The sequence below is a fragment of the Colias eurytheme genome, chromosome 14, assembly GCF_061535395.1.
Source record: "Colias eurytheme isolate Ceu_HAF_F1 chromosome 14, ilColEury1 Martin Lab GWU primary, whole genome shotgun sequence".
Classification (NCBI taxonomy): Eukaryota; Metazoa; Arthropoda; class Insecta; order Lepidoptera; family Pieridae; genus Colias; species Colias eurytheme.
The window spans coordinates 7031300-7319657 of NC_142993.1; the positions used below are offsets into that span (position 1 = coordinate 7031300).

Below are 288358 nucleotides of genomic sequence, written 5' to 3' on the forward strand. Positions count from 1 at the left end.
TAATGTTTAGAATTCTTGGTTGTTTAATGTTTGTTGTAACTGCAATGTTATTTTATACATCTGAATCTTTACTCTTCAATCATCAATAATAATACAAACGGTATGTAAACATTAGTACAATTCAGCAAATAACGAACAATAAGTGACCGGACAGCAGACATTTAAGTATCTTCAGTTTAAATTGCTTTAACCCGTCTTATTGCTTTTGGCGATATCAAGCAGTCACCGTGAAAAAATATTTTTAGTTCTTAGATATAATTTTTCATATTTCAGCGATTAAAACTCTTCATTCAAAATTGTTATAAGAAATATAGAGATATTATCTAATATTTAATTATTTTAATGATTGCAAGGGAAAATCATTAAACATTGTAATTGCTAACATTAGCAACTGTTTTGTAATTACTGAAATTCTGAATCAGCTCTAATTAGCATTCACGGTTCACCACAATAGGGATAAAGAAAAATCGAACACGCTTCAGCCAAAGCGATATAATTCATCCGAGATGATAATTGTCATAATTAATACACAGCCGTCAGCTGCATTGAGAACAAAGAAATACTTCACAACCCTAACAATTCGCTGACCCTTCCATATACGTAGAGATCTTTAAAAATAAACGATAGGTACAATTGCACAGATGCGCGATCATGTACCGTATAAATAGACAAGTGAACATACACGTATATTTGTCTGTCAGCGCAAACAACGCCATGTTTGTGACCGTGTTAGCATTGAACATGATAGTTTGATAAATTGCAAGCTGTTGGAAATAAAATAAAAAGTCGAGTAAAAGGCGAGAAGTAGATACTCAAGACCATTACTGCCGTATAAAAATTATGATGTTTTGCTTATATAAAATAATAAAATCATTTTATAGGTTTGATAGAGAATAGCATGTAGATGTTTAAACAACATTATAATTTATAATACATATTGCAATTTGTAATGTTGAGTTTTGCAATATCATATTGTTCGTGTATCTAAGTTTACCATTCAAGAAATCATTGATTGGAACCAATGTCGATTACATAATTTTTCTATACTTGTTGCTATTGACTTGTTTTATACGTGGGCTTCAGATAATAAATATTACATTTAATGAACGAGCAATATCGTACAATAAATGAAGAGCCGGAAACCTTACATATACATAATTGACTTTTTTATTATTAACTCATAGATTTTCGTATACAATCTCCTGACCAATATTCTACTCAGAATATTGGTCAGGAGTCAGACTCAGGACAGAAGACTTTTTGTTTGCCTTACAATTTTTAGTAGCCGGAATTGACTTCTTAAATTCTTATGATTTTATTAACTAGGTAGGTACGTTGTTTTTAAATTAGTTATGTATGAATAAATTAATTTCGCACAAATTTAACAAGAGATTGAAATATGTCGTAGAAAGTTGTAGGAAAAATACAGTTAAAAATATTATAAAGTTAAATACGTAAAAATCTGCATAATACAGTCAAAGTTCCTTATTTGCGCTTCCTTCATTCGCGGTTTCACTATTCGCGGGTGGAAAAAATGCGACCTAATTTCTATATTCGCGGCCCAAAATTCTTTATTCGCGGATCGAATCGGTACATCAGTACATACATATATGTATTTACCTAAATAAAAATCAATTGTTATCCTTAGAAAACGCCTGAACTACAACTACGAATTTATAATGTCGACTAAAAACCGAGTAAAAAGTGCTAAGCCATTGCCTAAACCTGAAGATAATACGTAATTAAATGGTAATTAATAAATATGTATGGTCAAAAATTTCAATAAAACTGAATTCTTTATGTATTTGCTTCCTCATTTCGTCACCTAGGAACGTATCCCCTATAACCCCATACAAATTACCATTCCATATTCACGGTTTCTCTATTCGCGGCACATTTACGGAACCTATTGCCCGCGAATAAAGAACTTTTACTGTATAACGATTAACTATGCAGTTATTCACCGTAAGGTTTACGTAATATGTATTACCTACAGGAATTTTAATTGTATCAGCACCTAATTTTCATATTATACCTAGAGCTAACACATCAAATCCTTCCCTGTCCACTTATAGAAATTCTCTCCTGCTATGCCGCATAGCATGTGGGTCAAGAACCTCCGTTCCAGTAATAAATACGTTCGAAATACGCCCAAAATATAAAACCATAACTTCGTTACCAGCTTTAAAACTGTTTCATCCATAAGAATTACAAACAGAGATTAAGATAAATATTTCGTGTTTTCCGAAATTAGAAACGAATCTTGTTTATATCGTGACCATATACCTCTATATGTATATGTATAGACCGCATTCAAAATGTCATATCACACGGAATGTCTTTCTCTCAACAGCATAATGTGATCAACTTTTACAATTCTCTGGAAAAACGTAGAAAATAGAAATGCACTTGTAAAACGCGAATGCAGGTATGAACAAATGTAGTCGAATTATAAATGACTGTTGCGAATTGCGATACCGATTGCTGTGCAGGTTTTATTAAATAATGATTCAATATATTATCTTGATAAAGAGGTCCGTCTCCGAAACAGTTTTTATTGCGTAAAGGTCGGAATCAGAAGTATTTTATTATGTTGGCACGTAGACGGTAGAATAGGTACAATTCATACAATTTGTAATGAAATCTGAAATAAAAATGAAATAATTTAAATTTTCAAATGTTTCTTGTATGTTTGACTCAAGTGGTTTGTACTATATAGTGAATCAGTTATTTATGGACGGTACGTCGCCTGCCGGATCCTCCTGTTTAAGTATGCACCGTTAATGAGGCGTGGTTCAGAATATGAATTTTGTTTATTATTGTGTTTGGTACATTGACAATGAAAAGTCTAATAAACTCTGCTCCGTAAATTAAGATTATATTATCGAAATGTATTCACTTATAGAAAAACAATAACCTGCTTAGACCAATATTATAAGTAGTTATTCAACATAATAAGGATTGATTTCTATTTACAACTAGCGGTCCGCCCCGGCTTCGCCCGTGGTACATATTTACGTTTTCTCTACATAAAAACCATCCTCGTACTTCAAGGAATATAATAAAAAAAGAATTATCGAAATCGGTTCAGCCGTTCTCAAGTTATGCGCTTACCAACACATTTTGCGATTCATTTTTATATATAAGATTACATTTCCCAGTACGCAGTACGCACAGCCATGTTATGTGCATACTGGAACATTATTTACGTATGTACTAGCTGCTTCGATCGCGATATTATGTGTATTTTGTAAGTATATCTATTGAACGTAGTCTTTGAGCTATAACCCCGTTTCAATTCGCCCTAATGGAATTCAATTAAACAGCTCCAATACGTTCATTTGCTAAAAATACATCCGTAGTTTATATAAAACGCTTTATTAGCTACTACAGTTGGTAAGAAACTCAAATACAATGTGCGCATTTCCTGTTAGTCCAAGTCAGTCACGCGTACAGCAATCTATTACAATTTCAAATTGGCCGCTGTTGAAACACTAGATTTGGTAACTAAGCTGCATCAATATTGTTTTTAAATTTACTGCGCATTTTATACCCAAGGTTTGGCTCATTAACACGGATAAAGGGCAATTAGTTAATGACAAATAACCTACATTTTAATGTTCCGCATTACCTACATATTTTTTATTTGCTCCAAATAAAATTCAATGCCCTATATAATGAAAAGCAACACTATAATTCGCAATAGGTACATAGTGTCATTGAGTATTGTTACAATAATTATTGTAGCCAATGGTTTAATTAGTTAATTTCTGCCACTTTACTCCTAAATTCAGTCTTAATTATTTATGTAGTACGAATATAATTTCCTCTCATTTTATTAAACGTTATTAGTATTTTGATGGATGAGTTATAAAACGTGATATTTGAAATGAACGATACAGAAAAATAAATACAACATTCTAGAATACTTTTCCTGTATTTAAATAATCATCTTTACAAAATATTGTTATGCTTAGATATACATTACAACAACATGGTCCTCATAATATATCGTTATACGTATTTCAAGTTTCGTTCGTGAAGACATAATTTGGTATGAAATCACTTGAACCGTGTAACTGGGTAAAGGTAGAATCGAGGTTGGACCTAATATGGTAAGACCGGGCTTAATAAGAGCATAATATTTCTCAGTCAAGGTGTACGACCTCCAGACAACACGAATATGTCAAACGCATTCGGATAGACACTAATTATTGTAAAGTCCGATTGTCGATAAATGATTCACACTACAGTTAGGTGTCAACGCACTTCACTTGGGTTGTAATTTGTAACTTGTAATACGCGGGCTCAAGCGGTCGTCACAGACTAAAACGTCCGATGCACACCAGAAGCCGACGCCAGGCGGGCCACAACGAAAATAGCACCCGGCAGTGCACTGGGCCACTCTGATGACGAATTCCACACCACCGATCGGACGAAGCTTCTTTGTTCGACGTGACACAGTTACGTTTTAGATATAGTCTTCTTAGAACGCGAATATAATGCTTTTGTAAATTAATATAATATGTATTTCTAATAAAGCGCTCTTTAAATTTAACTATTCTGAATAAATCAGCAAAATAATCGTTGTCTCCTAAGTCTTTTGTGTAGCTAACTGAAGGTAAAAATAATGTTAAAAAACATGTTAGTGCTGCCAAAATATAGGATAGACAGTTGCTCTTTAAGAAAACTTGGATCTGTGCCAACTGTACATATAGTTTGAGAAATGTACCCACTGTTAAACATGTGGGACACATTAATTATTGATTAAAATTAATTTTCTAAATGACAATAACTATTAGTCTAATTTTACTTCTATTATACAACAGCAACTAGCTGATGGCTCCGCTGAATATACATTTGGTGGGAATTTTCCTTTACTCTTACTCTGTTCAAAAGTATTTGAATTATGATATAGATTAAAAAAAAATATTTAGTAATCCTGACTTAGTAATATATTTCACAAACATAAGACTGATGGCAAAGTAGGTCACAAAAGTAATTAAAATAGGATTATGATAATTAATAATGTATGACCCATTGAATGTACAAAAAAGTATATATGTACTAATAAAATAATAATGAAAAATATAATTTGTTTATATCAAATTTTAATGTTTATAAAAAAACATGAATTTAAGATCCATCACACAATTTATTTTATGACATCTATATTCTTTATAATAAAAATGAACCGCCTAATGTTTTATTAAGCGTAAAACTCAATAACTGCTCGATCAATTTGACAAATTTTTTTTTTACATTTTTGTTAAGCAATCAGGTTGATACGGAGAGAAAACATGTAAAAGGGGAAATAGGGCAGTATAACATAAGCTGGTGCAGATAGTTTATAATATTATTTAACAGGTGATTGACATGTTAAGTGAATCATATAGATCACGCCGGTAGTCCTTTATGGGCCAGAGTTAAAACCAAAGTAATTCTTTGTATGAAAGTATCAATATAAATTTTTAGAGAATAGAAAGTATCAAGTCAAAACTATTATACCTACATATTGCTAGATGATATTCCTTAAATTATGTTACATTTTTAATACCTTCTAAAAATGATAAAAATATATGATAACCTCAAACCTGCTAATTAAACAGATTATAAAGAACAATTATGTATTTATAAATGCTGTGTAGAAATATTAGGTAAACTGATTTGAACCAAATTCAGTCCATAGTATTTCAAACCTTGCTAAATATAAATTTGTAGGTAGGTATCATAGTTTTGAGAATTTTAAAGCACAGAAATTTAAATATCTACAACAGTCCATCAGCATTTCTATGACAAATTATGAAAATGCAACACAGTTACCTAATAAATTAAAATCTGAGCATTTATATCTACATATTATCACAAACTGCATTTCAGATAAATGTGTTTCATGCCTTTGTAGTGTTGCTAAGAAATTATTGCAACATAAATATATAATTATGTTTGTGTAGTAGTTATTAAGGCACTATGCTGCTAAATTATAACAAAGATTAGTAAGATATTAGAAAAATAGTACGTCGTTCTGATCATTGTGTTAAAAAAGAAGCTAAAAATACTTAAAATTTACAAGATCATTTATTTATTTATATCCTATTAGTTATGTAAAAAAATGCGAAATAAGTGGCCCAGATGATACTTAACCAACCGATAAAAGATTTGAAACAAAGGGATTTAAAATTGCGCATTTTAATGTCTATACTATTAAAAAAAAATTGAGAAAAAAATACTTACATGACCAACCGTGAAATTATCGAAGATATCATATTAAAATCACATACGAAGATTAATAAAAACGTTCACAAAAGAAAACATGACAAAACACAACCGCCCTGCAAAATGACCAGTCCGCCATATTATAAATCGAATCTGTTTTGATCACGTGACAGTTAAAAATCAATATGACATCTTCGTTCAGGAACATTTACATTAATACTTGAAAATACGAAATGGAAATTAAAAGTGTAACAATTTATTTAAATACATAATTTAACATTAAGATTATAATATATAGCGATACCATTTTCAAAATAATGGTGTTAAATTGTATATGAGTTTTTAAAAGTTGGAGTAAATTTTTTTTTTTTTGGTTAATACACAGGTTAATATAATATTATAATAATGATAAAAGTATAATTTGCTAATCAATAACTTTATGCCTACAATTACATAATTTTTTGATATAAGGTTTAATAAATAGGTAACATAAAATCGTTTTGAATAATGTATAATAATTTTGTATTTTTCTAACAAGGGCTTGTATATATATATATATAACTAAAGATGATTCAAACGCTTTCATAAAATTTAAATTCAATAGTTTTTTTAGTTTATCAAACTCACAAGTTCTACATACTTGAACTCTCTTGAACTACCTACCTATTAAATTATTATAACCCAACAAAAGGAACTTTATTTTAATAAAGTGCCATCTATTTTGTAATATTATAAACTATATTTTAAAACCGCGACATCTTTGACCTGTTTGAAATACTACATGAAGGAGTAATGTTTTTGTGATATAATATTGAAAATACGAATGTCATTTTCGTTAAGGTGGGAACGTAATGAATCCATACCTTCATAACATGGTAGGATTATACAACATCCGCTATAAGGCGGCAAATTTTGGATGGTAGTTGAAACAGTTGTTGTACTTTAAAACTGTTGTCTTTTTAAATGAGACGGGTTAGCGCTCGTTGTTGCTTGCCATACTATTTTATATTCCGTTTCATAGTTTCTCCTCGCTCGACGTACGGGGAAGTGTACTATGCGTTTGAGCGTTGTTTTATGACGTTTAGTGTGTTTTTTACTGTGAATAATGTGATTGTGTAGTTCGTTATGGCATTTAGATATCGCGAAGATTTAGTCGGCAAACGATTTTTATCTGTGAGTGGTGTAACAAAAATAAACGTGAATAAAGTTTCCGAATGGGGATGGAAAGCTGGTGTTATCAGAGCAGCTTCTCATAAAGATAACAAGAATAGAGAACTCCAGGTAATTCTTCTTCTGTGAATAGACTAGTATTTGTTATTTCATAAGCACTTTCAGTCATAGTTTTAATAGAAATCGCTTTATTATAACTGTACTATTAGTTTTACTTTCGCTCAAGTAACGACTTTCGACAACTAGTTGGGAAGTATGTAGATACCTACCTATTAAAATAGAACTCTACAGTTACGAAATATCTTGCCTCCAAAGCCTAATGCATTTCTGATAAAATATTATGAGTTATGACGATGTCATCTGGGTTTATAATGTGTCCCTGGTTTTATTTTATTTTAAATTGATGGAACACATTAACAACTAGGTAAGTACCTAATTATATCGAACCTACCTACATGTGCTCTGTTTTTCTTTTACATATGGATAGGTACCTACCTACCTATGTAGATATATTAATTTGAAGCATATTTGAAGGTAGGAGAGACAAAACTAAACCACAATAAACCATGATTTAAAATGTAGGTAATTTGCTATAGGTATGTTACCTAGTTTGTTATTCCTTCAGGTACTGTACAAATCTTTTTTCATTGACCTTTTAATATTTGTGGTAACTTGAAGGTTCCTCTTGGCTCTTGCCATGTCCTTCCTCACTTGCCTTAGTTATTTTAAAAATTCATTAGAATTATACATAATATTATGATGTACCTATTTTCTTGACTAATATTAAAATTCATGGAATATCAGAATTCTATTATATGTAGGTACCTACCTACTTTAAAATAAGATTACCTACAGATAAGAACAAAGTTAATATCTCTATAGGCACCCGACTCGAGTCCGATTATCGTTACAACTTACAATACATGCTTCCAGCAAGAAACAAGGAAGCATTACCTGGTATGCATTTATCTTCACGTTTAATATGAATAGTCGCTACAATAAAGATGATGAATAACCCACATTTCTGGTGGCATTTACTTCCGTCATAGAATAGTCGCGTAGATCATGCAATGAATATTCAATAAGTAAATAATTGGCACCTGTCTGTGAATGCGTTACGTATGTCGAGATTAGGTACCTATATGCGTACAAAACCGAATGCACATGACTTGGGGTTCATCGACCCCACTCTTACCGCGTTCGATGCACCGGCCGTTTGAACTGAGGCGCATCGGCCGCCGGACTCCAGACCAACGTCAAACTTGTGACAAAAAAAGGAACGAAACCGATGAGAGTTCCTGCCAACGATTTAGTAAAAAAAGTCAAGTAAATTTTATGCGGCAAAGAATGCAAGCAAGCGGAACCTGTTTCGTATGCTGCTTTTATTTTAATTGCTACTCATAACATTATGTGCATAAATAAAGAACAACTGCTGGGCGAATAGAATGATTCAATAGACTACTACTAGTTCATCGCATTTATACAAAAAATCTCAACAATTAACTTAATTCAAAATTAAACCATTTAATGTACATTCAATCTATGATGAAATAGGTACTTTAGCAAACAGTCTCACGTAATTTACGAAAGGGTATTGGATTAAAAATAGTTGGAGTAACGCAATCACTCCACCTTTGAGATGAAACATTCAATATGAAGAGAAACGAAGAAAGCGCGAATCAACGAAACGCGACGTAGCGTTCGTTCCAATCCAATGTTGTTCATTTATAAATAGACGCCGTCTTTCTACCATTGCACTGCTCTCCCGCCAAGAGTGAGAAATCACAGGCAACGCTCAAACAAAGATTCAATGTATTTTGATTACCTACTCGATCTTCCAAATAATCTGAAACGAATTTAACGCGACCTACATTAAAAAGACCACCCAACCCATGCTATGATAATAATTTATGTCGGACTTCTTTAATTTATAAAATATTTTTAGATTCTGTATGACGCAGGTATTTCAATTAACATTTTAAATTGTTAATATGCAAAGGTTGCTATTATTATACAATATGAAAAATAAGAGGTGTCGCAGTGATTAATTTTCGTTGTCAGTTGCTAATGGTCCAGGTCGCAAGTTATTACATCTTGTTAATCAATTCTGAACCTGTTTACCATACAAATTTAGTATAATTTATTTTATGTTCGGTAGCTATATAGGTATGAAAACAAAAAATGTAGCGTTTCCTTTGACCTTAATTTCGCTTACAATAATTGAAATCGTCATGATCGTATTTCTACTCAAATTATTGATTTGTTATAACCATATTATTATATTTATTTGTTCATTTGAATGCTTACGTAATGAGAGTAATTAAAGTAACAAACAAGCAGCAAGCTGCGAGATATTAAAGATGTTTGTAGTACAATTCCGACGGGTCTTATCTTAGCTTCTACGCAAACATTTTATAGACTATTGTTCTGTAGTAACGTTCTCTATGGTACAATGCGAAATACGGACGAAAATGTCCCTTGCGATTTGTGAAGGAGAATGGAGGGAAATAAGATAATAGAATATTTAACAGACAACCAATAGACATCTTCCACTGTCCTTTAAATTGACAGAAAAATTGAAAATGTAAAACACTCTAGTGGTGTTTAGGGGACGAAATGCAGAGATTGGACGTTGAATAGATCAGGAAAAAGATTTTCCAAATGATCGTTAGCTACCAAATTACTACACGTACGTGTGATATCATTAATCAACGTCTTACGTCTTAAAAGAAGCAGGTACTTTATGGTAACGGACATGGAAGCGGATCTTGAATTTTTAACGTTTTGAATATTCCTTTGAAACAGTTTTTAATCAAACTAATTATGTAGCCCGTGTAAAACTGTTTTATATCAATATAATTATCCAGCTGATACGATTTGAGTTAGTGCAAGTGGCGATGGCGTGCACAAAGATCGCTAGGGCGAGGGCGGGAACTAGGTCGGCGGGGTACGGGGAGGCGGGGGAGAGCCCTTAGGCCACTTATCAAGCGAACGGGGCCGCGGCTAGCGGGGAAAGCGTATCTTGTAGTTTTGGTAGATACAGAGCACAGACGACCATTTATTTGTCCATGATGCTCTGATATCGAAAGCAAATACCTACGCCGTGAGAGCGGACTGCTGAAGATGAAAGAATTGGCCGTATTCAGTTGACGTATATAGTTCATTACGTACGCATTCCATTCCATTAAATATTACGTTTCAACTTCGTTTCAACGATTATGTAATGGGTCGTAATGTTTCCGAAAATCGAAATTCAAAACATTGAATAAATTCACACATAATGCGCCATAGCGTGGCATAATACATCAATGGCATTGTAGCTGTGACAATATTTTATATCGACACTGTATAAGGTTGTGACTTGTGTCTGACCTCGCAAAAGCCCTTCGCAACCTGTGCGGCCTCTGCCATCGATTCGACTCGAAACACGTTCTGATGAGCTTCTCATGACCGTGGTATCACGGACCTTGGTCCAAAACGTAAAAATGCAGTAGGTATAGTATGATACGTCGTAGTAAATATACAATATGCAAGTTTTCCCAGCACTATTTGAAAGATTAACTATTTTTAGTTAGTCAAATGAGAATGCCATTCCATTATCTACACTTTCTCCTCGTAATTATTTTTCTAGTTATAACAGTCTATTAAGTGACGTATTTATACCACTACGTAATTGTAGCGAATGGAAAAAGTTAGCGTATTTTCCAAACTCATCTAGTTTTAATTGAGTCTACCTATTTATTATTGATCTATTAGCCATGAGAAAACTTTTGTTACTTGTGCGAAACGATTGTATTGTGGCAATAAAATTATTATACCGATATAGGTTTCTTTGTTCGAAATAAACCTGAATCACGTCGTACTGCACGCCATTCCTAATAAAAAACTCATTGAAAACGTGATATTGTTAACATTTAAATGTCTACATACATAATATAGTATGTAGTACCTACCTGCATATTATGTATTACAATTTACACACTACAAAAGCGTCTATACATGAAAGGGACCTAATTTTGAATTAAACCTTGAAACTGAACTTTATTATTGTATAATTTTGCATAATATACAAGAAAGATAAAAGTCATACAATTTAACGACGACAATTTTACGCATAATCATGTGTATAAGTACCGCAAAATTTCTCCCAAAAATATCCTTGCGATAGTTATCCAATAGTTATCTATCCAAAGTGAATATTCGCTTTAAATATGCATTCATTACAGACGTCCTTTGTTTACAATATCGTATTAGTTATGATATATCAATGTTGTTTTGTATTCCGGAGCAAAGTGACGCTCGTCGGTCACGCGCTTCGGTTTCTTCCGTTCGTGCCTAACTTGCCCTGTATTTTTTGCTGCAACAATATTTTCTACTTATTTATGCATAACCACTTTATCGCATAATGCGTAACATAATGAGGAATTTTAATCGCTTAATGTTTATGTGATAACCATCACGTTAATATCACCTTTTTACCAGTTCTGTGATGAAGTTTACGACAAAATATATTTGTGAATGCAAAGGTGCCGAACTGGTTTGTTACCATTATGTTAAAATTTATGTTCTTACGTAATTTCTATGTGGAAATTCTCTACATCTGCACTGTTTACATAAGTTCCAACAAACGTATAAACCTCTTGATTTTGATAAACTAAACACGTGGTGTGGGGTGAAATGATAATACAACATGATAACTTCATTATTGCATTGGCTATTATATATATGTTATTAATTGTTATTTTCAAACGTGTTAAATTGATACAAGATATTGAACTTAGAAGTTAGAACTCGCTCAAGAAGGAAGATATTATAATTGTATGATTATTAATTGGGACTGTGTTACTTTAATAGGTATATTCGGAACGTTATTTACAAGAAATACTTCGAATAAACGATTTATTTTACTAAATTAATGTACAAAAAATCTACATAATCAGGACATAATCAGGGCAAGTTAGGCACGAACGGAAGAAGCAACCATGAAAGACATACTATTTCCACTATTTCTCTGTAAATACTCGACCATATATCATTATTATTATTACCATATAAAACCAATCTTCTCGTAACAGAAGACATTTCATTGAATACTAATTATTATAAAATATGCGTAGGTGCTCTAACGGTGTTACCGTATAAGGTTTTTATTAGGAATGTGGCAAATCGTCCGATAAGAAATCGGACCTTCATGGAACGTGGATTCTTGTTGTCGAAGCGAAGCAGGAAGCGCGATGGGCACGCGACGCGACCTAACGGAGCGTGACGCTAGAAATTAACTGTTATTTATACCTACAGCTATTATAACCTGTTACAACATACGCCGAACTGAGGACGTTTCAAATTTAGAACAGAATAAGTCACCACGATGGTATAGCACTGCTACGTCTTCCAATATTGTTGTTGGTAATGTGTGTACTCTATTAGTTTCAACTTTGTATTGAAACATTGTTGTAATTTGGGCGTATCAATGCCTTTCCTCTTTTGTGTTGTTCGTAGTTCATATTTATTCATTGCGATGTAGAAACCTAATCAAATATGAAGTAAACCTTATCATTTTTAATCCTTTGTGGTTAGCTGCTTTGTAGTTGAAAATGGCAGACAATGCACTATTGCAGGTGGTTTTGTATTTACTATGAGTCATTAAATACTGTTAACAGTATTTTTAATGCAACATGTAAGGAAATACTTGAATGAATAGAAAATAACGTTTATTTTTGTCGTTTGACCAGTAAAAACTTACGTGTAGGCTAATTACCGACAATAAAAACAATTCAAATATAATAGAAGCATGAACGTACTGTGTGCAAAGTCCACATCTACAAGGAAGTCTACGAAGTACTTTCATCACCATTGTTAACACATTCACACAAACCAGCATTATCTAAGTATGTACCTATAACAAATGATATTGTTAATTATTAAAAAAAATTTCAACGTCTGGGACCTGGGCATCTCATCGTATGAACGTTCTCTTTATAATATGGTATGAATTATGTTATGTTTGTGTTATGTTTCTATTCTTAGACATAATCAAAGCCCAATTTATAATTTACAACCTGATTAAAGTTATTAAATAAAACCGGCCAAGTGCGAGTCGGGCTCGCGCACAAAGGGTTCCGTAGCAGCAAATATAATAAATTACAGTTAAATCAACCTATCTCAAAAACTATAAGAGATACTTTGATCAAACCAAAAATCGTTGAAAGAGTTAATTAGCATGCATCACCTCTATTTTTTTTAGAATTTTATACCCCGTAGTTATAAAAATAGAGGGGGGGGGACATACTTTTTACGACTTTGAGAGCTGATATCTCAAAAACCGTTCACTTTAAGAAAAATGTTTTTTAGAAAACTTTATATCATTTTAAAAGACCTTTCCATTGATACCCCACACGGGTATGTACATCGAAAAAAAAAATTTCATCCCTCAGTTACATGTATGGGGGGCCCCACCCCCAATTCTTTTTTTTACTATTTAGTGTCATATTTTTGTAGCGGTTCATACAACACATATTCCCATCAAATTTCATCACTGTAGTACTTATAGTTTCCGAGTAAATCGGCTGTGACAGACGGACAGACGGACAGACGGACAGACGGACATGACGAAACTATAAGGGTTCCGTTTTTGCCATTTTGGCTACGGAACCCTAAAAATCACAGCAATAAATGGTGTAAGCTGTGAAGTATTAAACATGTCATTTTGCCTTCACACTTTCTCCATAGATAGATGTATTACCATTTTATAGTCTGTAATAAATATCATTTACTTCCATTTTCCTCCATCCCAAAAGAAGTAAAAGGCAATTCAGTTTTCTTATGGCTTATGACTTCCTCTTTGTCTGTAAACATGTATTTCATTTTATCAGCACAAACGTGATTTTATTTGTGCACCACGCGAATGTCATAAAAATGGTTGGTACTGCATGAACAGAAAACGGGCAAATTTCAAGCACGTCAATAGAGTTTCTTATCTACTGATATTGATTTGTTTGTTCCTTTAAACACTACTGTGTTTAAAGGAACAAACAAAGAGCCTGTATTTATATTATAACTGTTATTTTGCTGTTTATTTGAGTAAAGAAAACATAAACCATAACCAGCCGTGACCGTCGGCCTCGCTCAGTGAGCGGTTGATTGTCTGAAGGCTGGATGTTTCTTTTCAATTATTTCGACATCACAGATTACGACGGATTCATGTTTTCAATAATTTTTATAAATGAAATGTTCGTTAAGAAACTAGTTATCTAAGTGGCTAAGCAATGTTGCCATAGATTGATTTTTAATGACTAGACTGACTCGAAGTATCTTTCGGGCGTGTTATTTTTACTTTGAAATACGTCAGGAGATAAACTTGGTAAAAAATTATGTATTAGTCTGCCTATTGGAATACCTCCTACAATAATAAGGAATTTTAAAGTGTGTATTGTGTGATTGTATTAGATGCGCTTCACGGTCACTACCGCGTTAAAAAAAATGTAGACTATTATTGAATGACTAGCTTCCGCCCACTACTTTGTACGTGAATCCCCGTTTTACCCCGTTCCCGCAAGAATTTCGGAAAATCCTTTCTTAGCGGATGCCTACATCGTAACATCTACCGGCATGCCAAATTTCAGCCCGATACGTCCAGTGGTTTGGGCTGTGCGTTGGTAGATCACTATATCAGTCACCTTTGAGTTTTATATACTTACATATATAGATAGCTTTCTATTAGAGAATTTTTAACACTGTCCGGAATTTTTTTATTTATTTATATCTTGCCAAAATTAACAAACGGATATTTATAGTACCGAAATAAAACAAATGACTGATTAAATCATGAATCATTGTTGAAGATTAATTACCTAGTTATATGAAAGTATTGTTTTTTATTTCATACCTTTTTTAATGTTTTGTTTTTATAATATACAGCACTTTACAATACATCGAAGAATACTGATAAGCGACGTTTTAATGTAATTACCTTCAAGGTGTCGGGTGAAGTTGACGATAGCAATTACGTACCTGCTGAAACGCCCTTTGTTACTAACAATGAATAAAATTTACGTATGGCCTTTATTATATGTGGGTTTACAGTCTAGACATCAGACAACTGTTTGTGTTGTGTATAACTATTCTCTTTGTTAAGGGCAAGTATTTTATAAAAGGGGTAAAGGGCTTTCCCTTTACCCATACCCTCATTCGTTTATCATTCGAGAACCGATCGTTGGATATGCTATTATGAAGTCATTCCATAGAAGTATTGTATGTAAAAGGTAGGAAATAAGTATCAGAAGACTCAGAAGTGCCATGACCGAGAAACTCGTAAGTAGACGGTATGCCTTGTGGCAAACAGTAGAGCAAGGTCTCCAGGAAACTTACTCTAAGTGACCAGTAATAAGCATAAATTAATAAATGATGACATCTAACTAAATGTCAGGAGATATATGAGACCACAGAACAGTAAAGTAGATAGAAGTGTGATGTGGGCGTGGCCCACGTGTCACTTGTAAGGTAAGATCACCTAACTTGCTCTCAGTTGTGCGCAGAAAAATATTCGAGTCGGTTGTCAGCTGTCAAACCTTTTTTCCGTATTTATTCATTAATTAGGACGTGTTGTTCGGTATAAGAGTGCAAAAATGATAGCAGACGAAATAATATCAGCAATGGAGGCATTTCATACCATCGGTAAGTCTTATTTTTATTTATTTTACATATAATATTTTATGTTATATCTTCGCTTGTAATTTGTCAAAATTGTATACAAATATCTAGTCAAAATGAACCTTAATCCGTAAGAAATTAGTACTATTATAGATTGAACAGCAAACAAGAATTTCTGGAATATTATTGCAATAAACAAACGAATGTCGCTTTAGTGATGCTTGTGGCGCATATCGACAGTATCGATACTTTAGAAAAGACAAACATTATAAATATTAAATTTTATTTTATTTTTCCTTAGCTTTCATTAGTCCAATTTATTTACAGATTTCCCAAAGAGGCTAATTTAAAAGAGAAATGGATAAATGCAACGTGACGAGTTAACTGAATGCCGAACAGCACTAAGCAGTCTAACAAAGGCCATCGATACAGCAAACCTACGGCAGTTCCAAGATTTAAAATAATGCATATTTTCTGTTTGTATTTTGTAAATATAGATTAATACTATTCTATTCCGTTTTTTATTTAATAATAATAATATAAAAAGACGTACTTAGTAGTAATAAACATACTCCAAAATGTGACACATTATACTATACTCGTATAATAGAAAGAAAAAAAATACACAAAAAATATTTATTTGTGAATTATCGATATCTCGATATCGATAACAAGGCTGACATCCCTCAGGGCATAGCATCAGATAAATATCAAGTTAATGTCATTAATGTTGAGTGACACAAATTTCAACCTTATCTCTATGTGTTGAGGTTCAAAGTTATATCTATCGAAAACTAACGCCCTCTGTTGTGGAGTAGCTGAATGTTTTTCGAATTTGGAATTTCTGTGCAATGAGAAACAAAACAGCTAATATACCTAGAGATGTTATACTAAAATAAACCGTAACATGGTGCGTTAGGGTACATATTGAAATGCTGAATTTATAACCTAAGTCAGTTTTTACTCAAATTAAGCTGTCCAATCAAAGGCATAGTTTACTTGTAGTGTACTGTATAACTATCGGTTTAAATGTGTGGGTTTGGCGACACTGGTTTTCATACTAATTATGACATTATCGCACTTCTATTTGTTTTTATTGTTCTGTGTATGAGACGGTCTGTACTTCTGTTGTTTATGTCTTATTGTTGTCAGTGATAACGCGAACTCGGTATTATCACAGCACTATTTATAGTTATCACGAGGACAACACACGGTGCGACTGAGTTATTAGCGTTTGTTATGAGTTTCAGAAAATTTAACTGTGATATATATGTAGATATTCGTGTATCAAGTTATGTTATATACCTTGGCAAGATGGCCGCAGAGATTAGAGATTTTGAACTCTTGCGCAAGAGTTATTAAACAATTAAACAATTAAACAATTAAACAATTTATTTATTGTACAGCATGGCGGTGTGGTCACAATCATTTGGAACTTCCCTTTTAAGTCATAAAGACCTGTAGTAGGGAAGTTCCCTCTTCCTTACTGAAATATAGCTACATGCTAACAATACAACACAAAAATTATTTAATTTATATGGTATTATGTAATAATAAATAGATAAATATATTATATAAGTAATAAGTAAATAAATACAATAAATAAAATCAGAATATTTTATATTAAGATATACAATATACATACATATATATAAATAAAATAGAATAATTTATATAAACAAAATCATGTTAATTTTAATATTATTATTATTTTTTTACAATAGCAAATCTTCCGCATCGTCATAAGTGATAGTTTTTTTAGTTTTTTTTTTTTATGCACTGTTTTTTTACAGTCTGCAAAGGACATTGTATATATATTTAGAGTTCTATTCATTTTGTTATATAATTTAATTGATTGCGAATAAAATTGTCTGGAGGCAAATAGTGTTTTATTATTTATTTGTGGTAGAACGGAGAATGGTATTCTTTTTTTTAGAATGTTTGGGTCGACTTTTATGTTTTTATGAGTTTTAAGTATACATTGCTGAATATATAGTTTTCTTACCGTAAGGACATTTGCTTCTTTATATAGGGTATCGGTTCTATATCTCTTTTTCTTAAATAGCGCAATTTTAATAATAGATCTTTGTGCCCGTTCTATACTAATGAATTTTGATTTAAAAGTGCCACCCCAAATCGTAATGCAGTAAAGTAAAAGAGATTCGACTAACGTTCTATATATGTACATAATTAGTTCCTTATCTGCAATATCACGTAATTTTATAAAGACCCCAATTAGTTTTCTGGCGCGTACAGTGACAAGATTTATTTGCGGTTGCCAACTTAAATTTTTGTCCAAGATGATACCTAAGTATTTGATTGTATTTACTCGTTTAAGAGGGGGGCAATTTGATGAGCAAGATTTATAATCGGTGCAGTGGTGAAGAGTTAATGTTAAATTAGGATCTGGTTGCATATTGTCTCTTATTGAAAATGTAATGTAATGTGTTTTTGACGTGTTAAGTGTGAGCAGATTCATATTTAACCAGTTCGATATCTTAAATAACGCAGAATTTGCTAGATTAAATACTTCGATCCAGTTAGAGCCGTGGATGAAAATAGCGGTATCGTCGGCATATGAAAAAATTTTTCCGTTTTTAATTTTAATATTTGTTAAGTCGTTAATATATGCTAAAAATAATGTGGGTCCAAGGACGCTTCCTTGGGGTACGCCGAAGTTGGAACAATTTTCATCATCACTTATGATGTCATTGTTCAGCTTTACCCTTTGAGTTCTGTTATAGAGGTAATCCGTTATTAATGATTGAAAAGTACCCCTAACGCCCATTTTATTTAACTTTTCTAGAAGAGTGGAGACAGAGACGGTATCGAAAGCTTTTTTTAAATCCAAGAATATGCATAAAACTTTGCGCTTTGCATCTAATTGTTCTGTTATATTATTTGTAAGGCTGGAGATAGCGTCTTCAGTACTGATTCCTCTTCGAAAGCCAAATTGTGAATTAGAGAGAAGGTTGTATTTGTTTATAAAACTTGATAATCGTGAATTTATTAATTTTTCCATTATTTTTGATAGTGCTGTCAGGACCGAGATCGGCCTGTAATTGTTGATGTCGTCTCTGTCTCCACTTTTATATATGGGAACAATAATAGAGCGCTTCAGTTCAAACGGGAAGATTCCGTGGTGGAAGCACAATACAGCAAGATGAGTAATGCTAGGTAAAAGGTAGCTTTTAGCTAGTTTAAGGAAATGTGTAGGAATGTTATCCCAACCGGCCGCAGAATCAGACTTAAGATTATTTATGATAGTTTCTATCTCATTTATATTCGGTACAATAATACCTATCGAGTTTATTTGGGAGGGAAGTGAAGCAATGTATTCTTTTTCTAAAATTGGTTCTCTTTTTATTTTTTGAGCCAAGTCTATTCCTATGTTGTTAAAATGTTTATTAATGTAATTTGCAGATTGTAATGGAGTGCTTTTTATATTTAAAAGTTCAGTATTAATTGATTTTTGTTTATTTATATTAGTTAGATTTTTTATGCATTTCCACAAGGTCTTGTTATCATCTTTAGATTTATTGAGTAACGTTCTTTCATATTGTTTTTTTAATTTTTTAATTAAGTTATTGCAAAAATTGCGATATCGTCGATATGTAATTTGCAAAATATTATTATTCTGGTCAAGCCGAGCTTTTTTTTGTAGTTTATTTCTGTTATTAATACATTTTAAAACGCCTGGAGTAATCCAGGGCTTTAGAATTCGTTTGTTGGATGAAATTTTGTAGGTTTTTGTAAATTTATTTAGACATTTTGTTATTAAATCAACTAAGCTACTACATAAAATGTTAGGATCGTTTATATTATTTAAATATGTAAGATCAGTTTTTTTTAGGTCAGAAACCGCTTCTGAAAAGTTAGTAACTGTTTTAGTGAAATTCCTTTTTTTTATTATTATTTTATGAAATATACTTATTAAAATCATTTTATGGTCAGTTATCGTTGTGTCTAATACTGCAACTATTATCTTAACATTAGCAGAAGAAAAGTTAGTGAAAACATGGTCCAGACAGCTATTTATCCTTGTATCATATTTATGTCCAGGTAATAAGTTGTGCGAGGCCAACATGTCCATATAAGTTTCTGAAAATTTATCGCTATGTCCTTCAATTATGTTAATATTTATATCGCCAGTTAAAATAATGTTTTTGGAGGGGTGTAGTGAATTCAGATATGTATCAAGTGAATTTATGAATGAAGTCGGATTTCTTTCAGATGGAGAACGATAGATAGCAATAATGTTCAGATTAGGAGTAGTGATTTCTAAACATGAAGCACCGTGAATTGTAATTTCCTTTATTGAATGTGTGATCGATGATTTGATAAATATTACGACGCCATCATTTTGATTTATTTTGTTAATGGAGCTATGAGTGGTGTACGATGGTTTAATAGGTAGCGGTTTGTTTTGATTAATTCTGCATTCTGTTAAGACAATTATATCGATAGAATGGTGTAACATACTAAGATTAATATCTAGGTCGTCCAAATTGTTACTGCTATGAATACTTCTAATATTTTGGTGAACGATGGAACAGTTAGGTTTATCCGGTGACATATGCTTATATAACTCTGATATGGAGCAATTAACAGCGGTGGTATTATATAAATCGTCTAATTCATCTAAAACTGTATTACGATCATCCATTATCTGAATAAAAGAGATGGGGGGTGTAGTTTATTAACAAATACATAAGTATACTAATATAGATTGTGTAGTAGCAGTTGTATAATAGTAATATTTGAATTAAATTAATATTTGAATTAAAATAATAATAGTTGTATAATAGTAATATTTGAATTAATATAATATGTGGTAAGTTCAAGGTAAGACAATACTCAATAAAACATTTTTTATAGGTACGTTTGCAGTATGTAGATAGTAATAAAAATACTTGTTTATAAGTTGTATAACATGGTAGGATATATATAAAGTAAATATAAAATATAATATGATATAAATAGAAAATATTAGTAGTGTAATAATAATAAACTACATAAAAATATAATTGATAAAATATAATGTGTTTTAATTTAACTAGCTTACTATATTCTAATATTATAATATGTATGATATTAACAAACATAAGACATAGGTATAGTCATTTCTTTAGAAGATCCTGTAGTTGAGTTTCTTTGTGAATTGCAATTATAGGCGAGTCGTCATCACGTCTCAAGTACACCTTTCCATAGTTAGTCCAGCAATATTTAAAATCATTCGATTGTTTGAAGTCTCTAGCCAGAAAGTATAATCTAGAGCAGTGGGGTGTAAGATTTTCGGAAATAAAGATTGGTATGTCTTGATTAGTTGAAATGCCCAATTGTTTGGCACTTAATTTATTCGATTTGTTTTTATAGTTATAACTTTTTGCCGTTCTCAGTATGTTATCTTTTATAAATGTATTCGTGAATTCTACGATTAGGGTACTTCTTTCCTGTTTTTGTTTCTTAGTTCGAATTATGTCCTTTATTTCAGTTTTATCCATTTTTAATTTAAGACAATCAGATAAGGTGTGAATCATTTGTAATAGATCGGTTTTCTTTTCTTTTCCTGTTAAGGGAACATTTCGTATTTCTATGTTGGCTTTTCGTTCAATTCGTTGATTTTCTTCTATTTTGTTTTCCAATAATGTAATCTGCTCTTTATCTTTTTTTCTTTCATTTTCCAATTTCTCAATTTTAGCTTTCAGCTCGGAGTTTTCTTCTAGGAGGAAAGCCAATGTAGTTTGTACACTGTTACTAGTTTGTTGGATGTCTTTCACAGTCTCCAAAATTTTATTTATTTGTGAATTTTGTGTTTCAATTAGTTCTTTTATTTGACATTTCATTTCATTTTTTATGTCAGAAGTCATGTTTCAGAACTTCAGAAGTCAACTTACTCTAGGAATGGAAAGTTATTGTGTTATGAACCTGTGACCATTTGTGGCCAAAAGATGTTTAGTTCTATTCTTCGTTGATATAACTAATACGGTCTGGGGGGGGGGGTACCATGATGCCTTATGGCAGTAAATTAATATCACAGAGTGATTATAATTTATAGTTACTGCGTAAATAATACTGCTTACAGACATCATGTTACGGGGGCTGAAGTCTGAACCCCGGCGTTGGTAATAATATAACGTTGTTAATGTCTGGTTATCGTAATGTAATATTACACGTAACGTCATTTAAATATATTACAGTTGGTAATGTGTAGGAATTTACTTATTAAATGTGTTTAATTCAATCAAAGTTTCATATGATAGTAGACTGTACCTTATTATCATCTCATGAATAACATTTCAGAATAATAATATAGTAAGGCAAGGTACGAATTGTGATTGATATTGTAAATTAATTTAATTTGGAATATACGAGTACATGATCTATAAGAAACATATTTTATAGTTACTAAAGTTTAAAATAAAGTCTTACTAATGGAAGTTACAGCTTAATTAAGACACGTTGTTAGTTGTACCAAATTGACTTGAAATATTGCATGAACTAAAATCTAAAAGCAATGATTTACAAGCATTTGCACTCTTGCCAGGTTTTCTACTTGTCGGTATTTTCACAAGCCGAGCCAATTATATTTCAAAGTAAATAAAAGTTATGAATGCCGACGTATATCGCTCATAACGTTTGTAAATCTAAACATTCAGTTAACGATGCCGAGTCTAGAATTTTAGATAGACTGAAAAAATCTAAGTTTTTGTATTTTGTCCTAGAAATATTAGATGATCTATCATCAAAGATGCTTGTTCCATAGTCTCGTAATATTCATCAGTGCATAATACGACGTAAGCCCGTCTGCTAATTTCATTTGTGACATTGGTTCAAAAGATATTTTATTGCTCCTCCTAAACAAATTTAAAACATAAAACTTAGCCCTTATTAACTAGCTATGAACTCTTTCTAATTGAGTATGTGAGAATGATTGTATCACCCCATTATCAGTTGACCCCAGTTCAAATTACAACGATAATATTATATTATACAATATTATAAATTATAATGAGTCTGTCCGATCAATCTTGGGGAAATTTTACGTAAGAAACTATGAATACTATTATAAACACTTCATAATCGTATATTCCATTGTAATATTCCTCAAGCTGCAAGACAGGTTTAATACAGGATGAAAATTTGCCCTCGACCCTTCTGTGTACTTTTTGAAACAGCCTACTTGTTTTTGGGGCGGCATAATTAAACACACTCGGGTGTTTGCACAAATGGAAAATAACCTCCTCTCTTCCCTTATAATCTCTATAGACTTCTGATATAAATACATATCTATACATTTTGCCTTCGTGGCTGAAAACGTGGTGGTGGTGACATTTTTTAACACTTTTGGAATGCTGAAGTAAATTGTACTGTCATATCGATATTAAGGTTTTATATCAACTCACGCTTTACATTTCTATGCTCTTGAGTCTAGAGAATCAGACATGCGGACATGTGCGTGCATTTCTCTATAATATCACATGATAATATTCTACAACAACGGCGCAGAATAACTCGCTAATGATAACATAATCTCAGGTTTCTAAGGCAACTTGAACAAAACGTTTCCATATGATATTATAGTACATAATATATAAAGGTACATAAAATTATTGTGAAATAACGGCCTGCCTTGGCTGTCTGTACCTGCCGAGTACAACCGGTTGGTCCGCTTCGAGTTTATAAAACGTAAACATAATTATCGATCCATTTACTATGTTGATTAGATTTCCGAACGATTCCCTTTCGGAGAAAGCTATAATGTATAAAAAAATCTAATTGAACTTATCTCTATTGTCTACCTTATTACGTTGAATTAGACTTTTGTGTAGAAATAATTTAAAAAGTGTACTATTCAAAATCAAGCGTATTTAAAAAGAAAATGATTTGTATATTCTGATGTGGCTTTTCAATCGTTAGACTTAAAGAACACAAAAAAATAAAGGAATGTTACTTACCTTATTGTAATACCAGTACCAACGCTGAATTTTGTGTCTCGTCGCGTCGCGTCGCTTCGCTTCCAAACGTTTCGAGCGAGTCATAGGCATTCGACTGTAACGTACATAAATGGTAAATAGGTGTGCATGAACGATTGAAATTCTGACGTACAATACTTTCGTGAGTCGACTAATGGTACGCCAAAATAGAAGCGGCCTTGTAACTCTCATTGTGAGTTGCGACATGAGTTCGGCTGTCGCAGGAAGCGGGCGTTGACCTTTTGCCTTGCTTTGTTGTATCTTGTGTCGATTCTGTTACGAGTAACATAGTTTTGTAAAATTACAACATAGTGGATCGATACATCAATGAATTTTGAGACGCAATTATTTTAGCAACAATGACTAACCAAATACTTATGTAACACGAAGTAGGTATGTAATAAACAATGTAAATGTAAATTTTGGTATATGGAGTATGGACGTTGTCCTTCGTAAAGTGGTTTGTATAACCATAGTATAAATGAGCATATTAGCGCAGCGATTTAAATTTTAAACACATACATCTATACATGCAGTAATTTAAATGTGTTTGCTATAAACAACGTTTCGGTGCCTTCCATTTGGAATGGTATTAAAGCATCTATATAAACCCGTATAATATGCAAGGGACGTTAATATGCAACCCCAATCCGTAGCTACTCCAAATGAGCTGTGTTCAGAAGTAGGTCAAAATGCGGAGGGCTGAAATTGGGACGTGCCCTAGAGCCGAGATCGGGGCGCTCGGTAGGCCTGGATTTTAACTTCAACAAAAAGTTTTGATGCTTCTATTTAATTTATGGAAATGGCAAGATGTTGGCATATACAAACAGCTTTAGCTGGTTGTGTGTCGAAATCGAGATGAGCTAGTAATGTGCGTTGTGTGATACTTATGCGGCGATTACACCTAACGAGTACAGTGGCGAGTCAGTGTCCTCGGCCGAGTGCTCGGTTGGTATAAACACTTCAACGAGTGCTCGGCCGAGTACTCGGCCGAGACGAGCGGCGAGACAGTCACTAGAATCTCAATTTGTTTACTCGGCCGAGTACCCACTCGCTATCCCGCTCGGCAGGTATAAACACGCACTCGTCGCGTCACTCGGCCACTCGCCACTCGTTCGTTTCGTCATTGTATTTTTTCAAAGAATTATTATTTTTATTTATTATTTCTAGTAAATCCCACAATTCGTTAATAATATCTGGTAACAGCCGATTTAAAACCCGTTTAAATTCTTTTTTTTTTCGATCCATTGCAGACGTCCGCGTCTTGATCAAATCTGAACTGACTCGCCACTAGTGAAATACGTGTAAATGCGCTGATTACACCTAACGAGTACAGTGGCGAGTCAGTAAATACGCTCTCGGCCGAGACAGTTGCCGAACCGAGTGGGTGTTTACACGTATTTCACTAGTGGCGAGTCAGTTCAGTTTTGATCACGACGCGGACGTCTGCAATGGATCGAAAAAAAAAAATCATTTAAATGGGTTTTAAATCGGCTGTTACCAGATATTATTAACGAATTGTGGGTTTTATTAGAAATAATAAATAAAAATAATAATTCTTTGAAAAAATACAATGACGAAACGAACGAGTGGCGAGTGGCCGAGTGACGCGACGAGTGCGTGTTTATACCTGCCGAGCGGGATAGCGAGTGGGTACTCGGCCGAGTAAACAAATTGGGATTCTAGTGACTGTCTCGCCGCTCTTCTCGGCCGAGTACTCGGCCGAGCACTCGTTGAATTGTTTATACCAACCGAGCACTCGGCCGAGGACACTGACTCGCCACTGTACTCGTTAGGTGTAATCGCCGCATATCACCCACTCGGTTCGGCAACTGTCTCGGCCGAGAGCGTATTTACTGACTCGCCACTGTACTCGTTAGGTGTAATCAGCGCATTAGTTTCAAGGGCAAGCTGCAGCTTCATAAATGTAATATTTAATATTTTATCTTGAAATATTCTCGTGTTTTTATGAAACTAACTAGAGACCAAATACATACATATGCTTAAAACTTAAAATATTAAATGATATCTAACTTTCTTGACATTATAGGTAAGTGTGCTATATGACAGTACGCGTAGGTGTTGGGAATTAGTGGGTCAATAGCGATACAGGTTTTAGCTTAAATTTTGTTAGCAATTACATCTTGTTAATTGCCAAAGGCTATTTGTTATAAAGTATTTATATTTTATGAGATACTATACTCTAGTATGACGTATTGTAAATATATAATAGATAAATAAATAATCATAAATGCAAATGAGAACGCAATACCCGCTGTATAATACATCTTACGTACATCGTTGAAATAGTTTGTAAGTTTTCCAACTAGTGTTAGGCGGATTATAATACTTATACGCTTAGTATGTGAAAAACGTTTTGCGTGTATACCTATTACCTACGTACATAGTACAGAGCTAAGGAATTTTAATCAATTCGACATGAAAATGAATTCTTATGTTCGCCTCGGTGCATGTTGATATTGACACGAATAGCGACCCGTCATGCCAATTGAAAGTGCCTCGTGTATATTTATACGTTGGAACACTTACAGGTTCAAAGTTCCATCGGATGTATGTATTGTCGGAGTTTGATTCTATGCTCATTTGATGCTTTCGTTTTGATATTTTAAGTAGCGTATGATAATGTTGATTAATTTTGCACTCTAACTGAAAATCTTAACTTATGTAATTAATAAAACCAATTACTAACATTTATTCAATAAAGGTGTACTAATGACGCTTTTGTTAGTCTGTGCAGCTTCAGGTACACAATCTTGAATGACAAGTTGAGCAGATTTGTTTCGGAAATAAATATTGGAAAGTTGTCTTTCAAATGACTTTCACTTGTCTGTGATGCTCTCGTTTGTTCCCGAAATAATTAAGAATTTAATAATTCATTTCAAGAAAAACACAAGCTAATGTTTTTCCGTGAACGAGCATAAAAATAAAACATTGCAAAAATGTTTCATAAAAAATTCACGAATTACGCAATCAGTATCAAACAAAAACATACGTTGCCTCACGTTTAAGTTTTTATACTACTGCTAATTTGAACATCGTTAGGGCAATTATATCAATTAAAACAGAAAATAGTATTTCTATCATTTGAAAAATTTGCACTTAGGTAGGCCGTAGGAGTAATAAAGTTATTTTTAGTCCTGCATTTGATGGGTTTAAATGTGTTATCAGTTATAGGGGTATTCGTTTTAAATGGACAGTTATCTTAATATCAAATTTGTTCTTAATGTTCTTTTTTATTATATTAGAGAATACCTAACTATATATTTAACTTTCCTAATTCTAGTTATAGTTTAACAATGCATGCATTTCGAGTTTTGTAAATGTACAACACAAATTTTAACTATTCAAGTTAAATTTATTCTTACGTGATAATCCATGTGTTATCATTCCGACCACTGTTCATCCAAGACACTGGCTTTGAATTATTCAAATAATGGACATTCTGATGTAACACTTGTTTCAGATTTACGTAATATTTATTTTTGTAGTCACTTGTTGACAACAATGACTACTTTATCTCAATTGGGTGTTATTTTTTCATGCTTTTTCTTTCCATTTGAACATAATACACCTTATAACGAAAACTATTTTAAATCGACTATATTAAATTTAATGCATTTTCGATGTACGTCTGCATTCCTTTAAAGGGATCACAAGGAAGTCAATAAAGCGATCATCTAAAAAGCAAGAACTGTCGTCATTTATTTGTCTATTACATGAAAATGTAAACACAGCATCCGTCCTCTAAACCTCATAGTTACGAAAGATCATACAAGCGTTCCCGTTAGTGTATTAGTCAATAGTTGCTCTAGAAAAATTTGTTTAGGAATATGTTGATCGTAGAACCGGAACTGCTGCGTGCATTGACCGCTGGTGCATCGGTGCACGCACGCGCACCCTCAGCTGATCCTGTTTGTTCGTTATAATGGAATGATTTTAGATAACACGAGCTATTTGAAGATAGACCGTTATTTTTAAAAGGTGCTTGTGATTTGATGATAAATTCTCCAATGATAATTCTCATTTCATTAAAGATTTAGATACAATTGGTGATTTATTCTGTGAATAGTGTTAGTAGGGTTACCTATCTTAATCTCGAATTTTAATATTCCGAATATCATAATCCAGAAAACGTTTGGACATTTTTTCACAACCCCGAATTTTAAAATTTCGAAGTTTTGTTTGCCATATAATCGCAACTCCGAATTTCATTTGCCCATTTCTTTATTTCTACGACGTTTTACAATCCAGACGAATGAGTTCCAGACATACGAAATCTAAATGCACAAAATCCAGATGACCGTAATCCATATGCACGAAAGCCAGATTTTTAAAACACAAATTTTTGAAATACAGTTAATTGATATCTAGACAAACAATGTCCAGATTTTTGAAATACAGTTAATTTATATCCAGACAAACAATGTCCAGATTTTTGAAATTCAAATAAACGATATCCAGCAAAACGTAATCCTTCCAGGGGGACGCAGCACGAACCTAACCTAACCTTCTGAATAGATTTTAACACTATAACCTTTCTGTAATCTATACTAATATTATAAAGAGGAAAGGTTTGATTTTTTGTTTGTTTGTTTGTATGAATTGAATAGGCTCCGAAACTACTTGGCAGATTTGAAAAATTCTTTCACTGTTGGAAAGCTACATCATTTCTGAGTGACATAGGCTAGGTTTTATCCCGGAAATCCCACGGGAACGGGAACTATGCGGGTTTTTTTTTTGAAAACGCGGGCGAAGCCGCAGGCGGAAAGCTAGTGGGAAAATAAAACAATATCGAGTCGGTTCTGGCACTCGCCGGCCGCTGCCGCGGCACGCTTGCTTCGCTCGCTCGGCTCGTGCGTAGGGGCTCACAGTTCAAACCTAACCTAACCTACTGAGTCGAATTTGACACTTAAACCTTTCTGTAATGGGCAAGTAAAACAATAGCGAGTCGGTTCTGGCACTCGCCGGCCGCTGCCGCGGCACGCTCGCTTCGCTCGCTCGGCTCGTGCGTAGGGGCTCACAGTTCAAACCTAACCTAACCTACTGAGTCGAATTTGACACTTAAACCTTTCTGTAATGGGCAAGTAAAACAATAGCGAGTCGGTTCTGGCGTGGGGGTCGTAGTTCAAACCTAACCTACTGAGTCGACTTTGACACTAAAACCGGTCTGTAATGGACAAGTAAAACAATAAATTTACTTACTGACAATGTTTATTTTCAGTCGATAGTAAAGGTATAATCACGATTGTATGGAAATCAAATAAAAAGATTATGAAAATCTGGCAATAGTTTATCTGTTATACGATTATATGGGAACCAAATAAAAAGATTATGAAAATTTGGCAATAGTTTATTTGGAAAATGGTACGATGGGAAACAAAAAAAAGTATTCTGAGAATCTGGTATAATAAGATCTGTATTATGAGAATACGGGAAACAAAAAAATACTTTTTAAAAATCTGGTTTTGGTGCATCTGGAAATTGATTCATCTGGGAAATTAAAAAAGGAATTTTAAAAATTTGTCATTCATTACATCTGTCTTTTAAAAGTGCTAACAACCGTTTTCGGGGTTTTAAGATTCGGGTAATAGAAATTCGAGTTTTTAATAGGTTACCTGTTAGTAGTTATCTAAATAGACCACAAATATGTATATTAAAACGAATAACGACAACGTATTCAAAAGAGACGGATTCTCTTATTAGTAATTGAGAATTTGAGATAGACCTTTAAAATACAGCCTTGAAGTCAGTGAAAAGTAAATTATGTTTTAATTGTGCGAATACCAGAGTTTATCAATTATTAAGAACGAAGTACTAAAACTTCTATTTCTGTCGGAACTTTACCGAGAGACGTCTTTGAATTGAATTTGTTTGATCTTTTGAAGATAAGATCCTCATTTGCTCTCTTGTTTAATATTCATGAAATCTTGATATTTCATCGGGTTTTCTTACGACGGTTTGTAATTAATTTTGTAGTTCTTAGGACGATAATGAACTCGCTCTTTTGGTTATAATAAATCATAAATATACCGGTTATTTAAAATGTATATAAATTATAGAAGTATTCAGAAATATATGAGTCTCGCTATCCATTAAAATCTAGTCATGATATTATGTACTTTATATTGAATAAATATCATTTGTAAAAGCGAATATATAGGCTATGCTGCATTTAGGTTATTATATTTTATGAAATTATGATGACAAGTAAGCTAAGAAAATTATATAAAATTGTAGTCTATACAAATACAGCAGCTACTTACAAGTGCAGATCTGGCATCATACAACTATTGGTTTTTCAAAAAAAAATCATAAATAATTCACATGGCAATTTAAAATATTCAAATTCTGTACTTACGAATATACGCAATGTATTCCCCCGTATTTGCTTCATCCACCGAGGACTGAGCGTTATGAACGAGCGAGTTTTATAAATAGGATCTGCTTCTGCTTTATTCTGGTTGATGGAAATGTTTTTGATCGAAGCGCATGCTTTGTGGAATCCGGTGTGGATGAAAAAGGATTTTGCGCTCTTTCTTATACTTTGATGTTGACCACTTAATATAAGGTGGCTCACCTGCCTCTTTGCTTGCTCTGATAAAAAGCTTTGATGTTATATGTGATTGTATTTATGGCGCTAGTCTTACATGAGTCTGTTCCTTTTGTAATTTTAGTGAACTATAAAAGTATACATTCAGTTTGCATATCAAATTGATAGCTAAAACTGGCTGCAAACCATCCTTAAGCCTAAGTGCATTTCCTATCATCTTTTTCAAAATCTCAAAAGATACGTTAAATTGTAATATTTTATACATTCACCATTAATATTAACCCCACCACCAAGTGAAGCAGATGTTCAAATGACCTCCACCCACAAATGATTCTTGAACGAAAATACAACTCAGGTTTTACATGCTTACTCATTGTGTCGAATATGGTGTCCGTAATTAATGTTTACGAATAACGGAGTCTATATTCGAATACAAAAACATAATCGATTTAAATACGAAATTCTCGTGTTCATGTTAATTGTAGCTATAAAATTATATGACCAAAAAGAGTAACACAATCGAATCCGAATACGAATACAAATTTTAGTAACGATATTAAACTTACAGGTAATTCACAAGAACAAAACTTTGGAAAACGATAATATAAATCGTATGCATTTAAGTACACGTGTTATTTCAAAATAGAACATTTTACAATTGACCTTCGTCTAGTTTACAAGTAATTATCTGTTACATATTGTATTTACAATCGCAATCAATACATTTTGTGAGTCTATCTGGTAATTAGTCAAGTTAATGAATTATTCGGATCCGGTAATTGAACTATTCTGATCGATGTAACCCTGGTCTAGATGTATAAAGACTACACACTATTCAAAGATAATACATATGTACATGTAATATGTTGTGAATTCATGAAGTTTAGATGTAAATATTCAAAGCGTTTATAATACAAAGAAAATACAATTAAACTTATTAAATTATGTACTAGTGTCGGCTCGCGTCTTCAACGATAATTTATAAAATGAAAATTTTGGCAAAAATTCCAGCCAGCTGTCGTTTTTTTAACTTATAAGAACTAACGTTCGTGCATTTTCTTATATTTTAGTAGTGATTAACTCTCCCAAGTCATAGATTGGATACTGCATATAAAATTATACTCAGTATTAGAGTTCTGTATGTATCTCTAATGATCTCCATCCATAATTTAGGCTATATTAGCGCACACGCAAACATTCGCACAGCCATTAGCGGAATGATGTCAAGTCATTCATTGCTAAATAGATACCGCACCGCATACGAGTCATGGTGAAGTACGAATTCGCGTACTATGTAGGTATATGCGTAATTGATACGTATGTTTGTTTTGATAAAGGTACGTATTTTAGAAGTATAGCTCATTGAATATGGATGGATTGAAGGTCGTGCTACATAAACAAGGTCAACACGAACATTGACATTCCTGTTGCTATTTTGTTTAGTTCACGGAAAATAGTATTTTGTTATGTATTTATCTCGTCTGTCATTTAATCGATCTGCCGAATGTTATTTGAATGTCTCGCAAGCAATTATCTATCCTTGCTTTTTTACATTTAACTTCTAGGATGATAAAACAATGTACAGTGTAGATACTTGTGTATAATTCTATTAACGGTGGATACTATAACTATAAAGTACAACCACAGCATAGTTAATAGTACTGGTATAACTAACAAAAATTGCATCTTTGATCTTGTATTGTATTGTGTGTGCATAGTGTAATTTAAGTAAAAATTTCTTTTTCCAGCTCAATCCTAACTCGTCTCTGTAGCAAGAGACCAAATTCCTCGTTTTTCCTTTATAAATAAAAAAGCAGTGCCTTAAGCTATGTAACAATTTCTATACAATACTGAAATCTCAAATTCCAACTTGTAATTTATTCAAAAGAGAGCGTCAAGGATAGAGGGTGGCTTTCACTGTTAAAATTTATAATAAATATTTAATTGGTACATTATATTGAAGAAAAAGTAAAGTATTTAGTATAGTCATTAATTTAACATACTATTCTCGTTTTTCCTCTGTTAATTCCTTGGGAAACATGCTAGAACAATTGAGAATAATACATGATATTTCATATTATGTATTTTATTTGATTTAGTGTGCTTTCAACAAATCAGGTGATGGAGAACGGATGGATGGACGGATAAATTATAATAGAGTTTCCTATAAAAAAGAATATGAAGTCGACTGGTGCACGAATAAATTATATTTAATCCATGAATCAATACAGTAAATCCTTGTCGTTTATTAGGATCATATGAATAAATATGTGGCTACAGTCATGGGATGTTACGTTAGTACAAATATATAATTATAGTACATGTGGATTATATAACGCTAAAAGCGTAACATTGTACCGGTATACGTAATGTTTATATTTAGAGTACTTCGTGGGAACGGAGAGATGAAATTCGTTACACCTAGCGTCATGTTACATTTGTCTGTCTAGCATTATTTATGATCCATAGTACATAATATACTGCTACATGATATAGAAGCAATATGATCAAAACAATTTATAGATATTAAATTATCATTTAAATTTAATTCTGTGTTACATAGAATTGCTCTATAATTAAGCTTACTTTCTTAATGTAAAACCTCTCCAATCCACATAAAAATCCAGTAAAAACTAAAAGGGCATTATACTCGCAAGTCGTAAGAAACACACTTATTATCATCGTTGTTAGGCAATTGAACGTTCGATTAAAGAAACTATATTCGTTCACGTACAGCTATACAATTCCGTTCAAAGCAACAATAGTACTATAGTTATTACGTGATATTTGTTAAATAGCGCAAATAAGTTATCAACTTCTGTGAACAAACAGATAGAAAGCAGTCTGTCACGCGAAGTGGCGCGGCGGGCAGGTTCGTCGACGATGTTTTGCAACCGATCGCGCGACTGGTCCGCCCCTCGCGTTCATTGACCCACTGAACCCGGCGGAAAATGCGTGAAGCGTCCTCCTCGAATTGTTGTCATTCCCGATGCCGTTATGTGAAAATGTGGGAATGAAAATTGCATACGATATTTAAAATTGTAATCAGCAATTCGTCATAAGATAATGTTCGGCTGTTTAAAAATATTGCTTATCTTTATTGGCTTTGTTTCGTTTGATAACATATCCGTAGATGCAATACGCAGTTAAAGTGCATAGCCTTTTGTTGTTGTTAATTAATGGTTGATACACCTTATAATATCACAATTTGACCGACAAATTGATATGAACATTAAAGATGATAAGAATTTAAAATATCTACTAATGGAGAATATGAAGAGATTTTACGTATGCCCATATTTATTGCGTCACGGATAACATTTGGTCAAATATATTTTTAACTAGCTTTCCGCCCCCGGCTTCGCCCGCTTTGTCTAATATATAATAAATTATATACTAAAACATCACTCTACTATTAAATAATACTATACAAAATCTGTTGCTTAGCTTAAAGAATTAAGCATACATAGGGAGTAGGGACATAGGGACAGAGAAAGCGACTTGGTTTTATACTATGTAGTGATACATATTTAAATAAATCAACTATTAGTATTCGTTTATTACAATTGGAATAAAAATGAAAACAAATGTCACTGCGTATAATTACATAATTATTTCTTCCCATTATTCCCTTATCATCATTTAAATTTTCTTAGAAATGCGACCTTTCACGGTTTTGACGACTTCATAAAATCCCACGTGACAACTGGGAAGGATATCAAAGTTTTTGGTTTAATTAATATGTTGAATTATCAATTTAGTTGCCTTAAAGCAAAATGTAAATATATTCTCTCTTTATGTGAATAAAAACAATCCTCAAAAATATCTTACGATCGTTAACATTCCTCAATGTAGCGAAAGTTACAAAAATTCACGTTATTACACAGCAGATAACTATTATAATCAGTACTTATAAATATTCATAGCAAGAAAGTATTCAGTGATTTTACTCCGGTCGCAGTTGAAATGTTCCGCGTTTGGCCTAGTTACGCAACCTTGAAGTACCCAGCTTCTATTATTGGAACTTGTTTCCCGCGTGCTCTGCGAATGCTGCTGGATGAATTAAATACGATTGAGTTTATGAAAATTATCTTTCATAATGTTTAAAAAGTAGTCAGTTAATCAAAATGTTCAGGTGCTAGCCGTCGTTAAGGATAAATGCATCTTACACAGATGAATTGCGCAGTAATCGTATAGATTATAGTGTTATGTGTGAATATGAGGTAGATTATATTATCTTAAATGTAACATCATTCACACATCACATAAAAATGGAAAGTATAAAAAATACTATCATACGTGATAGAGACTAGAAAATTAAAATGAAATGCAAAGTAGCGAGAAAGGTATGGAATATTTTAATTTATTGCATATAAGTGTGAAATATCTTGTAAATGCTATTTTGCTTGAAAACTAAAGCGAGCTCGATTTAATTCCGTTTAAAAACTTGTATGAGAACGGGTTCTCTCAGATAAGATATTTTACGTATAAGCAAGGAAACTCAAATAATTGAAGTACCTATATAATTTGGCTTGTTAAATGTAATTAGGTGACCGAAACATTTAATCTCACGTTACAGGAAGTTGAACCTTTATTCTCTTTGTAACAGAAACAGTCCTGTAACTTGTACGGTCTAAATTACACACAGTAAACACATTATGTTCATCTTGGGTCTAATGTACTTCGTTGACCTTAATGGCGCCCAACGTGTACATTAAAATATCCAAGAAACAAAATTATTCACATGCAATAACATAGTTATAGCGTTCTATACCAACTTGGTTGTTACCAACTGTTATTTTACCTTTCAATTTATATTGAACAATTCGCAGTAGATATTTGACACGTAGACTGATATTTTTTGTAAATTTAAAGCTATTCAACATTAATTGTAATCCCTCTTGTTAAATAGAGCAGTAAATTACTGTAACCCTGAACAACCGAGCAGTAATTGAACCACGTTAAAGAAGGTATTTAGAGAGACTCAAGACGGCTTCTTTTGTTTACAATACCTAGACTGTATGACGCATTCTGTTATTTTGTATTTCAAAAAATTTTAGAGACGTAAGTTTTCAGAGGTTTAAGGTTTAGGTTGGTTTAGAAATATGTAGAGCTAGGGCATTTGCTAGGGTGTACACAGAAATGTTAATTGAATAATATGACGACGTTTTAAACAAGAAAACTTGACGAAACACATAGTGGGAGTATTTTGATTTTTGACAGTCCAAACGTACAAAAACCATCAAAACAATATTAATATTCCACGTGCATTGTTTTCATAATATGATAACACGTTTATGAGCCGTTAATTAGCATAGTGTCTTATGTGTATTGAAATAACTAATGGAACATACAGTGCGCATGTAGTATCTCCGTGGTTTTGGGTATAGTGTTTTAAAAAAATAACTTATAATTTATGACCATCTTATTGATTAATTCTGCTCGTCTTGCACAGACTTTCACATTAATTTATATTGGGATTAGTGTCTACAAATATTCTTCAGATCTTCGCTACAAAGTTAGGGATATATCTTCGTGCTAAGATGAAAGATCATAGTCTGAGGTTTGGCAAGGTGCATGCGTGTTTTAGCTCGAACTCAACTAGGTACAATCAGAGACGTCCGTGGTTTGGAACAGTACCAACGTCTGTTACAATGAAAGTGCTCGTCATGATCTGTTATTTTAATGCCAATTTTGTTAGGATAACGTAAGCGGTATTTATGTTTTCATTGCAGCGTGGTTGGGAAGTTGCCTAGCAATGAAGTAACCTTCAAACAAACATTGCTGGGAGCGTAGTAGGATATATTATAGTCCAAACTCATACGTCATTAATCCATTTGACCTAGTGGTTAATGCTGGTTTATTGTGGTCTAACCCACGTTGGGTTCGCTTCCCGCTACATATTTTCGTTTGTAGCAACTGTGTATTACTCACGTAAAATCGCAAACACTAGAAAATACTAAAATAGTGCTTATTGTCTTAACTAAACACAATTTTGGAAGAAATAGTTTCATCTATGTAGTGAAACTTTTTCTTCCAAAATCGTGTTTAGTTTAATAATATTATTTGTTTAGTATCATCGTATTTTTTATGCTTCAATTATTATTTGAGAGCTTAGGTATTATGTCATACAAAAAGTGTTCATAAACAAATTGTATACCAAAAAACTTCCATTTAATATAGATTCTTCGCGAAAATATATTTTTGCTCTATTTGCTATAGTGGTGCAGAGATGAAGACCATTTTTATCCGCCTCGTTATTATTATTATGTAATACTTAAGTCAATGACAATTAAAATAATAACACACAATAAAACACACAGCTACTTGCATCATGTGCACGGCCTTATTTAATAAGGTAAACTGCATGCATTCATAACATACTTCATCCCATGAGTTCACAGCATAGCTAAAGCAATACTCAAGCATCTCAATGTGCACATTGCATGTAATGAATATTGTTCTTCGGATACGGTGACAAGGTCACACGGTAGGGCTTCAGCGAACTGGGCCAGCGCCCAGCAACAGTTATAACGTGGACTAAATAAAAGTTCGCAGTCATTGTTTACGAATTCTTTATTAATTTGTTGTGGGTTGTGCCTTTTTTGGAGTTTAAAAATGTATAATAAATATTTTTGTAGTTGTTTTTTACAGCCTTTTAATGTAATCGATTATTAAGTGTTAAAAAAAGTATTCTATTAAGTATGGTGACCATGCAGGAATCAACACTGTTTAAATCAATTACATATTACGTATATGAATATATTACGCATATGCATTCAATGTGTAGTAACATCCATAAAATACTATTATTTATTGTAAATACATAGTTACTAAATTAATTAATTACAAGTCTATTTTAGCTATAATTGAGTATAGTTACACTATAAATTAAAATTCATCTATACTAAGGCCATAAAGATTGAAAACATGGAAAGTTACCTAACGTCATAACGTTGCGATAATATTGTTCTATAATTCCAGTCTATTATTTGTATATTTTAAATGCATTATCTTGTTAAACGGGATTATTATAATTATATATGAGATCCACTTGTACACAACAATGTAATTGACAAAGGTATCCTTGGACTCTTGCTATAAATGTTCTGCAAAATAACACACATGCCATATTATCATGCTGGAGGTAACAAAAACTATTTCTGGATGATTATTATTTCATTAAATTATGAAATAACATTAAATTTGTTATCTGTAGATATATAACTATTTAGTGTATAGGGATTAAAAGATAATAAATCATCTTATATCAATAAAACTGTCTAGTAATTATAGTCAAGGTTTTACAAACTGTTTCTTTACAAGGTTCCTGCGGTTTTATAATATACATACTAGGAATAAGGAGAGAATAACGGATAGGTATATATTTAAACCCCTATATATACTGATACCTACGCGTGTGTAAGGGGCAAGGGCCAACAATCATACACATTATGCCATAAGTATATGAACGTATGGCAAGAAGTCAAAGCAAAAGCCTAAAATCGACGTGACTGGAAAAAGTTTACTGAGGCCCTATGCTCCTCGAGGAGTTAAAGGAACAATCATCATATGAACGTATAATATTTATTCATCATTGAATACGATTATTTTATGTAAAAAGTGTAAACCTTAGATATCAAATAAGAATCTATAAGTTTCCAGTGACATTGAAAACATCATTACGTGCTAAGACTGCCTTGAGGTCAAGCGTGAGTAGTCATTAAGTATTTCTGTGATTGAGTTGATAATTATTGAACGCCCACTGACCTGCTACTGTATGTTTATATTTTTAATTCACTTATTATTTAGAGCACGAATTCTTTGAAGTCATGTTGAAATTATGTCAACCTTCTTTCGCATGAAATAACGAAGGTGAAAACGTAAACCGTAAACAAATTAATCTAATAAATATTAAAGATATATGTAGTTACTTTATAATTATTATGATCTCATTTGTACTTAGAATTAAAAAGTATTAAATAAATACATATAATCAAATTCCAACATTCAGAATACGTAATTGCACAAATTCTGATTTAAATATTATTGCCGGGTGCATTGAATAGGTATGATTGAGAAATCCCATCTGCCTAATAGCTATTAGACAGATTTTTTAGAGGAATTAAACGTGTGCAATTTCTCAAATGTAAAGCAGTACTTTACTACAGAGTACTTACCTATTCGCATTTTTATATTTCTTGTAAAATATTTGTATGCCGAATGATATATAAACAAATGAGTAAAATAACAAATATCGGCGATTAATTGTAACAGAAACCTATAAATACTTGGCAATACTTCGAAGTGCATTCCGTAAACTATAAACTTCAATAGGTATCCAAAGTACTTGATATTTTGTTATTGTTCTTTTCTCTTTTTATGATATGTTTTATCTCTTTTACTCATATGGATGTAACCTTGAGATTGGACACAGCTAATAGTTAAACGAATCGTGATTTGGGCGGGGTTTTGCAGTGTTAAAATACATGTAACGCCATCTATCGCTCTTTATAATAAAACCATTTACGTAAACAGTCACTTCGTACAGATGGATTTAGTTTAGCTACTCGACGCAAGATGGCGCTAATAAAGATTTAGAGATTTTTTGTGTTTATTTTTTAATCCTGCAGTCATGAATTGTATTGGAACTTTCATTGTGTCATTGCGTACATTAATTTTTAATTTAAAATTATTTTCATTTGTTACAGGTTTTAGTGGAATATGATGGCGTTGACTGGCAACGTCGGGAATGGGTAGCGGTGTACTCGCGTAGGACGTTTCGTGTGTTTTTAGTTGAAAGAACTTTAGTGTGGGCGCCTAGAAAAGTAGACAATAAAGAAGTTAAATGGCCAGCTCTGGTAAGATTATATTTTATTATCATAGAAATAAAATGTTGAAGTTGTAAACTAGTTTACACAGCAATGCAATTCTGTACTTTTTCCTTGGTTCGCAACATTGATAAAAGATGGCGTTAGTAGTACTATATTCGAATTGTCCGTACTATTTTATGTGAAATCGTATCATAAGTAAGATGCCTACGTAACCGTATATCAACGCCGGTTACAATGGAAAATTAAAGATTGATTAAAACAAGAAAGATTTAGGATGCAACATTTTGTAACCTTAATTAGTTATGTCGTTTGTTCACGTTTAAGATAAATAAGTAAATAACTATTTCTAAAGAATTCTAATTCTGAAGTTTCATCTATTGTTGTCTATGTTTAAAGTAAGTGAAAAAATAGAACACTATTAGATATCTTAAAATAAATAATTCTAAGCACGAAATCTCGTATTTAGCTGGTAATTCTTAAAGATATGAATATGTATTTAACAAAGTACTTACTCTAATGAGTTATGAACCTTGACATCATTACTGTAGGCCCGCATATCTCCTCTATCAATTAATTATGTGTATGTACTGCATGCCTAATGCACTTGAATTTAAAATATTGTGTATTTAGACCAGTATTCATGTATGCACTCACGAGGCTCAAGAACCTCGGCAGACCTATTTTTTATGCTGATCACGTTTTCTTGGCTTGCACGAATTTTGTGTAACTAATAAAATATATTAAATAACCATTATGAAATTGTTACACTGTTTCTGTTTCTTTCTGTATATCATTATAGTTATATGGGTTATCAATAAATGTATAAGATAACTAGCGGTCCGCCCCGGCTTCGCCCGTGGTACATATTTCACAATAAAAGGTAGCCTATGTTCTTTCTCAGGGTCTAAAGATTGTCTGTGCCAAATTTCATCAAAGTCGGTCCAGTAGTTCATGCGTGAAAACCATACATACATACATACATAATTACAAACCTTTCCTCTTTATAATATTAGTATAGATAATTAATCCATAATTGGTGAGGCCTGATATATGTATCGGAAAAGACAGAGCAATGTTATATTTTTTGATTATTTCAAATCAATATTATTTTAGTATTTTTCATAAAATTAAAAACTTGTTTAATACAGTTCTCAAGCTAATAAATATATGTTGTTTTTAACTTTTAATGTAGGTACGTGAATGTAAAATTATATTATGATAAATACACCCAATTATAGTGCATTCACCCAGGACTCAAAATAGATTCGCTAACTTTGTATTCAGATTTCAGTGTTACACTTTATAACATAAACAACTTTGCAGTAATAGTTTAAAATAATAGACACTGAGCTATTGTATTCAAATTGGTATGAAATATTTTAAACCAAATTGGTATAGTTTTTAAATTTAGTTTTTCTATCCGAAATTATGTGTATAATTTTCGTTTTCATGTGAAGTTACTGAATATGTATGTTTTGTTTTAATCTTGATTATTATTATAGCATTAACTTAATACGATAAAATACAGTGGTTATGTTTTCTTCTTCTCTATTTGCTTATTAATGTTCGAACTTTTGTTTCAGACCTTTACTCCGTTGACTGCGGAAGTAATTTTGCAAGCTGACGCACAGCCTGTAGAGTTTTTACATGACAAGCAGCTACAATATCTTGATTATGCAAACCTGCAACCATATCAGGTAAATAGTTATAATAACCTAATAGTTACAATACAAAGTAATAAAACATTCACCCAAGTTTAAGTCTACTTTCCGCCGTTCGCCGCTAGATGGCGATAGTATGCGCAGTTTACACTATGGAAATTTCCGCAAAGATGCTTTCTTGCATATAATTGCGAGCCGTATAACAATGTTGAGAACTTTACATAAATCAATATTTACAACACGTACGCTGTTACCGTGTACATAAATTCTAACAAGAATTTGGATGAATCACGTATATTTAGTTAATTTAGGTACGTTATTTCTTTAACTGTTTCCCGTATTCACTGAGTCATTGTTGGTTTGTTTGATTAATGATTTGATGGCATTTTGATCGGTATTTAATGGTATTATTGCAGAAATTATAAACCCTTTTGAATCTATGTTGTTGCAAGCCAAAGAGTAGGGATATGTTAGTATAGGCAAAATATAGGTTTTTTGAACATCAGAAACTGATCATTTGTTTGAGAATATAGAAGGATTTAACATCAGAACAAAACATTAATACATTTACTTCAATACCACATTATATCTATAGCAGGTAAATATAATTTCACGCAATCTTCAAAAAGAAAGATACTTGTTTCATACAAACTATAATCCCCTTTTAACCCTCTCAATTGCTTGTCCCATCAAAAATAATTGCGATGGTATTTTCAAAACATCTACCTAGAACTCGTTTTAATGAGCTTAAAAAAGGTTTCCAGCAAACTTTTATCCCCTTTCTAAGCGGCTTTGGAAGTGAATTTTTCGAAATTGTTTCACCGTACTCGTATTCGACTTTTCAGTGTGATGGTTTTTTTATTTGTACTCAGAACATCTGTATAAATTCATTTTTGAACTTTATTTGTACAAACAGAGCACATGTTTTTAATCTGTATCCCAATTGGGAATAAATTGGGCTATAATCGAAGTTAATATTATTAATACAGAAATTAAATGAATGGGTTGTTGTTTAACCAATACTGTGCTTCTTTTTCCCTATCCGTTTTTGTATGTTTTTAACAATGAGGTAAAATTAGAAGTTTTACTCTTTACAGTCTTATATTTTTAACCTAGAAGTTATATCTCTCAACAATTAACGAGGAATATTTGTTAATTATTTCATTTGTTTATTGTACTTATTAAAAATATGAGCTAAAACGAACGGAATGACGCGGTTATGAACATCGTGAATCTGCGTTATATTCTCTATCTCGTATGTTATCTTAGATAAAAAGGGTAACCGCGTAGTTAAACGCATAACCGACCCAATTTTCTTGTGGCTATTCAAATGTTTATCCGAAGTTGTGCCCGGGCGTAGTGGGTAGATCAAGGACGGTGTCTGCCAAACAAGGGAGGGTTTCCCCGGGAGACGGGCGGAAAGGGGGGACGCCGGTGGTAGGGAGCGGTATGTTTTGATGCTCGCCGCCCGCTTTATTGATTTTCCGCGCCTCCACACCCTGCCTCCCCTTTATTATATACATATTCTGCCAGGTGGTGTGGTGTCGCTATTTTCGGGTATCCCGGCCGCTCCTGCTCAACCAATGATTGATTGAACGTTACGCAATTTACTTTTGTACGTTCCGAAATTTATTGAAGTGTTCGTAATTGAAATCGTGGTTACAAAGGTTAACAAGATATTGACAGGGAATGTTTTTAGAATCATTTCATAATACATACTTCCGACGCAATTTTGAAATGTAATAAAGTTTAATTTTCAGATGGCTTATTAAGTTACCGCTAATAAGTTTATCCTAACGTACAGCTTTAATTTAAATCATAATTATTATGGTTGGAGATGCAAGCGTCTAATACGCTTTCTATGTAATTTGTGTGACGCATGCGTTTATATAAAACTCAATTAGCCAAGTGGTAATGAAAGTTCTCGAAGTTTGCACCGGCTTTGCACGCAAACGAGAAACTGTAACCGCCACAGACATGTATCAAGAGTAACCGCAGAACTTAAACGAGTAAAATTTTGCTTCAGTTAGCTCGTCCGGGCCGCCTCCCGGGGGTGGCTAGGGTTGCTACCCTTTCGGAAAGATATATACAAATATTTCAAGGATAGTTTACAAATAAATTGAAGTTTCGTCGTCCATTGTATATAGGTTTTTATTACATTGGTTTTTAAATTGGCATTTTAAAATGTTATGTTATGCAGTATAGTTATGCAATTTGAATTATAAGTGAATCGCACAATAGCAAACCAGAACGTTGCTTAATTTTCCGTGCATATTAGTCATTGCTAATTATTGCTGTTATTTGATCCAAAATAATTTGATTTCATGGAAGGTAACCCTAATGAAAGGGTGGTATCATGTGTGAGACATTACATAGAATGCTTTGACAGGATACCTTTATGCTCTCGACGTCTTGTTGATAATGACTCCAGTATTATCTACATTGTGTGTATTCAGCACAAGATAATAATAGCATTAATTAAGAATAACAATTTGGGGTTAATAAACAGTTTATACATAACGAGATACAAGTACATACAATCTTTATATTTTATAAATAACTTATTTTATTTTTAGACACAATTCTGATATCTTCGTAAAATATTGTTGCTTTTTGTATATTTAAACATTATAAGAGTACTTACCTTAAAATATATTTTTACCAAAGATCGAGTATTTCAAATAAAAATTATTTTATACATAATTCGCTGTTAAGGTAAGAGCTTTACTTTTTCAGCGGAACGTCAATAAATAAAAATATCAAATTGATAGCAGAATCTCGTTACAATTTCAAGTACATATTTCAGTGAAATTCATGTCTCGAGTTTCTTAAGCCTTCCTAAAAACGATCTTAGATCTACTTTCGAATAAATGGTTTTGCCAAAAAGAGAATTTTAAAGCCATTTAAGCGTATCTTTTACGCTTAATTAAAAAAGATCAATTGGCGATGAAAGTGGGTAGCTGGTAAGAATACGATTTGCAGACGATAACTGGTTTACGTGGGAGTTATTTATTGCTTTATTGTTAGTATTTAGATATATTTTGCCATTCTATTGTATGATTTTAAAAGATAAATGAGAAAATGTTTTTAGTTTCAGAGTCAACAACCTAGCTTCTGTTTTTGATTGAATTATTATTTATTAACGTTGAATAACTATCGTATTTGGAAACATATTCCATTTATCTGATGTAAGTCGTGTGAGCGTTAGCTATAAAAATGTATTTTCCATAATTGGCCTCTAAATATAAACATCTCGACAAAAGATGGCAAACGCCAACATAATTTGCGAATTGCGATGCCTTTCAAGATTTCATCATAACACTTTTTGTAATATAATAAGGAATGATTTTATAAGTATATTACGACATTCGTGGATGTTTCCGTATTTGAACTTTGAAGAGGATGAAAGGGGAGGAGGGTGGCTTTAGAAGGAATTTCGTTTGAGTTAACACTTAGCAAACATTACGCGAATGTACGGAATTGGAATAGGTGTTTGTAATTTATATTACACTTTAATTTGTAGTGAGTGTCAATGTTGGATAACTACTTTTTATTAAATTTTCATCTCCGTTTAGTTTTCATCGGTATGAGTTATTTATTATTAATCTATAACCTTCTGAGCTATTTACTATATCTCTTATTGTATATAAGAGGATAAATAATACTTCTGCTTTCGCAGTCGGGTAATAGAAGCTAATGATGTGCTACATCATAAACATTTTTCGCCAAACAATTGCGTTGTGTTCAAACGAACCTCTGAATATTAATCAACGTCGCAACAATCTCGTGAAATATGATCATACGTAGATGCGAAGACCGGTAGCCGTTCCGGGCTCTATTATATAGTCTCTGTGTACATAAATGACGTTCAGTTGAGCACAAAAGCCCAATTTATGCCCCTCGGTCTCAGTCGACGTGTTTGCGTTTTCTTCCGTCAGCCTGATACCTAGTTGCGAGCGGAGTGCCATCCCAGACGTTCCATCTCGCATGATGGATAGGCATGAGTGCATTGTCTCGTTTTAAAACCTTTTGTTAACTTGAAAACTTGGCTACGAACGCTCGCATAATATACAGCGTTTTGCTTTGTTTTACGACTCTGTTATGCAGCTTTAAAGGAACTATTTTTAGGACGGGACGTTCGCTACTTTCTTTTTGTGTTTGAAATGTTCATGGAGTGTAATTGTATTGTGTAACAAAACGTGAAGTTCGCTGTTGACAATACTATTCAGTTCATACTTCGGATTCGTGAATCACAACTTTATAAAGTTCACACAAAGACACAATAATAACGTATCGAGCTAATATGAGTACCTACATGTTACGTGATATGCCGTGTTTGCGAGCAAATATTTCCTCACTCGTGTATTTGTTTAAGTGAAATCAGATAGCGTATAAATAGAGGAAACGTTATTAAAAATGCAATATTCAGATGATTTAATAATATTTTTATCTGTTGTGAAAGAATAAAGGGAAAATAAATGTGGCTTCTTAGAGTTCTCATTTATCTTTTGTGTACACGGCCCCAGGGGATCGATCTTGTACAATGAAGTTAGTGTAAGTTCCAACTAAACACAAATTGTTGACCTGCACAAACCACAATGTAACTATAGATTGTGCTTCGGGTTGTTTACCGTGCCTAATAAAAGTATATTACTGGATACACATAAATACATGGTATTGTTTAGGGAGCTTACTGCAGGTAGCGTTTATACGATTTATTGCTGATTGTTATTGAGAATGAAGAGGAATAAATGGATAAAATATGAATGTTTCCTCTATCATTTACTTCAATAAGTATTATCTTGTAATATTAATAGATACGATATATGTATCAGAAACTTTTGAATGCTTTGTTTTGTATTAAATGTTGAATAAGATAATTGATATACTGGTCCTTATTTGTTAAAAGATATAAAAGCAAATAATCTTTTGAATCGTCATAAAATACATTATTGTATAGACACGACGGCGCCCACTTACAATGTTTAAAATAAAAATACATTACGTTTTCACGACTTGAATGTTTCTGAATCTCGAAAGTATTTAACCTTGGCCATGATCGGGATTTAAGTAACAAATGTATCGGTAAAGCAATTTATCTGAGAGCGTTTCAAAGATGTGAGAATTTGCACGAAAGCAATTCAGTTGGTGAATTGACGTAGATAGATTTAAAACACCATTTGAATAATGTGCCTAGAATGTTGTAATTCAATAAGATGAATTTGCAAGTATCAAATTACGTTACTTACGTAATTAGTTATAAAGAAACAATTGAACATACTGCAGTATATATTAAACAATAGATCTGTTATGTATTTTTATATTCTAATTTATGCATTGTAAATCGATTAATTTGCAAACAATACGCGTTTAAAACGGACACTTGAAATTATATAAAGCCTATTGCGAAGTAAATATAAGAAAGTAATGTAACATAAGCACGTGATAGGTATTAAGGTGGATTAGCTGCTCAAGGGAGCGGAAATATTACACAATCAGTTCAAAGGTTTCTGTGTAATAATACATTTTAATTTTTAATGCTTGTTGACTGTCATGTGGATAATTGTTGGGAAATTATGATTAATATGTATTGTATTGATGTTTTGATATTAAATTATTGAGTCGAAGTTAGTAAATGATATTTTACGTACTTACTGGAATTTAAAACAACTCCTGGTTCTATTTATGAATGCTTAATAAGGCTTTTATCTCTGGAAATATTTGTTTTATTCAGATCATTGTCTCTTGATTAATTCTTCAGTTAAGCAAGCTCCGTGATTAGGAAATAGGGTCGTAATTATAGAAGTAGGTACCTTTTTTTTTTTTTTTTTTTTTTAGTGGGGAAATCTTGCATAGATACCCAACTACGCTACCAATAGATATATAAATGTTTTGCCGTTATCAATCAAGTGTCACTTTGAAATTGAATAAACGTGAAAATCTACAATAACGGTGGTTTAGAGGTTATGAAACCGTTTGTATTAAATTTATTGGTTTTTATTTACACAATAGAACAAACATTGACATGAAGTTTATTGGAAACAGACTGAAATTTATGAAACTGTTTGAGATGGATTTATATATGAAATTGTTATCAAATATAGGATTTATAACTATTTTGAATTATCTGTCTATTTTATATAAAAATAAGTAAAAATGTTACGTATAATTTATATGCTACTAGCGGTCCGCTCCGGCTTCGCCCGTGGTACATATTTCACAATAAAAGGTAGCCTATGTTCTTTCTCAGGGTCTAAAGATTATCTTTGCCAAATTTCATCAAAATCGGTCCAGTACTGTATGCGTGAAAACCATACATACATACATACAAACCTTTCCTCTTTATAATATTAGTATAGATATTCTTCCTATAATATTATATAACAAACCAAAAGTGACTGGACGTTGCTACTTGCTAGCAATAAATTTACAAAGATACGTTAACCACTGTCACTACACAGTACGTGTATATTCAAGATAATACAAAATTCCGTATTGCCAGTCGTATCACGACTACAGAACAAAGTTAGGGATTGGCAGGAAATTGAATGAGAGCCGCGGGAGCGAATGTGTGCCAGCAGTAATGCCTTCCTGGTTACACTGCGTATATGTGAAATATGCTACATTTGGGGTGTTATAGTATGGGGTGTTTTGTTTGCGAAGTAAACTGTGAATAAAGTGTAAATATTGAATAGTTAAGGATAGGTAGAGCCTCTACCTATCATCTCTACCGTAGAGTTACTGTTGTAGATTAACTGTTTTTTTTTAGGAAAAAATTGCAGATTCTTCTAGTTAAAACATGGTTAACGTAGCTTCACGTTAATAAACGTTTATCAAATAAACGTTAATTAATAATTATCATTAATCTGTTTTTATATAATGTTTCATGACAAAAAATTCTTGAGATATTATAAACACATTTAATCACGAAATTACTGGAAAATACCATTCGAATAAGTCCAATTTGATGTATCGTATTACACATAAGTACCCAACCCGATCGAAGGTATATTATTAATCCCTCACAACCCGTTCTCTCGAGACGAATTAATCACTAGGTAATCTCACGAAGTAAGAGTAACCGAACAAAATAAACAATGTTTCGAGCCGCGTTGCGCAATCATTGCTGAGTCACCAAGTAAGGGGACCATCAGAGCGTGACTCCAGCGAACTAGCTATTCGTAATCTCAACTTACACAGTGAAAACGGCTTGGCCGTGAAAAAGTATTAAGGGCACGACTCTTATGTTATTGTTTTACTTTATGAGAACGATTTATTGCCCCTTTATTGTTCGCTATTATGGCCATTGTATCAAAATTGCGCGTGACAATAAAAATAGTTTAGCCATTGTAATTCTAAGTTTATGTTAATCACTTCGCATACCATTGTTCGCTAGTAATGAGCGAACATAATCAACTGTATAATCTCATTATCTATAAATAAGTATGGAAATCACATTCTTATACAACCAGTAAATGTGTGTTACAATATAGATCTATGCACAATTCGTTTAACTGTATATTATGTTTTTATAAAAATTATACTTACCATTAAACGCAGGTACCATGTAAAAGATAAAAATTTATGTCGACGAAATTGCCAAGAGAAATGAAAAGAAAAGTGTATTACACTTATCAGATGGCATTTTAATCTGTTAAGTACTCGTTTATTCTGTATATTTGTTGCAAGCGACTGTCATTATCCTACACTAGGAACCAGCCTAGCAAACAGCGCATAAAACTAAGTATTACAAGCCATATTCCAAGTACTAGCTGGATCGTGTAACAACGCTGTCAATTATAATGCCATAAATAGGACAATTAGAATTGTTACCATTGCTCGCATCATGAATCATGCATCTTTTTATGCGTAAGGCGCTCTCACCGCATCCAATAGCGGCAGCTGTCAGATGCAAGTGGGGGAGGGGGGGAGGTTCAACGCACTACGTACACCGGATATCTATGTCGCCGGCCACACAGGCGCAGGTGTGCGTGTGTGCGATAACATTGACATAAATATGTTTTAAGCGCGAGCTGCTTGGGACTCGGCTATCTTATAAAAATGGTATACAATGAGTCAGTGTGAGGAATGCGTACGTTTATTTTTCCTTTGTTAAGGATCTGGATTACGTTTTGTTTTCCGTTTCTAGCTTGCAGCATACTGGAAATGGAATAACACTTTTGTTTTAAATTGTATGTGGACGATGTGTGGAACGAAGAAATGAGTTTTCAAATTATTTATGTTCATAGAAATAATTTAATTTCATTCATATGATTCATCTCAAAACAATCTTGTCTAAGAACGTTTATATCAACATCAAATGTGATAATCACAGAACAGTAAAAACATATAGAAGTGCTGTAATGTCTAATTAGTATGAAAACCAGTGTCGCCAAACCCACACATTTAAACCGATAGTTATACAGTACACTACAAGTAAACTATGCCTTTGATTGGACAGCTTAATTTGAGTAAAAACTGACTTAGGTTATAAATTCAGCATTTCAATATGTACCCTAACGCACCATGTTACGGTTTATTTTAGTATAACATCCCTAGGTATATTAGCTGTTTTGTTTCTCATTGCACAGAAATTCCAAATTCGAAAACATTCAGCTACTCCACAACAGAGGGCGTTAGTTTTCGATAGATATAAATTTGAAACGCAACACATAGAGATAAGGTTGAAATTTGTGTCACTCAACATTAATGACATTAACTTGATATTTATCTGATGCTATGCTCTGAGGGATGTCAGCCTTGTTATCGATAATTCACAAATAAATATTTTTTGTGTATTTTTTTTTCTTTCTTTTATATGAGTATAGTATAATGCGTCACATTTTGGAGTATGTTTATTACTACTAAGTACGTCTTTTTATATTATTATTATTAAATAAAAAACGGAATAGAATAGTATAAATCTATATTTACAAAATACAAACAGAAAATATGCATTATTTTAAATCTTGGAACTGCTGTAGGTTTGATGTATCGGTGGCCTTTGTTAGACCGCTTAGTACTGTTCGGCATCCAGTTAACTCGTCACGTTGCATTTATCCATTTCTCTTTTAAATTAGCCTCTTTGGGAAATCTATAAATAAATTAGACAAATGAAAGCTAAGGAAAAATAAAATAAAATTTAATATTTATAATGTTTGTCTTTTCTAAAGTATCGATACTGTCGATATGCACCACAAGCATCACTAAAGCGACATTCGTTTGTTTATTGCAATAATATTCCAGAAAGTCTTGTTTGCTGTTCAATCTATAATAGTACTAATTTCTTATGGATTAAGGTTGATTTTGACTAGATATTTGTATACAATTTTGACAAATTACGACAAGCGAAGTTATAACATAAAATATAATTAAAATAAATTAAAATAAGACTTACCGACGGTATGAAATGCCTTCATTGCTGATATTATTTCGTCTGCTATCATTTTTGCACTCTTTATACCGAACAACACGTCATAATTAATGAATAAATATGGAAAAAAGGTTTGACAGCTGACAACCGACTCGAATATTTTTCTGCGCACAACTGAGAGCAAGTAAGGTGATCTAAACTTATCATTGACACGTGGGCCACGCCCACATCACACTTCTATCTACTTTACTGTTCTGTGGTGATAATACTCTGCAGCGTATCCAATAAAATAGGTCACAGACCAATAAACATGTCATTCAGAGCATCGCTAACGTTTTAACGACTCTCTTTTTTAATTGCTCTATCTGTCAAACATTTCTATTGATATTTAACAAGTAACCTGAATATGTATAATATGTTATGCACGTGTAAATCAGTATTATTGTGTAGTTTCCTCGTGTTTGCAATTCCGCTTGATTGATATAGGTATGGCATGTGGATCAACCATTTGTTAGATAATATGGTTAATTGTTTAAATTCGCACGGTATTTTTTTGTCGTATACTCTTAATTGAAGTATTAAATTAAACTTTTATGGTACAACAATCATGAAATGTACAATTTAATCACAAGTACATATTTCGTTCAGTCACGGTTTGCAGTCTCAATAACGATGTAAAACTTTTAGGTTTTTTTACTTTTATTCTTATTTAATACTGTCACATTTTTAATTTTATCGAATTATATTTCTAATTACACTGAAATGATAAAGCTCATTATGCGGAAGTAATTAAACATTCTTAACGATCAAACGAAGATAAATTTTCTCGTAATTTAAGACTGAGTTTTTATTACAAGTAAGCTTTGACAAAGATATCTCTCGTCTTTTATAGGGGAGACCGAGGGGTTTTGAAACAAAGGTGAGTTGAAACAGTCTCGATTTCTCCGAACTTAAAACTGTTAGCGATCTGGCAACGTCTTTTTTAACCAACTCCCTCCACCAGCTATCGCGTCAGTTCATGCCGATGACGTCAGTTGTGCAGTTGTGTAGTTCTGAATGACATGTGCCGAAAATCGTAAAAAGTAAGTATTTCATGATTTTTTACGATGCTCGTACTTTAATATTGGTATTGTTTTTTGGGTTGAGTTATAGTATACGTTTTAAAAACTTATTATCTATTGATTCTTGAAATATACTTGGTAAATTTGATTTCTGTGTATTTACTGCTTGGTCGTGATTTGAATAAAAATTGGGAGGTTTTTTCTCACCGAGGTGATTTGAAACAGACTGTTTCAACTCTCCTTGTTTTCAATTTAATATCTGATTTTAGCTAAAAAGTACGAAGATTATCGGATTTTATTGTTGATTTAATGTGTTTATTTATTTAAGCATGCCTACTGGATGAACTAAAGCAAGAATAAGTTTAAAACCAGGCTGTAAAACTAAAAAGGTTAAGGTTGTCAAGAAACGAAGATAGTGATGAAGAAGAAGAGGAATCCTGCTGTATTTGCTGTATGGAATCATATTCAAATAACAGATCCAAAGAAAAGTGGGCTCAATGTCTGAAATGCCAATTGTGGGCTCATGAAACTTGTGCTGGTGGAGAACTTTGTCTTTGACATTTTGTAGATTATTGTTCCTTAAATAGTTTTTAGTATGAACTGATTGTAATACATACTTAAAAAACGAGTGATTATTAACTATTTTATGTCAAAGATTTAGTTTTATAAAAATGTAAAACATTTTGTTGATTTGACTGATTATAATTGATGTTACGCATGTTAATTTTTGGTTATTTAGGTGTTTATTTTTTGTATTAGACCTACTTGACTGAAATGTCATTAAAATATTACTTATAAAAGTCGTTGATTACTTGAAAATATAAGTTTTATATAAAACCTTTGAATTAAATCATCATTTTTATTTTGCAGCTCCTATTACTCCCCAAATTAATCATTATGTTTCAACTCTCCTCGACCTCTGTTTCATCTTACCTCGGTATGAGGGGAATTGAAACAAGTTGACTTGTTACGATTAAGTCAATTTTTAACCACCATCTTTAACGCTTACCGTTTATTTATGCTAACCATTCGGAAGTGTATAGAATAACCTATCGATTGATACCAGTACCATCAGATTTCTGATAATAGTATGAGTTATATCAAACAAAACGTGAAAATTGTTTCAACTCCCCTCGGTCTCCCCTACTTTATTCAATTATTATATCAAACTAGCTGCTGGCCTCGGTTCCAAGTAGGCATTATTTTATAATATTTTAACATTTTAAGAGTTATTATGCTAATCCAAGCGAAGACAAAGCCAACAATGCAATACTAGAGTTACCTATAAGTTCTATAATAACCAACACGATTTTCCTTTCTATCTGTCAACATAAATGTTTCTGCAGGATTGGGACGCTCGTCTGGCGGGTTCAGAAGCTGGATTGGACGCCACAACGTTGTCAGCTCTGTCGAGCGAAGCAGCGGAGTGGCGAACCGTCCAGGATGGGCAGAGGATCCTGACCACGACTCCCTCCGTGCTCGGGGGATGTCGAGCCCAGGTGTACAGAGTCGCTGGCGCCACACAGTGGTACACAGCTGTTATTGTGGGCGTCAATGAGCATACAGGCGTAAGTGGTGCATATGTTTATAGTTTTAAGGACCTTAATGTAAGCAATGAAGTAAGGTAAAACAAGAACTGATAGCTCTAAACTTATTAAATTATAGCGTAGACTATTTCAATCATTGATTGCCTCTCCATGCTGGAAGAATTAGAAAAGTAATATAAAGTTACTATTTTGTGTGGGTTGTTAAATATCCATTTCTCGGATTTCGGAATAACATCACAACAACAATAGCTTTGATGACAGCTGAGGGTCGCGTAAGAATCATAAGGTTTTTATTTCATGCGGTTGAGGAAGGTTCAAGTCGATGGGCGGACGTTGTGGTTCGGTATCGACTAAGATCAATTTCAATCCGTACAGGAAATTCTCCTTTTAATCAAAGGAGCGTGAAGACTTTTAAGTATAAAATTTTGCTTTCACACCGCACGTTCTTTAAAACCTTTAAAGTATTGGCTTTATTCTGGTGGAAAATGTTCTATATTTTACGATTGGATTTATATGCGGACTTTGATATTATTATAGCGCTTTGAGAAGTATTCGTAGAACGCTTATTCCTTAAAATTTAATATTAACAATGCACACATGAAAGGCCATAAATAAAATATATACTTAAAAGCAGGGGAAATGAAATGACGGGGAAACTTGGCCTAGATATGCACGGAACCGAGAATATTTTCGGGAAGGGAAAGGGTCGGAAGATCCTTTATCAAAAGTCATATAGAATGTTATCTTGTGATTTAATGTTGAAATGGGTTTGCTAAAGCCTCTGATTAGATTTGTATTGAAGGCATAATTTAAATTAAAATGCTATTGATGCAGTTATAGGAAGAGAGCTTTTCAATGATAAAAATGAAATGATTGATATCATTTCCCAGATATAAATTTTAGTTTATGCAACTAAATAAGCAGTTAGCTCGGTGAATCGGTTTAATATTCTTCGAATAGAAGCAATTCTATCCACTTATTTTGCCCAATACCTATATTCAGCGGTCACCCGTTACCAGATAGAGACGTTATTTTCTCTGATATCATTAGGGAGGCTTGTATCTAGATGGGGAGGCATTAAGGTGTGTTCAGTTAACTGTAAAGACATTCTACAACATAATTCTGGAACGGGAAGTTCTCAGTGAAACCAGTTTCGTGTATGAACGTGATCCACTCTAGGGTTGTCAACCGTTCCTGCCATTTGAGATTGTCTAGTTTTCTCGGTATTATTAAATGTACTAGAAACTTCTGTATTTGTATTTGTTTTATCTTATTGGAATAGTTCATGTTGTTGTTGAAATGTATTCAAATATTTAATTCTGCATTTCAAGAACTTGCTCCTGAAAATTGCTCAGAAAATTTAAAGCAAAGATTATTAAGAAATCTTGCAATTATTCCGATTGTTATTATTACAGCCCTACAAATAGATCGATAACGATACAAGATTTATAAGGGTACATAACCCACCGCGTATTCTATGCATTATAAGAAAGTAGTTAACGACAGCAACGGTATTAAACGACTTTCCAATTATGTATCAACATTTTTAATACTATCTACGTGTAATGGTAACCAGTTATAGCATTGACTGGTTTTTGTCCGCAATTTAATTGAAGTTGAATTGTAACGGATGTAATGTTCGAAGCCTGTTTTGAGTTATTAATATGTCGTTCTTGTATTGAGCAATACCAAGAAATGCGTTTTTATATCGTGCTGTTAATATGTATTAGTTGTTATTTATGCTGATTTAAAATACATTGCAGATGTTCTCTACATGTTCTTTTGTTATGCGGTCGTTTCCTTACTTTGTATGATAATGTATGAACTTTGTTAGCTAGTAGTTAGTAGTGCATAAATTTTGTCCCGTAAGGTATAATCTATTACTTGTTTACGTTGTCGGAGTCTGAGGTGTCTCGACCCCAAGCACCCTCTCCACTAAATCCGCAAACTTGTATTGCCTTTATAAAACCTTTCTTGTTTTGATTTCATCTTTCTGAAGATTCATTCAAAAACTTTTCAACGTTAATAGTCTTTTGTACCATAACGCTGTCTGAAGAACTTTAAGTTTTAGAGAGACATGTAAAGATATTTTTATCGCTAAATGTGCGCCTAATTACATTTCTATTCAAAGCATATGAAATTATATATTTGCAAAGGTCGTCTTTAGTTCTCCGTTGAGTGATTTAAACAGCTTTATGCAATATCTTAGACTTCGCATCTAAAGTGCATTGAATGTCGATATCACTATTTCAATACATCGATTGTGAAATTATCTCCCCCGTTACAAAGAAAAAAAAAGGTATGGCAGCAGCCTATCAACATGATCAGATTTCTGCCAGAAATCCAAAGTACTTCAATTTATCTCAAACTCTATGTAATTACTGTTAAAAAGTTAAGACGTTAAACAAATTTATACTGCGAATTAACGAGTAGCGAAGTTGGTGCGTCCGCGATGTCAAAGTTTTGACTAACCTCCCCGTTTCCTCCTCCCGGTTACCAAAGTAACTTAAACTTCCCTCATTGTTTCTCGAAAGTTTCACTGAACTTGCTCTCTCGCTAAGTCGCTACGAAGACATGTTTATCAACAACTCAGCAATAATACTATTTCTTTCAATATAGCCAATAAGTTTTATGTGTAAATCAATGTTTTTGGTATGGTTCGTTTAGTGTTTATTGAATCGTACGAAACAATTTACGTTATGTGTCGAAAACATAATTTCAGATACATTTTCGTTCCAATTTCTTTCTTTAAATGAATGAATGATTTTATCTTCTGTGTTAAAAATTTAAAAAGTGTCGTTCAATTTTAAGCTTAAACAAAATATATTTTCATAGTTGATTTTCTCTTATATTAGAAAGAAAGCTTGTTATTTTATATTAGTAAAGTCTAACACAAAAACAGAGATGTCACCTTCGTCTAAATAAAGAGCGAACCTTTGACCTCGTTTGACCTTCCATCGCTATATTTGTGATGAGCGGACGTTTTTGTATTTAATCAAAGTTAATTACGTGCCGAAAGTCTTGTTTTGTTGATATTAATTGAATATCGATGAGCTAACACGAAGCAGACGCCTCTATTTATGTTATGCTTGTGGGCGTGAGAAAGTTTAAATAGGAATTTAGGAGAATTGTTTACTCGTAAAGCACCTGCCAAACTTGTGTTTTCGTAATAGGAATTTCCTCTTTGTTTTTCGTCGGAATGTCTAAATATTATGTTGTTTTTTTTCTTTTAGGAGCTGACTGTTACCGATGATACGGTTCTCGAAGAACATAGCGAAGATCCGTCTTTGGTTCAGATGAGACTTCTCGGCGATGGAGGTAATAATATATTTATTTTGTTTTATAAATTGATAAAAGCAACGTTATTTCTTAATAAATTTTGGAAGCGTTAAATCAACGTAGTAATAATTATTAAGGTATCTGTTATAGTAAGGGGCTGTTCGATTGCAATAGTTGGTTACTTGTTTATCTCAAGTTTATAAACGTAGTTGTAGATAATAATAATATTGTAATTAAATTCGTCGTAACAATAGACAAAGCATGTGTCGTACACGTTTTACTATGAATGTATAACTTAGTAATAACACTCCAACAATAAATAAACTACATCATTATCACGGCGTAGTATATTCTTGCATCATGCACTTGTACAGTGCTTATATGCTTATATACCGCATCACGCGTTGAACGATAAAATAACTCGCGTCTAAGAATATGCAAAGCATTCTACCGTAAATGTTATGTAAGTGACATACAATATTATGGGATTGTAAACTAGAATACGTAATACATGAATTCGTACCGCCTCTAAAGATGAAACATTACAATAAGCGAAGAAACGGTATCAATGAAGAGCCTAAAATACTTTATGAAACTTTTTAATACACATAATTTTGTTTTCCGAAACGTTACATTTATACAGCCATTAGTTTCTTTCCCGTCAAAATGGTTAGAGCGGCTAAGATAAATGTTATTATTGTACATTAGTAGTATGGATTCCCGGGTACTGCCTCACTCTATGCTGCCTCACTGTATGGTACGGTGAGGACGTGACTTGATTGAAAACCCCGACTAAAAAAAAAAAAAAAAAAAAAAAAAAAAAGTTTGGACTCTTTTCCCACTAAAGCGGCCACGCTGAGTCGATAGCACTCACTCCCGAAGCGATAGGATGCACGGTTCCAAAGATAGCTGAGGTGTGCAGATCGATTAACTCTTATCAAATATCAATTAGATAAGAGTTAATCGATGGGTCATTAATGGGACGCTAATGACCCACCGGTTGTTTGCCTTTTCCTATTATCTATCGGCGTTCATATCTATTACTCATTGTGCACCTCGCTTATCACTGCTTTTGTATTAAACTTCTTTGTTACGACCTACCTCGCTATTCTAACCAAACGATGTATTATTATATTCAAGAAAAAATACGTCTAAAATCCTATATTTATATATTATCCTACTATATTATTATAATTGTTGCTTTTTTAAAAAGCGATTCGCTTCTGGCACTCGCCGGCCGCTGCCGCGGCACGCTCGCTTTGCTCGCTCGGCTCGTGCGTTGTTTATCAAAGTCTAACCTAACCTAACCTAATTGTTGCTTTTTTTAAAAAGCGATTCGCTTCTGGCGTTGTTTATCAAAGTCTAACCTAACCTAATTTATCAAAGTCTAACCTAACCTAACCTAATTGTTGCTTTTTTTAAAAAGCGATTCGCTTCTGGCGTTGTTTATCAAAGTCTAACCTAACCTAATTGTTTTTCCGGGTAATCTGATGTATCGAACTTTGTTACGGCAGGACAAGGATTGTAAAAGAGTTGATTGAAAATAAAACATATTATTTCCATATATTATTTCTTTATTTACACCCGCATTACACTACAATACAATTTAACAAGTGTCATATCATTTCTTGGTGAGTCATACGAAAAATTTGTAAGGAAATCTTCCAATCTCAGGCCTCGGAACTTGTAGTACAAATATACCACGCAATACTCTCCACAAAACGTGGAATAGATATCCTGAATTCTAGCAGTATTATAGTCCCACATGCGACAATTTCTTCTTAAAAATTCCGCTATTACTATAATCGGTTTACGTCCGAAGGAATCAAAATATTCTCCAACTCTTTCGTGGTTGATATGAATAGCTACCCAATGAGAACCTGGCTGTGAGTCAGGGTCGAGATTGCATATAATAAATGCAGGTATGTGTATATGCATTGGCAGGCGATTCGAGGGGTACACGCTATACTGGAGGCTGGGGTGTATTCTATGAAGACTCATTTGCAGATCTAATGTATTCATTTTTACATGTTTGACCTCATCCAATTTCTATCAATCATCAACCTAAACTAACATCATGTTATATTGTCATCCCAATATATGAAATATTTTTATATGTATTTATTTAGAAATGCAGGCCGGCCAATATATGCAATATTTTTATATGTATATTTATTGTTTGTAAGGAAATAAAAAATAGTAAATTGCATACAATTTGTTTTATTTAATTTTATAATGTTTCCCTTAGTTACATATACACAAAATGCATTAAGCATACATTAAGCAATATTCACTACAAACTGAAGTCCAAAGATAATGATTCCCAAATTATTCTCAATATAATTATAAGTACATAAGTGATTGCTTAACTATGTTCGTTGTTTTTGTTTGTGTTTGTTGTGTCATGTCTTGTGTATTAGTTGTTAGCTAAGTATGTTAATGTATTCATTTTTCGGAAATCCTTATAGATAAGATAATGATTCCAAAGTCGTGCTAGCCCCTTCCCAAATCTATCATATAAATATCCCTGCACGCATCCTTAGTATATTGTGTTTCGAATTCAACCACAGGTCAACGCGTAGAAATTTATTACAAATAACAAAATGGAGGTAAGTTATTATTATTATTAATATTATTTTTAATTATTACTTCAGTAAAATCTTTATTTATTTTTATCTTGTTAAACATATTTTTAATTATATATGTTATGTTTCAGGCTTCTTACAACCTCAAAGATGTGGAAAAATGTTTCAAGCCCTATAATTATTATGATTTATCGGATGAAGATGAGGTTTCTAACTTAACAATAAATAAAAATAAGAGGACCAGTCGTTTAGATGACTTTTTTCTTCAAGAGCCTGTATACAACATAACAAAGGAGATATCGGAGGAAGATAGTGCAAAACACTACAGCTTTAAAAATTAGGTTTCTTCATGTGGTAGCTTAGTAATTAGTTTATCTACTAGTATAAATGAGGTAAGTTATTATTACAGTAAAATCTTTATTTATTTTTATCTTGTTAAACATATTTTTAATTATATATGTTATGTTTCAGGCTTCTTACAACCTCAAAGATGTGGAAAAATGTTTCAAGCCCTATAATTATTATGATTTATCGGATGAAGATGAGGTTTCTAACTTAACAATAAATAAAAATAAGAGGACCAGTCGTTTAGATGACTTTTTTCTTCGAGAGCCTGAGCGGAAAAAGAAAAAGGCGAAACTATCTTCAATTGTTGGACGTTCAGTGAAGGAGGGATGCATTTCATATATTTCAACAGACAAAGATGACGGAAAGGATGCTGATCTACTAGTGAAAATTGATTTATATAGTTTAAAAAAGTTGAAAGAAATCCCGGTGTCGCAACATTGGAAAAATGCTGATATTCGCATTAAATATTATACAAAAAACGATTCTAACATAGATCTTCAAATAAAAGATATTGTATACAACATAACAAAGGAGATATCGGAGGAAGATAGTGCAAAACACTACAGCTTTAAAAATTAGGTTTCTTCATGTGGTAGCTTAGTAATTAAATATGAAGTTTGTAAGGAAATAAAAAATAGTAAATTGTATAAAATTTGTTTTATTTAATTTTATAATGTTTCCTTTAGTTACATATACACAAAATGCATTAAGCATAACACATAAATCTAAAACATAACACACATTATAACCTTAACTACTATAGTCTACAGTAACATTTCTTAAAAACTACAATTATTTTACATTAGTTACAATCAAACAATACATTTTAAATATGTAATAAACTATTATATAACATTATAGCAATATCATAATTTTACATGCGGTACAAATTTTGTATATACACACAGAAATAATAGTAAAAAGTCACTTAGCGTAATTTATAATGTCCCCAAGCCAATGTATCAATGTTGTTGTTCATAATACATCGATTGGTATCATTATATGATAAAGATGTTTTATTTATTTTTTGTGTAAAAATAGTGTGTTTGATTGACTTAAATCGAAGCATACTTCTTGAGAACTTTAAATTATTCCATTTCTTTCATAAAACATATAATATATATTTTTTTATTGCAAATTTTTAAGCATTAACCTATCATTTAGTGTGTATTTTTATTTTTTTTAACTCTGTTGTAAGAACTAGAAATTCGACGCCATATACGCATAAAATTTCATCAAAGTAAGGTTATTTTAACTTAGATTTTCTTTGAATTTTTCAATAAAAGTACTTAAATTGCCTCGAACATATTTTAGGATGTCTCAGTGTCTTTACTGTTGTATATTTTATAAGAAAACTTCTTCTAATTAATTTTGTGTAAAATACAAAGACACGAACGTCCCGCATGGAAAAAATTGAAACACGCCTCAGGTTATTGGCTATTAAACAAACTGGACAATGAATATCAATAAATTGTCTCGAACGCATTTTAGATATTGAATGAATCTTTAATTTGAGATATCATCACACATTGTTACTAATTTAGTTTTGTTAAACGAGCTTCTAAAGAATTACAGAAACAAGCCAAAATCACTCTAAAATCGATAGGGACTCTTAAGGGTCTCAGATATATCTAAAATACAAAATCCTAAATAAATCGGCTTATCATAAATTAATTTTGTTTTCCGTAATTGTATTGCGACTAATTAATGTTCTGAAAATATTGATAAACTATGGAATTCTGGTTTTGCAATCCAATCCTGAGCACCTAAAACTTTACCACGATTATCCCAGTGAGTTAGTAGTTTAACGTTTACTCTTTTTCAATATTTTCCATAGTCATATCGAAGACAGAATTGTTCATTAATTTAAAAAAGTCTTTTTCAAAGTTTGATGTAGCTAACGTTCTCAAACTAGTATTTAAGTCTATGTATTTCTTTAACCAAGAACTCTGTTTAAATTTTAAAATTCTATGTACTTTAATTAATCCAATTCCCATTTCAATTCATTGTTTTAAATTCCTGTAGTGAATGATGTATTTATTTTTATTATTTAAATTAGGAACTAATTTAGTTTCTTCAGTATTACCCACACATATGTTTTCAGGACATAACGAAAAGTCAGAATGCAAATTATGAAGTTCATCAGGATATTCCAAATCAACTTCTAAAACAGAACCGAAATCAGAGTTATCCGACACATTATAATCTGTATTATAATCTATCCATTCGAAACCACCAACAGGAAGAGATTGAGTTAGGATAGTTCCTTTTTAGTTCTGTAAACTGATCATCATTAAGATTTTTAGCTAGTTGATCTAAACTACACGATAAAAATTTCAATGAATCTATGAATCTTAAACTTACTGATTGATTATTTATTGTTAGCAAAAATGTATTTTTATTTATTTATTTTTTTATTTTTTCACCTTCAAGAAAATTTCAAAAGTTCTATGTCAGTAATTGATATTTTTGGTTTATCGCATTCAAATGTAAATATTAATATAAAATACATTTTTTAACTAATTGTATTAGGTGTAGTTTGGGCAAGTGTATAATTCATATTTAATTTTAAAATCAAAGTCAATTAATTTTTCGAGAATGATGTAAATATTTTAGAATGTTTTATTGGATTAATTTTCAATCCAGTATTCGGTTAGCGAGCTTATTACAATATTAAGTACTATTTATTCTTTTGATTTATCTTTCCACCTTCCAAACAATATGAGATAAAAAATGTCAAATGATTTTTTTTCTTAATAATAGTTTTTATTTTTTCATCAGACGTTTAAATTCAAGTTAAGCTTCATAAAATATGATCATATTATATTACAAAATAAAAACCTATGCATTAATATTTACTTACCTTTTTTACGAATATTTGATATCCTCATACTTTTTTTTCTTTGCTTTTGATATTCTTATTATGTCTATTTATTTTTTCGACGGCGATAAAATTTTAAAAACTCGATCCCAAAATAAGACCACCCGCTTGATTTTGCAAATAAGCAAAAATGTTTTTCATTTTTTTTTTTTTTTTTTTTAGGATGGGTGCCACTGATTCGCAGGTTCGCCAGTCCTGGCGAACCTGTGAATGTGCCAGCATCCTAAAAAAAAAATAATAAAAAACATTTTTGCTTATTTGCAAAAATCGAGCGGATGGTCTTATTTTGGGGTCGAGTTTTTAAAATTTTATCGTCGTCGAAAAAATAAATAGACATAATAAGAATATCAAAAGCAAAGAAAAAAAAGTATGAGGATATCAAATATTCGTAAAAAAGGTAAGTAAATATTAATGCATAGGTTTTTATTTTGTAATATTATAATATGATCATATTTTATGAAGCTTAACTTGAATTTAAACGTCTAATGAAAAAATAAAAACTATTATTAAGAAAAAAAATCATTTGACATTTTTTATCTCATATTGTTTGGAAGGTGGAAAGATAAATCAAAAGAATAAATAGTACTTAATATTGTAATAAGCTCGCTAACCGAATACTGGATTGAAAATTAATCCAATAAAACATTCTAAAATATTTACATCATTCTCGAAAAATTAATTGACTTTGATTTTAAAATTAAATATGAATTATACACTTGCCCAAACTACACCTAATACAATTAGTTAAAAAATGTATTTTATATTAATATTTACATTTGAATGCGATAAACCAAAAATATCAATTACTGACATAGAACTTTTGAAATTTTCTTGAAGGTGAAAAAATAAAAAAATAAATAAATAAAAATACATTTTTGCTAACAATAAATAATCAATCAGTAAGTTTAAGATTCATAGATTCATTGAAATTTTTATCGTGTAGTTTAGATCAACTAGCTAAAAATCTTAATGATGATCAGTTTACAGAACTAAAAAGGAACTATCCTAACTCAATCTCTTCCTGTTGGTGGTTTCGAATGGATAGATTATAATACAGATTATAATGTGTCGGATAACTCTGATTTCGGTTCTGTTTTAGAAGTTGATTTGGAATATCCTGATGAACTTCATAATTTGCATTCTGACTTTTCGTTATGTCCTGAAAACATATGTGTGGGTAATACTGAAGAAACTAAATTAGTTCCTAATTTAAATAATAAAAATAAATACATCATTCACTACAGGAATTTAAAACAATGAATTGAAATGGGAATTGGATTAATTAAAGTACATAGAATTTTAAAATTTAAACAGAGTTCTTGGTTAAAGAAATACATAGACTTAAATACTAGTTTGAGAACGTTAGCTACATCAAACTTTGAAAAAGACTTTTTTAAATTAATGAACAATTCTGTCTTCGATATGACTATGGAAAATATTGAAAAAGAGTAAACGTTAAACTACTAACTCACTGGGATAATCGTGGTAAAGTTTTAGGTGCTCAGGATTGGATTGCAAAACCAGAATTCCATAGTTTATCAATATTTTCAGAACATTAATTAGTCGCAATACAATTACGGAAAACAAAATTAATTTATGATAAGCCGATTTATTTAGGATTTTGTATTTTAGATATATCTGAGACCCTTAAGAGTCCCTATCGATTTTAGAGTGATTTTGGCTTGTTTCTGTAATTCTTTAGAAGCTCGTTTAACAAAACTAAATTAGTAACAATGTGTGATGATATCTCAAATTAAAGATTCATTCAATATCTAAAATGCGTTCGAGACAATTTATTGATATTCATTGTCCAGTTTGTTTAATAGCCAATAACCTGAGGCGTGTTTCAATTTTTTCCATGCGGGACGTTCGTGTCTTTGTATTTTACACAAAATTAATTAGAAGAAGTTTTCTTATAAAATATACAACAGTAAAGACACTGAGACATCCTAAAATATGTTCAAGGCAATTTAAGTACTTTTATTGAAAAATTCAAAGAAAATCTAAGTTAAAATAACCTTACTTTGATGAAATTTTATGCGTATATGGCGTCGAATTTCTAGTTCTTACAACAGAGTTAAAAAAAATAAAAATACACACTAAATGATAGGTTAATGCTTAAAAATTTGCAATAAAAAAATATATATTATATGTTTTATGAAAGAAATGGAATAATTTAAAGTTCTCAAGAAGTATGCTTCGATTTAAGTCAATCAAACACACTATTTTTACACAAAAAATAAATAAAACATCTTTATCATATAATGATACCAATCGATGTATTATGAACAACAACATTGATACATTGGCTTGGGGACATTATAAATTACGCTAAGTGACTTTTTACTATTATTTCTGTGTGTATATACAAAATTTGTACCGCATGTAAAATTATGATATTGCTATAATGTTATATAATAGTTTATTACATATTTAAAATGTATTGTTTGATTGTAACTAATGTAAAATAATTGTAGTTTTTAAGAAATGTTACTGTAGACTATAGTAGTTAAGGTTATAATGTGTGTTATGTTTTAGATTTATGTGTTATGCTTAATGCATTTTGTGTATATGTAACTAAAGGAAACATTATAAAATTAAATAAAACAAATTTTATACAATTTACTATTTTTTATTTCCTTACAAACTTCATATTTAATTACTAAGCTACCACATGAAGAAACCTAATTTTTAAAGCTGTAGTGTTTTGCACTATCTTCCTCCGATATCTCCTTTGTTATGTTGTATACAATATCTTTTATTTGAAGATCTATGTTAGAATCGTTTTTTGTATAATATTTAATGCGAATATCAGCATTTTTCCAATGTTGCGACACCGGGATTTCTTTCAACTTTTTTAAACTATATAAATCAATTTTCACTAGTAGATCAGCATCCTTTCCGTCATCTTTGTCTGTTGAAATATATGAAATGCATCCCTCCTTCACTGAACGTCCAACAATTGAAGATAGTTTCGCCTTTTTCTTTTTCCGCTCAGGCTCTCGAAGAAAAAAGTCATCTAAACGACTGGTCCTCTTATTTTTATTTATTGTTAAGTTAGAAACCTCATCTTCATCCGATAAATCATAATAATTATAGGGCTTGAAACATTTTTCCACATCTTTGAGGTTGTAAGAAGCCTGAAACATAACATATATAATTAAAAATATGTTTAACAAGATAAAAATAAATAAAGATTTTACTGTAATAATAACTTACCTCATTTATACTAGTAGATAAACTAATTACTAAGCTACCACATGAAGAAACCTAATTTTTAAAGCTGTAGTGTTTTGCACTATCTTCCTCCGATATCTCCTTTGTTATGTTGTATACAGGCTCTTGAAGAAAAAAGTCATCTAAACGACTGGTCCTCTTATTTTTATTTATTGTTAAGTTAGAAACCTCATCTTCATCCGATAAATCATAATAATTATAGGGCTTGAAACATTTTTCCACATCTTTGAGGTTGTAAGAAGCCTGAAACATAACATATATAATTAAAAATATGTTTAACAAGATAAAAATAAATAAAGATTTTACTGAAGTAATAATTAAAAATAATATTAATAATAATAATAACTTACCTCCATTTTGTTATTTGTAATAAATTTCTACGCGTTGACCTGTGGTTGAATTCGAAACACAATATACTAAGGATGCGTGCAGGGATATTTATATGATAGATTTGGGAAGGGGCTAGCACGACTTTGGAATCATTATCTTATCTATAAGGATTTCCGAAAAATGAATACATTAACATACTTAGCTAACAACTAATACACAAGACATGACACAACAAACACAAACAAAAACAACGAACATAGTTAAGCAATCACTTATGTACTTATAATTATATTGAGAATAATTTGGGAATCATTATCTTTGGACTTCAGTTTGTAGTGAATATTGCTTAATGTATGCTTAATGCATTTTGTGTATATGTAACTAAGGGAAACATTATAAAATTAAATAAAACAAATTGTATGCAATTTACTATTTTTTATTTCCTTACAAACAATAAATATACATATAAAAATATTGCATATATTGGCCGGCCTGCATTTCTAAATAAATACATATAAAAATATTTCATATATTGGGATGACAATATAACATGATGTTAGTTTAGGTTGATGATTGATAGAAATTGGATGAGGTCAAACATGTAAAAATGAATACATTAGATCTGCAAATGAGTCTTCATAGAATACACCCCAGCCTCCAGTATAGCGTGTACCCCTCGAATCGCCTGCCAATGCATATACACATACCTGCATTTATTATATGCAATCTCGACCCTGACTCACAGCCAGGTTCTCATTGGGTAGCTATTCATATCAACCACGAAAGAGTTGGAGAATATTTTGATTCCTTCGGACGTAAACCGATTATAGTAATAGCGGAATTTTTAAGAAGAAATTGTCGCATGTGGGACTATAATACTGCTAGAATTCAGGATATCTATTCCACGTTTTGTGGAGAGTATTGCGTGGTATATTTGTACTACAAGTTCCGAGGCCTGAGATTGGAAGATTTCCTTACAAATTTTTCGTATGACTCACCAAGAAATGATATGACACTTGTTAAATTGTATTGTAGTGTAATGCGGGTGTAAATAAAGAAATAATATATGGAAATAATATGTTTTATTTTCAATCAACTCTTTTACAATCCTTGTCCTGCCGTAACAAAGTTCGATACATCAGATTACCCGGAAAAACAATTAGGTTAGGTTAGACTTTGATAAACAACGCCAGAAGCGAATCGCTTTTTAAAAAAAGCAACAATTAGGTTAGGTTAGGTTAGACTTTGATAAATTAGGTTAGGTTAGACTTTGATAAACAACGCCAGAAGCGAATCGCTTTTTAAAAAAAGCAACAATTAGGTTAGGTTAGGTTAGACTTTGATAAACAACGCACGAGCCGAGCGAGCAAAGCGAGCGTGCCGCGGCAGCGGCCGGCGAGTGCCAGAAGCGAATCGCTTTTTAAAAAAGCAACAATTATAATAATATAGTAGGATAATATATAAATATAGGATTTTAGACGTATTTTTTCTTGAATATAATAATACATCGTTTGGTTAGAATAGCGAGGTAGGTCGTAACAAAGAAGTTTAATACAAAAGCAGTGATAAGCGAGGTGCACAATGAGTAATAGATATGAACGCCGATAGATAATAGGAAAAGGCAAACAACCGGTGGGTCATTAGCGTCCCATTAATGACCCATCGATTAACTCTTATCTAATTGATATTTGATAAGAGTTAATCGATCTGCACACCTCAGCTATCTTTGGAACCGTGCATCCTATCGCTTCGGGAGTGAGTGCTATCGACTCAGCGTGGCCGCTTTAGTGGGAAAAGAGTCCAAACTTTTTTTTTTTTTTTTTTTTTTTTTTTTTTAGTCGGGGTTTTCAATCAAGTCACGTCCTCACCGTACCATACAGTGAGGCAGCATAGAGTGAGGCAGTACCCGGGAATCCATACTACTTACATTCTACGCCTTGAACGGAAAATATTGTGTGATGATGTAATATAATGATAATTAAATTTAATATAAATGCACACTATTTTATCTTTATTATGTTGTGTTAATTGTACGTATTCCAATTAATTATGATGTATTTATACAACATGCGGGATTTCGCTCACATTAATTTGCCTTTGATCTAGCTCGAACAACAAATTCACTTCGCTTTGATAATTTGATAGATTCTATCAATTTGTTAACACATTCTAAAATAACAGTCCGTCATTCAACACTGGCCATTATCGATAAAATTGTGAACGCCAGATGCTATCTTGTTTGTTTTAGTATAAGCATTAAAATAGCATGCACATGTGCATCGATTCACATTGCATACGTGTTATTGTAGCTCGGTGTAGAGTAGCCGAAGTCCTGTTTCTGCATAATTGGATGCAAGAAGCCGTATAAAATAAAGCAATGTTTGCAAGTTCGTAAGCGTCATGTTCGTGATTCTTTTAATATAATATGAGTTATTTGTTGCAATACTTTATTTGTAAATGACGAGTGAAGTTACAGCGTCGCAAAATGTTTTGTTACATATCAAAAAGGGATTTGTTTTACAAAAAGCCCGATATAAAGCTCGCTATTAACAGTTGGAATGTTGTTCAAAAATGTACGTAAAATAAATGTATATTTTTTGTTTACATATCTCGAGAGATATATTTCATTACGGTTTTATTGTATCTTGTTTCTTGTTACAGTTATTGAATCCATTATGCGGGGAGAAGTCGTGGGAGTAATGCCTAGACGATCTCGTTCCAATCTTCAAGTAAGTAATCTGATATTGCCAGTTCGTTCTCCTCGTGATATGTTTTGATATGAATATTGCCAGATTTCATTAATAATTCAAGGATCTTGATATCTCAAAAGCAATATTGCGAGGTAGAAATTATGTTACTTTATTTATTTAGGATGACTGATAGAAATAACAAATTTATTCAAGCGTCTCTGTAATATGCGTGGAACATAATACACGGTGAAATTATATTTTAAACGTAATTGCTAGTTATTATTATTATTAAACAGTGACACACGCGAACAAAATTCATATCTCATTGCCAACAAATTTTCATTAAGGTTAAAGGAAGCAGACAAGTTGTATTCAGGATATTATATCTTAGAACAGGATTTAATTAAGGTTGAGAAAAGTCGACGTGAATGATAAATGTGTACATTCGCATTGCCGTCAATTATTCCTGTACTTCTAAGTTGTAGCCTGTCGCCGGCGCCCGGTGACGCATATGCCAATTTTAACCTGAGCGCCGCTTGCTTCGTTCAGCTAAATATGGCAGAAATGACTAATAGATTTCTTCGTCTGAGTCTATCCTGTGCTACATACAATACAATAAAAACAATATAAGCATTCAAATAGCGGTGGATACTTACGTGACCAAATACAGACCCTTGTACGACTACACATACAATAATTTGCTAACGTAAAAAACACGGTCGGTTAATTCCGTGCACAATTTTTAAAGTAAAATCCAACATATGGAACATACTCTAAACGATTGAGTTTCTGCATCACTGAACTCATTTGAATATCGAACTAGCAGCGAGCAAGAACTTAGTTTAGTTGCTCCGGCATTGTTTTAAACTAATGTTAATCGTGGGGTGTTTGAGTTGGACGCAAGCGGAATACTTGGCTTGAAAACTTCTGCGAAAATCTAATTTAGATCAACCGCTTGAGGAACACGACTAGATAATTAGCTTTTAGTATTAGCTCATAAACATGTCTACTCTGTTATTTTCAACTGACGCCGTCTTCGTACGTGCATCTGTTTAATTTCATCACGTAGGTACGGTTAAGTATATCGTCATAATATAAATTTGTTACATTTTTTCATAAAAACATAGTACGAATAGGCATTTAATTTTTGCTTAGTTGGACACTCGAGGATCATTTTTTGCAAGGATTTCGACAATCTTCAATGTCACTTGTAAAAGACAGAGAAGTTAGTCTAATTAAAAAAATACTTAGCTACATAAAGAAAACTTATTCATTTATTGAACGAGCTCGTTTCGAATTTGATCTACTTGAGAGCCTTTTTGCAACATCAAAGATTTTCTTTTGATCAAATATGCTCGCTTTATCCACATAAATTGCTTCGGTGTAAGTTGATACGTCGGTGTAAAATATTTTATCTATCATTCAATTTCTATGTATGTGTTAATTTGAATTTGAGAATAGAAATTATTAGCATCTAATGAAGTTTATGTGTCACATGCCTCTAGTTTCCATCTATTTATTGTTATGGATGTCACGTATTCCCGTGCAATGGCCGATAGTAAGTACTCGTTTTGTATGCAGCCGCTATTCCGAGACATAATTTAGATATTATGTCCACTGCGACAGTATAATAATATTACTTGTACTAAAGCAGGAAATACGGAAAATTATATTAACAGCCAATATTATAAGATATTCTATTTAATGGATCGTTTTACTTGAAAATTTCAAATTTGCGAAACGTAACTAGCGTAGGTAACAAGGTTGTCCTTGTTAGGCGTTCACAAATGAGCAATTTCCACACACTTTGTGAACTTAACAATTTTAATCCGACCGAAAATTTGAGTCGACATAAATCCTGTGAAATAATGCGATTAAGTCCAGCATTGCGTTCCAATTTGACAAGAGGGGGACGTGTTCTTAGCAATTTGTCTGGTTCAGCGACCCTTTTCGAAGGCACTCCCCCTGGTTATGTAGCTATGAACGATTCATCTTATGACTACTATCCGTGTCGGAGAATAACTTATTATTGTTAGTTCTCGTTGCAAAATAAAATTGCATAACTTTATCATTTATTCCATACATATTTATGATCCGTAATAATAGAGATTAGTTGCAGGTGTAATCGATACTATGCGTTTTAATAACGTCGATATGTATTGTTGGTCAGTTGCTAACAGTCATTTTTGTTAAATTGGTTCAGTTCAGTTTTAATGCGCCATCTAATACTCTGAATCCTTCTATGATCAGCTTTTACTATTTTAACTAGAGCAGTGACGTATATACAAATTACCTCGGTCGCGGAAAATCCACTGAGTCACGTTACTAACACGTATAAATAAATATTTGTCATGTTTACCGTTAGACTAGTTTTCTTGAATAAATCGTTTTATTTAACCACTAAAATGTACAATATATCAAAACATAATTGGTTCCGTTCAAATAATGACCAGATGAATAAATAAACTTAGTTTTCAACACACAGACTTCAAGCCAGAGGAACTCATCCCGACTTTAATTTGCAGAAACATTTTCAGAGAAGCCGACTCACTTGGAATACGGCCAGAAACAACTTCCACCTTGTGGCAAATTCTAATAAATTATCATACACTGCGCTTAGCAAACATTAAAGTATAAGGCACAAAAGATAATATGCGCTCGAAACCTCTCTGAATTTCTGTATACAGCAAATTTTGAGAAAGATTTTGCCGTGTGCAATCTTTATGTGAATATAAGAAAATGTAAGCGAATTTCTGAAAGTCACCCGTGTAAAGCGTCGTGAGAGTGGCGCGTGAATCGATTAAACTTTTCCTATTACTAGTGAATTGGTTCTGACACGCTTGTTTTTATCGATGTATCTCTTCGATTGTATTAGGTCCCACTGTATAAATTCATTAGACTTTAATCCTGAGAATTGAATACAATATGGAAACATTTCGCAAACACTATTTTTATCGTGGGTGATTTAATCTCATGTTTATTCATGGCCCAATTAACATTATTCATTCACCATATTCCAACACGCTTAACCCAGATATCAATAACGTCAATCTTTCGATTAAAATACCTGTATTCGCGGGCTTGAGTAGAATATTAATCGATTTTTTTCTCCGAGTCAGTTGGACAAGCTAACGATGATTGATGACAATTATTTGCATTTTTATTCTTTTATCATCGCTTTATGTGGGGTAAGGACGGATATTATTTTTACATTTTGTTAGATGAAATGATATGGAAACAATTTTGTGATTATGTAGCAATTTGATTCTAAAAAACGTTTTTGTTTTAATCCTCAGGTATAACTCTCATAGTAGACTTCGAATTGATGGTGAAGATTCCTAAATTGTTTATCTAAACGCATGCCTCTCAAAAAGTCTTTTTCAACGTACATATTCTACTGACGTAACACACATTCGAAGTCATTATTTCATTTGCCAGCATGATACATTTATAATATAAGTAGGAAGAGTTTGCCGGGTAATCGGTAAAGTTTGTAACAACATCGGCCGACTTTCCACCTCTGTCAGAGTTAGTTAATGCGAGTTCTCATGCAGCGGATAGGGATATCGATCGCGTCGGGATGCCGGGTTACGTCTGGCTCGTGTCCCCCCTACCCACTCCTCTGGGGGCTAGCAAGGGCCTGTTTGATCGTGCCACTCACTGCTTACTTTGTTCTTGTTTTGTTTGAAGGTTAATATTATTCATATTGACCTGGAGGACTACGCGTTTCATATCTAATTAAACGTTTTGAAGGAAGATTTATTACACGTTTTAGGGAATTGTTAAATTATTCAGCTATTGTAGCTGTTCAGGACCTTTTGAGTTATTTTGGAAGTACGCTTTAGTAATAGGTTGACATTTCATACAATGTTGTAAACTGTAAAATATTTATGTGTGGCAAAAGGTGTGATTTAACTGTATGCTCTACAGTCTACACCCTACAAATTTCGTTGCAGTATTTGCAACGATGTAAACAAAAACTGTTGAACGAATAATTAGTACAAGCAGTGATGAGCTAATCGATACGATATTGTCAAGGCGTGTAACAAAAACGATGACCTTGCATGCGGAAGGTGCAATATATGACGGGAGTGCGAAGTCTAATTAATTATGCAAGCCTGTCTGGTGGCCGGGACCGGCAGGGCGAGCAGCGCGGCGCGCGGGTAGCGGGGCGGCCGGAGCGCGCGAGGGGGTGCCCCCGCCCCTCCCGGCTCCAGTTTGCGCCATTCTCCCGCGCCGGCTACACTCAGTTACTCTATAGTCTAAACTCGGAACCGTTTACGGAACACATCTTACCTTTCACCGCACTATCGTCACATGTTCGAGTTTTGAATGTTACGCGTGACGTCGTGAAGTGATTTTGGTGATTTGTGGCCATTCGGAGCGTGCACTACCGGTACATATTTCAAATGATTATCTCCTTGAGCACCGGCTAGCGTTGGTCATTGACATTAATGAGCACTTGTAATTTCCTCTTGTTACTTTCGCATTTATTATAAGCGTAGACTCTTCTTTACTTCTTTCTTCTTTATTGTAATCTGTTACTTATTTTATTACGGCTTTAGCTTTATTTTTATTTGCCGTGTTTATTAACTAGCATACGTATCAATTATGTAAATGACTTTGTTTAGAAGGTTACGCTTGAATCTAATCTGCAACAGTGAACGCGCCTTGGAAAGCTAATTAGCATATAATGGCATGTGCACGGCCTAATACACATACACTTACGTATACAAACGTGCAAGTTATATGTATTATGCATTTGCGGGCAATGTAGGCACACAGCGCATACAAAGTAGCTACTGATAGCCACACCCCGATAATACTACTATCTCACTCACACCTGTGATCAAAATAATTTACTATCTCCGTTATCCCAATCTAGTTTATTAGACCGTTTAAATTTTGAATAGATCTAGTTATGTATGATTTTCCGCTTCATCGGTTGATTGATTGCAGAGCAGTTTTTTTTTATATCGAATCGTTTTATGCAATGCCACACAAAGTCATCCCTTGTTATTGTTATTACGTCGTCTTGGAAGGAAATAGCTCGTTTAACCCGCTTCGATGTTTGCTTTTGTTCTTTTCTAACTTCTTTGTTAGTCGTTATTGTTCCTTTGTTCAGTATTATAAAGCGACCGCGCCAGGGCAAAACTATTTATAAACATTCGTTGATTGAAATCTATTGTATTGCACTATTTCATATTAATTGAATCTAACCTACTTTTAGTCTTTTTATAAGAACCTCTCTAAAGCAGGTGCTTTGAACGGATAATATTTATTATTTATGTATATTATGTATTCGTGGAAGGTAATAAAGTTCTATATATGGGCTTTAATACGTACAGGCGGTTTCTACCGTCTACAGCCCACGCACGCCCACCCTGTCGCATGTTTCAGCTACGTGAATAAATCTCACCTGACAACATACAACCATAGCCCGCATACACGGCTTAGTGGCTCTATCTCGAACCGAATGATATTAGACTTTCGAATATCAAACGCTGAGAATTCCATGCAATTGTTTCACGGAAGATGTCTGTTAGCGCAGTCGTGAGCGTGATACCAGCTAAGTTCACAGAGTCACGGCGCTATTGCGTTCCGATTTACGATAATCGTCTGCTGCATTCGAGATGCGCCATTATGCTAATCTCCTGTTTTGATTTTAACAAGTCTCGACGGTTGACGTCATTTACGAGCACGATTGTATAACTCGCTTTCATGATTATGCCAACCGATTGCGCTTTTATCCAATTAGTTCGTGTATAATACAAAGGTTGATATTATGCTAATTATTTGGTTACCGTTATTTAAATTACATCGAGTTTCGCCTCGCTGCCCACTGAATAACGCGTTTTTGTCTTTCAGTTCTTCTATTGTCTTCCATTACTGAATGCTAATTATGATGCTGTTTTTTATAAGTTCAATAAAGTTAAATTGGGTTATTGAATAGTTTAGCGTTTCTTCGTCTAGTTACGTTCCATGAATATAAATAGGATTGTGTGTTATGAAGTGAGCTTTAAAATCAGTAATCTCATTAGCATAAAATAGCAATTTCGATCGAGTTATTTTATTGTTTAATAGGATGAATGCCAACAGCGGTAGCTAACCTTATTTACGCCGTAATCTAGTTAGAGAGGGCATATCCATGCTCGGTAGTGGACTAGGAAACCGGTCGGCGTCGTGGGGTCCGGGACGGGAGGTACCAGTCGGGCGAGTCGTGTTGCACTCTTGCCCTCCGGCACTCCTCCGAGATTGAGATAAATGTACCGGGAACACGTCGCCCGTACGAACATAGTATGTTCCAACCCGCGTTGCCGTGGTATTACTTTATAAACGTGCTCTGAGAAAGTTTTTTTGTGAAATTGTGCGCACGATCGTTGTAGAAATGTACGGGAATATGGCGGTGAATGATGTGCCGTGTGTAAGTAGTCTTCGGGTCATTGTAACGTGTGTCGATCGATCGTTGGCTTAACCTGTTATGAACGTTTCTAAACTCGTTTATGTGGCTTCACGGTTCCAATGCGATTCAAATTTCATTCGCGTATTAAAGAGTAATCTTTTATTTGTTTTAAAAGTTAATTTTTAATGGCAATTTTGTTTGTCGCTTTTATAGATTTGCTTTGGCAATCGTAGAGTCGTTAAATAGGAATGTAAACTGACGGGCATGTGAGGGATCCCTAATTGAAGACAGTTCATTGAAATCTTATAATTTAACCAAGAAAGTTATATTTTATTGTTATGACATTATAAACAAGGATAAAGAGTTTTTTTTAGTTATGTAAATTTATAACACGTCACCTTTCTTCATAGAAAGTTTCTCACAACTAGTCTAATCCTATTATTACAGAGCGATTAGTGTGCATCACGTGCGAACGCTTATTGAAAAGAATCCATATTTACACAAGGATTAAAATACATGAACGTATTTTACTCAACCTTGAATGAATCGTAAATACGAGCAAGGCAAATACACTTTTCGTAGTACAATGCTATTACGTACTTAGAATATTTCATATCTTTGAAAAACATACATAAATTGGACAGTTGTTTATTCAATTTAAATATCGCGTTAGATTATTATTATTTTGTAGCAAAAGGAGGACAAAGTAATAGGGCCACCTGATAGAAAGCCACAAACGTCTATTGTTATCCACAACAAATATTCCCAAAGGGTGTTCACCTGGTTATAGATAAAATATAGTCTATAGAATATACCAATATACAGTATAAAACATAAGTTGCACAGTGGTATGATATCGATAAGGTGCAGTGTAGTATGCAGGGATGTAAGAAAGGTCAGACTGTCGGCCAGCGCTCTCATTATGTAATCACTTCAACCATAATGAGCTCAGTTACGTAACTGTTTTTAACTCGTCGATAGATAATTCACACATAATTAATTTATTTCTTAGTGAATAGGTTCTAGTTAACGATGTTGTGATTAGTTGAAATGTTACAAATTAACTTTATCTTTTGAAAGTCGCTTGGGAAATAGCTCAATGTGATTATAGAACGTAATTACAAACATAATGAAGGTATCATAACTTTAGTATATACGTGGTTATTAGAAAACAATATCGTAATCTATTCAATGTCTAGTAGAGTGCGTTTCACGAAAGAGTTCCCCTGCCGTTATGTTGGCTTACCTGACTGTCAAAAATGAAAATATTTTTTTTTAATCAAAAATGACAGAGAAAATATTCTCCTTTCTAGGCAGCCGACTCCGTAAGATACGGGATAAGGCTAGGAAGAAAGGAGAATATTTTCTCTGTCATTTTTGATTAAAAAAAAATATTTTCGTTTTTGACAGTCAGGTATGCCAACATAACGGCAGGGGAACTCTTTCGTGAAACGCACATTAAAGAAAAACTCTCACTCTATGATGCGTAACAAATATGAAATAACTGTCATGATGAATACATTAAGGGGAATAGAAACAGTATTGTAAACAGTAAACGTTGGACAGCCCAATATATTACGAGCTACAAAAGCTAACGGGAGTAGGAGATAAGTGAAAATAAATCACCCGTCGGTATTAAGTGGGCCGTTCACCCGCTATCAAAGATCCTGTATGTATAATAAAATCTTGTGACAAATTTATGTTCTCATTTGGAAAAGCTTTTGCGATTTGATTATTTGAAATCTTGGGGAAAGGAATCGGAAGATAAAAAGTCGATCGGATAAGTTGCGACTGTGGTGATTCCTTTCTCTTTGTGACGTTAAATTCATGTCTATGGGTATTATTAGCTTTTAATATACACTAGACTTGGCATCTTATGCCTTAATTCAAAACAATTTCTGGATGTTTTCTTTAATCTAAGCACCTTGTGATTATTTTTGTTGACAGATCAAATATTCCACAGATATTTGATAGGTTATTGTTGAAATCGTATTCAATTTGTTTCAATCCTTTCCTAAGCTTCTATGAAAGCGAGTACATAACAAAGATCGCTGTGGGCGTCAAACCTTACACGTGGTGAAATTTCCGAGAAATTACTTCCTTTGACCTTATTGAAACAAACTTGTTTACTGTTTAAAAGCAATCAACTCTGTTATAACTTCCTTTCAGTTTTCACTTTTAAAAATTGTTACTCAAATTATTTAATTGAACATTAAAATTAACTGGGAACTTCGTCACGTTTCACTGTTGTATTATTTCCAGTGCGACATTTTAACAATAGAGCGCGGGCTGTTGTTTAATCACGATTCAACTATGTTATGAATGTGTGCTCTGTTGCCATGTGAACACAATTCGATCGTATTTGTGTAATTTATGTATACGTGTATTCAGTACCTGTGCGCTACGGTTCACTACGCCCTCGTACAATGCCTATCTTGTTTATTGTGCATATCAAAGGCCCTTCCACAAAGCCTCTGGCTTCTACTTCGACGATAATATGCAACCTACGCTTGGCTCGTTAAACATATTTGATTACATCGCTCTTATAAGTTACAGTACCAATTTTATTGCCGGAGATTGTAATGTTGGATAGGTAGTGTGTGGGATGTTATGGTTGTCGATATCGGCTGTTTGAATAAACTATAATGAGCAAACGGTACTCGTAATTACAAGAGCATTAATAGAAAATTGCTTAACAGTATTCGTGAAGCTTTTTTTGTTCCTAGCTTAATAAACATTGATTTGATTATTATATCATATAACAATATCAATATTGTAGTGATCACATTTATTTTATTGCTTCCATATTTTGTTTCCTAGTTATTCGAATAATAAAGCTAACTGAAGTACTAAAGTTAGCGTGTTGATTAATTTGTGTCGAAACGTGATTTTCAGATGCGGAACCCAGACGAATTTGATTCGCTACGGGCTGTGGGCTAATTACTTCCTAACTTTTTTGCATTCATATCTATTGCAAGCATTTAGTTTTTAGACTGGCACTTTAAGTAACGGTGATTTCTGAGGTCGAAGTTCAATCCAAGGTTTTACGCAGACGATAAGAAAAGAAAGTTTTACTGCAATTAGTTTTTAGATTAGATTAGATTTTGCAATAAGTTTGTCAGAGTTTTGTCTGCTTTAATTGCCGTATTTAATGGATTATTCAAATGGTTGAGGCTAGAAATTTCGCTTGCAAGTTTAGGGTAATATTGTTGAATCTAAATTCTTGAATGTTTTATTATTATTTAGTTGTATAATTGTGTGTTACGAGTAGCACAAAGTAAGAACTGTAGGCTCCAAGGTGACTAACATACAAGTAAAACATTGACATAAAATGGATCGTTTGCTTTTATGTATGTCTGAAATGCCCTACGTTTAATGCACACCACGTTTCAGAGGCTTGTCTAGTAATAATATTTTATGCCTTCGTGTTATTACATTCTGTTTTAGTGTAATTGGGATTTTCTTATGTTACTTTGTACATGTAACACATACGCGTTCACAGATGCTGCGTTTTCTATTTAAATGTAGAGTTGACCTTTATTTATTACTCTCATAAAATATTTGTCTCTATTATGATCTGTAGAGTTGTATAGAAGATTAAATACTTATGTCAGTTTATTACGAACACTCCCTGAGGACGCGGGTCAACGTCAGCGATGGAGATTGAGGAAATTTTATGTACATTTGTAATGAAATGTTGAGCTTTATTTCCAGAATAAGAAATATCTGAGTAACGTGAATTATGTTTTCATTCCGTAGTGCTAAAGTATTTAAGTTTCGTTTTATTGTGTTGAATAATTCATCTTTACATCTCTCTCATTAAGGTAAAGTACGCTTAACCACAAAAGTGGTATGACGGAGGCGTGAAATTAAAATGAAAAGATTTCGTAATTGAATACTATGCGTATATTCTCGAGGACGTCGAAATGGGAAGGAGCAGGTGTAGAGGCATTAAACAGGCGCATGCACTCGCCACGTTACGGTTCTGTCATTAGTGTCAAGTGTTGAAATGGCATACGGTTCGTGAACTCCGCTAGGGGTTAGGGAGGGCGCAGCGGGGAGTAGTAATATGAAGAAATTGCTACTTCACCCTCGTTGCACGCGAACGCGGAATTGTGACCTTCTTTTATGACTCATAGTGAAGGATTAAGTTATATTTCACGTGTTACGTGTCATCGATCTTTTAGTTCCGCCGGTTGTTAATAGATGGCGGTAACTGTTCGATATATGATACATTGAATTTAAAGATTACTAAACAATTTAATAATTGGTTTGTATAATGCTAGTGTCAGTGAATTAAATGTAATTTCTCAATATTATTTTCATTATAGAAATAAAATATCTATTTTTTAGCGAATTCACAGTAGGTATTATAATATGTGAAAATTGAAACTAAATATTCCAAATCTTTCAAGCAAAAAGCTACAAAACGCAAAGAAAACAAGGGAAACATGAACATTACCGTATTCCGAAGATTAGAGGCTAAAAGCATGATGGTTGTGCAATCAGCGCCGTGGCCCACTTCGTCACATTGCGTAGGTCAGTCCAACGTGCGGCCACTTTCTATATCATACGTTACTTTCACTTATACTTTTGTTTTTATCTTTTTACTCTTTTTGAAGATTAGCGAAAATGTTTATGTAAAGTAGTTAATAATTTCATCATACATAATACTTAGCTGCATAGTGCAGGATTACAGGTTGACAAAATGTAAAAAATATTGAGAATTGAAAACGAATATACATATTTTATTGAAAGTTTGTAGATTTTTGAAAATTACGTAATGGTTTCGCATAGGTAAGGGTAACTACAGTAGTGAGGCTACTAATAATTTTGATAGATATTTTTATAATCATGGATAGATTTTTAAAGGTACAAAAACCTAAATTTCAAACGAAGAATGAATGGTTTACATTTAAGTTTACAAGCATTTGTATATTTTACAATCAAGGGATCGACGATTGATGCGTTTTATTTATTGTTTATTTATTTCATCGTTTGTGCTTTGATCAGATTTATACGTTTTAGTTCATTGATCTATTTTTACATATGTTTTCACGCAAGTGCGATAACACTATAGCACACGAATATATATTGTATAGAATACGTTTTTTTGTGAAAAGGTAGCGTATAAACGAATAAAATTTTAATTTGCAATGTTTCTCAACGGGATTCATTTAACGCAACGTGAAATTTGTATAATACATTCTAATAAACGAATATTAATATTAACTGTGAGCAATTTATATCTAACATAATTGCGTCTCATTGCTATTAAAGCATGCAAGCGTCTAGTCTCAAAGTGGCGGCACAACGAAGTTTACTTAACACGATAGCTATCAAAATACTTCCTAGATCCATAAACCGGCTGTTTGTCAATTTCCCGATGACGCAGCGCGCTGTCAAAGCATAATTGTTCGAGCTCCGAGCTTGTGCACATAAACAGTTCAGGCCTTTCTGCCTCCCTCAGGGAGAACCGCCCGCCAGTAGGGCTGCGAACCGGTGAATTCGGTTAGACCTTTTGTTATAAATCAACTTATGGATGGTGAAATGAATACAGTAATAATTATTTAGAATTTCTTTGTGTACTGTGTATTTGCTTTTGTTTTGGGATTAAATAATTGGGTATGTCTTGATTATCTATAATATCTTTCATAGATAAAGTTTAAAGTTTGTTTGGCAACCCTAGCCACAGTTGCCCCAATTTCTTCAAGCACTAAAGACGTAAGAATGTCGTGTCAGTACTCTACGTCCCTTTTATATTTTCAACGATGTTTTATGTCTACAGCTCAGCTGCCTTTAATGGTTTTATTATTTTTAATCTTATTATAGAAGGGAGACAAATTTTATTTAAGTGTTTATGTAACAGAAGAACTACAATTTTATAACAATAGAGCAGAATATTTGGCACATTACTCAAGCATTATCTTAGTTATTTACATCCCTACAATTCTACATTTGATTTATGATTAAGGCCCAAAGTGCAGATTAATTCTGAAGCCGTCTATTAGTCTTGTCGCATCTGGAGTAAACGGCCGTGTAAATGAATGGAACAATTCTAATAGGGCTTATCGCTATCGTTTATCAATCAGTATAAGTGCAGTGAGCGGTTCATTCCCGCAAGTCAGCAATGATCGAGGTGCGCCGCTGACTTGCCAATATCGAGCCTGAAGGCTAAAAACGCTGACTCATTGTATTGGAAGACTCGTACATCGATGACTCGGCCTCGGATATAGTACCTATAGGTTCATTCCTTCAACGTTAATACTATTAAATCATGCCTGCTGGTAACAAATCTCCAGATTTCTTACTTTTAAAACGATTCCGTTCCATAAATTTTGATTACGAACGGCGGATGCGACGTCGAAGATTAGAGTCGGCCTAAATTACATTTTAATGAGACCGCAGAACGGTCGGTTAATCACGAACAGTCAAACAATAACCATTATCTTAATAAAGCGTACTGTTGTAAATTTGAAAATAATACTATCATTTATGCTTATGCAATAGTTTGTACTATAATTTAGTAATATCGACTATTACCATGACTCTACCTACTAGACTCTACTATAGTTCTTTTGTCGTGTACGATTTTGTACGACTACCATTTTTGGCATCCAGTTAAAGTATATAAAAATGTATTTTTATTTACAGAGAGTGGAGCGAGAGGCGACCAAGAGTCCAGCAACCACTGGAGGTAGAAAAAAAGCAGCTGTGAGGAACAACGGACAAATAAACCCTACGGAACCCACTCCGCCCCAGCCAGCAGGTAATATATTCACTACATTGAATATTATTGAATGTGTACAAGCTTGGTTATGTATTTAAAGAGCATATTATGTGTTATAGTCTGAACAATATAATATGACGAACATCAATTACTAATTTCTTGAACAAACGTCCTCATGTTCTTTCCTTGAAAACCTTTTTCCATTTATTAAACTTCGTTCATGGTCTAGGTATACCTAATTGTTTTAATGTTAAGCTATAAATATGAAGAAAACAATTCAATGACGTTTGTGTTTGTAATTATGACAACAATGCCAACTATTTTACAATTGTATTTTTAATTAAAGTCATGTTGAGGAAATAATATGGAAAATAACAGTAGTGTTTACCTTAATCATTTACATAGAATGCATCCGAATTCTCACAAATGGAATTTCATTTGTGTTTTAATGAAATGTTGAAAATATTTTCTTATTTCGTACTTTTTAACCGACTTCAAAAAAAGGAGGAGGTTATCAATTCGGCCGGTATGTTTTTTTTTTTTTTTTTTTTATGTATGTACACCGATTACTCAGAGGTTTCTGAACCGATTTACGTGATTCTTTTTTTGTTCGATGCGGGATGGTGTCGAATTGGTCCCATAAAAATTTTATTCGGATAAGCCCAGTAGTTTTTATTTTATTAGCATTTTTGTCTGCATATTTGTAAATGTTGCGAGTGCAAGTTTGAAGTCGGTTGTTTTTAACGCAGTTATCACTTGTAACTTAACTACTAAATAAAAGGTTAACATAAAATAGTTATTTTAACGGAAAATGTACTGAATTATGACACAGTGAATGCTATTAATATTGCACGTAACAATTATGCGAGAGATATTACCCAGTGATTAAATATATTATGTAAAGCGAATAGAAACGATAGTACCGCTTAATAAACGGTCTTCTGGGCATAAGGTTTAGTATGGATTACACGTAACGTTGTAGCCTCAAAGGCTCTCGGGGGATCCATTCCGGATGCTTAATAGTGGAGGATTCAACCATTCAGGTGCATTGCTTTAGTCTGAAATGAAATTGGATGTGCATTCAATGGTATTTCCATTGACTGCTATGTATTAAATGTTTCACTGATGTCTGTAATTACTGAGGACGTGTATAATGAATAGACACAGTTGAAAAGAAATCGAGATATAAACAAACGAATTAATGACGAAAAGAAAGTTTGATTAATGACACAAACTATCGTTTGTAATTAACTGCTTTGTTTGTGTGATAACGTTTTGCATTGATTAATGAGGAATAATGCTCATCAATACATTCTTATTAATCAGTCGTGTTTTACAATTCACTACGTAGGATTGTTATAATTGAATTACGTTACGTTATAACGTAATGGTTTATAGAACCTGTTATTATTATGGAATTATTTCCAATAACTCGACGGGAAATAAAAATATAGCAATTGATTTATATATTGTGGGTTCAACATAAATCCGAGTTCGAATACTTCCTCTAATGGAGGGCTCGGACTGGCGATTGCAGTCAAGAATCAAGATGGATGACGTCCATTTGCTATGAAATGGAATCGGAACATGTGTGTTTTTCACACGAAAACATAACCTTTTATTTGTTACTTGTCATGTCAGTTGATATAACGTATTCCACTTTGGATTTTAGAGTTGAATGTGTTAACTGTTAAAATGTACCTTTTAGTTTTGATATATATCTATTTTCTATGGCTATTGAATTTTAATACAGTTGTCAATATTAATATTTAAATATTTCGATATCTTTATTCGTGGATACAATATTTTTCGATTTCAACGTGTTTCGTGTATAAATATGGTAGTGTTATAATAAATTTCGCTTTCAACTTTAATATACATAAGGCATAACATTTCTTATGATTTGACTTAAAACGAAATTTCCATATTTATTCTCGTCGTTTCCAAAGCACACCTAACCTAAGCACTTTCCAGGGAGAAATATAAGTTTACAGTCATTTCTATTCGTATCACATCAGCTGTCGACAAATAAGAAATTAAATTCTACGTGCGTCCTTCGGCTAAAAGGTTATCCTTTGACTGAAATATTGTATCCACGATAAAGGCTGATAAAACGTGCTTTCATTTCGGCCTGTGTTCGTGACAGGCGTGTGACGTCACGGGCTGGCTGCGACCCCTCCCAGGGATGTGTCATGTAAATCACACTACGTGCTGTATTTACATAGATAGTCGTGTTTGTTTTAAATTCTTTTGAGTTTTTAATAGACAAAATGATCTATTTTCGATTCTCGTAAGACATTCAAAACGTGTAGAGTATTTTAATTGATGTATTAATTATTATCGACCGCATTTGAAAGTCGTGTAGTAAAAATATTTTCACATGGATTATTTATTTCAGAATATGCGAATAAATGTGTTGCAAAACTAGCTACTTACAGTTTATCAAAATGAAATATTTAACTACATACATTTAAATTAAATGTAGATACAAACTAACTTTGGATAAATAATTTTAACCTTCATTACTGCCAGTACATATTGACTTTAGTTATTAGCCTATATAGACCGGGAGATACTGACACAAAATTTCGAGTCATTTGTAACAGGATGGCGGTTCTACAGGGTTCTTAGTACGCAATGACAAAAAGAAAAATGATGGTGTGAACGCTGGTACCGGCGGCTTAGTCGCGTGGGCGTTAGTCGAACTCGTCGGAAAATAGCGAAAGTCAAACGATTTGTAACAGTATGGCACTTATTTTTCCTGTAAGTTTGAGGATCAACGAATATAAATACAAAATATCAAAGATCTAGGTGTTGGAAATCTTCACTTATATAAATTAATAATAAATTTATTTTTCAAGTATGACAGCACTTTTTCCCCCTACTAGAAGTATGGCAAATATAATAGTGGTCACATTTTATCAAATACTCTCCAAAAAGCCAAATGCAATACTGGTACAAAAAGATAGGCGAAATAAAAAAAAATTGCAGATTTTCGGCGGTATGGCGACCATTTGGAATCGTCCGAAAAGTATGGCATGGCAATTTTCGTAAATGGCTGCACGACGATGGTTACCTGTGCAAAAGTTAGCTTGGTACAAATGGTTGAATAATTGTTTTTTTTAAATCAACACATTCGCGTCGGTATGGCGGGCTGTAAGTCATACCGGAAAAGTATGGCATGACACTACCGCCTACTTCTTTTTTATGGGCTATCGGTAAATTCTAAAATTTTTGTGTTACAAATCGTTTGACTTTCGCTATTTTTCCGACGAGTTCGACTAACGCCCACGCGACTAACCCACCGGTACCAGCGTTCACACCATCATTTTTCTTTTTGTAATTACGTACTAAGACCCCTGTAGAACCGCCATCCTGTTACAAATGACTCGAAATTTTGTGTCAGTATCTCCCGGTCTAATACCTATCAAAAGTAATTTAACTTTATCTCTATGATTAATTGCTCAACTACTCTACATATTTGTGAAGTATCTATAACGGCAATATACATTGTATTATAACCTTTATAGCCCTATTTAAATTGTAAATTACAATCTCTGTATTGTGTAATATTATGACCGTTTCAAACGTCTCGATGCAAAAACACGACCCGGTATACGAAATTAATTTTCGTAAATCAACCGTTCCCTCTTTTGACATTGTAATTTTCATGAATGAGTCGCTTTAATTATTCTTGAATAATTCAAAATAAATTAAATTTTGTAACCGTGACCGATGCGTATTTACATAATAAAGAGCTGTGTCTGACACCTTGTATTCGAACAACCGTTTGGTATAATTTCGTCAATCGCTAATAAATATTAAAATGTGTATCGTTGTCGTGTGTTTTATGGTTATGTAAACTCATCACGATATTCATCTACCTTCTCTTAGTATACGCCATAATTTGTTCACGTTAAGAATATGTTACATATTGATAAGATTTATACAGAATGTTTATTTCTTATTCCAACTTGAATAAGGTTTATCTACTATATGAATTAACGTAATTAAAGTTATCTAAACGGTACCTGTTTAACATAATCATTTGTCCTTGAAACACAAGAATTATTTCACAGAAATTCGTATAATTTTGAGTAATAATTGAGCGAGATAATTTGAATATCTGTATCCATAGTTGGCAACTATGTAATGTATTCAGACAGTAGCGAACTTTATATTGGTTTCAAAGTTGTGAACACTTAAAGTCCCAAACAAATATTGCTCGGATTGTTTCAACTTTTCCGTTGTTCGGAAGTTCGGTCACTTTCGTTGGAGTAATGCTGGCCTGTCGGTGAGTGAGAACAAAACTGGTTTGAAAAGTTGTTACTGAATAATATCGTAATTGTTTTCAGACCGCTTTGTAACTTTAGATTGGAAACGAGATGTCTTTCTCAATCTTAGTTTAGAAGTTATTATTGAAAAACAAAGTGAGAAATATTTCAATTTTACGTACATAAAAAACAAACAATGTTATGAACGTACAATTTCTCATTGAGACTGAAAAGTTAATGAAATGAACTTTCAAGAAATAAGTTTACTGGATCATAAACGGAAAATTTTTGCTCTTCCATCCTTCTTAAACTTCTTAATACGAAGTTTAAGTTGTATAATGTATATAGCAATATGTAGATACTGTTAAACAACTACATATATATAAATTATAATCACATATTATTCGTATTAATGTAATGCGCGTCATGGTGTTAGATAAGCCTTGGTTTGAACACGGTTCACTGGTCCTTTTCATATGGTAATTAATATATTAATCATCTTGCCGTTGCGTCGTACTAAAGGGAAAATAATCTGTCTAGAAGTCTTTAGTCTAGTTGTTGATGTAGTACACACAAATATACAATGGTGGAAACGACAGTCCTTTGTGTCAGTTAAACGGAATTCGGATATTGGTTCCGCGCTGCTTCGCTTGTTTACTGAACAATTTGCTTTTAATTGGTTTTGGCGACCATCATTGTGCCCCACGTCCACCCACCATCTTTTTTATTCAAAATTCAATTAACGCGGTTTAATGAAACTCTTTATTCGGAGCGACGGGCTTATTTACATTACGGTTTTTGACCAACAATTTTCTAATACTGTGTCGTTGTATTGTGATATTATCAGCTGAAAAGCGCATAAAAGACTAACATAACATATACTTCTAAGATCTTCGTTTTTATTAAAATAAATGAGTTTAACAAGTATGTGTGTAAGCTGAACATGTTCATGTAGTTGTACTTTATCTGGTTATTCCAAAAACGGAGGTTTTACCTTTCAAACCCAGTTTTTGCTGATATCATAATTTAACATGTTATTTAAAGGACCTTTCTTGGAAACGAAATGATAAGAGACAAAATATTTCGCATATTACTAATTTAATTGGTACCGGTATACTTTATATTTGAGTCTTTATTACACGGTTTTGGGGTCAATATTACCATAACTTTAAGGACAGAATTAATTGAGTGCTTTGAAAACTCGTTTCGATATTTTAGATATGTTCGCCGTGTAGTATTAACAAATGTACCTAGACATGAGTATTTATAAAACAAGTTTCATTATAATATTATCATTTACGTTGACGCTGACATATTTCGTGTAGGAAACGCGTATTTTTGGCACAAAGATTAATTTTAGAGATACGTTGTTATGTAACGAAGTAATCTGCATTCTGGTGGTGATATTACGTGAAATTTTACGTATATATTCACGTTGGTGCGCAGTTTGCATAACTTTACATATTTACAGCTACATGCACTGGTGTTCCGTAAATTTCAGAATGAGTACATATTCGCAATTCATCTGCATTTCAAGGTTGAAGTTATCATAGATGTTTCTGTGATCTGTCTCTAGTGATTATATATGTATGCATCTGCATTTAAATTTCTAAGTTACGTTACTGTTTGAAGACGTCGATGGTAATGAATTACATAATTTGGATGCATAAAGCGTTCTAATTGAATGTGACCGATTTTCCATTCTCATTCACTTTACTGATTTACGAATAGCGATAATGAAACCCTTCAGCTTCGAATAGAATCACCCCAAGCTGTGTTCCCCGCGTGCACAAAAACAGCCGCGCTAACACGTTTCGCTCTACATCTACATACAGCTTATACCAGTGCCCTTGTGAAGTTGGAATAAGTAACAATATTAAATTTGCATGCCGACGAAGCCCGGGGGGAGCGGCGGGTGGGGGCGGCGCGGGGGGCGAGGGGGAATGTGTCATGAGCGCTTAGTTCGTGCCTCGAGGGGTCGCGCGGTCGGGGCGGCAATCGTGCAGGAATGCGCCGCGCTCACCCCGATCCCTAAATTCTAATCCACCTGATTGTAATGAGGTGAAACGAGGTGTAATACAACGATGTTTTGGCGGCGAGCGGCTCAACGGAACGGAATGATTGAGCACTGAAATCGTGGCACGCATCCGGCTGCAATTACGCGAAGGTGACACGCAACTCGTAAGACGTGATTCACTACGGCTTAATTAGAAACAAAAGTGCGCTAGCTGCGTGAGCGGGTTGTTTATCATATTTTACTTAATGGGCGCTGTTTAAACGTTTTTGTCGATGAACAATGATTTAAATTTAGACCAACATGAACATACATTCAAACAAATATAAACGTGTTAAATAATTGCTTTAATAATACTGTATTTAAATATTTATAGGTATAAATGGGAATAATGAATTCATTACAAAAAACAAAGTTAAAAACAATATTAATTAATTCGCATATATTAATTAAACGATTCAGCGATTACAATGTCCAAGCATAGTTAGATTACAATGGGAAGTGTAGGAAAAAATATGCTAAGCGTATGCATAGATTAGCGTTAAGATTATAAGAACAATAGGCGGGGAAATCGACACCGTGAAACCCGAGCGGCACCTGCGTAAGCATAATAAGTCGCATCGTTAACGTCACGTAGTCGTTACGTAAAGAACAATGGCCGGTTGGAAGGCGGCCGTGAACGCGTCGCGAATCTGTACAACTATTTGTTACGTTTATGCATTCAAATCGTATCCATATATACAATATTGATGTGGAATCGCAAATACGATATACCGTTTCCGTCCCTGTCCACTGTATAAACAGGAATTTACATATTTTTCGTGCATCGCTCTGTTTGTTTTGCGTGCAGTGATTGCGTGTGCGGCACGATAATCGAATCCTATTTCGCCGATGCTTCGTTCTTCATCAACGATTCTGGTTTAAGCCTTGAAATTGTTCAGGGCTTTCTACGTTTATTCATTTGGATTGAGCATTTAAATTTAAATAGACGGGTTCTCGTTAATTATCAGTAATTATAAAGGTTAATTAGGATTGTTTTATTGTTTTATTGCACAGATAATCGTTGCAGCTTAAAACTCAAATATTATAATTAAACTAGTTTCAACAACAGTTTAGACTTGTAAAAATATCGATATACTTATAAGTTATAACGTCTCCTCTCCTACTTGTAAGTGTCTCTATTTGTCAAATGTTTTTATTAAAGAAACTAGCGGTCCGCCCCGGCTTCGCCCGTGGTACATATTTACGTTTTCTCTACATAAGAACCATCCTCGTACTTCAAGGAATATAATAAAAAAAGAATTATCGAAATCGGTTCAGCCGTTCTCGAGTTATGCGCTTACCAACACATTTTGCGATTCATTTTTATATTAAAGAAATATATAATAACTGAATTACGTAACTTGTATAATATTATGGTCATCACTTCTATTTCGAGATTAATGTTTTACACAGTCGAGTCAACATTACGCTGCAATATGTGTACTTTCACCTCAATGTACCGTTACACGAACTGGTCCTATCTCAGTCACGTCGCTTTATGTTCTATAACCTAAGCCGTTAGTAATAGCCATTCGTATATCAACCTTATCTCTCTTTTAAAATTTATTGTGCGACAGTAACGGCTCGATTTATGAGTTTATTGAGATTCAGATCCTGATTTGAATAGGATTCGAGTTGTGTGGAGATGCTCTTAAACTATTCGACTCGCTAAGATGTTGTCAAAGGAATAATATTTATATTTGAATATATCACCATGTAAAATACTTTGATGACATATTCAATGATAAGAATAATAATTCTTAATGTTAATTTGATAGGAACAAGAAGCTAGTATTATATAATGACTTTGTTTCCACATGTTAGCAATTATGAACTGTTTGTAACGTAATTGGGATCAGTTGAGTCACCAGCCTCATACGGCGAATTCCTCGCTGTGTCGAATATGTTTTTCACCCAATTATGGTCTCAGTCCGTTATGACTTTTATTTGTCCTACAACACATGTTAACTCGAAACCGGCCCTACATTTTATAATAGTCATTGCGTGAGACAAGGTAATAGGTATATATGTATGGCTGTCTTATAGATAATCTCATGCAACCATCTCCCTCTAATCGGCCCTGAGTGTGTGGATTCATGGCCCCCTTAAAGGGAATTCGCCGTTGAAACGTAATCGGTTCTAAGAAAAATTTATCACAACCCTTTCTTTAGAACCTGCCCAGTTTTTATGTTCGGCGGCTGTGTACGTCGTTATTTCGTTGATTAGGCTCGTAAATCTGAGTGGTTTTCGAGATAGCTCCGACTATTAAATTCTTCACTCGAGCGTACTTTCGCTTACAAAATTCGTAATTGATGAAATCGTATCGGCTCATTTTTATCGCGCGATATCTATCGCTTAGACATTCAAGGTGAACAAACATTTTGTTTCGATCGTTTCATTGACCTTTAAGCGATAATTATCGGCGTTTCTGATATCGAATATTAAGATGAAATATCAGCCGATAAAAGCGGGTTGTTATGTAATCGGTCGCATTGTATTATACGGTTAGTTGATTGACGTTCGAGGCCTTTCGTGCACTTGTAGATGGTATCCTCGTTACTCGTATGCAACGTGAATTGATTTTATTTTATCGCTTGTAGCAATCAATTGTCGGAGCGGATCGACATTCAAGTGGGTTAAATCAATTAACATCACGATCACTGTTCATCCGCTAAGATGCGCTCGTATTTAGCTCGTTAATTGTCTTTTTTTAATGTTTACTTAATGAACTCGAGCTCATTATACGTTTTACCTTCATCTGATTTATATATGGACTTATTAACATTGAAACATTTTTTGTTCAATGAAATATAAATACGTTCAACGTAAAATGTTAAATAATGTTGCATACAATTATATTTAAGTGCATTTCCCAGAATAAAAAGATAGTATCGAGTGTAAGGCGCATAAGGTCAATAGTCAATACTCAATAGTATATTATTGCATAAAATTGTGCAATTTGCAGGATGAAGTTTGTTGAACGAATATTAAGTATTCATAATTAAATTTGATATATGTTAAATGATTATTTAATAAATGTTTATTTCGCATAAATAAACGTAGGTATTTATTATTTTGTAGCTTGTAATTTATTATTAATTATGAATCAGAAAGAGTAAATTAAATGTAAATATAGAGAAGCCACCACCACGTTTATTTCAATTACAGTAATTACGTTAAAGAGCTATTATAAATATTTCTATAACTATACAAACTATTAACAAAACAAGAAAACTTTCCATAGTATTGTTGTATGAATAAATCGTCAATGTTTCGCGACTCGACCTATTTGTTTGATACTGTTTAAATATGGAAATGTGTTTAGAATGCTGCCAATAAATTTAAATATGTACTAGCAAATGCAATAAAAATGTTGAGTGTTATTGACTATAAATAGCAATGTAATAAATTATAAGCAGTATGCAAAAAGCATTCATTACTGTACGCGTAGCGTACGTGTTCTAGAATATACGTAATTGGTGTAATAGACTGAATAGTTGAACTGGGTCATATCTAGTAACAAAATGATTGAAACAGTGGGCTGTGGGTGCACGCCGCACGCCGCACAAAATGGCGGATCCGCAGCGCAGTAATGGCAGCCGGCCTTGGGTTTGCTCGCAATCGCAATCAACTTATTATTCAATCTCATGTCGCGAATTGGTCCGAGGTCCAGCGGCCATTGAACTCATAATAGCTATCATACTGTTTTGCCGTACATTTATCAGCAAAAAATCTAATGGATATTGCTTGAATTATAGTGCGCAGAATTTAAACGTATTATTAAATGGAACACGATTTTAAAGTAGCAGCACCTCTTTCTTTGTTTTGTTTCAGCTGTTCAAATTATCATCTCTATTTTGAAACATACTTAATCAATTTATGAAAGGTTTCACTGATTAAATTTATTTTGCTCCAGCTTAAAGATGGTAAACTTTTTAAGTGAGGTTACATCGTGCTTTTGTAAAGGTCGTCGTCTCCGTGGCGTTGACGCAAATCCGACACAGTCCGTTATGTCCTCCCAGAGAACAATAGGTCCGTTCGCGCTACTCCTCTAATGAGAAATGTTTGTTTTTCAGTTTCACACAATAGTTGCTCTCGTAGCCACTTTCGTTATTGCCTGTAATGTTCTGACTTTCCAAGTGTTAATAATGCCCTCAAATCTACATTATGCACGGTTTCGACAGTCTCGCCGAACCTTGTACCGTAACGGAAAAGTAACGCGCTGAGCATACATTGCGTATCGCCGATGAGTACGGAATGCATAATAGCTATCTAAAGCAGATTGTAATTTAGCAACGATCCAAAGAATCGACCTTGATTGAAGGCTCATTAGGCGGCGAAGTCGAGACGGGAATACGGTCGAACCGGTCGTGGCTCTGCATGATTTATGCCTTACGCTTTACAAAGAGATTTTTTTTCTCCGGACCGGTTTCCCCGATGGTTTTGTTGCGCTACCTGGACGGATAAAAAACAGTGTCAATTCGTTTTGGATCGTAATAATAATACTGAACATTCCTTTTGTGGAGCATGCGGTCGTGGAAACGTGATGTGCTCACTGCAGCTTCATTATATTAATGGATTCGACCGGATGAATGTTAAGAGGAGACCTTTAAACTTTATTGCATGTCGTTAACGTGTTCTTGATGTAGGAATAAATGATAGCTGTTGTCGACTCTTGCTTCTCGATATGTTTAGGTGTTTACAGCTAGTATTAATGTTTAGCTGAGCATTCGTAAATTGAATAATTTACTTGTTTGAAAACTAAAGATGCAACTTTACGTAATACAAAGATTTCCAATCGGTAGTAATTATGCATGGTTTAAATGGTAATAATTCACGTCGGTTCTCAGAAGCCCGTTGTGTTTTCCACATACTAATGTGTGTTTGCGTTAAATGTGTCGCCGCGTATGGATATCGATGCTACAACGACCTCTACTTGACATTGGCGTTTGTCCTCGCTTTAACCAGTTTTTGCTTCATTTTTTGTTGAATTTTATTTATCAGCCGCCAACTAATGTACCACCTGCCGCGGTCGTTACCCGCTTAGAAAAACTCCCCTCTCCCAACAAAAGATATCCCCGAAGTTATTCTTACTTATAATTATGGCTCACAAAGAGTTTCGGGTAGAAAGGCAATGTTTTTTTGTTTACATACAAAAAATTGCCCTGTAATTCTTTTGAAAAGAACATTCCTTTGTCCGAACATGCGTGTACCTGTTTTTTGCTTGTAGAAAAAATGTAAACAATTCATTTCACGAGGGATAAGGATCTATTTGCAACGATGTGTGTTTAATAATAATATGTTATCCCGGTCTAGCTAAAATATCGCATGACGTAACAGCAAAATATATTGGGACACTTCCACATCTTAAACGTAATTTACGACGCCGAAACTGACATTATTACGGTCATTTAAAAAATCACCCACAAGAATTCACATCACAATTCACTTAAATAAATGTTTTTCCTCTAACAGTATTTTTACATTTAAACTGTCTATGATCCCATAGATATCAATCTAATTTCATTTGCATACATAATTTGGCATACAATTGGTCCAAACAATATTTATATTTTATAGAGCCATATTGTAGCGAATAGATTTGTAACCGATAAATATAGAATGGAAATAAATTGATGTCGTAACAAAGTATAACGATGAGACAATCAAAGGAATTGTTGAGAGACATAAATCTCTCCATTCACATTTAGTTAGATATTGCCAACTTCTGAGAAGTTGCGAAGTTTTCGAAGACATGCCAAACTTTTAATGCTCTTTCCGCGGTCGATTTTAATAATAAGAAAACTTGTGTACTTTAATGTTGTATAAGACCGTTAAATTAAACTTTTTCATTGTTATGAAGTTCGCTAAAAATAAGTATTTAATACTCGCAGAAATTGTTTTGGCCACGAAATTAAAAAGGAATTTTTCGACAGCGCATTCTTATGTTTTCTTTTATAAAAGTAAAACGAGTTATTTTTATTTGAATCATGTAATCGCTAACGTTTCATCTGACCTTTGTTCGTCGTGATATTTAGTCACAATTAGAAACAAGGGGCAACAAAAGCAGTAACCAAGTACGAAGTTGACCCTCGCGACATGTGCCTTCCACTTAGGAATGATAATATGTTTTGGTAACTGTACTGTGCTTACAGTACGTATATATGTAGAATTGCACTGGCTCACCACTACACTCAATAGTGCGGGAACACGTCCATTCCAGTCCGGCATCGGCCGTCGACTGACTAATGACAGCTATAAGCTTTCCCCACCACTGGTGTACGTGAGACAATGTATATATCTATTTCATAGATACACTACATCCCTTCCTTTTTCAAAATTAATTAATTTCCGCTCCAAATAATCACATAATGAAAAATTATAGAATTATACAGTTATCAAGTTATTAATTAATAATTCCCAATAGAACTTTGAAACCTAAGTTAATGAAGAACTCTTAAAATCAGAACATACTTATCAAACCTACTAGTTTGATACTTGATAAACTCATTCCGTACTAGCTTCCACCCCTGCCCTTCCTTTTCAAAAATATTTTTTTCTATTTTCAAACGAATATTGTATAGAAGTGTATAACATTATCCAACATTTTATAAACAGCGTCTGTCCTTCAAAATGATTAGACATTTTGTAGGATTCGTAGACCGGCTAAATTGAAATAATACCTAGTAAAAGTTTGTCTTTTGAAACATGTATGACCACGTATGGAATCGGTAAAATACTAGTTGTGTCGCGTGTTCGTGATATTGTTAATTCCTATTTGTATTTATAATGATCATATTTATCACTATTAAGTCGTAATAATACCGAATAAATAGAAATAAAAGTAAAAGTTTTTGTTTTGACACATATATCTATCTCTCTTGCAAGCATCCTGCGTCATATTATGTCATAGTATCTATTTGAAATGAATGTTGAATGAATGTGTTCGACGCATTGTTTGACGTTATTTATTTTGAAATAATGTTTATTACGATTTACTTTTCACATTTGTCTTGTAAATTAAAATATTACCTATGTAATAAATGTAAAACTTAACGTTCATCGTTAGTTTAAACTCAATAAAGTATTTTTTTTTTAAAGAAAACTTTAATCATTTCTAAAAGTACTAACATCAAGCTTTATGAGCTATCTTGACACAATAAGTTTGATTGCGATACCAAGTGCCATAGTCACTTGGGCAATCTCCTTTAGACAATTATAGAAAATATGACATTGTTATCTAAATTTACAAATTTCGGCTTGCTCAAAAAATAAGACAAAACTTATTATTGAACTTCATGTTTTTACTACCTAACATAAGTTTAAAGTATCTGCATATCTTCAAACTTATTAACTTTATTCTTTTTTTTTTTTTTTTTTTTTTTTTTTTTCCAAATTTGTAAGTGGCCAAGATTCTGTACTGATGAGTGTACACCACCAAATTCAATGCTACATGTTTATATTGATTACTCAAACTACAAATGTCTCAATGTTTAGGATTTGCGTTCTGAATTATTCTAAAGCTACACAATCTTCTTATATATAAAAATGAATCGCAAAATGTGTTGGTAAGCGCATAACTCTAGAACGGCTGAACCGATTTCGATAACTCTTTTTCCATTATATTCCTTGAAGTACGAGGATGGTTTTTATGTAGAGAAAACGTAAACATGCACCACGGGCGAAGCCGGGGCGGACCGCTAGTTACCTACTAAAAACGTGTTCAGTTTCTCCTTTAAACCAATTAACTTTATCTGACGATAATATTATGTATTATATAGACGTCAATAACCGTGCTATTTTTGTATTCTTTATGTAAACAATCTAAATATCTTAATCTTCAAGAGACCCAAACATTCGTGAGATCTAAGTACCTTTTGTTTGAATTCTAAATTACCTTAAACAATACAATAAATGAACAACCTTCAAAAACCAATTCAAGATACGTATTCTAACCATAGATTCACGTTATGTCAGCTGCTTATCTAAACACGTAATTATCTGTTACATTTTATTATGAACTGCGTAAATAAGAAAGTCTTAAAATATGCGAGTATTAAGTGTTTCGATTTACCTTCTATTCGATTAAATTAAACCTGCCTCTTTTTCATAGTCAATTAGGCACTGTACATCACGTTTTTTCATTAAGTATACATTAAAGTCAAATGGAAATCACGCCTTAATTATTAAAAGTTACGAAAAAATTAAATCTCTTGATGCAACTACTTAACGCATTACTTTTCATCTTTATTCGAGTAGTTATAAAGCTGTCTTTGCATAGCATGTCATTTCGATCTGTCGACTAGTACGTACTAGTACTTAGTACTAACGTGGGTAGTCAAGAAATCAATTCAAAATAATTCGCAAATGGTTTTTCATTATATTTTATGGACAAGTGTATGTTTATCGTTTACGTCCAATTCAATGTCTTTCTTTGCTAGTGTTAACTTGCTAACTACAAAACCGTTAAGGTATATTTAAATTCATATTATCATCATTATTTGCGGAATGTAATTACAAAGATAATACCTATATACAAGTTATAAGATTCTTATTCCTTCCACTCGTAGTTGAACGAGAAATTATTTATATTTTAAATTACATTAAACAATATTAGGTAGGTATGTCACACAACACTAATTACTGTTATTTCGATACATAACGAAATTACACTAATAATATTATTATTGCAAATGTATGTCCAATATGATGTCAATTATTAATTTATTATTTATCAATTATTATATTTTTTGATTTATAAAGTCACAGGATTGTTTTTTAATTATTAACCAATTTATCAACCCTGTCTGCAATATATTTATAGGTAGTTGTTTAAAATTGTCTGGTATTTATGAAGGTAGATTGTAATGCTTCTAGAATTTAAACTATTTTTGCAGTATAAACTTTACACGTTGCTAATATAGTTTATTCTGATATCTGGTCATAATTTGAGTATTAATTCCTCCTTTTTTTCGTGTAATTATTATGAAAGACGTGCTTAGGTACGCCACAGGATTTTATTTTTTGAAATATCATGAATTACTGATGTAGAACATCAGTAGGTTCCAAACTACTAGTAATATAACACGAGATAATAATTATATAACTACGTAAAACGTAACACGGGTTAATTTTAATGTAATAAGATATAACTACACACTGGTTTTGTACGTTACAACCTACAACAAAATCTGTTCAGTATTACCATCATTGTGAAGTTACTACAGTTTGAAAACTTACTTTATTTTCTGATTGCACACTCAATGTGAAATAATATTATCTACTGACCGTTTTATGTGAATGATTGTAATACAGATTAGTTTGGTACCAGTCACCCAGTTACACGTCACCCTGGATTCCGATGAGCACCGGCTGGATGTGTTGACACGTTGCTCGACGTGGTAGCGGACACCGGGCATGGTGTCGCGGACCCAGATGTGATGTCACGGTACCTAGGATATCGTGTTGCGTATCAACGAATGATACTCGATGCATGACGCTCGAAGCTCGACTCATGCGTTGCACGACGCGATGACATGGCGTTCGAAGCGGTGGTGAGAGCGGCAGCGCCATCCGTGCTGCGCAAGGTGAAGTTGCCGGCCTGCTGGAACTTGTCGACCTCGACACCTTACCTTTGGCACCACCCAAAGAGTGACACATAGAATTTCTGTTGGATACATTTTCCCATTGAAAACATTCGAATGTAAAGTAGCCTCGTCCCGATGGCACACCTCCCATTTAAGGAATGTCAATTTCTCCTATTCAAAGGAAATCCATACCTCCTTTTAAAAGGAAATCGATACCTCCTATTTAAAGGAAGTCCAGACCTTCTATTTAAAGGAAATCAATACCTCCTATTTAAAGGAACTCAGTACCTCCTATTTAAAGGGCATCAATACCTCCTATTTAAGGGAAGTCACTACCTCCTATTTATAGGGAATCAACACCTCCTATTTATAGGGAATCAATACCTCCTATTCAAAGGAAGTCCCTACCTCCTATTTAAAGGAAGTCATCTTTCTTTCTTTCTTTCATACCTCCTATATATAGGGAATCAATACCTCCTATTCAAAGGAAGTCCCTACCTCCTATTTAAAGGAAGTCATCTTTCTTTCTTTCTTTCATACCTCCTATATATAGGGAATCAATACCTCCTATTCAAAGGAAGTCCCTACCTCCTATTTAAAGGAAGTCATCTTCTTTCTTTCTTTCATACCTCCTATATATAGGGAATCAATACCTCCTATTCAAAGGAAGTCCCTACCTCCTATTTAAAGGAAGTCATCTTCTTTCTTTCTTTCATACCTCCTATATATAGGGAATCAATACCTCCTATTCAAAGGAAGTCCATACTACCAATTTAATGGAAGTCCATACTACCAATTTAATGGAAGTCAATACATCCAATTTAATGGAAGTCCATCTATCATTTCAAATAGAATATGAAATACAAACGAGTTTACTCGTCGTCGTCGTTTCAGCCATGGAACGTCCACTGCTGGACGGCCTGCATCCAGTGACTCCCAGCCACTCTAACCAGGTCGTCTGTCCATCTTGTGGGAGGTCGTCCCATGCTTAGCCGCCCAATTTACATGTAATGTCATAATAATATAAAATTATAACAATGGCGGTTGCGAGTCCATAATACTTTGCCACATCTTATTACTACATGTTACCACTTGTATTTATATTGTGGCTTTTTATGCATTAAACAAACATGGATATATTAATTTACCCAATCTATTTATAGTCTAACGACATTTTAAATATTTATTTCTAATTTCTAATTTTAACGAAATTAGTTATAGATAAGTAGCAGTCGTGAAAACGTTAAGACATTTAAATAGTTTGCCACTTGAATAATATAATAAAACTAGGTGTGGCTAACACACAGTATTTTAGTGTACCTATGCATTTTTATCATATTATGTATATATTAAAGTATTTTAAATATTTTTTCATATTAATTATATTCGCATTTAACGAGTCGCGGTATAAGCGTTGTATGCGTTCTGCGGCTAAAATATTCATTAATGTGCAGGTAGTTCTAAAATGTTTCAATACAGTTTAATTCTGTTTAAATTTAAAATCGTTCCTTCCTATTCCTTGAATGCGGAATTCTATTTGTTTTTATCAGCATTTATTGTTTAATTTCTAATAAGTGTATTATGAATTCAGTGTGTACATAGTAAGTTTATACTTATTTACTTATTTTCTCCTTCTGAGTGGAACAAATAAGCGCAATTAGCACAATAGTGAGTGAGTAATTATTTTCCAACAACCTAAACACGGTACTGTTCATCAAATAGGTATATTATCACAGAAGCCTCTAAACTAGGTTTCCTCAATGTGAGATATACCGAATTATTAACTCAAAATAAAAAGAAGTTTAACCTTTCCTGATTACATTATATTATGCTCACATGATGTCTTGAAAATAAATTACTTAAATTCAAATAAATTATTCAAACCAAAATAAATGCGTATTCTAATTACTAGATTAAAATTCGAAAGATTTTATTTTAACTTGTGAAGGATTTCGGATAAGATTGAAATTGCATTTGTATTTAATGTGAACCAACAGACGTAACGGTTATTCTGTCTTTAACATTTCAAAATGAATTCTGGTATGTTACTATATACCCTCTCCCTTTTTTATTAAATTTCTTAAAACTTTTTATTGCACGCGTACTCTTTATAATATTGTAACACTGACCTTTTACCTCGTCGCCACTTGTACTGTGCTTACAGTACGTATATATGTAGAATTGCACTGGCTCACCACTACACTCAATAGTGCGGGAACACGTCCATTCCAGTCCGGCATCGGCCGTCGACTGACTAATGACAGCTATAAGCTTTCCCCACCACTGGTGTACGTGAGACAATGTATATATCTATTTCATAGATACACTACAGTAACCTTAACGAGTCAGCTCGGATGACCAAATTCTTCTAAACGACTGTAAGATAAGTCCTGGTTTGTTTTCACTGTGTATAATATGGCGTTGGCTTATTACGAATTTGTAACGTGATCCCTTTTATAACTTTTTGTCAATGCTTAAATAGTTGCTTACGTGACATTTCTGACGTTGCTTATAATATTACAAGATAAATGCTTTCACGTGGCAATGAGGTTGAAGATTATTTACAAACGAGTTTCAGCTGTTATAATAATATTTACGTTCGACAGTTTTTTTTGTGTTAAATGGATTTAAAGTTGAAGTTAATACAATCGCATTAAGTTTATTTTTGTAATCTGACGTATTAATAAGAACATGAATTTAAATAAATAAGTCATTGTACAACCTCTAGATACTACTTAATTGACAATAATATAAAAATGAATCCCAAATTGTGTTGGTAAGCGCATAACTTGAGAACGGCTGAACCGATTTCGTTAATTCTTTTTTTATTATATTCCTTGAAGTACGAGGATGGTTCTTACGTAGAGAAAACGTAAATATGTACCACAGGCGAAGCCGGGGCGGACTGCTAGTTGACAATAAATAAATGAGATAGCAGATTCAGTGGAAATACGTCGATAATATCCCCAAATATGTAATACATATATGACATTCACGTCCGAGACCACTTCCATAAAAGTCGATAACAATAAAGATAAAGTCGAATCACGAGTCATTAAACACGGAACAGGTCCGGTGACACAATACGGCATAAACTTTCGCTAATTTAAATATTAAATGCCTTTTGAATTGACGACATCTGCAAATGAGATGACCACACCCTACGCGCCGGTCGTCGGACACGATAATTTATTAAGCTGGCCTATCGGAAATTACAATCGATTTCGGCGCCACTGCCCTTTGGGATTCTATGCTTATTATGTTTTAAACGCAGATTAATCTACGGTTATAATAACTGGTTACACCTTGGAAAATGTTTTATCATTTATGAGAAAATGGAAAATTTATTACCTACTACATAATGAAAATATATTTTTAATGTGCTCTGATAGTCATATGAGTTTTATGTGTGTTTCTATTAAGCTTATATTTTTATTTAAAGTTAATAAATTTTGTTTTTACTGCAACAGAAGCTAAAATTAATTTAATGAATGCCTCCCCATATCTGTAACTCTTAACGAATCTTCTTAATTATCATTGATAATATGTATATCTTCTATACATATAATAAAATCGTAGGAAAGTCAAAACTGTACATTGAATGTTTTTTTAAAAGAATACTTGATCCATGATCTATAATCGACATAGAAGCCAAAAATATAGTTTTTAGAATTTTTGTCTGTTTGTCGGTTTGTCTGTTTGTCTGTTTGTCTGTATGTATTTCCGGGCTAATCTCAGAAAGTACTGCATAGATTTACTTCAAATTTTGCATGAATATTCCTAAGAGGTCGGGTGAGGATAGTTTAAACATATTATCATGATATCACCTTCGGGGGAGGAGCTGTGAACCTTTATTTTTCTTACATATTCCGTGTACTACGACAGCGTACAATCTAAAGACTCATGTTTAAATGTTGGTTTCGAGTAAGCCATGCTATTATCTAGCTTTACAAAATAAAAACTATGTCATTTACGTAATTTGGGCAGAGAAACAGTTTAATGAATTTAGTAGTATAAAGACAAATTTGAAACAGCGCCATCTATGAGATTTCGTAAAAATCAAATCAATTTACATGTTATCACTACTGAACAACTGTTGAAAATTAATAATTTAAATATAATCATGTTATTTATTTAACTCTTTAACCCATATCTTCCCTTCCCTATAAGGTGCGCTTATATTTCGTGTGAATATACTACATTTTTAAAAGTGAGGGTAGATGTTTATTATTTTAAGTCAAACTAGACACCATTACAATTAATCTAATATTGATTGTGTTCATTGGTTACATTTTTAATCTTCGTGTTTTATAAATTTATAAAGAATAGAAAAAATTCGATCACGAGGCGGGACTCGAACCCACATAATTTCGTGATCGAATGTTTCTATTCTTTATAAATTTATTATTTATAAATTTATATTTATAAAGCATTTGAATAAATAAATAAATAAATAAATAAAATTAAAATAAATGTCATAAGACCAAAAATATCAAATTCAATCTTCGTGTTTTGTGAATTTTCACCATGCGTTCCCACAAAAGGTAAGTTGTTACTTTTATAGGTATTTATTTTTATAATGATAGCAATTCATGTTTTTTATTGGTTTTATAATGGTTTTATATTACACTTTTAGAATGAAATAATAAAATGATGAATTCTTTTTGACTTTTACAAGATTTTGAGGTGCGTTGGGAACAGTAGTTTGTTGATAAAATTTTATTTGTAAGTAGCTTTTTTTATTGATTTACAATTATTAACGTTTGATTTTTTATTTACAGATTCAATGTTCATAAAATTATATCGCCTTTGGAAGACTATTTCTGCTGACAATTTTACAACACCACTTGAAAATTGATGATTTGATGATGAAGATAGTGGCAGCAAGGATTAAGTGGAAATTAGTAATCATCCGCTTCGTCAATTTTTGACTGAAGTTAATGTCCAACGTATGGTTCAATCATTGGAAGTATCTCGGGTAATTTTGGAGGATATTTTTCAGGAAGGAGAGGAGGGGCAGCCAACCACATATCAAACTACTACGTTTTAGTACCGAAAAAAATGTTATTGCCAAATGAAACATAAATTTTGCACTCACAACTGTACAAGTTATGATTTTTATTCTGACTTTGCTGTTATCTGATTATAATATTTATCGTTATGGCTATCGAGGTACCGACCGTACTGGGATGAGAGTACATGATATTATACCTACTCATCATCCAGGATTGCTTAGAGCATTTTCACACTGAAAAAGATGTTTTCTTTGAATCGTAGTTGCTTCATTTATTTATTTTTAATCATTTTACATAATATGTTTTATATTTGCCCATTTTCATTATATTTTATAAATAAAATGGAACCAACATAACTTTGTTGTGTAGGTATCATTTCTCTATTAATAATCCGTAGGCATATTTTCCGAGCACCCCATTTAAGGTGCGGTCCTGAAATTATAAAAAGTTAATGTATCTTTTGCCTAATATAAGCTCAAGATCATTTTTAGATAAAAATAACAAAAAGAACTTATTTATTAAAATTTAGTAGATAAAAGAAATTATGTTACGATTTTATAAGAAAACACAGTATATTTATTAGGCGGCGGTGATCTCTTCCAGGCAAAAGATATTCATCAGCTCAATAAAATTGAATAGTTGTTGTTAGTTATTCTTTAAATTCACTGATTGTAATGAGCATTTCCGCATGCAAGTTGTATCGTAGTTTAGATATATCATAGTTTTGACACATTACAGTTCCAACAAAACCCTCAAATTTTTGAGCAGAGTTGAGCAAGATAATTTAAAAAATGTGCTGTGTTAAGTATTATAGAAAAGGTTAGTTCGTTGATAATTATCATTTCTTCATCATTTACATGGGTGTTGTTAAATGTTAGTAAAAATAAACTTTGACTGTTAATACTTTTGTTCAGTATTTACCTGTATGATTATTGCTTGGTAATTAATATGTATATTTTCATGTCGTATAGCTAATTATAAACATAAGTGTGATGTGAAACTAGCTGGATTTATTTTTACACACTCACAGCCATATATTTTATATTAAAATAGTGTAAATCATAATATTTTTTCACAATTAAAAATATTTCCTTTTTTCTGATGGTGTTGGCATCGAATTAAACCGCGCTGACGTTTCGTTCACTAAAAGTGATGTTATGAGGACCGAATATGTAGCCGCCTCAACTTACGGAAACGAGAGTAACCTGCGTTGTCTGTTAGTTATTGTATAGTCGAATTTAACGTTACATGGAAATTGGAATCTAAATATATTATGTATACTTAGGTATATTAAATCTGTACATGAAATATATTTCCTAAATAACTATCACGGGGTGATTAGGGATCGACACTGATGCCAAAGAAGCAAACAGTAAAATTTTTGTCCGTATAACCGGTATAGAAACAAAAACTACTCGACGGATTTAAACGAAACTTGGTACAATTATTTTTCATATTCCTGAGCAGAGCAGTAACTCCATTTTTAAGCTTTCGTCGCGTGTGCAACCTTAATGGTTAAAGCTACACAGAAATCATGTATGAAAGAAATGTTCTCCTTATTATATAAAAAATATCTCCCGACATCATAAATGTCTATCTTTTATGGTTGACTCACAATAACACGTGTAACTTCCGATAGCTTAGGAGTTCGAAGCTTTCTGATTATATTTGTCTATAACACTCTCAGTCCGTTTTAACTCAATTTTTATTTTCATGCATCAGTGCCACCTAAAAAATCTTTAACTCGAAATTCGAGCAAAGCTAAGAAAATGAGAAATAAGAGTTCTCAAGAATCGTTAGAGGTATACTCTAGGCCGAAAACAACACGTGTTATGCCGAGAACCTGAAACCGCTTCACAACGAGAATTGCGGCTCACAGCTGACCGCGAACGGCATGTACTATCCCGTGAGACCGAAACCTTCACTGAGAGGGTATAACGTCTCACAGCTGATCACGGCCGTCACATTTTATCTCGAGAATCTGAAACTTTTACTCAATATGAAGACCGTTTGACAAATGATAGGGTGCACCATAATATTATTCGATCTCTTGAAGATGAACATGAGCATAAGCAATGACTAGAGTAGGGACGCGAATATTACAATTAATTGAGACAAAAACGATTATTAAGTTTGTTTAATGAAAGATTAAGAATTGAAACTATTCGGTCTCTGGAAACGGACGAATAGCGAGAGGCCCCTCTTACTGCAGACAGATTTCGCATAGTCTTAATGACTTAGAGGTAAACATAGAAGATCAATCTACGAATTCGGTGGTGGGGTCCGACAAATATAAAAGTGGGTTTTCTTATAACCTCACAATTGATTACAGATCATCTTCTGTATAGGCGATATTAACGTAGTATGTTATTTTTGTAATGCTTTAAAGTGGAGTAAGGAGTCGGCTTTTGTTTGAAGATACACCGGAACCTTTGAAATCACTACTTTTAGAGGAACATGACGTGCAATCTAAACAGTTCTTAGACAATATTCGCTCTTATAGTAGTGCGTTTCAAATGATCCTTTGGTGCTCAACAATTATCAGAAGGTCCTTTCATGCTTACTTTTAAGATACAAGGTCAAGTTTACCATTTGATAGGATCCCTTTTGCCTGAAGGCCAACCTAAGTTTCTTTAAATATATTTTGTATTCGACTACAACGAATAGTCGAATACAAGAATTATCAATATTTCTCGAATTTAAAACTGAACTCATTTCACAATTTTAGAACATGTTTCATCAGGTTAATTCGTATGTATGCACTTTTAAATCGACATTAGAAGCTTTTCCTCAAGATGGTGATATTAATATAAGATTGTTATAAATGCCGATAGACGGACGTCTATCGGCACTCAGGATCTCCCTGGGCGTGTATAACGCCCAGGCCACAGTATTACAATTTTTCCTACAGCAGGGCTACGAATGTATTTTCGCATAGCAAAGGAGGGGAACTCGCGGGGGGTCAAGTGACGCGGGCCACGTACCATTAACATGCTTAGTTTGTGGTACCGAGCGCGAAAGAAAGTCATCGTGTTTTTGTTTTGTTACTATGTAAACTAACGTAATTTAATACTTAGGTACATATTCTATAACGGTGCGCTCAAACTGTTAATCTACATTTAATTTAGATTATTATTTGAAATACTAAGTAATGTAGAATTTAAATCACATTCCTTCATGTTTTCCTCAGATTTTAAATTTTCTCCGATTTTAAGATTTTCAGAGTGTTCAATTTTAATGTAGTTAAATTTTATAAGAGACAATTAAGAACATTCAAAAATAAAGTGTCACGTATTTTTTTTAAACGACGAATGACCTAAAACGACGTAGTCGCGGACGAAGTCGCGGGCAACAGCTAGTGTATAATACATCCGTATCAAAAAATAACACGTTTGCACTGAAATGAAATAGCAGTTATTTTATTTAAAATTGTAAAAACTGTACACGTTATTTCATACTTTGAATTTCTCGGAACTTCAGTTATTATCATCTTTATTATAAAAATTATATTAATAATACTTGGCCCACTTAACGCATAGTAACGTTGTGAGTTAATTTTGCATAAAACAGGTTTCATAATTCTCGAACTCGATTTTGACTTAACTGAACTATAAAATACGAGACGGCGCCTCTACAGGCTTGGAAAGTGAACATACTTTCTATATGACATCAATCTAAATGCTATAATCCGATCCATCATAACACGCTATTCGTCGAGCTCGCTGACAGTACCATAACTACATTCACGAGTCTAATAAGGATGGATTTATTTATACTGTGACCCCAATACAAAGATAACAGCTTAGCAACGCTGTGTCATGCTTCTATGACGATATTTAAGTCGACTTAAACTTGGTCTCAACAATATACACGTCCATATAAGTTACGCAATACCTTTAAACAATAAATGTTATCAACACCTGTGTAAATTGCTATAAGTCTTATTTACTCGGTTGAAATTTAAATTGTTTGTTTAATGGCAGACTATTGCAATCGTATAATGTATCGCTTTTATCTCAAGAATACAAATATTATCTCAGTTTCGATGTAAATTAATGATAAGCGCGGTAAGATAATGATATAAATAATCTATCAAACAACGTTTTATCTTACATTCTGATTACATTTTGATAAAATGTAGGTACGTTATTATATCCGCGTATAAATATTGTAAATAGATTTGATTCAATACTGACTCGCCGTAAAGGTCACGTGATGCTGAGATAAGAATGGTCTCGAAACAATATTTATATTAGCATATTCGGTATTGGCGAACCACGTTGATATGAAACCAATTAGTTCGTATATATTGTATTGACTGTAATTATTCAAGCGGCTCTTTCACTGCTGTACACTGAATACGAGCCATTCAAAAGCCTATTTGAGGCTGGCATTTTAGTATTATATGGCTCAATGAATACAAGTGAATATATACAGTTGCGACATAACTATATTAAAGTGTCTGCTACTGTAATATTTAATTAATTGTACAAACATTTTGTGACGTCTGAATCTCTTTGTACACTTTTCAAAAGTGTTTTGTAGGTTCTGTTATTTAAATATGTAATATTTAAATTCAATAACATTTATTTACATTTCATGTTTCGTTTTAGCTATCATTTATATTTCGAGAACATTCCTTCCTTATTGTAATACATAATTATATACAGCTAAGACAGAAGTCTAAAAATAATTGATACACGTTTTCATATTATAACCAGCCTTAATGCAACGAAATGATTGAATAAATTTATTACATATAATAATGTCTATTGAAAGCCTATATTATAAGCCGTTATTTAGTAAATTAAGCTATAATATAATCTCTATAAAATGATTACTCTGAGATATGGTATTGCTATTTGATAGGGAGTAATTTTAACATTCGTGTTTAGTATCAATGTACATTACAGTTCAATGTTTAAGATAAACTATAGCCCATAATGACCGAACGATAACCGCTCCCTGTTTCCATTTATTTAATTAATATACCAAGTGTATGTAGTGTATTTTTAAATCATTTTAAGATAAGATTAGATTTGTATTTGTAACTTATTGGGCATGTCATTAAATAACAAAAATGTTATTATTAATTTTAATTTTCTGGATGAAAAGGGTCTAATTTCTTTTTTGTAAGTTGCGCTTTATTCAATATTATTTTACCATAATAATGCTTACTTCGAAAGAAATTTGTTTGAATAAATACATCAAGCTGTTTACAAATTCCGTTGCTCTAATTACGACTATGTGTATCTTTTAGATATGAGTCGAGTATCAAACACTTGATACTTATATTTACAATGGCTGATAAAGTGATGCCGATAATTACAATGCTTTGACTCCTTATCACTCGTCATAGATAAGAGTAATTAAAGCTTTATCAGTGTTACTAATTCTCTTTCTTTTTTTCAGGTATGTACATGATTTTGATAGAAAAATGTTGGAACTCTTGGAAGGAGTAAGTTTTGTTCTTAGTTAAGTGTTAAATGAGAATACCTAGATGTTTTGTAATTCGCAACGTTAATGAATAATTCTTGATATTACTTTAGTTGAAATGGGATTCCCAGAGTTTTGAAGAAAGTCCGTATAACAAAGTTGTAATATATAACATTAAAACTCTGTGCTAAACGTAAAATGAAATCGACCTTCACCGAACAAATACCGCAATGCAGTCTCGAACCTTCTCATTATTATATCCGTGTTTTGAAACTTTATTTAAACCATTTATGAGCTGTTTATAATCATTTCTTAGTTATTCGGTCAAATTCTTATCGATCACACTATTAAAATAAAATATTTGTTTTCATTCTTTATTCTGACATTTTGATATTGTTGTAGGTAATGTTACGTACATAGACCGGGAGATACTGACACAAAATTTCGAGTCATTTGTAACAAGGATGGCGGTTCTACAGGGGTCTTAGTACGCAATGACAAAAAGAAAAATGATGGTGTGAACGCTGGTACCGGTGGCTTAGTCGCGTGGGCGTTTGTCGAACTCGTCGGAAAAATAGCGAAAGTCAAACGATTTGTAACACAAAAATTTTAGAATTTACCGATAGCCCATAAAAAAGTAGTAGGCGGTAGTGTCATGCCATACTTTTCCGGTGTGACTTACAGCCCGCCATACCGATGCGAATGTGTTGATTTAAATAAAACAATCATTCAACCATTTGTACCAGGCTAACTTTTGCACAGGTAACTATCGTCGTGCAGCCATTTACGAAAATCGCCATGCCATACTTTTCGGACGATTCCAAATGGTCGCCATACCGCCGAAAATCTGCAAAAAATTTTTATTTCGCCAAACTTTTTGTACCAGTATTGCATTTGGATTTTTGGAGAGTATTTGATAAAATGTGACCATTATTATATTTGCCATACTTCTAGTAGGGGGAAAAAGTGCTGTCATACTTGAAAACTTAATTTATTATTAATTTATATAAGTGAAGATTTCCAACACATAGATCTTTGAAATTTTGTATTTATATTTGTTGATCCTCAAACTTACAGGAAAAATAAGTGCCATACTGTTACAAATCGTTTGACTTTCGCTATTTTCCGACGAGTTCGACTAACGCCCACGCGACTAAGCCGCCGGTACCAGCGTTCACGCCATCGTTTTTCTTTTTGTCATTGCGTACTAAGACCCCTGTAGAACCGCCATCCTGTTACAAATGACTCGAAATTTTGTGTCAGTATCTCCCGGTCTAACAGTAATCGATTATAAAATCATACGTGCATCGAATCGAAGCGATTGTACTTTCTCCTTATCACCTGCGCCGCCTTGAGGCGCAATCTATATGATTTATAGACCGAGCCGTGGTATTTACCGGCCTGAGATCATCCACATCTATAATGCAATTAGGGCTGCTAGCCTTTTGTAATGTGCTTTTAATTCTATTCAAAGATAACATAATCATGGAAAGTTTGAATGCATTACATTGTCTTTAGTTCCGTTTGCAAGAATCCCAATTCGTAGTGTATTTTTAAAAGATGTTTGTCCTTGGTCGTTATGATAATTTATATGGATTTATGTTGCGTTTAAACTTTTTACCAAGGACATGCTTAGTTATATTTTATTCTATTATCGCTTTTCACAGTGCAAGGGATTTGTTAATCTTATAAATATTGACATATCGAATTGTAGCAGTATAGTTTCGGATGGTAATGACTAATGAGAAAGAATCTTCTAGAATGACCGCCATTCGCTTTCCCTGACATGAATGTTAGCGACAACCCTACTCAGGGAATCCAGTCGTGTCGCGAATAAATTTCCCATGAGCCTCGTTGCGTTGGTCACTGACCTGATTACCGTTTTATCTGTCAACTTCACGTGACTTATCGGGATAGAACTGCTAAAGAATCGAGAACGCAATTAATAACGGAATAATCCATTCTATTAAGTGTCGCATGACTAATGCCTTGGGTGAATTACTCAAGCCCTGATTTATTAAACTTGCAGTATTTAATACGCTGTTTTCCTATGTGCTTCTTTTGACGTCAATAGCCGTGATTCAAATGGTAATACAGATGCAATTTAAGAGATGATGTAATTTTTATATTCAGACATTTATTCGTGGTATTAACAACATGTATTGATCGATTTGTTAATGTACGTTTTTTTTTTTTTTTTTTTTTTTTTTATTGGTAATAGGGAAGCGCTTGACCACAATCTCGCCTGATGTTAAGCTGAGATGTGGTCTAAGATGGAACGCGCTTCCCTAGAAGGTACCTGTTCACTCTACGCTTGAAGACCCCCATATTGTACTCGTCGGGGAACACAGACTCAGGAAGCATGTTCCAGTCCCTCGCGGTTCGGATAAAGAATGTGGAACCAAACCGCTTAGTCCGGGTACATGGAACGTCCACCATATGGCGATGCCTAGAGTCTGTGCGCCTCGACGATCGATAGAAGAACGGGGATGGCGGAACGATATCGTGCAGTTCCGCAGCGCACTCTCCAAAGTGTATCCGATAGAAGACCGATAAGCTGGCCACTCTGCGGCGGTGACCGAGGCTCTGGAGCTTTTTGCCTACTAGGTCATCGTCGTTTATGAGCCTCTTGGCACGCCTCTCTATCGCCTCAAGCGCCTCCAGCTGGTACTTGGCGGAACCGTCCCAGAGGTGAGAGCAGTATTCCATGCACGATCGGACTTGTGCTTGATAAAGGTTGAGCAACTGTCCCGGGCTGAAATACTGTCTCACCTTCGCCAGAATTCCAAGCTTTTTTGAGGCTACTTGGGCTTTTGATTCAATGAAGGAACCAAAGTTCAGAGTAGGCGTTAAGGTGATACCAAGAAGCTCGAGGTGGTTAGTTATCGGCACGGATACACCTTGGAAATTCGGAGTCAGGTGGAATAGACTCCGTTTAGCGGAGAATAGACACGCCTGGGTCTTAGACGCATTGAACTTGACCAGATTGGCATCGCCCCAGTCGGAGACCGCCTGTAAGGACAAGTTCATGCGGTCAACCATCGCCTCCCGTAGAGACTGAATTTGTGCCGTACTGGCTCGCGCGCTGGATACATATCTCTCCACAACAGTGCTATCGTCTGCGTACCCATAGATACCGGGTTTCAGCAGATCGTTGATGTGTAGCAGGAAGAGTGTTGCGGAGAGAACTGATCCCTGAGGGACTCCGGCATTTATAGCCATTTGGTCGGACGAGCAGCCGTCAACGACTACCCGGAGCGACCGGTCCCTCAGAAAATCTGAGATCCAGGCGCAGAGACCAGTTGGCAGACCGTAGGATGGAAGCTTGCCAATAAGACTATCATGCCAGACCCTATCGAAGGCCTTCGAGATATCAAGGGAGACAGCAAGTGCCTCACCATGATTCTCGATGGCCTCGCTCCAGATGTAGGTGGCGTACGCTAGAAGATCCCCAGTGGACCGGTTTCGGCGGAACCCGTATTGACGGTCACTGAGGAGGTCGTTTGCTTCTAGGTGTGCCAGGAGCCGGCTGTTCAGTACACGTTCCATAGTCTTACAGAGTATGGACGTGACTGAAATTGGCCTGTAGTTTGAAGGATCGGCACGACTGCCTTTTTTGGGCACAGGCTGCACGTTGGCAAGTTTCCATGATTTCGGAACTATTCCAGTCGTCAACGAAAGGCGAAAGAGGCGTGTCAAAACAGGAGCAAGTTCAGGCGCACAGGTTTTAAGAACTATGGCTGGAATTCCATCAGGGCCACTGGCTTTATTCACATCAAGATTCCGCAGCGTTTTAAGAACCTCCGTCTGACGGATGCGAATTTCCGGCATTTTCGCCTCGCATCCAGGTAGACTGGGAGGTATCGCGCTTGCGGGATCCAGACGAGAATTTTCCGCAAATAGAGAAGCAAATAGGTTCGCTTTCTCTACGGCGGTGTGAGCCAGCGTCCCGTCAGGTTTCAGCAGTGGAGGAAGTGAGGGGCGGCAGAAATTCGATTCAACCGACTTTGCCAGGGACCAAAACGCTTTACTACCGGAGGGGTAAGAAGCCAGTTTGTTCCCTATGCGGCTAACGTGGTCGAATCGAGCTTTCCGTAGAGCCTTCTTGCAGGACTTGGCAGCCCGGTTAAAGGCTTTCTTCTTTTCAGATACGTCCCTCGCTTTGCGGTGTCGAGCGTCAACCCAAGCCAGATACGCCTCTTGCTTTAGCGCTTCAGCGCGTCTGCAATCGGCTCTGAACCAGGGCTGAGCTTTGCCGGACATGGCTACGTCGGAGAATGGAATAAAGTACTCCATTCCCTGTCGCAACACATCAGTCACAGCATCCGCGCAGGTCGAGGGGTCTTCAGAAGAAAAGCAGACAGGCCGCCAAGGATATGATGCAAAAAAGGAACGCATCTCATCCCAATCTGCTGACTTGTATTGCCACACGCGCCGAGAGCCCTTAGGACTGGGATCGGGCGGCGAGTAGACAGATACAGATTTCACCAGACAGTGATCGGAGCTGCCAAGCGGCGAGGAAATCGCTACCGAGTAACGGTCTGGATCTGTTGTCAGCAGAAGGTCCAAGCAATTGGCTGTGTGGCTCTCAACATCAGGAACCCGCGTCGCTCCTTGAACCAGCTGGGTGAGATTCAATGCTATAGCAAGTTTACGCATCTCTCTCCCAGCGAGGTCAGTGCACTGGTATGGGAATAGCCACTCCTGGTGGTGGGCATTAAAATCCCCCAGTAACACAAGCTGAGCGGAAGGGTATTTGTGTTGAGCAGCGTCCGCCGCCTCACTTAGGTACTCTGTGAGCCTGATCGTCTCCTGGTCTCCGCTGTGCGCTCGGTAGACACATGCATAGAGAAGTTTCTCTGGGCCTGTGTCCACCAGCATCCATAGTACGGAAAAATGGGGGTCTTCAAGATACCGGAGACGCCGACAACAGATGTCGTCTCGGACGTACGCGCACACACCTGACCGAGCTTTAAAATTGTGCTCCAGGGTGTAGCTGGGATAGGATAGGTACGCCAAGTCAGACGGACATCTTATCTGCGTCTCCGTGAGGAACAAGATACAGGGTTTATGAGTCTCAAGGTGGAAGTGGACTGCAGCGAGATTTGAGTGGAGACCTCTGATATTGGTGAGGTCCACTTTCAGCGAGAGGGAGTGCTGCCGCTGTGCAACTTTACTTCTGTATCTTGCTTTTTTCATAATTTGTTTGGAGAGTGAAGTAGGTGTGAAGACGGCAGTGAATCGAGGCGCTTTACAACTGGACCTGAGACACACACTTAGAAGCCGCAATGACGGGGACTAGTCTGGAGACTGCGGGGACGCCCGAGCCCCCCCAAGTTGTCCATAGGGCCCTCTCATCCGGTCGCCAACCGGCACTATGGCGCAACTTGGGATTTTTCGCTGGTTGGCGGGGCAGCCTTTCACATGTGGCTAGCACGCTACTTGGGCCCCCTACTGACCAGCGGTCGGCCAGCGGTGCACCGTGCCTCGGATCCCGCTACCCTCCATGACTAGCCACCGGAAGCAGCAACGATAGTGTGCGTCAGATCGTCCCGATTGTAAAAGCGCAACTGATTCGACCCGTCTTCACCAAGGCTACATCAGCTTCTTCATGCCGGAACACGAACGCTTGGCGACATGTCTTCAGCTGATGGGTGGTCATTATAGCCGCGACAACTGTCTCCCACCATGTCACCTGTTTAGCACCACCCAGGGGCCACGTGTAGGGTTTCTGAGTTCTGGGTATACTCCTACGGACGGAGGTGACTCGGCCCCCAAACGTACGTGTAAAAATATCAAGGAATTTGGATATTTATGTTCTTAAAATTACTATGAAGTATGTTGCCAAGTAGAATGTTTTGCTATTTTAGTTTTTAGATACGATTTTAACAAGTTCAACAGATTTTGATAAATATTACCTACGTTTAAGAATGAACAAATGAACTATAATGAACCCCTTTGACTATAATTAACATTCGAATCAAGGTTGAAAGAAGCATAACATTATAATCGTCCTATTATAACAACAATAGGAAACTAAGTTTGCATTATAAAACGTACACAAATAATCATTAGCTATTCTTGCCAAAAACGCAGACATTCCCACGCGTTTACATTTCTCACGCAAAATGCAGAGCTCGTTACACTGAACAACTGACAGTAAATGCTGACACTACGAAAATTATTTGCTGAGATGAAATGTGTCGCTTTGGAGTCGCACGCGAAATTGCAGTGCGAATAAAATGTGACTTTGAAAACCATTTCGGACCGATTTAATTAAAGGAACACTTTTGTGACTTTTCCTTTAAGCACAGCATGCATTTTTCCTTTTATACTGCCTGCAGTGTATTGTGTTGAACCTTTAATTTAATAGGCAACATTACTTTACGAACTTTAAGTGAGAGGTGCAAATTAATACACACATTTCTCATATATTTTGAAACGGGGTGAGGCATTTCTAACAGTTAACAAATACAATATTAACTACAATAAATTGTTAAACTTATTCAAGCCTCGCCCGAGTTCGTGTCTGCACCAGCGCGTTAAGCCAATACTTTATAGATTTAAATATTGCAGCAACATTATTTATACAACTGTATTAACATCAGTATACAGCTGTGCAGTTTCTGTGATACGGCCGTTTGGCAAAACGCCAAGCTCTTCCGTATCCCCCGAGGAGAATCTTTTAAAATCTCACCTCATGCAAAGATAAACGTATAAATAGGTTGCACGTAATTATAATACACACATTATAACTCTTTGTTTCTTCATTATCAGCGTAACTTATGCGCCGCATAACTTATGGTAATTATATCATTAAAATTCTTTCTGTTTATGGGCAAACATCACAAGTTGTGATTAATTGTGCAATTGTTCTTGAATATTGCTATAAAATGGTTTATGTTTATGAGGAATTCAAACTTTGTGTTATTTTCCTAATCAGTCCGTTCTTAATTAGCCTCTATATTTGGTGTAATTTAATTTATACAGAGTGATTCGGTAATAATTAACACAGCGGCGTCCAAACAATCAAATGGGTCACGGCTGATAAAATATTAGCAAAAGTAAACACGAATAAGGAATATTAATAATACAATAATGTACAATAATTACGAGGAACGTTTGAAATAACCGTCAAAGCTGCTCAAAGTAATTCAAAAGGAAGGAAATAAACGTGAGAGCGGAACCAGCTGTGGTGGCGCGAGGCTTTTATTATTTATCGAAATGATGTCTACTATACGTTTAATTATAAAGAAAAACGTTTGAGGCTAATTTTACTTCTTTACTATCATTTTGCCATTAATTGTTTTACTATAAAATGGCTAACTGAATCGATATTACAAAAATTCTTTGTTTCTCGTGAATCATTAAATACATTGATTTTAATTTCAAAAAAACAAGTCTTCTTATAATACAGGTCATGCTTTATCTATCTTGAAAAATCTATTATGTTAATTATCTTTGAAAAAACATTAACACATATCCTTCTTATCATCATAAAACATAAAACATTGATTATAAGATTGAATGCTAATGCAACAAACGTGTTGTCCGCGGTTACAATGCCGTCTCTATCCGGTTGTTTTAAATTCAAGGAAATTTATGCATATAAAATAAGATATCTATGTAATTCGACAATTCACATGTACGATCCAAAGATCTCGATGACATTCCGATGTTGGTCAAGGCGAAACAGCCGACCGTGGCGACACGCCAAACCTGATGCTATTGATGCCATTTGTCAGCTTTTTAACAATGCCATACGTTATTATGGAGTACGGACGTTATGATAACAGCCATTGGGCTATTTTAATTATGGGATATCTTGGATATTGATAAACTGTTAATATAGCTACCAAAGAAACAAGAGAGGGTTTTCTTATAATGTAAAGGGTATTGACATCAATGTAATTAATATCATATCTGTTCAATATTGTTTATACGGGTACAAAAATAAGAATAATAACAAACAAGGGGTCAATATTAATTGATTTAAGTTGGTTTTGACTCAATATTGTGGTCATGCCACCCTCCTTACATTTTATTTTATTGTGAGTAAGTGTATGGCAATGAATAAAGATTATTTAAAAAAAACCTTCGATTTCAAACTACATCAATATTGAATAAATTTTTTTTTCGTTTTATTAATAAATAACATCATACACATAATTTTACTTTTAGACTTATTTTAATCTTTACCACAATTTAATTAAAGTATGCCCCAAAAGCATTTGAATAATTGGGGTCTCATCATATTGCCAGTTTAGAACGGAGTTCAAACAAATTTGTTCATTTACCTCTATTGGACATTTACGAGCAATAAAATTCCTATTCTGCCAACATATTTCTGTAGCAAAATTATGCTAAAAAGGTCATTCGTCGCATTGAAAACATTTTGGCTTAATTCCAAAGATGTTCAGGCACAATTTCAAGGACAGTGCAAATATTATGAGTCACTTTTCATTTTGTTGCTCTCGGGTTTGTAATATATGAGAGTTATGGAATTTAAAGTGCTAATTAGTCAAAAACAGGACACATGACATTTTGACTTCGGAAGAAAGGTGAATAAGATGTTTAAATCTTGTGAGATGGACGCTTTGATGTAATCTAGTCTAAAAGCAGCCAACAAGTCGTAGTGTCGTGGAATGGAAATGTCTCTGGAATTTGAAGCCATTATAAAATTATTTGTTCCTGTTCGTTATTCATCTCACGTTCTGTCTGTGTGGGTTCTTATAATAGAATTGGAAAAGCGCCAGCGTCAATTTGCGGTAATCGTGTTCCAAGTGGCTGTATCAACTAAATGTTGATTGATGGTTTCCTTACTCTCTAAACGTTTCGAGTGACCTTTCTTATGCAGTTCACTGCAAATAGCCCACATCATACTATCAAATTTGATAACTTTATAGATAACATTGCTGTGTTCTGATTCTTGTAACAATTAATTTATCACCATACTTGTAAACTGTTCTTACTGTAGATTGTTACTACTCACCATTAAATTCATTGATGCCCTTAGTTAATTTATTTTATTGATATTATAAGTAAACTGTGTAGAATTGAAGTAATTTATTATTACTTTCTTGATTCCTTTACCGTTCAATAACTTACTGACTCAGCTGCTTTCTCCTTGTAAACAATTTTGAAATTACGATAACTTTAAAACAAAACAGATTTATTTACCCAAGAACTATCCAATAAGCAATTAAATGTCGATTACGTAAAGCATGATTTACTTTATCCATATCGAAGGCCCGAACTCCCGCCGAGGCTTAATGAGTTTTCAGTTTAATTTACAGTTATTGTTTCACCCTCGTGACGTAGATTCCGAACTTATAACGTCTGTGGAATACCAAATGGTTTGCGTTCCAACTTAGTGGTCACGTAATAGAACTTGCAAGTTTGTTCTGACATAGGTACAGTGAGATTTGATTGAGATGGTATTGAAACATTGTAAATTTGATGGCGATTTTAAGTATAGGGCTCGAATAAAAGGTTGCAGTATAACTTTTAAATATTTTCTCTACAAGTTTATTGAACTGCATGTATTTTCTATTTATTATCAATATGGGTGGAGGTTGTTCCCTATAAGCAGGGTTAGTACCAAATACAGCCCACCTAGCTTTTCTTGAAATGTTTTGTCGTAATTTCAACATTCGTGACCTGGGTCTGGATGTATTATTATTCTCAGAAGCACAATATTAAATGAAACCTGAAAAGTTGAAAGGAGGACCAAATCAATAAACATTTTATGATATGAATCTTTAATGAAATAGAAGAGAAGAGACTATATTTATAATATGGAATTCCCATTCAAATACGAAATTAAATTTAGTCATGCTAAATATAAAACTTGTATTTCCACGAAATAAAGATCCAATAAATGTCACAGACGAAGAGACTTTATTTTTAATACTAACAATTTATTATGTCTTAGAAATATTTTGATCTTTTCTGAATTACCTTTAGATTTCTTATAATTAATGTAAAGGACAATGTCCGGAATGGCCCTATGCAACAAAATGGATTGGAATACACGATAATTAACTGTCTATTTTATTATATTAGTTGCAAATACATTTGTAACACGGACTAGCTGTATGCCAAAATGAACAATAAAAAGTATTTTACGCGATTAATAACATTAATGGCCGCCATCTTCACCAAACGTCATGTCGTGTCGATAAAGAATAGGGATGGACGATTGATTGTAATCGTCCGACTGAATTTTTAATTTCCATAAAGTATAATTTAAATCGATTTAAAATCGATTCAAATCGTAAGCCAATGTATCGACTTACAAAAAATCGTGGTCTAAAAGATCTAATGGATTTATAAAAATCTATTTTATTTTTCAAGTTTACATTTATAATGTAAATATTATCCATTTTATGAAAAACAAGAAAGATAATTAATAAATGATCTCTTAACAGTAAAATCAGTTTTTTTTTTAAAACGATCTATTGAAAAATCGATTCTTCGATTAATCGATCTTTGATCGTCATCCCTAGTCACTTGTCACTGTCAGTGCTGTCAGTCTACTGATGATTACAATAGCGTCGCTTGCTGTTTGTAATTATTTGTATCGGTGTGTTTTGGTGACTTTTGGGACTATATTGCATATTACCTACGACTTGGCTATTAGGCTTATTATACACTTAGGCTTTAGAAAAAAAAAAACTGCATAGGTACCTACCCAATTATCTAGGGAGGTGCTTAAAATAGCTAAATATATTATGATATATTGCTTTTCAGTTTCTTAAAAATCACTAAGCTATGAAAAACTAATATCTAATATTCGTTGTTATGGTTCCATTATAACCTCAAAATCTGATTCTTTTTTTGGAATATATCTATTCTGCAGCTAGTCCGCTATAAAAATAAGATCATTTAGGAGTTTACTAATGATCGACAACACAAAATATAATTTTCGGATGTTCTTGGTTCCAGGGCGAACAATGTATGGGCGCAGAGCAATCTCCTTACGTTATTAATGGAGACTAAAGCATTACTTTAAACTGTTTTACTTTACAAAGATAAACGTGGTTGTTTAACGTTTTATTAAGCAATTTAACAAGATGTAATAAGTTTGCGACGACCAACTTTTAGATTATCTTCTTCCAAGCATTACAGTTTTGAAGCAGCGAAGTTTCACAAGAAGTTAGTAACTTGCCGACTCTACACAAGTAGCCGACTTAGGCAAACTTTCTGTTTCGCGATCTTCCTCACTTTAATATAATGTGTTTATTTGCAACTTGTTTCAAAGTTATACTACTAAATTGTATTTACTGCCTTATATTTTACTTCTTATAGCAATGTTAAAGGAGCATTAGCTCGAAAACTTCCAAGACCGTTTCATTTTTCAATACTGATGAGAAAACTTTTCTAAATCCTCGAACCACTTTTAATTTCGAAAGTTAATAATCTACATGTACTCGTGTTTTTGATCGATGATAGACAGCAAAGTTCATCAGCCCAAAAGAATGTGAAATAATCTGATTGAATGGGCCGTGGAAGTTTCCCAATTTCACCCCCTGCCGCGAGTTTGAGCGTTTGAAGCGGGTGTGGGAGTGACGAGGGGACCTCACCTCTTTCGGTGTTCGTGAATGCTGCTCAAACTTCCCTGCGTAATTGCTGTCTGGCTGCGAATAAACTTTGAATTACATTATGCAAGTTAATTTATAACGCCTTAGCATTGCTCAACTTCTATTCGAGTTGATTTGATATGACATTTGTGAATTAAATATCAGCCAAAACTGAATATAAGCATTAAATTATATTTTCTATAAACTTATAGATTGTAATTTGTAAACAACTTAAATTTTACAAAATATATTAATCATAACAGACAATTAAACGATTTTATAAGCATTGTACAATTTACAATCGGAACGTGTTCAACTTGACCTTCACTTGTCTTCAATGGTATATGTTCCACCTTGAGAGTGAACTCCTATAGCAAATTAAATGTCTACATGTAGTATTTAGTTATTATAACGTCCATATTAATGGATTTGTTTGATGTAAGTCGTGCTGCAGCAGTCACGGAACTCAGAGCATGATAGTGCAAGATGACATCGTTAGTACGAGCATTGTTTGTAGGCAACCAATTGTGTTCGTTTACGACTGTCAAAAGTTCAAAACTATTGGCTTGCTAATTGACTACGAGCTTTGTCATTAAGGAGGTTAAGTGGCTCTCAAAGCGGTGACTGTTGCAAAGTATACTATCGTCTAGCCTAGAAACAATTTTAACGAGCCGTACCTACTGCAATTCATTTGCTATACTTATGTATTATGTTTCATTATCTGCGTGATGGCAGATTAAATAATTATTAATTACCGTCTCACATCTCACATTTATTATCCGTCATATTAATTTTATATCAATCTTTATCTATATTCTATATGCTTATCTAGTTAATGAACATACGAAGGAAAAATACACCAAAACAGAATGATGTGGGTGGCATTTATCACGGTTGCGTAATATTATTCCAAAAACAAATGGCTCATGTGTACCAACAATAATATTGATGATCCACTCTCGAAGGTTATCTCTGTTTGTGGTTTTCGGTTTACCGCTCGACTTATTACGGGCGAAGTAAATTTATTATTAGCGTCACTTGATAACGATAAACCAACGAGGTCAATTGAGAGCGTGCAAAAAATAGAAACGCTGTTCCATAGCGCGTGACTGAAAAATAGCTATGTAAGACGGCAGTCATCTATCTCTTTTCAACAATTAAGATGTGCCGTCATGCCTCTCGCTCCAACTTTGCTTTCCGTTATTTTTATTAACCGCTCAGACTTTTAAGCACAATTTCTACATTGAATATTATGAATTACGTGACTCGTAATCTCAGATAAGTCCTCGCGTTTTATTGTCATCTTTTGCGGTTCGTGGAAGTTTGTTTCTCCTTGAAATTCTTTAGCACAATTTTGTCGACATTGGATTATTTTTATACGTATCTTGTGTTAATATTTACTTCTTTGTACAGGTGTGCTAATTGGAGTTTATAACTTACTCGCTTTGCACGTTCTTTATAATACAATATTAGTCGAGTATTATATATTCTAGTAGTCTCACATAATTCGTGTTTGCATGCAAGGTTAAGCACGACCACGCCACGAAGCATAACCAAAGAGGAACGCGATAAAAACCTCTTGCTAAATAAATATGCGAGCCGAGAGGTTGTTTACATTGCCATAAGAACGAGTTACATAACGGCAACTACCTTATAAGGTCTTGAGATTAATGCCGAACCCCACTCTATCGCTTGCTATTACTTGACGAGACACGGCACACATACTAATGCCATAAGCAGATATTTTATAGGACAATACCTTAAGAGGAATATAATGATAAATTTTAACGAACAACTTTAGACTTTCTTTGAGAAGCGATACTTTATTTTATTTTATAGCTAAAAAGAGCATGATCAGAAGTGGAAAATTAATATAATGAAATATGTAATTCGAATGAAAACAACTGCTATTATATATAAGGGCAGAAATATGATAATGAAAACAATAACTGCGTCAATTAGCATAGCAATTGCCAATCAAAACACTCCATTTTATGTTGTAATTGTACAGGATAGACTAAAGTAACAATTATAGATCTGAATCGTTTAAATGTAATAACAACAAAAGAGTATAATAGTGAGTCACGCATGGCATGATGGGTCGTCGAGGAAACGGTTGTCACGAAAAACATTAATATACGAGCGCAAGTCACTTTGCGCCCACACGCGACACTCTCATAAGGTTTGTTAGCTAACTAATAGAGACCGGTTAGTTAGTCGCAACGCACGCTTTAGTTATCCAGAAAATGTGGTGAATGTTGATACAAAACTATGTTGCGTAGTTTATGATTCACAGTCTCATCTGAATGTTTACAGACACGTGTTTCAAATGCAACATTCGTTCGCTTACTTTGTTAACGTCATGTGCATTCAATTACATAACTGTTTATAACATTTCATCTGTCGATGTTACTTTGTATAAATTATTATCATCGTTGTAACTAACATTTACATATTTAACAATACATATTGTCGTTTAAATTTTAATTGAGATTCTACCATATTCATAGGTATTTCAGGTTTCATAATATATATATTCGAAATCATATATTGGTGCATTTATAACCTAAAATGCCTCGTTTGTACCTAGCATGCAAGCGCTTTCAATATTCTTACCATATTCGTTTAGTTTAACAGGCCCGACCGTACCGCTATTGTCTTACAAAATCGCAAATCAATGTCCGCTTATACCAAGTGGGTGATCAATAACTTGAACGCGCTGAGAATGGCTCGTTTATTTTTACCCGTGTTTATCTTTAGCCAGAAGGGGTGGGCGCAGATCGATACTATTCGCAGGAAAGGAATGTTGCACAAACAAAAAAAAGCACGTGGTGCACGAATTGTTCCGGTCCGTTTAGCCTTTGCACGCTGTTGCCGAGCGGACGCGTGGACACGTGATGTTTTCCGAACGAACCCATTCCAAGATGGCCGCCAATGCCGCCATTCGCTTTCCCACGTCGCGCACCACCACTCTGCATGCTCCGGTCTCGTTTCTTTTCTATTGTGCATAGCAATTCGCAGTCGGTGTTCTTTTTTAACTTCGATTCGCCGATTACATCCCAGAACTCTGGTCAGCACTGTTCGTACACGAATTATGGGTTTACTCCTTGTATTTATTAATGCATGCTATAAATATAATCGGACGTAGATACGAACACACGCGTAGCACGTTATGTTGGCATCATTAGCTAACATGTGTTAACAGTGTAGCCATGAACATGACAGATGTGGGTAACGAGTCTTGAGAGATCAATCAGAAAACACATGCTTCTAGAAATAGAATCAAATCATTGCTTATCACAAAGCGTATAGGTATTAAATCAAATGGTACACCTTTTGTATTGAAAAATTCTTTGTATAGGCAGTCGTTATCTGTAGTATTTTATATACGTTTTATTACCGAGGCATTGTTCTCCGAGACGTTATTACTGGGCTATTCATATTATTCTTCGCTCGAAGAGTATGATGTCATGCTCATCACGATTCTCGGAACACCGCATTCATTTACTATTTACTTTTTTCGGCACGTGTATACATTTCATTCTCACGTTGTATATTTAAAAGTAACAAATACGTGTATATGCTAATTGAAAGTGATATTATAGGTGTCATTAAACTAAAAGGACTGTTTGGAGAGTGGGTGTTGATCAAATAAAATATCTGATTATGGAGATATATGTAATTTTAGTGTAAATGATTGGAAACTTAAGTAAAGATGTGTGTCACGGCTAAATTGCGTGCGTGCGGGGTGTTCAAGTGTCGGTGTGCGCTCAATCATACATATTCAAGCGGCGCTGGACGGCGCTGATAGTCCGCCGCCATTGGCCCGCAAAACTCACTGAATACTAAGTGATCGCCCCTGCAAGATCTGCATAGAAATTGTCTTTGAATTCGGTTTCCTGTACTGAATTGCAAACCTCGCAACAGGAAACTGATGAGACATTGACTCGACTAATTTTTATAAAAGCTATCTGAGTTATCGTCGTTGAAATGTCACGAGTGCGCCCTAGCTCATGCCTTATGATTGTTATATCATTATAGTTTGACCCACTTACGATAGATAAGTGTTATCAGACATTAAGTGCTAAGTGCCTCGTATATAGTGCAATTTTTATCTTGAAATGTGATAAGGACAATTTTTGATTTAATACTATTTACTTTATACCACGTCATTGTTCTAGTACCCTATGATACATGATATATTCAATAGATTAAAAATAAACCATCCTTTCTGGAAGTAAGAGTATGATATTGTTTGAATATCAAGTTTAATAATAAATAACAAACGTCCTACATAATTATATTCATATCATTATCATAAATTACGTAAATACTATTCGCATACAAAACAATTGCTTAATTAGGTTTACTATCAAAATTTCCGGTGTGTGTCATTTGAATACATTATTAATCATTTGAATATTAAATTATTATTCTCCAACTGTCCTTAACACAAGTTCATTCGATATCAGGTCATTATTTCTGATGTAAAGATAAATACGACGAGCGGTTGGTCAAGGTGACCTTCGTCCGCGTCCAGTCACATCGCGACTTAACGGCTCCCTATTGAATGTAAATTTTGCAAGACCTTGTTCACAATTCGTAACTTCCAAATCAGAATGGTCTTGAAAACGACAATATAATTCGAGAAATGTACTTTCGAGCAAAAGTAGAGAAGCAATTTCAATGATATTTGCAAAATATAAGGCAAAGTACGAAAGCACGTGGTGTGCGCTGCCGCCATTTTGCAACATAAATAGCAAGATGGCGTCGAGCTTGGTAGGCGAAAGTACTCGATAATTATTATTATACGCGGTGGCGGGAAGGCGTGCAGAAACGAAACCCGAGGATCTATAGCCGGGCAGTGCACGCAATGTTTAGCTTGATTTATATCGCTCTCTTGTTTCCACTGCCCCGATTGTTCTCAGCTTTTATGTGCTCGGAGCGCGCGATTCTGTTATTGTTTCCGACGGCCATGGGAACGCTGCGTTTCTGTGACCTCCATACGTTATTGCATCTTCTAAATTCTATTGTAAGAAATTTAATACAGGTATTTTAACTTTATATGGGTTTAAAAGCATATTGTTTAAAGAGCTTCTTAATAGACGTGGTTTTATTTTGTACGCTGCTTGAGATATGTGTTTATCATTCATATATCATCATTATTACACAATGTTTTTTTGATACAAATTCACATATGAATGATAAAATAACATGGGCACATTAATTCACGTATCAAAACAGATTTAAATTTCCAATTCACAATTGACGCACGGTTTTATATTATTCAGTCAGCGAGCTGCTGATGTTACAGTGAAATGATTTTCTCCACCTTGATCTGTTTACATTTCGACTTAGCTTGTATATATTATAGAGAATATATATATACCGACGTTTATTATATGGCTTCCGTGATCTGAAAATATCTGCGCCCACATAGACCGGTCATTCATTTTCTTGAACGTACTATCAATCAAATTGATATGGGGGATGTACTTAATACTTTATAAGTTGAGAATTTTTGTTATAACTAGCAATTTTGATATATTTTATTAGACGTAGACAGTTCTTGTTATTCTTATGTTATTTATTAACGTATTCTTATATAAACCTGTTCTGCGGGTTATCTAAACGCGTCGAGGTCAAATTAAGTCAAAAATAGTGTACGTTGGAATTACCAAATAGGAATATAAAAACAAAGCGATGAATAACTAATAAAGTATTCGTGTTATGAGTTGTGCAAATGGTGTTGATCGTATTATAGCGCTTTATTCGTATTGGCTAAATCAAATCCATCGCTCTATTGCAATATGTATGAAACAAATGTAATTACGTATTACGTGGTAAAACAACAGCATGTGGAAACGATAATAATTATTATTACAATTCGTCACTATATTTTGCCTTTTATCTATCGTACATTAATCTTGTCGTATGTATATGGAGTGATAAATTTGAAACACAGATAATTTATACAATACATTCGATAATGGCTATTGTAGAATGATGACCTAATACGCTCGATTTAAATTCGGCATATTATCATGTCTGTATGCACGTAAGCAATTCATGTAAAATATGTGGTAATATTTAAATTATGTCATTGTTTTAAGTCCATTAAAATAATGATTATGTAAGGATGAGCAATAATATTTTTATTATATTAATTGTTATAATATTAAGAAACAAATAACTCACAAAATCGCTTTCTTTTTTGCTGGATGACGTTGTTGAATAAGCGGTGTTTATTATTTTATTACTACAAAACAATTGCTCAATAACCATTTTGTTGTTATAACTGATTTATTAGTAGGTACTGGAATAGTGATTTATTTAACAACCTCGTCATCTCGTCACACGTATTTGCCGCAGCCTGCAACGTGATCTTCCTCGTGACCGTTAACTTATCCTCCATTAATTTACTCAGTACCATTCAGTATTATAATGGCAAACAAATTATTTGATATATTGGAACATTCCTAATAGTAAACTCGTGCAAAATTATCTTTTTTTTCAGTGTTATTAATTATTCATGAGTCATGTTCACCTTCAGACGTCCAATTTTGTAACTACATACTTCTTTTTTATTTCAAATACACTTTACTTGATATAGAATGTAGATAAAAATTTATATTTTTGAAGCAAAACTGCCGTCTGTAGCACTCAATGTCACCCTTTACATAAAACATTTGGAGTTGCCTTATTTCGACTCTAAGAACGTATGCCAAAACTATTGACCTCGTTCCCACGAAAGTTAGATCTGCGTAAACTCATATCGGGCTATGAATTATATTTAGCTATGCCAGACCTCGTTTACCATTTTGTCTGTTTAATAACAGAGAGGTTTGCCAAGTGCGGGCTTGTTTTCAATACCTACACATCATCGCTGGTATAATTTATCATAAACAGAGCACGATGAATGAGTAATGTTATACATCTTTTTAAACACGATACCTATTATCTATACTTTATGTACATGTAAACGTAAATAGCATATGTACATAGATGCCCACATATCATGATTACGTGTTGTAACTTGAGTGTTTCAAATCAATTTCACGGTACGCATGTCGTGTTTAATTGTACATATAAATTGAATGAGCTTTATCCGGTCGTATTGGTGATCTCCTCCCACAAGAGTGGTTAGACTACATCCGTTAGACTGTCTCTTAAATTTACCAAACAGGTTTGTGTAGCGTTTTAAGAGTCATAAAATTAATTCGTGTTCTCAGTTTATCAGCTGCTGATCTTATAGTTATAACCTTTTTATATCGCGCTCATCTTGTATAAGTATCGATACTTACATTCCGCTTTATTAATATTTCACAAATCACAACTCTATGTTTATTTATTCTTGAACTTAAAAGCATAAGAGTTAAAAGTCTATCCTCTATTTTTGTACAATCCACTAATATGTACGTTTGAATTAAAATTACCAGGCACCAACTGAAGATAACTTATCATAAAATATCTTTTCATAAAATACTTTATATAAGGTATTTAACTATTTAATCTAAACAAAAAATCGGAGAAAAACAGTTTGTAGTAAAAGTTAACGTAAAATGATCACCTTGACGTAGATTCATCTTAATTAAAAAATTGTTGGCAGTCTCGAAACTTTCCATCAGGTCCTTGTTTTATACCAGTCATTAACTTTGTGGTCCAGAATTTTAGTCATGGAATATCTGATAATGTACGAGGGAGGGTGCCCATTTCTCACGTTCAAACCAGTTTGCGGACTGGTTCCTCCGCATACCGATCAAGAAAGGCGCTCGCGGTGCCTTTAAGGAGAAAACAACGTCTTTTTTTGCTCTCCGTCAAGTATGTCGACGGCTATTAGTCAGGGCAAAAAAATGGAGGTTATGAAACAGGAAACCTCTAAGGATACTCCTATTAGAAGTCAAGTTGCCAATGAAAATTGGATCAAATAAGATGATAGTTCAGAAGCAGATAATACAAAGAACAGTATCTGTATTAAAGTAGCATTAGTGTAGAGATTAGGCGAATTGGATGCGCAAGCATCTTTGTGTAATCATAAATTTGTCTCGCTATATGATAACTTGTGTCGAGTTGTTGTAATAAATGCATTTAATCCATCTTACAGCGCACACCTGCGTGAGAAATCTACCCTAACTGGATAAGCCCTAGACCGGTGTAAGCTAATGTAGAGATATTTTATGCCAGCTACGACGACGTTAGGCATTTATCTCAACTACCTAGACTTACCATAAATAAAGGTGTACTGGTGTGGAGGAGGTATCTTTGTCGTATGGAATGTAGGCGTGTGTGTATTTAACACAACATTAATAATATATTTCAAACGTTTCTTTAAATTAACGACCACCGGTAAACTACTGTAACATTTACCTAATTTAGTGCGATATCATTCATACCTTTTCTTTTGATCACATTACCACGAATAATAAAAATTTTCAAATTAGAGGATAATAGAGCTCTAATCAAAGTCTTATCATTATTATTTTTATTGGTCACGAGCACTAAAACTGTATTTAGAAACATCGACCGTTTGAACTAACATATTTCACTTAAATTGACAGGTGATTATGCTAAAAAGTGGCTGTCGCTGCATATCATTACGTGAATATGTTTTCTATTGCATAACTTATAAACCGGTTCTTATAAAATGTCAGGCGACTCACGAGAACATTAAATACTCAGCTGTTTCTCGATTTACACCCACACTTCAATTATGGTTATCAGGTTTCTCGATGAATTAATTGCTAGTCTGGCAAGTCTGCAACCAAATTTGGATACATTTTTACATGACTTTTAAATAAGGTTAATTGTCAGGAACTCACAGTTAAGCAATGGTAATATTTAACATAAGTATGTGAATACAGCTTGCAACACAGACAAGGATTCTTGATCAAGGGCTACATCATATTTTAGGGACTCGAAAGTTACATGCGTTTTTTCTCCGATAGGATTATATGCGTGAGGGTTTTATATCATGTTGCAAAAAGCATGGGGCTATAAAAAAGATCGTTATCCAGGTTTTTTCTAAAGTTACGAGGGGGTTGGAGCGAATCACAAAGCTATTAAGTCCATGAAATATATAACTTTATGGACTGGTGCCTGCCAGCTGCAAACGGTTGACAAACGATGCGGGGAACTAAAATAGATATCAGAAATGTGGCTACTGACCACCTGCTTAGTGCCATTGCACTCGATATTACTGCTGTAATTGTATTCCCGACAAGTACTCAGTGTCCTGTTGTAAAAGTATCAATGAATAAATAAGTGCGCTATCATTAAATTGGCCGGAAATGTAGGAACTCGTAAATGAGCCATTAAACTAGTATAAATTATATATTTCAAGAGTGGTGCAGCATAAAAAAAACATCTAAATTAAATGAGGTTGTTTATTTCACGCACCTTTTACTGGCAAAACGGGTTTCTGTAACTGGTCTCGACCAGTCATTCTTGCCAACTTTGTATATATGTACCATGAATAAATATTTAACCTTTTCATAACTAGATTCCATTAGATTATTATTCTATTTTGGTTTGATTAAATCTAAATATTTTAACATCAAATTCTCATTATTTCCAGGTACATCGCCTGAGCTGGAACCAGTAGAGAGTAATAAAAAAGGTAATAATTCGGGTTTTTCTTTTATGTTACTTTGAATGTAGATATTATATGATATAGTCAGTTTAGACAGGAATAGTAAATAATATTCGTAGAAAGTAGGAGTGATTTGACTGACTAGTTTCCTCACTGTGTTATTTGAAAATAAATAATTCAACGGTTTCATATTAATGGAGTTCATACGTTTGATAAAATTTTAATACCAAATAAACAGCGTACCACTGTCGTCACCTTAACGCAACAGATTCATGTTTTTTTAATGTCACGTTGAAGCTAAGGGCGGGCTTACTGTACAGATGGGAATTTAGGGATTAACGAAAATTTGCGGCACGTCGAAAATGTTTCATTGGTGGAGGGCTAAAGTACTTGCAACTAGGGAAGGAAATTACATGCCGGCGCGGCGTTGTTAATATGTATCTTGCTATTGTAGTTTCGAAACTTCAGCTTTCATTATTTTCATCGCTCATGTTACCGATTATGTGCACACACCCTTATGTTATTTGTACTGGAAAATCGAGATCAGCATTTCATATTCAGATTGATTTCTTTGTTTGTCCAAGCATCATCTGCGTATTTATGACCACTTATACTTCACACCCGGCGATCTTAAAATACAGAGGTCAGAGCGGACGAAGTGTGCATTTGGTATTATCATTTCTTTATCTAAATTTCAATTAGGCATCCGAGTAACGGGGTCATATCGTTTTCGATAGATGTTTCTACATTATTCTTTGTTCCTCTTATTCAATCTGCTTGCATTGACTTCATCGAATACGCTTATTTTACCTTCTGCAACGGTACGCGCAGCTAATTGTTATTTATTTTATTCTTGTTTGTCATGTATCGGTTGTGAAGTGCATATGTTAACTGGAACTTGTTTTTACGTTCGAGGTAAACTTACTTTAAATGTAGGTTGGAGGAACTCGTTCTGTTTACATTTAAAGGGCGCCCGCGTCGTATGCGAAGTCTTAACTCTTAAGTAAACAGCGATACTAACATTATCATATAAATTACAACGTGTAGTCTAATAATGATCAAAGTCACCGGTTGTTGTTGAACATTAATTTAAATAACAATTGCCAAGATAAATATAAGCTATAGAAATAATAATATAAAATTTAATGACGACAATATTTCAAATACCTTTTACGTTAAACACAATTTCCTTGTAATCTATTAATAAAACTGCTAAATGTATTTTTGTTTCCCTTATAATATTTCATTATAATGAGATACTTCAGAGAATCGATAACTGCCTATAGTTGGGAATGCGTCATCACGAGTCTCGTAAGTTTGTATCTACATGAACATAATATCACGAAATGAATATTCATCGCACGAAACGCCCCGAAACCATTTTATGGCGGTACAAGAACCGGTCGCTCGATTTTTTGTCGATGTTGTTTAACTCGAGATCGTGCGTCCAGGCAATTACGACGGTTATGCCCGCAACTTTACGATAGAATGTATTTATAACCGACTGCTTAATAATGCGCGATCGTAGCTCGGACGGATATGATTAATCTGATTCGAGTATTTATTACTACGAACACGTTCACTCGATATGACTCGATGGTTTTATTGATGTAGAAAACAGGAACAGCGGTGGGACGACATCACGACGCCGAAGCGACGGGAGAAACAATGAGCCTTGTCAATCAACCGGCACAATAGATGTGACTGTTAATGGTTTTTGATTAGCCCGTCGAGTCATTCTATCACAATGGCCACTTACCAGTTTCCGCATACATTGCTCGATAATTTAGAAGCACATTAACCTTATCGGTGAAATAAGATAAGACAATAGTAACAGAAGAATACGTTAATAATATTTAATCCAATGGACAAAAGATACCTACTATTTATGATTTTAATACCAATAATCAGATACAAACAATATTAAGTGGATTATGAACGGAAAGACATGATATAAATGAAGCATTTGAGAAGCAGATTAAATTATAGATAAGAAATTGAATCTAAAGATTATCATCAATATACACCCGATAACTTTCTACTGTTAACATTGACGTGTCATACTTTATAACACGTTCAAGTAATTAAACTGCATAAAATAATAGTGGAACAATGCGACATGAACATGATAAAGGTCAGATGAACGAGTCAGACCCGTATTTCGTGTTATCGCACAACTATGAAAGTCGCCGGTGAAAGTCCACGTCTAATTCGCTCGACCAACAAATACGCTCGTGACATAACGTATTCAAAACCGGTTTGCGTCTGATCTCGCTGGATTTTTATTACTATTATTTAGTTCAACATAATAATAGCGGACGTAATATATGTGGGATCAGGGTAGCCTACCTGACGTTCCCATTGTATCCATTTTATCTTTTTCTGGAGACAAGGGTCGGCTGTTATAGATAAATAAATTTGTAGCGCCTTTTGAAAGGATACTGTTATTCTTTTTACCTGCTCCGGTGATGTGGCATTTTGTCTCGATCGCTTTTGTTCTGATTCGGCTGAGATTTGAGATTTTTTGCTGACCGTAATTTGCACATTTCATGTAAAAAAAAGTTGAATCGTATATAATTTGGCTTGAATATTTTTTCCATACAAATTTAGATTGAGTCTAGGTTTACAGAAGTATAGTTGGTTGTTTTTATGATGCTAGTGAAGTCAACGAGGTAATACGAGGCGACGATTATACCGTTATAATTGGCGTGCTCCCGCACTCGTCGTTGGCAAGTCGACGGTGTGACGGTTGCCTTTATTGCATTAATGAGGCTGTATATCAAAGGTTCATTGTCCTGAAGTAGGATCTAACGTTGATATTTATTTATCAGTTTCTGTTTAAAGCTATCTTCTGGAATCGTAAATAAAAATACATTTCTGTGAGAAATATCTTATAATTGAACAGTCACGTTTTTCTTACGTGCTTGTTTATTTCTTAAAATAACCTTTACCTATCTATAGGACGTATCACGTAAGACAGTACCAAAAAAAACTATAAAAACGATTGGTATTTAGTATTATTTTTCAAATCAATGACTAATGTCGACCACTTTAAGTCGGAGCTTGGCTACAATTATTAAATAAGTATAACTAGTTACTGACAAGTTTGTACAAACTTAAAACCAGTTGTTTCGATGGTTTATAGTAAAAAGGTAATTGTTTTATAATTATTATAAATGACAGTTCTCTCATAGTCATGCTCAGGAGCATTGTTCTCGATTCACATACGCCGACCCCGGCGACCGGTTTCCACTGCAGTCTACAGCATGCTATTTCGCATGACTTTCTATTGAATGTTAAGTTGCTAGCTACCGCTCCAATGTTCGCAGACAATTATATCGTAATTATAACTAGTTCAATTAAGCTGCGTAATCAGTCAAAGCAATTTATATAATGTATTTTCTTCATCAATTAGCTTATATCTGTATTAAATAGGGATTTCATCTCATGTAATATTCACTTCGTTAATAAAAATATTCCTATCGTCGTTAATAAACAAAACAGAAAAAAGCCAAGCAGTGGTAATGGAATAATACCACAAAATTATGCTGAGATATTTAAGCAGTACAAAAGATCAATTTACATATTTTAGACCAGGTAAAGCCGATGTTTATTTTTCATCTTTCGACGTAAAATATTTTTATTTCTTAATTTCATTTTGAATTCCAACGTTGTCGTCATGCCTGCTGGTTTTTATTATTTAATGTGTATCAACTTTGAAAAGCTGTCTGGTTTGATCAAAAGATCATTGAATATTTCTAATAGCGTTTAGTTTCTAAGAACATTACCTTTAGATTAACATTTGGAAAGAAATGTAACAGTTACGTCGAGTAATTCAAAAGTTTGCATAGTTCAGGGTCAAAATGTTTAGAAACTTCCGCGGCACCTGCTCCGCTCTGAACTGGTAAAGCGAGTTTGGACCTCAGTTAAGTTATGAAACATTATTTATTACCGAAGTCATTTTATTCGGTTGTGCAACGGATTATGTACTGGGAATTTGGAGCGACATACTGTTCTTTTGTATAATAGTTGATAATGTGACTTCATTAGTGATCAATCTTATTTCAATACCAATGAAAAGTAGGCATCAACGTTACATTGAAATTGTTATAAAACAGTATCATATTACATCATTAAGTATTTCTGCCACAATGTCATAAAATAAGTTCAATTAGCTGAATTCTTTCTACGTCTTTAGATTACATAACCTCGAAACATTATTTTATCGGTCATCATCGCATGAATAGCTCCCTCTCGGCTAAATATGGACATTATGGCACAATGGAGTATGATTGACGTATTTCTGACGTTACAACACGATCAAGTTACTCATTTTGTTAGGTTTCGCTTCAAAGGAGAAAGTTATATTTTTGTTTCGAGTCTCGTCAAGTTTAATATAAAGAAAATATCCCGTGTATTATGGGGTAAATGTTATCCTCCTGTTATAATTTTAGAAATTCGATAATGGAATTCTATAACGAAAGAAAACATGTGATCAAGATTTACTCAAAAAGGCATTTCAATAAAGTGCCGTGTTTTAAATAACAATTCCAAAAGCGACGTTGTTACTTTATCCGTTTTGGGCATCAGTTGTAGATTGGAATCGATTCGAATGATTCCAAGATGGCCGTGGTCCACGAACGTTGGTGGCTACTTTCTCCTAACGGGATCTGACGTCCCCCCTTCGCCTCTTGTCTGCGCTCGCGTCGATTCATCCGCGGAATTACCATAATGTTAACAGTGTATGAAGTAACTTTTTAACAATTGTTTTGACGTGATTTTTATAAAAAATGTCATGTTTATTGTAGCTATTTTTTAATTTATGTAAATTGCCACATTTTGCCAAGACTATTATTGAATGAAATCAGAAGATTTATGAATATATATGTACAATAAATTTTACACAATTATTGTATCTTGGAATTGCTTTGTCTTTACTTGCCAGATATCAGTGCTTTTTTTGTGATAAAAATAAATATTACATATTTACATGTCAACAGTTTAACCACAGGTTTAACTATATAACGCTGTGAACTCGTGTTGTGAACACAAGTTCCCTTTGCACAGTAATATCCGCTTGGTAAGCAAGTATTGTAGGTTCCAGTGAGCTCATATCGCCCGAGGGCACTCTCAAGTCAAATAAAAGGTCGAGCCACGATCTTTGACGCTCGTTACAAAACTACTATCGCAGACGGCTTGTAAATATAAAAGCGTATCAAATGTTACATTGTGCGATGTAAACATTGAGCACATATTCATATCAAAATACGAGCAAATAAACGATTTTATTTTTGTGCGATAACTCTATCGGTCACTAATTTATTATTCTTGGCCATAATAAGGTCATCCGAGCAATGAGACTTGTTATCAAATATACGTTGCTCATAAAGTAATCCGGCTTTTCCAGCGTTTAAAATATAGTGATTTATTATTATGAATGCTGCCATTCTCAATCTTCGCCACGCCAAAGAAAGTTTTGGCATTGAGCCAAATCGTGTTGATGTTCCGAGAAATGCATCGATTCAGATTTCAGCCTGAACTCCAAGGACTGAGTGAATGATATTTCTTATTTAATTTATGCGTCAATCGAAAGCAATCGCTCGTTAAAAACTCAACCATTTATCAAATTCGATCTGAACGTAACAAATGTATTGATTTCGTTGTTATAAAAACGCATTGTGAGTTTGAAAGCGCGCAAAGCGTGAAGGCAACAAAAAGTTAGTGAACAAAAAGGTCCGTCCACTGCTGCCTGGGCTCGGTTGTGTGCACGACTTGCATTATTCCACAGTACGAAACGAAAGGCACATGTGTGGCAGATGTTGAGGGTTCCTTTTCAAATGTGTTATTACGCCTCCACCCTCTGCAGTGCACCACCCCGTTCGGCAGTCACTGACCTCGCAGGCGTAGGGGCACTTTGTTATTGACCTGTTTCCACGCAATGGACAACTGACATTATAGCGTTTGTTCTCGATTACGATTTACGAAGCAGTCGTATTTATAATCCAGTCTTGTTTTAAATATTATATCGGTCGATACTTACACAAGTGTTCGCCGAAGTGCCCGATCTATTTATACATCTCTGCGTGTGTGAACACGTGTTTCGCCCCGTGGTTCTTACAAGGGATGCTTATCGTATGAAAAGAAACAGGTTCCAATATCAAGGTTAAATCCATTAACAGCTGCTATCAATTATTTTAGGTAGAAAAAGTTGTCCAACGTTTTATTGATTTTTTGTGTACGATCATAGGTTTGTTTTATAAATAAAACTGGCATGTCCTGGTTCTCGACACGTTCTCTTTATAAATATGTTTACAAGTATAGCCGATCTAGCAAGAATAGGTATATCCAAGTTCAATGCTCGAGAGCCGTTGAGCCGAGCTACCGAGTCGACGCAATAAACGCAAAATAACCATTCACCTCCAGCAAAAATGTTTACGACATTCGAATTTTTTGTTTCACTTCGCCTTTAACGACCAGACCATGCGAAATATTATTAAACAATCTTGATCTTTGTTCGGAATGTTTATACTCTGTTTTAGATTGACTTAAAAACTCGCTCATTCTCAATTTTGCTTGAATCGAAGAATCATTCGTGCGTTTCCTCTTCAATGCTTTTCGCTAAAAGCAATAAAGAGAATAGTAAAAGTTGTTTTACGTTCTTTGCTTCCTTTTTGTGTATGCAAGTAAGCATTCAAAGCCATTGTGAATCAAACAAATGGAACTGTTAGAGCAATGAATGCCCGCACTAAATTAAAGCTTATTGCAATAAAATATAAATGCTTTCATTTTAAATACAGGCCTAATTAAAATGAATTGGTATGAAATAAATCTGAGTGCGTTCTTAATAATAGCTATGAGTTACCTCTGGGATATCCTGGGCGCTTTTGCTTTTAATGAGTTTTGATAACGAGTTGCTCGATTGCTGCGTACTTTTTAATTATTAAGGTCCTTAAAGTACACAAAGCCATTTCGCGATTTATTTAATAATTTATTATACTGACGTTGGATTATAACTTGTTTAGTTAAGCTGGGTTTCGCTTGATTTATTCTTCCGCTATGACGAACAGAAGGAGAACCGATTCATCAATTATTTATATCCGCCTGTGTTTTAAAACGGGCATTAGTGCTTAGCCACCTCCACATTATAACTGTAATGTAAATGATCACCGAGAACAGTCTGTGAATAACATTTTTCGTAATTTTAGCATCAATTATATTATAAAAAGGACGGTTAACTTTTACCTCGTTAAGTTAAATTCATGAATATCGTATTATCATAACAGGATTATCTTTGAGAGGTATTTAAAATTCTTGGGTACTATAAAAGCTGGCAACGATGAAAAATTTCATTGTTCAATACTTATATCAAAGAACAGTTAAGTTCTCCCTTTGTATCGTTATATGTTATTATTATCTAAATACATACATCATTCACATAATATTTAGTTAAAAATACGAAAACATTTATAGAACGAATACGCGTACCGCATAAATCGAATACGCCAATCTCTTTCGACATAATGTTTATAAATTCTATGGAATTGAATCGAGTGCGCGATAGTATTTGTAAACAGGGCGAGATTTGTGTGTGTGCTCCTAAAATACTTCAAACAGGAATTGAATCAGCGCCAACTGGTGTGCGTAGACACTGCTCCGTCCGTAAACTTTTCAAGATACGACATCCCGTTTTATTCACGTTCATATCTTAGTCGGCTTATTTATTGGAGCAGCGATGGCGTACCTACGTGAATTATATTTGTATTGTTCACAATTAACGATTTACGTGGGCTGTTCCAGAATAGCTATATAAGATTCGTCTAGTCTTCTGTCATAGATTAATTTTAGCTAGATTAATTTATATATAAGCCACACAGTGTACTGTGTATATAATTGGTCTGTTAACAAAGTATAAATGTAAGCGCTATCTGATACATAATAGTACTCGAGTATTCGTTATCGGAGTTAGGTTACGTGATCTATTTTAATATGGATCGATTTTCCGCTACGATAAGAGTCGGACAGTGTTTTATTATTCTTGCAGCTATTTATCGTTCACTGTCTGCAACCAATTGACCTTGTATTAATGAGTTAGTTATTGAGAATACAAAACTAGTAATTGTATAGTTTTCGTCATAATGATGTGCTTTGTTCATTTTACTGTTAGTTAAATGTCTGCAATCCTTGTTTGTTTCATCAAGAGTTTAACTAGGAAACATTTTTCACCAAGCTAGTATATTAAATACCTATTTGCACATATGTTTGGTGTTAATTGCTAATATCACTAATATGTTGATTCAATGTATCGATAGTAGGTACATAACCTTAACATTGTTTTTGTTGCAACGACTGTAATAACAATATAATGATATTTATAAATATTTAATTTTGCTATAAAACATAGTAAATAATGAACGTGTAAACGACGTGTGATTTATTTATCTCGTGCTCAGTGGCTCACCTTGAAGTGACCTTCACACATTCTTAAAGTATTTACTCCTATTTTATCTGATTGTTTTGTGAGTACATTATGTGCTTTGTTCAAATGCGTCACTATTTCATATTTTGTATAGCCAATAAACAGTAATACACGATACCTTACAACGTCCCCATTTTTCTGTATTGTGTCGCATAGGTAAGTAGAAGCAAATATTTTATTAAAATTCCCAGAAATACCTCGTGAACGTTATTGCAACGAGAATTTAATTTAATATTTCCACAATGAATACATAAACCTAGTTCTTTCAGCCAGAATATTTCAGGAAAGTCCTATTTAAGGGGAAATATAAATCGTGCCTATGGTACTTTATCGATATACGTTTACAACTCGTTTCCCTTTTCTCCGAAGTTATTATTCCGTAACATGTGTAAGTTTTTCGTAAACATCCCGCTTTTTCTGCGTCTATTCTCGGATTATATCGTGTTATACATAAATATTTTCTTCGAGTGGGTCGAAATGTTAATGAATAGCATTGTTAATGCATTCTTTGTTCTGTGACCGGTCAGCGGTCGGTAGCCGCGGTCTATCACATCACACATTTTCCAAGAAACTAACAGTTGTTTCCATCCACATTCTTCGCACGCTTTACAATACCGACATACCGATAGGACGTTGATAGTTCATCTGTTTTTGTGGACAATCTTCGTTTTGTAAATGAGTTAACCGTCCTTTCTGATAAAATCGTCTGATTTGGCTATTTTTACTATTTGTAATTTGATTAATTGACAATAAAGTACATATTATAATACATAATTAAATATATAAAATATATTTATAAATACAGTGTAAACTGTAAACTCTATATAACGTCACTTAAGGGACCGTGCATTTTTCGACGTTATAGAGAGTGGTCGTTAAATGGAGAGAAAGGGAAAATTGCATGATTGGTCCCGAGACAGGAATATTATTTTGACATTGCCTATGAAACCATGTTATCATCGCTTGATCAAGGTCTTCATATTGAGGTTTCTTCAATTTTTTGGCAGATCGTCCATTTTCTTCGGCATGCAGAATTTTTCTTTATTTTTCTACGACTGCATTTCTGAGAATCTTCGGTATGTCAGTAAAAAAGAATGTACACAACTACATTTTCATTGATTTCGGCAACTTAGTCAGTACAACCTAGTCCTAGTTCCTAGTGGTAATGTCTTATTGTGGTCGTTAATTAGAGTGAGCGTGATGCTATATGGAGTGTATTATTGTATAGACAACAATATAAACCAACCAAAGTCGAGAAATCTTGACGTTATACGGAGTTTGACGTTAAATGGAGTGTCGTTATATAGAGTTTACACTGTATTAATGTTTCAGAATATCTAAAGTTGCAGCTTCTTCATATAAACCGGACAAATGGTTTTAATTCGAAGGCTAGGCAAGTGAGAACATAAAATGCTTATTTATCGATGTGTTAGATGTTATAACCTGCTAAAAGTGTTATCCAGTAGAAAGAGAAACCATCATTCAGCTGAATTAAATCCAGTTGCGTAACTGTTTACCTTACTATTTGGCAATAAAATTTCTAACCGCTAATTAAAATTAATTCACGAACGCTTCTCGTACACAAGGTTTGAAGTGGAGCGCATCTGCACCGTATCACCGGCCGTAATTTATTTACTTTTGAAACGGATGCGAGACTATTTACGTTCGGGCAACCCAAAAGAAGGTTATTCGCGTACACGTTTACAAAATCGGCAGCGTATAAGTATAGTTAAAAGAGTTGAGCATCGCAGACATTAATCAACGTTGTCGGTAACCGAAACCGTCTCCGGGGGGATTAGCCGCCGAGATATTCTATTCTCCGGGAGTAATTAATAGCTTTTGGCAAATGAACGCTAGCGGGCGGCACAAATAGGTATCGTGACGCCACGCTGCAGTTGTGTAATGGGGTAATTAATACACGCAACTCTAAAACAATATGCCTTGATACTGGATACGATATGAATCTCTATTGATGCCAGGACCCGTGCACTGTTTAAAGCGCAGCCTTTGAAGAGATTAGGTGTCGGGATGACAGGAATTTCTGTTCCGAATACAAACTAGAGCTACAACAATGTGAATAATAGACGCCGAAGTTAGGGCGTGGGCTGTCTACGGCCGACGAATCGTAACACAAAGCTGCGTTGTTTGTACTTAAAAGTTTGAAGTGCGCCGTCTACCGGACGTGAAGCTATAGCGACTGAGTCAAGAACCTCGACATTTAATTAAACATGATTTATGAACACCCACAGTTACTAAGGCATTGACTTTAGCCTTTTCATATCTGAATGCTAAATAGTACTGAAAGGCGTTAATTAAAATTGCAAATACTATTTTTATCACAGTATTTCGTGATGAATTTGTTTATTCCTGACACAGAAATGAAATCGTGATCTCGATTTCCGGACGTTCGAATCGATTAATTTAATTGCAAATTCAAACTGGTTTGAAGAACATTACGGAGGCGGTATCGCGAATTTAAACTGCTAATGATATGCACTAAGACTTGTTATGCTAATTGTTGAACAAATAAAGCGGGTTATTTTAAAAAATTTAGCAACTTTAATGAAAATTTCTCACGATCGTAAATATATTATTCCGTTTCATGCTTCCATTTTATACTGTTATTATCTTTTTGATTTAAATATATCGATGAACGAATTCTAAATTATTGTTAATTTCACTCAGTTTCACATACTTCAAAATTCGATACCAACCTCAGATATTATTTAATATGATAATAAGCTCAAAAGCTCATTTCTTAAAAGTATATCGTGCCTAAAAGAACTCTCAGGTATTAATAATCACCGCCCGATTTTGAAAATATCTTTAAATTTATGAAAATAAAGATGAAAATTACTTACATTTTAAAATTTAAATTGCTAATGGTTGTATTATAACCGGTGAGTCATTCTGAAGGTGTTTTTGCATCAAGCGAACATCAAAATAGAAATAAAACAGGTTCACTTGTCTGTTTTTCTTACAAGACGTGTTAATAATATATATCATGATGAAATTAATATTATTTTACTCCGCCGGCCGTGACGCACATTCATATTGTTTTCGTGTTATTCGTGTTTATCTATACTATCTATACTATCTATACTAATATTATAAAGAGGAAAAGTTTGTAAGTATGTATGTAAGTATGTATGTATGTATGTATGGTTTTCACGCAAAAACTACTGGACCGATTTCAAAAATTCTTTCACCATTAGAAAGCTGCATCTTTACTGAGCAACATAGGCTATATTGCATTTTCAAAAAAATTAGAGATCCTTTCCAAAAATGCAATAATGTAACCCAAGGTGTAAAAAAATCCTCAATAAAACTTCTGTCATCGCGTGCGCTGCGGAATCTATTGAAGATAGAACAAAAAAATGTTCTACAGTATTATAGAATGGATCAATATCTACAAGAAAGTCCGCGATACCATATGTCCATCTTCAGTAGTTATGTTACTACAACAACTTTTTTACGTTTTCAAAGTAAATAGAAGTGCCGACAGTAATCAAACCATGTTATCCATACACATATATTAATCCTTATCCCATTAAATGATGTTTTATTATAGACTGTTTCAATACCAGCAAAATACTTTTTAAATGAAAAGAATTGGATATTCCATTCAAAAGATATAACGAATTTAAAAGTGTCAATCTACAGAAAATAGTAGGTATACTGTTCGAGCAGGCCGTAGTGCGGGGGTCACGGAGGAATTCTACCAATATGCGTCTTGACGGAACACAGTGGGGTTTTGGTCGGTAGGAATCCGACATAACCCACGGCCCCTCCCCTGGAGGCCGTGGGTATCTATGAAAGATTTCCCCACTAAAAAAAAAAAAAAAAGGCCGTAGTGCGGGACGGGGTAAAGGTGGTTTTCATGTGATTAAAAATTAAACCTATAGTCCGACCTATAGTAAGACTTTTCACTGTAAAGATATCGCTATCTATGCGGGTGAAACCGCAGGGCATTGCTAGTAATCAATAAATATGGAAATGAATGTAGGCCTGAATATTGGAATAGTAGGTATTCGTCATTCCGAAAACAGCGTAACTTTTTAATATATTACATAGACAAACAATATGGTTCATTTGGTTCCTAACGACATATCAAATGTTGTATCGAAAAATTCCATCCGTAGATATAGGTACTTACTGCATAATTCGATTTTAATGTTCTCTGTTTCGTATTCAAATTGTATTGAAAACGGATGTACCTGTATATTATTATTACGCTTATGAATAATGGATTCTTAGTTTATATTCGTATCAGTCTACGAGTTGAATTTGTTTCTTACAAAAATTTGAATCGAGTCAAGGTTGCAACATTACTTGTAACGAAATCTTTATATCTCTTTGAATGCTAAGCAATTTATTTAAATTAAAATCAATTGTATACAAATTACTTCGCCGGGTTAATTAGGAGGTTATTCATAAATCTTAGCCAGTGACACAACGATGAAAGATGATGACAAGAGCGTTTCTAGCGCACGCGGCACGACTATCTTTATTGTTGACTAGCTTCCGCCCGCGACTCCGTCCGCGCGGATGTCGGTCTTCGCGTGGATGGTTTATTTCTCCATTTTGAGTAACTCTGACAATGACATCTTATAAATATCTATTGGACCCAAATACCTATAATAATTAACGCAACGTGTGTTCTCGGTTCTACAGAACAACGTGTCTATGGATAAAACTGAAAAATTAAGATTTATTTTTTTCTACGTATTTTTCCAGGATAAAAAGTATCCTATTTTATGCCCAGGATAATAAGGTATAATTATACCAAGTTTCATCGAAATCGAACAGTTAGTTTTCATGTGATGCCTGAACATACAGACAGACAGACAGACAGACAGACAGACAGACAGACAAAAATTTTTTTAATCACATATTTGGGTTTGCTATCGATCCAGTAACACCCCCTGCTATTTATTTTTTCCATATTTTCAATGTACAGAATTGACCCTTCTACAGATTTATTATATGTATAGATTAGCTATAAGTAGGTTGAGAAAGTGAATGCACAATAGTGTCTGCGGAATACGGAGCTCTTTACTGTCCCGTTCATTGCGCAACTGTGGATAAAGTAGAGTGCGGGCGTCATGCCCGTCACGCGCCGATACCCGACTAGAATAAAAAAACTAACCAATATAAACGGGCCTCCCGCACCTCCGTCGCGCCGCATTAACCGGACGCCAAAGAAGCGACCTATTGAACTATCAGAGATCAGCTATCGATGGTCCTGCATCGGCCATTAGAGAACAGAAATGGTCAAAATGCGCGAGCGACGGAGCCATTGGGACGTGAAAATGAAACTATCTCGATCGTAAATCGCGCTACTGTAAATGTAAAGGAATGCTACCTACTACAGTCGCTCTGGCCTACATATAAAACATGTAATGTCGATTTTCGCATGATAGCGCTGGCCTTGCTTTGCCGTTTTAACACAACTGGCATTTAAATTGAATGTATCGCGATTCGCGATCGAATTTTAATCGGCCGTATTTGCTAACTCGTTCGTTTTAAATTCATATCTCACCACGGACTACGTTAAGTGACTCATTAATTCGTTCCTTATTTATCGCGTGCCACTTTTGAGATTTCCCTTCGTCCGCTGTTATTCGAGTCTAATGTCTATTATGGCTTCCATGATGTCATTCGCATACCGCTGCTAATACAATTGTCTCAGCGAAATGCAAACGAGAAACAATCTTCATGTAACATCGGAGTAGCGTTTCCGTGAAGTATCTATTGTCATAGTTAACAATTGCAGGTTCACACAAATATCATCGCCCGAATGATTTATCGTTGGAATAAATCAATTTAGTTTTGTTTCGCTTCACTATTGTTTGATTAAAGATATTCACTGGAATTTAGGTCAATGATTTCTAACTTAATTTTGAGTTACATCCTAACTGATTGTTATGTAAGTAATGTATTTCAATTATGTTGTAATAAAAATTTATGAATTTATAAATATCTCGTACGATACGGAAGTAAAAAATCGGAAGGAATGTGAATTTTTATTACGTTGTTAGTATTAATTGCTTACTTTAAGGAATATACTATCAAAAGTTATTACTAAAATAAATGTTCTCATTTAGTTTTAAACAGACGGCCACAACGTTTATCTCTAATCGTCGAATAAAATAATATACTGTTCGTTGACAATAGGTTGGAACTTGGAATAACTTTAGCCATTGTTCTACTGAATCCAACAAAGGAAACGCTGTATCACTCATTTACAGAAATAATAATTCAACTCGCCCCCGGCCGCCCTCATATCTTCCGTCAATGTTTTCCTTTGATACGTGAATAAAAATGAAGAGGGTAAACGCGGAGGGTTGATGTACATTCTTTGCGGTCCCTCACGGCGCAAGGGAAGGGTTGGGGCGCTTCACCCACACATAAACACACACCTGTAGTGTGCCATTCATAACTCTACGAATAAGAGCAAATATCGATTGTTCAACATTTAAATTCGAAACCATGTGAGTGAATGTCACCCGCATAAGTTTAGCCTACTTATGCATTCGCGTTAATTCCACTTTAATTGAAACCTGATCGGCTCAGAATATAGCACCGTTATTTTAATACTTTGCGAAATCGATTCGCGATTTGTCATCGCTCAAATTACTCGTTTAAACGTTATAATTTATGCGTAATGAATTATTTTATGGCCATCGTAAAGGAAATGGTTATAATATTATTACAAATTTAAAGGACGTAAGCCAAAATTTAACAGAAAATATCATCAGGGATTCATGTTCATTGTAAAGGGCCTAACCGCGAAAATCGAAAAGAATTATTATGCGTTATGAAAGAAATCAGCTGCTCAGTGGGGTCCTGTGGGAATAAATAATATGAGGGAATGGGATGTTAAACTCGGCGAGCGCAGGGTCTTATCGTTGCCATGGCGATCGGCTGGGAGCGGAAGCCTGTGCCGTTATTAGATTAGACGAGAGTACGTGAAGATCAAAGACACGACTATTTAATAAAAGATAAGATTGGATGTTTAAAGTGAACACAATATTGTGCTAGTGATAAGATATCTAATTGAATCCCCTTATCAGCTGTTAAATTGGGACAAGTCACGGCAAACATTTCCGTCGCTGATATCATATCATGGAATCGAAAACAAAATCGTTCTAAAGATGGTGAATATTTTCAGAATTAATAGGCTTTTGTCGCCATAAATAAAAGAATAACTAATCAAAGTTTTTCCCGGGATTTGCCTCGATTCATGGGTGACAACGTAAACACGAGGATCGTTTAGTGGGTGGGCTCGGCTCCCGGCCGACTCCCTCCCGACTCCCTTGTGCCATCTAAATTGTGACATTTTCTTTCACCGCCTGTTTTGCAGTTCAGTAGACTTTCAAAGAAATTTGCAATCACAATTTTATTATTTCACAGTTATAATGTAATAAACTTGAAAGGTAAATAAAAGAGCACAAACGCTACAGGCATCTCACAAGTTTCTGCATTTTAAATTTTAATGAAGTTGACGTATTATACAGTACTTATACCTTTAATGTTGCTTGAGTAAGCAACCTTAGAAACTGGTTGTGTAGGTTTATATTATAATCAATGGTAATTGAATATTGAATATATTGCTATCGCCAGGGAATCCGTTATTGAATAAAGCTAAAAGAACGAATATTCATAATATAATGGCTAAATGAACAGCCATTGAACTTCTATTCCATAATTTAACTTAATCTGAGTTTATTTTATACAAAAGGAAATGAAAGGATCGCGACTGGTCGTAAAATAGTAAAAGCTGAGAAGATTAAAGCTGTTCAGTCGGCAATTCGACGAAAATATAATCTGGAAGTACAATATAACTTCTACAGTTGCGAATTGGCAGAGGCGAGACTGCGGAGTAACGTATTTTAAAACGGTTACATGCACATTTCGCTAGATATCCGATAACAGGAGGCAGGGCAACGTGTCGAAACATTACTTGGCGAATATCCAAATTACCGTGCGGCAGCTTGGCTCCAATTTCTAAGGAAAACCCTTGATAACTAGCGTTTGAGCGTTAATAGCGAAGACTTAATACGGCTGTTTTGTAAGCCGAGGGTGGTCGCCCTCCCTCCACGGAGAGGATTTGAACGGACCTCCGTGATGTATAGCGGGTTTCTGACACTGAGCCGTTTCATTCTCTTTGATATTGATAACGATTTATTACTATAGAAAAAGGACCACACTATCTTTTATTTATAAGACCGATGTATTTATGTGTTAATCTTGTCTGTTTTTTCAAATTTATATCATAGCCCGTTATGGCATCTCGGGACTTAACAAGTATTATGTTTAAAAAGGTTATTGATTTTTTTAAAAGCCGCTGCAGTGTTATATATGTATTATACGTTGTATTAACGGCATACTTAATATTTTATGATGTTACTAAACTCTTTCTTAAGATTTGAACCCAAGAGCCACCAGTACTGTAACTGTAAAGATGCAAAGAATCTGATTAAGAACTGTAAAGCTTTATTATTCTCTTTTGTTCATTTGTTCAGATGGATAAAGAGCATAGATACAAAAGAGCCATTAAATATAATTATGAGAATTTTATATGGAAATGTTAATTGTATAAGAATATTATTCTGTTGTTAGGTCGGTACATAATTCAGTTTATATTTCAATATAAATGTTGGGACAAGTGCTTGTTTGTCAATTAAATGTCATTAACTTTTGAACTCTACTAATAAGAGCATCAGCATTTGTAAAATGTGTAGCTGCTTTTTATACTCGCTGACGTTTGCAGTTGCATTCCGCTGAATGGTAGAAAAAGTTGAGTGCATTCAGTAAAATGAGAATATTGCTCACGAAGCTGCCTATTCATTGACTTTCAATTCCCACACGTAAATAAATATCAGATTGTCACACACATAAAACTGTCTACTTCAGTGCATTTGTAAAATGCAAACGTACGCATAATAAAAATGTACTGCGCAATAGTTTCACGACAGGAAATGTGTACTCAATTGTTTTGTATCGAGGATAGCATTTGAATAAACATTAAACATTGATTCATCGGTGTACCTATCAAAAAGAATCGCGTTTGAGAAACTCGGGTGAGAGATGTTTTATTGGAATACGTCGTAACTCGTAGTTCATGGCTACGCATAGGTGGTTGGCGTTAGTAGAGCCAGACGCAAAAGTGGTTGCGGTTTGGAGCAGACGGACGGGCGCGTTTCATTTCACATTACGTCTCTCCGCTCAGGGCTGGCGGCTGACTTTCATCATAATGAGCAGCCGTAGGCCTCAACCGCAATGTATCAGCGCAAATCGCAAAGAACTCGCGACTATCATATGCTCGGTTATTCTAACCGCGATAAAGCGTCCATCACCTTCTTTTTTTTCAATAATAACACGGATATTTCGTTATATTTAAAAGACCGTGATACTATTCTTTTAATAATTTTCGAAGGAGAATTTTATTTGAATTTATCTGACCAATTACTTACTAGATGTTCGTCAAACAACAAGGCATGGCTTTTAAGTTTAAACGTCTATAATGCTTCGTAATTCATGTGAAATGTCTTATTAAGGATGATTCGTTAGTTCCGAGAGAAAAGACTTTTGATTACAATTACACGGCACAATGGGTTTGCGTGAGAGTTCCCGCGTTGCTTCGTACCATTTAATTTATTATGTATTACAACGCATCATGCTCTATTTATTTACTTGGTAACATTAGAAATTAATCATCGTCATTATTGTTAATTCAGCATTACGATAAATGCCTGTTATTAAGTGCTTTAAAGATGTTGTGGAGATATTATGTTTATGGCTAAAAATGTGAATCATTCGTGTCGCAAGTGTATAATCCTCTTTTGGAGGTGTTTGTAAATTGTAACTACATAATATTTGTTCGAGGCGTTCCTGCAATGGGTTGTTATGTTGAAACACAAAAGCTGTGTTAAGTGTATATCATAGGGTATTAAAATTCACGTAGCGCCCGTCGGGGCGGACAGCCTTCACAAAATGGCTGCCGGAGGCGCGCGATCCGGACGAATCGTGACCGACTGGAATCCACGCGCTCGCTCCAAACCCTCATCAATTATGCATGAATGCGACTGAACGGCAATGTTTACTCTCCATGAGACAACAATTTATTGCCTCGTGCGGTTTTTGACATTCGATCGCCGACCGGTCTTTCGTTCCTTGGAGCGATGACAAAATGGTTATGAATGTATTAAGATAGTTTTCATGGAACTATGAAAATGAGGAATTAGCAAAATATGCAGCCACTTGAAAATTAATCTAAATAAACCTTACTTACAAAGGATGAGTTATTTAGTTTATAATATGCCATTAGTGCCTGATAAGAGAACGTGCATAGGTATCTAAAATCGTATTGAGGGCAGATTGCCTTACTTATCTTTATTGGCTAGTCGTTAATTATTTATCAAAACACAAGTTACACTTCGATTATTGTTTGTTTGACCTTCATCATTAATAATATTATTATACTAACGATCGAGTGTGTAATTTGTAAGTAAATCACAGTTTAATATGAAATTGAGTGGCATTAATTACGCGTTGGTTTAAAAACGGATCGAAAATATGGGCCGTAAAACTACGTAACAAATTAACTTTTTATAGTGTTGTTTATCGTTATCGTATTCGCCTTTCGCGATTCAGCGGTGCGTCCATAAAATGTCATAATGATTCATTGTTATTGCATCACGCAGTAGGTCGTCAAATTAATTCAATCGTAACATCGTCTACGCCTCCGTCCGCAGCTGTGTAAGCTATGCTATCGATAACGTTGAATAACTCATTGTTCGACTCAATCGTATACATTCTCAGTTGTTTGTAAACCTTTTCATTCGTGGATTTCTCCCACGCGGCACACGCTCTGCGGTATTGTCGTAAAAGTGCGACTATGCCATGTATTTTCTTCAGCAATCCGTTACAACTAGAAAGATCAACATAACAAGTCACATACAAAAATGGTTAAAGTTATACTATTTATAAAATGTAAAGAAATTGTAAATCATTCAGACGTCATACTTTCAAGGTCCTTTTCAATACAAATTAATTACAGCTATTTAATTCTAATTAATCCATCCAAAACGGGTTCAACTCGATTGATTAATTAACTTTGATAATTGTAACGATATCCTTGTCATAGTTCTCGGAATGGAACCGATAAATATAAACATAAAAAGTAATTAATACGATGGCGATATTGTCTCTATCTGAGTGATTAGCATTATTCAGATAGTTTTTGTTCAAACACAGTGTTGTGTTGTTATCAGTTACTGCAACCAGGTTATCGACTGCCGTGTTTGCGTTTCCTATCAACGAATTCTTGTTGTGTGAGTTATCTAACTCCACTAAGTGTGAAAACACATTGCGCGATAACTCACGATTATATATTTTAGAAGTAATAAAAGATATTCGATACGATTGTTACGACATCGATCGAAATTACTCAATAAATCAGCAGACAACGCGAATTTAGGGGGACATTATCGTGAATGTATTCGAAACTATTTAGAACGAACAAAATAAAATAAAACCGACTCATTAAAGAAACATGAGTCAACGTCCACGTCGCTATAGGTCGTGATTTAAAAACGGCTTTTTCATTGCATTTTATGTGCAAATTACACAGCATTAGTTATTCGCGTGTTACCGCTAACACTATTAGCACAAGGCCATAACAGATACGCGACCTCTTTTCGTGTTTTTTTTTTCAAAATTCAGTGAAACGAGCTTCGCATCCGCTTGCCCGCATGGCGACTGATAAAGTTACTCCACGCGAAACGTTCGCTGAAGCTATGAAAAACTCAATTAAGTTTTTACTTGTTTACAACTTACGATCAATCATCCGAACAAAAAGTCACATTGTATTGCGGTCATTGAAAGTGTTGTAATTCAATACGAATAGTTAATCAAAACACGTTTTTGCTCATGTATCTGATTATCAGTTACCTAGAAACGTTGAATTGTAATCTATTTTGTGGATCGTGTCGGAGTTTCGGCGAGAGAAATATATGCTATTTCGCATCATAAACAAAAAGCGGATCGTATAGACTTTACCGGAATAGTTGGGAGTTTGCCAAATAGCTGGCAGTTGTTAAAGCACCCGGTATGTTGGTCAACGATCGATATTTTGTTTATGTTGCTCTAAATTACACCACGACTATAAATAAACGGTTATTTTCATCCGGGAGAATGTAATTTCGCTTAAGTCTCGTAAAATTCTTTGTAAGCCTGTGAAGATAATATAAGAGAGGAAACGTCTCGACGTCGTAACATTTTAAATTAGTTTTAGTCAACAACTTTATCTTTCGTGTTGATACAAATAATTTAATGTCGCGCTGATTAATAGATAAAGTAAATTGAGAGGGGGATTAAAGCAGATAAGGCGATAAGAGATTACCTGAATTCTTGCACACATTTAAAGCAGGTAACCGTTATGTATCGATTTTTTGTTGCAGTTGCATATTTAGTATTTTATAAGTTCATTTAATTCATAATGTAAAATTAGAATATTAATACACTGTATACATACTTATACACATTATCTATCGGCATTGCATGAAAATGAGACATTATCCTTATCACTTATTAATATTATCCAAGAGATATATATACACATACAATTAATTTTAACGATATGAATTTTCAAGAATTCAATCGTACGATACAAATGCAAAGATAAAAATCTGGATGCAATAAAATATTATCGAGCTAAAGTGCTCACGTAAATAATATAATATTATTTTTTTAATGCTATTTAAGTATTTAATGATGAAAACAGCATTGACACGATGCTTGTATTTCCAGTTACATGACGCTATAAATGGTGTATCATTATGTGGAAGTCGGACGCACATCGTGATTATCAACATCTGCTCTTCCTGTTATGCTATCGTAGCCGGTCTAGTGGATGTACTCGCAGCGAGGATGGATAGGACGGGTGCTTGCATCGCCGTCAGGTGCGCTCTTTGTATGCGCGGGGGGAGCCTCCCCAACCATCCCTCAGCGCCTGCACCCCTCACACCCGCATTGCCGTTCACTTGTTGCTACGTTGTGCTACGTCGCTTGCGAGACTGGCGCGCCCGGCTATCTCCCCGACCCCCTCTGCCGGCCACCACTTCTCCGCGCTTCAGTCCTTTGTGCGCCATCGAGGCTTTTGCACGTCTGTTCCACATTACGCTCGCAACGAAACATTTAGCATAGTCGACATCTTGTACGATAATTATACGTATATGATAGCCCACTAAAGTTGTGTGTGTGAGTGAGTGCAGGTGAACGCCTGGTTACAATTTCCTGACCGCATTCAAGGACGCAATCAGGTGGATTGTTTTTGATTTTCAACGGTCATCGCCGAGGATTTCTATTTTTAGCCTGGATATTTGTGTGTGACTTTGAACATTGTGATTTGTTAGCCGTCTAATTGAGAAGATTTGTGATTCATATAGAGTGATTTAGTGAAGGAGATAATATTATATGAAATACAGTGATCGTTTATCATTTAACATTTTAATATCACGTCATAAAAGTGAGTATCTCGAAACAATAGTACTATTATAAACTTACATGTAGATAGTTGTTTTACGTACCTACATCTATCGGATAACGGATGATACCCAGTACCCACATACCTACCTAATTTCAATTTTTAACAATCTTCGCTATTGATTAATTCCGTTCATTTTAATTCAATTACTTACCTACTTAGTTAAAAAAATAAACGAAATAGGTACCTATTGTGTGACCAATTTAATTCAATTTTAAATTGTACTTACATATTAGGATTTAGGTACCTATGTCCGTTAAATCATAGAATACCTACACCGTTAAACTGAAAAAAACTTTATAATCTTCACGACCATTAACATACTTTTTCACCCTAATTTCTTCACTGGTCATCTATAATGTCACGAATGTATAAAAGTAGATAACAATTCAAATTACCATAAACAGGATTGCATGTGTTCATATCATTATTCTACACGAGGAAGTTTCTAAACGAACAAAAGGAACAAACTATCAAGCCGAGAATCTCGTTATCGTATTCCGAGTCACGAGCGCTGTACCGTGAGATGTTAAGATTAGACCGCCTCCGCGTTCTTAATCAATACCTACATGCATTGCGCAATTTGTTGAACGAGAACCAATCTGCATTCAATACAGCTCATCAATGTACGCTTTCCCACGGCGCGCCACTTGCTTATATGTATTGCATTCGTATATAATTATTCAGCTCTTGGTAGCGAATAACTGTGAAGAGTTGGTAAATAAATAAATAGCTATCGATGTAGGTCTGTTTGAATAATTAGGGAACTATAAATTTTATTTGTACGTTTTATTTAATAAAGTGTACAATGGCTTCTCAGTTTTCTTTACAAAAGGGGACGTGGATATTACTTGTTCTTTTGTAGACGTGGACTTAAACTATAATTAAATATAAAATCATGGTGGTACATAGCCTACAATTACTTATTGTGTAGTTAGACTATTAACATGATGTTCAAGTTCCGATGAGTTCAATTTATCTTCATAGCGCTACAAAACAAGTCACGACTTACGGTCACGATACCTACCGATCTTTTTTCTAAAATGTAAATAGCTAGAACATAGTTTATCCTTATTATTACAATTCAACGATTCATATCGTAGATACTTTTGATTAAATCTCGTAGTAATTTTATATGTAAAACGCTTGACTGCGTAATAGAACACGACTCCATTTATTAATATGAGGTCAAAGAACAAAAATGTGTATTGTGTGGAAATTAAACGGTCCCCGAGAATTCCGTACAATTAAAGAACTCCTATATGGCTGTGTGTACATAATTTACGTAATGTCAAGATAATTGCTTTATGGTTGCAGAGAAAGCCCGGTGTCCGAAGTGTCCCATTAACGAGCGGTTATTGTCCGAGTGGAAGTGTTTCATTACACGCTTCGCGAATTGACACGCTCTAATGGTTTTAACGAGATTCCTGTTATTGAGTCAACAATATATTCCGATAGTAAATATCGTACGTTCAATACATAAAAGGGAATTTTATTTACAATGTGAGAGAATACAATCACGATGACCTCTTCGGTCATATTCAACTACATATTTATGTTGTGGTTGGTTAATTATTAAGATATATCCGTTTTAATAGTTGTAGACTAGTTACTGTGAAATAGTTCATAGTATGTATTATGATTACACTACTTGATTTTATGATAGACACGTCGTTCGCCATTAAATATAATTGCCTTATATCATAAATATGACAACGTTATGTTATAGTCGGTGATTGTATGTTGATGATTTTGACCTATTGACTTTTACATAAGCCTGCCATAATGCAATGAACGGCAGCCGCAGGACCGTTTTTGCTTAAATGTTCATTTAATAACATAAACAACGAGCGGGTTTCGAAGCCTATTCTAAGAAGACCCACATAGTTCGCTAATGGCACGGAAAACGGTATTGCGTTATGATGAATAATTCAGAAACTGACAGATCCGTGTTTGCGGTTTATAATCTGTAAACGTAACTTGTTCCACAGAAATGTAGTAGGTATTTCCGAGAATCATTTAGTATAACATAACCTACATAACATGTTTGCGTGTCGAATTAACATCGCCATTTTTGTGAAGCGGTCGAGTTGCAGCGTTTGTTGCAATGCTCGCTCGGCCGGGTTCGCATTCATGAATAATTCAATAGCAATAAGAATTTATGGTGCGCATGGAACGTTGGTGTGTGTCAACTTTTTGCCTTTCCTTTCTATGTAATGAAAAGCTCTCACCGGTTCCGCCTTAGCGTTTGTCTTGTCAATCAGAGTGTCGTGGCGCGCGTTGCCGCTCTTACCGACGAGTTATTTGTTACCCTATTGTCCCAGCCCGTTGATCACTGTGCCATTGTCTCGCTCCTTTTGTTTACATATTCTCAATAGTCATTTGTTTTGTAAAAGACAGCTTTGTTTTCTCCGGTCTGGCTGCTCTAACTAACATAAACAGATAAAATTTTTGTTTTTTCCACTTATCGTATATTATTATTTATTACTTAATTAAAATATGATGTTAGCTCATTACATATTGTTTATAGCAATTTAGTTGTTGTTTGTTCCGTGTTGTTGATTTTATGCCGAAAATAAATTTTAAGCCATAGTTTACAATTCACTTTAAAACAGAATAGGTAAGTGGTGAATGTATTAAGTGTAAAATCTTATTGAAGTTATTACACCTATTTTATTTATGACGTTCGTCAGCAACCGTATATTAGTGTGATACATCAGACATACAGCATGATATCACATCCTTGCGAACAATTGGTTTCTGTTGATTCTTGTAATGAATAATTATTTATGCAATTATGTAAATACGTATCGCCGTTAACGACTGCTCATTAAAATTCTTTTGTTACTCGTTCCGCACACATATTATGCTTATTTATGTCAGTTCAGTTTCGAATTTTATAATTCAAACATTTATATGCTGGTTTAATTATTCGTTTTCTTATTATTCATACTTTACAACGAACTGGTAATGAAACCACATGTTAGTCATTCGTTGTTTTCATTAGTTACATCTCTTTGTTTTAGTAATAATATTGAGTGTTCGTCTACATTTTTTACCGTCGTGCTTCTGATTAATCGCCAAAAACGCATATCAAACGTTTGGCAACACGTCTTGGCCGCGCTCCAGATATTCACGTGTGGGATATACAGCATCATAACTTTGCCAAATGCCAACATTTTTCTCCGTACAATCCTTACTATGTCATCTTCCTGTTCCGGTTTAACACTTGTAATAAACTCGACAAAACGTGACTCGGTTTGCATTCGTGTCACGCCTACGGCCGCGGCCGGCTCGATTTATTAGTCTTCGCGCACTTTTGAAAGTGTCTGATGTAATAATTATTATAATCAAGGTTTACTAATAAGTTATCGAGAGTGCAATCAACATCTTGTTCAATTACATTAACGGTGTTGCACAATGTTTTTGTGGGTACGTTGAATTCCTGATGTGACAGCTTTTTGATAGTTGCGTGGGCGTCGTGTGAATGAGCCTGACGTTGGCTTTAATCCAAATCTGTTTATTTAAGCTGATGCGTCGTTCGGGTTGACGTCGGTCATTTGATGAAATAATACGAGCGCTTATTATGTGACATTTTCTTTGAAATTCAGATTAATGTAATGGCAATATAGCTATGATGAATTACCAACAAAATGTTTCGAATTCCGATAAATTTGAAATAGATAGACTAGTATTAAGCTTTCAACTGTTACATACTTTTTAATCTCTGTGATCTGTGATCTCACAGTAACGAAACATAAGCTCCAGTGACAAAACTAATAGTGATCTCTCTTGTTGCAGGTGCCGCAAAAAGTGTGAGTGCAAGTGATGTGGTGGAAGTCAGTGAGGAGAAGTGCGTAACGTCCGAAGTGAAGGAGAATAGTGAAGTGAAGAGTGAAGTGAGTGTGGGCGCGGATGTTGCCAGCGCCGTGGCCTCCGAGGAGGACGATTGTGTGATAGTGAGCGCGCGCGATGCGGACGATCGTTCCGATTCCGGCGTGAGCGGTGTGCGGTCGGGAGGCTCGGCGAGTTCGGTGGAGGAGTGGCGAGGCATGGCGCATGGGTACGGCGGGGGCCCGCCTCCGCCCCTGATGCACCTGCCGCCGCCGCCGCCCGCGCTCTACGGCGGCGAGCTGCTGTGGAAGCAGCGCTATCAGCCGCCGCTGCACGCGCCGCTGCACCACGCCATCACGGACGACTACCTGGCGGTCGCCAACTTCGACAGAGAGAGACATGAAAGACTGTTACGGTGAGTTAATTTGTTTTTACTTATTGGCCCCTTAAAGGATACCCATCAGCGTTTGTATAATGTAATTTTTAACCAAATTTTCATCGCACATATGTACTTAAATTCCTTAAATCACACTAAATTCATGATAAGCCCATACTGATATTTTAGTTATTCCATAATTATCATAATACATACATAATATGTGCATTGTGCATACTTCTTCATTGTTGATACTCATTACTAAAAGCCATATAGATTAAAGCTGAATGCTCTGTTTTGCAAATGTAACGGCCAATTATAGGTAATTAACCTCAAACGATGTGGTTTGAACTGGATCGCAAGTTTCCGTTTGCAATTTTCATAATATTATGTCATACTTAATGCAATAAAAACTACCATCATTATCAACGGTAATAAACAGATACAAGTTGTTATAGCTGACATTTATCGTATATTACATACCTACGAAAATAATTTAAGAAAAAGTTTTTCATCCATGTCAAATAAATATCATACTTCTTTAAAATACGTGTTAAATACTTATTAATTACAATTCAAGTGCTTCAATAAGGTGCCGTAATAGACTAACAAATAAATAAATGCTTAAAATATAAAAAGTTCATTTATTTGCCTTCACAAATCACAACTTCAAACTATTACAAAGGAACTAAATATGTAAACGTGTAGCATTTTCGTTGTGAAGGACTAGTGTCTGAAATAGGTCTGTGAAAGACCTATAGTACAACAGATCACTAGCCCCCCTCGTGGATAGCACTAGTATAATACATTTAAAGTTTCAATAACTAAATATCAAACGACAATAAGAACAGAAAAACAAAAACAATAGACTGAACTTAATATCTAATATAATTCAGTAATAATTAAAAATGTATATTTAGCTTATAATTCCAAATTAAATGTAAATTTGTATTAAGATTTCCTCAATTACATATTATAATCCACCGACACCAGTTTAAAATAAAAAAAAAGTTTTTACAGTGTAAAATTGAGCAAAATAATTAAACAAAAATCCAGTTTTTACGCTACTTCCAAGTTTATTTACTGATATTAATATCTTGAAGGTCATTTTAATTTAAATATTTAGTAAAAAGAAGAACAATTATTTTAATAATAATTCGTAATGTTAATAGTTGATGTTATTACTTTAATTTTAAAGGCCTTATATTTATTGATCGACGATATATTATACTGTCATTATTGTATAATGTATTTATTGAAGTGAAACTTACTATACTTAACGCGAACTATTGAATAGGTTGCGTTGTGGGAATACCGTTGCTTCTTTAAATCCTGCCAAAGATGTTTCACTTTGTTTTTTACTGTAATTAGATCTCTTTTATTTTTTAAAGTCCTAAGACTATTTTTAAACTGATTGTTACCTTATTATTTGTTTTATAATTCAAAAATGTATCGCTCAGAATTAATTAATCGCGCTCGTCAGTAATCACTAATCAACCTTGTTATAAAATAAATTGATATACAAAATTAATTTTCCTTGGGTTTTAATGTCTTCATGCAACATAAAAATATAATATTTTTTTTTTTAAATCAATGTAATAAATATTTTTTAAACTTTTTCAAGCAGGTGTTCGGAAATATGTCTAAGAAATATTATTTACCTTAAACACAATATATGCTATGTGGATTGTATTTCTTCCATAAAATCTATTACATACTAGCGGTCAGCCCCGGCTTCGCCCGTGGTACATATTTACGTTTTCTCTACATAAGAACCATCCTCAAGGAATATTATAAAAAAAGAATTAACGAATTCGATTCAGCCGTTCTCAAGTTATGCGCTTACCAACACATTTTGGGATTCATTTTTATATTATAGAAGAAGATTACTTAGCTTATTCACACAATCTTAAGAAAATTGCAGATTTCTTCATAAGAAAGTATGATTGATGTTTAATTTTTGTGCTATAATATTCCATATTAACTAATTTATATGTGTACCTAGTATAAAATTATGTGTACCTACGTACTATAGTGTTGATAAATCCTCCACGATAAGAATCGAGTCGGAAATTTTTATCAACGTACAAAATATTTGTGTATGGATTTTAAAATACTTTACATTTTATATATGTACATATATGTAATTGCAAATGATAACGCCATTTAAGTTCGTAAAAACCAAAGCGATAAAATTCTTAAAAATAAATACAAGATAAAATAAAGTGTAACAAAAACCTTGAGACTGTATGAAATACCGTTGTGGATCAAGGTGAGAGAAACGGATATTTACTGGTTTTTATCTTAATGTTTCTCACAATTTCTCATTAATAAATTATTATTTTTTTATTCATTATTGTTGTGCAATCTAAAGCATCACTTCGTAGTGCATGAGCAGAAGCAGTTTGTGTGAAAGAATCACAGACTATAAACACAAAAACATAACAATGAATCAACGTAGTGATTACTGAACGAAATATTGTATTGAATGAAATGATACATGTCTTCTTCTATTCGTTTCTGTAGATTGTATTAAAACTGTAAAGTTACCGTGTTGTACATATTTTTTTTGAAGTTTTAAATTGCACATTGTTAAAAAAAAAGTATGAATATATTATTATATTTCGCTTCTAAAATCTTAACTGAAAATTAGCATTTAGTATTCTACGAATTTAAAATGAAACCAAGCGTAAAACTTACTTTCACTTTTGCGCAAATAATACTGAACTTAAATTTTATTGTTATTCAGGACTTTCTAAAGGCTATAAAGCCACTTATATAAAAAAAAATCACTAAAGACAGGTGTGCGCAGCTGATTTTTTTATGAACATATCTTCAAGGGTTCCTTTTGTGTGATTTTTTTTGCGATCTACAATAACATCCGGCATTTAATTCATTGTGTTCATTTTAATCGATTGTTATTGAACATTTTGTAAAAAAGCATTTCTTATAAAATACAGTATGAATAGACGTGAAAATGTTCTTCACAGTTTGATCAATATTATGTTTTTTTATGTTTCATAAATACAGTTTTAAAATTTACTAATTCTTATTAAAATTCTATCAATGCCAATCAATAATTTAATCCTTTAAATTAGGCTATAATATTACCACCTTGATTACCACAAAGAAAACATTGTCTATTAATTCTATTATAGTGATTTATGTTTCGATAAACTATAATAAATATGTTATTTATGTTGTTAAATGTTAACGTAATCCTATCAATATTCTAAGAATACTTTTTTTTGTTATATTAACCTCTTAATTCTTAACCTAAATAATATTTATCAATGTTTATGTGTCACATCTGAAAGTTGAAAACAACATTTTTTTTTATTATCGTTATTCGCATAATTGCTTTTAATTAATTACGTGGGTTATATAATGTTGTTTACAACCTTGGTCGTTAATATTTTAGTGAAATATTTATGTAGATTAAAAAGACGGACGTGTCATTATAAAAAAGGTTTATCTTTACTTGCAATAAATTGTTATCTTGATCAGAGATAAAAGAGTTACGTGATGACTCGTTTTGTCACGTTATGTCAAGATAATTATTGTGTTATCGGAAATAACCTATTGGATTCTTCGTATTATTTATTAAGATTCTTTAAATATACAATTTTATCGCATGACCGTATTTTCTTTATCGGAATCAAGTAAACATTATTCGCGTATACATACTCTTATCTATAGTTACTCGACAAACGTTTAAGTATTGCGCCATCGCTGAGATATTGAAGTCATTTATATTTCCCTCCAACGTGGCGATGTTGACCTTGACCCACATTATCTTTATGCAAATGATATCGTAAACAAAATCTTTCAACTGATGCCCTTGACTTGCCGCATTTTCTAGGAAGTCATGATCTAACTTCCGTTCTTACTATTGTTTTGGACATATGTACATTGTACATGTTTTATTCGGACGTTGCTTTAGAAAACTTTCTGACACGAAATTTTTAAACAGGATGCCGTACAATGGCTTTAGTTTTATTAATATTCTGGACACGTGATTCGTGAGCTTCGAATACTAAATTAACAAACAAACAAAATTGTTATAAATGTTCATTCTCATTAGATATTTAAACAATGTTATTTTTTAATCCGCAGGGAACGAAGGGAACAGGATCAGAGGGATTTACTTGAGAAACAGCAAAAAGAGAAAGAAAGGGAACGGATAGAAAGGGAGAGAGAACGTGAACGGGAGAGGGAGAAACAAGAGAGAGAAGAAAAGGAGAGGAGAGAACAAGAAAATGCGGCGTCGAAATTAGTATCGAGGCATTTTGAAGAATCATTGAGGCTTGCTAATCAGAAGGTAGATATTATCTTAAATTTTATTGAAAAGTAATTTTGTACGATAAACATTTACGAAAAACACTTAAAATACCTATAACATTTAATATTTAATCATTGGCCTCCATTCGTTTACTTGTACTTAATATTATTTTTAATAACTTATTATAATTATGAGGTCACATCAGTAAGAATTCGTTTTCTTTTATAGCGGGAACGCAGTATGTCGTGGTCGCTTCTGAATAACATAGCGCCAAATCGAGGAGGAGGACCGGAACACGATAGGCTTCGAGCGCAAGAGCGCGCGTATTATTCACCGCCCTCACATCCACCGGACAGGCTCTCGCAGGCTGAATATGCACATGCACAGCACGCCTCCCACGCACCACATGCTCCACATTCGCAGCATACCCCTAGACATCCTCTTGCAAAATCGGACAAACCTCCTCCGCATTCTGTCCTGCCCAAGGGAGAACCTAACTTCGCATCTTATAATTACCCTCCTTATCGTTACGATAAACTCAAAGATCCGCATTTACCTGCGCCGCCTCCCTTAGTCCCCGAAAAAAATTCTGTGATAGTCAAACACGACGCCAAACAGATCCACCTAGAGCAAAAGCACCCCTATCCTAGTAAGCCAAGAAGCGAGCCGCCCCCGCACTACCTCTCGCGGCCGTACCGGACCGGCCTGTCGCCGCACGCGCCGCCGCACCCGCACCCGGCTCTGCAGACGTCGCCTCACGCGGCGCTTCCCGCTCAGGATAAAAATCGCCGGTTATATCAACCTCCTCCGCCCCAGCGGTCACCCGCCGCTTACTACCAAACCGCCCCACCCGTTAAACCCAAAGTTTCAAGTCCGGCGCCACCTCACATTTACGGCAAACCCAGTAATTCACCTAGCCCCGCACACTTCGGTGTGGCGGGTGAACCGCCTCTTCCATTGACGAAGGCGGAACTGCCTCCGGTACCTTATCCTCCTCCTTCAGCGTATTCACCGGCTCCCCGGACTAGGCCTCCTCCAGTCGCTCATTCGCGAACACCGGAACCTCGCCCGATACCACGAGCGCACGGTGACACGGCTACTTCCACGTCTCCGTGCCAAACGCAACCTCTCGACCTAGGCGTGACGCGAGATGATCCCGATCGGTTATCACCGAGGAGGAGGTGTCCCTTCGAATCCGTCGATTCAGAGGCTAAAAGGCGGCGGCTCGAAAGTCCCGCACCGGAGCCATTAATAGCGGCAGCGGCGAGCGTCGGTCGAACTCCTCTGGGTTCCGAACCTGCGCCGCAAGCGCCGGGTCCCCCCTGCGATGTCAGAGTTCCCTCTGCCGACGGTAGCATAGAAACACCAGAGAAGGCCGCTGGGGCTTCACCGGCACCACAAATAACACCATCGGCGAGTCCAGCACCCGTTACGACGCCAGTACCACAGATAGCCGCATCACCTCCAATTAGCTTAGCACCTCCGACGACGTCGACACCGCCAGCTCCGCCGGCGACGCCACCAGTGACGACCGTCGCAGATAGTGATACACCAGCTAAAATAGCTTCTCCTAGTCCCCGAGATGGCGCAGCGCCCGTTCGACATCTAGGAAAGAAAGCCTGGCTGCAGAGACACGAAACTGCTCCTATCGGTGAAGGCGACTGCTCCGGTGGAGGCGGAACTTGTATAACCCTGCCTATGACCTTAAGCCGCATGTCGGAACCGGACGATTCTAGCTCAAATATTGTCGTCCCGGTGGCGGCGAAATCTATTCAAAGAGGGGCACGGAAAACGTCAAAACCCAGAAAGCCAAAGGAAGTCAACGGTCGAGTGGACGACGCGGAAGAGGACAGTTCCAGTTCAGACAGAGAGCCGAGCTCGCCGCCCAAGCGCAAACCGCCAAAGGCGAAGCGGAAAAAAGGGGCGGTGAAGAAGGCGAACGACGAACCGAAGAAGAAGAAGGCGTCCGAAAGTGGCAGTGAAAGTGATAAAGAGAGTGACGACAAAGACTCTGACTCGGGTGGCAGCGGCAGCGGCAGCGGGAGCACGTGCAGCAAGCGCGGCGGCAGCAGGGCGCGGGGGCGCGGCGCGCGGGGCGGGGGGCGCGGCGGCCGGCGGCGGGAGGACCCCCCGCGCCGCACGCCCTCCACCGCGCGCCCCAAGACCACCTCGGAGTCGTTCCTGCAGAACGGCCCGTGTTTCGAAGTGGCCCCGCGCCTCGCCAAGTGCCGCGAGTGCCGCTGGTCGCCCGCTCAACGCGACAAAGATATGCCGAACATATTTTGCCGCTTCTACGCTTTTCGAAGACTGAAATACGCAAAGAATAGACAATTAGCTATAGCCGGATTTTCCGATCCGTATAAGGATGCCGAAGAGGTATGTATCGCTTGTTACACATTCTTAATTTGGTTTAATTTTGATGTGAATGTAGTACTAATGATTCACTTTGTTTGTCAACAGGAGGATAATAAACTATGGTTATCATCATCAGCGGGTGCCGCTGAATTAGACATAGAAATGAGTTGCTTCTTATTGAGAGAGATTGGAGACCAATTCTGTGAATTGTTACAACAAGAAAAAGAAGCAGAATCACATCATTTAAATGAAGGTACTTTCGTTATTTTAGTTACTGTTTTTTTTTTTGAATCATTTATAGGAAAATCTATCAAAATTATGTTATATTGTAATTTATTCTTATATCAATTGGTTACTAAACAAGGAAGATATCTATATCGACTAGAAAACAATTCGGACAATTTTGCCATCTGATATCTGTTTATCGAATGTTTGTCTAGATATTTTCATAGCTGATAAGCGTTATAGTGAGAAAAATGTGTTTACTACCATACAAATACTTGTCTAGATTATAATATGTATTATTATTGCAGATAAGACGATAGCATGGAAACGAGTTGTGCAAGGCGTGCGGGAGATCTGCGACGTTTGTGAGACTACGCTGTTTAACTTCCATTGGACTTGCGGCAAATGTGGTTTTGTCGTCTGCCTCGATTGCTATAAGGTGAGCCAAGTAAAAAGAAATTGCACAATGATTCTTGAAACAAGAAGCGATAACAATACCAACACGATAAGTTTTCCTTAATATAGTAAAATAAAATATAGTTAGGTATCACTTCAAACCTTGAGTCATTCCATTATTAAAAAAAAACTTCTCAAGTTATAAATAAGGATAAAGAAGAGGCAAATAAAAACCATTTTACTAATATGTATGCAAATGATCGTAATGTGACCTTGCATATAAATTACACGTAACTTTCCTTATTTGTTGCTTGCTACCAGGCCATTGTTTTGTTTAAAACGTGTTTTGAATAAATTCATGTTTATTATTAGGTTTAAACTATATGCAAATTGAATTGGTATAAATATTATTTTGTATTAAATTAGAATATTTTAATTTCAGTCAAGAGCGTCGGGCGAATCTGGTGGAAGTCCAGCTAGTGATACCAATAATTCAACCAATGCGGCCACGAATGGCGAAAGAGATACATTCGGGTAAGAATTTTTGTTATTATATATTTAGTAGATACTAATTGCCGCCAAATTGTACATTTATTTTAAGTTAAATATCGTTTTTTGTAAATTTTGTTTTTGTGCAAATTGTACAATAAAGTGTTTTCTATTCTATTCTATTCTAGATATATACTAGACTAGGTAAATAAACAATAGGATATTCTTAAAGGTTTTTAAGAATTTTGATAACTTAAAAATTTTAAGCGTTAAAAATCAATTTGTTAAACCCAGGAATTTTTGACAAAACATTGCGAAATCGGTTCAATAGATGTTTTCGTTGTTAATTTTATAGATAATGATTATTTGTTACTTGAGTTATCGGATGTAGGCATTTATTGTTATCAGTTAAATTTAATTATAAACTATGTTGTTATCGAAGTGGAACTAATCTTGTAGCCTTTTTAAATGTCATTGTTGTAAAGGCTATTTCTAGAATGCTTTATTTTTTGATTAATATATGTGCATAATTTTACATTAAGGCCACGTAATACGCACGTCATGCATAGGTTTTCATCAATTGACGATTGCTAGACGAATGCTTGAGTCTTGTGTATAAACAGTTAAAACTGTGTCCACGTAGCGGTAAGTTTGGCGTTCGGCCTAATATGTAGGCATTATTTAGGCTTAAAATTCATGAAGACAGAGAATAAAAGTAAAACAAACATTATATATGAACTGTTTGTTATTTGAATTTGATTCCTTAATTTATAAAAAAACTTGCCGAATAACTTATTAGAAACAACAACATAAACACTTCTGCTTTTTTATCGTATTCAATAAAGTATACATATACCAAATAATTACATCTAGCCTCTGAACATCGTTGTTTATAACACCGTGTACAACATTACACTCATTCCATCCTTTTACAGTTATTGTCACTACATATCCAAATAATTCACTCTGCTAAAGCCCTCCATGTAATTATATTGTCGTGTAAATGGCGGCCGCACATTGTTATTATAACATTATGTACAATATCAACTCATCCCGCCCAATTACAGCTGGCTCGCCCAATACAACCAATAATAATTAACCCTGTCCATCTTTCAGTTGGCTCAGACATCTTGTTACAGCTAGCTCCCCCAAAACATCCAATAATAATAATATATTATCCTTTTACAGTTGGCTAACCTGCACGTCAGGCGGCGCGCACCCGCTCCGCCGCTTGCTGCTCACGCAGATAGCGGCGGGCGGCGCGCTGGCGGCCGCAGCGGCGCGGGCTCACCGCGCGCGCGCCGCGTTCAGCCTGCCGCCGTGCGCCTGTGGGCTGGCCGCTGTGGCGCCGCCCAGCCAGCGCGCGGCGGCCAGGCGGCTGCTGCAACAGGCGCTACAGAAGGTGTGTAGTGTTGCTATTACGCTTTCCAACCCGGAAACCTTTGACTTTGACCGCCTCCTTGGTGCAGTGGTTGACGCGTGAGCGTAGCACCGAGGGGTCCTGGGTTCGATTCCCGGTGGAAACGAAGAAAATAAAATGTCTCGGTCTGGCAGGACACAGAAAGCTGATCACCTACTTGTCCCTAAAGAAAATCGATCAGTAAAACAGATGTATAATGCATCTGCCCCTTACCCCACTAGGGGAAATGGGACTTCACTTTTCCAACCCGGATAGCATCCACGTTGTTTATACTTAATAAATTATGTACCACAATTGAACCCTTGAACTCTTAACTAATAAAAAAGCATCGTGTGATTTTTGTTTAATAAAATTGAATTGAATTTATTTATTGTACACAACATGAAATATCTTAATCTCTTGTAGATTGTATATCCTCTTTAAATGGCAATTGAATATGACTCTTGAAACTGTTATGTAGTAGAAAGTTATCAAGTTATTCTAAATATTTTTATTTCTTTGTTACAGAACATCAAAAAAGAGGATGTAAAAGAGGAGACCAGCCCTACCAACGGCTCGTCACCAGTGAAATCCGAGAACGGCAAGACCGGCAGCTCAATAGTCAGCTGGCTGTCAGACATACCGCTAAAAACGGAAACGAAAACAGAAAAGTCCGACTCGAGTTCCTCAGATTCGGAAGAGAGTGGAAACTTCTCTACATTACGCGAGCTGTTAATACGACCCGCGCCGGAAGGCGGTGAAGCGCAGCCTAAGAAAAAACAAAAGAAGAACAAGAGTGACTTGCTCGATGACGTCATTTCGAGCGTCATAGATGAGAAGAAAGACGATGATTCGGAAGTGAAGCCGTTCGCGTTATCGAATGTAGTGAAGCGGTATGAGCGAGGGCGGGGCCGGGAGGAGCTGCCCGTGCGCATCATGACGCTCACAGAGTCCAAGGTGCTGTACCCCGACGTGCCGCACTCGTGGCTCTGCGACGGGAAACTGCTGCATCTCACTGACCCCACTCATCCTGGGAACTACAAACCCTTCCAGGTAATTGTTGTTTTATAGTAACTGTGTATATTACATAATATGCTTATATACAAAGTATTTAAGTGTTAGCTCTTTTGATTTTTATAAGAACAAGAAAATGAGTTAGAATAGATTTTGAAATACATAAATTAATTATATCACATTAAGTTCATTTTTATAGTTTGAACAATAATAAACCTGAATTTTATATTTGTTTTAGGATCAATGGAAACGTGGGCAACCAGTACTAGTTTCGGACGTGTCCAGTCTACTCGACAAAGACCTGTGGTCGCCCGAGAGTTTCTCCAGAGATTTCGGCGACACGAGAGTCGATCTCGTGAACTGCGCGTCCGGCCTGGTGGTCCCCAACCAACCCGGCAAGAAGTTCTGGGACGGCTTCGAGCTCGTCGCCAAGAGACTGCGCGACGAACGGGGAGCCCCCATGGTGCTCAAAGTGAAAGACTGGCCGCCCGGCGAAGACTTCGCCGAGCTGCTGCCGACGCGGTTCGACGACCTCATGCGCGCGCTGCCGCTCGGCGAGTACACGTCGCGCAACGGCAAGCTCAACCTCGCCGCGCGGCTGCCCGACTGCTTCGTGCGGCCCGACCTCGGGCCCAAGATGTACACCGCGTACGGCGGCGCCGGCGGCACCACCAACCTGCACCTGGACGTGAGCGACGCCGTCAACGTGCTGGTGCACGCGAGCGCGCCGGCCGACGCGCCCGAGCGCGCGCGCGAGGCGGCCCGCGCGGCCGAGGAGGCCGGCGTCGACCTGCTGTCCCGCAAGCGCGCGCGGGTGCGCCCGCCCGCCGCGCTGTGGCACATCTACGCGGCGCGCGACGCGGACAAGATCCGCGACTTCCTGGTGCGCGCCGAGGTGGAGCGCGGCGCGCGGCCGCGGGCGGCGCACGACCCGGTGCACGACCAGACGTGGTACCTGGACGCGGCGCTGCGCGAGCGCCTGTACCGCGAGTACGGCGTGGAGGGCTACGCCGTGCTGCAGTGCGCGGGCGACGCCGTGTTCGTGCCGGCCGGCGCGCCGCACCAGGTGCGCAACCTGCTCGACTGCATCAAGGTGGCGGAGGACTTCGTGTCGCCCGAGAACGTGTCGCGCTGCTTCGAGCTGGCGCAGCAGTTCCGCCGCCTGTCGCGCCAGCACGCCAACAAGGAGGACAAGCTGCAGATCAAGAACATCGTGTACCACGCGGTGAAGGACTCGCTCTGCTGCCTCGAGGAGGCGCTCGCCGACGCCAAGTGAGGGGCCCCGGGTCCCGCATCTGATCTCAACTTCGAACGTAACGTTATCGTTAAGTTCCGCATTTAACGTAAGATTGGAGCGAGTGTGATACGCGCTGTGCGTGTGAGAGAGCCGTGGAGCGCGGAGGATAGTGTACCAGTTCTGTGTGTAAATGTACTCGAAATGTGATTTAGTCCGACCACCGCGTTCGGAGCATGTGCAATGTAAATTAGTCTGAATATGGTGATATTGTTGAGGTGTGGATATGTTTTATGTTCCTTAATCGAAATACAAATAAACTCTTCTGGTTATTGATACAGCTTAATTGTAGCTATAGTGATATGTATGTATTGTGTAAATTTTTTAATTCGAATTCCATCGAGTACATATTAAGAAGTCTTGTAATTTTAAGTTATTGTATTGAAATAAAAACGTATTCGCTCGAAGCATTGTACATTAAACACGGCGTGTAGATAAGTTTCTCCTATATTAGATTTCTCAATTCGGTTGGTATGTTACAGAATGAATAATTAAACAAAATTTGTGACAATTTTATTTTGTCCTTATTGCTGTATTAGATGAAAGCAAGTTTTTTTTTGTACTGTGTATATTATGTATGGTTATAAGTTGGAATAAAAAAGATGTTTATATTATGATTGTTTTTTATTTTTCCTACGTATTTCATCAAACATGAAACCCTTCTATTTTAAAATCAATAACTATTGGACAATTCCATAATTCGCTAATTGTAGCGAACTAGTTCAAACTTAACATTTTTATTGGTTCTTATCTGAAAGTAGAGCAAAACTAGTCTGAAATAGATTTTGAATTACTATGTTTTCAAGCTTGTGTTAATAAGTTCATAATAACAACAACCAAACGATTATATTCGTAAATGAACTAATCTACAGTTTATTCTGTCTTTAGATATTAAATAATATAATGAAATAAAAAAGTTAGTCAGTATTAAGGGTATAATAATTTAAAGAGCACAGCTTCAATAAAATTGCAAACAATTGGACCAAAATTTCAAATCCAAAGGGGTGTTAAACAGGGCGACCCATTATCTCCTAAATTATTCAATAGTACCTTGGAATATATATTTAGAAAACTTACGATTGGTTGGATGGAACGGGGCATTGTTGTCGGTGGAGCAAAATTAACCAACTTGCGCTTTGCTGATGATGTGGTTCTATTCTCTTCTTCAGCTCGCGAACTACAAGAAATGCTACAAGACCTAAGCAACGTCAGCCTTGAGGTTGGACTAAAAATGAACAGGACCAAGACCAAAATCATGACCAATACCACCAAGATCAGAATGACCATCGATAACGAAGATATACAATATGTCCAAGAATACATATATCTCGGACAAGTACTCTCCTTCCAGGCAAGACAAGATCGCGAAATCACAAGGCGAATAGAAAATTCTTGGAGGAGTTTTTGGTCCATGAAGGAATTTTTTAAAGGAGATCTCCCTATCAACATCAAAAGAAAGCTTATGGACATGTGTATTCTTCCTATCTTGACTTATGGTGCGCAAACTTGGTCGCTGACAAAGGAACAAAAGTCCAAACTGAAGGTCTGTCAAAGGGCAATGGAGCGAAGTATACTGGGTGTTAAATTAACAGATCGTGTTCGAAACACCGAGCTGCGCTCCAAAACTAAAATTGCCGATGTAGCGCAAAAAGCCGCTGCGTTGAAATGGAGTTGGGCAGGGCACATAAGTCGCATGCCGGACGAACTGTGGGCCAAGATAACCACTTTGTGGAGCCCAGGAACACATAGAAGACGTCGCGGCAGGCCGAAGAAGAGATGGCGAGATGAACTTCACCAATTTAAAAATGACTGGTTCTCATTAGGACAAGACCGCGATTCGTGGAAGCGACTTGGAGAGGCCTTTGCCCAGCATTGGGACACGACAGGCTGATATAAAAAAAAAAAATTTAAAGTTCATTAATTTTGTCATTACACTAATATATACAAAAAGTAGACAATGTTAACACTGCCATCTATGGGTAGATGGCGAAACTAATTTTGATTTACGTAGTACTGCTATTCGACAATAGATGGCGCTTCACTATTATAATTTAACGCCATCTAGAGGAAACTGTAAAGACTAATTTTTGTGTAATATTTATTTGCCTTTGGCTGTGATTTTAAGCAATAAATTTATCGAAAAAAAATAATATTAAACCTTTTAAGCTGACAATATCTATATCATGTCAATATTGACGAAATTTGCACATAAAATTCTTTAAAAGTTTGCTAGCATCATATACATAGGCGTAATAAAATAAATGGTAATGTGCCTTAGCATTAGCGGTTAGCCTTTAGCTTGTTTTAAGCGATGCCTCGAAAATTGCGAAAAACAAGCTAAATTTAAAAAGTAAAATCTATGTCTCTACATAGTATAAAACAATGCTGTCGCTGTCTGTCCGTTCCTGTATGCACTATGCACTTTAAAACTACGAAATGGATTTTGATGCGGGCGAAGTTGAGGGTGGAAAGCTCAAGAAAGTGGAAAGGAAAGGAAACAATATATTATAATATCATTATTTGCTCAATAAAGCCCATATCTTCATTGACGAGCGAATGCTTTACTATTTCATCTTTGGAAAGTGTAATAAGAGTGTAGGTTTAATCTCCTTTGTGTCTATGCAAAGATAACTGAGAGGTCATGACAAACACACGAATAAAGTTTATTGATCCTACAAACTCGATTTTAATGGCATGCAATCTCATATTATAAAGAACGTTTTTTGATTTACCTATTTGCCTTTAATTTTTATTATAAATAGGAAAAATAATAGATATAGAGTTTTATATTGTTATAATTATTCGAAACGTCAAACGATCTTAGGAAACGATACAAAAATTGCATATACATATTAGTATAACAGATAAAAATTTAAGTTTTTACGAATCTTTTCACAATATGTACCTAAGGGTTTTACGAATTGGAAAAAGGGGCTTATTTCACATAAGGGTGAAATAAAATAATTCCTCATTATTACACATACTTAAGGGGTGGAACTTGTAACTTTTTTGATACTGTGTTCCTATATTAGCGCATATTATTCCGTAATGATATGAGTATGTAGTTTTAGAATATTTTTTTCGTCCTTTATATTATATATTATGTTTTGTCTTTGCCAAGTTCATTAAATTGGCATAACAGTTAACAAACGACATATATGCATATCGCATTGTTTATTCGCAACCAACAGTCCCCTAATTACCTATACTTGATTCGCGAATATATTTTTTAACAGACTGAATTACTGTAGGTGACGTGACAATGTGATCTCAGGCACTGGCCAGATATAAAGAGAACCTGACCCCCACCACTGTTAGTTTACCTTTGGTGAGCGCAGAGCAGTGAGTCGTGAGACCCGTTTGTAATATGAAGTCCATAACTGTATTTTTATTTGGTGAGTATTTTGATGATTTTATTTAAAAGCCGATATATTCTTGAACTTTCTTATTATTTCCCTCTTATCATCATTATTTACAGCGATGATACATAATAAATTCTATAATTTATCTTACTATCTATTCAGTTACAACTTACAAAACAGATGAGATTACTTTATAAGCACATCGTTGAAGAGAATATTGTTGTAGGAAATTAGTATTATCTGAAATCTAAATAATAATTAATTATATAAGTACGTGTAAATTATTTGGATGATGCTCCTGAGATCCAACATTTCATCGTCAAATAATTGTATTTTTTAATGAGGCTTAGAACAATTTATTCTTTCTTTGAACACAATTTATTCTTTCCTATCTGTAATCTGGGGTCAATTTGCCCGGGGCATCCACACTCCACAGATGTAGCGAACGTCATAATGTGTCGTGGCAATGTTTCTCTCCCAAAAATTTTTAAATGTTTCCGCTTGTATTATTTTAACGTTTTAATCATAATGTGATAAATTAAATTGCACGAAACAATTCAATTGTTTCATTTATTTATCTTAGAATTGTGTATTAAACACTTTGTCCTAATGAGGTTGTTTAGTTTTCATGTTTTCTTATTGAATTTTTTGTTTTCTGAAGCCTACTTTACACCACAATTCAATTCAAAAACCGCTGTGAAACGACTAAATATTTTGATGATCAATAAACGGCTTCCTAGTAGATATTAGCCAAACCTATACATATATTGTAATCTTTGTAATACTGTGCTGTAGCTAAAGCTTACTATACCTTATTTGATATTAACATACGTATAAAGAAGCATTACTTTAACAAACTAGCAATAACTGGAGCGACTTGATGCGTCTTCCTGTCGTTATTTGATGAAGTCTAATTTGTGACCCTACATGTCTCGTTACAGTCATGTTAGCACAAGGTCTCCTAGATACTTATGGTGTTAGTGAAATGAGATTTAAATTGGATAAATTAGAGCTCATAATAATAAAAGCTTAGGTACCTCTTTTGTCAAAGATACTACTTTAAATACATGAAGTCATATTATTTTTTTATCATCATGTCATGGGTTAAAACTTTTATATTATGATAAATTAACACATGATAAGGCGAAAATCAATATTTTTACCAATATGTACATATTTAATTAACAGTAAACCAATTAGGATTTTGAGATGAAGTACTTAACCCTAGATACTTACCCTAGATCACTTCTAAGTGATACGGCCGCCTAATAAACTATACTGTTTTTTATTGTGTATACTTATATTAGCAATAAGTTTAAGACTAATAATAATATACTACGTGTTTTATTGAAGAGTAAATAAACCCTACCTACTACCTATTCTTTTAAATCCTTGTACAATCGTTAACATTTATGACAAAAATGTTTCAGTGGCCCTCATAGTGGCGGTATCATGCCGTCCCGACAAGCCCGACTTGAAGCAACTGAAAGCAGACGCGGCCCGCAAGAAGGCTTGTATGCACGATTGTTCCCACGAAAAGTTTGAGCCAATCTGCGCGGGAAAACAGGGAGAAAAACCCAAGTCCTTTGGCAGTGAATGTGTCATGAACAACTACAACTGCGAGAATAAGGACAGTTAGTATCTTTAATTCATATTTATTATTATATACAGGTAGGATAATATTTTCAACGATTTTGGGTTGTTTAAGGCTATATCTAAATGAAAGAAAAGCTTGCAATTTTCACCATTAATTGCAAGCAATACTATTTATATTAATTGATTTTAATTTTTGAAAGACAGGCAGCTTTTTTGTTTGTCGTTTTAAATTTTTGCGCAGTTTGTACACTTTCTTATACATATTTTCAATTTTCATTCGTTTGTTACTGCTGCTTCAAAAGCTGCTATAACAACACTAGTTTATGAAAACATAAACTAATTTAATCTTATTGTACTTTTTATTTAGCAGTAGCAGGTCCAACAGGAACAACTAACTTATACCTGGCTATAAAAGTATATTCTCTTAAATTATGCTCATGTGAACATATTAACAGACATCACAAAGAATTACAATTTCCTCATTCAAGCCTTGTACGTGTTAATGATCCTAATGACTTTGACCACTGTATTTCTTTATTTCAATGGTATTTCAATGAATTCACCAGTAACATTGGCGTATTTCTATGAATTTCGATGTAAATAACATTGCATGTTTATCGAACCGTATCGTGATGTAAGCGAGCAGGCATTGTTTGTAAACCGGTGGTGATTCATGTTACCTTGATTTCAATATATAAACCTTACAAATAGGTTAATCTAGATCATGCATTATGACTGTACCTGTTTCTTTGTTTACTGAGTTGTGTTTATATCGTTTCGGTTAAAGTTTCTTCCAAGTTATTATATTTCTGGTATTTCTTTGTTATTTCACCTTGACCTTGGAACATTTTTCAAATTCACCACATACGTCACGGTACGTCACGTCACGTAACGTAACGTCACGTCACTTCACATCACATCACATCACATCACACCGCATATGACTACAAACCATCATCACGTCACATGGCGAAAGCGCAGTATTTTTATAAACCTTAGAGAATTAAAATAACTTTAATGCTCTAAGTTATAAACTAACAATCATGTAAATTTCAGAACATTATCTATTGATATTTTTATTTCTGCTTAAAAATTTCCAAAATTCCAGTCACCATTTATCATTGAGTTACTGTGTTACATGTTAGGTATTTACATGACAAAATAAAATCTTCGTAAAAAAATATTCGTAAATCTACTCGGTTTCATCAATTAAATATTGAAATTAAACAATTGAATTTAATAACAAAGTTAATTAAGTGTTTAGCGGCTCCCTTAAGTATGTTTTTATCAAAATAATGTTTGGTAATCACAGACGAGTTTAATTCCCCAACTAAAGTTACTCTGTACGCCCATGCCTGTTCGGATTGGCCTGAACAAATAAAATAAAATATTGACCTTTGAAAAAACAAAAAAAAAAATGTTTTTTGGATCATAGACATAAAAGTAGCAGGATTTTTTTTATATTAGTTTTAATTTTTGTTTATCATTTCAGGTCTGCAAAAGATCAGCAAGGGTGAATGCAAAGGATCCGACGGTATTCGTCTCTCATAATTTCATCACAAGAAACCGCACAGCAAATAACTCGCTTGAAATACTCACATTTTTTGTAGAATATAGTAATTTTTGTGTGAACTAAGAACCGGTGATTAAACTGATTAAGAATTTATATTTTTTCAATTGCAAGCTTTCATGTAATGATTTTATTTTTCATTTTTGGAAATATTAAAATGATTTAAATTTTATTTTGTTTTTTTTTATTGCCATCGAAATAATCTAATAGAGATTTTACAAATTACAAACTTCATATTAAAGCGCGTCACACACGGTGAAGATACTATAATATTTTATCTTAAGATACTGTTATATTTTATATTACAGTATCTTAACGCATCCGGTATCAGCGTTCGGACCATCATTTTTCTTTTTGTCATTGCGTACTAAGACTCCTGTAGAACCGCCATCCTGTTACAAATGACGCACAAAATTTCGCGTCATTTGTAACAGGATGGCGGTTCTACAGGAGTCTTAGTACGCAATGACAAAAAGAAAAATGATGGTATCGATTTATAGGTACATTCCAAGCTTAGGTACTCTAAATATAATTTAAAAAAATTGCCTAAAAGATACATTATAAAGTAGGAAAAACAATTCCATGTAAAATACAAAAGGGTGCAAAAGTATTACTGCAGGGACATTGCAGAGAACATATATATATACTTAGATGGATAGAAAAGATAGGTACAGTCAGTGGCCAGTGCCAAGTATTCTGATATCATCGAACAATTTTTTTTAAAACAATATAATATGTAGTTAGTTACTTAGCTATTTACAGATATGTAAAATTTTTACAATATACAAAAGGCTGTTTCTTGCGGCTCTTATATTGTTAGGCGCAGTTATAACTCTTTAAATAAAAACTTTAAATTAATCTCAAATAAAAAATAAAAGAAAATAATAAAGCAATGAGTAAGTACTTTGTTTGTTTCATCTAAACAAGATGCACTCATATAATAATGAGTCAAGTTAAGATACTTGCTGTAAAAACATCCTGATCTGAATGATAATGTAAATAATATACTTAATTAAAATGATAACAGTGTCATACTTTTGATAAGAGAATTAGATCATATTTGTTATTGGTAGAGTTGAAGACATAAACAACAACAATGTCATTTAAGACTGCTTGGCGCCGATCAATAATAGACGAGTGATTTTTTATAATACATTTACCATATTTTTCAGAGATAATTTGTATATTTTTTAGTGACGACACCTACAACCTCACTTAGGTGAATTTTTTTTCAAAATATAGATAGAACATCAGCTAGTAGGCTTATCTATACTTAATATTATAAAGCTGAAGAGTTTGTTTGTTTGAACGCGCTAATCTCGGGAACTACTGGTCCAATTTAAAAAATTCTTTCGGTGTTAGATAGCTCATTTATCGAGGAAGGTTATAGGCTATATATCATCACGGTACGACCAACAGGAGCGGAGCCATGGGGGTGAAACCGCGCGGAGCAGCTAGTAAGTAATAACAATAATGTAGCAAAAAGTTTTATTGAAATCTCATACACTAACTGGTGTCGCGATACAATCCAATGTTCTTTGTTTTGTACTTAGTACAATAAATAACGGGATTTATTTACTCTAGATTGTATCTTAATACTACACTTTTAAGACAGACACTAATAATAAACACATATAGTATAAAAACTTAAATTTAGGAACTTTCAATAGGCCGAAATAATACATAATTAATAAATACTTTTTGATTTCACAAAATGAGAATTGTCGCATGAAGTTATATAAAATTAGGTACAAATGGAATTACTTATTGTAAGCTATAAGATATTTATTTTTAATTATGAAAGGTACATATAGTTCGTAGAACGATATCTAATAATATCATATTTTTTAATCTAAAATTTTAATTAGAATAGAAAGAAGATATATAAAAATACTTAGGTACATTGAAATGGCACAGATTTACATAGTAAAATATTATACATATATCTATATTATATGGTAGCTCTACACAAAACATCTAATGAAAATAATGTATTTAAAAAATCTTCTTACTGCAAATGTAACGTTGCTTTACAAATTACATGATTAATTTTGGCATGAATTGCTAATAAGTACCTATAGCCAAATGATGGCTGTATTAAATTATTACTTATCTATAATTATGATTATGATAATGATGGACGAAGGATGTCATGTTCACGCAGTTGATTAAATACCAAGTTTAGTAAATAATCAACACTCTCCAAGACTCGTGATGGCATAATCTGAAAAAGTTAAATATTAATTAAAAACAAGAATAACATCATATTTAAATATTTCTTATTTTAATCACGGAAGATCATTTTTTTACAGATTCTAGGAAATTTTCTAATATGATTGCAAATCCCACTTCTTTCATCAAATATTGCTCAATACTACCTACCAAAAATATTATAGAAATTGATCTGATAGTGTTCTATTTTTTAAAGCCAATGTTTAAAATATGGGTACACATAGGTACATAATATATACCCAATACCTTATCCCCAATATAGAGTAGTATTTACAAACGAGTACACTACGTACCCGCCTCCCCTTTTATCTTCGAAGATAACTTATCCGTGAGTTTATGTTAACGCATATGGGTATTTAAGATAGCCCATATGTAGACTAGTAAATATTATGATTCTATTTATTCTGGTGTGTTCCGCGGACTTTAATATCCACGAACTATAATTTTGTTGGTATCTGGAAGAGAGCTGGGAAGTAGTATCGATTTTTCATCAATGCGAATTATTTTCACAATGCTTTAATAAAAATAACTATTTGTTCAAGCCGATGCATTGCTTGCTAACATGCACAGCTAACATGCCTTTTATTTATGATCTTAAAATGTATTTTGGATTTGTTGTTCAATTTATTCGAATATTTTTAATTTTTATACCTTTAAAAATAATCGAAGCCCTGTCTCCTGTTCAATATACTTAAAGAATCTAAGACAATTATTATTTATTATTAATTATCTATATCTATATTGATTAATATATTTTACAATGATTTATAATTTACAATTTAACCATATCTGATTTATTGAGGAAATATACTTAGATATTATCGAGACCAATAAAATATGTATTTATGGAATTGTCTCCTAAATATAGGTTACATTTATCTTTTGGTCTAAATATAGTTATTTGATGGCCGATGATTTACGCCAGTGGAGATACTTGATGCTATATTAAGCTTGTGATAAAATAAGAAAAAGGCATTGACGGCATTGTACTAGTAGGTATAATAATAAGAATATGAATCTATGTGTTTATTAATAACATAGGGATAAGTAATTTGGAATTTCCTTCTGACAACTTTGAACATTTTCTGCTCTTTCAATTCCCTTCAAGTTTTGTTTAGATTCATTCGCTCATACCTACTTGCTATTAAATAAAAATAAAGGCATTAAAGATGAATCAATAATTAAAATTTTCTAAGATAATCGTCTGATTTTATATTTCTTCTTTATGCAATCAAGACTATGAAATAAGGATTTTAGTTTAACAAGTTTGAATTTGTTAAGGTTGGTCAAAATCGATCTAAAGGAGTTGGTTACAGGTGAAGATAATAAAAGCGTGTCACAAAACCAATAGATGCACATTCAAGACTCAACGTCCGTCCGAGTAAAATGAGCGCAACGTTCTAATATTTTGTGCGCTCTTTTCGGGTAGGCTTTGAGTGCTCGTGTCTGGTCGCACAGCGCGGCGACAGAAATGCCGAAATGTTCGTTGAATAATTGTAAAAATATTACTTCAAAAATATTAAAAAAGGATGGCATATCGTATTTTCGGTAAGAAAGGCTATTTATTAATATTGATTATAAAACGGAAATTATTGAAAGAACCAATCATATTGCTTGATTTAGCGTTTGAAGCGATACTATTGGTTCTTTACAAACACATCCCTCGCCACGTATCCTCGCACATCTCTGGTGGAAAAGCACCCTAATGATAGTTTAGTGTAGTTTGTGAGTGTCATTTTGGTGCAAACATGCAAAGTTACATTAATAACTTTTTATATTTCAGTTTTCCTCGCGACCCAATAAAATGTGCAGAATGGACAACAATCGTTGGTCAACAAAGGTGTGAAGAGAATTTTAAGCCGAATAGTTCAAGCGTCGTTTGTTCTGAGCATTTTTTGGACAAAGACATGTATGTCACTTCACAAGGCATAAAACGTATTAGGAAAACGGCTGTTCCTAGCATATTGGTAAGAAACTTAAAAGTTAAAAAATTTAACACTTTAAGATTAGAAGAGCATTTGTCAAATGCATAATTGTATGTAAGTATTTTGTATGTTTTGCATGTGTGTAACTGCACTGAGTGAATTAATGGAACTTTTATTTATAATATAGTTTACTAGCTTTCCGCCCGCGGCTTCGCCCGCATTTTCAAAGAAAAACCCGTTCCCGTAGGATTTCCGGGATAAAACCTATCCTATGTCCTTTCTCGGGTATCAAAATATCTCCATACCAAATTTCATGAAAATTGGTTCAGTAGTTTAGGCGTGATTGAGTAACAGACAGACAGACAGAGTTACTTTCGCATTTATAATATTAGTATGGATGTTTTGCATGTATGTAACTGCACTGAGTGAATCAATGGAACTTTTATTTATAATATAGTTTATTATACTTGTATTATTGGTGTAATATTCTTATCGTTTTGATCTTGCTTACAGATTGCCATACCGGTTAAGGATAAAAAGAAAGTCGAATCTCCTGATACTTCTCTAGATACAGAGTCAATGTTGGATACACCTCAAAATGTTGGAATGAAAAACGAACTTGAAAAATGCCGCAAAAAGTTAAGAAGGAAGAATAATAAAATTAAGAACTTGAGGAAAAAATATTCGAAACTTCTTAAGGCTTCCATTTTACTAAGGAATGCCGTAAAAGTTCCAAGGAAAAGTATACGCTTAAATAACACCACCTGAATTAAATATATGTATATGAAACGAAAAATACATTATGTAAAATTAAATATTTGTTTCATTTATATACCCATGTAGTAGGTACTTATAAACTGTAAAAATATTTGTTTCATTCACATACCCATATAGACTTATAAACATATTTATGCTCAGATGATGAGTTTATTTACATGATGATGATACAATGGAACTCTATAAATAGTTAGTCGCTCCACTCATGTCTTGTCCCAACATCGTTGGTTGTTGTCGTATTTTATCGATTTTCGTTCAATGATTGCGTTACGGTGCAGGTGCATTTACATCAAACGTTTGAATGCTCATTCTAACCCCAATATGTCAAATTCTTTTAAAACAGGCGTAGAGCATTCTTTCGTTGTTCCATGTTGTTCTTAATGAATTGAATTTGCTAAATTGCATACTCTCCTAATTACTTTTATTCGAGACTGTGCATTTTTTTTATCAGAGCATTTTCGGAGTCTTTTAAATACAACTTATCCGTTCCAATACCCATATAAATAGATCATTCGTTAACTTACATGTACTTTCACGGCACGAGACCGCTTCCAATTCGCACAATGTGGCAAAGGTTCGCGCTGTGCCCGCCGCGTCGAAGGCGCAGACCGGGCCGGCGCGCGGCGCGGCGCAGCGGCCCGCGCACAGCGGCGGCGGCACCCCCTCCCGCACCCGCGCGCGGACTAGCTCCGCCGGTATACGGACTTCTGGGTCCACTTGGATTTCGTTGTCATCTCTTATGTATATCGGCCTGAGGACGGGCAGCCGCGCGGTGGACGCTTCGTGCAATGCTGGAAGTTGAGATTTTGTGTCAAAGCAACGTGCAATTTGTTTGTATAGGATAACACATACATACACATATAGCATTAATTCTGAAGAACTTGAATTGAACAAATTAGATAAATAAAGACACTCAAATTGCTATAAATTTAAAATAAATGATATTATATACTATAAAATTCTAAAATAGATTTAATTTAAGGTGTCGTTTAATGATAATAAAGATTCTGTTTTAAAATCAATCACGAAAAACTATAAATTTTTGTCTACATTCTAAAAGGCTATTGTATCAAGTGATAGTCAGAAAATCTACACTCCATATGATTTTACGTAGAAATCTGCAAGTCAAACTCCATACCTACACCGATAAAATAATTGGAACACAAACAATGTTGATTGTGTTTGTTTTATTCCATTATTGTTTTGTCGCCGACTTCGTGTGACCCTCTATAATCTAATCAACAATATTTGTTCTCCGAAACTTTTCCTGTGATCTCATCCATATTACGCATTTATAGATGACCAACTGCAATGCCGAATGCATCAATTAGATAGGCACAGTTTTGTTTTACAAGTTAATATTGATTAGATAATGCATACTTGATACTTTGTAAACAATTGCTACAAATGGAAAAATAATTATATTTTATCTTTCTTCGTATAGTAAACCTTTTTTGTTAGGTAAACGGCATTATCAGCCATCAGGTACCTAAGTATACGTGTTCAAGATTTTATAGGAATTTCGTATTTTTAATGTGTGTTGAATGTTCCACCAGCAGTTCGCACCAGCGAAGATACTCACACAGACTTCGACAGAAATTGGCGTGAAAGGCTAAGTTATTTAGTAGAATATGAATAAGTTCTGTACCATTCGGGAGGAACTCTTTCCTTTTCTCTGTTCACCAATTCTTAACTTATTTCCTAGCCTTTAACGATGGCCGTAAGGACTCTACATTAAAATATTGATTTAGTTAAGGTTTGTCTAATAGTTGCATTTTTATTAAACTTTTCTTTCTTTTTCATTAGCGAAATCAAATCCGAGAAGATAAATCATGTAACGAAAGTGAATATATTAATATCCGATTACGCGAAAATGAGTTTAATAAAATTACCTACTTAGAAGGTAGACCGTAATTAATCCAATAATCTCTGCTCGAATCGGTGTAAATACGTTCAAAGAGCGACATAAAGGTTATTCAGAAGATCGAAGTTTCTTAAGACTTAGATAATGGATATATTACGTATGTGCTATCTAATAGCTAGAATATTATGTTTATTTTATTAATGTTCATACGCACTTTGTTACGCATACTGCACAAGGTGCTATACAAAGATAGTAATATTTTTTTTTCAGAAATGGAATGGAACATTTATTTTATAACGATAATTCTGTTATGGAATTTGTGCATCAATCTATCCAAATTTTTCATATTTAGTTATGCTTTACCCACTGCTTTATTTTGCCTTTAAGTCTACGATTCATACTACCCTCACTATATTTATTTTCCATGCAGATAGTGAAAAGCAAAAATCACACAGTCTCATAACACAAAAGGAAATCAAAAATTGAAAAATATCGTATGGAAGGCTAAAGAGCCTTTGGTGGATTTTTGACCCATGAACATTTGTAGAGGCAAGGAAGGCCTCTTGGCTCTTGCTCGCTTTTATGTCGGCAATTATTATGTAGGTACGATAGAAAAAAAAATAAAGTGAGCTTGATAAATTTAGAGCTATTGAAATCATACTTTGTTGAATGTAGCGTGGGAATAAAATTTATCTTATTTCCTGGTGATTCATGAGGAAGTTTCCATTTGATTACATGGCTTTAGCCAAAGTGCTGTAATAATTTTCCATCATCTACGATAAACATTTTTAATCAACAAATGTATCTCAATAGATATATTATATTTGGTGGCATGCATGATGCATCAATAGGTACGCCAGTGTTTTGTAGAGCTAAAGGTACATTTTTACTATGTTAGGTAACTACAGATATTTTATTAGATAATTTATTATCTTTATCAAAAATCAATGAAAAACGAAAATCAATGGAAAATTAAATAAATGCAGATGTAACGTCACATAAAAAACGGTAAAACATTATTGGCAATCTGAGATTGTTCCCATTGTTTACAATATAGTTCTGTACAATTTCAGAAGTAGGTACCTAACTATTAAGTAATGTGTGGTACATTGCCAAAAGTATACAACAAAATTCATCGTATCGCACGCATAATGTAGAGACAGTACCTCTCGGCAGTGTTGCCCGATAACCCTAGGAGCAAGTCGCCATACGGTCTAACATCACAGCTGCGTGTGTTTGTCTTTGTATACATCATTGTGCTGATAAAGGGACACTAATTGGTACTTATCATAGCAGATAAGTTTAATTAATATGCGTTTTGGAAGTTTTGTTAGGAATGTTACGAAGTTACTTTGACCAGTTGATTACCTACCACGCCCATCCTTGTATGCGGTTTAATTTAGAATTTATTGGAGCTTAAAGAAAATTATATAAAGATTTTAAATTATACTCTGTATAAATGTATTTGTATGAATGAATATATTAGAATTTACCATAGAAATAAATGAATAGAGAACTTCAGATTTTTTGTGGTATTGTAACCCTATTTCCAAATCTACCCTAACTTTTAAAAGAAAAACATGTATACGTAGTCACTGAAGTCGAAACAAATGCATCTCTAAAAACTATTGACTCACCAACGAGTATTATTATGCACAAAAATGCCCTCCAGCTTTTCATTTCCACTAAATACCGTCCAAAAGCAACTGTTACACAATTGTCAATTCACACACAGTCTATAACTGACTCTATTGTCTTTTCTTATTTCTACAGTCTATAGAACGATGAAGAAAAAAAAGAGAACGGTGATTTAAATTTTATTCGATATTCGAATACACCGCAATGTTGTTTGAGAGGGATTTATTGGTTAACTGTATCAGTAGCGTTCGGAGCGCGCTTCGGGATGGACGAAAGGGGGGATGTGGTAGTGGTGTGCCACTGATAACCTTTGCCACGGCCGGAGGACGTACAACCGATAACAACAGTGCCTTTCATATGAGCGACTAATGAGTATTCTTTCCACGATTGTTAATTTACGATCAATATTTATTGTTTGTGTTTGTAAATTCAATCGATGTTTTTGATAGGCTTAATTTTTGAGTACAACTATTTCTCAGTTTTTTGTAACTGAACGAATAAAAATATGGAAGTTTTTATTTCATGTCTACTTTATTGTTTTAGCGACCATTCGCTCCTTATGCAACTGCTATTTAATGAGAAAAACGTCAAATTCTTTGAAGTTTATCAAAGCTTTGTACTGTGAGCTCGGTTCTTATGACAAATCGAATCACGGTATGTTCACATACAAATATATAAAGTTTTTATTTAAAATAGGGAATTGTTATATTATCACTATTTTGGATGTAGTTAACTTTAACTGATTAATATAATCTTAAAACCGTAATTCTGGAATCATCTGGCTTTCTATAAAGGGATTCCTGGAGCTGGGTTGCAATTTGCGGAAAGACAGTAGCCAGTATAGATCAAAATCAAATTAAATGACTTTATTACCTCAAGCATTTCAGGATGATAACCCATGTACCATATAATAAATACAAAAACTTACAGAAATGACGCAAAATATAATAAAAATGAATGCTCGCGAAAATCAACGCAACCATCTACGTCGAGAAGCTAGCATGACAAACCAGGGTGGATATAGTTAGTAGATAATAATTAATTATTATGTTGTAAGTCATAATGGTCATAGTAAGAATGACGTAGGTAAGTACCTACTTCAGTTACCGAGGTGCATTAAGGTGATTGTACAACGCAATCATACAACACGTCAGCAGCTACATCACAGAATTTCCCAAGAACCAACAACCTTGGTTTTGCTCATATTGAAATGTATCATGTCGTGGGAATTATTTTTATTTTTTACTTTGTTTTATTTAAATAGTACTAAGTACATATTAATACGCTGAACAAAATACAAACACTTAACTACTAATACATAATATAAAAGCAAAAAATTGTCTGCCTGCCTTTTACGCTAAATCAGTCACGGCTAATCCTCAGCACAGATTTGGATATTTTTTTGTATATTGATATTGAAATTCCAAGGAACAACGTTGGCCATAGTCGTTTTTTTGTATTATTGCCATACATTAGAAAAGAGGTTTAAAAAAGTGGATGAAAGTTGTAATACAAGTTACCTACAGTAAATTTGAAATCGCCGGGCACAGCTTCTATCAGTATTTTTTACCTACTGTATGTTTTTTTTTCGCCTATCGATAAGCAATAGCAAATTACAAGTAGTATTCGAACACAAAGAAACTATAATAATCATTAAATGGTATATTATAATTATTGTAATCATATCAGGACACTCATAAAGCAACATCGTCGTTGTATACCTACCTCAAAGATTTTTAATGAAAATATGCAACCAAGTAGTAAAATTGAGGTGATAATACAAATACCTAGACCCTAGTAGTGTCTAGTGAGTAGACTAAACATATTTTAATTTCAGATCTGGATATCATAACTAAAAATACACGAGAAAATATGTAGACAAAACATTTCAATCTTAGAAATTGCTTGACTTTCGACTTGCAAAATTTTTACAGATGGTTGTATGTATTAGGTCAGTTATAATATTTTTATATTAAAAGTTGGATACCGATAATAAGAACAAATATTTACCATTTCCAAATTATTATTATGCTTACTTAAAATATACAATACAATATAGGATTCACTGTTTCGATGATTAATGTATGTAAGGCCCATAGTCATCAACCGCCTTTTTAAATTTGTATACCTATACCTATTAGGTACTGAGTTCAATAACACATAAATTATTTTCTGAATACAGCTCTATATAACTTGAATTTTGGTAAGTATACAGGATTTCTTTTGTACTAAGTAATTTAACGTTTCTTTATACGTTATGAATTATTTATTTATGACACTTCATTGTACATGTAAGAGAAATTAAAAAAAAATGAAAAAAGAATTAAGTAGCAAGCTGGAGGCTATAACTAAGTGAAAATTTGTAAGCACATCACTGATCACACAACAGCTAACAAGCACGATATGCTACACGAATACACGATGTATAATGTCGTCATATAACTTTATTTTTAGTGTGAATTAAAATCGAATATTTAAGCTTTTACGAAAAAGTAATCTTTTAACGATGTTCCATTAAAGCTATGCATTTTGAAAACCCCGGTTCAAACCCCTTTTACAAACAGGATAACTAAGAAATACATACGGGAATTTACGTTATAGGTTTGTCTCTTGATCTCTGAAGAATAGTGTTGTGGGAACCTATTTATAAATATCGATGCTTATTGACTTTGTTGCTGGATGGATAGGTATACCTAGGTACAATAGTTTAATGTCTAAGATTTAAACTACGTTTTCGTATTTGTTTTGATAGACGTTAATTTAATTTATTTGCCTTCTTATAAATTTCAATGTTGAATTTGAAATCGTGGATAATGTAAAGGAAACGTTTTTACTATTTAACTGTACAAGTACCAACAAACAGATGATGATTTATTTAGTTATAAAATATTATTAACCACCCCGCCCCCCGATAACGGAAGTAGGTAAATGATGATGTGGTCATGTGGATGATGTTAATATAATGTCCCCGATCCCAATCAACATTGTTTTATAGAGTAAAATAGTTATCGATAAAAATACGTCACTAGCACGATCAACAAGGTTCATTCGGAGGAGTAAAATATCGAGACAAGATTCATTTATAAACACAGTAGAGGCTAGTTGACATCAGTACCGCGTCTGACCGCTGAACGATTAATTCATTAATTAAATTTGTGTATATAATATGGATAAATTACAAGTTTTAATATTACTTGGTGAGTACATAATATTATTTAGGTATATCATATATTAATTGTAAATATTTAGAAAATTTATGAATTAATAATTAAGTATAGCATTTTCTAATAATGTTAAAGTGAGATGTTAACAATAAGTTTGAATAAATCTTTGTTTCTTTATAAAGTAGATAAGTAAGTAATAATAATTATTATTATTCAAATTGAAATTGTTATGTAAAGTAAACATAATACAGGTTATGTACAAATGGTCATAACAATAACAATATTTTCGCAATTTCCGCTTTATGTTGTTTACAGTGTTAATTATTATTATCTAAAGGTTATTTAAGAGGGAACATAAAGAAATAATTTGGAAAATCCAAAAGTGCACGCCTCATAATTTTTTTTTAATAATTATTTATTAATTATTATTTTTGTTTATTTAATAACAATTAAACCACATCGAATCAGACCCTGAAAAATGAAAGGGTTCTATTCCTGAGCATACTCAAGCGTAAGAGAAAAAAAAAGACTCGATTAGTAAAGTATTTCGGTCGCTATCGTGTTAACAAGAAAATCCTCCGCACATACAGACACACGGACGTCCAAGACAGAACTTTTTTAAACTGTTTTTTAACTAGTTTAAATAACAATAATGACATCAAAAATATCATGAATGTTAAAAATAGTGTTTTTTCTTAATATGTGTGTGTATGTATTATCTTACAAGTGCAATGTATGATACATAAAGACATTTTAAGTTTGAAAAATCAGATGTTTTGCGCGAAGTGACAGTAGTACCCACCTCAACGCTTCGCTTATGAGGCGTGCAAAAAAATCACACAAAAAGAAACACAAGTTATAACCTAGCGAGCATATTAGATATCACTAGAAGAGTGAGGACTCCTGCAGAATAAATAACTTTCAAAACATATGACATCATTTGGCTTTTGAATATAATAAACATTTACATAAAAATTAAGACAATTTATTCATAATTTACATATAAAGGACCAATCCAAAAAATCTTACCTTGTTATATGGCAATGAAATAATTACTGGTACAATTTCATTTTAAAGAATAATGTAATATAGGTAAGTTCATAACTAATTAGTAAGTTTGAAGTGGATTTTTATTTTAAAAATATCTGTATTGATACTAGGTCTAGGTGTATACGTATAGGCTGTATCTAGGTGTCCAAGCACTATAAAGCACGAGATGACAATTTTTACTCATGTAAGTAGCTACTTAGGTAGTTTTATTTATATTTTTTTTAATTTCCGCAGCTGTGGTCAGCTACGCAGCATGCGGCCTCAGATACAGACGTCAAGCCGATTCGAGTGAAGAGGATCTCGAAGACAGGTATGGCTGGAACAGGCCCGACTCTGATCCATGGAGGAGACCAAACAACCAATTCAATCCCAACTTTTATCCTAATCAAAATTGGCAGAACATGAATCAAAACAACAGGCCGAATATGAATCAAAACTGGCCGAATATGAATCAAAACTGGCCCAACATGAACCAAAATAACAGGCCAAACATGAACCAAAATAACAGGCCAAACACGGGACCGAATGTTCCTACACAACCTCCAACCACTCAAGCCCCAAGTAACGGGTAAGCATTTTGGGCAAACGTCTTAAAAAAATGAAAATTCTCAATTCGTAGCCTACTTTATAATACTCTAGTACACTACCAACCATATAATAATGTAGCTTTTATTCCTAGTTATATTTAATTTTAATCTATACTAATATTATAAAGCTGAAGAGTTTGTCTGTTTGAACGCGCTTATCTCGGGAACTACTGGTCCGATTTGAAATATTCTTTCCGTGTTAGTCCATTTATCGAGGAAGGCTATAGGCTATATCATCTCGCTAAGACCAGCAGGAGCGGAGCACTGCGGGTAAAACCGCGAGGCACAGCTAGTAAATTCAATGATTGTAAAGATTATAGTCGGAAACTATATGGTATGGTCGTCCACGCAAAAATAAAAATGAACGAACGAATTGTCAAAAATCTAAAAAAAAACGATAATAGTCTGTTGATCTATTCCCTAATAGATAAAATTTTATCAAACAGTTAGTAGATACTTATAGTTTATTTACAAGAAGATACCAAAATTGTTTATGAATTTTGTTTTTATTTATGTAGTTTTTGAGCCGCTAAACGACAACTGTGATAAATAATGATAATAAATTTTTAACCTTGACTCTACAAGATTCACCTTAGGTAATCTTCTTTTGTTGACCTCAGCTAAATGTGGTTTGAACACACGCGGGGAAAATCCGTATGACATGTTCGGTATTACATAGCTATCGTGTTTAAATATTGGTACAACCGAATAAACGCTAAAATTCAATAATTGATGAATGCCTCACGATTTCAGAGTAACAACCCAATCTCCAGAAATACAGAACTGTTTGCTAACCTGCCCAGTAACAGCTGAATACAACCCAGTCTGTGGTTCCAACGGCCAAACCTACGACAATCCTGGCAGGCTCTCTTGTGCACAATTGTGTGGAGTTAGTAAGTATCGCAAGTTTATTTTCATTTTTTAGACGTCATCTATTTTATAAAGTTTTCTGTTTGCCAAAAGGCCCTTTAAGTAGACCCTTTAGGTCAAATAATGTTCAAATACGAAGATTTTCAAACACAAATAGTTGTTGATAAAGTTGTAGTACCACAAAGTATTATTATTTTAATGTTGTGTCTTAATTGAGCTTCAAATTGATGTTCATACTTCATATTATGTGTTTTACAATCGTTTTAGTCGAGGGTTATTTTAATTAGTGTATTGTATAAAACAGGAAAACTTGGGGGAAAATATCACGAGCGGTTACTCCCAACACGTCTATTAGTATCATAATTGTGTATAATTAATAAACTTACGCTTATTTATTTTAACTGGCATTAATAAATATATGCTACGTTATCACCTTTGAGGAAAACATTGTTTATAAACATTCGTTGAGACGAATATAAAGTTATTAAGCTCTATAATCTATATTATAATTGGCTTCAATATCATGTTTTTATAATGTGTTTTTCCTTGAATATTATTTCTTTAATTTATTATGTTTTGGAAGATGAAATAACAAAATTCCAAAAGACAGGCAAACTGGGTAATTAATTGTACGTAATGGTTAAACTAATCTGTACTTTAGATGATGTAGGTACCTACCATGTATGTGATATGGTATGGTACCTATACTACTGAAATGTAAATAACTACTAACTACGTGAAATGTTGAAAATATAAATGTAAATTCATTCAGTAACTACAAAAAAAAAATTGTTTGTCTCAAAAAAAGATAAAAACATAAAACAACGAAAAAAAGCTGCATCGCAACCGGGTAACACTATGAATATATTATATCTATATCAAAATGCAATTGAACTCTATATCCAGTTAGACTTGTTTAAAGACCTGTTTTTTATTATCCTTGTTTTAGAAGGCGAGCGAGATATTTTAGTAATTAAATTTTTATTTTTATTCCAGCTGTCTCACTGCTTCGTTCTTCGAGGTGTCCGGCCACTACGACTACAGCCGCACCTACATCGTAGATTTAAGTTAATATTAAGTTAAATATAACAAGTCAGTTATTTAAAAATTCTTTTCTTTACACCTATAACATATCAAATCATATACGTATCATAATATATGTGTACGGGCCTATCCCGTACGTGTGTATGATTAATAAATATAAAATAAAAGAATTATTAAAATATAAGAAACTTGTAATTAACTGAATATAATAACTATATAATGGATGGATGAGTCACGCGAGGTACTCTTAATGCCCGTCGACGATGAACTGATTTTAATTTTATATAAAGTGTAAAATGTTGGATACAATTTGCAAGCAAAGCGCCTTGTTGCACTTTGGACGTGCTTGCTCGTACAATATGATATGTGATTGTATACAATATACATACGTTACAAAAAAAATTCGAGATAAAAAAATGGTTCATGTTTCAAAAATTAAAACCATTTGTGCAAACTCTGCATAAACTATTTTTTTTAAGTACGATGATATTGAATCATTCCTTCAACGTTAAGAACGCACGGTGATGATAAAACTTATAATTTAGTTAATTTATATTCGTATATGTACATTTAAGTTTTTACGGACGCTCTATCTTCCATGAAGTGTTTTGCGTGATGCGTCTTCATGTGTGACAACTATTGAAGACGCGTTGTTTCGTTTTTTATTACAAAATAACTAGTTTAATAGTTCGGGGTACACCCCGACAAAGTAATATCTAATATATTCAAGTCCACAATTATATTAATATTAAAAAATACATAGTTATATTTTAAATTAAACAATCAACGCACGCGTGTCGTCCATAAACTGCCTTACCTCCTGCGTCACACATTCGACGTCAAATACCTTGTTGTTGAACTAAACGCCTATAGAATCTTGTTCACTCATTATCATTTATTACTAGGGATTCTCACCAAAGAAATAATAATACAATACTTAACACATTATAAAAATAAATTTTTATTTCAATAAATCTACGCATGTGTCTTTCAAAAAGTCCCTCGCCTCTTCCTGTCACGCATACTTTATTCCGGAACTAGTTACGTGTTAAATTTTTCTTTTTATCACTCTACATTATAAGGGATTTATGTTAAGTAAACAATAAAATAGTACAAAAATATACTTTGTTGTATACTAGTGTATAGGGTATATACGAGGGCCTGTAATTGTATAGTTACAATCTACGCATGTGTAGCGCTAGCTTCCATGAAGTCCCTCGCCTCTTCCTGCCTCACTTTGTCCCGGAACTTGACGCGTGTCAACTCTTTTTATCTTAGCTCTTAACTCTTTAACTACATATTATATCAATTATTAGAGAATTATGTGAAGTAAACAATAACATATTACAAAAATAAACTTAAACAAAACGTAAACAATCATCGCATGACAAGCGCTAGCACAAAGTCCCTCGCCTCTTCCTGCGTCACTTTGTTACGGAACTTGACGCGTGTTAACTCTAATTGTCTTCTTATTACTACATATTATCAGGGAATTGTGTTAAGTAAACAATAAAAAATTATAAAAATAGACTTTATTGTAAACAATCTACGCATGAGTAGCGCTGTCTTCCACAAAGTCCCTCGCCCGTTCCTGTGTCACACTTCAACGTGCGACACTTTCTTCCGGAACTTGACGCGTGTTAACACTTGTTTTCTTATTACTATATATTATAAGGTAATTAAGTTAAGTAAATAATAGCGTTTAATAGAAAAAAAACATTTAATTTCAATAAATCTACGCATGTGTAGCGCTATCTTCCACAAAGTCCCTCGCCTCTTCCTGTGTCACGCACTCAACGTGCGACACTTTGTTCCGGAACTTAACTCCGTAGAACTTGTTTGCGTGTTCTAGTAACTCCGGTCTGAAGGTGGTTGTGATGAATTGAGCACTTGATGATAGTTCGTGGATCATGTTGGCTATTGCTTTACGGTGCTGAGCGTCGAGGGCCTGTAATTTTAGATTTTAAGATTATTTATAACGTAAAATGAGGGTTTTATTTATTTTAACTGAATTCTGAATGCTGGCATTGGAATCAAATTAATTATTTTAGTAATTGTCAGTTTTATGCTGTGTGCAATAAAATGAACAACCAATTGTTCAAAAATAAAGTAGACACAATATTTTTATTTTAACTGAATTCTGAATGCTGGCATTGGAATCAAATCAATTATTTTAAAAATCGTCAGTTTTATGCTGTAATGCAATAAAATGAATAACCAATTGTTCAAAAATAAAGTAGACACAATATTATTATCTTGGTTGTTTATTTGTACTTAATCTGAATAATGATGTTTTCATTAATGTACTATGTACATGTATTTATTATAATGGGTCGAGTATGATAATTCATGAGGAAGTATCGAACCACTCATTAGTTTATAATTATACTACAAATACTACAAAACAATGTAAAAAGACATTATATTATATATTCCATCGACAATGAAGTTACAAAATTATACTACGTTATTAATTTTACTTTATATGTATATCATAACATGGTCTCCCTTCTCATAACGAATAGTTTAATGTTACACATACCTCAGTTACTCTTTTTTCTGTTTTAATATTGTATAGCTAAGAGTTTCATTACAGTAATTTAAAGATTTTGTCTCTGAAGTTAATAATAATAATAATAATAAGGGCGTAGGGATGTGACGACCCCATCGCCCACGGTTGGAATATCTGTTGTCTACGTGACAACAGATATTCCACCCGTGCAATCAGTCAACCCGCAGGACACCTTGTGGCGTGGTGTCGGGGAGTAGCGACCCCGCGGGAACCGAGTGCTCCCGGGGGAGGCCCCTGTCTTCATCTCCGGCTTGCCTTCACCGGCCGGTCGGAGTGAACCCTGACGAGGGCAGGACCCCCGCCTCTGGCTTGCCTTTACCGGCCGGTCAGAGTGGAGTCGCGAGAGCTTTTAGCTCGAAGGGTGGATGCGAATCGTAAGTGGCGAGTGGGCACGTGATGCTGGACCCTCAGGGAGCGCGTGATCGTAGTTTAAAGTCCAGGGACGCCTCTCCACCCTTAGCTGCTCACAATATGTTGCCCCCTTGTCGCACTATTGCAGCGACTTATTTCGGGGGCCCATACAGTGAGAGGGCGAGTCACCACCTGCCAACATATTTTTACTTTCTTTTGGTAGAAAGGCAGGTGCCATAGTTTCCAATAGTCCCCAAATACCAGCCCATTTAACATCCCACTCCATAGCCCAGTTTATTTTGTTTTCCATATCTCGAAATAGTCCTACATCGGCCGCGGACTGCCTAGGACTGTATCTCTATAGTGCAGTCATGGGCAGGCTGCGGCTGGTGTCCCACAACACAGTAAAGTTCTCTAAATGGCCTCTGCGTGTTGGATCCGTGTCCCCACGTAAGCCTTCCAAAGGACCGGGTACCTTCCTTATGATGGTACCCGAGTATTATGGATGAGATACACATAATAATAATAATATAATAAAAGGGCGTAGGGATGTGACGACCCCATCGCCCACGGTTGGGATATCTATTGTTTACGTGATAATAGATATTCCACCCGTGCAATCAGTCAACCCGCAGGACACCTTGTGGCGGGGTGTCGGGGAGTAGCGACCCCGCGGGAACCGAGTGCTCCCGGGGGAGGCCCCTGTCTTCATCTCCGGCTCGCCTTCACCGGCCGGTCGGAGTGAAGCCTGACGAGGACAGGACCCCCGCCTCTGGCTTGCCTTAACCGGCCGGCCAGAGTGGAGTCGCGAGAGCTTTTAGCTCGAAGGGTGGATGCGAAGCGTAAGTGGCGAGTGGGCACGTGATGCTGGACCCTCAGGGAGCGCGTGATCGTCGTTTAAAGTCCAGGGACGCCTCTCCACCCTTAGCTGCTCACGACATGTTGCCCTCTTGTTGCTAAGTTGCAGCGACTTTTTAGAGGGCCCATCTGTGAGAGGGCGAGTCACCGTCTGCCAATATATTTTTACAAACTTTGTTGTAGAAAGGCAGACGCCATAGTTCCTATAGACCCAGTAACCTGTCCACATAGCACCCCTTTCCATAGTCCAGTTATTTCTTTCCATTTTCTGTAATAAGCCTACATCGGCCGCGGACTGCCCAGGGCTGTATCTCTATATAGTGCAGTCATGGGCAGGCTGCGGCTGGTGTCCCATAACACATTAAAACTCTCAAAAGGGCCTCTGCGTGTTGGATCCGTGTCCCCACGTAAGCCTTCCAAAAGACCGGGTACCGTCCTTCTGGTGGTACCCGAGTATTATGGAGATGAGAAACATAATAATAATAATAATAAAAGGGCGTAGGGATGTGACGACCCCATCGCCCACGGTTGGAATATCTATTGTCTACGTGACAATAGATATTCCACCCGTGCAATCAGTCAACCCGCAGGACACCTTGTGGCGGGGTGTCGGGGAGTAGCGACCCCGCGGGAACCGAGTGCTCCCGGGGGAGGCCCCTGTCTTCATCTCCGGCTTGCCTTCACCGGCCGGTCGGAGTGAAGCCTGACGAGGACAGGACCCCCACCTCTGGCTTGCCTTAACCGGCCGGCCAGAGTGGAGTCGCGAGAGCTTTTAGCTCGAAGGGTGGATGCGAAGCGTAAGTGGCGAGTGGGCACGTGATGCTGGACCCTCAGGGAGCGCGTGATCGTAGTTTAAAGTCCAGGGACGCCTCTCCACCCTTAGCTGCTCACAATATGTTGCCCCCTTGTCGCACTATTGCAGCGACTTATTTCGGGGGCCCATACAGTGAGAGGGCGAGTCACCACCTGCCAACATATTTTTACTTTCTTTTAGTAGAAAGGCAGGTGCCATAGTTTCCCATAGTCCTCAGTACCAGTCCATTTAGCATCCCAATCCATAGCCCAATCATTAAATTTCCATACCCTGCAATAGTCCTACATCGGCCGCGGACTGCCCAGGGCTGTATCTCTATAGTGCAGTCATGGGCAGGCTGCGGCTGGTGTCCCACAACACATTAAAATTCTCGAAAGGGCCTCTGCGTGTTGGATCCGTGTCCCCACGTAAGCCTTCCAAAGATCCGGGTACTGTCCTTCTGGTGGTACCCGAGTATTATGGAAATGAGAAACATAATAATAAAAGGGCGTAGGGATGTGACGACCCCATCGCCCACGGTTGGAATATCTATTGTCTACGTGATAATAGATATTCCACCCGTGCAATCAGTCAACCCGCAGGACACCTTGTGGCGGGGTGTCGGGGAGTAGCGACCCCGCGGGAACCGAGTGCTCCCGGGGGAGGCCCCTGTCTTCATCTCCGGCTCGCCTTTACCGGCCGGTCGGAGTGAAGCCTGACTAGGACAGGACCCCCACCTCTGGCTTGCCTTAACCGGCCGGCCAGAGTGGAGTCGCGAGAGCTTTTAGCTCGAAGGGTGGATGCGAAGCGTAAGTGGCGAGTGGGCACGTGATGCTGGACCCTCAGGGAGCGCGTGATCGTAGTTTAAAGTCCAGGGACGCCTCTCCACCCTTAGCTGCTCACAATATGTTGCCCCCTTGTCGCACTATTGCAGCGACTTATTTCGGGGGCCCATACAGTGAGAGGGCGAGTCACCACCTGCCAACATATTTTTACTTCCCTTAAGTAGAAAGGCAGGTGCCATAGTTTCCATAGTCCCCAATTCCAGTCCATGTAGCATCCCATTCCATAGCCCGTTTTATTTTGTTTTTCCATATCTCGAAATAGTCCTACATCGGCCGCGGACTGCCTAGGACTGTATCTCTATAGTGCAGTCATGGGCAGGCTGCGGCTGGTGTCCCACAACACAGTAAAGTTCTCTAAAGGGCCTCTGCGTGTTGGATCCGTGTCCCCACGTAAGCCTTCCAAAGGACCGGGTACCGTCCTTATGATGGTACCCGAGTATTATGGAACCGAGAAACATAATAATAATAATCATTTATTTGCAGACACATGAAGTCCATAGTAAATAAATTTAGGTACATATGAATCAAAAATTATCATTTTACAAAATCAAAAATAACTCAAAAATACATGCATATTATAACAATGTCAAAAATTATAATACAAAAATTAAAATATAATATACTTCATTTCTAATTAATTAATAATTGATAAATCATGTCCAAAAACATTAAATTTAGATACATATAAATCGAAAAATTACCATTTTAAAATCAATAAATTAAAATATAATAAACATTTATTTCTAATTAATTAAATAACAATTGATAAAAATCATTTCAGTCAGTCAGCCGCAGAACAAAACACGCATTAATAACTACCTATCTAGAGCCGACCTGTGTGTGCAGTCTCACCCATCGACCAAGCATCGGGCAGTCCCACCGGTCACTAAATGCCCTCAACATGCCGTGGGTGCTTGTATCTGTTCTGCGCCGGAGAGAAGCGCATCGTTTGCGAATTATGGCATAAAAATCGTCCACTCTAGCATCGGCAAACATACCAGAGGCGCTACAATAACGCGGCAGCCCCACAAGCATCCTGAAGGCATTGTTATATTGTACACGCAGGGCGCTGTATGCCTTCTGCGTATACTTGACCCAAAGGCTGCAGGTATAAAAAGTCTGACAGTATGCTCGAAAAAGCGTCATTTTGACGTCGTAAGAACACCTCGCAAACCTACGGGCCAACATATTGCTTCGAACAGACAGCGCCCTGCGCTCCCTCTCTACATCTAAATCGTCACACAGATCCTCAGTGACCCAGTGGCCCAGATATTTGAACTTTGTGACTTGCTTCAAGGGTGTACCTGCTAATGAGATGCAAGGCACATTTAAGTATCTACTGCCACCACCGTTGAAAACAAGTAATTCACTCTTAGTGACATTATACCTAAGCCCCTGAGTCACCGCATAGCTCTCACAGACCTTCAACAAACGTCTTAATGCACTGATTGATGGGCTCAGCAAGACCATATCATCCGCATAACTGATGTTGTTCATAGCAACCCCGTCAATATGACAGCCGACACCAGTATTGCTGAGCTCAACAATCAGCTGGTTTATATATAAATTGAAAAGGCGAGGGGAGGTGATTCCCCCCTGCCTCACCCCACATTCCAATCTATATTCATCGGACATAGTCCCTGCCCACCTAACATTGTTTACTTGGTTCTCATACCAGAATCTTAGTAATGACGTGACCTCAAAATCTACTTTCGTTTCAGTTCTTAGCTTATCCCACAGCTGGTCATAAGGCACAAGATCGAAAGCCTTGGACAGATCCAAAAAGCACGCATTAACGGGCGTCTTCCTATCCGTATAGTACCGGACAGTCCGCTTTAAACACATAATGGCACTTTCTGTCGACAGCCCAGGCCTAAAGCCAAACTGTGCGTCATGCAAGTCAATCCTGGGGGCCATGTATGTATCGAGCAGACTGTCCAGCACCTTTGCTATGACCGTTGCCAGGGATATTGGTCTGTAATTACTGGGATCAGCAGCATCACCGGTTTTATTTTTAATAATGGGTATAACTATAGTTCGCATAAGTGCACTGGGCAGATAGGAATGACTCACACACAGTCTAAAAAACATTGACAATACTCTTGGCAAGTGCATGCCAGCATACTTAAGGTGCTCGACACTAAGATGATCATGACCCGGGGACTTGCCTCTAACCATATTTTTAATCACGTTCTTGACATCTTTAGTAGATAAATTCAATCCCCGCGCCATGCTCATATCAACGCTATTCACCTCTTGCGTCACATTACCAACAGAGGAATTTGCCAAGGGCTTCACTTTAAATTGTTCTACAAACATATTTGCGATTTGTGTGGGATAATATCTTGACATTATATTTTAGTTTTCAGTGAAACTGTATAATTAAAACACAGAAACCAGGTACAGGAAAAATATACGCAATCTGGCGATATCATTTTTTAGGCTAATGACGATTATAATTATGTAGAGTTAAGTCAAGGTTAGTTACATTTACGTTTGAAATATGAAAATCAAAATTTTTAAAAAAGAATGATAATAAGAACCCACAATACCGACCCTGAGCTATTATAGCTATAGAGCTAGGTATTATTTATGCCTAAAGTTGACTTACACCCTGGACACTCCATATAAAATTATCGTTTTGACAGTCACACTGTAGAGACTGCAAATGTGTGTGTTAACGCTTTATGGTTGGCACATTTGTGACTAGCGTAAAAAAAAATTGCGTTTTTCTGATGAAATACATCTGTAAACAGCACAATATCTAACCATTTTCTACGAAAAACGATAATCACAAATCCAAAATAATAAAATCACTGTAAGTCAATTTGATTAATGTTGTCAATTTTCGTTGCGTATCGTCCTTGCAGAAAAATGCGACCCATTTATAGCATGATCGTGCGGGGTGAGGTAAGTGTTTAATTTTGGCGGGAGGCGGAGTGTCCGTTCTGTAGCGTTTAGCTACTATTATGTATTCTGTGCTTATGTTAGGGAGTGAACCTTCTGTACGTAGTACTATTATATATTGTGTGGTTGCTTATGTTAGGGAGTGAACCTTCTGTACGTAGTACTATTATATATTGTGTGGTATCACGTGACGTCACTCACCTGGTCGATCTCGTCGAACAGGTAGAAGGGCGCGGGGTCGCACTTCTGTATGGCGAAGATGAGCGCCAGCGCCACGAGCGACTTCTGCCCGCCGGACAGCTGGTTCATCTCGCGCATGTCGCCCTCGCCGCCCGTGAACGACACGCGGATGCCCACGCCCGAGAACTGCTCCGCGTTCGCGCGCTGCAATGTCATATTTATATGTATATAATAATTAAGATATGAGATAGATATTGAAAAAAAAAAAAAATTTTTTTTTTATGTATATACAGGGTGTCCAAAAAGTAGTGATGAACGGAAGCTGGGAGGTAGAGGACCTATAGGGCTATCCGAATCACCCCCATGTATGTTATGCGATTTTTCGTATTTTCGGAGTTATGACGTTTTTTTCAATTTTTCACCTATCGCCGAGTACGATGATATTTTCACTCATGGTGACGTCAATTGTTGCGCTAGATGCTTGATTTTTTTTGTGTGCTAAGCTGAAAGATAGGCCAATTCAGTATGGTAACATTTACTATCGTTAGATCTTCGAATGGAATAAAAAAAAGAATTAAATGCCAAGAAAGATAAAATTACCCAGTATGTTCACCACTTCAAGGGCCCTTAAAAAAATAAAATCACATAAAAAAAACGTGCCCGGCTGACGTATCTATTCTTAAAAAAAATCATTGCAAGCGTTCCTACAGCTACATGATATTTCATAGCGTTACATCTGTGCTTATGGCCTTTCACGATACTTCTGAATGAATTCATATACCTACTTGAGTTTGGACATTATAAATAAGCATATAGTTTAGTAAAATATGACCATCACGTAATATAACTCTCTGCTACGCACAACAGTAAGCCAAATGTCACTTATTGAAAATCTGTGCCGGTCGCTCGCGACTGCGCTCATTGCAGAACATGCAGAGATTTTCACACAGCGATTTTCACACAAATATTTTCACACAGAGATTTCCACACCGAGATTTAAATACAGATTTTTACACAGATTTTCACAGAGATTTTCACACAGAGATTTTCACAGAGATATTCACACAGAGATTTTCATACAGATTTTCACACGGAGATTTTCACAGAGATTTTCACACAGAGATTTTCACATAGAGATTTTCACACAGAGATTTTCACACAGGCATTTTCACACAGATTTTCACACAGAGATTTACACACAGAGATTTTCACACAGATTTTCACACGGAGATTTTCACAGAGATTTTCCCACAGATATTTTCACAAAGATTTTCACACGGAGATTTTCACAGAGATTTTCACACAGATATTTTCACACAGAGATTTTCACAGAGATATTCACACAGACATTTTCACACAGAGACTTTCACACCGAGATTTAAACAGAGATTTTCACACCGAGATTTGAACAGATTTTCACACAGAGATTTTCACACACAAATTTTCACACAGAGAATTTCACACAGAGATTTTCACACCGAGATTTAAACACAGATTTTCACACAGAGATTTTCACACGGAGATTTTCACACGGAGATTTTCACACAGAGATTTTCACACAGATTTTCACACGGAGATATTCACACGGTAATTTTCACACCGAGATTTAAACAGAAATTTTCACACGGAGATTTTCATGCAGGTTTGCTAAGCTGAAAGATAGGCCAATTCAGTATGGTAACATATACTATCGTTAGATCTTCGAATGGAATAAAAAAAATAATTTAATGCCAAGAAAGATAAACTTACTCAGTGGTGAACATCACCACTTCAAGGGCCCGTAAAAAAATAAAATCACATAAAAAAGTTTTCCGTTTGTTGAACGAAATAACCAGAAAATTCATAGTAGTAGAAGAAACCATTAAAAATGATAAAAGGGCATTCAGACATTTAAAAGACAACTTTTTACGGTGATGTCGCACTTGCACTGAACAACAGAGGGGTCATTTTAATAATTTCTGGTAATTAAACACCTTGTTATTGGTTTTAATTTGTTTTTTTATTGATCATCATGTTAATTCAATTTTTGCACTTACCACATTTAGATTTAAATTTTTCTATTGAAGCTTTCTGAATAATAAAATGAAATTTTCAGGCTACCTGATAGAAAGAGCAAGTTTTAAAAAGCCAAACGGAAAACTTTTTTATGTGATTTTAGTTTTTTAAGGGCCCTTGAAGTGGTGAACATACTGGGTAATTTTATCTTTCTTGGCATTTAATTCTTTTTTTTATTCCATTCGAAGATCTAACGATAGTAAATGTTACCATACTGAATTGGCCTATCTTTCAGCTTAGCAAACAAAAAAAAATCAAGCATCTAGCGCAATAATTGACGTCACCATGAGTGAAAATATCATCGTACTCGGCGATAGGTGAAAAATTGAAAAAAAAACGTCATAACTCCGAAAATACGAAAAATCGCATAACATACATGGGGGTGATTCGGATAGCCCTCTAGGTCCTCTACCTCCCAGCTTCCGTTCATCACTACTTTTTGGGACACCCTGTATAAGTAGTTTTACAACATTCAAATGAACGCGAATTCTATTCGTTAAAAAATTATAATATTTGGAAAAAAAATGATACATAATATATTTACTTTTATATCAATCAATGAATCAAATGTTATATAAATGAAAAAGTTTTTAATAGAAAAAAATCTATCACGATGCGGGATTCGAATCCGCGTCTGTCGCCTTGCCGGCATGACGCTGGTCGCTGACTTCTTGGCCACCCGTGCTTCCGCCAGAGCAATCGAATTTAAGCTACTTTTTCAGTTTTAAGTTTTTTCAAAAATATTCTAAACTTTAAAAATTCCTCGTTTTAAAGAAGAATTTTTTTTCAAAATTTGAAATATTTTTTTTTTAATTTTAACTTAAAAATAATGGTACTCACTTCTGGTGCAACATCATTAGGGTCATCAGCGGCCACACGCATAATGAGCGACCCGCGTCCCTGCGGCACGAGTTTCTTGAACACCTCCGTGAAATTCTTGCTCACTTGCTTAAATGTGAACTGAATAGCCTCTAGCTTACGGTGTTCCAGGGCTTCGATTAATTCGCGAATCTTTTCACCACTGAAAATGTAAAAAAAGGGTTTTTTGGCCTTATAAATGAAGTTTTTTAGACTTTTAAATTGGGCCGAAAAAAGTAATTAAACGATAAAATCTACTAATGTTATAAACGTGAAAGTTGGAAAGAATGTATGAATGTTTGCTTCTCTTTCACATAAAAACAGCTTATCGGATCTATACGAAATTTGGAACGGAGATAAAACTCTGAATAAACTGCTTTTTATACGGGTACCACGAGTGTGAAGCCTCGCGATCTAACTAGTATATCATATTTAGTCAGATAGCACACTGAAATTAAAACAACTAGTAGGTTTTGATGTTAATACAATTTCCGGATATATAGTACTATTATAGATAAAAAAGCATAGAAGTAAAATGTATGGTTTACTTTTTTAAATCACTTAAGGAATTACCACCAGCGATAATAATTAGCGTTAGCGGTATTTCCTAGAGATAAAGAAATACTCGTACATTACGATAAAAACTATTTAAATGGCGTTACTGATTTGTTTTACCGGCAAAATGTATTTGAGACACTTGCTATTAGCAAGTGTCGTTATAATATTAATACGGAATACGCAGTCGTTAAAATTGTTTGACATTATAACAAACTTTTTAGACAACGACCTATCGAAAATTATTAATAAGGATGACGCCAATCTTAATATTCAAGAATTGGCATTGAAATACAAATATAACTTGGAAAAGCACGAAGTGCTAACTGAAGATGGCTACAAATTATCAGTCCACAGATTTGGAAATAATAAAGAGAGCGGTATACCAATACTTCTAATGCACGGCATCCTAGATTCAGCAGACTGTTGGATATTACAGGGCCCCGGAAACTCTTTAGGGCATATTTTAGCTGATCAAGGATTCGACGTGTGGTTTGGAAACGCGAGAGGAAATAAATACTCTTTATCACACATTGAATTAAATAACACAGATCAAAAGTATTGGAACTTCACATGGGAAGAGATTGGATTGTACGATTTACCAGCTACAATTGATTATATTTTAAATGCAACGGAGTCAAATGATCTATATTATGTAGGTCATTCGCAAGGTACGACGGCTTTCTACGTTATGACTGCGATAAAACCAGAATATAATAAGAAGATTAGAATGATGTTTGCTCTGGCACCGGTAGCGTGGATGAAGAATATAGATAACCCACTATTAAGATACATTTCGAAAGTTTTTGCTTCTTTTTCCTCTATTTACGATGTATACACGCCTAGTACGAGTTTTTTGAAGTGGATATCTAGTCTCTGTGGTTTATTATCTTCGAATTGTGGTAACGTTTTGACTATATTTATTGGTGCCGATAATGGTCTCATTCAAAAGAGTTTTATGCCCATAATTTTTGGACATTGTCCTACTACTTCATCTACATTACAGCTGATTCATTATGGACAACTTATAAATTCGGGTTATTTTCGTAGATTTGATTATGGGGAACAGAATATGAAAAGATATGGAAGAACTGTCCCTCCGGACTATAATTTGAGTAATGTAAAAGTTCCTGTTGTGATGTTTTATAGTCACAATGATAAATTATCGCATCCTATGGATGTGAATACACTATGTGAAAGTTTACCGAATGTGCGTGCAAAGTATAACATGAATAATTTTAATCATTTTGATTACATGTACGCAAGTATTGCAAGAGATGAAGTGTACATGAAAATCCTTTATAATATTTGGAAATTTGAAAGTAACTCAACTGTGAATAACAATGGAAATTAAAAAACTCGCAATGGATAAGTAAAGGCGACTGCTACATTGTTTATTTTAAGAAATAGATTGGATATATTCTAGGTTCGAGTCTCAGTACAGATTTATAAAAAATGTGCATTTATCCCACCAAGAAATTAGATTTTACTCATTTAGTGTCAATAGACTGTACTTAAATTAAGTTCCCAAATATCAAACTAAAAGATAGTGATAATAATTTATTTATTATTAATAGAACATCAGAGGTCCACTTGTAAGTATTATTTCTTAATTACTATGTTAGTTTACATTGTTTTTATACAGTTTACATTTACATTAATTTAAATATTATCATTATTGAATATTTTACCATTTATAATTAGTCATTTTATTTTTATTAATATAAGATGTGTGTACTTGCTCACAATGGTGCAAGTACGCACAATCGAATCTGTCTGCAATCATTTTAAGAGCGCTATTGGTAGGTACTGCCCCACTCCCGGCGCACCAGAGATGTACATCTCTTCCGTATTATACCATAAAAGCAATCTACCCGAGCTTCAGCAAACATCCCTGATGCGCTACAGTGGCGAGGCAGCCCCATCAGCGCTCTGAATGCGTTGTTATATTGAATACGCAGAGCATTGTATGCCCGACAACCATAAATCGACAACGATAGTTATACCTGAGGCTGCACGAGTACAAATTAGAGCAATATGCTCTGAATAGTGTTAATTTCACTTCAGTGGAACAACGAGCAAACCTCCTGGCCACCATGTTCGCACGGACCGACAACGCTCTACGCTCCCTCTCTATGTCAGCATTATCCTTCAAGTCGGATGTCAGTATATGGTCTAGATATTTATATTCATTGACTCTTTTTAAAACAAGCCCATTCAGGGTAATTGGAGGCATTGACCGGGGTGTTTTCCCGCCTGCCTCGAAAACCATAACCTCACTTTTACATGCATAATAAATAAACCTTACCCAATATCAAGTTCTTCCTTTCTCTTATATAATTTCTCCTTTTGTTCAGAGAAGCTTATGAACTGGTCCAACGCCTTTTTGTTTACGTGGTTGTACTTTTTCAGATGTTGGTTCGCTTTCTCTAATTCTTTGAAGAGCTAAATTGTAACAATTATGTGAATTTAATTAAAATAATTGTCTACTTAATGTTGTAATAGAGTTAAAAATTTGTAGATATGTACATCAAGACGAAAAAAAAAAACACATTGTTATCTTAGTTAGGTTTTACTAGTAGCATCGAAACCTCGTTTCGAAATTAGAACATGTTCATTAACAAACATAATATGAATGAACATTAACGAATTATACATAAGATCGTGAATACATTCAAATCATTTTCTCGTCTTGAATACGTTTAACCTTTCAAAAAAAAAAGTCAAAAAGTCTGTAAAGTCGGTTTACTGACGATAGTAGAACGTGACAACGTCCGATTGTGCTTCTTTGTCGCTCGTTCCGCGCTCTCGCTTGCACTTCAAGCCTTACGGAACGCCTCAGAGCGAGGTAACGACGCATGAGTCATGTTTTTTCGTGCGTGCAACCGGCTATCGAATTATAAGACGTTGTCACGTCAAAAATACAATAAAACGGATTTTAAACGCGTTATTTTGCGTCCTGTTATTTCTAAACACATAGTAATAAATAAATAAAAATGTTACCTGTTTAAGAGACATTTTCTCATATTTAGCGTGTAATTCCGGCGCATTGGACAGTGTACCGAGGGCCGCTATTTTGTCCAACGACTCTTGTATTTTTTCCTGCAACAATACTTCCTTGGACGCCATCTTTTCTAGACCCTTCGCGTCTTCTTCCATTTTGTCTTGCGCTTCTTTTTCCTGAAATATTAATGTGAAATTAGTAAAGAGAACTATATATGGAAATTGGTTAATGTGTATCGAGTAGGTATTTGATTTCATTCATTATAAATAAATAAGATTTCTCCGTCAAAAATATTATTTTTAACTTTTGTTCGACACTTATTTTTTCATACATAATAACTATTGTCATACAAATAAAATAAACGTTTTTATGAAACATTATTATTATAAAAATCAATCCGTGGTAATTATTAACGTAACGACAAAACAAAAACTATTTAAAAAAAAATGTATGCGTGTACTAGAGTACACACGTAAGAAGTGAAACTTCTTTATGACCTTAAAAATGTCACGAGTATGGCGTAACGCAAAAATGTCACGCGTACGGCGTAACGCAAAAATGTTACACTAAATTTTTTTGTCCAACCCCGATAAAGAAGTTTCACTTCAATAGTTTACGTGAATAAAAAGACAGTTTGATTTTTTGTAACACGCATTTAAATTTAAAATCACCTTATTCCTCCATTTATCCAACTCAAGTTTCAGTGCTTTTTCATTTTTCACAGCGGCCTGCACTTTCCTTTCAACTTCCTCTAACTCTTTGTTAATTTGCTTGATCCGTTTCTCCGCTGCGTTCAAATCCGATTTACTGTTCTGTAGACGACGTTTGCGATCTTCTACTGATATTTCTTGGAGCGCTTGTACCAGTTCGTCTTTACGTCTGATTGAGAGATTCATCATATATTTTTAATTTTTTTTTATATTTATTTAATATAAAGTACGTCCAACGAGAAGCGATACCAAATGTAAACAAAACATATGCAAGGTCATTGGGGATTGCAGGGGTGCGTAACTTTTTGAAAGTTGGATTTATATAGTTTTAAAAAATATCCGGCAAATTGTAATAATACCAAAAAGGATAGTCTATTTTTATAAATTTTATCATAATTTGAATTATTGTATAATGTAGATTTAAATTAAATAACGCGAATAATAATAATTTTCTGAATCATAAAATATAATATAAGAATAATAAAATTGCCGCCTGAATGTTGGCGAATCCGTCTTGACGTTGTTATATTTTTGCCGGGAGAACGAGACATTACGACAAAGACACAAGATGGAAAGAGATGGATATTAGATTGTCAACGCCACAGTTGTTTTTTAGGTGAATGACCTTTTGTATCGCTTCTCGTTGGCAACATTGACGTTCCATAGAGAATGAGACTCACAAATCGTCAATTGAAAGGGCCTCAAAAAGTATAGGACTAAATTAACTTATACAGATATTTAAACATTCATTCAAATTAAAACCTAATTACATGGCAATAACATTCAAAGTCAATTGTAAAACTCAGCTTAATTGACGCGTAGGCAGATTACGATCCAGCGGTTTTTGACAATGATTGTGAGTATAGTTGTTTATTTTACGCCTATAGTGGAAAAATATTTAGTTATAGATGAAAAAATATACGTGTGGCACTCGAGGACTGCCGCGGTAAAGCATAGCATCGCATCACCGTGCCGGTTGGAGTGGGGGTGTTAGGTTTTTTATAATAAATAAATAAAATATCCTTTATTGAATTATTATGTACATTAATGGACGACTAAGATCCGTTAGTTAAATACATAAAAAAATTAGTTTTCGTTATGGAATTTTTACATTCGGTCGCCGCGCTCAAAGTCTGAGATAAAAGCTATGCAATAGCTATGCAATATAAAATGTGTCAACTGTCAACATACCGAATCAAATTATTAGTGAGCAGATTCTCAAGTTTGTTCTTAGTGGCTTCTAAATTCATTCTCTGGCTGAAAGCTTCCTTGTTCTCTTGTGTGAGTCGTCGAATGGCGTCGTTCAATTCGTCCACTTTACCTTGATCCGCTGTCGATAGTTGCTCCATTAGTTCCTGTGGATCAGAATAATTTGGTTAAGAAAGTGTATTTTGTACTTTAATAAATTATCTGAGTACACCGTAATCTCCAAATGGAAAGAAAAAAAATCATTGTTTTTAACTTTTTATAATAATAATATATGAATTTTTTTTTTAATTATAAATACCTATTACAGATTGTAATATAGTTATTCTTCATATCTTGTTTAATTAAAAATTTGCTAGTCAGTTAACATTACAATAATAAAAAGAAACCTTTTATTGTCAGTATTTATAGTAATATCAACAACTATACTTGCGATTGCCTATATAGGTACAGTAGCATTGTATAAAAAATTCATTCAAATCAACACCTTATTTCGTGGGAGTAATGTTTTAAGTCAATTTTGTACGCTCATTAGAAAACTCTGCCTTTGATGTGTAAGCAGCGTTTTGCTTAGGACAATTTAGCGTGATTGTAAAGTCCTTTCTGAAACTCAAAAAAAAATGTACACATGTAGGAAGTGAAACTTCTTTATGACCTTAAAAATGACACGAGTATGGCGTAACGCAAAAATGTCACGCGTACGGCGTAACGCAAAAATGTTACACTAAATTTTTGTCCAACCCCGATAAAGAAGTTTCACTTCAATAAAAACAATAATACTACAAAAAAACTAACCTGGTGTAATTCAGATTCTAAGCCTTCTTTAGTAGCTTGCATAGCTTCCAAACTAGATCTGCACTGAGCTAGAGACCGTTCTTTAGGTCCGCGGAAACGTTCTATGGAACCTAATTCCTCTTTCATTAGACGAATATCGGCTTTCACTTTGTCGAAGATATCCCTGTGAAAAGAGATCTATGTGAATAATTATGTAAGAATATTGTGATTGATTTCGTAAATCCGAAAGTGTGTTTGTAAGTGTGTACTTTGAAGATTAGTTTTAAGTTTTATTTACACCAAATCAACTCTGTCGATGCTAAAATCGGTCAAATCTTTTGGAGTATTTGTGAGAAGGTACATTGATCTATTACTCAATTAAAAATCGTGTGACACACAAACAGCGCTGTTAGCCTACCAAAAATGAAGAAATATCTTTATTATTTTAAGTGTTTTAGTAATGTTAGTTATCAAAATAAACATATCATATACTTAAATAAATACATAAAAAAAACATTAGGCAAATTTTTGACGTGACAACGTCTTATAATTCGATAAAGCCGGCTGTACGCACGAAAAAACATGACTCATGCGGCGTTACCTCGCTCTGAGGCGTTCCATGTAAGGCTTGAAGTGCGAGCGAGAGCGCGGAACGAGCGACAAAGAAGCACAATAGGCCGTTGTCACGTTCAACTATCGTCAGTAAACCGACTTTACAGACAACCAATTTTATTACTTACTTAGCTTTCCCCTGTTTGGTCTCTGTTCGTTGCATCTCAGACACAATACTATTTATACTCGTCTCCGTTTTATTCAATTCCTGTCGCAAAGTACTGAGCTCTTGTTCCAAAGTTGTTATTTGTTCCATCAGTTCTGAACGAGTTTTCTGCATTTCCAATCGAGAACGGGACTGATTGAAATAACCACCTGTGAGCGAACCTTTTGATGATACCTGGAAATAAATAAATCTTAATCTCTTTCTCTTATACTATTATAAAGGCGAAAGTTTGTAAGTATGGATGTATGGATGTTTGTTACTCTTTCACGTAAAAACTACTGAACCGATTACAATGAAATTTAGCACACATATAGAGAGTAACTTGGATTAACACATAGGATAGGTTTTATCCCGGAAATCCTACGGGAACGGGAACTATGCGGGTTTTCCTTTGAAAACGCGGGCGAAGCCGCGGGCGGAAATCTAGTTAGTTATAATTGTAACTTGAGAATAGACGCAAATAAATGAAAAATATTACTGTATGGCATAATCTCGCGCAGACACCTCATCTGCTTATAGTTATGCGACTGATTGCAAATCACAAGGACAAAAAAAAAATAGCAAAAAGTATTTTTACTATTAGGAATTTTTAAGAAAATATCAATATTCAACATTATTATTCACTTTTTGGGCTGATTTGAAGTGCGTAATTATGTAATTGCATAGAATAATTGTTTAAGTTAAAATAAACCAAATGATATACATATCATGTTTATTTAAAGTATATTCCTGCAAGAAAGTAAGATGTAAAACAATTTAATTAATTTCTCATATAGATACTTACTTGATCTCCCTCCAAAGTGACACAATCCAAATGATATTGTTTCCCCAATTCTGTAGCGCACTCCAAATTCCTACATATGAGGGTTTTGCCAAAGATGTACTTCATGGCTTTCGCGTATTTCGGATCGTATTTAAGTTTTTGCACCATGGCGATTGCGTTCTGTAATAAAAATAATATGGTTAATATAAAATTGTAAATAATTTTTTATCGTTATTATCACTTGTTAAACTGAGTGACTTTATATTTGAACTGTTTTATGCTCGGGAAGATCATTTTGAGGGCATTTGTTACGCTACCCTCTAGTGGAAAATTAAGGTATTTGGAAGGTAGTAAAATATTATATTTCATTTTAGGTGAATATTATTCATTTAGACGTTCTAGAATCTAGAAGTTTAAAGCGATAAATTTCAATACATACTATAAATATATTGTATAGTAAAACATTTTTAAATCTATACACCACTAGTTTTTAATCAGTACAAAAACTTTAAGGACATATTAGCGAATACATTATTATCATATGTATGATGTAAGAATTACATAATATCGATAAATAGCAAAGATATAACCATTTGTTTATTTAAGAAAGTCTCACTAAAATCATAGACACATTGCAGAGTTCATTGACTTATTCGTTGATAGTATTACCTAACCTTGGACAATAAAATGAAACAAGACATGTAGGTAGTTACTAACTTTATTTTATTTTAATTCCTAAATTCAAATCTCCCCTTCATAGGTACTTCATCCAGGCTTAGGACCGGCATAATTACTTTTTACAATAAATTAAATAGGTACGTAGGTATGTAATTACAAAACAAACAATATCAAAATAAAATAAGCTATTCTGTATTGAAAGAAAAAACGATTTTGGCGTATTTAAGAAGTTAGAATCAGCTCTATTTACAATACCTAATCTGTATTGAAAGAAAAAACGATTTTGGCGTACCTATTTAAGAAGTTAGAATCAGCTGTTTTTACAATACCTAATTTGTAATGAAAGAAAAAACGATTTTGGCGTATTTAAGAAGTTAGAATCAGCTGGTATTTACAATAATCTTAACTAACCTTACAAGTATTTCAATAATTGTCCTTCAAAATGTCCACCACCATTGTCAATACACAGACGTGAACGTTTTATTAAATTGTTTTTTAACGAGAGAAGTACGTTTTTTTTGTCTTTTCACTTCATCCAATATGCGCTGTTTTAATTGTTCGACACTAACCGGCTCACTTTTGTTCACTTAATTTCACTCCACAAAAAGAGGTCCAAGGGTGTGAGATCAGGTGAGCGAAGAGCCCAAGCTGCAGGCCCACCTCGACCGATCCACTGACTTCCAAACTCCGCTGTGAGAAATTCATGAACCGCAGCGTTATTCGACATTCGTACTACGTCGAGGATCCTCTTCAAAATACGCTAGTACATTACACGAAAACATTTTGTGACAACGCCTGCTGGTAAGCATTCACCACAGTTCGTACATTTGGCGATCGAACGTTCGGGACTCGGGTACTTCTTATCTGTACACACGTACTGCTGCACTCGCATTTTCTCCACTCAAAAAGAACGCACGAAGCATAATCCCGTGATGTGAATTGATATGACATCGTACCGGGAAGAACGTAAACAAACGCGACGAAAAAAAGCAAGTATTCACTTCCGCTAATGCGGCGATTACACCTAACGAGTACAGTGGCGAGTCAGTGTCCTCGGCCGAGTGCTCGGTTGGTATAAACACTTCAACGAGTGCTCGGCCGAGTACTCGGCCGAGAAGAGCGGCGAGACAGTCACTAGAATCCCAATTTGTTTACTCGGCCGAGTACCCACTCGTTATCCCGCTCGGCAGGTATAAACACGCACTCGTCGCGTCACTCGGCCACTCGCCACTCGTTCGTTTCGTCATTGTATTTTTTCAAAGAATTATTATTTTTATTTATTATTTCTAATAAATCCCGCAATTCGTTAATAATATCTGATAACAGCCGATTTAAAACCCGTTTAAATTCTTTTTTTTTTTCGATCCATTGCAGACGTCCGCGTCGTGATCAAAACTGAACTGACTCGCCACTAGTGAAATACGTGTAAACACCCACTCGGTTCGGCAACTGTCTCGGCCGAGAGCGTATTTACTGACTCGCCACTGTACTCGTTAGGTGTAATCAGCGCATAACAATTTGGCACTGCTTGTGTGCGTTGGAGCGGGGGGCCGTTGGGGTGCGACGCGGGCGCAGGCCGCAGAGGGAAAGGGGGTGGCGGGGTGAGGAATGGCGGAGCTTCGACGCGAGTTTGCCGGAATTTATCAATGGAATTGGATCTGTGCGGCGGACCTACTCGAAATCGTACGCTAGAAAATTACAACACAATACCTAGTGTGGGTCATTGATTAAATTATAGGTTTAACAATTTTTACATATTTATGTGGACAATTTTGGGACATTTCTGTTTGTTAGTGTTTTTAATTATTTCTTACACAAGTATGATTGGTTAAAGATACTTAACACCCTGTAAAATTTTTTGTACTGATTAAAAACTAGTGGTGTATATGTAATATGTATATATAAAACTCAAAGGTGACTGATATAGTGATCTATCAACGCACAGCCCAAACCACTGGACGTATCGGGCTGAAATTTGGCATGCAGGTAGATGTTAGGACGTAGGCATCCGCTAAAAAAGGATTTCCCGAAATTCTTGCGGGAACGGGGAAAAACGGGGATGCACGTACAAAGTCGTGGGCGGAAGCTAGTTTATTATAAAGTATTGAATTACTAAGTTACTCACATTATCATTAGGATATATCATATCCCTAACTTGCAGTCTGTTCAGCGGCATGAAAGTGACTTCTCCGGGAAGATTCTGTCTGTTCATCTCTTTCAATATTTTAGTACCGACTGTGTCTGACTCAACTATGTGATGGAATAACCTGTTACCTGCTGTTACCTGTATAAAATATAATAAGAGAATTATATACTTACTTACCTAAGAAATATGTAGAGAATTTCGAATGGGTTACTGAATGAAAAAATATGGTAACATTATTCATAATTACAAATGAGAAAAATTAAAAATCCTTTATGCAAAAAAAAGCGATTTCCATATGCGCATGTCGCTTAAGAAAAAAGCATAATTAACTTATTTTTTTTTATGTGCCGAAGTAAGTTTTTATGGCAACGCACATACAATTTCACATAAATTTTATATTATACAAATATATAATTAATAACCTACCTCAACAGCAGTGTAAATAGTTTTATCGCAAGTGAAGTTCTCAATAACAGGCCCATAATATTGAGTGGCGATTTTAGCCCATTCGCCACCTCGTTCTTGGAAAGTTTCTAGAACTTTACGCACACTGTCTCGTCCATTGAGAATTGGCTAAAATATTAGTTTTATTTTAAAAACTGCGCAAATTACGACAAAAACGAAGAAGTTATGTATAACAAAACATTTATGAAAACACATAAGTACAAATTAAAAAACGGAACAAAATTTTTTTGCAAAAAAGGTAAAAAGGTTACAGGCATAATATCACATAAGTATATATAAAATTAATGCATACCTTTCCTGCCATTGATCGCAAAGCTTGATCAGCCTTAGCCAAATCTTCTTTCAATGAAGACAAATTCTGTGTCAATGTTGTTTCTTTTCGCCACAGTTCACTAGTAAAAAATAACAAAAGCTCATTATAAAGATTATACCAACGATCTTTATATTTTTAAACTATTACTTTAATTTTTAATATCATTCAGCCGTTATAAGTTCAGAGAAGACAAAAAATTGTCACCAACAATTTTTTATGAAGTGAAACTCTTTTAGGCGTGTTGAGAGTTCAATTTCAAGGTCGCATCATGGCAAGAACGTCACGTCACGTCACGCGACGTTTTATCTTTGAATCTTGCCAAATAATACGGTATTTTTGAATCTTGCCAAATAAGTATCACTTCTGAAACGTGTGCTCGGCTCGATTTTTCTCAATAAACTCACTTTCTAGTGCTCTGTTCTTGATCCTTTCTCTTTTTACACTCATAATACTGTTTATTATGTTCATCTATCGCCACGCGTTGTCTTTCCATCTCTTTAGTCATTTCCTCTATGCGTTTCTCTAGTTCAGTCAGTTTGGTCGCATCGCGGCGTAAATCATCACGTAATTTGGTCTCGTGGTCCTTTTTGTCTTTTATTTGCTTGTTGAGCGATCTGTAAAGTAATTTTTATTTAGAAACATAAAAACGGATGCTCGTATATACCATTACTAGCTGTTACTCGGGGTCTCGAAAGATTTAGCAAGTAACAGTAAAAGTACTATTCGAAATTATCAAATTTTGATTGATTCAAAAACGCATAATAACATCTTCATCGAATCGAATGAGATGTTTTATAGTGGTAATAAGTAGCCTATATCACTATTTCACCCATTCCTTTGTTATAACATGAAAGAAACTAACAAAACCCTATCGAATTGATAGTATTAAAGACCGATATTTTTTCTCTGGTCAAGGACAAGTAGATAGTACACATGAATTATGTTCAACTAGATTTCCGCCCGCGGCTTCGCTCGCGTTTTCAAAGGAAAACCCGCATAGTTCCCGTTCCCGTGGGATTTCCGGGATAAAACCTATCCTATGTGTTAATCCAAGTTACCCTCTATATGTGTGCTAAATTTCATTGTAATCGGTTCAGTAGTTTTTACGTGAAAGAGTAACAAACATCCATACATCCATACTTACAAACTTTCGCCTTTATAATAGTATTAAGATTAATAAACTCACTTGAGCTCCTTCTCAATCCATCTATCCCTATCTTGTTTGGAAGTAAACTGCGTCCCTCTGCCTTGCTTTGCATACAATTCCTGTCTTTTCTGTTGATTGAGCGCTAACGCCCGAGTACATTCCTCCTCACGGGCTTTCATTTCTTCGTATTTTGGTTTTAATTCTTCCAATTCGCGCTCTTTTTCTGATATCTGTTGGCGAAGACGCTCGAGCTCTGCTTCGGCTCTTTCCTGTTTAATTTTGGAAATATTATAATCAAGTTATTAGCGAAGGATAAAGAAAATTGTAATAAGTTTATTTATTTATTTTATTTTTATTTTTTAAGTTAGGTTAATGTTGGTGCTGTATATCTTATTGTATATCAACAACAACAGATTTATTGTTTCAATTCCTATACTTGGGAGAAGAAATTTTCTATATGTTGTCCTATAAGTCAACTTTTTAAAGAATTTCCAAAGCGTTTATTTTCCAACAGTTTACAGCGAGAATAGTACTGAATAGCCGAACTGATAGCTACGTAATACTAGCGAAAAATCAAACCCAAAAAAATACTATAGCAAACACTATATTAATTTTCAAAATATTCTTCCTACCTTAGATTTATTATCTCCATCAACATCGTCAGTCAGATCTTTAATGCCGAGTTCCAATTTAGTCTTTTCTCTAAGCAGTTGCTGTTGTTCAGTGGACAATATATCTTTCTCTTCGCGAGCAGCCGCCACGTCTTTGCGAGCTTCTTTAAGTTTTCTACAATAGGTAGTTTAAATTAATTATAAAATATAGTGAAAAGCCATGTATTGGGGTTGGAGTTTAACTCAGGAGTCAGGGCACACCCCGGACACTCCATACAAAATTATCGTTTCGACAGTCACACTGTAGAGACTGCAAATGTGTGTGTTAACGCTTTATGGTTGGTACATTTTTGACTGGCGTAAAAAAAAATTCGCGTTTTTTTGATGAATAAATCCGTAAACAGCACAATATCTAACCATTTTCTACGAAAAACGATAATCACAAATCCAAAATAATAAAATTACTGTAAGTCAATTTGATTAATGTTGTTAATCTTCGTTGCGTATCGTCCTTGCAGAAAAATGTAGACCATTTTTAGACTGATTGGGTTTAGGGTTAGAAATCAACGAATTCAGCAACAAATATATCAAATGAATTGTGTAATTATACCTGTTAGATTCTCTAACATGTTCCTGAGCTTCACGCACCATGTCAGCATAATGTTGTTGTTCTTTGCCACTGTTTGAGCGCATTTTTTGCAACTAGAAAAATAAAATATGATAATCTTACAAATAATACTGTTTTCAAATGTTTCATAGCGATACATACAAGTGGGAGTAATAACTAAGCTAAATATAGCATATCAGATAATTTTAAAATGCAGGATTTTCATTTTAATTTATAAAAAAAAATATACTGTATGAAGCCAAAAACAAAACGAATGTTCTAAACTCTTTGTATCGTAAATCTATACTAATATTATAAAGCTGAAGAGTTTGTTTGTTTGGTTTGAACATGCTTATCTCAGGAACTACTGGTCCGATTTGAAAAATTCTTTCGGTGTTAGATAGCCCATTTATCGAGAAAGGCTATAGGCTATATATCATCACGCTAAGACCAACAGGAGCGCAGCAATGCGGGTGAAACCGCGGGGCACAGCTAGAGATAAATATGTATAAAGAATTACATACATCTTCAAGTTTCCGTTTATTCTCCCTATGTTCAGTGTCATGTATAATAAACTCGAGAACTCTCCGAGCTTTATCCCATTTCTGATACTCCTTCAATTCTTCTTTTTCTTCCTCTAATGTCTTCAATCTCTCTTCTATTGTTTGCAGAAAATCGTTAATTTTTTCCACCTATAAAACAAATCCAATGCCAATATATCTCAAAGAAAAATTTTACAAGCAGTAGAAGAATAAATAACCATCCATACTAATATTATAAATGCGAAAGTAACTCTGTCTGTCTGTTACTCAATCACGCCTAAACTACTGAACCAATTTGCATGAAATTTGGTATGGAGATATTTTGATACCCGAGAAAGGACATAGGCTACCTTTTATTGCGAAATAATATGTACCACAGGCGAAGCCGGGGCCTCTAGGGACCTCTAGTAATTAATAAAGTATAAGTATTTATTTAAAATTATATATATGTATATGTATGTTTATCAGCCATCTGGTTTCCATAACACAAGCGAAAGCTTAGTATGGGATCAGATCATGCAGTGTGTGAAAGTTGTCCTGAAATATTTATTTATATCACAATAATTTATATCTGTTAAGCTAACTAACCATACTAAGTACTAACAGTACTAACCATACTTGTAGCAAGTAAGAAACCATTGTGTTTTTGAGAAATAAAGGCTTTTTATTTTATTTCATTTAATTTATATCTTTTAATTAACAATAATAACTTACCTTGCCAACAGTTTCTTTCAGGATAGTGACAGATTCCTCTCTGCGCTCATCATAAACCCTAGTTCCGGCAACTTCTCTCAATAATTTCAGTCTGTGGGAATCTGGGGCTACTGCCATTTGGTTGATCTGTATAATAAATGAAAAACAGTATGTTATATGTTAAAAATATAGATATTTTATTTTAGCAGCAAGTAGATCATTCCTCATGAAAACATGCTCATATAACTTCAATTTTATTTCAAATTAGAATTTCTCCTTAGTGTTTTTCAAGTTTAATATGAATTAAAACTGATTAATAAATCAAAACATTCAGATGAAATATTAAAATAAGAAATAAGTTTTCAGCATTCATCATCATAAATCCATTATGATAATTGTTTGTTGTAATTAACTACTAATTAGTAGAAATATCAATAAAGTTTACCTTTCCTTGCTTCACAATATAATATGGATTTGAATTGGATAGACCAGCACTTTCCAACAAGTTCAAAACTTCAGAGCGAGGCACAACCTTCTTGTTCAGGAAAAATTGATCTTTCTTTGATCCAATAACTCTTCTAAGGAAAATTTCATCCTTCTCAATCTAAAAATACATCAATTCCTATTATATACTTTTAATTTTTATGTAAAACAGTAAAAAAACACATTTTTACAATTTATAATGAAAAAATTTTCTTTTCAGAGTACCCACTTAACAATATTGGTAAATAAGACACATACCGGAATTCTGTTATCTGAATTGTCAAATACAATTTCAACAAAAGCCGATATCACCCTGGGTCCTGTGCCTTCATGTAACAAAGCAAGTCGCTGCTCTGGACGAAGATGGGAAAACTCATCACTGAGCACAAACTGTATAGCTGTAATATAAATAAATAATAATGATTATACATCATTATTGTAACATATTTTAAAGATTGTGATTTAAAAATGCACAAGTTGAATAACTTAGAAGTTAATTAGAAACTCATAAAAAATGTGATAACATGTAATAATATTTCTACCTATAATATGAAAACGTAGCAAAAGTTTACATTATGGCTGGATTGATGGTCGTAATCAAAGTGTGGCAAATCTCATTTATCAAGCATTTTGATAATTTATGTGGTTTGAAAAATCACTTGTCTTAATAGACAAGTGTACACTAATGTGTAATATGAAGATATCTTGTGAACAAAATAAAATTAACGTAACAATAAGAGCAAAGAAGAGAAAGCAATTCAAACTTACCATGGAAGAAGTTACTTTTGCCGGATCCATTTCGACCAACGACTACATTGTGTCTTTTGTCAAATGGTTCAACAACAATTTGCTCTCGATAACTTTTAAATCCTTGAATGATCACCTGTAAAGTTATTACTTACGTTATTTGTGAAAAGTTGAGTGTACGTACGAGTAAACAAAGTAAGGAATTTATAGACATCATAACAGAATATATCAAAATAAGTTGCAAAAAAAATAAGTTCAAGAACAAAATATTCCTTTTATTACCTGTTTTATATGCATTTTGAAACGTATAACAAAATGTTAACAAAACATCACACATAAACATAAAACACTAACGCCAACAATTGACCGCCATTTCCTAATGACAGTGACACACGTAGACAGAGGACGTTTGACAGACATCAAAAATATATTAATTGCATTAATTGTCTTATCTCCAAGAGTAGGTAGGCAAAGATTTAAACTCATACAGCCGAGTATTAAGATAATATTATTACGTTAATAATATACAGCTGTATTTAATTTATTTTTATAATTAATAAATATTAAATATTAGTACAAAATTGAGTTAATTTAAAAGTAATAATTTCAAATCACAGTCAACTTATAGTAATATTTTTTTTTTATACTTCACAACGAATAAAAAAATATGTTTTTCTTAATGTTTTTGTATGTTTGAATTGGGAATTTTTTGTTATTTGTAATTTTTTATTTCATTCAAAACTTTGTTATTCATAATTACATTGCTTTCAAATCTCCTTTTTAACCGACGTCAAAAAAAGGAGGAGGTTCTTAATTCAGCCGGTATATTATATTTAAGTGCAGTAATAGTTTAAGTGAGTGCCCAAAAACAATAACCAAACGGAAACAACCTATGTAAGTGGACTTAGTTGAGATTTATTCCAGCAGTCAGGTATATTAATTTATGTTTATAATTTCTAGGAAGTGTACTATGGAGATGATAATATTATACAGCAAATAGGAATGTAACTGATACCTAGTAACCATATCAATTAACATTTTAATATGAAACTCGTGTATTGTTATTCGCATCGAAAAAAATTATCTATGTACCTATTCCAATTTCCAGTGCTAATTGAAACGGCGCGGTGTCATTTTTCTCTTACATACCTAATAGCAATATAATTTAAAATCAGTACCTATCCATAATAATCGTAAATCGTAGCGTTTGCGGCGGTACCGGCCGGCCGCCATTGCACCCGTGCGAAGCCGGGGCGGGTCGCTAGTATTATAATAAATGGGAAAGTGGTTTACATGTTTGTTTGTCTTTCTTTCAAGTCGTAACGTAGCTATTGTATGGTATGATTGCTCTGCCTGAAGAAAGTTTGGAGGTTATATAAATAAGCCAATTTTTTCTATCTAACTCATTCCCAAGATCCATTATGAATCGCATATCACAAACTAATAATAATATACTACGTATACAATATGAATCGCTCGAAAATTTATACATTTCGTTAGATGGCGCTATATAAAAATGTGGCAAGTATGAGTTAATTTTCTTCGACTACCTACACGAACAATGCCTCGGACAAGAGGGTAAGTAGATTTTTTAAATTATTCATAATCCATAACTGATATTCAAATGTTGATGATGTATTTGATTCAGGCCGTATCATTGGTACGACTAATGAGTTATTAATTAAAACTTTAAAGTATTGAATAATTTAAAATACCTACTTATAAAATTGATCTATTTATAAAATAATTTAATATGTTAATAATGTGTTTATACTCACTGGAAACCAGTATTCATATGTACAATATTAAAATATTATGCGTGCAATTAATATTAATAACAGAACGTTTAAATAATTGCATATAAGGCCAAGGCCGCAAACATGTACCAATAAAATACACGCTTTTGGGTATGTAATCGTTGTTTTAAGGTTTTATTGACTTTTACTAAAATTGTGAAATTTGTTACCTATATAAATGCAGGCAGGTATGAAAGTTGCAGGTACCTATCCTGTCAAAAGGTAGGTATATGAATTTATGTATTAGTTAGTTCTTTAAAGAAACGAATCTTCAATGGCGGCGCTTATCATTCCCTCTCGCTCACACAAGGCCGTACGGTATGCAAAAAAAAAAATGGAAAAATAAAATCACTAAAATGTATTTGATTTTCCCTATAATAGTTTTTATCATAAATTTACAATGACAATTATGCATTTGCGAAAGTAAATAATGTTTTATTGGAATTTGACAAAATATGTTCTTTGGGAAAAGTTGTTCAGTTTTATGGGCTTATTACAAGTATTATGGGGATTTTATTACATTCTGTATACGTAAATATGATAATTCATATAAATACACAAATACAATAACAAAAAAGTTTGTCAACAAACAATTTGAAATAATTAATAAAATAATTATCAATTTACGTTATTTTTATTTTCTTTTTTGATGATCCTACCATCTGTCAAAGTCAGCTTTGGCCGCCATTGAAGATTCGTTTCTTTATTGAACTGACTAATATCCTTATATTTATGTAAATGAACAGATATTATAAACTACCTACATCTTACCTGTAACAAAACATACTTCAAATCTAGTTACTAATTATCAGTAAATAAGTTACCACATTTTTTTAATGCCTAAAACACGAATTGGTATAAATTGACGCAATGTTGTGGGAATTACTAGCCGATTAAGGAAAGCTGGCATCTTCACAGTACTCACACATATGCAATTTTACTATACAGTATGTTCAAATATAAATGCGACTCTAGTTTAATTATTGTAGACTTGAATTGTAAAATGAGTGCGTTGTAGATAAATATAATTATGAAAGCTCTCATAATTTATATGTAAAATTACAATTTAAAAGTAACTCAATCGATGAAATTAATTATTTATTCTCATGATCAATTGTAATATATTATTGATAATCATTCAATTATCAAATAATAATTAAATTTCATGTCATATTCAAAATAACAATATAAACAATACAAATAACACGTGCGCTCACTCACAAGAAACAATACAAGCGAAACCCTAGCACGTAAGAGATAAGACTACATTACAATAAAAGCTGTATTGTTCAGCTATGTATGAAAATTTTAACTTACGGCGTTTACATTTTGTTCACGAAACTTATTAAAATGATTACATAAATAATTAACCAAGGTAAAGTAAAAAAATATTCGTATCCGCGTGCCGTGAAGTATCTCGTCGAATATAGTTAGTAGCCTATATATAATAATAATAATAATAAAAATTCTTTATTGTACACAAAAAGAGAGGATAAAACAATTATACAGCAAAGTACAGAACAAGTACACAGGGCGGTCTTATCGCTTCGAGCGATTTCTACCAGACAACCACAGCAAAGGAAAGCTGCAGAGAAACGGAGTAGGTGGTGCACAACTGAAAGTTGAATTTTAATACATATAAATATATATACATACAATACATACATATACAATATACATACATACATATAATATATACAATAAATATACATACATACATAAATAATACATACAAATATTATACATATACTTACTATATACTTACAAAACAGTGTTAAGGTTCAACATCATTATCATCGATCTTGTGATAAGGATGCATAATGGTTCCTTAGCTCCTTTTTAAAAATAGGCAGGCTTTGAGCTCTCCTCACAACCTCGGGTAATGCATTCCATAGCGAGATGGCGGTGACAGTAAAGGAAGAGTGAAAGAATTTTGAATGATGATGAGGGAAAGATAATGTCAGTTTGTTCGAGGATCGTAAAGCTAGGGAATGGTTGGAAGATACGTAGGAAAAGTTTTGTTTCAGGTAAGGAGGAGTTTTAGGATCAAATAAAATGGAATACAAGAGGTGGAGTATGTGAGTATTCCGGCGAAGGCGAATTGGAAACCACTTGAGCCTGGCTCTAAATTCAGAAATGTGGTCGTATTTACGCAGTCCAAATATAAATCGGATACAAAGGTTTTGCAGTCGCTCAAGGGAGTTAAGCTGGCATTCGGTGAGGTCGGGATAACAGACATCTGCATAGTCTAAAATAGGGAATAGAAGGGACTGTGCAAGCGCAATTTTAGTGGGAATTGGTAAAATATTTCGGAGTCGCCTAAGGGAAGCTGCAACACCAAACATCTTTTTGCGTACTGCGTTGAGTTGTACCGTCCAGGAGAAGGTTTGGTCAAAGTGCAAGCCGAGGTTTTTGGCAGTAACGGAATAGGGAATAGGAGTGTTGTTGATTTGGATGGAAGGAATAGCGGTCCAATCAACTTTGGCAATTAATTGAGGACTTCCTATGATAATTGCTTGCGTTTTGGACGGGTTAATAGATAAGCCATATTTATTACTCCAGTCGGCAATACTTTTTAGGTCAGCATTCATAGTTTTCACGGAGTTGTGTAAATCTAATAGAGAGCATTGCGTGTACAGTTGTAAATCGTCTGCATACATATGGTAGGGAGAAGAAATATTTTGGGAAATTGAATTAATAAAAATTGAAAAGAGGAGAGGAGACAACACGCTACCTTGAGGTACACCGACACAAACATTGCACCAAGAAGAAGTGGAATCATCAATCTTGACACACTGCCGGCGACCTTGGAGAAAACTACGAAACCAGTCAACAGCTGCTGGAGATATGTTAAGAGAACCAAGCAAACTCAACAGAATGTCGTGATCCACGGTATTGAAAGCATTGCTAAAATCAAGCAATGTAAGCAGAGTGAGTTGCCTGTTGTCCATTACAATACGAATATCATCGGTTATTTTGACGAGAGCAGAAGTCGTGCTATGACCGGAGCGGAAACCGGATTGAAAAGGGTTAAATAGGTTATTTTTGTTCATGAACGAGCATAACTGACCCTGCACTAAACGTTCAAGAATCTTGGATAAAAAGGGTAATATGGAAATAGGTCGGTATTCGGAAAAAGAAGAGGGATTGTTATTTTTCGGGATAGGAATAATAAAAGCATCCTTCCAAGCTGAGGGAAAAGTAGACAACGAAATGGAAGAATTAAGGATAAAGGTAAGGACAGGGGCAATGATGTCAAGGATGGGGACGATCATATCACGACCAATGCAGTCGGGACCAAGAGCTTTCGATGAAATAGACAGAATATTCTTCTTAACATCACAGACAGCGAATTGACAGAAGTTGAACGGTGGGATGTTAGGAGTCGGTGCAGATGAAAGATTATTTAAAGTAACAATTTTGGTGCTAGCATCAAGAGCGATAGAAGTATTTGAGAAGTATTGATTCAGAAGGTTAGTATCGATTCTAGAGGAAACATTATTTGAAGGTTTACCAACTCCTAGTGATTTAAGAAATTTCCAAATTTTTGCTGGATCGCCGTTCTCGATCGATTTATGAACATAGCGCTAATAATATATATATACCTAACGTCTTTGTTTAAACTTTAAATTTCATCACCCTGTATTTATAAACAATTGCAACATAAATAATTGTCCCCTTCACCCTCATAAGCTAGTCTGCGCGCGAGAAAGACAGACAGACTTTTTATGATGCGTATGCACTATGACGTCACGCCGCGCGCGTCTTCACAGACTCAGTCTACACATGTGCAATGTTTTAAAATAATGTTTTGACGTTCCAGCCTAATCGGCCAATAATATTAAAATTTAAAACCTGAATTTATATGATCTACGTCAAAAATTATGGTTAGGGAGCCAGGTGCAAATTTGGTTAACTATTTCCTCTCAAGAGATAATTCGTCAGACGCATGAGAGTATAGTATTATAAAGCCTCGTGAACGTCAGCTGGCACTCGGTTGGGGGGGTGAGCGGTTGTAGCCTCCCACGCACATAGGAAAAAAAATACATTCATTCATTCATTTCCTCTCAGCTAAAAATTTGTCAAATTGTAGCTAACCCAATATCTCAACGAAAAAAAATAGTCAGCTGGTTACAACATGGTGTATTATACGTCAGCTGGTGTCTCGAACATGAAAGTTAAATTTAAAGAAAAATTTATTTTCCGTTATTTCCTCTCAAACAAAAATTTACCAGATGATAGCTTATATGTAACTGTGGATAAATATATATGTCAGCTGGCTGTATCTTGGTGGAAAAACCGTCAGCTGATACGGGAGGCTACAACCGCTCTTCCCCCCAACCGAGCTCCAGCTGACGTTCACGAGGCTTCATAATACTATACTTTGATGCATTTTACTAATTACCGCTTGAGAGGAACTTGGTCATAAAATCTGCTGCTGGCTCCCGGACCATTACGAAGTGCATTGATGTAAACAAAATAGTTGTTATGATTAGATATTTATTTATTTATTTTATTTATATATGAAATAGTTGTGATACTTGTGATGCTCTAATTTTTGTTTATCCATTATGTGTCTTCAGGATGAATTCATGCCATAATGCAGTGATAATACCTACCTACATATTTAATATCTGTACAAATATTACAACAACTAGATTAAACTGTACGACGATAAAAATATTATGCATGCAATTAATATAATTAATGTGTGTAGAGAACGCACTATGTAGAGTTACACCGTACACGAGAAGCGGGTAGTTTTTAGTTTTTACAATCATAATAAATATGGGACTGAAGCCTAGCTTCTATGTAACTACTAAAATTCTGTGTATTTTTACAAAAATAAAATTTTTAATTTTTAAAAAGGAAAGCTCTAACTAAATTTGACCCACTTTTAATCGGTAGATACCTACTTCAGAATGTTTACGTTTTAAATTTTAAAGTTTTATACTTATACTAGCGGTCCGCCCCGGCTTCGCCCGTGGTACATATGAAAAATAGATGTTGGCCGATTCTCAGACTTACCCGATATGCACAGAAAATTTCATGAGAATCGGTCCACCCGTTTCGGAGGAGTATGCAGACTAACATTGTGACACGAGAATTTTATATATAAGAAGATTATTATTCTTGACCATAAACAAACAGTTTTTGTCTTACTGTTCAATCATACATATGTATACAATCAATTATACACATATAAGACGTAGTTATTTACTACGCTTGAATAAATAATTTAGATGTAATATAAAAAGGAGGATAACATAAATGATACAACATAACATACGAGTGTATACATTTATTATATGTACTGTATTTGATAAATATCGATATGAGATTCCTGTTTGCAATAATTATGATCGTGATCTAATGATCTATGTCGTGTCCTTGACAGACAAACCACACAATAAACATTACGTAAGATGAACTTTATACCTGGGTCATTTGGGCCTAATAAATAATATCATACCTTTATTTATTATTCCATGAAGAGTTCAATAGATTAATTGGTCCGAGTTTAGTGTAGTTGCGATCTGTCCTTGTTTAATTTAAAAATTTAACTTTATATTGATATTGATTCTATAGTGCATACGTCATGTACTTTAGGTATTTTCCCGTTTTATCTTGCCAAAAATATGGGTCAAATATATATTTTAAGACCTTTTTTTAAATTAATATCACGGGTTATGTCCTGAAACCTCGAAGTGCAAGTGGACATCCTATACTGAACTCTACTGTGTTCCGATGAACCGCTTTCAATGGCGGTGTATGTCGTAGATATTCGTTGAAATTCATAATATTTGGAAGCCTTTAGATGTGCTTAGATATTTTGTTGTTAATTTCTTTAGAAATAATTTAGGTGTGACGATAGAGGTTAGACATCCTACAAAATAGCAGCTCTTGAATTTATTTCCATACATAGGTATATTGTTTAATTTTTCGCAAAGGGCAAGCAAGTATTAACCGTGTAAGAATTAGAAATTCTGATCATTAATTTCAACAAAATGGTTACATTATTATTTTCTAATGGGAACCTTTTTTTAATATGTATATTACTATGTATTATTTTTCTTAAATAAGCTGAAAATTAATTAATGATTTGTTAAAACTACAAGTTATTATTTAATATAATTTTCTAAAATTTTCTTAAATTGTAAGATTCAAAATAAAAGTGAAATTTTGTTTTATGTAAATCGGGAAGATACATAATTTATAATAATACGTATATCTCTATACGTACCTAAGTATTTTATGGAAATGCACAATAGTCAATACAATGACAGAAAAGATGTTTTCGCACATATTTCATAGTCACATATATTTTTCCGCGAAACTATTTAGTACCTACACACTAACTGCTAGAAACAAATATTATAAGTGGCAGAAATACCAGGTTATTCCGTCTATATCGTGATAAATTCATTTAAATTTATAGAACATTGAATTAAATAAAAAACGACTAGACATATTAATTTTATATACTTAGTACGCGCGTGGAATTCGTATTCTGAAAGAGGCTGTGTTGTTATTTTGAATTAGTTGTTCAACAGCATTCGGGTGTGACAGACTCGTTTAATAAATAAAAGAAAATACATATCATATAATTATACGTATTAAATAAAAACAATGACAGCGACCAGTATCCAAAACGAGGGTACGTGCAGTGAAGTTTATAAACAATTGGACAAATTCGGCAAATTTCAAGTGTACCAATATATTTTAATATGTTTGCCTATAATTATGGTTTCTATGATCCATGTGAATTATATCTTCGTAGCAGAAGACGTTAATCACAGGCAAGTGTTATTATAAATATTAATTTTAAGCAGATGCAATAATATCATGCTCCAATTAATTGTTTCAAAACATATTGTAAGGCATTTACTAGAAAAACCCTAGAAAAACCGGATAAAATCGATTAATGTGATAATAATTAGTAGGAACTCATATTTAATTAATTTGTTAAATGAAATACATATATATTAAATATACATTTAATTAATATGATAATCTGAAAACAATTAACTAACGAACTTTCCTAATTTACAATTTTTTGTCGTGGTCCAATTTTTGCGCAACTATTTTAGTTGATTAATTTTATAAGTAAATAGTTACAATCAATATGTAAAATAATTTCGATTTAATTTGCTCCAACATTATCTCGTAATCAAGAATTTATTCTTATTACATGTCACGTAGTTCCTTTTTCGTTTTTTTTAGGTCTGGATTCTATGTTCTTTTTGTTACAAAGAACTGAAAATCGATGCCTTCAAGTTCACCCATAGTATCCTACAACTCTTCATGCGTTCATTAAAATAAAAACTATAATAGTTTTATTTTAATGAACGAATGGTTTGTAACATAATAAAAAATCATTAATTTTTTTCCTCATAAGTATTCAATGTTAAAAAATATTTATTCTGAACTCTGTAAAAATAATCTAAATGAAAAGGACAATTTGCTTGTGTAATTATAAAAAATCACAATTTATTCATAATTAAAAAAAAAGCTTACTACAAATATGCAGATATAAATACCTAGTGTAAAATTACATTCAACCAGATAATTACAGGTAAAGTTTATAGTGCAATGACATGGTAATAAAAATTGCAGTACAGCTTTCAAACGACTGATCCAATCTTTCCTGTTAGGTTATTTATATTATGTGGTTGATGTCTTTTAATTTATGAAGTGGATTTCTGCCAATCTCAATTTCGTAGAATTCATCGAGCCCAAGTTGCAGCCAAAAAACTTGGAATACCTACTTGCCAAAGTGAGAAATTACTTCACACCGGAACAGCTTCTCAAACTTTATCAAGCCCAAGTTCGTTCGTGTGTGGAGTACTGTAGCTATCTTTGGGTGGATCCGCCAAAACTCACCTTGGAGCTTTGGAAGAGTCGAGCTTGCAGAATTATTGGCGATCTCTCGTTGATTTGTCGTAACCTCCAAAGTCTAGATCACCGCCGGAAAAGTGCATGTCTGTCGGTATTCTATGGAAAACATTTCGGTGAATGTGCATAATATGAACTCCACCACCTTATTCCACCATCTCCGTTTCTTTATTGGACATCCAGGCATGCATCTAACTTCATCCATTCACTGTTGATATACCGCACATACACACTCAGCGTTATGAGATTTCATTTTTCAAATCTCTCTTTCATCGTCGGTGTTCCCGGACCATTACAATCTACAGCTCTTGAAGAGCTCTCTAGTCTAAAATGAATAGGCTTCTTCTAGGCAGACGTGCTCCTTCATAGATCACATCGCCGCTCTACATCAGGAGGGATAGTGGTCTCACGCCTGCCTATCAAGTACATATAAAAAAGAAAGTTTTATACATCCCATATGATTAATATCCCCGTACCTGATTAGTCTTAAAGTTTAGGTCCAGTAAGTACTAACACGTACTAAGCATTATAGACAGAAGAAACAGTAGGAATATTATATAAGCGATTTTCTACGCAAATTGCGTAATATGTCGGTAATAACAGAAGAAAAACTATTCTATACATTTGAGACGAATCTAAAACCCAGAATAAAATCCTTCAAGTCTCATTTAAATTATTAATGAATTATTGTAAGTTTGATTAATGTTACCTACACGAGTTATATAATAGGTATGTGACGTTCCTGTGAAAATGATTATGTAGTTTTATATTCCCATAGTTGTTTACCAAATTGTTCGCTTATTAATCGTTTTAAATTTCATGATCATCACATAAATGTATCATATATACACAGAGCATTCAAACAAAGCGTGGTCGTTTTTCGTTTATTTGTTTTTTTTAAAGCTCATCTAAATAAACAAAATTCATCTTTTCATAGTTATATGTACCTATGACATTATCAAATATCGTAAAATAAAAATAAAATGTATTCGCTGTAAAATTTATTGTTGCTCCGATAAAATAGGTCCAAACAAGGCTATGTCGCAACATTTGCTTTAAATTTTGACCTAGAATTTGTAAGAGCGTTCGAATAGAGCTTAGAGCACCAAAAAGTATTATACATATATATATTTCTGCTTCAAGAACCAAATAGGTCCAGACTATCTGTTCCAATGAATGCTGTACTACAAATTTCTTTTTTGTTTTTATTCTGTCTCGTATAGTTTCTTTACTCTTCCGCATTAATTAAGCTTCATTTAGACGAGGATCTTCCAGAGCGTTCGAGTATGTATGCTATTCATGTTTAAAATAGAAATAGCACTAATATGGATAGAATTAATAATAAGAAAAAACTAATTATTTGTTCTTGTTTTTCTCATAGAAATTCCTGCAATTTAAATTAAGCTTAGGTTTAAACCATTACAATTATTAAACACAGATACCTATTTAAGTACTAGCACTGTGACTAGCACAGTCGCACAGAATACTTAATAGTAGCTAATGCTAGTATTAGGATAGGCCTCTATTATTATATATACAGCTTATTTAAATTGTAATATAGATTTTTTTTCAGTAGTAATATGACTACTGAAAAAAAATCTATAATATAGATTTTACTTAATACTCTAATATGACTACTGACTGCTACCAGTACCTAGAAGTTAGTAGTATATTACTACCAAAAAAAAATCTATATTACATTTTATGTATTTAATAATGAAACCAACTGTTAGGATGTACTTACTATCAATAATGCAAAATAGGGACTCATGTCGTAATTTTATGTTTTCTTAAACATAAAATTACGACTGGTAAGATTTATAGGTAGTGCAAATTTTTAGTTTTTTGTTAGTTTTTCCTTATTTACATTTTTGTATTCTTTCCTTACGTAATACCTAATGATTTGTAGGTTTTCCACAAAATACTTTTCTCAAGTTGCGCAGCTTGGCAACAACCAACCTATTGTTTTAATGATATTATGTATTGCCAAGACTTAACAGGAAAAAGGTTAAAATACTCAGAACTTATAAACATACCTACTTATAAATGCAAGTATGGTTATGACGTGAAAAAGTTTAATTGTAGGTAGTACATACGTAGTACCCACAGACATGTATCAAGATAGACTAAGCGAGTGTATGTACTTCCCGTGTCCAAACTAAGTTTATGAAACATACTTGACGCTGGCCTACACTCAGTCCGCGCTTGCAGTTCGCCAAGGAAAGACGTGAAGCTGAATAAAGTAAAATGCCGAATTGCGCCGTTATAAACTGTAGAAACTCCACAGCTGTGAGTGGCCGAGTTAGAAGAGATGTTTCCTTCCACCGGTAAGTAATTTTCCAATCAGAATATGCACTATTTATTTTAAAATCAAATAAAGAATATCTGTGGAAAACGATCGTGACAAACACGGATACCAAATCATACGAAATGATTCGGAATACATTGCGGCTTTTACTTGGCACGGTAAAGATCGAGTCGTATGATAACAAGCAATGAATAGCGTCTTCTCATTTTTCTGTTCTCATTTTTCTGTCCAATTTTGTGGTTAGTGATGTTCATTTGATGCAACAGTTCTCGATTCTAATCGATTTTATAATCGAACAGAAAAATGATAATTTGAAGGAGCAATTTTTCAGAAAAAAAGGCATAGATTTTTTTTGTTATTTAATACGATTGACCTAGAACTTTTAAGTATTTTAATACAAAGGTACTCAAAATAAATATTATGACATGGACGCCATTAGTTAAAGTGTCATCTTGGGAGGTTTTAAGAAAACTCCTGATTGCTTAGACTATGTTTGTTTTTTCAGTTTTCCAAGTAACCCGAACATAAAAGAAAAATGGATTGATGCAACGGGACATAAAGATTGATTGATTGACAGCTTCATTACTTTCTTTCGATGGCCTCTCTAGTACGTAGTACACGGTAACTCAATGGGCATATGTAAGAAAAAGCTAAAACACATTAGTGTACTTGTTAGAATATTAAAAGGTTTATAAATTTATTTTATCATTCCTCTGTCTATGGTAATTATCATTTTTCTGTCTTGAATCGATTTAGTAATCGATTACGATTCATTTATTTAATTACCTCTTAGACATAGATCTAGTTTGATCTGATTTCTTTCGATTTACTTCGATGGGATAGGACGATACTAGAATCGCCGCGCGAGTGGCGTCCTAATCGATTTAGCGTAAAATGAAATTACCATCACTAAAAAGCGCTCGTGACGTCATAACGCGTCAAGGTCAGTACAAAAAATATGACACGCTTGGTTTTCATACAGATCGCGGTACTTGCGTAGTCTATCTATGTCTGTGGTAGTACCTATATTATTATTAGTATGTGGTAGTACCTATATTCGATTATGCACGAGTAGTTTGTAATAATTAATAATAATAAAATAATAAATATTTCGGGACAATTTTCACACACGGCACGATCTGATCTGATCCCATACTAAGCTTTTCGCTTGTGTTATGGAAACCAGATGGCTGATAAACATACATATATAATTTTAAATAAATACTTATATAGATAATTAACACCCAGACATAAGGCAAACATCTATGTTCATCACACAAATATTTGCCCCGGGTGGGAATCGAACCCACGACCTCCCTTGTAAATATGGTAATAACAATTAAGGTGATGAATTAATTTTTCTAACATTTACGGCCCTTTTTAAACCTTCGTAATTTTTATATTATTAAAGTTGTCGTGATGAAAATTCTTGACAAGAAAGTTCAATAGTAACACAATACGTCTACCGTTTTAGAAACATGATTCCATGATATTTTCTCGATAGAAAAAAAATACAAAGTTCTCATTGTTATTTTTTTATAATCTCTGGCATCTTCAAAATAACAAACGTAAAGTTACGACTTTTTGGATATTAACTATAAAATATACAACCTATACGTCTACCGATTTAGAATTTTGAAATATGCGATGGTTTTGAAATAAACAAGAAATACTTGAAATTAGCGCGCGACCAGCCAATATAGCGAGAGCCGCCCTGTACCTTCCTACCCCGATCGCTGCACGAGTCATTCCCGCTACGGCCGTCACACGGGGAACTTGTGTCGCTCGCGCAATCGTAAAAAAGGGTGACAACACGATAAGACAAAATGAGACAAATGGGGACAATAAAGAAAATAAGAAGAAGAAACATAAAGGTTGGAGAAAAAAGAATGCTTACAATTGAAACAAATTAATGAAGTAAGTTGGTTTTATTTTAAATTTGATGATAATTGTATTATAGACGATGTTTGATATGTACCCCTGTTTTAAGTACATAACGAATGTGTAAGATTTTTTCATTTATAGCATAGATAATCTTTTCAGAAATCCGGAATCCAGAAGGAAAATAAACCCACTGATTGTTCACAATGTGAACCCACTCCTTCGTAAGTACCTTTATTCAGTCAAAAATGTATGTTATCAACGTTCTACTGGTTTTATCGCATGATTCCATTTTTAGCAAAAAGCAAAAAAGTGCAAAGAAATAAAAAATCATGGAGAACTTAGTGGAAGTATGGCGGACGTAATATGGAACAGGAGCTCATTGGAGTAGTATTATATTTAAAAAAAATACGAAAAAATTTCAAGAATTACATTTCTTAGTAGGTGGTAGATAAGTATGTTGTATAAAGAATTTGATGTTGATATTTATTTCATTTATACTTACTACACCTGTGCGGGAAATTGCTTAGTACTAAAACAGGTTTATATTCATATTTACATAGTAATGTGAGTTTTAATTTCGAAAAATTTTGTGTAAGTATATTAAATTGAGTTCCTGGGTGATCTGGAAACACAATTGGGCCCGGAAGATGGCGCTGCAGTCACTCCTCCTAATCACATGAACCGATTTGGATGAATATTTGTGTGCACATTTCATTGTTGTGGGATGATTGGTTGATTCGTTTTCACATTAGCTAATATTATGTATTTTTGTTGTAAACTTAATTTAATGTTTATAATACATTATTATTGGTAAAATAAGCCAGTGTTCGTCTCACATTGCTGTACCTGCCTACCTACCCTACCAGGGCCTAACTTTGTTCTGGCTATTTTATTTTGATTATATGTAATGAATAATTACAATTATAATAGAGTGCAAAAAATAAATATGTACATGCGTCAATATATTTTGTGTTTTTTATCCAAAGTTTCGCATCAGTTTTACTGTATTAGTGATATCTTCCACTCTTGACTTTGACTAAGAAGAATTAGGGTTTATAACTTCTTTCAGAAATAGTACCTTTCATTTCTGGGCATGATGTAATATCTACGTCAGCATCAAATTCTATCTAAATCAATTCAGTAGTCCGCGTTATTGATTACCATTTCATTTTTTCAGAGTAACAATATTTTTTGTTATTTTAAAGATTATTTATAACCTGTATTATTTTGTAATAAAGTAAACATTACGAAATAATAATAATTATTAATAATGTCTAAGTAGTTGTTGGAAAGAAGATTATTTGTTTATAAGCAAGAAAATAAAACCAATAAATCAACAATTGAATAAATGTATAACAATACTATAACTGTATGACGACTCCATACATGTTTGTCCCGAGTCGGCCAGCGGCAGCGCGGCGAGTTTGCAAGAATGACTTCGCGCACACCCGCGTTCGCGATAGCGAGCTATTAGACTCCGCCCGCCAAGCAGTGGATTTTTTTTTGTGTATCGTCTTAATGAAATATCAACAATTATTACAAGTAGTGCAATTAAGTTTATGTAAAGGCCCTAACTTGTAGTTATCTAGATAAAAACGCTTTAGGACATACATATTTTAATTATTGTTATCAAAGGAAGTCATTCTATATTTTTGATTATAATTGGAATTAAATTAAAATCCGTTATGTATTATGTACATATCATTTCTTTACCAGCTCAAGTTTAAATTGTCTAAAGCTCTAAAAGCGTCAATAGAAGGGCAAGAGGCTCTATAATATTAATCTTGTATACGATCATTGTAGACATATGCACAACAAGTACAAGTTTCGAATATTACATAATAGCCAGCATAAGCGTTATAATATATTGTGTGTCATTGAATATTTAAAAATACCTACAGAACTTTTTATTTTTAAGGTCGCCCACTTTACACTAAAATTAATAATCAGTGTGAAATAAATCGAATAAGTTAATGAAATGGCAAAAAATCATTCATCATCCGCTACAAACTGGTGTTAAAAATAAATTGCGATTTGCATTTTTTTTTATTTTTGGTGTGAAGAAGCCAATGACCTCCGTGATGGATTTGCCATATTTATATTAATTTAGTTATTTAAACTGAAGTAATAGGCACGTGGATGAACAACGTTAAACAACGTTAAACATACGCAAAAATTATATAATATCTCTCAATGTTTTTATACTAGGTATTTTGTTGGCATAAATCCTAATTCAAACGTGTCATTAACCGACTTTTTAAATAAAGCAATGTACGTATCTATACGAAATTTTCAAATATGGGATTTACCCACAGACATGTATCAAGATAGACTAAGCGAGTGTATGTACTTCCCGTGTCCAAACTAAGATTATGAAACTTACTTGACGCTGGCCTACACTCAGTCCGCGCTTGCAGTTCGCCAAGGAAAGACGTGAAGCTGAATAAAGTAAAATGCCGAATTACGCCGTTATAAACTGTAGAAACTCCACAGCTGTGAGTGGCCGAGTTAGCAGAGATGTTTCCTTCCACCGGTAAGTAATTTTCTAATCAGAATATGCACTATTTATTTTAAAATCAAATAAAGAATATCTGTGGAAAACGATCGTGACAAACACGGATACCAAATCATACGAAATGATTCGGAATACATTGCGGCTTTTACTTGGCACGGTAAAGATCGAGTCGTATGATAACAAGCAATGAATAGCGTCTTCTCATTTTTCTGTTCTCATTTTTCTGTCCAATTTTGTGGTTAGTGATGTTCATTTGATGCAACAGTTCTCGATTCTAATCGATTTTATAATCGAACAGAAAAATGATAATTTGAAGGAGCAATTTTTCAGAAAAAAAGGCATAGATTTTTTTTGTTATTTAATACGATTGACCTAGAACTTTTAAGTATTTTAATACAAAGGTACTCAAAATAAATATTATGACATGGACGCCATTAGTTAAAGTGTCATCTTGGGAGGTTTTAAGAAAACTCCTGATTGCTTAGACTATGTTTGTTTTTTCAGTTTTCCAAGTAACCCGAACATAAAAGAAAAATGGATTGATGCAACGGGACATAAAGATTGATTGATTGACAGCTTCATTACTTTCTTTCGATGGCCTCTCTAGTACGTAGTACACGGTAACTCAATGGGCATATGTAAGAAAAAGCTAAAACACATTAGTGTACTTGTTAGAATATTAAAAGGTTTATAAATTTATTTTATCATTCCTCTGTCTATGGTAATTATCATTTTTCTGTCTTGAATCGATTTAGTAATCGATTACGATTCATTTATTTAATTACCTCTTAGACATAGATCTAGTTTGATCTGATTTCTTTCGATTTACTTCGATGGGATAGGACGATACTAGAATCGCCGCGCGAGTGGCGTCCTAATCGATTTAGCGTAAAATGAAATTACCATCACTAAAAAGCGCTCGTGACGTCATAACGCGTCAAGGTCAGTACAAAAAATATGACACGCTTGGTTTTCATACAGATCGCGGTACTTGCGTAGTCTATCTATGTCTGTGGATTTACCACATATAGGTAGTTAATGTTAATAACATGGCAATTTCCTAATTTATGCAAAAACTGTTATACGACCACATTTGTCGATTAAAAGCAAAATAAAAAGATTTAAACCTGCTGCATAACAAATCACTTGACGACTGAATGCAACACAATCAAATGGCAATAAATTACATCATTATTTTTTATAAATTATTCAGCTTGTAACTTGCAACGTCATTTTAAGCTCACACAGCAACCCAACCAGTTTTTGAACGTTAGTTGACTAATAGACTACAAGCCCGCATATGAAAAAAATATGGGTCAAATGAACCACCAGTGGACATATCTAGATCGAAAGAAGAGCAAAAAATAATAAGATTCATCACTATGCCGTCACTTGTAAGCTGTCCAACTGAGTGCAGATGAGAATTGAAAAGTACAGGTAGACTCGGTAAATTTTGGTCATATATTTTTGTACGGCATTCTTAACCATCGATAGATCCATTAAAAATAATAAGAAACCGCTCAGTGCCGTACAAAAATGTTGGTCCACCAAGTCGGAATTTTCATTTAATTTCTGAGAGTTACCGGGGGTAAATTTGGTCATTTGACCATGTACGGCATCTGTGTCATACTATTGCTATACTGCTTTTAATCCATTATTCCGCAACGCCGTACAAAAATCATGGGGACAAGGGGAAAAAATCGAGAGTTGCAATCCCCTCTCTTTCCCCACTCCAGGGGGTCATTTGACACAACACGAAATAAATTTATTTTTAAAGTATTTTATGCATAGATAATATTTTTTCATGTGCCGTACATTTTCGTTGGTTCAAAGGGGAAAAATCTGAAAAAGAAAAAAATCCATATAACGAAATGTTTGCTTTATATTTTTATAATAAAATATAAATATACATTAATATTAAGAAGCTCGAGGTGGTTAATTATCACCTTGGAAAGTCGGAGTCAGGTGGAATGGACTCAGTTAAATTGATGAACTAATAAGAAAGCTATGAACGAAAAGATGTGAATTATATGCAATCAGCCCATGAATATAGGTAAAGTCACAAGCAAATGCTAGAAATATATACATATTCAAAATGTACAAGTAAAGCGCTTTCAAATGATACCAAACACGGCATATTTATCTTAACTTTATTTTTTTACTCTGTATGTTTTGTCCGCTAGAGGGCGCCACATTAGATTTTGTGAAACCCCATATAGCCTTTAGCTAGCTGGTCGCTGGTTATCCAGTGAACAATTCAGACGCTTCTAATGATATGTCATATTTTGTCGAATTCTGATAAGTAGTTTCGAAGTTACGAGAGAATAGATGAACATACATTCATGGCCTGTCAAAATCATAACCCTCCTTTTGCTTTGCCGTAGTCGGGTAAAAATATTTTAATGCCATACTGTATCAGATGGCCATAAAGTACCCTTAAAATTGTAGCGTCGCTTTCATCAGCCTAAAAGTTGTGGTCTGCACAAAAATGTACGGCATCGGTTTTTCCTAATTTATCTATGTGAATACTATCTAAAACAACGAATAAAGTGTAGAAAACTATTATATTTCATTAATCTACGATGTTTAAACTTTTACAAAATTTCAGTTTTTGCATTTCTCTATAACTTTTTTTAGAACGGTTTCTTTTGAACGGCAATACTATACAACAATTGAATTTTACAATATCATGTTAAAAAAAAAGTTCCCGTACAGGGTCAAATGACCTTACAGCTCTTTATATCAAGAATTCGATGAAATTAAGATGATTATTGGTATACATCTAAAAGAACAATTATTTTTTGACGGCATTGCTTTTAATAGTACTTTTGAGTGCTAGATAATGTTTTGGAACCGAAGCCGTACTTAGTCAAATGACCCCCTGGAGTGGGGAAAGAGAGGGGATTGCAACTCTCGATTTTTTTCCCTTGTCCCCATGATTTTTGTACGGCGTTGCGGAATAATGGACTAAAAGCAGTATAGCAATAGTATGACACAGATGCCGTACATGGTCAAATGACCAAATTTACCCCCGGTAACTCTCGGAAATTAAATGAAAATTCCGACTTGGTGGACCAACATTTTTGTACGGCACTGAGCGGTTTCTTATTATTTTTAATGGATCTATCGATGGTTAAGAATGCCGTACAAAAATATATGACCAAAATTTACCGAGTCTACCTGTACTTTTCAATTCTCATCTGCACTCAGTTGGACAGCTTACAAGTGACGGCATAGTGATGAATCTTATTATTTTTTGCTCTTCTTTCGTTCTAGATATGACCCCTGGTGGTTCATTTGACCCATATTTTTTTCATATGCGGGCTTGTAGTCTATAACTGTATTAGCCAGTATGTAGAAAAATTAAAAGCATAAGTACGAGAATTTTCCTTAAAACTTACTGCAGCTAGATCATGTGGCATTTAACTATAAGCAAGTTTGTAATTACGTGTTGTTAACATACTTCAGAAAGAGCAGTGCATACTAATAATGTATGCAATATAAACTGAGCAATTTACGCGCTAAAAGTAGTATCAAACTGTCTGATTATATTTTTATGATAAGGTGTAAAAATAATATAAAATTTTATTTATGTTGCAACAATATAAAATGTATCACAGTTTCAGATTGATTCAAAACTGAAAAGCTCTTGTTATTCTTATGTAGAGCATATTATATAACGGACATTTACCTAAATTAGTTAATAACATATCATTAAATTAATTTGAATTTCATTCACATTAGAAATATTCGGAGAATCTCGTTAAAATAAAGCAGTTTTAGCAGGAAAATATACAATATTTTTCCTCAGATATTCAATATTTAATGTTGAGAATTGTGTAAACTTGCGTGGATCTTTAACACGACCACTTCTCAAGCAAGCCTTGTACTCGTATTTCTTAGAAAAATTGAAAGTAAACTCAATATCCTGTAAATTGTATTGACAATTTATTCCATTGCGGTATTACACTTATGCGTTAATGAACGAAATAGACTCCGACTGGATAAATAAAGAAAATATGTAATATAAAAGCAGTGTTAAAATACCTGTCTGTCCGGTTGCTATACGGACGTCATAATAAATATTGCCTGTAATAAAATTCGCTTGCTAAGCACGCAAGGTATGAAAGTTTATGATTATGGAAGGTCTATTTATTTTGCCTTAAGTTTAGCTGTAAAGGTTAGATATTTTTAGATACAATGATTATTTCAAAAGCTCTAAAAGTAGTGGAGTGACGATCGTGCAAGTTGTATTGGCTACGAAGGCGTAATTGACTTGTATACTATGTTATATGTATAACTAGCTTTCCGCCCGCGGCTTCGCCCGCTTTGTCTAAAACCTAATAAATTATATACTAAAACCTTCCTCTTAAATCACTCTATCTATTACAAAAAACCGCATCAAAATCCGTTGCGTAGTTTTAAAGATTTAAGCATACATAGGGACATAGGGACAGAAAAAGCGACTTTGTTTTATACTATGTAGTGATGTCTTATGGAAGCTTTTAGTATATAATTTGTTAAGTTTTCTACAAAGCGGGCGAAGCCATGTTCGGAAAGCTAGTATATTATGTAAAAGGAGAAAGTCAGAGGAGCTATTTTAATAATATAAAATAACATAACAATGCCAAAATATTGTCTGTGTTCAAAATAACTTTGTTTTCCGAAGTGCGTGTTGTTATTTACATGCGGCCAAGACATTGAAAAAAGCTTTTCCACATTTGTTTTCCGGTTTTATTTAAGGATTTCAGAATATATTTTAAGCACATTTTAAGGATATTTTACGGTTTTTTTACTGTTTTTTTTAAGTTTTATAAAATTTAAATATTTATTGAATATATAATAAATTTTTTAATATATTAGATATTATTGTAGGACAACGTAATAATATAAAATACATACTATGTTTTGTATGTTGGTCCGTATAAAATTTTCTAGAATCTAGACGTACAATGTGTCATATTTCGCTACAATTCTGCTTATTTTAAGTACTGTCCTTGTAACTTGGTGCAAGTTTTATTTTTTGCTAGATACCAATAATTACCAGTTCATGTATCTCTCTACCGACTATGTAGTAGGTACATTTATAATTATAGTGGAGGTAATAATCAAGAATGCACAAAAAGTCCCATTATTTTTAAGTTTGGAGTAATGCATAACAATTAAAAACTTGTTATAAAAAAGTAATTAGCGGGTTTCGGGTGCAATTACATAACGTTAGCATTTTTGGCAATTTGATTGCGAAATGTAATTTTTTTACCATTATAACAATAAAATTGATTCTCCTCTTCTTTAAAGTTTGGCAAACAAGTAAATGATGATTTAAAATCATAATGAATTAAATAGACTCCGACTGGACTATGCCGAGCCGTGTGTGAAAAATGTCCTGTAACATTTATTTATTTATGTTAATTACAAGAGAGCTTTATAAATAAGTAAGGCAATTTAAAGCTTACAAGTTCGACGAGTTGTCAAGCAATTATTTTGTATAGGTACCTACTAACTTAAACAAAAAAAAGTATTCGGATAATATTATGGATTGATTAATTTATTCGAGGTCATGTTTTTTGTAAATATTGTATCAAAATAGTTAACGGTATTATACGGATAACGGTTTTTTATTAATAAAAATAATTTTGACCTACCTATGCTGAAAATTTTCATAAAAATATATATAATTGAGGGGTCGCCTGGTAGAGATCACTCTGAAGTGATAAGGCCGCCCCGTTACACATATTGGAGCTGTTACTTTGTCATTTATTGTTTACTTTTATATTTTATAAAATAATGTGTGTAATGAAGTGTCAAATAAATAAATAAATAAATAAATAAAAATAGTAATATTTCTGTAAGCTATTTCAATTAAAGAAAGCTTAAATGAACGAAAAAAGTATTGGTGGAGCTAAAAGTTAACATTTTTTAAGAATTGATCTTGTTGTTATCTCACATAATATTATATAAATAATATGCTTAAAAGGGTTTCAGGGTTTCATAAGGACCAATGATACAAATATTCTAATCAGTAACAATGTAGCAATCAATTGGGGTCAATATGTTTGAAATAACTTATGAAGGATAATAATTGAACATCGTTACGATCAAATACAGATGCAATAATATTAATCATAAAATCATAAACATAAACAAACAAGTACCTAATATGCTAACAGTTTCCATTCCTTTAAAAAAATAAGTTATAGTATAATAAATAATAATATGGCATCCGTGATCACGTTCGGAGGAGACAGGGAATTAAAATAATAATAGTTTAAAAAAACTAAAAAACACGCTTTTTATAGAAACCGAACTAAAAAATGGAATAATTTTATCAAATTAGTGTATTGTCATCGGTCCTCAATAAATCTACAAAGTTTGAACGAAATCTGGCCGTTTAAAGTGGGTCAAAATCGCGCCCAAAGAAGTCGGTTACAAACATACAAACATACAGGTGAAGCTAATATAAAGCGTGTAAAAACATTAACATTTTGCATTTATTTTTTGTTTTAGTATCCAATCATTTGTGTATGTCTAAATACAGTAACATTATTAATACCTTACAGATACTATCTAGGTTTATGTGTAAATAGGCGTGACTCCAAACACAACTTCGTAAACTTCTCTAGTCCTTTATCAGTTCCACTTCACATTAATTTGAGAAAATGCACAATTCTTGTGAAAGTGGTTAAATATTTTATGAGAAAGTTGTCGTCAAAAGAAGTATGAAGAGCCTTAGTAGGAAGTCCTTGAAATCTTCTATAAACGGAAGTTTAAATTTGCAAAAGAATCTATCAAAACATAATATATGTATTTCTTAATTTAAACCTAATTAATCAAGTTTCGTGATTTATCTATAGCGATTTACATACAAGTATAACGGGGCCGTCGCATTTTTTAAATACCAATAAAACATATTGCCTTGACTTTGCACCCATGTCGGTGAACTTTAAATTTTGATTACCTATTATATAATAATAGTAAAATTAATATTCAATCAACAATTCAGGTTATAAAATATAGATACTCCAACGTATTTATTAACCTTGATCTACGAAATTTAAACGCGACAAAGTTGAACTCCAAAACAATCAACAAAGAACATTCCGTATCTAAATTGGGAGTCGAGCGTGCTTCTGCACGAATTGAGCTAAGCTTGTTCTGGGGAAAAGCAAAACCCCCAATGAATATCGGCGTAATAAAGTTGGACGTAAAAGTCACTGTTTTTTGTACGATGAGAAGATTCCTGTGACCAAGTCGTTTAATCCCATAGTCAATTCTTTTATCGCTATCCCTTCACTTTCTCTTTAAAGCTGTCATTTCATTTGCAAGGACTCTATATATTAAAATTAAATTATTATTATTATATTCTATAATATCATTATATACATGTGCTGTAGCCTGTACTTACCATTCAGGAAAAAAAACATACTTGTCACGCGGTAAAACTACGAGTCATGTCAGTAACATAAAACAATATCAAATATAGGAAGAAATATAGGGAAACATAACATAGGTATACAAACAAGTACAGATATTACATAATTCGTATAACAATTATCATAAAATTCGAATTCTTGTCTAAATTATAGTTGGCCTTGACTTTTAGAGCATTGATGGCGCATAAGATATTAATAATGTTGTAAATTTATTTTGCAGGTGTCGCGTTCCAGAATGTGAAGACGTCAATCCAACTGTGGAAATACCGACGTGGTGGCCGAAAGATGTGAACGCAAAATGCTTTAGACCCGTTGTAGACATGAGAAAATATCATATAGCGAACGATACATGTTCGAATAACACGTTTCTTGAAGTATTAGAAGAATGTCACGATTGGGTTTTTGAAAATGATAATTCGATAGTAGCTGCGGTAAGTTTGTTGTTTGATAATATCACGTTTTTTCAAGCTTGGATCTTAAACGCACGTGAGGACGCTTGAAGCATAGCAATTATCGACACTACATTGGTTATCGGTCGTAAACTAATGGTCGAAGGCAGGTAATTAAAATTGGGATTTTTATGTGACTGATATCTATAATATTATCTATATGCAAGTTTTACTTTTATTAATAGATGGCAGATAGTGGATTAACATTTTTTTATTATTGATACATAAAACATAACTTGTCTATAGACGATTGATGATGCAAGCAAAAATAAGAGTGGATTCACTGACGATTATGCTTGAATAGAAAAAATTTTACAAGTTAATATTTTGGCGACTTTTTTGCTAGCATTCGAAGGAAGCGGAAGGGAAAAAACATAGATAACTATGGCATTTTTTACACAGGGCGGGCGGGAAAATAAAAATATGCTGTAGGGCGTAGGCACTAACTCTTATAGGGCTGAACTTTGTGTAGAGTATTGTACGCATATTAGCGTGTCTGTATGTAAGTGTAAACAGTAGTTGATATATCTTATTACGACCTTATTATGACGCATTTTCCAAGCAATGAAATAAGTTGATCTCTATAGGCTCAAACATCCATTATTTTAATTTTTATGTTCTAATCCTGATGCGCTTGATCATGAAGCGCTTGATTTCTTCTATCATCACTTATGCACATAACATTTTGTCGATTTTTATTAAATTTGGTACCCACCAAAGGCACCAAAACCAGTCCTGTAATAATAATATCGGCAATAAGTATATATAATGTTAACGACCTGATACACACGCTTATTCTCATTTCTTGTCTCGAATTAATCCTTTGGAATGATGTATAAATTAAGAAAGGGAAGGGAAAGAAAAATTATAATAATGACAAAAAATTATTGTTATTTATGTTGCCATTATATTAACGATATACAATTTTATAGCTGACAATATTTTATGGTCCTTTGAGCATCACTCACACTTGCTCATATAATTAATTACATTATTTTTCTAAAATTCACAAATTGTGAAGACCTGCAATGTCTCCATATGGAGCATGGGATAAGTGTATTCAATTTCATACAAATTGGTTATTATCGTTAATTCAACTATCTTTATTCTTTATGCTAAATAAACGTTCTGTATCCTGCCAGATCGTTTTTTTTTCTCCGCCGGGGACTCAAACAGAACCTCCTTGACGTTTCCAGAAAAACCTCTTGGAATTTTTTTCTCCTTGGGAGAATTCAAACATAAATCAGACCTATTAACATTAATTATTTTGAATGTCGGAAATATTTTCTCGATTGGTATTCTCTATTAAAATGCACATTCTTTTATGTTTACAGTTACCTATCGTAAATTATTCAGTAAGTAATATCTGGAAGAGAAATATAAACAATTTTTATTGTATAATGTGACACATGGACATGATCACATGACATTGTTTATTGTAGAATTAATGCATGGTGTTTAATAATAACTCAGTTTATATTAAACAAAACATTACTTCTTGCTTAGAACAATACATCGTGCATACAAATAATTAGGTTCTTTAGTATTTTTAGCTCTTACACAATTCTTTAATTGTTATAAATTATAAGACAATTTTAACGATGCGCGTCAAATAATATACAATTCTATATGTTTCTCATTATTTGTTACCGAGAATTACTGCCAATATAACGACGGGTATAAATTATAATGTATCTTATTGAAATTCGAAGTATGAAGTATGCTCTTACAAGTCGTACATAATATTTGAAAAGGTCAGTTTAATTAAACTTTCTACTTTTACTAAATGTAGAATTGCAAAGCTTTATATTACACAAACATAATATTGTGAAAACATAAACGCAACCGCGATACTTTTAATCAGCACAAGAGTAGAGCCACGAGCGAGAGCGTTCTTATAATAATTGGAACGTCATTTATTTTCTCAATTACGATTCAATGTCAGTGTATTTTTATTTGTAAGTCCATTCAAAACACAAAAAATATAACAATGAACCATTAAATATCCAGGATTTATCATGAAAGTTCTATAAGTTTTTTTTATTTTATACATAAAGCTCTCCTTTGCATGCTATAATGGCATTTTAAGGGTGCTATAACAGTTTTTTAACAAAAACCGCTATTTTACGGTACAATTTTAACTCAAAGCACTTACACGTGAGAACAAAGTAATATCTTAATTTAAAGATAATATATTCAGTTCTACGATCATCTTATAAAAATTGTACGACGTCATACAAAATTGTCACTGAAATACGATTTTCCCAGCACAATGATCGCATAAAATGCAAAAAAATGGGGTCTAAACCGGTACACTTTTAAGAAAATTAAAAGCCTAATCTATCTTCTTACCTATAAATTATTGAGGGATATATAGTCCTTTATAGATTAAGATAATTTTTTTGTATCTAAATCAAAATTTTATTTCAATTATAAGCTAAATTAAAAATACTTGTCGATTTCTTCATACATTTTGCTCTCGCGGGTCGTCAGACCGCGCTCAGAAGCGCTCTTGGAAGGACGGGTGTATCGCTCCTCGTCCCAAAAATAAAAACGAATTAGAAAAAGATTATTGTGCGTATACTGTCGTTTTCGTGATTTGAAATATTTGATACTTTATAAGAGTAAACTGTATAAGTTTCATATTCCAGTTATTTGTAATTTAAAATTATGTTTTAAAAATTATGTTGACTGAGATCCTCTTTTTTTATGGGTTGTTGAACGGATTGGTGGGGTAAAGCAATTTGACAAAACTTAAATCCAAAATGGCGCCGACGAAAATTTGCCATCTTTTCGTCATGGGTGTCATTTTGATGGTTTTTGGGGTAGCTATTAACCAATATGAGGTCAAAAATAAAATCCAAGATGGCGCCGACGAAAATTTTACATCTTTTCATCATGGGTGTCATTTTCATGGTTTTTGGGGTAGCTATTAACTAATATGAGGTCAAAACTAAAATCCAAGATGGCGCCGACGAAAATTTTATATCTTTTCGTCATGGGTGTCATTTTCATGGTTTTTGGGGTAGCTATTAACCAATATGAGGTCAAAAATAAAATCCAAGATGGCGCCGACGAAAATTTTACATCTTTTCATCATGGGTGTCATTTTCATGGTTTTTGGGGTAGCTATTAACTAATATGAGGTCAGAACTAAAATCCAAGATGGCGCCGGTGAAAATTTGACATCTTTTCGTCATGGGTGTCATTTTCATGGTTTTTGGGGTAGCTATTAACTAATATGATGTCAAAACTAAAATCCAAGATGGCGCCGACGAAAATTTTACATCTTTTCGTCATGGGTGTCATTTTCATGGTTTTTGGGGTAGCTATTAACCAATATGAGGTCAAAACTACAATCCAAGATGGCGCCGACGAAAATTTTACATCTTTTCATCATGGGTGTCATTTTCATGGTTTTTGGGGTAGCTATTAACTAATATGAGGTCAAAACTAAAATCCAAGATGGCGCCGACGAAAATTTTACATCTTTTCGTCATGGGTGTCATTTTCATGGTTTTTGGGGTAGCTATTAACCAATATGAGGTCAAAAATAAAATCCAAGATGGCGCCGACGAAAATTTTACATCTTTTCGTCATGGGTGTCATTTTCATGGTTTTTGGGGTAGCTATTAACCAATATGAGGTCAAAAATAAAATCCAAGATGGCGCCGACGAAAATCTGTTATTTTATTTTAGTTTACTTCTTTATTATTAAGAAAATTACACCTATGACGAAAAGATGTCAAATTTTCGTCGGCGCCATCTTGGATTTTGGTTTTAACCTCATATTCGTTAATAGCTACCCCAAAAACCATGAAAATGACACCCATCACGAAAAAAGTCAAATTTTCGTCGGCGCCATCTTGGATTTTGGTTTTAACCTCATATTCGTTAATAGCTACCCCAAAAACCATGAAAATGACACCCATCACGAAAAAAGTCAAATTTTCGTCGGCGCCATCTTGGATTTTAGTTTTGACCTCATATTTGTTAAGAGCTACTCCAAAACCTTGAAAATGACACCCATGACGAAAAGATGTAAAATTTTCGTCGGCGCCATCTTGGATTTTAGTTTTGACCTCATATTGGTTAATAGCTACCCCAAAAAATACCCACACTTGCAAATGTGTTTGCTACGTAGGAAAAGTTCAGATTTAAGAGTATCCTAGGTAATGTGTTATGTGACGAATACCTATAATTTATTTCATTCCGACTATTTTTCGGAATAACATACATTTACTAAGAATTGTATACAATGCCGGATTTAATACAGTGCCGGTAACATCATATGTATGATAATAATTCTACATTTCTTAAAAAGCTTTGATATTGTATACAATTCATAGATTATTATTCAATGAAATAATTATGCAAAATAGTCACACTTTTTTAAGTTGTTTGAATATACTAACATACTTATTAGGATCGTACCTACTAATAAAAGTAACAAAATGAATTTTTAAAGTTCCTAGTAATCTTCTGGAATCAATTTCAATAAAAATACATAATATCAAAAATTAAAAATAATATCAAGTATGAAGATGGTCTATAAAATGGAATGCGCTATGTTTACGTGAGCGTGATATTGCCGCGAACAAAGTTACGTCGTTAGATACCTAAATTTGAGTAACGCAGATTTGTGACAGCGTCCTTAAGCGTGCTGATTTATATGCATAACTATGTAATTATGTAATATGTATCAGAAAACGTGTACCATATTGTATGTCAGCCAAATATCTTTAGAAGATTTTCTAGAAATATCCGATACTTCAATCAACATGTTTTCAAGGATATTGGTAAATACAGAGAGTTAGTGAATGTGACACGAGTTATTCTTGCAACAACAAGAGCGGTCGTTCACTTTGAACTATAAATATAAAATTTATTTGTTTTCACTACCAACGCATGCACTTTCGAAGGTGAAATTTCTAATAAAGAAAATTATTTCGCTTCATTAAGAAAACTAATACATCTAAATATAAACTTAAAGGTGACTGACTGACATAGTGTTCTTTCAACGCACAGCCCAAATCCTGGACGGATCGGGCTGAAATTTGGCATGCAGGTGTTAGGACGTAGGAATCCGCTAAAAAGGATTTTAATCAATTCAACCCCCAAGGAGTAAAATAGTCGAAGTTTGTACCATGAAAATTTATCTGTTCCAATCCAATAAAGATAAAACATGGATAAAACATACCACGTGATAACAGACAGTTATTAATATTTTTATGTTGCATCATCTGTGCAAAGATATACACACCTATTAGAAATAATTATGCATCTTCTAATAATAAAGAATTTGGCATGCGTTTAGATGAGACGGCACGATTGTTATTGCACACATTTTTAACACTTTACATAAATAACATGATGTAACTTTATGCAGATGGACGGGCTTATGCAAATGCCATGCTATTATCTGCTTATATTTTGCAATTAAAATAATAATAAAAGCCCAATACTTACTTACGATTTTACAAACAAACACAAATTACTATGGATTAAGATTACAATTCTCATTAAAATGACAATAAAACTATTATTATGTTAGTATGTACCTTCTAATACGATTGCAATTGAGGTCATGTATTTGCAACTCTATACACAGACATTATAATGTTATGTGCAAACAAATTTTGTATTGCAGGATTCACCACAAAGCATCTTGAAAATTATTATAGTTATGGCCAGTCTAGGTCAAGACGATACTTAACGACTAATAGCAATGCATATTTGATTTTGAATTATGCACCTGTATTTATACGATAATATGATGTTATATATAAGAGTAAATGTATTTATTATAAAGAATTTCTGTTTATTGTCATTATTTTTTGCAGTTGAACTTGGGATGTGAATCATGGAAATCAACCCTAGTTGGATTCATTCACAACGCAGGAATGATCGTATCAATGATGTTGACTGGCTGGATAGCTGACAAGTAAGTTAATCGAACTTATGAAATATCTGAAAATAATTATTTTAATAATACCTTTTGGCTAGCCCTATTTCAACAATTTTGACTACTACTCAAGCACTCGCACTTTTTCCCCCAGAAGAACGAACCTCGAACGTAGATTAGAGATCATAAATCTATACTAATAATTAATATTATAAAGCTGCAGAGTTTGTTTGTTTGAACGCGCTAATCTCGGGAACTACTGGTACGATTTGAAAAATTATTTCGGTGTGAGATAGCTCATTTATCGAGGAAGGCTATAGGCTATATATCATTACACTACGGGCAACAGGAGTGGAGCCACGGGGGTGAAACCGCGCGGAGCAGCTATAAGTATCTTATATATTAGAAATACACTACTTTACTCGACCTGCTTTTTGTCAAACGGAGTAAGAATTATTATTCTTTCAGGATAGGTAGAAAACCCACTATCATCATGTGTTCGATTGGCGGTGCTGTAGGCTTATGCAAAATATTTATAACCAACTACTATGCGTATCTTAGCGTTGAATTTCTGGAGTCCGTTCTGGCATCTGGACTGTATACCGTGGCTGTAGTTTTGTGTAAGTATTATATCTCTTATTTCTACTTGGTACCAATTTTTTTTTCTAAAACCACTTTGTACTTTCAGTAATTGAAGTCGGTGGTGAAAGCAAAAGAGTCACTGCTGGTGTTATTTTCTCGTACGCTGTGTATATTGGAGAAGTATGCTTCGCTTTTATCGCATTGGGATTGAAATATTGGAAATTACTTATTATTGTAGTATATGCGCCCATGATTCTTTTCATAGTATACATGCTCATTCTCCGAGAAAGCACTAGATGGCAGATGCTCAGAGGAAAAATGGATGAATCTAAAGAAACACTGAAGATGATTTCAAAAATGAATAAATTGCAAGTTTCTGAAAAAGAAATAAGTGAAACGAGTGATGAAGATTTAAGATTCCAATTCAACGTCGTGATACAGAAAGAGAAGGAAACAATGAAGGATATATTAGCGTCGAAAGAGATAATGATACGTTTGTCAGTTACATCGTTTTGTTTCTTCGCGTCTAGTTTTGTCTACTATGGATTAGCTGTTCATTCCGTTTTATTGCCGGGCAATAAATACACAAATTTTATTCTGGCGTCTGTTTCTTCATTTCCTGGAGATTTAATTGCGTTGTATACGTTCAATAAATATGGAAGAAAAATCTCACTGCAATTTGGCTATGTATGTTCTGCATTTTTCTTGATAGTGCAGTCGTATTCCCCTGATTGTAAGTATTCATTATTAAAGTTTAATAATGGCCTCAAATACTTAATTAAGTTCTATACGCATTTATTAATTAGGATTTTTTTTCAGCAATAATGTGGTTGAAAGTGGTTTTATTCCTTTGTGGGAAACTCGGAGTTGTCGTATGTTTTACTGGAATCTATACATACACGTTAGAATTGTTTCCGACGAGTGTCCGCGGAACTCTAATTGGATGTGGCAACACAGCCGCGAGAGTCGGAAGCATGTTGGCACCTTTAACCCCTCTATTAGTAAGTACACTTAAAAAGCTTTTAGATATTGTGGTGGGTACTTATTAAAAAGTTTGGAAACACAAACATTTTTAAATACTTATAATAAAAAGGGTTAATTTTATTATTTCTTTGCAGACAACCGAATTTTCCGCATTGCCAGCCATCTTGTTCTCATCCGTAGCCTTAATCGCTGCCGCACTGCTCACCTTCACACCAGAAACGAAGACGTTACCAATGTTCGACACAATAGCACAAGTGGAAGCTCACAAAGCAAAAATAATGACGCATTTATGAACAGTATCCTTCGTGTAGATTAAAAAAATTCGTTAAACGGCTATAAGTTATTTTGACATTTAAAGCTTACCTTCGTCAAAAAGACTGACGTCCGGGCCTTGATATTTTTATTGTGCTTTGAATTTTGATTCATAGACGCTCGGAGCAATTAACAAGCCTGGAGAAGTAACAATTAATTGAACTATAAAGCACTAGATTGGCCTTTTTGGCTTATGGCAAAATGTCATGCGAAAAAAGAGGACAGATATATGTCAGTTCGACAGTTTGAAATGACATGTAGCCATTGAAATTTGTTTTAGTGACCAGTCTGGTCACTAACGCATGGTGATTTTAATTATTGTTTTTGAAGTGAAAAACGTGTTTTCTAGTTTCTTATGTTATTTTCTGAAAAGATAATTTACTAAAGATTACATGGCTTGTGTTGTTCACGGCTGTAAAAGCCGTAGTACTGGGAAATCGGATGAAGATTGGAATTTGTCTTTTCACAGGTTAGTGTTTTATCAATTTTTTTGTTAATTGTAATATAAATAAGCTAATTTACGTTATTTTCATAATCATCTATGTTTTATCTAACCTTAATCATTGAAATGAAATCATAATCAGCTTAGTTTTTAGAAAAAATGCAAAATATAACTTCAATAGTGTTGTGCAATTATCGATACTTGAGTAGGTACGAAGTACTTCATTGATAATGACTGCTTTAGGTTAGGAGAAAAAAAAAAGGTATTTAAGTATGGATTTTATTGTTATTTGCAGGTTTCTGGCTTGAGAAAAATTAAAAGATGTTTGGGTTAAAGCTATAGCACAGGGAAAATTGGAAGCCTTCAAAACATTCTCGGCCTTGTTCAAATCATTTCGAATCAGACGGGAAGAAACGTAAAAAAATAAAAATTAAAATAAAATCTTTATTTTGCTTTAAACATGGTATTCAATGGTGATACAATTATATTAATAAAGCACAAACATGTTCAGCCAATACAAGCATGCAAAAATAAAATAAAGTAAAGTAAAGTGCTTTGCAAGATGCTGTGCCACAAGTTTAAGGTGGCATCTATTTTAAATAATAAATATTGTAATTTGTTAATTAAGTATCGAAATAAAATGTTGTAAAAAAAATTTTAAATTTTATTTGTTTTATTTGAAGCAATTTATTTTAAACTTTTACCAATTTTTTCCTGTGGGAATGAGTTATTTTCCCGCGGTAAATTGTAGCCTAAGTATATGTTATTCTGATGTTTAATCTATAATATGTATAATTGTAAGTTTCCATAAAAACTCATTCAGTAGTTTTTACGTGAAAGAATTTCAAATGTCCATTCTTATATATTTTTGCTTTTATAATATTAGTAGGATACGATTATTGATTTGTAAAAAGATCAACCAGGTGGAAGTCAGATTCGCGCACGAAGGGTTCCGTATAATTCTATAAATGAATCTATGAAAACAGGAAAAAATACGTACCTTTTTACGAAACCATAAAAAACAACCTAAACCGAAATACCTAATAATATTTTTTTATAAATACCACTACCATACAATGCAATACGCATCGTAAATGAATAATTCCAAAATAAACGAATCTTAAAATTTGGAATTACCTATCCATAATTCAAAATTAAAAGAATTTTAAATTATCTTCAAGCAATTTTATAACTTAATTTTTTTATTTATCGATATTTTAGTATTCGATAAAGTGGCAAGCACTACCTTTTTAGAACAAAAAGTGGCTACATGTGGATTTGAATGCCAAGCCGATAACAGTGTGTTGTCTCTTTCTATCGCATTAATTAGGGTATTGAATAAAAGAGAGCCACTATATAAGAAACGTTCAATTAATTGTTACTTCTCCAGGCTTGATAATTGCTCCGAGCATAGACGTTTTATTTTAATAATTTATAATGATTATGTACATAATGAATGCATTGAATTTGAAGAAATATGAAATGCATCATCAGTAAATCTATCAGTCAGGTCTATAAAATAATAACAAAACTCTGCTTAGCAGTTTGGAAACAGACAAATGTGCCATTTATATTATTAATAATAACAACCTTTTAGTGCTTTAAATTATAATATTGTCATCGTTTCATATAATGATGGAGGAAGTATTTTAGTAATGTAAGAGGAATTTGTGCAAATGGAATAGATAATGTTTATAAAGAATATGTTAAAGGAATAATCATAAATCACAATGTATTTATAGGATTGTTGCGTATCGTTGTTGCCGTATGTGTTAGGGACAATATTTAATAATAATACTTATTGCAATCTTTTATTTTCTTAGAAATAAGAATACCTAGTTTTGTATTATCATAACTGCTTTTTATATTCCCTTGATATTTTTATTTAGATATCAACACAACAAAACATTCCTTGATTTTGTTGATGTCTATATAATATTAATGTATGTTAAAGGAGTAGGTAGATAAGATATTATAAATCTTATCAGTTGTGATTATAATATGAAAATTGAAATATCTGCCAAAAAATCAAAAGCAAAATATATTGTAACTATATACTTTTAAATAAGTACCCCTCTGGCACACACAAAATAATATTGTGTTAAAAAAAATGTTGTGTGGTTTTATGAAACCACGGTAAAAGTGAAACTGTTCGAACGGTTCCGACTTCCGAACACTGTAGCGCATATCGCGTGACGGTCGGCTGCCGAGTAGGTAACTAGGTATGTATACCTACTCGAAAGCCGCGATACACGCGATATGCGCTACACAGACCAAAAAGTTTTCAGAGACGATGTAATAAAAGTTTCACTTTAAAAAAAAAGAATTAGCTATTTTCTGTTTTATGTATCGGACATCTGTTGTGAACCATCATCAAGTATTTGTAGAAACTAGAATGTAACTATTTCATAATTGAACAAAGTTTCATCACGTATTTTGTTCTATGTAGGGAATCGCATTTTTAAATATTTGGGTATATTCTTTGTAATATTTAACATTCCTGCTGCTTTCAATATTATATGTTATATTGAATATTGAATGCATGATTTGGCATTACTATAGAGGTATTTCCAACAGAGTATCTAGGTAGGTACATAAATTAAAAATACTGGAAATCTTATTCTTTAGGTTCATGTCATGCATGCATCCAGGTACATTATTCTATCTAGTTATAAATATTTTTAGCATGAAAGATTTATATAATAAATTTGTATATAACTATTGTAATTTTATTTTTCTAATGTATTATCTGACATAAAAATACATACCAAATAAAAATTTCACTTCATTTTTTTTGTTTCAATTTATTTTTATATAATATTAATTATATGAACAGGTAAATCCAATCCAATCTAAATATTATAATTAATTTTTTTACGCGGGTTAAAAAGTATACTTACTAGGGTTTTAATTACCATGCCACGTAACACGAATGAACAGGAACAGCGTGCACAAATGATAAAATTACACGTTCGTTATGGCTACCATTCATAGGCACGCTCATGAATTGGACTTGTCGCAGGCGACCAAACTGCCTGTTTGTGTAGTGAATGGTAGGCATTAGATCGAACGCGCTGCGTTCATAGACACTAAATAACTGGCTACACTGTGCGTCGACTCTTGAGTTTTTTGGTTTTGACATCTTGTTGGTAAATGTCAAATTGACACATGTTTATAACCTCTTTTACAACGAACAACAAAGCGTGAACTAAGAAATCAAAAAAATAAGTGTCCAGTTTATGATAGTGATACGAATCGAGTGATCTAATTAATTGTTGGAACTGTAAAATAAAAAAGCGCTTATTAATTAGTTTTTTACAATGGCAGGTTTTGTAGTACGAACTACAAATGGGAAGAAGGTAAGATAAGTTTAATTTATAAAAACAAACTGTCGATATTTGTATAATTTATTGACTTGACTGATGATCCAATGTATTTTAAGGGTAAAGCTTTATTTGCAACGAAACAATACAACGAAGGCGATGTTATTTTGGAAGAAGATCCACTAGTATCGTGTCAATTCGCTTGGAATGCGGCATACCGGTATATGGCATGTGATCATTGTATGAGGTAAGAACATTTTGGAAAATGGAATAATATGTTAACTTCGTGTGTTGCTATGCTAACGTTGTTATATTTTATAGGCCTTTAGAGACCCCAGAACAAAACGTTCGAAGATTGGCCGCAAAGCCCGACATCGTGTTACCCCACGCTAATAACTTCGAAGCGGATTTGATGAATGTGGCTGGTTGCAATCAGTGTGGAATTTTGTATTGTTGTGAAGGATGCAGAGATGTGGCTCAAGTTGCTTATCACAGATCTCTGTGCTATGATCAGACTGATGCAAGACATCCCATTCACATATTGTTGGAAGCCTGGAAGTGAGTAATAGAATCATTAGTCTTTTGGATTGAACTAATTCATTATTAATCAATAATTTAAAAAAGTTCCTTTTGAAGAAAAAACAGAAGGTTAAATTTACAAAAGCTGGCTGGCTTTTCTTATTGGATTATTGTATACATTTCTACATATTAAATAGTAATCACAAAAAAATTAATAATATCATTTCTCCTTCCTCTATGCACTGAATAATTAAAAACAATATTTCCAGGCAAATGCATTACCCACCCGAAACAACCAGTGTAATGTTGTTAGTCAGAATACTGGCATATATAAAGCAGCATCCAGACCCCACTGCAGCGGCTGCTACTGTCAAACAATTCTGTCACAGAACAGTCAATGAGGACGCAGAGTTAGTTCACAAGTTACTTGGAGAACAGTTTAGTGATCAGCTAAATACATTGAGAGAATTGACGGCTACTGTGATTAGTGGTGATAGTATACAAGAGGTAAGTTGTAAATAATGTGTTAATTTATATTACTGCAATCAATTTGAATCAATACAAATATAACCAATAATAATAGGGATATCTCGGTCTTTTTATCTCCCAGTTTATGTTAATAAATAACTAGGTTATTGTTTTTAGCTCTCAAACAAGATTTTCAGTAAATTGTCATTTTGTATTCCTATTAATCCATCAGGCCCCGGAATCACAGACACAATAGAAAATCTATTGTGTCGCGGCCAGATCTGGCCTTTCGGGGCTCAATGTGTTAAATAATAATAAAAATATCATTTTGTGTGTGCTGATAAAATATAATCTTAATCTTAAACTTATGGTCTGTATTATAAATACAGTGGAACTGTATTTTCTTCATTTTACAGTTATTAATAATTTGCATTTATTTATATGAAAATCCTTAAACAATTTTCACGTTTTTCAGTTTCTAACTCCAGAAGGTTTTTGTTCCCTTATGGCTCTTGTGGGTACAAACGGTCAAGGCATCGGCACAAGTCCTTTGGCTCAATGGGTGAATGCTATGTCTGAGCTGACCATGTCTGACGATGAGAGGCAACAGATGGATCTGTTTATCGACAAACTATATAAGGATGTGGAGAATGGTAAGTATTTTTACTTTTTAGTAGCATTATTTATTTTGGAAATTGTTTTTAAGAGGAACATATATCAAAATAATAAATGGAAATTATATCAAATAAGAATATTTTGTTTTAGACAATAAAAAAAGACGGGTTGCACTCCGGGAGTGCCGGCAGAAGTGAAAACTTGATTATTAACGTTGAGCATGTAACATTAAATGTTTTTCCTGAATATGTATAAATGTACATCATTATAATATTTTCTTCTTTTGTGCTTTTGTGTGAATGAATATCAAACATAAAACCATATATTCTTTCCTCATGTTTTTAATATTGCCGGAAATATAATCTTATAAGGCATATCAACTGTACAACACAATACAACTTTAACAACATCTTTTGAATTTCTCATATGTTATATAAATATTTAAAAAAAAATGTCTTATAATTTTCAGAATCAGGCCAGTTCCTAAACACAGAAGGTTCTGGACTCTTTCAGTTACAAAGTGCATGTAACCATAGTTGTGCGCCAAACGCGGAGTCATCGTTCCCATACGGAAATCATAGGATACAGTTAAAAGCTGTCAAAACTATAATGCCAGGAGAGGAAATCTGTATCAGCTATTTGGATGAGTGCTCATTGCAGCGGTCAAGGCATTCGCGTCAAAAGGTAGTCTAAATTATTTTATTAAGAATTATTTTTGTGTGGTGTCTCTCAATGTTAGCCAGAAGGGCTTTATTAAGACCTGCTAATCTAACCTGCATAAGGCTAGACATTTTTTGTATTTTTTTGGAGTTGATATCCAAGCGCAAAGAAAGATTTTAAACTAAATTCAGTAAACGTTGCTCAGTATATGATATAACTCTTGAAAAAATAACCCTTTTTCAGGAATATTCTTATAATTTAAATCAAAACAAACAAAAAGTTTCATAATTTGTCAATCTCTTGCGAGTCAATAAGAGGTAATAATAATTTGTCAATCTCTCTCGAGAACGCTAACGAGCATTATTACACGCATTTTTTTTATAAGACAATAATTTCCTTTCAGGAATTAGCAGAAAACTATCTATTTGTGTGTTGGTGTGATCGATGCACAACAGAGAGTTCTCAACCCGACGTAACAAGTGAAGAAGACATGAGTGACGACGAATTTGATGACGATGACTGATGTTCCAACCTCCTGGCCTTCTGCTTGCTTGGCCTATAGACACTTTGTGCAATGTTAATTATAAGAATATTATTATTTTTTAGTTTTTTATTTTCCGTTTTTGACAACCCTATTTGACCAAAGTGTGTTTGTGATTGGAAGTTTTGTAAATTAACTTCAGTGTTCTTTTAGTGTGTGTATGATTGTTTATGTCAAAAGTTTATTATTAACTTTAATAATCGCTTAATTATGTTTTCTTTTTTGCGATTTTTGCAACCCTATTCGACCAATGTTTGGAAGTTTTGTAAATTAAACTTCGTGTGAACATTTTGTAAGTGAACTTCAGTTTTTCTTTCTGTGTGTGTGTGTGATTCTTTGTCTATAATAAGTTAATTATTAACTTTAATTATTATCGCTTATATAGATAAGTTTTTAATATTTCGTTTTGTGAATGAACTTAAGTGTTCTTTCTGTGGGTGTGTATGATTGTTTATCTGTAATAAATTAAGCATAAATAATAATTTATATTTTAATAAGATATGTTTATTTTTTTATTTTAGGTATGGTTAAATACAACCCTCTTCGACCAATGTGTGTTTGCGTTTGGAAGTTTTGCACTTCAATGTTCGTTCTGTGTGTATGTGCGACTGCTTGTCTCTAATAAGTAATTAATTATTAAGTTTAATCTTCAATAGATAATTAAGTATACGCATTGCTAAGTTTGTTATTGGTTGCATTGAATGTCATGAATGGCTACTAAATTATATTATGTTTAGTTTTTAACATAAACGGAGAAAATTGTAAATAGTAAGTAAGGTATGTAAAATTCTTCTATAAAAAATAGATTGGGGTCATGAGAGCAATACTTCGATTTAGATGTAGACTGTAGTATGTTACGAAAGTTAATAATTATTATCCATAGATCTGATCCTGTGAAGATGACATTTTCAAAATAAGGTCAATATTATAGCTCTTATTTTCATAATAGACTAATAGATATTAATATTGCGGTTAATATTTATTATGTAAAACATTATAACATTCGATATAGTTGAACAATGAAATCTTTAATAATGGGTTGTTCCCAAGATTAGATATTGCCTGATCAAATTGAGTAGCAATATCTATTGTTTAATCTAAGGTCTGGAATTTAATTGCAGATGATATTTGCTTTATAATTTTAACAATGTTTAATTGTTTGACGAGTGATTTTTTGTTATACTAAAACGTTATTTGAATTAAACTGCAGTCTTCATTTTAGTATATATGTTACGGCTAAAGGTAGGTGAGAACATAAACTTAAGATTAGCCGGCTAAACTTAGGTTTATTTTCGACGAGGTGTTAATGTTAGTTTGTTCTATCTTTAGCCGGCTAAACTTAAGTGTAACCGCAGGCCCGTGGCTAAAAATGTCGGGGTGGGTAGATTTGGTTACTATAATACATGTAAGGAACAGGGCGAGTGTTTTCTGGCACTTCGCCGGCTGCTGCCGCAGCACGCTCGCTGCGCTCGCTCGGCTCGTGCGGGTCTTAAGAGTTCTAACCTAACCTAACCTAGCCACCAGCTTTCTGCCCTGAGTCGGGGTGGGTAGATTTGGTTACTATAATACATGTAAGGAACAGGGCGAGTGTTTTCTGGCACTGTGCGGGCCCCTCAAGCCCTCCACCGGCCCGGCGCTAACCAAATCTACCCACCCCGACATTTTTAGCCACGGGCCTGCGGTTACACTTAAGTTTAGCCGGCTAAAGATAGAACAAACTAACATTAACACCTCGTCGAAAATAAACCTAAGTTTAGCCGGCTAATCTTAAGTTTATGTTCTCACCTACCTTTAGCCGTGACATATATATAGTTATTAATAAGTAGGTAATTATTTAATCTTAAAACTATTGTGGATTAAATAAGAGTTACATTTTGATGGATTGTTTATCCTTTTATGGGAAATTATTTTTTAGTAAAAGCTAGTACCTAGTACATATTTAGTAATAATTCAGCTAATACAGATACTAATTGCTACCGTTCTCAGAGACGTTATTTGATTAATTGTGATTTAGTACATTCTTCCTATAAATTTCAGATCAACTAAAATGTCTAGAAATATTTGTAATGCATTCAACAGTGATTTCGTCTCTTTCACACTCTATTTATTTGGCCTAAGGTAGAAAGAAACAAAGTATTGATTTTTTGTAAGTAAAACTTAGTCGTCTGATAAAATTTAAAGTTTATTTAAATAATATAAGAAGTGAAAAGTGAGACAGTATCTAATAAGTTACAAATATGTAGGAACCTATTATATTGTATGAATAGGTATTACATATATAAGGTATAATGTTTGATGTTGTGACTCTTATATACGGCCTAAAATAATTATTGATAAAGGTTTAAAAAATTGTCTAGTTTAAAATACCTAAGTAAAATAATTAAACATTATTATTATTATTTATTCATGATCTATTTTATATTGTGGTATATGTAGTGATTTGGTGTGATAATGTGTAAACTTATAAGGCCTAAGGCCCTGCGCAGACGGCACACTTTTTGTGCGATCGAGTCTGCGGCGCACAAAAAGTCTGCATGGGGCGCAAAAAGTCGGTCGCGGATTTTTCACAGACTCAACGCACACGACGCACATCTTCGATCATTTTGTCGGCAGAGCTGTAGGGACGTAGACGCTATGGAAATCGTGTAAAGTGTGCGCCGTCTGCGTTAGCGCGCGTTGAAGCAAACGTTCAATTCTTTTCACACACTTTTGTGCGGAGCGGCGCGGTGCGGTCTGCCCGAATTACACGGATTTTTTGTGCGCCGGACTTTTTGCGCGTCGTGTGCGTTACTGCATATAATTTCATAGGTTCTATTTTCACAGACTAAAAAGTGCGTCACGGATAGTCTGTCGTCTGCGCATGGCCTAAATGTAAGCAATAACTAATATGCTTATTTTATTAAGAAAATTTTTCTTTTGTATAGCGCGATGACTTTGATTAGGCATATTTCAATATTTGTAGTGTGGTTAGTCTAAAAGTTGTGCCAATTTGTAGTTTTGCTTTATAGTTACACATTTAAAATAACTCTATATTATATGCTAATAATGCCAAACTAATATTACATAAGCTATTTTAATGGTAATTTTTGTCGTCAAAAACAATCTGTCAATTATGCAAAGTTACTATACTTACTTACTTTTTTTTAACGTTTAGTATTTGCTAGCCGCTATATTTTCTTGAATTAAATAAATAAGATTGTGATTACTTTGTGTATAAACGATAACTAAACAGCTTCCTCAATACGTTTCTAATAATATTGTAATGGGCTAAGCTACATATTTTTAAACATAATATTATGTCAATTTTGTTGTAATTTTTTTGTAAATAAAGAGTCTATACTATTGTAGTGCATACAATATTTTTTTATTACATAATCTGTGTAAGGGTAATAATTTTAGTTCTTACTTATTGCTTAAAATCTACACTAATAGGAATTATAAATGTTAAAGTTTGGACTTTGGATGTATGAAAATATAGATTATAGTCTGAATTAGCACATCTGATCATTTTTATCCGGAATCGAATGATTGAAGACTTAAATAAAATAAACATAGTTGAAAAAAAAACACCTACAATTTGTAATGTCACCGGTCCTTGATATGTGCACAAAAGTTTGAATTATCTGTCCGTTATAGAGAATTAAAGTGGGTCAAAATCGTGGCAAAAGGTTGATTACATACAAATTTAGAGGTGAAGCTAATAAAAGCGTTTTAAATGAATTAAGAGAGAGATTTATGCTTATAAAATGAACCCCAACATACCTACTATATGGATTATAATACTTATTCATGGCGATTTTTGACCTAGAATCATATTTAATAGAAAGGATATAAAGGTAAGTAAACCCAATGGTCGAGTGAGTGTAAAAGTTGTCTGGGATCATAATTTTAGGTTATTTTTTATCCCTTTATAACAAAGGGGTCAGTTTGTATGGATTTACCTTCGCCCTAAATACCTATATAGGTACAATAGCGTTCCATATCCACCGGTTATTTTAAGAACCGTAGACATTGAAAAGTATTAGTATTTATTTATTTTAAGAATTATTTGTGTAGTTTTATGCTCTATAAATGTGAAATTTAAAGAAATTCTTTTTGCTTCGTAGGTACCATTAATGGGCGTAAAAACCATTTGACGGCAATGCAGACGAGAATATAATCATAGAATATTGATAATAATAATAGAATTCAATTGCAAGAAATCATTGCATACGTTGCTAATTACACGAATAATAATTAAATAAATACCTACTTAGTTAGTATAACTAAATAATTACATGAAACAAAAGTCCTCTACGAACACATGTAGGTAACTATCAAAATTCTCCACTGACAACGATTCGTGTTTTTATTAATATTTAAAATATTATATGAACACAAATTTAATAGGCATTTATCTCTGCATCTAGATTGCTGCGCAAAATAAATATAACAGCTCCCAGCATCACTTTGGAGCCGAAATAAAATATTATTATCCTCTCCGGTCATCTAAAAGAATTAGATACAATCCCCACAAAGAAACGCGGGCCTGCGTAATGTCAAAAGTGCAAATTCGCAGACGAAAATTGAATTGTGAAAACAAACGGGGCTTCGGGAAACGTCTTAAAGTACTTTAACTATATTATCCCTAGGACATCAACTCGCATTAAATTCTTTATTCATTTTTATTTCTGCGGCCTCACGGGCGGAATTCCTGCGATGTCTTTGATCTGAGTCAAACAGGAAAAAAAGATGGACGAAAATGCACTTCAGCTGTCTTCATAAAAGGGGAAAAATATAATTTATTCACGAGATAATTTTCTTCTCCCTTTTAAGGAGACGCTTGAAGAGGGGTGGGAACGAATGAATGTTTGTACTGCGACGGCTCTTTCTCTAATGGTACACTTTGACCTGTCTTATTTTGCTAGATTTCCTTTTTAAAGTCGCTATATATTGTAGGTATCCCAGGTTTTATGAATTGACGACGATAAAATTCAACGTGCCACTATATAGCACTGCTGAAAGTGGAGTAAAACTGGAGTAGTGTTAAATGTATTAGGTAGGAACAAAGATATAGATACATTTATTTGCATCTGCTAATACAATTAAATTATAAAAAGTTGTTAAAGTGTAAATATTTATCTGTATGTCTACGGAAACTACATAGATGTACCACTATCATACTATTTCCTATTTATTTTCCATGTGATCCATAAATTCTAATATAATGAAAGAATATTAAATATTTGTTCCCTTATAACCTATTCAAGTGACCGAATCGTCAAACCTTTGATCCTTATTGTACTTTTGCCGGAAACCCTCTCAATGCGGATAGGATTATGTATCAAATACTTAGGCCGTAAATCTTGGACCCAGCAGAGCCTCTGAATTCAACTCAATATAGATACAAATCATATTTTTGCCTCAACATAGAAGCTAGTAACTAGGTACCAAAATATATAAGAAATTATTTTGACTTATTAATGTTTTCGTTCTTTCATTTTGTGCTTCAAAAGACTAATCTTCGTGTTCAAATCATCCCGCCATCAGCGTTTATAAAGGAAGTACAAATTTTTATTTGGGCTGGTACTTAAATATAACTTTAACTTACTTTAAAAATGAAAATTTTCGAGATGTAGGTAATCATTTTCTGATCAGGCCATTATAATTTTTTAACTTCTCATCCTGTACCAAAATGCTGTCCGGCATATAAGGCTTGGTTAAGCTGTAGAAGCTCTCCTGGGTAAAGTAAAAAAATGCCAATAATAATATTTCATATAGTTGGTATTATAATTAATTTATTACTTATATTAGAAATTATCACTTCATGTGGAAGAAGTCGCGGAATCAGCAACTAGCTACCAGCTACTAAACTATTCGCAGAAGCGTGATATAAAAATAAATATTAACAAAATTAAAACCATAATATGCTTACGTATTTTAATTAAAATAAGTTCAAAACCAAGTACACTAACGTCGTAAGGAAACTACAACAACAACCCAAATGCGCTAATAACGTCAGCCATGTCGGTTTCCGTTGAGGGCCAGATTTAAATTAAAATCGTCCCTTTGAAGAAATGGCGGCAAGGGTATCTAATTGTGATCCATTCAGAATATTGGCCTTCGAGCGGGTTGTGAATAATTGGAGAAATTTTATATTCGAATGCCTTTCGTCGTCTGTTATTGAGTTAGATTCAGAGACGGCACGGAAAATTGCTTTGACTAATGAAAAATTCAGCGATGGAACGTTGCGGTTTGGAAATTTATTACTAAAATTATTAGGTACAGTGATATTAGTGTCACGTTCTGTTAATATATGGTATTCGATTTTCGAACTAGTTGGTTTGAAACAATTGAAAACTAACATTTTATTTTGATTAATTAGGTATGTTTTAACTTTTAATATTGTTAAATCTTATAGGTATATAAAAATGAATCGCAAAATGTGTTGTTAAGCGCATAACTCGAGAACGGCTGAACCGATTTCGATAATTCTTTTTTTATTATATTCCTTGAAGTACGAGGATGGTTCTTATGTAGAGAAAACGTAAATATTATGTACCACGGGCGAAGCCGGGGCGGACCGCTAGTTACAAATAAACTTATCAGGCGCCGCCAAAATATAATAATTTGAACAATTTTGGCCTAACTATAATAGCCTGCTTTGCATAAATTAATTAGCCCTGTGATTGATTGATGAACTCCATCAGTACCATCTGTAATCTAGCCAATACTATACTTATTGTCAGTTCACAAATCACAGGGTATCTCTCAGGTCTACATATAGACAGAACCATGTCGTCCTAAATTCCAATTTGCTTATTCATGGCTCCAATCGCTTTGGACCTTAGTATAGGAGCTTTCTGATGTGATCGGCCTTTCTAGATATTGCCATAGGTACCTTGATCTGTTAGTAGGGAGAAGTACTGAGGGTCATATTTCGATTGGTCAAAGTAAAATTTTTGTTTCTTTAATCAAATATTCAGTAAGGAATTCTTTTAAAATTGATAAATGGCAACTTTTAATGATATTTAGCTGCAAAAAATATTAGAATAGATTTGAAGAAAATAGATATCATAAAACATTAGTTATAACGATAATATAATTCCTATGCTTATTTCAAGATTTATGCAATTAATATTCTCATTTAAATATTATGTAGTGCGGACATAATATCAAGCAAAACTACATCAAGATTCCAGACGCAAGGAATTTCATTCGCAAGAATTTCATTTACATTTTCAGTCGTCTTAGTTTTACTTTTCCACTAAAACAAGTTTTACTGTAATAGCTGTTCTTACCAGAAAACTATTTTAGAAGAAGGTTGTTGCGTAGTAAATTGAAAAGCCTCGCGTTCATATAACGTAACTCGCATAACTCCGGGGGAATAAACACAGGGAAATGAAAATAGGTTAAGCGGACCCTCGGGATTGGAATGACTTGAGTATCGGTTTTTGTATCAGAGGCCCAACAGTAGTGCCTAATAAAAATTTAGCAACGCGCTGAATTGAGAATAGTTCGCTCGGGCACTTTTTTCGTACTTTTTCTGGCAGATATAAAAGCCGAAAGGGTTTTTAGAGACTAGCTATCTACTGAATATAAAAATTTTATGATGCTGTCAAGACTGTCTGCGAGTCAGCGTATGTAGCGTTTATTACATATTTCATACTATGCTTTTTGAAAATTCTCTTTTGATATTTACAAATTTATCAGACAGGTCTCCAAAGATTACATTTTGTAGGTAATGATAGTGAAGTGTCTTTTAGCGATACGATACCAAACACGATTGTGGAAACGAATATGGGCATTACCATTAATTTTATTGGGCACTAGCGGTCCGCCCTGGCTTCGCCTGTGGTACATATTTCGCAATAAAAAGTAGCCTATGTTCTTTCTCAGGGTCTAAAGATTGTCTGTGCCAAATTTCATCAAAATCGGTTGAGAGGTTTAAGTGGGAAAGCGTAACAGACAGACAGACAGAGTTACTTTCGCATTTATAATATTAGTAGGGATTATTATTCTTGAGCATTCAGTTTTCTTCCTACCTTCTAACTACGAACATGATTATTTATTAGACAACATTCTAATTGTGACTATTTCGTCGATCTATATATGTAGTTTATTATCTCCTTGAAGATTAAATTTAATTGACATAACGCACATATACTTAGAAGAACAGTAAGTGGACTGACCAGTCATTAGTCGAAATAGAGGGAGCCTTAATTAGGAGGGTTTGGTTTCGTGTTTCTTCACTTTGATTTGGGTCTAAAAGTTTCAGTTATCTCATTTAAGAGTACCTGAAGCTAAGTTATTTACTCAGATGTAGTAGAAAATAAATAATAATGCTCCATATCAGATTTATTCACAAACTTTCTTCGTCTCTATTGTGGTCTCTATATTATTTATTACTAGATATGAATTGATTAATTATGAACGTATTTTTAGTGTTTTTATTTTAATTTCTAAACGTAAAGGCAATTGTGGTACAACTTGAGTAAGAATTATCTAATAATATTTAATATGATACCAATTACAAGAAAATCTATCTATAAGTATTTGTATCTTCGCCAGACTTAAATACATCCACTAAAACTTTTCAGTAAACTAGTAATATTTTGCACAATATAATCAGTATATATTAGGTATGCAGTTTAAAATATATACAGAATACTGTCTAAAATGCAATTCCGTAGCCAAGAATATGTTCAACAAATTAAAATACACTGCGATCTTACTGCTTCTCTCAGCCACATTTTTCTTTTCTTTACAGAAACCTTTTAAATTTAATTTCCTTTTCTTCTGTAAACTTTAAGTACTAAGACATTCTCCGTAGAACAATTGCAAATATTATTTTTGCGCCTCTACATTAATTATTATTATCGAAAGCAAGTTTTGGAAAATATCTAAAATTCACAAATAAATACAGTTTTCGTGAATGTGTACATATTTGAATAAAAGGTATAGTTACCTGTGCCTATTTATTACATAAAAACGGTAAGTAAAGTTTGTCTGAGGGGCGGCCGTATATAATATTCGTAGTTCAACTCTACTAAAACTCAAAAGCATCTCTGCCTCATAATAAAATAAAATAGATTAAGTAGATATACATCGGAACAGTATAGTTTCCATTAGATTGTGTTTTATGAATAAATAATAATACATGAAAGCTTGTACTTTTGACATCGTATGCTTACACTTCTGCCTTTTGATTTCATGTACTTCACACCATTTTTTGCAAAGCAAATTGATTATTCCTGGGTCATATACTTGGATCCGGGACAGTTTTCCTAATCCTGTAACTGATATATTCATTAGTGCGATACGGCGTATAAACGAGCGAGTACAACGGCTATGAATTGCCATTTACGCCCCATAATCTAAGGGATTCCAGCTAAGTTGGGTCGGTGTTCTTCGTTCATCATCAATCTTGCTCAAACCCGCATAATCGCTGAGAACGATGTGGATTAGAGTGACCTAGGTTTTTTAGTGATACATACTAATGCGACACGTTTTTTCACTTATGTTGGAAGCTTGTTCTGCGCGTTGTATGTTTTATACCTATATTGTTTGGAATTTAGGTTATGGAAAGAGGAGTACGTAGGTTAATTTTATGTACATACAATATAATATGATATGTTAGGATAAAAGATAGAATAAAGGATAAAATATAGATTTGAATGTTTTCTTTAGTTTTTAATTATGATGCTTAATAGTTTACTTGATTTGTAACAAAAAACAAACAAAAAATCACAATTAAATAGATAAAGATAAAATTACGACCTACAAATTTTGTTTAGATTTGCAATGAATAACAAATTTTCAAATTCATTAATCTCAAAGCAATACACCCGTCGCCTACATTAAATACAAGATACTCAGCCTTATCATAACATTGATTCTATCACATTACGTATTCGTAAAAGGTGCTCAGATGTAAATAAAATTATACAACCCGGTCCATTGAAGCGGCAGTACTACATAAAATTGTTTGATCTGCTAAAACGATATGCGTGACCCTTAATATAATGTGTATCTAATGTTATTTGTAAGTACGTGGGGTGAATCAAAGAAATTCGTTTGGAATGTGATAATAACGAGATCTGAAACCCTAAAAACAAAGTCAATGGCGGAGGGTGAATTTTAATTAAACGCGTCCACGGTAATGAGACGAGAATGAGACGGGATCTTTTTCTTGATTTGTTTGTGTATAATTACAGAGGGGTAATGCAATCTGAAGCTTGATAAACATGATATAAACATTTATAATCTTTAATTTCTTATTCATGGAATTTTGATAGGAGATACATTATCCACTAGAGTTGTCATTTTCTGAAATTGTGAGTCCTTCTTTATTTTAATTTACATTACAGATTGAAATAATATTAAGTAGTTACATAGTTGAATATAAAAAATAGTAGCGTTTTTTTTATACATCGATTATTTTTTCAGCCAAAGGCTCTTTCATCAAGAATTAGAACAATGCCTAAACATTTTATTAAACTTTACAATAAGTTAAATGAACATTAATTAGGACTCGTAATATATAGCTATGTTGGTTTTTCATTTATATTAACTAAGACTTATATCACTTAGTGCGAGCGTGAAATTAAATTAAACGTAGCATGTGTTAATTAGGTACATTATGTGTGTCGGTCTTAATGAATCGGAAAGTTTGTTTCATTGGGTTTGTTGCAAAGTGTGATTAGAATGTAATGGGGTAGATAATGTTAGGATATTTAGATTTTAACGAAACGTTCATGTTTGGCGTTCAAAATGATATTATATGAGGTAGCCAGCGTTCAGTGTATAATGCTAGGCGTCCATTACAGGCGGATCGGGCCGGGCCGCATCGCAACGGGCCGTCTCTAATGGACGCGCTGTTTGCTCCTGCGTCCACCTGTACGGGGCGCGGCGGATCGCCTAGGCGGATTTTATCTAACAGACGCTCGCCGCTCACATCCGCCTGCCTGCGTCCACTAGACGGGTCGGGGCGGGCCGGGCCGCAGCGCACCGCCGGCAGAAATCCGCCTGCGAAGCGATATCCGCCAATGCGTTGCGGCCCGCCCCGGCCCGATCCGTCGCTAATGGACGATGTTTCATACAAAACATAGGCCGGCGTATTTTTGCGTTGCGATGCGGCCCGGCCCGATCCGCCTAGTGGACGCCAGCCATAATATGAAGCTTGAATGTATGAAGAAAATAATTTGCCCGAGCACGATAAGTTTTGTGTGAGGGTGTATGCCGAGCACACGTGTTTGAAGTGAGACTTCTTTAGGCGCGTTGAGAGTAAAATTTCAATTCGCGTCATGGCATTACCGTCACGTCATGAAGTTGCCGAAGAAGTTTCACTTCTGACACGTGTGCTCGGGACACACGATCTTTTTTTTAATACACGTACCTATTGTTATTTTTCTCTTGTATCGAATTATATTGCAATAAATAAAAGGAGGTACTATTGTATAGGTACCTACTACCTGAGTGTGCGTTGATTTTCATAAACCCTAATAACATATTCATGGGATCATACGTGTTTGCCAAATTAGCATTTACCTACACTAGTTACATGAAATTTAATGGTGCTTCAAGTACCGTAACTATGACAATTTAACAAGGGTCAGACATTGTGTTAGTAGACGATTTTGGAGGTAAATTAAATTAATTATTCAAATGATGTAAATATTTATATTAAATTTCAAATCGGCAAATTTTCTTGATATAGCGTCTACTTATCTTTAGATACCTATACATATAAAAATAAATTATTTAAAACTCTTGAAATCAATAAAAATGCAAATCTGTAATTCAATATCTTGCTTATTGGATTAAAAAATGCATAGGGGTTCGAAAATGATGACATCAAAGGGGATTGTTTCATAATAAACGCATACGTGAATCGAATACAAAAAATTTAAAACATAAATGTCAAAAAAAATGCCTCACGTAAGTTATATTTTACTTTCTGGCTTAATAATAAATACCTATTACAGAATTCCTCTACCGCTGAAACATGGCTGAAACCAATAATTTTTTAAGGTTTTTTTAGAAACACAACAATGCTGTACCAATTATTTGAGTTGTATAAAATATCGGCTGTAATTCCGAGAGCTCTGTAGGAATATGAAATGCAGAAGCATTTTCTGTTCTCGAAGCGTATTCCTAGCACAGCTGCTATATTAACGCACACACGCCGCACACTCATGTAATTATTCCCTAAATATTTAGACGGGCAATCGACCTCTCGTAAAACCGACTAAGTTATTGCTGAAACCGCTCGTTACTGTATGTACTCGGCAAAATCAAGCTTGCCAAATGGCGTATATTTTCCACGATTTTTCATAGAGAACGATAGCAGGCGGAAATTTTTATCTCGCTAACGCAGTATTTGTTCAAGCCAAGATATCTTTTATGATGTAGATATTAAGGCTATTATTCCTCTTTGTAAGTCGTCTGTTTTTATGGCAGTGTGTAATATAATGCTAATAGAATGACTGAAACTGTATTGTGATTGTTGCATTATTAAAATGTTGGATCGTTTCTCTAGCATACTTAAACAAGTAGTATTTTATTCATGTTTGTATAATTTCCTCCTTTCGTTTTTCTTTTTGAACATAAATGTAGCGCAAACGTTTTTTTGGTAGCATTTTTTTGCAAAGTATATTTTAGATGTAAAAACAAAAATACTCGTTTATTATTAGTGCTCTACAACACAATTTATAATAATTTTCCAACGGGTCAAATTGCTAGACGTAAATACTGAGTATCTTAATCTTAATACTATTATAAAGGCGAAAGTTTGTATGGATGTATGGATGTATGGATGTATGGATGTATGGATGTATGGATGTATGGATGTATGGATGTATGGATGTTTGTTACTCTTTCACGTAAAAACTACTGAACCGATTACAATGAAATTTAGCACACATATAGAGGGTAACTTGGATTAACACATAGGATAGGTTTTATCCCGGAAATCCCACGGGAACGGGAACTATGCGGGTTTTCCTTTGAAAACGCGGGCGAAGCCGCGGGCGGAAATCTAGTTGAGTAATATTTTTAACTCACATCTTTTTTACATTAGATACGTGACTGAAAGCAATCTTCATAGTAAGGTTCTTTACTACGTAATGATATTCAAATATCAAAATTCAAATAGGTCCATAGTTTTAACAAGGTTCTAGAGCGGAATTTTCCCAAGTGCAAATCTTGCTTACGTCGGCCAAGCGTTGAAGTGCACGGAGACATTTCAAAGGCGTTAAAGTTTATTTTTCTTTTAAGAACTTAGAGTGGCACTCACAAGAAGTGTCTGTTACATTATCTGGAACTCGGTAAATGCTAAGTTTACGCTGGTTAAGTGAATGCGAACTGCGAACGTAGCTGGCATCAATAATATACTCGTAGATAACAGGAAAATATCGTAGATTTCGTAAGTGATTGGATATTTTGTGGTGATAAAATTCGAGGTCTTCACCGTTTGGGTCGATGATAAAAAAAATAAGCTACGGATCAATAGATTCTACAAACATTTATATTTTTGTTTATGTTAATTAATCTTAATCTTTGAGAGTGCATATTTTGGCAATAAAATATTCTAATCTTAAAATATATAAAGCTTTACTATATTATCGCACTTCAAAAACAGAACCAAACGTCCAAAGTCCAAACCCAGCTAACAAAGATTCACCCATTACATTGACCTTGTAAAGCTTCGAGAAATTTCGTAGCTCAATGCTTTTATTTGTAGGGCGGTAAGTAGGCATCTTTAAGTGGTATTTGGTCAGAGGGATTTACCTTTGCTCTTTCGACCCACGTCCAACTCAATCAGGCACACTTGATCCTTTAAGATGTTTTTTGCTGGCATTTTTACGTTATTTCTGTTGTCTCGTTGAATATTTGATGGCGGATATTTCGGTAGATGTGGGCATCACTTGTTACTTGTTATATTTAATAGTTGTTTATTTCACATGTTTCAATTCGATGGGCAGGGAAGAAGAAAGGTTCCGAAATATTTGCCTTTTTTTGCATTTTTATTTTTCATTGGAATTATTTATTATATTCAGCTTAAAACATTGACTTAAAAAGTAACGGCGGGCTATTTGATTACCTAGTATTTAAGCACCAATTGTCTCGTTACCTACTATTCGAATTTTGCTATCTGTTGTACCTCTATACATACACATCCACGTAGAACTCCATAGGTACTATTATGATTTATGAGGTATGTGTGGATGATTTTAGAAACTATTTTATAAATAGGAGAAATGTTATGATCAAACATAGGTAACCTAAACCTGGTATCTAGTCTGTGCCTAAACATCACTTTAATCAGGTTATTATCAGTTATTGTTCATTCGAAGAATAATTTAATTATAATATTACGTTAAATTAAATCAAACACTTCATAAGATACGTTCATAAAAGTTTTCGGGTTTAGGATTTGCACAATGTGACATCCTTTGTAACCAGCCGACTGTATCACGTAACGCAGACACGAGACTTCACTTATCTCTATATGGTTTTGGGTCTACATTGAATATCGGCTTTTCTTTATTTGCGCAAGGAACGTGATAAAAGGCTTATTTTTTATATACCGGGTGAGGCTGATTCTGTGTTAAGATACCGCAATTACGGAAATACGGGGAAAAAGGGGAGTAGAGATTTGGATCATCTTGGTATACGAAATATCGTTTTAAACGGCACTATTATATAAGAGAATGTTAAGTATAATTATATGTTATTTGTTTTTTAATTGTAATTCAGTAAAGGGATATTCTGTAAAAATAATGGGTTAAAGTAAAGACCGTCCACCAATCTTGATTCATTGAAAATTCGTTCACACCTTTTACTCGATTGACACAAAAAAATAGTCAGTAAACAGCAGGGTAAATTCTACGGTTCAGTATATCTCAAGGAAATGTGCTATAAGCTTAAATGTTATGTTGTCTAGCAAAGGTTTCTTGCTAAAAACAAAGATTTCGCTAAAAGAACTGCAATGCGAGGAATACATAATGTCTATAAAAGTTTCGAGATGCGACTGCTTTGCGGTTTCCTAAGGAATCGATACGAAGTGTATTCAACACGGGCGAAACACACGATTAGTATTCCAACCACGAAGAAATTGTATTACGTTTGCCGTCTACGAAAAAAAGGTACTCTATAATTTTATTTTCCGACCAAAACGTACTTACCTGAAACCGATACTTTATATTTCACATTGACATTATTTTTCGCAGGCCGCTGCGTCAATAAAGGAGAGTATGTTTTTGTATTATTTACGGTGTCATAATTCTTTCTTATGTTAGATATGATTTACAAATGCTTAATGCATTTAAGTTTAAATAACTGCTTTGATTTGATGTCGCATTTCCTTTTACGTCATTGCGGTTGCGCGTATTTCCAAACTATACATAGCCAGAACGCAACCATAGGAAACTGCTCGTGTATACTTTGTAATGCTGTTTTTAAGTTTGTTATTACAATTTATACACGAATTTTGCGTACTGATCGTGTATACTTTGTAACGCGGATGCTTGCTTCTTCGTTCCAAACTATACACGATCAGTACGCAAAATATAACTAAATATACCTACTACACTACTTATGCTTGAGCGAAATAATAAATATATAGGTAATCAAAGACTTGTTCAGCTATATCTATCTTCTTTTATTCTTCTTGATTATTATTGATTCAGTAAAATATGGAATAAAAATATTATTAGATAAGCTTAGGAAAATAAATAGGTAACAGATAAGGGTATGGGTTAAGGCTGGTTTACACTTTGATTAGTGCGAGTGCAGGTGATTAGTGACTAGGTGTGGACAGCGACTGTTTAGTGCAAGTGATTAGTAGGCTGTGTAGTAAAGTGAATAGAAGCGTGTTCTATTTTTTTGCGAGTGGACTGCGAGTAGCCACGTCCCGCGCGCCCTCCCTTCCCCCTCACTCGCAGCGTGCCTGCACTCGCACTAATCACCTGCACTCGCAGTGAATTGGACACTACTCGCACTACACACCTGCACTCGCACTAATCACCTGCACTCACACTAATCAAAGTGTAAACCAGCCTTTAGGTTAGGTTCGTGTTTTTTTTTAACTACACAAAAATAGGAGCCCCGCGAAGCGGGGCTCCGTCGCCTTGCAACCGTCTTCTTCTGGACTTATTAGATTCTTACATTTTAGCACTATTGTCAATTGTAAGTCGTGCAGTATAGTCGGGAACGAAGACAAAAGCATCCTCGATACAAAAAATATACGATCAGTCTGTACGCAACATTACATACACATGCATCGTAATAATAGATTTAAAAACAGCAATACAATAATATAAACGCGAGCAATGGAAAGACGCCGCGATTACTCCGAAACGTACACGATTAGTCCGCATGCGTACTTACTGGCACTGTATGTTTTGGAGCGCTATTCTTACTTACTTCACTACAAAGTATACGCGAGTATTTGCGTACTACTGTTGTATAGATTGGAAGAACTTTGTAAAAAAGTTATTTCCAAACTATACGTGATTAGTTTCACACTGTTGCGTGCTGGCCTTGTATAGTTTGGAAAGACGCTGCGGTTGCTACTGAACTAAATTCTGTCAAATCAAATCGACCAAAAATATTTGTGAGCTTTTTGTGCGGTCTAATATCTGCTTGTTAGTGTACAAATGAATTAATGTAAAGGAAGGATAATTTCCTTGATCAGTAAATAAGTAATTAGGATATCGTACCGGTACTGTCAGTTGAAAATTGAAATCTACGGCATCTTGTGTGCTTTACTGAACTTATTTCAATAATGTGTCATATATTATGTCATATAATGTCATGTAATGTCATATAATAATTAATGATATAGTCAAGAAGCTTATATCTAATACACTGGAGATTGCACTATGACCATTAACTTGTCACAAGAAAATATAACCTTGAATGACGTCAGTGTTGTTTTTTGTCTCTTTCTGTGGGTGACCACACTGGTTTGTATATTCAGGATTTTTCGAAATAGAAAAAACTAAAAATCATGGTCTATAATCTATAATAATAACGACATATATTTTTAACAGTATTTTTATTATAATTACTGGTCAACTTACAAGAATTATCACCTTTATACGACATACAATTTTAATTGGTAGAGAATGATAGTTTTAAATAACACTTGATAACTTTTGGCTACAAAGCTTGGATATTAACCGATATACATCATTAACATCCTTTGTAAATAGAGGAAAGTTGTGTTTTGCATCAGATGCTGTTTACCAAATTGTAAGTTACTCAGATCTTCTTTTTAAACGCGTTGCTTCAACGGGTCAACTTCAAGCCAAAAACATCAAATTAAAACTGTTTATGGCAGTATTTTTTTTCTGGGTCGTAATCCTCAGTAATTTTACCCTTGATAGGCACATATATTTCTTTTTACTTCATTTTTTGGAAAGCTGAAATACGTAAAACAAAAAAATATTAGGTTAAAAAGTATAAATTTCAATGTAAAAAAGAACAAACCACAATATGTGAGTGCAATACCGATGTCGTGTGTTGTTTCATTACTAGTAAGTATCATCTAGTATAAAAAATTTTAAAATGGTGTTCTAAATGTTCATCATAATATTGTTTAGCAATATATTATCGTCGCTATCCGTAAAAACCCATCATCATGGTTACCTTACTTGTTAAATTTGTTTGTTGAAAACTTATTGAAAAATGATGAAAGTATTAGGAAAAGAACTTATTTAACATGATTGCTTAGTAAAATGATGATAAATTTGACGATTTTTGCCATTAAAATGATTCTTAACAGGTAAATGCATGAGTATTGAGGAATATTGTAAATAACGTAAATATACACTTGCCTGTGAAATTATAGGCCAGAATTTGGTGTCCAAAAACTTCTGCAATTTTTCACAATGCAATACATTATTAATATTCGGAAAATATTTATTAAATACGCAACAATATTAATTTAAATATTCGAAGCGACGCAATTTTTTTGACACTTATGCCATATTGTCAAAGTGAGAGTTGCTACAATTTTATTATGGTAACTACCCATAATCAGGGAGTATCGCTTTTTAATAATTGGTTCAGATACTTATTTTATTTAGCATAAATAATAATTGTCTCATCCAACAATGCTTCTGAATGACGTTGTTGGCAATTTATCAACAAACTCATGTACAAAAACTAACCTTTTGCACAGAATATTACAGCATACATAGTAGCCTTGGGAAAACTTCGTATTAACAGTGGCAATACCAAGTTAGGTGTGAAAGTGATAGAACACAACAATTTTCTTGTTACACGTCAAATGTTCATACCGAAATCTCCAGTGTATAAGATATAAGCTTCTTGGATATAGTATTCAATGATAATAATAAATAGTATGGCGATTCTTCGTAATCGGGAAAGTAACACCAATCACGGGCGGGAAAACCGACATCGAAATTAATAAATAATTTTTAATCTGTGTAATTCCACGGCATAAAAGTAAAGTATCGTCTACTCTCGCCACATTACGCATTTCTAGAACGGTTTATAAGTTCAGGTCACGTATACTCCTTCGACTTTACGATGTTTATTCTGCGATGTTTGCTTTCACCTTCTGTTTGATCCAACTCGCTTTCATTCGATTTGTTTGACGTTTCAATGATTTATTAGTGGTTCATCAGATGGCTTTTCGTGGTAGTTTGTTTGGAGGACATTTTCCTTCTATTTTTAGGTATACGTATGTTATAGAATATTGAGCCTTATTTAAAAATATAACGTGTATATATTATACCTAAATTAATAAATATAACGTGTTATCAGATTTATTTCATCAATCCTTATGTGTTTTTTTTATTACAAAAATGATAATATTTTGATTAATATTTATTGATTGTGACTATTTCAATTTATCTAATGTAGGGTATGGGCTTAGTAAGTAGCAAGTTTCAATAATGTTATGTCGAACTAAATAAAAATAAATAATAATAAAAGCATTTTCCGTAGGTTGTTCATATCCTGGAATATAGATTATCTACATCTTAGTAGTATTAGTATTATAGTATCTGTGGTTTTAGTAATATTTTGAAGAAACAAAATTATTTAGAGTACATTTTTGTCTTGATAAGTTATGTTACACGTGTAACTAGGAATCGATGTTAATAAATTACTAATGAATGGAAAACATCACGTAAATTTAACGGAATAATTATGAAACTTTTCATTACAAAATGTTAGAAATTGAATTTTGAAGAAGATATTTTTTTCTATTATATAGAGAAATTAGTATTGTTCTGTTTAATATTTATTACTATTAAGTATGAAAGGGCTTTTTTTGTAAAAATTCAAATAAATTTTCAGTGTTGTTTTAATATTATATTTGTCCCAGTTTCTTGAATATTCATATTAGTATTTATATGAAAAGGAAAGTTTAATAGCAAGGACACAATAATTATATTAGTTCTTTTTAAAATATGAACAAAAATTGAAAAAAGTTCAACTAAAATATATTTTACTAGCCGCTCGTCCCTGCTCTATCCGGGTTGTATAATGTATATCATATATTTATGTGTTTATAAAAACATCATAAAAAAATGTGAGCGTGTACCTACTAGTGTACACACGTAAGAATTGAAACTTCTTTATGACCTTATTTTTCAAAAAATAATTTACTATATGCAACTTTACAGAAATACGTCGAATCACGCGTGGTAGGGATAAGAAAAAGATGGCGCGTAACGGAAAAATGTCACGCGTAACGAAAAAATGTTACACTAAATTTTTTTCCAACCCCAATAAAGAAGTTTCACTTCAATATAGCCTATGTCCATCAGGGATAAAGTAAGATTCTTATGATAAAATAATTTTTTAAATTTGTCCAGTAATTTCCGCGCCTATTCAATTCAAACAAACATCAAATTTTTCATGTTTATATAATTCATAAGGGAAATAAAACACAGTTCCTCAACCATTTAATCAATTTATTCAATACACAGTTTTTTGTCATGAAAAGGAAATTTGATTGTTGTTGGAGCTACACCGTCGGTAGATACTAGAATCTAGATACATACCTCAGTCTACATCTTTGTCCATTGCACCGTGGAACCTTCTAGATGGAATTGGAAGAATTGTTATTTATACTACATGCTCTTTGTAAATTAGAAGCTACCTTCTGATGTACCTTAGTGTGTATAATATGTACGGATATGAATAATACATGGTATAATTGCAATCATTTACATATTTTGTGGAAACTTTAAATGTATCCTGAATATAAAATAAACTATTCTTAATTAATGTTTTAACGGTTCTTTTGTTTGACTTGGAGGATTTTAATATACTAAAAGCTTACTCACATAGAGTTGCAATCGGGGGTAAACATTAGATAGGTCTATATACCCACAATACCATGTTATTTACTATCTATCAAGCGAAACAGGGCATTAAAAGCGGACACCATGAATCCAGCGGGGTTGTGAAGACACATGGATGTGGTCTGGTAATTTATAGCTTGTTTTTTGCAGGGGTTAATGGACTTTAATGGTGTATTTATGGCACAATTACTGTTGACCGTTATTGTATGAGATCAATGTTCTGGAACCAACGGAATGTTGTTAAATTGTTGCAAGGTAGACTTTAATAGAGCAAAATAATGTCTATCAGATAAATAAAAATGCGTAAAGATTGATTTTATTAATGATTGGGGGCTTTTTTATCTGCTTGAAATTGCAGCCACATATTTGAACGTTTGGTACGATTGTCCAATATCCAGTCGTAACTGATGAATAGTGATTCAAAATCTCATTAAATGAAGTTATTGATTTTGTGTATGTATTGCAAGTATATATTACGATAGAAATACTACTTATCTATTCTATGTGTGGTATATTATGAGTTCAAAGTTGACACAATATATTTGTACGTGCGATTCGTCTCGCAGTCTATTTCTCACCAATGAACTGTACGTGCCAACTGAAAAATTTTCATTTTTCCTTCCGCACGTCTGATAAATCCACAGAACATTATTTCCCGTACGCTACGTGTATGCAATATTGCACCTGAGACCACATTTTGGGCCATGTTGGACAACCTACGTGACATATTGCTACGGCACTCTTATTTATACGACTCACATTTGTAAATGCGAAGCAATTTGTTTTATGAAAATTTTAATGGCCGTATTTAAATTGGGAATATATCTTATTTGTACGCTCATTTAATGTTGCATGATTTATTGGAACACAGTTTATGTTGAAGAATATGGTATAAATGTGTTCAATAAATTTATTTATATGGGTACGCTTTCACATGATTGCATTTGCTACAAAAAGTTGTGGCTACGCGGTGGTGAGAAACGCTCGGAATGTTATAATGCTACGCAGCATAGCCCGGTTTTCAACATACTAATTATCCTAATTCAAAGCCATTTCTTTCTAGTGTATATGTTATAAGAATATATTATGTTTAGGTATGGATAATAAGTTGCTCTTTTTATTTTCTCTTTGTTGAATACGATTTTCATAGTCAATGTTTTTCCCTTTATGCCTTTTACAAGCATTCATTTATAAATACAACCATACAAATTAATTTCAATTGAAAGTTTTGTTCCCAAACACAATTATCTCGAAACATAAACTAACAGTTACAAACCAGTTATTTCCCGGCAAGGTAACAACATAGCGTGTCAGCTTTGTCCAATTTGTTATTAAGCAGGTCACAGCTTCATTTAAACTTGCATCGTCTAAATTAATGACGAGTAACCGAGTAAGGTTTGGACCAAGTTGAATTATAAAGGACGCCTGCCCAAGGGAAATCAGTATGTACAAGAGACAGGTGTGATTTCATTTTACTTTTTAAGACTGAACTTTTGAGATTTTATTGATGCAGTTAAATAAATTTGTCTTTCGACGGTTCAGTTAGAAAGTTTTTTTATGACCATTTTGCTGTATGGGAATGAAATGGTCTTTAAGGAGCTCTTTAGACCGTTATGGACCATTGAATGCGTTACATTAATAAACGCTAATTCACTGTTGTATGAATGACAACTGCCAATTAATAGTTATAGGTACTAGACTCGATAAAACATTCATTTTAATCCTAATAAAGTTCATCTCAAAATTAAAATCATTCAGATTTTAAATCAAAGCTATCAGCGAGGAACTGCTCACTTTAATCTCATTCACCCTAAGTTGTTTGATAAGTATGAAAAATCGTTAAGCACAAACCGATATTAACTCTCGTATTTGATTAGATTGAGGGTTCCAAGTACCTGGCTCCCTCAAATTTTATTGGAAGACTTCATTGGTTCTACCCCGATGGATAACAGATAAGGACGGAGTTAGTATAACAAGGTAAGTACATAAGTGGTTTGCTTTTATTGATCAGAAACTGGGAAACGGTTATCTTCCATTTATTGTGAGGATTATCGTTATGGAGATATTCTTTATTCGTGCACATTTTATTATGATTCGATATTTATATAGAGAAATTAAATAAAACAATTTAAAATAAGGTCGAGGCCATATTTATTACGTCTCGTGTTGGGATTATTGTTCAGTATTAATTATTTTCCACAAAATAGATTGGAAATATCTATAGCCTTCACTACAAAACAATTCGGTTGATATTTCAATTAATAATTATTTTGGAAAGATAAATTGAGACCAAGAAGTTGTTTGGATATTCCCAAAGGATTTTCTCGAGGAAAAGGGATGTTTAGGTGATTATTATCTAAGAGACGAAGTCAAAATAACTGAAATATGAAAGATTTGTGATAAAAATGTCTTAATAATTGATTATTTATTTTAACGGGTTAATTCGTACGTCAGATTAATCCTGACGCCTTTTCAGGGTCACCTCAAAAAGACAAAGTAATTAAAAGTGATTCGCCTTTCCCTAATGTTTAACAAAGTATGGCAGCAATTAATCAGAAAAGTACTTCCAAAGAGCTGACCTTTTTTTCCGAAGGGTGGATTGAAAGGGTTCATTCATTAGTCCAGTTTCGTAATGATTAGTTAGGATTATAGAGTTAATAGCTTACAGAGCCACATATTAATTTATTTTAATTGCGTCATTTCGAGGGTGTGTGGTCTTCTTGGGTGATATCTTTGGCTGTCATATGGTTCAAATATTATTTGAAGTGGTATTATAGTACTACAAACGTCAGTATGTATTTATTTTGCACTACGGATTTCTAATTACGATTAATTGTTATTAAGGTGAATATTCCTGCAAGGAAGATTACGAGAGTAAATAATTAATAATAAAAAAAAAGAATACTACGAGAGTATACAAAACATTATTACAATGATTTGCTGGAGATTTAACCAAGTGAAGAGCCACTTATTAAAATAAGATAATGTACACATACCACCTTAATAAAACACATTTAAAGTAGGCTATAAAGAGAAACAAAAACCGCTAAGCTGATCATATAAAATAACGTACCGTAACTATCATTATTTATAACGCAATATAACAAGGTATCCCACAATATTCAGTACAAGTGAACATTTCTTTCATACGCAACACAATAGCAAAATAAACAAGGAGTATATTTATATCCCGAAACTCTGAGAGCCGCGGGCACGAAAATCCTATTTCTGTTGCGGCAAAAATATGTCTCGGAATTTTTAAGATATTAAATGCGTTCCTGTAATATATGCGACCCCTGCCTACTTGCGTCTAAAGAAGACAATTTGTATTCGCTAGGGAGGGATAGTGCATGCATTTGTTAGGTGCATACCGCGGGTTCGTGAGCCATTTTTCCGACCCCAAAATTTCGAAGCATTCATGTCGTGCTTTGCTTGAATAATGCAGTATATTGATAAACTTCACAAGATTTTTTTTTGGATTCCGTGTTGTTGTGAAAAATAAGTTTCATATTTTCATTTACTCTCCCGAATTCTATTAAAAAAATGTTTCGTTGCTTATTAATATTCAATTAAGAAACTTGCATGTTGCAGGGAATTTCGTGAAAATGAAATCTCCTCCGCGAAAATTTAAATCGGATTTCTTAAATTGTTTATTGCGTAAAGTTTGCAAACAACAGTAACGAGGGGTAACGTCTTCATTTTGCGATCTTAAAACTTATTGAAATTCACAAACTCGCCTCGATTGGAGCGTAATAGTTAATCGAGTATTGTTTCTTTTTAAGAGTTTTTAATTAAGGAGTTTTCGAAAGCTAAGCACTCTTGTCTGAGTTGTCTAATTGTATACCTCTTTCAATTGTACTTCAAAGTTACGCAATTATTCGAGACCCTTCGAGTTTAACTATTGATTATCTCTAAGATAAATCTATTAATGGCTATTATATAAGTTTTATCATTGTTGAAGTGTATAATTTGGTCCGTTTAAAGGGTTTATTATGGATATTGTCTTAAAGATCATCTTCAGTCCATTGTAACTTTATTATACGAATACCTAAGTTGGTAGCGGAGGTATTACATTTAGGCGACAATAGTAGTAATACGAATGATACAGATGTTATATTTCTATTGTCGCCTAATGCAAATTAACTACCAGCTAATCAATTTAATATATAGATTATAATATGTTTAAAAAAATAATTCACACAACAACATTCAATAATGTAAAGAAACCCACGTTTTTTTCACAACTTAGAAATATAATAACGCGTAGGCGAACCACATAAGGGACTCGAAAAGGTCCATAAAAGGAAACAGTAGAGTAGTTGCAGTAAGTGGCACTGTGTCATTATTTTAGCAGTACTTTACCCTTAACGTGTAACCCATTTCCATATGAGCTTACCTAGAAACGTAACAAAAACTGGGAAATGAGAGCGGCATTAAAAACCTCCGAATATGAAGGGAAACAATAAAACGAGCGAGTGACGATAGTTTAAGAGATGCGTGTGTTTTACGTTATAAATTTAATCATTGTGAACTGCCTAGTCGAATATTGAGTTTAAGAAGCATACTTTAAAATTAAAAGGTGTTTTCACATTAACATGTAGGTACTATAACATATCTGGCATTTAAAATTAATATATAATTTTAGTTAAGCTATAGTTACATACTACTTATACATACTTAAAAATAGTAAGTACATTTGCATTCTCATTTATAAACTTTGCCTCTTTATAGTAGCTACCGTGTGCTATTAAATAGATGACGAGTTAATATATGATCAGATTCTACATTACATCATTAATTCCCAAGATAACACAATAAGAAATAATATTTATAAAGTTAACGAGTACAAGAGAAGCCCATCTCCTAGTCTATGCTTTCGCAAACATATTAAGCGCTGGCGTCTTATCCACGTAACTCGTTACCGGGAAGTGCTCATGAAAATTCTTTCATTCCGGGAACGGTTCACCTTGAGAACACTTTACGGTACAAATGAAACAAGGTCAAGATTCTCTTTCGAGGAATCAAGCTTTTCATGCAGTATTTATGAAAAGAATTTTATAATTATACGCTGCGGCGTTTGTATACATTTCAATGCAATTTATTATAATTAGCAAGAATATGGTTGAGATTTGCTTTGGAATATTTCTAACATTTTAAGAGTAAATAATTTTTGTTTTGTCTTTTTTGTATGAATGCTGTATTGAATTGTTTTCGCAATTGCAATCAGATTAAATAACATATTTTAATCTTGTAATATTTATCAGTGTCGTGCAAAGCTGAAGTATGCTTTATTTTTACCTCATAAATGTGTATGTTCCTATATTTTTATTGTTTGAATGCTCAATCAAAGCATAGAACAACAAATAATAGAACTTAGTTCAATTTAGATACTAAAAGCTAAAAAAAATTGTTAAACCGGCCAAATCGGACCTATATAGACGGGTGTACGGGCTAGAACGTTCTAGTGCAAAATATGTTATAAAAAGTTTCATTTTTTATAAAAAGCAGTAGCTGAACAAACATTGTACCAAATGAATATTTATGCTGGCTGAAATATTTTATTTAAAAAAAGCAATCCGCGAATTGCAGTTTTACAATCCAGTGAAGTGGTCATTACTATGATTTTGTCACTTTCATACATTTCCAAATTTTTTTATTCGTATGCATAATATCGATGCAATGAAAACCCTTTGATATTGACATTGATTTATTCGGCTTTTGAAACAAACATTTAGCTTTACTATTTAAATGCACTGTTTTTGTGTACATAATACAGTTTCATTTTAGTTAACGCTTGCTTATTAGTCTTTTGGCAGAATGTGTCTTAATTAATTAGGTTATATTAAGTCACAAATTAATTTGAATTTACTAAGAAATATCATCGTAAATAATAATTGAAAAATCTCTGTTAAGATAGACTTCAAATCACATACATTTGCAATATCTTGAAGATAAATTCACGTGATATTTAACTTTAATAGAGTTACGGCTGTTAATCCAGTCTGTAGGTATTTATGCTCTACAAAAGGTGGCGTAGAAAATGTTTTGAAACGATATTGTTTAGGTATGAAAGGTTAATCAAAATCCAAGTTTTCGACCTTGACGGACCCAGGCGCTAGCCGCCATCTTGAATTAAAGGTGCTAAAATTAGGTATATTTTAAATAACTTCTCAATTGTTTACTAAATCACAAAAGTGTCTATGAGGGGTTCAAAGAAGACAAAATTACCTACATTTTTTTCATACATGATTATTCTGTAAGTTTTAAAGGTAAAAAGTTACAAGCGACGGAAATAATAATATTTACAGAAATCATATAATTTTAATTTTGTTTAAAAATTGTACAGCTATCATTTTTTAATTCTCTTTGATGGCCCGGGCTGGTTAATGGTGGCTTCTTCATTATCGTCGCTGAAATTTTCTGTTTCATTGTCTGTATTTTTAGTTTCCAACCATGAAATTTCGTCATCATGACCAGCAGAAATCGAAGACGCTGGAGCACGCTTTCTAGTAACTTTTTACGGAGGGGACATGGATAAGGAATCCTTAGAAGATATCCGATATGAACGATTCATAAAGTTATCAATAAAAAGTAAATTTAATCGACGAAATTTCATGGTTGGAAACTAAAAATACAGACAATGAAACAGAAAATTTCAGCAACGATAATGAGGAAGCCACCATTAACCAGCCCGGGCCATCAAAAAGAATAAAAAAAGATTGCTGCACAATTTTTAAACAAAATTAAAATTATATGATTTCTGTAAATATTATTATTTCTGTCGCTTGTAACTTTTTACCTTTAAGACTTACAGAATAATCATGTATGAAAAAAATGTAGGTAATTTTGTCTTCTTTGAACCCCTCATAGACACTTTTGTGATTTAGTAAACAATTGAGAAGTTATTTAAAATCTACCTAATTTTAGCACCTTTAATTCAAGATGGCGGCTAGCGCCTGGGTCCGTCAAGGTCGAAAACTTGGATTTTTATTAACCTTTCATACCTAAACAATATTGTTTCAAAACATTTTCTACGCCACCTTTTGTAGAGCAGAGGCTTTTACATTTCCCCACAGACTGGACTATGTTGTTACACTTTACCAGCGAATTACTCCATAACGATAGTTTGTGACTGGCCCTCGGGGACCGTCTTGAAATACGATCAATTAGACAAAATAGGGTGAGCGAAACACCCAAGAGAAATTTATATGGTTATTAATGTTGTGTTTATTATAACTATGTTTATGATGGTGTTAATATATTATGTTAGTGGAAATATTTTTAATATGTGGGCTTTGTGGTTGTTGTCGTGCGGAATTTACTAGATTAATATTATAGAGAAGATTAGAAGAAAGATACTACGTTGTAACTTTCATGGTTATAACGATATAGCTCTAATATTATTTGATTGATTACGACAAAGCGCCTACGTAGCACTGCGCGCGTAGCACTGCGCGCGTAGCACTGCGCGCGTAGCACTGTAAAATATTCGAATAATATATTATTAATATTTATGGACAAAGGCCTTATAAGAGATGCATATCCAAATCATACCGTGAGATAAACCTGTGACTTTTTGAATAACGTAAAAAGTATTTTTCGACGTTTCAACTTTTACGAGGGCTAGGGAAATAGAACGTAAAAGGGTATATTTCTTATCGATTGAAGATTTGGTGGTGGATTGCATAAAAGAACAATAACATGAACATGATTTACGGTTACCCATCTACATGTATCTATGATGGCATCCTTATCTATTCCTGTAATGTGGTAAGGGACTGTGGTTCAAATGTCACTGCCAGCTGGTGACAATTGATTGTATTGCTTCCTGTTTGTATACTTATTGATATAGTTTCCTAATATAATTATAATTACCCTCCTAATCTAATGATTATGTAATGCCGTCATGTGAATGTGTAGTAGCATATAACAATGTGTATCACTTTGTGTATCATAATATATGTGTAAGAGTAACGTGGTGTACAATTTTGTTTGGGAGTTTGAATACATTATTTAATATCCGATATTGGTAAGTATCGGGACGCGGTTAACTGACAAGAAGAGAAATGCATTTAATCTTGTCTTCATCTGTCTTATATATCACTTGCTACATTCATCCTCACAAACTTTCGCATTTATAATATTACTATATTAGGAATAGGAATAGGATAGGATATTACAAGGTTTCCTTCTTGATAAATAATTCCGCTGAAAAACAAATCTATACATTATGACCAAACGTATGTATTATGTTCATCACAAAGATATATGCATTATCTACTAATGTTATTTAAATTAGTACAATTTCAACGCACAGTTAAGTATAGACGCATTCATTAGCACCGGGCCAGACAAAACCACCATTTAAGTGGGCAATGTCTATCGCACTGCGGTTGGAGTTGGGTTGGAGCAAATGAGAGACGCGACAGAATATCTATAGAGATCTATATGTTATTGGCATAATGAAATAAGCATAATACCACAGATAATATAATACTATAGACTAATGAAAATTATTATAGAAAAAATATTTGTTCGTGTTCCCGATATCGATTATTTGAAGTGTTTAGATAATCATGTGGATACAGTAAAGGTTATAGTTTCACGTTGAAATTTTAAATCAATTAATGTATTCAATCAAATACTACCTGATTGTAAAGTTATATGTATTAAAAAAAATCAGATAATGGTTGGAAGGTGTAATGAATACAAATTAAAAGTACCATTACAGCCTACCTACGATAGCATTGTCAGAGTAAGGCTTTATCTCAAATTGTACAACTTTGGCTTGGCGTATAATTAGTGGTAATATTTCAAAGTTTAAACTTGTATACATATAGTTTCATTGTTTGAGATAAGACGAAAGTTTGTGGGATGTTTTATGATAGCAAGAGGGCTATTGTTTATGTTAAACTTTGATATAGTTCACAATTCATGATTAATGAATAAATAAGATTCATATGAATAGATTTTAAGTTAAATTTTTTATATTCTATAATGTTTTATATATTTAATATGTTTATTATAATGCATATGAAAAATATAATCTTTGAAACGGATTTCATGGATTTATATGAATTTGCAGATGGCTCTATCAGCTCTACGACGTAATTCTAACCTTTTATAAAATGCTTGCAAAAATCTATTTTATGTGGACGAATTCGCGGTCTCAAGTATTTTGAAATTACTCAAAAAACTGAAAATATAACTAATTAGTGAAGCTTAGCTTTTCAATGCACCTATTATTTGATCTCGTAGCACCGTAGCACATCCTACGATTACAATTTACTCTCCTTTAAAGTACATTCAGTAAATACTCGAACTAGATTAAACAAAAATCTTGCATTTTCATATTTGCACAAAACTGTATAAAATACGACTGTAACATGGAAATTGTTTTAAAATTTACGTACTCTTTATTCAGGTTACGATACTGTGAAATTAAAATTCAAGTGTTGGATGGAAATTACGACCTCCTTTTATTATATTACATGAATTTTTCATACTGCAATGAGCTTACTTACGGAAAATATGGAGTAAAAATGTTGCTTAATTTAACATTGCATTGTTCTCTTTAATTAATATCCGCTAGATTAATTAAAACTTATAAAATAACGCTTTTTTTAATAATATACTTGGAAATTCTTGTAAGTATGAAATATTTGAAACTTCGTATTAACATTCATATGTATATTATGACCATTTTTTTATAAACATAAGGTTAAAATATGATACAACTTTCCACAAAATATTATTTTTGATGCGTCATACACACAACTATTTCCACGAATGTTAAAAAAACACATCAGTATTTTCGTTGCTCATATTACCCCGGAGCGAGTAAACGAAAACTTAATTAGTAGGAAACAGTATAGAAATATGAATTGTAAAAATTGGGTTTGCTGGAAAAAATGGCGACCAACTGTGAGTGCGGTATACGCTTCGTATCCTGCCAAGCCTGCCGTAAATTTCGTAAGAGCCTTTACATCTGAAGATTTTGTATATTTTAATTAATTAAAATTTTTTTTTATATTTGGTGTGGCTGCAACCACAGCTGGAACACATGTTACGGTATACCTTTTTTCTACGAAGGCCAACCTTCGTAAAAAATGCTACAGTCTTTCGTAGTCGTCCTACCAACTACTGTTGGCAGGACTTCTTATTTGGTCAGTTGAATAACTTTGTAGCCACGAATTCAGAGCCTTTGTCTTCTAAACCCATAGATTGTTTTCTATACATTGAGTGCAATTAGGCAATTGCTCCTAGGTAATTACACTATCACTAATTAGTTATCTGTTAATATGGACGATGTTAACTACTGGTTGATTATGTAACATAGACTCTACTTTTTGGAACTTCTAGAATTCTCGTATTATAAATATTATAAATATTGGTATTCGTAAATGGCTACACGACGATGGTTACCTGTGCAAAAGTTAGCCTGGTACAAATGGTTGAATTGTTTTTTTTTAAATCAACACATTTGCGTCGGTATGGCGGGCTGTAAGTCACACCGGAAAAGTATGGCATGACACTACCGCCTACTTCTTTTTTATGGGCTATCGGTAAATTCTAAAATTTTTGTGTTACAAATCGTTTGACTTTCGCTATTTTTACGACGAGTTCGACTAACGCCCACGCGACTAAGCCGCCGGTACCAGTGTTCACACCATCGTTTTTCTTTTTGTCATTGCGTACTAAGACCCCTGTAGAACCGCCATCCTGTTACAAATGACTCGAAATTTTGTGTCAGTTTCTCCCGGTCTATATAAATTGAAGTTCACATTTATTTTTCATAAGAGATTTAAATATATTGAACGTCATTCTGTTTATCATTCTAGTAATCACAGTTTAAAGAGTATATTCTAGAAAATGGTGAATCCATGGTGAATCCATGGTGAATCCTTTTTAAAGACATTCACATTTTACATTTATTAATAATCATAATTGTAAATTTATTAACTTTATCTCTATCAATAAGAAATACAATATCTCAATCAAAGCTAGCAATCAAATAAAAACGCATTCATCTGATCGTATGAACGGCAGCGAAAGAGAGAACACTGAACATTTTTCACCGCACTCGTAATTACTTGGCGACAAATAAACAACTCGATTACATCGCTTTTTAATGAAAGTTGATGAAATTGAATTTGCTAGTTCCGCTTTTGTTTCTGGCAGTTTTAAAACCCCATGTTTTTGTAGGCAGCAAGTTTGCATGTTCGACTTCATCAATATTTGCTGAAAGTTAAATTACGTACTAGGGTTGTATAAAAAGATAGAGGTTATGAGGTTTATCTGGTTTTAGATATATATGTACTTAATTGAGATTCATAAAATGTGTTGAAACACTTTGTTTATTAAATTTGATTGGATAAAAGTTAATATTTTTCAATGAGAAGATTAATGATATTCTGCACATAAATATGTGTTTTTAATCTATATTATACAGCAAACGTGTAAGATATTGCATTGGTAATAATTACATAGTCACAGGAAAATCATAGTACATAATATACTGTGACTGTATGTTCATGTAAAGAATTGTTATAATAAAAGTGTACCTATATAAGCCTGGCGGTTTGACTGTGATTACATGAAAGCAGGAAATTAAATAATAAAAAATTATCAACGGTCTTTATGATGGGTACGTTTACAATGAACGACACGATTTCCGTCGGCGATTTTGTTAAATAATATAATTTACAATTTTATTCCTCTTTCATATTCATGTCCACCAAGGTAACTGAAATTTTAGTTTTAATGTACTGGATAATTATGTTGTGTTTAGCTTATTTGTCAGCCAAATAAATATATAAAAGAAAAAAAAATCATCAAAACGTTTAAGCTATTCCTTAACTGCAGCAAGCTGTGAAATCAGCACTTACTCTTGCAAAAAGGCCTCAATTTAAATTGAACATACATCTCAACCCGGATCCGCTTTAGCAAAAACCTTAACGACATAAGCACGGCATGCTAAACGGGTCAAGACGTAACGATGCCTTACGGCCACCACGTCATGTCAACGAGACACGAAGTAGGCGCTTGGAAATAATTACGTTTTTGTTTCAAATGCTCTGTGGAATTGTGGTTTAAAGTTTAGGTTGATGTCGGTTGTTGTAAAAATGTTAACAATATAATTTATTTGAACTACGCTATTCGAGTTAGATTAAAATAAATTAAAGACTTGGGAATAATGCAGCTTTCTAGTGGGTTTAGTAGTTTTTGATTTATTTATTAAAACACCCTGAATAAAGCTAAACTTTTTCTTCTTACGATATCACTGTAGTATGATTCTTTTCATTATAATATTTTAGCTTTATGACTAAAATATTTATAAAAAAAAGAAAAATCTAACCTAAAACTTCCAATGTTACGATATTCAAAATAGCATCCATTATTCGTAGCTCTGTGTAGAAGGCTTTCATCACCCAGCCCTTGCGGTTGTCCCAAGCAACGCGTATAACTCGATTGCAAACTAATGTGTCATGTTGCACTTGCACTAATGTGTTTTAGCTAAACTGTTCTGAAGCTGGGTTCTGATTTTGTAGTTTTCTAAATGTAGAGCTCTGTTTTTTTGCTTGTAAATATTGTGCAGATATAAATGCAAGGAGATAGAAATGTATGCATGGTGAGCAAATTATATAAAATTAAGTTTGTTGTTTGAAATAAAAAAAAACATCAAATCGGCTTTTGGATTGGCTTTTATTTATCTTTCTTCCATTTTGTATTTATGTTCGTCTATTTGTATCTTTTGCATTATCTAATTTTACCATTTTTTTTAAATATATTATAATGTTCAATTTAAACATACATACAAGTAGGCACGTACTTTATGCGCGTACTCTTATCTTATAAATATTTTTAACTAGATTTCCGCCCGCGGCTTCGCTCGCGTTTGCAAAGGAAAACCCGCATAGTTCCCGTTCCCGTGGGATTTCCGGGATAAAAACTATCCTATGTGTTAATCCAAGTTACCCTCTATATGTGTGCTAAATTTCATTGTAATCGGTTCAGTAGTTTTTTCGTGAAAGAGTAACAAACATCCATACATCCATACATCCATACATCCTTACAAACTTTCGCCTTTATAATAGATATTAGATTATAATTGACTGGTAATTTGTTCTATTAATTAAACTATAAATCACAAACAAGTAAAGTAATCATTGAATTCAGTAAAATAGTTAGAAACAAACTTCTGGAAACTTCTAAACCGTTGTTAAATAATACACCCTTCGTCCTACATACGAACTCTGTCAATATTAAACATAGTTTTAATTGTTTTCCGTATATAGTTTGTATCG

The 288358-nt window shown here is 34.0% G+C and overlaps 8 protein-coding genes, 3 long non-coding RNA genes and 1 pseudogene across 12 annotated transcripts; 8 read left to right on the top strand and 4 right to left on the bottom strand.

Moving 5' to 3' along the window:
• Positions 1-7226: 7226 nt before the first annotated feature.
• Positions 7227-167386, top strand: Kdm3 (Lysine demethylase 3). The gene is made up of 17 exons (XM_090109322.1): positions 7227-7497; positions 39294-39443; positions 41000-41113; positions 52858-53079; positions 56292-56376; positions 68380-68447; positions 81466-81580; positions 129066-129107; positions 154910-155357; positions 159435-159639; positions 159829-161976; positions 162061-162208; positions 162489-162619; positions 163019-163110; positions 164254-164467; positions 164993-165517; positions 165717-167386. Exons 1-17 carry the CDS (start codon positions 7342-7344, stop codon positions 166752-166754), a joined length of 5901 nt encoding a protein of 1966 aa, XP_089965448.1. The 5' UTR covers positions 7227-7341; the 3' UTR covers positions 166755-167386.
• On the top strand, positions 15823-16547 carry LOC149902971 (uncharacterized). The gene is made up of 2 exons (XR_016457485.1): positions 15823-16059; positions 16363-16547. It is a non-coding gene; the product is annotated as an uncharacterized LOC149902971 (long non-coding RNA).
• LOC149902972 (uncharacterized) lies at positions 49987-50705 on the bottom strand. The gene is made up of 2 exons (XR_016457458.1): positions 50475-50705; positions 49987-50171 (listed from the first exon to the last, which is right to left on the bottom strand). It is a non-coding gene; the product is annotated as an uncharacterized LOC149902972 (long non-coding RNA).
• Positions 167387-170109: 2723 nt separating the features above from the next.
• Positions 170110-173472, top strand: LOC149902973 (uncharacterized). Its single transcript, XM_090109377.1, has 3 exons — positions 170110-170167; positions 171565-171768; positions 173223-173472. Exons 1-3 carry the CDS (start codon positions 170140-170142, stop codon positions 173279-173281), a joined length of 291 nt encoding a protein of 96 aa, XP_089965503.1. The 5' UTR covers positions 170110-170139; the 3' UTR covers positions 173282-173472.
• A 1302-nt stretch (positions 173473-174774) lies between these two features.
• On the bottom strand, positions 174775-182747 carry LOC149902974 (uncharacterized). 2 transcript variants are annotated; one of them, XM_090109390.1, is made up of 3 exons: positions 182665-182747; positions 178759-179025; positions 174775-175524 (listed from the first exon to the last, which is right to left on the bottom strand). In XM_090109390.1, the coding sequence occupies exons 1-3, from the start codon at positions 182717-182719 to the stop codon at positions 175493-175495; spliced, it is 354 nt and encodes a 117-aa protein (XP_089965516.1). In that variant the 5' UTR covers positions 182720-182747; the 3' UTR covers positions 174775-175492. The 2 variants fall into 2 exon arrangements, with proteins under 2 accessions (XP_089965516.1, XP_089965517.1); XM_090109391.1 differs by lacking the exon at positions 182665-182747 and adding an exon at positions 181736-182079.
• On the top strand, positions 176977-178225 carry LOC149902975 (THAP domain-containing protein 1-like). The gene is made up of 3 exons (XM_090109171.1): positions 176977-177080; positions 177316-177499; positions 177971-178225. The coding sequence occupies exons 1-3, from the start codon at positions 177004-177006 to the stop codon at positions 178223-178225; spliced, it is 516 nt and encodes a 171-aa protein (XP_089965297.1). The 5' UTR covers positions 176977-177003.
• A 2030-nt stretch (positions 182748-184777) lies between the features above and the next one.
• Positions 184778-188515, top strand: LOC149902976 (uncharacterized). Its single transcript, XM_090109351.1, has 4 exons — positions 184778-184933; positions 186185-186518; positions 187291-187430; positions 188404-188515. Exons 1-4 carry the CDS (start codon positions 184903-184905, stop codon positions 188466-188468), a joined length of 570 nt encoding a protein of 189 aa, XP_089965477.1. The 5' UTR covers positions 184778-184902; the 3' UTR covers positions 188469-188515.
• Positions 188516-189966: 1451 nt separating this feature from the next.
• On the bottom strand, positions 189967-216479 carry SMC3 (structural maintenance of chromosomes 3). Its single transcript, XM_090109324.1, has 23 exons — positions 216375-216479; positions 216114-216228; positions 215604-215743; positions 215308-215466; positions 214884-215009; positions 214152-214319; positions 213631-213722; positions 213042-213195; positions 212449-212678; positions 211667-211876; positions 211242-211341; positions 210911-211057; positions 210464-210622; positions 207682-207840; positions 206860-207071; positions 206141-206303; positions 205331-205494; positions 204101-204308; positions 203429-203605; positions 202734-202870; positions 199853-200033; positions 196979-197161; positions 189967-190399 (listed from the first exon to the last, which is right to left on the bottom strand). The coding sequence occupies exons 1-23, from the start codon at positions 216387-216389 to the stop codon at positions 190187-190189; spliced, it is 3612 nt and encodes a 1203-aa protein (XP_089965450.1). The 5' UTR covers positions 216390-216479; the 3' UTR covers positions 189967-190186.
• Positions 202005-202709, bottom strand: LOC149902978 (uncharacterized; annotated as a pseudogene).
• A 7966-nt stretch (positions 216480-224445) lies between the features above and the next one.
• Positions 224446-248260, top strand: LOC149902979 (organic cation transporter protein-like). The gene is made up of 7 exons (XM_090109433.1): positions 224446-224688; positions 240145-240355; positions 246217-246317; positions 246747-246898; positions 246967-247593; positions 247680-247861; positions 247979-248260. Exons 1-7 carry the CDS (start codon positions 224519-224521, stop codon positions 248135-248137), a joined length of 1602 nt encoding a protein of 533 aa, XP_089965559.1. The 5' UTR covers positions 224446-224518; the 3' UTR covers positions 248138-248260.
• On the top strand, positions 229431-230829 carry LOC149902980 (uncharacterized). Its single transcript, XR_016457486.1, has 3 exons — positions 229431-230009; positions 230136-230197; positions 230272-230829. It is a non-coding gene; the product is annotated as an uncharacterized LOC149902980 (long non-coding RNA).
• Positions 248261-251770: 3510 nt separating the features above from the next.
• On the top strand, positions 251771-254784 carry Smyd5 (SET and MYND domain containing, class 5). Its single transcript, XM_090109541.1, has 7 exons — positions 251771-251957; positions 252041-252168; positions 252243-252479; positions 252710-252947; positions 253384-253561; positions 253993-254207; positions 254587-254784. The coding sequence occupies exons 1-7, from the start codon at positions 251919-251921 to the stop codon at positions 254704-254706; spliced, it is 1155 nt and encodes a 384-aa protein (XP_089965667.1). The 5' UTR covers positions 251771-251918; the 3' UTR covers positions 254707-254784.
• Positions 254785-288358: the final 33574 nt, after the last annotated feature.

Excerpts from the sequence above, each read along its gene's own strand:
- Kdm3 (XM_090109322.1), top strand. The coding sequence starts at position 7,342 with ATGGCATTTAGATATCGCGAAGATTTAGTCGGCAAACGATTTTTATCT. Across the intron at positions 41,114-52,857 it reads CAAACCTGCAACCATATCAG|GATTGGGACGCTCGTCTGGC; the intron begins GTAAATAGTTAT and ends ATGTTTCTGCAG. Across the intron at positions 68,448-81,465 it reads GATCTCGTTCCAATCTTCAA|AGAGTGGAGCGAGAGGCGAC; the intron begins GTAAGTAATCTG and ends TTTTATTTACAG.
- LOC149902973 (XM_090109377.1), top strand. The coding sequence starts at position 170,140 with ATGAAGTCCATAACTGTATTTTTATTTG. Across the intron at positions 170,168-171,564 it reads CATAACTGTATTTTTATTTG|TGGCCCTCATAGTGGCGGTA; the intron begins GTGAGTATTTTG and ends AAAATGTTTCAG. Across the intron at positions 171,769-173,222 it reads CAACTGCGAGAATAAGGACA|GTCTGCAAAAGATCAGCAAG; the intron begins GTTAGTATCTTT and ends TTATCATTTCAG.
- LOC149902975 (XM_090109171.1), top strand. The coding sequence starts at position 177,004 with ATGCCGAAATGTTCGTTGAATAATTGTAAAAATATTACTTCAAAAATA. Across the intron at positions 177,081-177,315 it reads GATGGCATATCGTATTTTCG|TTTTCCTCGCGACCCAATAA; the intron begins GTAAGAAAGGCT and ends TTTATATTTCAG. Across the intron at positions 177,500-177,970 it reads CGGCTGTTCCTAGCATATTG|ATTGCCATACCGGTTAAGGA; the intron begins GTAAGAAACTTA and ends TCTTGCTTACAG.
- LOC149902974 (XM_090109390.1), bottom strand. The coding sequence starts at position 182,719 with ATGGTTGCGTTGATTTTCGCGAGCATTCATTTTTATTATATTTTGCGT. Across the intron at positions 179,026-182,664 it reads TTATATTTTGCGTCATTTCT|CATTGCACGAAGCGTCCACC; the intron begins GTAAGTTTTTGT and ends CTCAACTTCCAG. Across the intron at positions 175,525-178,758 it reads CTCGTGCCGTGAAAGTACAT|ATTATGCCATCACGAGTCTT; the intron begins GTAAGTTAACGA and ends TAACTTTTTCAG.
- LOC149902976 (XM_090109351.1), top strand. The coding sequence starts at position 184,903 with ATGGATAAATTACAAGTTTTAATATTACTTG. Across the intron at positions 186,519-187,290 it reads ACTCAAGCCCCAAGTAACGG|AGTAACAACCCAATCTCCAG; the intron begins GTAAGCATTTTG and ends TCACGATTTCAG. Across the intron at positions 187,431-188,403 it reads TGCACAATTGTGTGGAGTTA|CTGTCTCACTGCTTCGTTCT; the intron begins GTAAGTATCGCA and ends TTTTTATTCCAG.
- SMC3 (XM_090109324.1), bottom strand. Across the intron at positions 207,841-210,463 it reads TGATATATCCTAATGATAAT|AACGCAATCGCCATGGTGCA; the intron begins GTGAGTAACTTA and ends TTTTTATTACAG. Across the intron at positions 207,072-207,681 it reads TCACTTTGGAGGGAGATCAA|GTATCATCAAAAGGTTCGCT; the intron begins GTAAGTATCTAT and ends ATTTATTTCCAG.
- LOC149902979 (XM_090109433.1), top strand. The coding sequence starts at position 224,519 with ATGACAGCGACCAGTATCCAAAACGAGGGTACGTGCAGTGAAGTTTAT. Across the intron at positions 224,689-240,144 it reads GCAGAAGACGTTAATCACAG|GTGTCGCGTTCCAGAATGTG; the intron begins GCAAGTGTTATT and ends TTTATTTTGCAG. Across the intron at positions 247,862-247,978 it reads CACCTTTAACCCCTCTATTA|ACAACCGAATTTTCCGCATT; the intron begins GTAAGTACACTT and ends ATTTCTTTGCAG.
- Smyd5 (XM_090109541.1), top strand. The coding sequence starts at position 251,919 with ATGGCAGGTTTTGTAGTACGAACTACAAATGGGAAGAAG. Across the intron at positions 251,958-252,040 it reads GAACTACAAATGGGAAGAAG|GGTAAAGCTTTATTTGCAAC; the intron begins GTAAGATAAGTT and ends ATGTATTTTAAG. Across the intron at positions 253,562-253,992 it reads ATATAAGGATGTGGAGAATG|AATCAGGCCAGTTCCTAAAC; the intron begins GTAAGTATTTTT and ends TATAATTTTCAG.